The 227,876-nt window shown below is 42.4% G+C and overlaps 8 protein-coding genes and 2 long non-coding RNA genes across 31 annotated transcripts; 6 read left to right on the top strand and 4 right to left on the bottom strand.

Moving 5' to 3' along the window:
* Window positions 1–12,147: 12,147 nt before the first annotated feature.
* On the top strand, window positions 12,148–209,590 carry RCL1 (RNA terminal phosphate cyclase like 1). 2 transcript variants are annotated; one of them, XM_066338451.1, is made up of 9 exons: window positions 176,589–176,752; window positions 179,009–179,080; window positions 179,888–180,063; window positions 186,848–186,922; window positions 188,176–188,300; window positions 190,751–190,876; window positions 192,446–192,602; window positions 202,843–202,946; window positions 208,972–209,590. In XM_066338451.1, the coding sequence occupies exons 1-9, from the start codon at window positions 176,605–176,607 to the stop codon at window positions 209,120–209,122; spliced, it is 1,134 nt and encodes a 377-aa protein (XP_066194548.1). In that variant the 5' UTR covers window positions 176,589–176,604; the 3' UTR covers window positions 209,123–209,590. The 2 variants fall into 2 exon arrangements, with proteins under 2 accessions (XP_066194549.1, XP_066194548.1); XM_066338452.1 differs by lacking the exons at window positions 176,589–176,752; window positions 179,009–179,080; window positions 179,888–180,063 and adding an exon at window positions 12,148–12,281.
* SLC1A1 (solute carrier family 1 member 1) lies at window positions 35,530–87,078 on the top strand. Of its 3 annotated transcripts, XM_066339979.1 has the most exons (12): window positions 35,530–35,620; window positions 49,111–49,251; window positions 65,876–65,968; window positions 67,572–67,686; window positions 69,440–69,482; window positions 71,225–71,332; window positions 72,646–72,830; window positions 74,827–74,934; window positions 79,694–79,816; window positions 80,359–80,553; window positions 81,060–81,194; window positions 84,930–87,078. In XM_066339979.1, the coding sequence occupies exons 1-12, from the start codon at window positions 35,530–35,532 to the stop codon at window positions 85,174–85,176; spliced, it is 1,584 nt and encodes a 527-aa protein (XP_066196076.1). In that variant the 3' UTR covers window positions 85,177–87,078. The 3 variants fall into 3 exon arrangements, with proteins under 3 accessions (XP_066196076.1, XP_066196077.1, XP_066196078.1); XM_066339980.1 differs by lacking the exon at window positions 35,530–35,620 and having other exon boundaries at window positions 49,047–49,251; XM_066339981.1 differs by lacking the exons at window positions 35,530–35,620; window positions 80,359–80,553 and having other exon boundaries at window positions 49,047–49,251.
* On the top strand, window positions 104,081–106,537 carry LOC136373618 (uncharacterized). The gene is made up of 2 exons (XR_010745683.1): window positions 104,081–104,116; window positions 105,504–106,537. It is a non-coding gene; the product is annotated as an uncharacterized lncRNA (long non-coding RNA).
* LOC136373617 (uncharacterized) lies at window positions 105,057–110,259 on the bottom strand. 4 transcript variants are annotated; one of them, XR_010745680.1, is made up of 5 exons: window positions 109,171–110,259; window positions 108,655–108,873; window positions 108,214–108,261; window positions 105,993–108,085; window positions 105,057–105,299 (listed from the first exon to the last, which is right to left on the bottom strand). It is a non-coding gene; the product is annotated as an uncharacterized lncRNA (long non-coding RNA). The 4 variants fall into 4 exon arrangements; XR_010745681.1 differs by having other exon boundaries at window positions 106,031–108,085; XR_010745682.1 differs by having other exon boundaries at window positions 107,855–108,085.
* On the bottom strand, window positions 112,255–115,207 carry LOC136373613 (E3 ubiquitin-protein ligase TRIM11-like). 4 transcript variants are annotated; one of them, XM_066338546.1, is made up of 7 exons: window positions 115,055–115,207; window positions 114,691–114,956; window positions 114,284–114,379; window positions 113,547–113,759; window positions 113,440–113,462; window positions 113,185–113,294; window positions 112,255–112,415 (listed from the first exon to the last, which is right to left on the bottom strand). In XM_066338546.1, exons 2-7 carry the CDS (start codon window positions 114,751–114,753, stop codon window positions 112,390–112,392), a joined length of 531 nt encoding a protein of 176 aa, XP_066194643.1. In that variant the 5' UTR covers window positions 114,754–114,956; window positions 115,055–115,207; the 3' UTR covers window positions 112,255–112,389. The 4 variants fall into 4 exon arrangements, with proteins under 4 accessions (XP_066194643.1, XP_066194642.1, XP_066194641.1 ...); XM_066338545.1 differs by having other exon boundaries at window positions 113,185–113,298; window positions 113,441–113,462; window positions 115,055–115,206; XM_066338544.1 differs by lacking the exon at window positions 112,255–112,415 and adding an exon at window positions 112,555–112,934 and having other exon boundaries at window positions 115,055–115,199.
* On the top strand, window positions 116,404–117,957 carry LOC136373615 (butyrophilin subfamily 1 member A1-like). The gene is made up of 3 exons (XM_066338548.1): window positions 116,404–116,470; window positions 116,595–116,697; window positions 117,025–117,957. The coding sequence occupies exons 2-3, from the start codon at window positions 116,622–116,624 to the stop codon at window positions 117,534–117,536; spliced, it is 588 nt and encodes a 195-aa protein (XP_066194645.1). The 5' UTR covers window positions 116,404–116,470; window positions 116,595–116,621; the 3' UTR covers window positions 117,537–117,957.
* LOC136373614 (C-type lectin domain family 2 member B-like) lies at window positions 118,287–122,329 on the bottom strand. Its single transcript, XM_066338547.1, has 5 exons — window positions 121,679–122,329; window positions 120,279–120,377; window positions 119,420–119,592; window positions 118,961–119,067; window positions 118,287–118,507 (listed from the first exon to the last, which is right to left on the bottom strand). The coding sequence occupies exons 1-5, from the start codon at window positions 121,734–121,736 to the stop codon at window positions 118,294–118,296; spliced, it is 651 nt and encodes a 216-aa protein (XP_066194644.1). The 5' UTR covers window positions 121,737–122,329; the 3' UTR covers window positions 118,287–118,293.
* On the top strand, window positions 120,359–127,199 carry LOC136373612 (killer cell lectin-like receptor subfamily G member 1). 2 transcript variants are annotated; one of them, XM_066338541.1, is made up of 7 exons: window positions 120,359–120,492; window positions 122,703–124,263; window positions 124,934–125,032; window positions 125,323–125,490; window positions 125,936–126,090; window positions 126,277–126,386; window positions 126,790–127,199. In XM_066338541.1, the coding sequence occupies exons 2-7, from the start codon at window positions 124,194–124,196 to the stop codon at window positions 126,956–126,958; spliced, it is 771 nt and encodes a 256-aa protein (XP_066194638.1). In that variant the 5' UTR covers window positions 120,359–120,492; window positions 122,703–124,193; the 3' UTR covers window positions 126,959–127,199. The 2 variants fall into 2 exon arrangements, with proteins under 2 accessions (XP_066194638.1, XP_066194639.1); XM_066338542.1 differs by lacking the exon at window positions 120,359–120,492 and having other exon boundaries at window positions 122,391–124,263; window positions 125,350–125,490.
* On the top strand, window positions 141,918–152,472 carry CDC37L1 (cell division cycle 37 like 1, HSP90 cochaperone). Its single transcript, XM_066338923.1, has 7 exons — window positions 141,918–142,151; window positions 143,447–143,728; window positions 146,456–146,546; window positions 148,522–148,637; window positions 148,942–149,064; window positions 149,965–150,120; window positions 151,853–152,472. Exons 1-7 carry the CDS (start codon window positions 142,047–142,049, stop codon window positions 151,952–151,954), a joined length of 975 nt encoding a protein of 324 aa, XP_066195020.1. The 5' UTR covers window positions 141,918–142,046; the 3' UTR covers window positions 151,955–152,472.
* On the bottom strand, window positions 155,710–166,855 carry AK3 (adenylate kinase 3). 12 transcript variants are annotated; one of them, XM_066338926.1, is made up of 6 exons: window positions 166,630–166,760; window positions 163,301–163,401; window positions 162,203–162,322; window positions 159,179–159,351; window positions 157,402–157,520; window positions 155,710–156,061 (listed from the first exon to the last, which is right to left on the bottom strand). In XM_066338926.1, exons 2-6 carry the CDS (start codon window positions 163,350–163,352, stop codon window positions 155,938–155,940), a joined length of 588 nt encoding a protein of 195 aa, XP_066195023.1. In that variant the 5' UTR covers window positions 163,353–163,401; window positions 166,630–166,760; the 3' UTR covers window positions 155,710–155,937. The 12 variants fall into 12 exon arrangements, 6 of the variants coding, with proteins under 6 accessions (XP_066195023.1, XP_066195027.1, XP_066195025.1 ...); XM_066338930.1 differs by lacking the exon at window positions 163,301–163,401 and adding an exon at window positions 164,355–164,411 and having other exon boundaries at window positions 166,630–166,709; XM_066338928.1 differs by lacking the exon at window positions 166,630–166,760 and adding an exon at window positions 164,355–164,370.
* Window positions 209,591–227,876: the final 18,286 nt, after the last annotated feature.

The following is a 227,876-nucleotide window of genomic DNA, read 5'->3' as shown; positions in this document are numbered from 1 at the left end:
AGCCTGACTGGTGCCTCCAATGAAATGCCATCTGCAGCTGAGTACATCTACTTTGTCCTTGGTTGGCCCATGATCAGTGACACCCAGACCTTTCCAGTTTTGTTTCTTCTAGATCCTTGTGTGTCTATGTCAAACTTCGAGTCACTGAACTCCAGTAAACCCCAATGTCAAGCCAATCACAGAATCACAGAATTATTTTGGTTAGAAGGGAATTTAAGGACCATCTAATTCCAACTCTCTTCCATGGGCAGGTTACTTTCCAAAGTTACTCCAAACCATATCCAACCTTGCCTTGGAGACTTCCAGGGATGGGACAGCCACAGCTGCTCTGGGCAGCCTTTACCAGGGCCTCAGCACCCTAAGAGCAATTTCCCTCCAGTATTCCATCCAGCCCTGCCTTCTGTCCATTTAAAGCCATTTCCACTAGTCCTGTCCCTCCATCTCCTGTCCCAAGTCCTTCTCCAGCTCTCCTGGAGTCCCTTTAGGCACTGGCAGGGGCTCCAAGGACTGCCTGAAGGCTTCTCTTCTCTAGGTTAGCATACTAAGACCAGAATACAAAACTACAGTGAGCAAATCCTAATAAAGGGGGGATAATTTCAAAAACAACCTCACAGCATGTCTCAGACAAGGCCTGGCAAGTTGAAAATGCTGTTTAGTTCAACCCCCTCATAGCAAAAGGAGAGACCTCCTGAGAGAGCCCACCTGAGAGACCTCCACACTTTCCAAGCATTTTCTGTGGTTAGGATGCTGTGAAAACAAAGTATCAGGCCATTAAAAACCCCATCTCACTTGGAGCTGATGAATCCTTGACTCCTTGGACAATCTCTGTTTACTCCACCTGCTTGTCAAAAGGAGGAATTAGGGCAATATTTAAGGCAGTCCCACCTGGGTATGGCATAGGAAGTGAGATTTCTATGAGGGGCTGTGTAGCAGTCCGCTGTTTCTGCCACAGTGGAGGCTCTGGTATCCAGACATACAGCACGACTTCCACTTTGCTTTCATGAGTGGGTCGGGTCTTGCAACAGACGCATTGTACCAATATGGCAGACGGTTACAAAAGACGTTTATTAGGTAAAGTTTTCAGGTTAAATACTTTCGGGTCTTCTACTACGTCAGACAGGATATAGCCCTACTTTCCGGGTTAGTAGTTGGAGTGGAAAAGTACTGGCACATGTTAGTAGGGGGTCTACATTCCTTTCAGGGGTAGCTCATCTCGAGAGGGGGATGGGACTTTGCTCTTTCCCTCACCGTTACAGCCCGAAATCTTCCGCGCCGCCTGTCCCTATCTAACCACATCTCCCCCCCCCTCTCACAAAAGAACGAGGTAGTTATACGCATATATATATATATATAGATATAGATATAGGCACTAAATGAGGTAGAAGGTTAGGACTTAATAAGGGAAAAAGGAGTTTGGAAACCTGAGTAAATTTCTGCCAGGCAAGTTTGGAAATCTTGTGACTGGCAATTTTAAATTCACAGCATCTCATGTTGGCCTATGAACAGAATGTTAGTCTGATCTAGGCGAGCTTTGACAAATGAAACTATCTTGTTCAGCAGGCATGGTCCGAAGGTAACAGCTAGAAGTAGCATTGCCAATGGGCCTACCAAGGTGGAAATTAAAGTGGTTAACCATGGGGATTGGTTAAACCAGGATTCGAACCAGCCTTGCTGAGCTTCCCTATCTTTTTGTCTCTGAGCCAGTCTGTTTTGGAGTTCTGCCATGGAGTCTCTGACGACTCCGGTGTGGTCCGCGTAGAAGCAGCATTCCTCTTTCAAGGCGGCACACAGGCCTCCCTGCTGCATGAACAGGAGATCCAGTCCATGCCGGTTCTGTAGAACCACTTCTGAAAGCGAAGAGACTGACTTCTCCAAGTAGGAAATGGACTTCTCGATCCTCTGCAGGTCCTCATCTATAGTCATTTGTAGCTGAGACAGACCCTGGTGTTGTGTTGCCAGGGCTGAGATACTTGTCGCTGTGCCGGCTGCTCCTAAGGCGAGTAGCATTGCGATGGTAACACCTGTCAATATCTCTCTTTTGTGGAGCCTGTTGGATTCTTCGAGAAGGCTGTACATTTCTTCCTCTGAGTGGTACAGGACTCTAGGAACAATCAGAACTTGGACACAGAAATCGTTAGAATCATCAAACTTGGGAAGAAATACACACGGACTTACTCCAGACCTCTGACAAACCCACATTGCCGATGTAGCAGGGATCACCCACTTGTTATTCTTTCTGTTAGGCTTTACAACTCTGGTGCAGACATTCCCTTTTCGCTCAGCCAGGGTTGCATTACCAAAGCATTTGCCTCGGCCTGAGACCTGGCTTAGGGTGATGCCTCTGCGAGGTGTGTCCCATCTACACTGCTGGGGTGCATCAGCGGCGGAGTAACTGAATGGGGTGTTTAAAGCAACTCCTTCATAAAAAGGTGGTTGGACATCATAACAAAGCCAACAGGAATTAGTTAGGTTAGGGTTAGATTCATTCAGGGATAGGAAGGTAGCTTCTAACATACGAAAGATTGGATCGGGATCTGACCTGGCTAATTTGTCCATCTGAAAGGCTTTTGCATCACTAGTTGGGGTTCTGCTGACACCTGTAGGTGCAGCCCTAGGGTAGGTCATATTTCTCTTTGTCTGTGTGCTTTTAATTATCTTGTTGGGCCCCACAGCTCTGGGTTCTGAGGGTTGAGACTTGGTAATTTGCACGTTCACCCACTTTTTTGACCCTTGAAGGACCACTGTCCAGGTTTTGCCCACCGTCCAGCTAGGATGAGTGGGTTGCAAAACTGTCATGTTATAGTATATGCACTTTTGGATTTTTGGGACTTTGTAGCTGTATCGATAGGAATTCCCGTGTACAGAGAGAGGTGTTTTACAACCTGCGGGTGCCCAGGTGAACTGCAGGAATTTGTCAGGTTCTTGTGGGTCCCACCCAGGCCCTGACGGCCTGGCGTCTGTTACAATGGTCTCACATCCTCAATGTCCGCAATATCCCCAGCCGGGGTTATTACAATAGCTTTTTCCTGCGTTTGAAGCTGGGCACCAATAGGATAGGTATGTGTGTGATGAAAATGGAGAATGAGGGTCTACCTTTGGTTGTCCTGGAAACAAATCGATAATACGAAGCACGAAGGATGGACTATTTGATGTGGTGATGTCTCTGAGCACCTTACTACTGGTAAGATGTCTCATGACCCACCTGAATGGCTGGTGTGGGTAGAAATTTGAGCTGGCTTGTCCTCTGGCGACAAACCCCAGCAACGAAATCACACAGGCATATCGTTGGTGCTTGGATCTCGCCCGCGCAGGTTTCCTCTGGTGCTTTCTGACGGCTTGGTGGTGTGTCTCGTTCCTCTGGCAACAAACTTAAATCGGTTAGTTTGCACTGAGTTTGTTCCCTTACATTGTTAAAAGCTTTGCTGGGTTTCGCTGAAAACTTTATAAAATCTGTTATCTCCGTTTCCGAATCGGACTCGGAGCTCTCTGTAGAGCTCGCCGTGGAGCTGTAACTCCCTTCCGTATTGGAAGTGAACTGGTGGTAAGCTTCCGGTTTGCTATGCTTTTTCCCCGGACTCCGCCCCCGTTCCGCCTTCTGCGGGTGGGCTCGGATGTCCCCTCTACTTTGACTCCATTCCGCCTCCCGCGCCCGGCCCCCCCCTTCCGACCGGGGGTGACGCCGGCGCCTTTCACGGGGGTAGTCCCACGTTCCCCCTTTTTGCTCGCCCCCGCGCTTGGTAGATGACATTGGTAAAGGTCCTTGTCCGCGCGTCCGCCCCCCCCCCCGCTCTCCCGCGCATGCGCCATGTAGGTCGGTGGCTCCGGATTTCCTCCGACCCCCCACGCATGCTCGGTCGCGGGGTTTTGCACTTCCGGGTTCGCATCGCCACGTGGCGCCCTCCCCCGCGCGCGCTCCGCGTGGCCGGCGCCATCTTGGCCACATGGCGGGGGGGGTAGCGGCGATTGGCCGCCCCGCCCCCGCGCCGGACCGTCGGCGCCATATTGGCCATATGGCGGGGGGTGTATTCCCTCCACGGTAGCCAATCTCTCGGCGTCTCGCGCTTGCCGCGCGAGTTCTTCCCAGACGAACCGCGCACGCTCCTCCGCCCGCCCGCGCTGCATCTCAGCGCCCGGAGAGACTGCCGCTTCGGACCGTGCCGGACCGCCGCCGCTCTGCGCGGACGACGCCGCCGCCGGTCCTAGCGCCATGTCGCCGCTCGGACCCTGGATGCGGCAAGAAGGGACGATCGGGGAAGCCGCGGTTTTTTCGGGGGTGTTCGGATCTGGGGGCTCTCGCGGGGGGACCCGGGGTTTTTCCGCGTGCTCCGCGGCTTTTATGCATGCATTTGTGGAGGGGGTTACCGCGTCTGATTCCCGCTTTTCCCCTGGGGTTTCTGCCGCACTGCGCCCCCCCCCCGTCTCTTCTAGGGCTTCTCCGGAGGGTCCTGCACCCCCTCGGTCCCCTCTCCCCGGCTGCTTAGCCGTGAATAAACACGTTTTTGCAGCGTTCCAAGCCTCCTGTTCTTCCATTACTTTTCGCAACACTTTTTCAACTTTTCCCCATGCTTTTAAAACTTTTCCGCTGCCGGTGGCTTTTGTATCTTCCGCCAGGGCAACTGTATATTTCTCCCACCCCTCTGAATTTAATATGTCTATTGGGCGTTTTATAACACCTAAATCCGATAATCTTGCAATAGCAAGAAATAAATCTTTTTTGTCCCACGCAATTCCCGAATGGCTTGCTAGCCTACTCATGACCAACGTCATGGATTCCATGCTGTCCGCGGGGTCCTGGGGCGTCCCCCCTTTTCCTTCTCCTCCGCAGAAGTTCGGACCGGCCGACTCCTACCCGCTGTGCCTTTTCCAAAGCGTGGCTCCCGTCCTCCGAGGTAATCGTTCCCGGGTTTACGGCACCACTTGTAGCAGTCCGCTGTTTCTGCCACAGTGGAGGCTCTGGTATCCAGACATACAGCACGACTTCCACTTTGCTTTCATGAGTGGGTCGGGTCTTGTAACAGACGCATTGTACTAATATGGCAGACGGTTACAAAAGACGTTTATTAAGTAAAGTTTTCAGGTTAAATACTTTCGGGTCTTCTACTACGTCAGACAGGATATAGCCCTACTTTCCGGGTTAGTAGTTGGAGTGGAAAAGTACTGGCACATGTTAGTAGGGGGTCTACATTCCTTTCAGGGGTAGCTCATCTCGAGAGGGGGATGGGACTTTGCTCTTTCCCTCACCGTTACAGCCCGAAATCTTCCGCGCCGCCTGTCCCTATCTAACCACAGGGCTGAGCTCCCTGGCAGCCAAAATGTCTTATTTCAATGCTCTATTTTCCCAGTAAGCAGCAGGATTGCATACTGCAACCAAGTTTTTGGAGGAGTGGTGCAGTGCTCCCTCATCCTTCAATGGCCAGTGTAAGGTCATGCCCTAGACCAGCATCCCCAGCTTGTCCAGGGGTATAGAAAAACTCTATAATGCCCTTAAAGTCATCCAAAATGGTCCAAAATTAGCTTTATACCTGCATCCTCTCCTTCCCTGTGCCCCAGGGAGAAATCCCTTTAATTCCTGGAGCTCCAGGCTCGGCTCAGCCTGCTCCCAACCCCACAGAAAGGCTGGGGAGGGGAGGGCTCTCAGCAGCACCCTTTTTGCAAGGAAGGCAATAACAGTGGTTTTTACTGTGGTTGGGCCACTGATACTTTCTCTCAGGAAGCCCTGGCTGGAAGCAGCTCCTTCAGGGAAGGCACTAGATGGCAGCAGAGCCAGAGGATACGGGATCTGGGCTGCTGTCTCACCCTCCTCTGCGTCCCCAGAACGGGGAAAGAGCCCTCAAAAACAGGCAAAAAGGCTTCTGGATGTGAAAAAGCCAATTTTTTTTTAAATTTTTTTTTTTTAATATATATTTCCCCAACGTTGCTGGACCCAGTCGCCTTGGTCAGACCCTGTCCATGCAGACAGCATCCATCCCATGGCAGGGAAAAGGGCAAAAGGAAGAGCGAAAGAAATCAAATCATCTGGATAGAATACTGAAATTAAATTAACCAGCTGTGGTTTTGAGGTAAACACTGATGAGTCGTTTCTCCAGATATTAAGCCCAGGATCTGGGAAGGATTGCTGGATCAAGGACCAGGGTTGCTGACCTTGCCTTATTTTTGAGTATTGCAAACCAAGGAGCTGATTTTATAAATAAAATAGTACAATGTCCTTGATTAGTGGCAGAATTTGTGGGATTTTGCACCAAAGCATGTTTCCAGAAGAGGGCCTTCCTTTCTCTACAATTCTTGCAGTGATCATGGTTGCATCCCAAAGCTGCTGCTGCAGGGAGCTGGTGAGATACTGGCATAAGGACAGCATTGGATGCCTACCAAGGAAAACACACTAAAACTTCTGGCCCCTAAAAATAAGGGCAGGATGGAGTAGAAAGGATGAATTTGAGGTCATTCTGCCTGAAGCAGGGTGATGTGATACATCCTAAAGCCCATCCTCATAATTTCCTTATGGAGGCACACAGGCAAAAATGAGTATTACGAGCTTAAAACTCTAATTGAAAGGTAGAATTCAATCAGCCGCAATATCCCACTTTGGACTCAGTGTAGTGAATCTTCACCAGCTCCCATTTTGCAACAATGACCACGAGCTAGAAAAACTCCAGCTTTGTTTTGTCATCTGCCACACCCATACAAATGGAGAATGAAATTCCTGGAAGAAAAATAATTCATTTTTGGCAAAATGTGTCCTGGGTTGTAGTTTAGGATGTATTCTATCACCATCTTCAGTTAATGGCCCATCAATGCCTTGTGCATGACTCATCATCCCATTGTGAAATGCTCCACCCACGGGGAGGAGCCAAGCATTCTCACCTGGATATAAGCTGGGATTTGGGACAGTAGAAGCAGCCCTCACCCACTGGATTCCCAGAGGACTGGAGCTACCAGACCTTTCTACAAGATTTCTGTTTCAGGAAGACCACCTCGTCTGGACTGCTTCCATCACCCTGATCAGGTTGTATTCTGACTCTGTCAGTGGTTTTTCTTTTCGTATTTATTTTATTTTATTCTATTTTATTTTCCTTTTCTTCTCATTAAATTTTATTTCTAAGTTAGAGCCTCTCACTTGGTTTGTTTTCAAACCACAACATATTTTTGGCGCCCAATGTGCGGCACAAGGCAATAAGAAAAGTCAGAAATTACAATTTTATTGAAGAAGACACCTGTCTGTTATGATGCCCAACATGCTTACATGTGTCTTATACCTATCTCTCTATATTTTTCCGAACGTGGGGTACTATCTGCCGGCCTTAATACTCCTGCGTAAACCAGGATATGGTACTAAAATTGCTTTACTGGTCTATTATGTCCATTGCTTGATAAAATCTGAGGCAATGAACATTATTCAGAATATATACCCAGTTTTGTGTTCTTGTTCTAGTCTAGGATGCTACGTCTGGAGCCTCAACAATCTCACCCAGCCCCTGTGGGGAGGAGTAAAGAATGATTTTTTCCAGCTTTTCAGGAAGGACACAGCAGTTTTTGAAAATATTGAGTACCCTCTGGATGCCAAGGACAGCATGATGTTCTTGTTAGTCTTGCTTGGTTTTCTCTGTATGGCCCGCACCATGCTTAGAATCAAAACACTGCATGGTGTGTTGGAGCATGTTCCTAAAGAAGTAAAAGAAGTAAAAAGAAGCAAAGCAATAGCATCAACAACCACACAGACCATCACAGAAGAGAAAGAAGCCAAAAGTGAGGCAACGGTGTCCACATCTATGCAGACTGTCACAGAGGAGAAAAGAACCAAAAGTGCCGTCAGCATCTCCACACAAACTGTCACTGAACTGGAACAGCCTAAACCAGTAGCAGTTGCCACCACTTAGAAGAAGAAATCAAAGAGCAAATCAGTCCGCATAGCGACTGATGAGGATGGAGCAGGACCTTCGCACTCAGCTAAAGAGACAGAGACAGAGATCATCACCCGCTCTCTATCTCTGGGTGAGCTGCGGGACCTGCGAAGGGAATTCACCCGCCAGACCAACGAGCCCATCCTCACCTGGCTGCTCCGCATCTGGGATGCTGCAGCCAATGACACCATTCTGGATGGAACTGAGGCCAGGCAACTGGGATCACTGTCCTGGGATGTGGTCATTGACCAGGGAATTGGAAAAACCCAAGAAACTCTCAGCCTCTGGCAGCGACTGCTAACAAGTGTGAAAGACAGATACCTTTGTAAAGAAGACCTCCTAGTGCACCAAGGAAAATGGAACACAATAGAACAAGGTATCCGATGCCTAAGGGAATTGGCTGTGCTGAAGATCATTTTTGCAGAAGATGAGAGATTTCCTAAGAGCCCAGATGATGTCCAGTGCACATCACGGATGTGGTTGAGATTTGCACGGCTTAGACCAGAGATGTACTCACGTTTCCTGGCAACACTGCAATGGAGAGAAGGTGAGGACAAGGTGGGTGTCCTGGCTAATAAACTAAGGATTTACGAGGACACTGTCACCGTCCCAGTTCGTGCCCATGTCTCATCTGTGGAAACAAGACTAGCTGAGCAAGTCAAGAGCTTAATTGAAAAAGACCATCAGAAACTGAAAAAAGAACTTAAGGAAAAAATTTACAATATCTCACCAGAGCCGATGAGAGTCTCTGCAATTAGGAGCAGGCGTCCCCCAGCCAGGGAGAGAGGATACACACCCCGAGGTAACCTTTGGTTTTTTCTTTGGAAGCATGGAGAAGATATGAAGAAGTAAGATGGAAAACCCACCTCTTCCTTAGCAGCCCGGGTACGTAAACTGAAATAGAAACACCTACCACAAAAAGCACATCTAAAATCAGTGTTGCTCCGGTCTCTCATGCACAGAACTCCAGACAGTACAGGAATGATGATATGACTGATCCTCTTGAAGGGACCTCAGCAACACATTTACAGGAAGAGAACAACGTATGCGATGACCAGGAATAGAGGGGCCCTGCCTTTAGCCAGGAAGAGGAAAGAAACAATCAGATCTACTGGACTGTGTGGATCCGATGGCCTGGCACATCTGACCCACAAAAATATTCGGCATTGGTTAACACTGGGGCCCAATGTACCATGATGTCATCAAGGTATGTAGGAACAGAACCCATTTCTATTACAGGAGTAACAGGAGGGTCCCAGGAACTGACTGTATTAGAGGCTGAAGTGAGTTTAACTGGGAATGAGTGGCAAAAACACCCCATCGCAACTGGCCCAGAGGCCCCATGCATCCTCGGCATAGACTATCTCAAGAATGGATATTTCAAAGATCCAAAAGGATATCGTTGGGCTTTTGGGATAGCCGCAGTAATGAAAGAAGACATCAGACAGTTGAATACTTTGCCTGGTCTCTCAGATGACCCCTCTGCTGTGGGACTGCTGAAGGCTGAAGAACAACAGGTACCAATTGCCACAGCAACAGTACACCGTCGGCAATACCGCACAGACAGAGACTCTGTGATCCCCATACATGAGATGATCTGTAAACTGGAAAGCCAAGGGGTGGTCAGTAAAGCCCGTTCACCTTTCAACAGCCCGATTTGGCCGGTGCGTAAGTCCAGTAGAGAATAGAGACTGACAGTGGATTACCATGGTCTGAATGAAGTCACGCCACCACTGAGCGCTGCTGTGCCAGACATGTTAGAGCTTCAGTACGAGCTGGAGTCCAAAGCAACAAAGTGGTATGCAACCATTGATATCGCCAACGCCTTCTTCTCAATTCCTTTGGCAGCAGAGTGCAGAACTCAGTTTGCCTTCACCTGGAGGGGCGTGCAGTACACCTGGAACCGACTGCCCCAGGGGTAGAAACACAGCCCCACCATCTGCCATGGACTGATCCAGGCTGCACTGGAAAAGGGTGAGGCTCCAGAGCATCTGCAGTACATTGATGACATCATCATATGGGGGAATACACCAGAGGAGGTCTTCAAGAAAGGAGAAAAAACTATCCAAATTCTGCTGAAAGCTGGTTTTGCCATTAAAAGAAGCAAAGTTAAGAGACCAGCTCAAGAAATCCAGTTCCTGGGAGTCAAATGGCAAAATGGTCGTCACCAAATTCCCACAGAGATAATCAACAAGATCACTGCCATGTCCGCACCTACCAACAAAAAAAAAACCACAAGCTTTCCTAGATGCCATAAGCTTTTGGAGGATGCACATTCCTGAGTACAGTCAGATCGTGAGCCCTCTCTACTTGGTAACCCGCAAGAAGAACGATTTCCACTGGGGCCCTGAACAGCAACAAACTTTTGTTCAGATCAAGCAAGAGATTGCTCATGCAGTAGCCCTGGGCCCAGTCAGGACGGGACCAGATGTGAAGAATGTGCTTTACTCTGAAGCTGGGAACAATAGTTTGTCTTGTAGCCTTTGGCAGAAAGTGCCTGAGGAGACTTGAGGCCGACCATTAGGATTCTGGAGCCAAAGTTACAGAGGCTCCGAGGCCAACTACACTCCCACAGAGAAGGAAATCTTGGCCGCCTATGAAGGAGTTCAAGCCACCTCAGAAGTGATTACCACTGAAACACAGCTGCTTTTGGCACCCCGACTGCCAGTGCTGGGGTGGATGTTTAAAAGAAAGGTTCCTTCCACGCATCATGCCACCGATACCACATGGAGCAAACGGATTGCCCTCATTACACAGCGTGCCCGCATTGGAAACCCAAATCGCCCTGGGATTCGGGAAGTTATAACGAACTGGCCGGAAGATGAAACTTTTGGATTATCGTCTGAAGAAGAAGAAAAGCAAGTAACACGTGCTGAGGAAGCCCCACCATATAATGAGCTACTGGAGACTGAAAGACGATATGCTCTATTCACTAATGGCTCCTGCCGAATTGTAGGAGCTATCCGGAAATGGAAAGCTGCAGCATGGAGCCCCACACGACAAGTTGCACAAGCTACCGAAGAACAAGGTGAATCAAGTCAAGTTGCAGAGCTTAAAGCTGTCCAGCTGGCTTTGGATATTGCTGAACGAGAAAAGTGGCCGAGGCTCTATCTGTACACTGACTCATGGATGGTAGCTAATGCTCTGTGGGGATGGCTGAATCGCTGGAAAAAAGCCAATTGGCAGCAGAGAAAAAAACCCATCTGGGCCGCTGACATTTGGCAAGACATCGCCGCCCGAGTAGAGAGGCTGACCGTGAAGGTTCGACACGTGGATGCACATATACCCAAAAGCTGGGCTAATGAGAAGCATCACAACAATGAGCAAGTAGACAAAGCTGCCAAGGTAAAAGTATCACAGGTGAATCTAGACTGGCAGCAGCAGAGAGAATTATTCCTAGCTCGTTGGGCCCATGATGCCTCTGGTCATCAGGGAAGAGATGCAACATATCGATGGGCCTGTGACCGAGGGGTGGACCTCACTATGGACAGCATCTCACAGGTCATCCACAACTGCGAGACCTGCGCTGCAATCAAACAGGCCAAGCGAATGAAGCCTCTGTGGTATGGTGGACGATGGCTGAGGTACAGGTACGGGCAAGCCTGGAAAATTGACTATATCACCCTTCCCCAAACACGCCAAGGAAAGCAGTACATGCTGACCATGGTGGAAGTCACCACTGGATGGCTGGAAACCCACCCTGTGCCTCATGCCACTGCTCAAAACACCATCCTGGGCCTTGAAAAACAAATCCTGTAGAGACACGGCACCCCTGAAAGAATTGAGTCGGACAATGAAACCCATTTCAAGAACAACCTTATAAACACCTGGGCTAGAGAACATGGTATTGAATGGATATACCACATTCCTTATCATGCACCAGCTGCCGGGAAAGTTGAACGGTGCAACGAACTATTAAAGACTGCCCTGAAGGCACTTGGTGGGGGAACCTTCAAGAATTGGGAACTAAACTTAGCCAAAGCCACATGGATGGTTAACACCCGAGGGTCTATCAATCGAGGTGGTCCTGCCCAGTTTGAAACCTTACACACAGTAGATGGACACAAAGTACCTGTGGTACACATGAAGGGCATTTTAGGAAAGAGTGTTTAGATTAATGCCACTTCAGGCAAAGGCAAACCCGTCCATGGGATTGTCTTTGCTCAAGGACATGCCTTGTGCATGACTCATCATCCCATTGTGAGATGCTCCACCCACGGGGAGGAGCCAAGCATTCTCACCTGGATATAAGCTGGGATTTGGGACAGTAGAAGCAGCCCTCACCCACTGGATTCCCAGAGGACTGGAGCTACCAGACCTTTCTACAAGATTTCTGTTTCAGGAAGACCACCTCGTCTGGACTGCTTCCATCACCCTGATCAGGTTGTATTCTGACTCTGTCAGTGGTTTTTCTTTTCGTATTTATTTTATTCTATTTTATTTTCCTTTTCTTCTCATTAAATTTTATTTCTAAGTTAGAGCCTCTCACTTGGTTTGTTTTCAAACCACAACAAAATGTTAAGATACAAATGAGGCATCATAGACTCATTGAATTGCTTTAGCTGGAAAAGCCCTCTAAGACCATGAAGTTCAACCATTCCCCCAGCACTGCCAAGGCCACCACTGACCTATGTCCCACACATCCACATGGCTTTTAAATCTCTACAGGGATGGGGTCTCCAACACTGCCCTCTGGACATCTTGTTCTAATGCCTGACCACCCTTTTTGTCAAGATCTTTTTCCCTAATATCCACCTTCTCATAGTCTGTCACTTTTGAGGCCATTCCCTCTCCTCCTGTCCCTGTTCCCTGGGAGCACAACTCGACCCCCCCGGCTGTCCCCTCCTGTCAGGGAGCTGTGCAGAGCCAGAAGGTCCCTCTTGAGCTTCCTTTTCTCCAGGCTCAGCCCCTTTCCCAGCTCCCTCAGCTGCTCCTGGGGCTCCAGCCCCTTCCCCAGCTCCACTCCCTTCCCTGGACACATGACACTCATCCCCTTTGCCAGTATAAATTGTGGTCCCTCATGAAACGAGCTGGAGAGGGCTCTGGATGTGTGCTGGGTTCCTTTGAGCTGCTGTGAGCTCCCAAAACTCCTCCTTTCAGGGAAAGCGGAAAAACCACTTTCTGGGCCACATACCTGAAACGGCCTATGGCAAAATAATTGCAAAGTGTTCTCCTCTTTCTCTTTTTCTCCTCTCAAATGGTTGCTCTTTGGAGCTGAGGTTTTCACCTATTTTCTTATTTTATCTCCATACAACTGGAAAATTGAAGTGCTAAAATATTACACTTCAATCAAATGCATAATGATTTCCTCCAGTTTGCCTCTCTCTCTCTCTCTCTCTCTCTCCCTCTCTCTCTCTTGTTTTTAAGTAAAGAAAAAAGGTGAGCAGCAGAAGAGAAAAAATACAGGGAGGCAGAAAATAAACCAGCAAAATAACCTGAGATTAAATGTCAGTGTAAAAAATCTCAAACAAAGCCCTTCCAGTTTCTGAGTGCCCACTTGGGTTTGGGTTGCTGCTGCTCCCAGGCATGGAACAATGGTATTTGCTGTAGAGATTCCCCCTCCTTTTTTGCCCTTTCTCTATCCATGTTGTCTGTAGTTTATTCAGCATCACTTTTCCCTGGAGGTTCTCCAGTGTTGTTCCCCCAAGCTCAACAGGCTTTGCACCTCCCCCACCTGAGACTTGAGATCTTCAGACCCCCAGCCCAAACCATTCTGGGATTCCATAAAAAGGCCACTGTGGGGTGTGAGATGCCCCTCTGGTGCAAACCAGAGGCTTCAAAACTGCTGGATAAAGCTCTTCACTGCAGGCTGTTCCACTGTCCTGCCTGAGGCCAGCCAAAAAGCTCCCCTAAATCTGAAGAAAAATGACTCATTGTTTTTTCAGCCAGTTGAGACCATCCTGACTTCCCAAAGGGTTTCGTCCAGCTTGGTTTTGCAGAGGTGGTGAAAAGTCCTGTATCAGGCTGAAATCACTGAGGGCTTCAGGGTGGGCAGAGAGTGGGGGACAGATCTTGCAGGTCTGGGAATTGTGGTCACCCTCAGACCTGCCGCAATGTCCTGCTGATGTGCACTGTGTGCCCAGGTCTTCCCAGCTATCCTGTACCACATTTTAATTTCTGGATATCCTTCTTCCTGGATAAGGGGAGAATCTTTTGCCATGGTATCAAGGCGTGAGACATCCCCAGTGCTTCAACACTAATGCCTGCAGCATCCCCCAAAATACTCATCCGGGAGACACCCGTGCCACATGTGACACCCACGAGGCCGGAGAGCATCCCAGGAGAGTGGAATTTCGTGGTGATCATTTTTTAAGGAAAGCCTGGGGCAAAGGCTGGACGATGCCCCCAACAGGGGGTGCTAGACCCCAAAATCTGCGCTGGGGTTCACCAGCAGGCACCACGTCGGCAGGAGGGAGCCAGGGGCTAATTTTAACAGTAGCATCTGCGGAGACGTGCGGAGCACCAGCAGGGAATCAATTGGGTGTCCCAGGAAGGGAGTGAATGTGTGTGCGGATGCAAAGCAAGAGCAGAGAGGGCTGAGCCCCATGAAATGCCCGGGAAAACTGCGGTGGGGCCGGGGGCGACAGGAGCAGCTGCCTGAGGCAACTGGGGCTGCTGGAAGAGCTGCAGTTCAGTTCATTGGGGCCAGTTCTGTTTAATTTCTTCTTTGACAACCTAGACAAGGAGATCAAGTGCTACCTCAGGCAATTTGCAGGCATGCTGTGTGGGAGTGTTGGTCTGCTGGAGGGCAGGAAGGCTCTGCAGAGGGATCTGGACAGGCTGGATCATGGGCTGAGCGCAGTGGTGTGAGGTTCAACAAGGCCCAGTGCTGGGTCCTGCCCTTGGGTCACAACAACCCCAGGCAATGCCAGAGGCTGGGGCAGAGTGGCTGGAAAGCCGCCCACAGGAAAAGGACCTGGGGTGCTGTGACAGTGACTGAACATGAGCCAGGCTGTGCCCAGGTGGCCAAGAAGGGCAATGGCAATCTGCCTTTTCAACAAACACTTAATCTTCTCCACAGCAAGCATGTGATATACTCAGAAAATTACGTATATTACAGTTCATTTATATTAACAGGATGCATGAGCAAAACTCTCAAAAGCTTCTTTAGTGATTCTTCTCTTCCCTTTCCTTTCCCACGATGTCTCCACCAAATAATCTTGTCCAGTTGCTATAAAATCTGTCAGTGTTGTTCTGTATTCTTGTGTCCAAGAGAAAACATAACACGCTTTGATTAAAGACAGCTCTGTTAATCATAACCTACCTTTCATTATACCTCTTTCATTCTTGTTTGGAGTGTTGTTGATTTCTCTGAGTAATGAATAGCAAGTCTTTCATTTTTTTTTCAAACAAATAAAAGCATTCAGAAAAAGTGTACTAGGAGGTCATAACATCTTTTCTTCTTGTCTACTTGGATCTTAAAAAAAACCCACATTAATATAAAAATGTAGATGTGGACTCTTCACAGAACCACAGAATGACACAATGAACTAGGCTGGAAAAGTTTTTTTTTCCTTAGGTATCGATTGCATATTTCTACAAAGAGATCTATTTCTGAAATCTGGGAAAATTCCCATACATGGAAAATATGAAAGAATATTTCTTATGGATGATATATAGATTGTGCAAAGAGTTCATTTGAAATACATACACATTACAGACACAGTAATGATTTCACAGTTAATGTCAGCCTGATTGCCAAGGTCTTGTAAGAAGGATGACAGTTCATACATCTGACAAGAGTAAGATGACCGACTCATTAGTCACAATGTAATTTCCTCTCACTTGTCCTCTTTTTTCAAGTCTGGAGCACATAAAAACAGCATCAGATCTTCTGCCAATATCAGATGCCCTGTTCAAGTACTTGTAACTGAACCCACAGATAATTCATGGTCAGATTCTCTCTCTTGCCAAAACAACACGGATCAAAAATGAATAAAAAGGGGAAAAAAAACACCATTCTATGAAAATAAAGTCCCCCAGAATTCAATTTCTCTGTAATGTTCCTACATTGCCAAATGCAAGCTACTCAATATAACCTTAAATAAATTTAGACATGGCTTATAATATAGATGAATATTCGAGATATATCTTGTGTCTCCATGAATAAAGAATTTTACACTGTGTCATTGAAAGCTTTTTAGACCTTTGAAAAGTTAAGTATCTCGCTCAGGCACAAAAGGAGATCAGAATAATAGTGACAGTAGAGCACAATCCACCATGCTGAAGTCAGGGACTTCAAAGGGTCCTTGACATAATTAAGAGCAGGACTACCTTGTCTCTAAGACATTTGGATGAAAATATCTCCTTTTAAAGATTAATGCCTCAGCAATTACTTCTTAGAACAGCATTAGTATTACCACTGCTTGTGTAAGCTCTGTTGCAATGCAGTGAGGTGAAACGAGTGCTTGATGATACAAGGACACTTCCACTGGGCACAAAGAGAGAGTATAACAGACAAATACATCATGCTTAGCCTTCAGATCCAAGTGCACAAAGCAAAGCATGCTGGAAAACTACCACACATGCAAATAAAAAGCAACAAATGAAAGCACAATGGATAGGCATGGGTGGGTGAAAGGAGAAAAATAAAGCACTGAAGATGATCCTCACTGCTTTCAGAAATGGATCAAGACATAATTATTGGGCTAACATTTTCAAAGTGTGATGTGGAGCATCCATCTGGAGATACTGAAGCTGAGTTTCCAAAGTGCTGAAGATGGGCAAGTCAAAGACAAACATAGCATGACAAAAACAAAATCAATCTACTTACTGCTGAGAGCACAAAACCTAAGCAATTTTGAACTATTTCCACTTGGGTGCCTATTTTCCAACTACTTACAATTCCAAGAAACTGAATTATTAGAGTCCCACTCAGCAATAAGGAGTCTGTTAAATGATATAGAATAATACAAGCAATCAGAAGAAGTCACCTTATTTTAACTTGACAGCTCCTAAAAAAAGATTAAATGAGTCTCATGCTTGCACAAAACCACTGAAATTATTTTCCACTTATTGCAATTATTTTTATTCAGTAAATTAAATTATACAAGGAAAGTGATTTAAGGGAAATAGCAAGAAGTAAATTAGCATAGAAAAACCTAAGTATTTAAGGACTGTTCTTGCTGTTATTACAGTGATTTTTTGTTAATAAATTTGAACCAAAAAAAGTGGCCTAATATAGGCTCACGTAATTATATTAATTATGTTAATTATATTAATCATATCACATTATGTTTTGTAGAATTCAGGAAAATTTCAAACAACAGACTTTCAGCATCAAACTCACAGCCTGCTGTGGTTTCAATTTGGTTTTTTGGCCAATGCACCATTTATGTCGTAGTTTCATATTTGCCAAATTTTGTTTATCAATTGGGAGATAGGACTTTGGGAGAAAAAGGCAAAACAGGTACAACTTAAAAGTAAAAACAGATAGATTTTATTAATGTACACTAGAGGAAAAGAGAAAAAAATAAAAAAACGGACATTCAAACACCTTCCCCCTCCCCAAACTGTTTACTTTCTCACTCACCACAGAGAGGAAACTATGATTTTCAGTCAGCCACCACCATTTAAATATGATACTCATTATTCTGGGAGAGAAGCCTCTCTAGGCTTATGGAGAACACACCACAAGAAAAAGGTCTGGTGGCTTTCAGGACACAGATTTGCAACTGCCCAGAATTTTTGCAGATTCTGTGCAGTCTCACCTATATAACAGTTTTCCAAGCTGTTTATGGGCTTCCACAGGTTTGGGGTATTGTTTTAAAAATGCTTTTCTAGTACAAAACAGGGATTCACCTCTATCTCAAAAGAAATAGAGACTTTCTTGTTCTTTCCCAGAAGCCAGAGACATATTTTATTCAAAATTCTTAATTACAACTCACGTATATTCATATACACAACCCTTTGGCTAGAACTTGCATTCTCCCAAGTGGCATTAGGATATTACAAAAATAGTCCATTTTTCCATAATTCACATCTAGAGAAGTCTGGTCAAAAATGTCCAATTCCTCTATCCCCTCTTCCAATAGTCTTTCTCAGCTCTTTTACTGACTTTGTTTCAATGCTGTCTCTCTACATTTCAAATCACTCTGTCTTCCATGGAGGAGGGAAAAGGGTTAAAGTCTTTGCCCAGATTTTTTTCTTTCTAGCGGACTCTCAGAACTTCAAGGCCACAGGTGATGGGGGGAGGAAGAGAGAGAGAGAGAGAGAGAGAGAGAGAGAGAGAGAGAGAGAGAGAGAGAGAGAGAGAGAGAGAGAGCGCAGGCTCAGGAACTCAGGAACGCTGATGGATGAAATCTCCTCCATCTCTGGTCATATCTAAAGCAACTCAAACTTGGATCAGCTCCCTGGAGCTCTGGAGAAAAGTTCTTAAAAAGTCTCTCCTCTTTCAGACCAGCGGCTCTGGCAACCAAGGCCCAGAGCACAGCCACCATGGTCCTGGCGCAGGGCCAGACTGCTGGTCTGCAGTCCTCCTCCTCTCCCCATCGGAGGAGCCGGGAGGGGACAGAGGGGACACAGCCAGCCTCAGCTGCTCTCCCACAGGCAGGGCCCTCTCCAGGGTCTGACAGCCCTGGCCCCAGGGGGCCCAGCCCGAACCCCGACTCATGAGATGATGTTACCTCCCTGCCAACCGGAAAAGGAAAGAGCACAAGTCCTGGAACTTGTGATTTAAGACTGTTTTTCCATAGACGTAGAAACACTTCCATTTGTCAGCCAACCTGTCAATCACAATCCATGATAGAACTTCTTTTTAAAAAAAGTTGTTCACATTCATGCTAAACTACCACACAGCCTAAGTCACATATAATGGTAATTGGAAAAACACTTCAAACTATGAATTGCAAACCACATTGCTATGAAATGGCTTCTACAGGATCATTTACATGTTAGTTTGGTTGGTTGTTTGGGGTTTTTTTCCAAACTAAGAAAAATATAAGCAAAAAAAAAGAAAAATAAATTAAAAGAAAAAAATAACAAAGAAGAAAAGTGTAACTGTTTACTCCATTCAGTAAATGTTATATTAGAAAAACAGCTCTTGCAAACTGCCCAGTTAGGGTAATTTCACTATACGTATGTTCAGAATTTAACTGATTCCTTCAGTCAAGCATATTCAGTCTCATCACTAGTGGTGTCCCCTAGTGTTGCAGTTTGTTGGAGTTTCATTGTTAATGGACTGTTCTGTATCCCCATTTCCCTGAAGTAATGGTTTTATCCAGAAAGTTGTTTCCACTCCCTGAGCTAACCTAACCTAGTAGCACCTAACCCAACCCCTTTTTCCTGAATGTTCTAAGTCAGTCTTTCCCTGGACCAAACCATGTAGAAACCCATCCCGGGGATTTCCCTAATCCTCGTGACCTGTTCTCCTCCCACTGTTTTCCCATTGGTTCCTGACGTATGAAACTCCTCCTTGTTTTCCTTCCACATCCTCTCCCTATTGCATAGAATTTGGTACCCGCCCTTGGGCCCTCCCCCATGTATAAGCTGCTGCAGACTGTATTCTGGGTCCAGTCTGTCACTGACTGTTGAGGAGAATAAACCCTTCTGGATCACAAGCAGAGGCCCTCCCTCTCACTCCTTGTCCCCAGCCTATGCTGATCTAAAGACCTCTGTGCCGTGGAGCAGAACGCTCCAAGCCGCATCTCCTGTCACCCACTCTGGAGACTCGTCCCACTCTCGGCGCTGTGCTGCTGTGGCTGGGCTGGCTAAATGACTCCGGCACAGCGTCACCCTAGGAAACAGTGTTGGGCCCAGTCCTGTCTATTGTCTTTATCTGATATAGATATCCAGTGATCTGGATGAGAGGCTTGGGTCTACCATTAGCAAATTCATGGATGACACCGAGCTGTGTGGGAGTGTTGATCTGCTGGAGGGCAGGAAGGCTCTGCAGAGGGATCTGGACAGGCTGGATCATGGGCTGAGCCCAGTGGTGTGAAGTTCAACAAGGCCCAGTGCTGGGTCCTGCCCTTGGGTCACAACAACCCCAGGCAATGCCAGAGGCTGGGGCAGAGTGGCTGAAAAGCCGCCCACAGGAAAAGGACCTGGGGTGCTGTGACAGTGACTGAACATGAGCCAGGGTGTGCCCAGGTGGCCAAGAAGGACAATGACATCCTGGTCTGTACCAGCAATAGTGTGGCCAGCAGGACCAGGGCAGGGATTGTCCCCCTGTACTGGGCACTGGTGAGGCCACACTTCAAACCCTTAGTTCTGTTCTGGGCTCCTCAATTCAGGAAGGACACTGTGGTGGTGGAACAAGTCCAGAGAAGGGTAGTGAAGCTGGTGAGGAGTCTGGAATGCTTGTCCTGTAAGGGAAGCTAAAATCGCTTAGCCTGGAGAAGCGATGGGTTAGGATTAGGATTTCATCACTCTCTACAACTCTCTGAAAGGAGGTTGTAGCTAAGCAGGAGTCAACCTTTTCTCCCAGGCAGCTATGAATATTAAAAGAGGACATAGTCTTAAGCTTCTCAAAGATTTAGGTTGGACATCAGGAGTCATTTCATTGCACAAAGGGAGATAGACATTGGAATGGGCTATCCAGGGACATGGTCCCTGGAGATGGTTAAGGGAAGAAAAGTGGCTGGTCATTTTCAAGGTTGAGGCTAAGGGAAGAAATAGGTTGGTCTGGATGATCTCAAAGGTTTTTTCCAAATTAGCTGATTCTATGATTCTGTATTTCTTAGCACATACACTCAGAAATCCCATGTTCTGAGATTTTGTGCCTTGGTGTGCTCAGGTTAAATTCTCTGCTGTTTCCTGCAACCCATGAAGATGTGTAATGCCATTAGATCTGAAAACTGAGCAACCAACACACCACTGAAAATAATTTTCCTGGGCAAATATCTCCCTGTATGTATCTTCTTACCTTCCAGTAAAGGCAACATAACAAGCTGGTAGAAAGGATTATCAGCCCCAAATTATCCCCATACTCTTTCACCTCAAAGGAAGAAATTCTTAGATGGTTATTTTCAATATACAGACTCTACTAAAAAAAGGTCTTACATTATTTACTTGCTTGGGGTGGTGTCACAGTAAAGTTAACTGCTGTTGACTTTTACATTCACAAAATTTGAGACTAGGAAAATCAGTGCTACAACAGACTCTATCCCTGCCATTAAATTTTCATTTTTAATGTAGAATGTACCTTAATTTTCAAGAAAGTATGTGGTCACAATCTGAAACTGGCAGAATTTAAATATAATCATGATTTCTTTAGACTACAGATGACACATACAGAATATCCTACAGACACATTAGATGAAAAGTGCCCCGCTACCAGTTGACATTGTGAAGATTATACAACATGATTTCTGTGACATGACTGCTGCTTTGACAAAGAACATGTTTGACTCCTTGCTGCTGGTTGATTGCATATGAAACACCATATTCATATCTTTGTAAGGTGTCCAGAGAGAACCTGGGGAGCTAGAGACATCTCTGGAAATTCTGAAGTGAACATACAATTGAATCTACTAACTTGAAATACAATATTCTGCCACACATTTGGTCCCAGATCTTCTCTGTTCTTTAGGAGGTGAAAAGAGGACACAAATAAGGAAATGTATATCCCTACACATGCACTGATCTATCTAAATTTATGTACAGATTGCTTCCTGAATACTCTCTACTGCTACCATGGGAAAGAGCGGCTTTCTGCAGGCTTCTGCCTTCTGCAGCAGTGTGGGGTCATTTTCATGCAGTCCTTTTGCTAACACAGGGTGAAATAACCTGCTCAGTCATTAAAATACTTCTATATTTCATCAGTCAAAAACCTTTCCGTGCAAATTTGCTTTATTGCAATTAAGTCTTGATGCATGGAGGGACTTTATGTCCTTTTGGATGACAAAGAGTTTCCACTGCTATTTCTCAGGACATTTGGCCTCTCAAAAGGCTAGTTTCAGAAAGGTTTGTTTGTTCTTACAGGCCATTTCTATCAGAACAGTGAAATTATGCCTAAACTGCTCTGCAGAAACTGAATTATAAAACTTGCTAGAAGGATAGGTTGAAGTCCTGCTTACCGCTGGTGACCACAAGTTTCTGTCAGGCTGGAAAAGTCAGCTGCTTCAAGCCCAGCAGCATTTCCATGACAACATTGTGTTAAAAAGCTCATTTTAAAACCTTAAAAAAAATATAAGGCAATTTCCTATGGTTTTAATTCTATTTCCAACTATTCAGTTTACTGATCTGCAGCTAAAGGATTTCTAAGAAGCTAATTACCAGGAAGACTGAAGCAATGCCTCGAGTATTCTCCTTTGGCTACTGCAATTAATAAGCTAGAAATGCTTACCGTCCTCTACAGCACTGTTCCCTTACCAGTGTTCCTGTCTTGGGTTTGGTAACCAAAAAAAATGTTTATTCTATTCCATCTGTTGAAACCCAGTTAGGGAGAGGGTTTTTTTCTTTATCTGTTGTAACTCAAGGAGGGAATGGGTGGCTGCCTTCCCTGATAACAAGCCAGCTGCTAAAACTGGGTGGGGCATTGTTTCTTATCTCTGTTTACTCTCCCCCATGGAGATATCTTCTGTTAATGGGCCATTAAAGCTCACCAATGATGTGACGCATTACAAAGCTTACCAATGACATGACACATTACATCATCTCACTGTAAAATGCTCTACCCAGAGAGGAGGAGCCAAACCATCCTCACCTAGATAAAAAGGAGTCACAAGTGTCACCAGACATCCAGTGTTCCCAAGGGGACTCCCGAAGGAAGACTTGACCCATCTCTGGACCCTTTTTCTCTACGGGACCATCTTTGCTTCCAACAGGACCACATCTGCCACTCCAGGAGGGCTTACTTTGGAGTATTTCCAATGCACTGACCAACAGCGTGTCAGGTTGTATTCTGACTGTCAGGGTTTCCTAGGATTTCTTGTTTGCTTGCTTATTCTTTTGTACTACAACATTTGTATTTTTAATATCCTTAGTAAAGAACTGCTATACCTATTCCCCAAATCTTCGCCTGACAGCCTTTTAATTGCAAATTTATAATAATTTGGAAAGGGGGAGGGGGGGGACTTACATTACAAGAGAGACTCCAGTCTCCCCTAGCAGATATCTGTCTATCTAAACTAAGACAGTTCCCTTAGATACATCCCTGGTGAGAAGTAAGCATGATCATCCTAAGGCCTAAGAACTCTGTCCTGGGTACAGGGACAAGGGGATGGATGGAGCTTTGGGTGCTGTCTCTTCCACACCATCCACGTCACCACAGGAGAGGTGTAGCCTTGACAGGAGAAATGCTAGGGGCATAAACAGAAGTGGCACCACCTTTAGCCAGGGCACACAAAAGGGTGTATGCCAGACCAGAGCCAGAACTGCACTGCCACTGGGCACCAGGATAGAGCTGTCATCACAGCTTTTGTAGCCATCAGGGTCACAACACTGGAGCTGCTCGCTGCCACTCTGCTGCTGCCACCACTGCTGTGGAGAGACAGTCCCTGCACCCACATCACTGCTGCAGCTGTGGTGGCAGAGAGTGAGATAGCCTTCATCAGTACTGCTGCCCCCACCAGAGTGAGCATCTCTGCACCACAGCTCCTTATTTGGAAAAAGTAGCTTTCCATGTTTGGTTTTGTTTTGTCCCTGTTTTACACTGTTTCTGGGCTGGGGAGGAGGAGGTTGAGCCACAGGATGCTCCCTGGCATGCTGCCTCTGTTTTGCAGGGTGCCATGTGGTCATGGTCTCTGTTTTGCCTTGTTTAGAGGTCGTGCTGATTGCTGCCCAGGTGGATGTTCAGTGGTGAACACCCTTTTGGGGTAAAACTCTCTCCTTCTCTCACTCCCTCTTGCATACTCTTTATTGTTAATATTGTGATTATTACAATCTTTTCAGCAACTTGTGATTCCAATTTATAATCTCTTCTAGTTTCCCCCTTTATCAGAAGGGGCAGGGGGAATGGGGGACACCTGCACGGGGTTTCATTTTTCAGCTGGGTTTTAAGCCAGCACAAGCTGAAGAACTGAAAAGTATAAATAGGGGTAAATTAGTCAAAAGGTAGAAAAGAAGACACTAAAAATGACAGTAAATGCCATGTCTCCTATGAACTACTACCACCAACATCTCTCACATGATATATTGAAATATTGACCATATAACTGTACAAACTGCTTGCATAATTCGCACTAACATATTGTCTTTTGTATACTAACAGCTGTGTATGAGATTTACTCACTACACTGACTGAGCATTCACCTGGATCTTCTGCACTGCACTGCTTTCATTTCCCCCCTTGTTCCTAGCAGTCTTTTTTTGAAGTTAATGCACTGAGACAGATGCTTGGCTAAGGCTTACCTACAGCCATGAAAATTTGGCCTATGGCTTCCAGTGCAGCTTGAACCAAAGTCCAAAGGCCAAGCTGCAAGTCTCAAAATAATATTGCCTCCAAATCATGGGCTTTTTTCTAACACCAGTTTTCTTTCCTGCAGGTAAAAATTTTGGCATAATTTTCATTGCAGTTCTGGCAGGGCTGTAATTTGTCAGCCAGCACTTCATCTAATTCTGTGGAGATATGGTAACCCATGGTGTTCACTCTGTTCTTCCTGGGTTAATATACCCTTTTGACAGCTTTCCTTACTCAGCTCTTGCAGAAATTCTGTCTCTCTCAGAAGAAGTTTCAAAGCATGGAGAGAGGATACACTCTCCATGGGGAGAGGAATGAAAGCTCCAATGCTCACGTGTATTTTGAGATAAACCTAATGAGATACAGCTGCAGATCTTGAGGAGATTAATGGAGATAGTTATTCGTCATATTTCAGAAGCTGAGGGAATCCACTGACTGGTAAAGCAGAAATATAACACCCATTTTTAAACAGGAAAATAAGGAAGACGTAGGGAACTATAGGCCCATCAGTCTCATCTCAGTGCCTGGCAAGGTCATGTAGCATATCCTTCTGGAATGGAGGACAGGGAGTTGACTGATGACAGCCAGCATGGCTTCACTAAGGGCAAATTTTGCCTGACAGATTTGGAGGCCTTCTATGACAGGATTATAGCACTGGTGGATGATGGAGTAACAACTAACATCATTTACCTGGACTTGTGCAAAGCATTTGACACTGTCCCACACAACATCCTTGTCTTTAAACTGAAGAGGCACAAATGTGGTGGGTGGAACACTATAAGGATAAGGAACTGGCTGGATGCTAGCCCTCAGAGAGTTGTGAGAAAAGCTTGATGTCCAAGTGGAGACCAGTAATGAGCAGTGTTCCTCAGGGGACCAGTGCTATATAGTATCTGTGTCAGTGACACTCTCAATGGAAGCATCTTCACCAAGTTTGCTGAGGACACCAGTCTATGGTGTCCAAAGCACTGGAGGGCAGGGAGGCCATCCAGAGGGACCTGGACAGGCTGGAGGGGTGGACCTGTGCAAACCTCTGGAAGTTCAACAAGGTCAGATACAAGGGCCTACCTCTCTGCTGGGTCGTCTCAAACATGGGTACAGGCTGAGTAATGAGTGGATGGAGAGCAGCCCTGAGGACAAGAGCTGTTATTTGATAAGAAGCTGACATGATCTGGCAAAGTGAGCTTGCAGCCAAAAAAGCCAACTGTGTCCCTGCATGCACTGCATCACAAGACATGTGACCAGCAGGTTGAGGGAGATAATTCTGCCCCTCTATTCCACTCTTGTGAGACCCAACCTACAGTAGTGGATCCAGCTCTGGGATCCCCAATATAAGAAGGACATGGACCTGTTGGAGTGAGTGGCCACATGGGCGACCAGAAGCCTGGAGCACTTCTTCTTTGAAGACATGCTGAGACAGTTTGCATTTTCCAGCCTGGAAAAGGCTCAAGAAAGTTTTCTGAGCAGCCTTAGAGCACCTAAGAGATCTCCAAAAAAGATAGAGAAGGACTTTTTACATGGGCATATGGTGACAGGATAAGGGTGAATGGTTGAGGAGACTAGATTTAGAATCATAGAATGATTTCGCTTGGCAGGGAACTTAAAGATCATCTAATTCCAATTTCCCTGCCATGGACAGGGAAATCTTCCAGTGGACCAGGTCACTTAGACCTCCATCCAGCCTGGCCTTGAATACCTTAAGGGATACAGCATAAACCATTTCTCTAAACAACCTGTACCAGAGTCTTCCCACCCTCACAGTAAAGAACACTAATGTCTAATATACTAATGTACTCTCTTGAAGTTTGAAGCCATTCCCTCTTGTCCTGTCACTACATGCTCTTGTAAAATGTCTGTCTCCATCGTTCTTGTAGGCTCCCTTCAAGTAGCTTGGAAAGAAGGCAAAGTATCAGATATAATGAGATTTTAAAATATTTTAAAAGATGGGTTCTTTCTTTGAACCATTCACAGTGCATTTGCATTGTATTTTTCCACTTTTTTTCACATTCTTTTGGAGTAGAATCCTAGTTCACAATAGGATGTTTTCATTCTAATGCGTGCAGGCATCTAAAAAAGCTGAGGATTAGACACAGACCATGCTACAGCTCCAAATCTTGTGATAAAACTCCTCAGAACAAATTTGGAATACAGTGATTGTTGTGCCTAGAAAGGACGCCAAGGGCACCGAGCATTTTCAAGCTCTTGAAATGTCCCAGGAGGTCAGATCTACGCCTACAATTCATTTTGGAGTTGCATAGCCAATAATTCTGAATGCCTTTCTCAACTTCACTCTTCAGACCTTTGGCGAAGTCAACATATTACCTCAAACTTGTTGAATATCTTCTAAATTAGTGTTCACTCACTCATCCATTTCAATGTGCTACCAAGAGATTTGAGTTCCAAAATAATTTTGTCATTTGCTATCATTATCTTCTATCAAGAAGATTCTGCTTCATTACATCTTCATTAAAATAAATCTCCAAATGGTGTGTGGATGAACAGTGCCCTTCAATTTCATATATGTCATTTGTGAAGACTGGTAAAGAGCAACTGTCTGCTAGAATCAACAATTTTATAATTACGTATGTATTAGTGTGGCTACTTATATGATATATCACATAATGAGGCATCCTGGAGAGTTGCTGGAGCAGCAGTAGAATATTATCCTATACTTTTGCTTTGTTCACTATCACCTTGTATTGATATATACACACTTTGTGTAGTTGTTGTGGGTTAGATTTGTTTCTTTTTTACTTAGAGAATTTTTTCCTATAAGTTGCTAGGAAACTAACTACTGGGAACTTCTAGGTACTTAAGCAGAACAAAGGAGCCAAAGGAGACGAGTTGTAGCACCTGGCTACACTCCTTTGGGTCTCTGAGGAGTTTCTCTCAGATGGGGACATACCTCGAGTTTTGGGGCAGGTAAAGGGCAGGGCTGGAGGCAGCTTCTCTCTCTTGCTCTGGGCACTGGAGAGAGGTCGGCCAGGCTGCTGCTTGCCGCGGGAGGAGGTCACTGTCACCACCAGGTGCGGTCCTGGGGAATCTGCCATCGCCGGCTCGTGTGCCCCGGCACTCTGAGCTCCCCTCCCGCCCTGCTGCAGCGGGGCCGGCCCTGTCCCGCCGCCGCCGCTTCTCTGGGGCTGCTCTGAGGGCTTTTGCTGCGCTGTGGCCCCGCACTGCCCTGCCCTGCTGGGACATCCTGCTGTTCCAGCTGCCACCGATGGAGCTTCTGACACATCTCATCCAGCAATCCCGGGATTTTCCGCCGTTCCGGCCTGGTGCTCTCAGAGTCCTGCCGGGGCACCGAGATCAGACTGCCCCGGGCCTTGTGAAACAAAGCTCCCCGAGGTGCCTGCCTCTGTTCTGTTGTTAATGCTGCAGCTGTTGTTGTTTGTTTGCCTTGTTATACGTGGTAGTAAAAAACTGTTATTCCTATCCCCATATCTCTGCCTGAGAGCCCTTCAATTTCCTAAATTATAATAATTTGGAGGGAGCAGGTTTGAAGTCTCTATTCCAAGGGAGGCCCTGCCCTCCCTAGCAGACAACTGTTTTCTAAACGAAGACAGTGATATGAAGTTTAAATGATGTTACTCCAATATGGCAAGGAAATATCATCATCTTCATTTGGGAAACAAATTATTATTGTTATGAGGGACGCTAAGAATTAATTCATGCTTGTAATAATATTTTATATAAAGTGCTGAAAGTTAAATATTGTAAATACACTAAGCACCCCCCCATCCCCACCACCACCCCCCCCCCACCCCCACCCCCCCACCCCCCCCCCCCCCCCCCCCGCTTTGTAAAACTCAGATTGCAAAACCTAAACTCAGGGAGAGACTTCATTTGCACTTGAAGGCACAGGGCGAAGTAACATCTCTTTGGAGCAAGACAAAGAGCGGTCATCACTCCCTGACCAGACTACTGGTGCCACCTGGACAACATCACCGGAGTGGGAGGGAAAAACAACAGGGCTTCCAGTAAGCCCAGGAAGAACTATTCAATGCAAGCCAGCCGATAAGAATAGATAACACCATACCGGACGGTTGAGGAGATTTACATCGCTGGGTCTAGCCTGAGGGCACAAAAACTGTATAAAAATCCAGGCTCCAGCGGCAATTTCTCGTGAACCAGGGGAGGACGGTTTGCCAGATAGACCGCTGGTCCGACCTTGTTCACCGTGCCGACTCCCGGGCTCGGCATCTCTCTTTTGTTTTTATTGTTATTTTGGTGGTGGACTTTTTATTTCTTTGTAACCAAATTGACTTTACTAAATTTCTTCATATAAAACAATTCGGCTATTTCGCTTATAACATTATTATGCTAATAAAATGGTATTTGTTCAACATAGTTTTACCTCTTAATTTTTAAAGATGTTAAGACATGATTGCCACTACTGTAAGGATCCAGCCTTTTCACATAGTCCTAGAGGTCAGATGCTGGTGCAGCTGTGAAGTAACTTCTCTTCTGAGGTGAAATTGCCTTGTAGATATTGGTGTGCCATAGGGCAATATTAAATACTTTCCTTCCTGTGCAGCACCTAATATCAAGTCACATCTGAAAACAATAATGCCTGATCCACAGCTCAAAAATTTTGGAAATATATATCAGGTCTAGTTCAAATTCCTTTTAGTCATTTGCCTTAAGCAGTGCTCATTTCTGAGTCAACAGGTGGCAAGCTATTGCAGAAACAAGAACTGAAATGGTAAGCCTCCACTCCAGATAGTAGATGTACTTATCTTCTCTACAAAGATTTAAAAGTTGGTTACTGAATACAATTTTGCCCATAAAGACATCATCCTTTAACACAAACCTCATCCTTGCCATGCTGATACTCTTTGACAGACATTTTTAAATGCTTTGCAGAAACTCAGAGATTTTTAGTCTTAATGAAATTTTAATTAACTTTTTTATTACTACCAGAACTCCTTCACACACAAGGCTAAAGAAGGGTGCTGTGAGAAATATGTATTCTTCATACTTGTCCTTGTTGTTCATACTTATCCATTTTGTGTAATTAGGAAGGAAAACTGTTTGCACGCATGTTGTTCTAGCTGTTTTGATGGACTCCTAAGTGGCTGAATCATTAAGAAAAGGAAGAACCATTTTTAAAATCATTACCACAGTATGCACATGGATTGACACAGCTACTGGTTCATGAACACTTCACAAATACTTCATCATACTTAGTAGACAAATGAGAAATTTTGGATTTTGTAAAACGTATCTGCCTGTGATGATTTTCAGAGCTTGTCTTTCCTTCAGCCTTCTGTGAATGGTACATAACTACCAGTTAAATCTCGATCCATGAAACACATTTAATGCCACCTTCCCACTCTGCTTGCCCACCTTCTTACAGTGTAAAATCTCTGCATAGTGTGAAACATTTACACTACTTGAAATATGAAAAAATAATCAAACACTTTCTCACTGATAGAAATTCCTCCAAGTATGACATGGACACAACATCTTCCAAATTTCATTAAAATAAGTGACAATATACATAGTAGTTTTACTGGGGCCAGAAACACAATTTAGAAAAAAAACCCAGAATTGATCTAGAATGTAGGGCTCCACATCTAAGGTTTTAAAAACATAACAGGTGAAATCATTATCATGTTTTCATAATTATTCTTTTATGTTAGTTTGACATAGATGAGTTTTGATACCAACAGTGAAAAATGGCTGATAAAATAACATTTAGTTGAGATGGAACAAAACTGTGTTTTTGTAGGAAAAAAAAAATTCATTATTAGCTATAAGGTAGCAAACAAAAATCCCATCTACAACTGTTGTCTTCCTCCCAGCTGTGGTCCCATTGACTCCAACAAAGATGAAAATCCTATTGATCTGGCACAGAGTCTGATTAAATTAAGGGAAAAAAACCAAAACAAACCCCCAACTGACAAAAGCCCAACCCGGGGACACCTTCCCAAAAGAAGCAAACAAAAAACTAAAAGCCAAACAAATAAAACCCATCAATGTCCTATCTTTGTTAATATTAGACCAAATCCAGACTTTCTCATCTACCATTAATATGTTTTAATGCACAGTTTAACAATTCTAAAAAAGTTCAGTTGAAGAAAGCATGAAGAATGACTAATTTGATAAGGTTTAGGGTGTCTTTGGTAAGAGTTGAAAAACCTGTGAGGACAGAAGATAAAGCACCTACTGGTAATACTCTGGAAGTTTTCAGTAGTTAAGATGGATCCCTCTGTGCATTCAGAATCAGCTACTGAAGCAGAAATATACATGACTTTAAAATTATAAGAGAAGGTTGGAATAATTAAATATACCAACAAAGATTCTGGTAGTTTAAATCTACACTGGATTAAATAGCATTTCTGAAAGAAAAACATTACTGCTATTAAACAAGTATGGCCTCAGATGTAAAACCAGCACCATATCAGCTCTGCCCTTGAGGACAATCAGTGCATCTGTCAAGTAAAGCTCAGTGGAGGAATTTTTTTCTTATCTGTTGCTGTTTCTTTTCTGCAACGGCGGCGGCTTGGCCTTTTAGGAGTGACAGCACGGCGTACACATGCTGCTGGTGTCGCTGGGCTTAGTAACACGCTTACGCCAGTATGGTGGACGGTTACAAGCGTTTATTATCTCAAACATGCAGTTTAAATACTCTGGGGTTCTTTACTACGTCAGAGGGGTCTTGCTACATTTCCTGGGTTAGAAGGGAGATTGGAAAAGTACTGGCACATTAGTAAGAGCTTACATTCTTGTGGTGATAGCTTATCTTTGGGGGGGTTGGAGTGTTCTCTGCTCTTCCCGTTACAACCGATATCTTCCGAGCGCCTGTCCCTATCCAACCACACTTACCATATATTTTTTTCTTATCATCTATTTTTTTCTTATCACATATGCTGTATTATGTAGCATATATGGAAGTTAAACTTTGAGGTCAGATGTCAGGAGGCACACGTTCCAGGCTATAAGGAAAATTTTCACAATTTTGGGTGCTTGGTAACTAAAGTATTTACAGACGTAAGACACAGCCTCGTGTGTTTTCTTCCACATGCTTTAGTACTTCACTGAACCTAGAAATGCTACAACTTTTATTGGATTATTTTCTTATTAAGAAAAGAGATATTAGACAGGAACTGATCACTTTGTGTTTTCAAATTTTGTATGTACCCATGGCTTTTTGTTATTAAAAAAACTAATGCAAAGTTCCTATCTGGTGGGCTGGCCTCAAATAAAAAAAATTAAAACCCTCAATTGTTCTATCTATATTTTATGTAGATTATTAGCACACATTTAAAAATATTTTAAAAATAGTTTTGTTTTATCAAAGCATTTTAAAAAATATGTTTCTAAAAATTTCATTACTTGCCTGTTGATGCAATTTCTTTTCTATGCTCACCAAAAACAATGAGATAACGGCACTTAATTAGTTTTCTATAGAACAAATCAACTGTCACCAAAATTTACACAAATTATATAGATAAGTTAACCTAAGCAGAAAAAGTTGAAAGCCTAAATAAGTAAAACTGAAGTGATTTTTTTTTCGTCTCTTAACTAGAATCAGTAAAGATCTTTTTTAAGATGTATGAAAGGGCAAGCTTCCACTGGCTACACTCTGCACTGCACTGTACTGTACATGCTCTAGTAGGACTGTTCTGCAATTCCCAGCACTGAAACACTCACGCCTCAAATTTTTGAAAATATTCCTAGCCTGGTCTTAAGTAATCCACTTAAAATGTAGTTAAGACAGTTCTACAGATTGGAAGCTATTGTTGAGACATGGCTGTGTAAGTATCAGGTCACCATGTGGTAATAATTTGTCAATAGAAGGGTTATTTATGCATTTATGCATTTATATACACTCCTAATTATACAGCAAAGTAATCTAAATTATTTTAGCTTTCAGGAACAACAACCCAAGCATGGTCAATGTATGTCATTGTTTCCCATGACAGTGTTCATATTTACAAGACTGATTCCTCTGTAGGTTTCATTAACATAAGAAAACCTAAATGCAAAAAAATTTAAGCATTTTTTCATGCACATGATCTTCAGCATGATCTACTCCGACAACTTTGTAACTGTGATCAATATAGCTAAGAATGTATTATTATCATCTTTACAGACTAAGTGTATTGACATTTTTTCACAAATGCATTCTATTCATTTAATAATGATTCTAAGATGTCTCAAAATCAGACAAAGATAAAAATGTTTTAAATAGAATTTATATTTATGTTTGCTCAATAGCTGCGCTTACTAGGTGTACATGCAGGTAGCCTTGCAAAGCATTGTGTCTTTTAGTCTTTTTATATAGATGAATTAGTTTCTAGAATAATTTCAACATTTCAAGAGTGATCTATGGGCTTGGGCTACATTTCTTTTCCATTTTATTTGGATACTTTTTTTGTGATGTTGGGTTTTTAATTTATAGCTCCCTTTACAGAAACTGCCAGCTTCACTCCACATCCAGGATCAAAGCCAATGTCCATCATTCTATAATAGGAAAAATCCAGCTTGCTCAGCAGGATGTTTAAAACATCCCTATTTCATCAGCTTAATTTTTAAAATTTTTTTTGGAATTCTTCTCTAATTTTTTCTGGATATTGTGTTATATGTTATATCGTGTTAGTTACCAACTATTTCTTTTTTTAAATCAAGGCCATGGAATTACTTCTGAATGAAATTAAAAAGACAAATTATCAAGGAAAAAAAGCCTTGAACTTTGGCAGGCTTTTCCCTTAAATATTTTTAGGGAAAATGCACTAGCAAGAAAGAACAGAACATTGTACTGTAAGAGGAGACAAAAGGTATATAGAGCTCTTCAATATTATTCAATATATATTGTCTTGCTGTTGCAGAACACAAAACTAAGACCTGTCTGTAGCCTTCACAAGTTTTAAAACATAACTGTATTATGTTTTTCCTAAGGTTGTGCAGCTCTTTTAAGGTATTGTAAGCTCCAAGAAGAAATATATCAGCTACAATCACATTGTTTTACACCTTCAGAGGGGCATTTTTTTGACCTAAGAATGCTGCAGGTAATTCTAGATCTACCAAGAATGTATTGTTGTTATAAATAACTAGTCCAATTTCATAAAAAAATGCCAATTGATTGATAAAATATTGCGGAATAGAATCTTATGGAAAAAGCCAAAATCAATTGGACAGCATGGATTCCAGGATCAGTGCAGGGTGAACCCTAGAACCGGCAGGGTGCTGTATCCTCCCTGGTTCACAAATTCTGCCCTTGCATGGTCCACTTTTATACAGTTTTTCTTGCTCAAGGCAAAAGTTGCCTCATCCCATTGTCCACTCTGTGAGTGTTTCAAATTCTTATTTCTTTTCTTTCCCTCTGCTGGTCTGGTGAATGGTTTTCTGGGCAGTGTTGGGGCTCCTGATTAGATTTATGGGAACTTGGCATACACACGCCCACTGTTTTGATGTAGATCAGATCCCAATCAGGTGATGATCACTGGGCCGTTGGCAATCCCATCTCAGGAGAAGGCCCATTTCCTTCAGGAGACTCCTTCTTTTATTTTGCAGATATGGTTCTCCAATTCCTGGAAATGACTTACAGCTGCATCACACTTTTTATTTCAAGGAGGCAGAGGCATTTGATACAGTGTATGCTTTATATAGAAGGAATTAATTCCCCAATAATTATAACTCTATGAAATCCTTAATGTGAAAAAAGGACACTTAATACTTTAGTATTGAGAGAAATACACAAACTCAGTGGAGAAATAAGTAAATTCTAATCTTATTTTAGCTAATCTTCAGGAACTGAATTGGAATAATTTCCCCTAATTCACCAAAACAGCTCAAAAGAGAAGCAGAGTAAGTTATAAGAAGGGGTAGATGAGAAAGTGAGTAGGGAGAAAATTAAAAGAGGGCCTAAATTCTAAGGATGCCTTGCAAATCATTTTGTTCCTACTGTCTAGAGAGGCACTAATTCACCACCTCCTAGGGCAGATGAGGCATTTGACTTACTGAAAGCAACATCTGAGATTCCAAGTATATATGAGAGGAAATAAAAAAATAAAAATTACACCCTGTGGCAATGAGATCCAAAGTCAGAACTCTTCTGCACAAGGTATGCCTGGTCTTGCCCACCTTGAAACCCAGTGTGCCTTTTTCTCTGTGTATCTCTTCAGTGGCACTCACACTTTGTGACATTTCCATAGCAAAGTCTAGGCATAGTCATGGTGTTCCTTACCATTTCTTTGCATTAATTATTTTTGTTTTGCTTTGCTGTAGCTTGTAATGTGGTAGTATGCCAGCCTTGCTTTTAAGTGGTCTGAAACATTTTATGACTTAATTGAACTAATATGATAATTACTCATCTGCTTCCTTTCCACCGCTAGGCTTCCTCTTATTTTTCTAAATTAAATTCTCCTGATGACAGATGCAAACAAATTACTGCAGTTGTTCTACACATCTGAAAAATATGGACAATTTTAGGCGCCTCTATATGACTTTATGTAGCTAGGTCGAGGTTTTAACACTGGAGCTTGATCAGAGCTCTTCTCATCCAGGTGGATTTCAGTGCTCTTACCTGACTCAGCAAGAGACATACTTGTCTCTTTCTCCCAGCAGTCACACGGAACCAGCCTGATTCATGTGAAGTGCAAAAGTGACAAGGTTTCAATTGCAATTTTTTCTGGTCTCGTTCAGGCCTTAGTTACCCAGTTGTTATAGACAGAAATCAGGTAAACCTCACTAGTATGTGTTTTGAAATGGATGGCACCAAGTGCAATTAAATAAAATAAACTTTAATTCACTTCTCTCCTTCGTGTCATTCAGCAAGACAGATTTTGGTTGGACTTGCTTTTTTTCTGCAACTACCATTGAGCTACGGGTTTGACAACTAAAATCAACACGTTTATAGACATATTGAAAACCACAGCCCCACAGGGAATTGGGTTCAAATATTATATATATATTTAATCAAGCTTACGGTGGGGAGGGAGAAGGAGACCATTGCCAGTGAGTTGCACAAGATAAAACCCTTCTTCGCTATTTTGGTACTTAAGCCTACCAGGACAAGATCCCGGGGGGAAATCTTAGAAGACATTCGTGTACCTGCTGCCTCCAGTACTCTCGGCAGGAGCTGGGTGCGCTGGGGGAAAGGTGGGCCGGCCGAGCGAGGTGCGGGCAGGGCGGGCTCTCCGGTTGCCAGGTGAAGCGCAACGTCCCCGCCTCCCCGCGGTAAGCGCGCAGCCCCGCGGAGCGCAGGCAGGCGGCTCCGCACGGCCCCGCATCGGCTCTGCTCCGCGCGGCGCGCACCACCCCAGCCCCCCGATCCCCGCCATGGCGAAGGCGATCAAGAAGGGATTGTTGTGCCCGAGCGTCGTGAGGAAGAACTGGCTGCTGCTGAGCACGGTGGCTGCCGTACTGGCGGGTGAGCGCGGGGACAGGCAGGGAGCGCGGCGCCGCCGCCCCCCGCCCGGCCTTACCGGCTCGGCACGGCCTTGCCGGGCGCAAGGGTGGTGCGACGGGGCGAGGGGCGCTGCGCGGCCGCAGGGCCGGGCTGGGCGGCGCGGGGCCGTGCTAACGACACACCTGAAAGGCGGGCGAGGGCGAGGGCGGCCGCTCTTCCCCGGCGTCGCCGCGGCCGCGGAGAGCAGTCCCGCAGTGTCGCGGTGCCGCGGCGGCCGGGCGAGAGCGGGGCTGGGCGCGGGGGGCCGCGGCGCTCTCAACCCCGGGCGGGCGGGTCGGCAGCGGGTCCGGGGGCCCTCCCGGCCGGGCCGGCCGCTGTGCGCGTTCCGCCGGCCCGTGTGGCAAAGGTCGGTGATCGGCGGGGTGAGACCGCCGTGTGGAGAGGGCGCACGGGCGCCAGAGGCTGCGAGCCCTCCGTACTGCGGGTCCCCACGGCGCGCCGCGCCCCGGGCGGCCTCTGCAGCTGGTGAGGAGGACGCGGCCCCTGCCTGCTGCCGGTGTGCCGGTGGCGGCCCCGCCGGAGGAGGCTGCCGGGCCGGCGAGCGGTGGAGGTGGCTTTGTGGAGCTTCCGATGGCCCAAGCGAGCGGTGCGGCTGGAAGAGTTTGGCAATACCGCCCAGCTCTCGGGGCGGTTTTCGGGGGTGAAACGTCTGGCTGTGCCACCCGGCTTTCAGAGAGGTTCTCAGGGCCATGATTGTAAAGATAGCAGGATTTCTCCCCTGTACGTCAACAAGTTTCTGAAGGGGAAAAGAGTTGAACGCCATCTTACTAAGGATAAGGGGGCAAAGAGGGGAAAGAAGATGCAAGCTACTACGGCTTTTCCGTAGGGCATAGTTTTGGCCCCATTTGTACACCTTATTTAATTTTCTCCTGGTTGTTATTTGGAGAGCCTTGTTCACGTTGTCTCTCTTGTGGAGAAGTGGTTTTATAAATGCTTCTTTAACCTGCTGTTTGGGTCTCTGTCAGATGACTTTTCTGCTCATTTGAACTTTGGCTGGACCATGCCTATTTTGATGCAGATTTGTTCAGAAGAGAGTTATTATTTTGGAATTCTACCCAGTTATTTATAAACTGTGATCAGAGCTGTGCTTACATATACGTGTGTGTTTTCCTCAGTGCATTCAGTATTTGAAGGATCTCTGGGTTTTTCTCACCCCGTTCAAAAGGGAAAGATTTTTGTGAGTTTTCATACCAAGTGCTAGGCGCCTTGCTTTGAAAATCTGACTGTACAACTGGAGTAGTGTGATTATGTGTTTGCGTGTGTACCACTGCTTTTTCGCATTCTCCTATCAAGTACTCTTCCATGAGTTGTCATACTTACTTCCAATTTAAAAAGTGGTTAAGAAATATTCCCCTCTCATTATCTTCAGTGACTGTAGTTAGAATTGAAGAGTATGATGTGATTCTGCATGTGCAACATTCTGCAATTAAATTTGTCTGAGAGCCACAAAATATGACAATGCTGGAAATGTGCGTTCAATTTACCCCAGTTCCCCTAATACCCAATAGGAATTGCCAGTGAGAGGACAGGCTCCCAACACCTGCTGTGTCCTTCCACTTCTCTGCCTGCTACACTGTAATTAAGAGTCCCTAACTCAGGGGAGTTCTACAGTACTGTCAAAGAGAGTCTTCACATTAATTCTGTGAGCCTTGGACCAAATTACCTTTTGCAAGGCACTGTGTATCTGCAGTATTTCCAGTGTTTCTCAAAGGTGAAGTAAGAAGGACAGTGAAATGCTTGTAAAGATGGAGTTTAATGATAGATTACTATTTTACTACAGCCTGAGGAAAGTTTGCAATATACCTAGAGTCCACAACCCTTCATAATTAAATTTACATGTTCATTCTTTTTTAATGTACCCTGGGAAACTGGTCTGAGGTTTGTAAATCTAGTTAGTTTGGGAGAACAATTTAGCATTTATGAGCAAAAGAGTGGCACATCATTTTGATAGAAGAAAACAGGCTTTTCAGAAATGTATGCAAGCAATAAATGCATCAAGCTGTGAAAATATGCTTGTGAAAGCTGTTCAGCTGTCTTGCAGAGTACCTGATATCCCTACACTATCATATGGAATCGTGATTTTTGCTCATCATTATCAGAGCCATGTTCAGCATCCAACTGAAATGTGCTTATCTTTGCTAGTACCACTACTAAGCTGAAAAGTTTTCCTGATTATTTGTGTGCATCTCTGAAAAGAGACAGAAACAGGCAGAAACCTTTCAGTCCAGACACTTCTTCCTTCAAGAGTAATTATTTTATGCTATGTCTTAAGCATTCAACATTTTGCTTGTCCTTTCCATTTTCAAAAATACCACAATTTCTTTTATAGCAGTGTGTGTTAAAATCTGTGCACAAAATATCTGGAGTGCTCTGTCTTTTGGGTGAAAACACCTGAATGTATATTCAAAGAAAACAAAATTTGAGGCTTAAGTGGTTATTTTTCTTGTCTTAGAAGAGAGTCAACTTTAGGCCACCAAGCTGATGTGGAGAGCTGATGTGAACCAGGAGAGCAGCAGCCTTACACAAATACCTGCAAAAGGGGGTATATCTTGCATCTTTTTGTTCTGCTGGCCTTACTGAGCCCAGAGCAACTGAGCTAACAAAAGCAGTTTAAAAGTGAACTGGCTTCAAGTGCTTCTTCAGCCGTTTATATAGAAAGTTACATTCTTTCCAGATTATACAATCAAGCAAAAGAAACCAGAAGTATCCCTGAAAATTACTCACCCTGAAACAGGTGTCCAAAGGGCAATTGCATATGGAGAGTTAAAGTCACACTTCAGAGGTTTCTCATAGACTATTTATTTTTTGTCATCACTTTATCTCCAAAAAGTCACTTCTGCAGTGCAGACAAAGCAGTCATGAAAGCAAAAAGCTCATTATGTGCAAATACTTGCTCATTAGTCTGTCTGTCATAGCCTGATAGCCTGTATTACTGTGCAATTCTTCAGCAGAACAGCTTTTTTTCTTACTGTGGAAATTAAAGTGTAGGTGATTTGCATATATATATAGTACAAGGCACTGAGTTGCAGTAAGTAGCATGCTATACTAGAGCCAAGATCGTTTTACATTATCAGAAACTATACACAAAGAAGTTGAAATTTTTTTATACTGGTAATTTCGAAATCTATCAGCTTTTTTTTTTTTTTTTAATCGCTGAATGGAGTGTCTGTCTCTTCCTCAGCAGGCTCAGAACTTCGTATATCTCTGAGCCTGTCTGTGACTTGGGATTGGGCTTTTCTCAACAGCACATGTGTGGGATACCGAAATTGTTCAGGTATTCGTGCAGAAGTGTGAGAAATGCAATACTGAGATTGATAAAGAGGGAGGAAGCTACTGGCAAGGGAGATTGAATGGCAGGTGTCCTTTCTTCATCCCTTTGTTCGTCGGGGTGTGCCAGTGCAGTCTCAGTGTGAGGCAGCGATAAACGCTTTTGTGCTCTACCATCACCTTACTCCATCGTTCTCCTCTTCACATATGTACAAGGTCCTTAGGCTGTTCATCTCGGACACCACGAGAAAGGAACCTTAGTGCCGTCCCGGGAGCCGGGCTGGGCGGCTCAGGGGCCGCGGGAGCTGTCCGAGGTGGCTCAGGGAGAGCCGGGACCGGGAGAACGCGGAAAAACTCGGCCTGCAGCAAGCGGTGTTGTAAGGCAGGAATGGAGTAACACAGAGGGCGGGCTTCAGGTATTGAGCCTGGAGCATGCCTAAATACCTGACTTTTCCACCTCTGAAGTGAATTTATTCAGTCTCCGCAGGATTAGACGCTTTGCTTGTGCATTACTTTGTTGAAAAATTCAGGCTGCCATCAGACCTCCTTTTCTCCCTGGATTTCAGAGTGAGATTAAAGTATGGATAGTTCCTGTTGTAACACCAGCACTGATAGACACTTTGAGTGTTGTGACTATAATGATTAGCCAGGATTTGGCAAGTCCAGTAGTCACTGAATGTTCTGGTTTGTTTTTTTTTAATATCCCCCTAGCAGTTTATATGTCTTTATTCTCTATAATGTTAATGGAAGTTATTATTTTATATTGTAATATTAAGCAGTAATATTATAAGTAATTATAAGAATATTTCTTTGTTTCTAGACAAGTAAGGTGTTATTCACACATGCTAATTGAAAGGCTATGGCTCCTCCCTCTGTTATCGTACAGGAGGGGACTTAACAGCTGGTTTTAATAGCAGTAGTTCCGCATTACTGGATGCCCACCAGTGCATTCTTACAAGAATGAGTGTTTCATAAGGTGAAGACAACAACAGAACGATCAGTAACTTATCACTCTGTTGATGGCCTTTCCCTATGAAGAAGGCCACCTGAATCCAGGGAGCTCACCATATTCCTGAGTTCCTTTTGCAAATATAGACTTCAGCCTCTAAACCTCAAAGACCTATAAAGTCTTTCTGACAGTAAGTTGCTTCTGTCTCTGGCAAATGCAGTTTAAATAGCAAAAGCCCATTCTTGATGTGAAGTAAGGTTTCACCATTTTCCATTTCTCCTTCCTCGTACCTTTATCAAAAAGTGTCCCATTAGCTTACTTTAGGCAGTCCTCGGTACCATTTCTTGCTTGCAAAATACAGTGGTAAGGTTCCAAACAATGAAGCAGATTTATCGTCTCTTGAAATACACTAGCAAAACCAGCAAGAAAGAAGTTCACGGGAATATATTAAAAGAAAAGGATTATTGCTTTGTTTTTGACAAGTATAGTTGCAAGCCAAGCATTCAATTCTGTTCTTGAATTCTGAAGCATAGCATTTCTTTAATTAGAAATCCATAAAAAATGAAGACCAGATATCTTGAATCAACTGTGGTAGCATAGAAATGGAAAAGAAGATTGTTATCTTCTTGCTGTTCCTCAGAACAGCATACATAATACTTGTGACTTTTTATGCCTCTCTAGACAGGGATAATTCTTATATCTGTGTTTCTCTGTAACACTTGCCAACAGTTTGACATAGGATGGGATCCCTTCAGAAATGTATGAAACAGCAGATTCTGAGAAAATGTCTGAATTTAATTTTAACAATGGAAAGTAAGATGCAGAATGGCAAATAATTTCGTCTGAGAGTTTCACATACCACTGAGAATCAAAAATGCTCTAAGCCAGGAAGTCAGCCAATTAAAGAATTCAAAGGTATTTGAAAGTTAAGCATGATGCCTCTTGGTCTTGAACCATTTTGAAGCAAAGAAAACCCATATTTTATTTCTTCTTCTGGCATATAAAGTTTCCTCGTTTTATTATTTGTTTTGCCACAGTCTCTGGCTTGCACTTCATGTGAGTGAAGTGAAACTATCACTAGAGCTGAATTTTTTAAATCTTTGGAAAGGGTGAGCATAATGTCAATTTACACTCTGCAAAGTCCCCAAACTACCAAAGTCTACCAGTATAATTTTTACATTTGAAGCAAGAACACCAATACTAGTATCAGCAAAATATTTACTCTGTTGAATTTCACAATGTTATTTAAGGGAAGATATGGCAATGTAATTGCAAATTTTTTTCAATTTTTTTTTTTTCTTAATTTTAGAAACAAAGCATAAAGACACTTTCTTCTTCTATACTGTATCAAAAAAGATAATGTCCAGGTTGAGACTGCTTACAAACAACAGTTGCACTGTTCAGAAATCTTTTTTCCCACAAATGTCTCATAGGATTTGTGCAAGGCATTTGTACTTACAGTCCCATAACATTACCTTGTGCAATGAGAACACATCTGTATGACATCTGTATCACATCTGAAGATCAGGGCTGTGTTGGAGTTAGCGTTTTAAATTTCATAGTCCTTTCATGCTTTTGGAATGGCAAACAACCTGGCGTTGCTTAATCTGTGCTAATTTTCTGGGTCATATCTGATTTCTCAATGCTTTGTCTTCAGTAGTTTCAGAATAACAATGTTTCTGCATGTAACTATCTTCTATCTTTAGTGTCCATTACATTGCCTTTCCAGCTCCTTATCTCAGTCACAATCATTCCATTGCTCTTCCAGCAAGGGGAGCTGAGCTAGGACAGAATGTCCTGTTTACTGTCCTTTTCTCTCATCAAAGAAGCAATAACAAGAGTCAGAATCTGGGAGAGATTTCTAGTTACTAGCTTTTCACCTTTCTTATACCACTGCCAACCATTAAGTTTCTTGTGTGTTTTAGGGGTCTTAAATAAAGATGTGCTCTACTGAGCTAATATATCTCTTGGCCTATCCATGTACAAATATGCTTATACAGCTTTGGGATAGCAAGCAAACATTGTGGAAAGAGAACAGAAGATCAGTGGGCTTTTACAAGGAAGAGTGTGAAATTCTTAGGGTTTGTGTGTGGCATTGTAATGGGGCAGTGATGCTGTAGTGTGTTAGGCCATATAAGCAAAACATTAGAAGCTACAACTGGAGGACATGAATTTCTGAAACAACTGAGAAAGGCATCTGAACAAAAGCACTGCTTTATAAAATGTAGTTCATTTGGAGACACTATAGAGGCAGTAAGACCTATACGTATCTGGATGACTGCATAATTAACAAAGGCTCACACATCACAGAACAATGAGATGAAGGAGAAGTGATATTTTAGAAGTGATATTTAAAAGAGGTCATAAGGAAGGTCTGCAAAAGAAATAAGACAAATTACTGTTGTCAGCTTACCTTTAAATTTTACTGTAAAACACAGGAATATGAGCTAGAAGGATACCCCCTGAGTTATCATATCTAGCCTCTGCTGCTTCGGGTTGCACCATCCTAGATAAAATTCTGTTACATATCATGCTCCATCTTAAAGCTGGATAGGCTATTTGATGCTGTATATCCTCCTAGGAACCTATATTTTTCAGTCTGATGGTTAAAAGCCTTACAATTTTCACTATAATGTATTCAGTTTCACTATGCATCCAATAATTAAAATATTGCTCCATCACTAGTATCCCACCATTTTCTATATTTCTACCTCACTCTTCCCTGGAGGACAAACCTAGCTTTTTCATATCCTTTCAAAAGATATGCTCTTCATTCTTTTAATTACTCTATAGTTCTCCTTTGTGTGTGTTCAACACCGAATTCGTTTTTTCTGAACCTTAATGAGTTTTATACAGTATTTCCAAATGAAACAGGTGCTTTCACCAGGACACATCCAAATTCACGAAGGAATGTAAGTTGCATAGCTGCTGGGAAAGAATTGTAATTTTCCCCAGGTTGTTTAAATTATGACATAACCTTGTTTATTAAGTAAATAAATTTGTTATGTTAAGGTTGTAAACACAGTAAGTCAACAAGTTGGCTGAAAAATGGAAAGAAAAGATATTTATCTCTGGTACAACTTAGTTTATTTTTAGAGTGGTAGATTCTGTACAAGAGTTCTAGCTAGATGAAGAACAATCGTAAGGTTTTTCTTCTTCCTTCAGCTGTATATATTTTTCTTGACTTTCTCTGAAAGAAGTTGCATCTGCACATTGAAAATATTTGAAGACATGTATAGGTGGAATTACCTATTGTCTGTTTGGATAAAGGAGAGGAAAGCCAGAGTCCAGTAGGAGACATTGTTAAATAATCAAACTGGTTACCCCTCTGCATGTTTTGGAGGGAGTACTGGTTCACATTCAGCAGAACTGTGGTCACAAAGTCGCAGGAAAATAGCCACCATTTCCTGGCTGAGTGAATGAACTGCCCTTAGTTTGACTGAGGGTTAGGTGTGCCTTGCGCAGGGCTGCATAGCAGAGAGGCTGCCTTGTGTTAGTGGTGACTGCTGCAGGCTGCCCCATGTTATTAGCCCTGTTCCAGGCTCCCACAGCACGAAAATAGCAGGAGTTATGTGGGTTTGCTGTTTGCAGTAACCTTCAAACCTACTGTGAGTAAAGGGAGTAAACCCACACTGAAGAAACTGATGTTTCCCCTCTGGCGAGGACTTCACCTTGCCTTCATTCCTGAAAGTCCATCACAGGGAGTCAACTGTCTACCTGAACTTCCCTCACACTGAGATCAGATGACAATGTGTTATTTTGTGTGAAGGAATTTACAATCACTGCACCTTCAACAGCATAATCAGAGAGCATCAGAGGCTCTCACCATGGCAGAGAACAAGCACATATTCTCTTATACATTGCTACTAATAAATATTCCCGAGTAAACCAAGAAGTGGTATGGGAACTTTCTTCTGGAAGATTTCTGAGAAAACTTTTCTCCACATATCTTTGCAAGCAAGTTAGTAGTTTGGCTAACACAAGCAACCAGAGAATTAATATTAGTTACCATGTAATTATACCCCTGAAACTCTATACCTTAGTGATTGCTTGCAGTTTTCTAAGAATCTTCTTTTTTCAATCAACATCATTACGTTTATTGGAAGGTACATTGTCAAGTAGAGTGTAAAACAGTAAAATGTGTAACATTAGAAAGTATTAAAAATAATGCAAAAAAAGCTGAAATAATACATTTATAAGCATTAGTAATATATTCTTCCACACTCTTTTAGTGTTCTGTAGTTGGCACTGTATTTCTTTGCACTAAGAGACAGCCCGTGATAACAAAAATTCTATGGAGAGATCAGACAAAATGTATTTATAAAATACTACTGAGGGATTGTGAATGTATCATGCTGCAAAAATCCTTCCTGCCTGTGCTGCAATTTGACATATTTATACTGAATATTTTGTCTTGTGTTTGAAATCAAGTCAGTGAACTTTGTTTGCTAGCCTTTTCAGTTCCATGATTTGCTGTCAGGTTAATCCAGTTAAGACCCACCAAAATTACAGAATTAGTCTGTCACATGTATGCAGTATATAATGTGAAATTATGACCAGCTTACTCACTTTCTCAGTAGCACAATAGACATTGCTACAGTACAGTGAAGTACTAGTTTGAAGAATGCAACTTTTTTTTTTCTTTTTTCAGTGCTGCGTCAAAGCAAAATTCCTGTAATTCCCACACTGCTTATCAGCATCAGCCAGGCTCACTAACTCTGCTTCAGTGGAAAGGAGTTTCCATATTATGAAAATTTAAAAGAACAAGAATAATAATTTTTTTCAGAGCACTACATGTACTACAGAACAGATCATTTTACAACATAGATTATTAGTTATACAAAAATATATGCAGGATTCCTTTTCTCATTGTCTTTATGGCTCATTCCTAAGGATCATTCACATAATAAAAGTCAGTGGGAGTTGAAGGTGATATGCTGATTCTTCAGTGTCATCCACACTAATGGGGAACTCCCTGCCATTAAAATGGTGCATCCCAAACCAATGTTTTCATCCATGAATGTAAATAACATGAGGGAGTCCTACATGTTAGATAACATTCTTTTCTGTTTTGTATTCTCTTTCAGTGAGAAATAAAAGCAGGCATGTCTATGAGTGGCCTTCGGTTATCTGTTTCTAAATTTTGAGTTGTTCTACCTGTGAAGGTAAAGAAAGCAAAGTGGCATACTATCATCCCATCTTCTTACCAGGGATGTAATCAGGTTCTGAAGAGCAACTAACCCACAATGGTATGATGTAAAGCAAATAAGTACAGTAATGTCATATTGCATGTCCTGAACAGATTCAGATACTCAGGGTTTCTGAGTTTTCAAATTCAAAATGTGTTTTGTTGACCTCACATAATTATACAAAAAACCCCTCAAGGTTTAGCTATCACTTCTTGAAGAAGTGTAAATGGTCTCCACAATGGGTTGCTTAGGAGGCTGCTAAATGGCTAGCACATTTTTACAAGTTTCCAGTAGCTGTAGGACAATCTGTGACATACACCAGATATGCTAGTATAACTGAGTTTGGAGTTTATGGGAATTTTTTTAACAGAGTGTGTGGAGGTTTTTTACTCATTTTCAAATCTGTGTCATGAACTGCAGCAAGTTACTTGAAGAAAAATATAGTAGCCCTAAAATTGTTTCTATACGAAGAATTTACCTTTTTCGTTAGACAACATTTCAGAAAGAATACCAATATCCAAAAATAGAATAGCAAATATCAAAAATACAATAGCAAACTCCAGATGAAGATCAGATAGCAATGAATTACCATTCACTGGATACGCAGATGTCACAGGAGTAATTTTGCAGATAGACAAAAGCCTTGACATAATAGCATCCCAAGACACTTTTGCTTAATTTCTGTGGTGGACTCACTGAACATACATACACAGGCCAGACTGATTCTGCCACCATAATACCCACAGCCATCATCTCCTAGGTCCTGTAAAGCCTCAGGCTTGGTAGATGTGATGGATCTAGTGCTACATACAGTGGAGCCAGTTGAAGGTGATAGCTAACCCCTTGCAGCACTTTCTGCTCCCCTTTTTCTGTGTAACATGAAAAAATGGCTCATCCTATAGAGAGGAAACATAGATTCCCTCTAGCTTTTTAAGCTGGGATTCCCTGAAATATGAGTGCCAATGGGTTTCATTTGGTGTGCTTATATTCAGTGATTTCCTTCTGCTGTGTTTTTCTTCTCTTGTTCTTCTCATCCTCACTTTCATCTGTATTCACAGCTTTCTTTGAAGGATTTTCTGTCTGTTACTAAGCTTATAAAAGGCCTTATGTGCTACCTGGGAGAATAGTAACAAGGAGTTAGGGCCTGTGCTGTTTCACAGGCATTCAGAAAGGAGAATTGTCCTGTGGCCTTCATTGTGCATCTCAATCCCAGGGGCCCAGACTGCACCTTTCATTTGCTGTCTTGGTGAGAGGAAATGTAGACATTATACTATACAGCATGTGCTGTACTATGCACAGTTACAAGAATGTATTTTCCTTAAAAGATTAAATTCAAGATACAGGATTGTGCAGTTTATTCCACCTTCATTCTACACATCCGTCCAATATTGCAGAAATCTGGAGGCTAAGCAGTATGTATCATTCAGCTGTAAGTAAGGGATTGCTCTTGTGCTAAAAATCATAACCTAACCATAACCTAATCATAACCTAACTTGGCTATGTGGACAAGAAAGAAAAGCAAAGAGAAAAGATGGAAAAGAAATAAAACAAATTTATCATGGATGAGAAGAAAGGTGGAGTGGTTTAAACAGGAAAGATGTAGAGGACAAGTAGGAAAAGTGAAGTTTTCATGTTTTGCTTTTTAAAAGTAGAAGAAAATTATTCCATAAAAAAAAAAAAAAAAAAAAAAAAAAAAAAAAAGTAGAAAGAGGAATCCTAATGTATAGAAGCGGCTTTGCAGACTATGCTGATTTTTAAGGTAGTTAAAAGTAATTGTCCATTTTAATTTCAGAAATAACGGAGTTGTCAGTACCATTCATCTAGAGAAATTGAGATTTTTATAAAACTTTGTCTCTGCTTAGGGCTGCTGAAATCAATGGGATGTTAAAAGCAGTGGGTACCATGGGAAATATGTTTGTGCTGGACCACACCTGTTTTTGTATATTATAATTCCCAGAAGAAATTTCCAGGTTGAACTTGGTTATTGAGTTGAGGATCAAAAGTTCTTATATATGTCCATTTCCAGTACCAAAGCAAGTTTATTCTGCTAAATTTCTAATATTCTCTTGTTACTGTTACAAAATAAAAATTCTTGTATTCCCATGATATATTCAAACAGCATATGCTAGATGCTAACAGCAGTTAAAAGGTGTAGGTGCATTTTACTGTAGTTTGGCATACTACACAAGTTAATACGAATGTAAGTGCTCTGTCTGGTAAAGAAATTACACAAATAAAGATTTAAGAGCAATAATGTTATTTCGAGTGATTTTTGGGACTCTCTTCTCAACTATTGTCATTAGATAAATAATATCCTTAAAAAAAAAAAAATCAAAGAGAACAGGTATAAATATATAGAGGGAAAATCTTAGGTAAACCCTGCTATAATTTTGCAACCGTGTGGAACTTTTTATAGTGAAATCTAAAGAAGGAAGAAACAGATACCTCAAGAATAAAAACAAGGGTGAATCTTTCTACCTCCTAGCAATTCTGCTGAATATACAGTGATCAGAATTCTATCTGGTAAAATATGATAGTCACCATGAAAGGCAGATGGTTAGAACATGTCCTGGTCATACCTGCTGAAAGTAAAGTGGCATTACACAACTTGCCATAAACATGCAGTTAAGTCATGCTCTGCTCTTAAGTTGCATGAATCATCTGAAGACATGGAGATTACCTGTATGGTTAGGTTCAGCTGTTTACTCTAGTGCTTTCAGGATCAAAGCCTTAGCAACTAACTTCAATTCATGTAACCATTTCACAAATGGAATTTTATCTTGCTTGGGCTTATCTAAAAGTGCAGAGTAAATATTTTTAACCCATCTAATTCAATCCCTAGATTAGCAATAGAGATCCTTGTGTCTTATCATTCATTAATCAAGGCCATTTGCATAATATTGCAAATACCTTCAAGGCTGTTAAGATTCAAGATTGCTCCAAGTAATTTAAACTGTCTGTATTCACTGGCAGAGATTACACCTTGATCAGAAATCTTAATAGTTGACTAGAGCAGCTCATTTTTTTGGAAGGTTACCTGGTTCATTTTCCATCTCTATTAACAGGAAAGACTTGGTTTTTAACCTGCCTTAATTTTCATTTAACTTGATTTGGTGATGGAGGGTTCTGACTTGTTCTTTCATTGGATCTTGTTAGAAACTAGATCTCTTAATGTTCAGTTCATTTAGGACTGAAGCATTACAAAGCTCTTACGTGAAACAACAGTTCTAGTGCTTTTTAGACACTGATGAACACATTTTCTATTACAGTCATTTTAATTTGAAAATCATGTTGGAATGGAAAATAAAGGTATTGCCTCTCAAACTGAAGAATTTTGTCTTTTGGCCTATGATTTTTTTTCTTTTGGTAAAACTCTTATCCTTGATTTGTCTCAGAAGTGAGAACTATCTAATAATGTAATCCAAAAATAAGAGGATATATAAAGGTGCCTTGCAGCATGGTGCAATCACTGATTGAGTTTATAGTTGGGTATTTGTATGCTGCTTGTGTTGTGAAATGAGTGTGAAATGAGCAGAGGGTATTTTTGTTGATCTGTTTCCTGAAAGTTATTAAATTAATTTAGTGATTACAGTCATGCTCTTTCCTAATTATGTGGAGCAGCAATTACTAAAAGTGTTGCTGCTGGGTAGGCTTATTTTCTCCAATAGAAATAATCTGAAGTATTTATGTCACCATCTCTCTTTAGTGTTTGGTAGTGTGTATATAGTCTATTGATTTTTATAATGTCAGCTGTGGGTCTTCTAGAACTAGTGAAGGGGGGTAAAAAGTCAGTACTGGACTGGACTGATAATCAGATTTTTCCAAATACATACCAAAAAGAGATCGTGCAACTCCAAAATTATGTGTTATTACTTTGCTTATTTTCAGAAAAGGAAGTAGCTCTGATTTGCTTTTGAAGTTCTATCATAGCTGTGAAAATATGTTTATTGCTTGGTCTTTTTGTCTTCTGCTCTTTTTTTCTTTTTGTCTCACATGTCTCTATAAATTACGTCTAATTTGTGTAACACTTTTTATGTCCCTTTTAGGTATTGGAATTGGCATGCTGGTACGGGAATATGGCAAACTGTCTAACTTGGATAAGTTCTACTTTGCATTTCCCGGGGAACTGCTGATGAGAATGCTCAAACTTATCATTCTGCCATTAATCATATCAAGTATGATCACAGGTATGACTGAAAATATACTGTTAGCTTATGGGATTATCACTGTGGGTTGAATTTCTTTCTAAAGGAAAGAAGAAACTTGATGGAACTCTAACCTGAGATACAGATTTCCTACCTTTAGATTAAATTATTTCTTTATATTTTGAGAATGAGAAAGGATTTGGAAGGATTAGCACTATTATCTATGTCATTATATAGAGCTGTGAGCTAATAATATATATAATGTCATATATAGAGCTGTGAGCTAATTTGCAAATGTACAGATTTTTGTATCTTTCCCTCCATATTTTCAGCAGCAGGTTAAACAGTTGCAAACTGCAAGCCCACACTGAGTTATAGAGTTAACTGCTATAAGATGTCTCATGATGCCATTTCACAGGCAAGGGACACCTGATCTCATAGTCTACTGTCACACAAAGAGGACATTCCTGACCTGTACTTCTTGGCCTCAGCAAACTTCCATGAGGTACCTTGCATGAGCTCTAGCATTCACTGAATCCTCCTATGAGTCCACTTGTACTTCCTCAAAACTGAAGACTCCTTTGAACGAAGCAAGTGCTTGGGAGACTATGTAGCCAGGAAGGGGTAATGGAAGGAAAGGCAAAGCTTCCATCTTCTGAGAAAAGCAAGCAAACTGTTGGTTGGAACTCTGCGCTGAATACTAGAATTTGCTAACAGTTCACCCACAGGGAAATCTTTGGAAAGATTTGGTGGAGAAAGCCCAAAGCAAAGAGACAGAACTGAACGAGAAATGGCCTTTCCTTAGAAATAACTTTTTCAAAAAAGGGAAAGCCAAGGAAACTTCTCTTTATTCAAGTCCTTGCTGAGGGTGCTAGGACTGTGAGCATTTTCTTTCAGCCTCTTGCAGTGAATCAAGACACACTGGTCACTATACTGTCCCTTTTTATCTCCACAAAACCTCTGTTTTTACAGCATATTCATGTCCAGGTGTTTGTTGATTGGTTAGATGTTAATGAAAATGCATCAGACATTTGACTAAAGAAAAGGAGAGCGTGTTATGATCAGAAAATGAACGGGGAAATTTCAATCATGTTATGAAAGTGCATTCAAGAATAAGATAATAAATACAAATTTTCAATTTGAAATTTTCAATTTCAAAAATATCACTAGTTTCACAGCAGCACACCTCAAAATGAGTCTGTGAAGGAAAGTTCTTAAAGGAAGCTGCCAAGGCCTTTTGCACATATCTGTAATGTTGAGATAATGACTGGGAGAAAAACTAGGTTCAAATTTAAAGGTATAAGATAAATTTATTAACAGTCAGAGGAGTATAATGAGAAGTAAAATAAGCTTTTGGAACACCTTTTCCCCTGCCAGCCCCTCTCTCCTTCCTGACAGCACAGGAAGACGGGGCATGGGGGTTTTGGTCAGTTCATCACTCAAAATCTTCTGTTTACTCAGGGAGAGAAATCTTTTCTCTGCCTTGCTGTGGGGTCCCTCCCACAAACAGTCTTTCCAAAACTGCTATGCAATGGGTCACTCGTTCACAGGGTGCAGCCCTCTAAGGATAGGCTGCTCTTGTTTGGAAGCAGGGACCCTCTATCTTTTTTCAGGTTTTCCATGGATCACAACTCCCTCCAGCATCCACCTGCTCTGGCATGAGCCCTTTTCCCATGGCCTGCAAGTGGATCTCTGCATCTGCCATGGACTTCATGCATTACCTGGGGACAGTTTGTTTCACCACAGTCCTCCTCACTGGTCTGATGCTTGGAGCACCTCCTTCTCCCCTTTCTTTTCCCCTGACCTTGGTGTTGCCATGCTGTTTTCTCTCACAGGTCATCACTTCCTCTTCTTCTCTGACTAGAAGAAAAAACTGCTGCTTCTAGGTACCATTGTCAACAAGTTCTACCAGTTCAAAGATTTTTGCAACATCCTGCAGTACCAAGAAGTTGATCTCATCTAGGTTCTGTGTTGGGGAATTGCTCCCTATGTTTCCATTGCTGGCAAGGTGACCCCAGCACCATTGCACAGCCAGGGGTGACCATCACGGCGCTGGTGCTATTTAATGTCTCTCTTCATGCAGAGCACTAGGAAGGGAAAATCACTGCTGGCCCTGACCTTCTGCCCAGGTTGCAGCTAGCTAGGGGCAGCCAGGCAGGCAAGGCTCATGGCAGGCCCCATCGAGATGGCAGCAGCTATGGCTCATCACCACCCCAGAAAAAAAAAACCTGTTCTTGCACTGTTTCGATTTTTCTTCTTAAATATGTCATCACACAGGCATTAGCAACCTCTCTAATCAGGCCAGCAGCATGTCCATGTTCAGAGCCATCAAGAGATTGGGTCTGTTGGACATGGTGGAAGCTTCTAGCAGCTTCTCACAGAAGCTACTTCTGTGGCCCTCCCCTCCTACCAAGAAACCCAGGCTGTCTCAAATCAACACGCAGGGTCAGCTGAAGCAGCTTCTCCATGTTCAGATTAAATCTCATGAGTTTTTAAATTTTTGACTATTGTCTCATGTCTTGTTTCTGGGCACCACTGCTAAGAGTCTGACTCTGTACTCATTCCCACCCATCAGCAATTTATACACATGACTAAGGTCATTCTGGGCTCCAGACTGAACAGTCCCTGCTCTCCCACCTGTCCTAATGTGACTGATGCTCCAAAAGCCTCATCATAGTTGTGGCCCTTTGCTGGACTAAGTCCAGTAAGCCTATACCTTTCTTGTGCTGAGGAACCCAGAAATAGACCCAGTACTCCAGGTGTGGCCTCACAGGTGTTGTGTTTAGAGAGATCAGTCCCCCCACATGCTAACAGTGCTTGTCACAGTGTTTCCCAGGAATCTATTGGCCACCTTTGCTGTGAGATCTTATTGTCTCACAGTCTTCTTGTCTGCCAGGACTCTCAGATCCTTCACTGCTGAGCTGTTGCAGCCAGTCAGCCTCCAGTACTTACTGGTGCTCTGCATTATTCTTGCCCAAATGTAGAGCTCTGCATTTCTTCTTGTTGAACTCCACAAGATCTCTCTCAGACTAATTCTCCAGCACATCACCTTTGAGTGACCATATAACCATCTCATACATCAGCCACTCCTCCCAATTTTGTCTTGATGATTCATGCAAAAAACTGTTACCTGTAACCAAAATCTAGTATTTTGACATGGCATAAATTTACAAAAGGCATCAAAACTTCCTAGACACCTTTGGACTCAGCATCACAGTCTGGTTACAGTTATGTACCAGATAAGCCATTGCAGCTGTCTCTGGTGCACACACTGAACCTGCAGCAAAGGCACAATAACACAAAAGTGTTTTTCTCTTACGGTGAGCTAATTGCATCCCCTTAACTTGTAAACTAAAAAGACTTTAATCTGGACCAGCTAAATTGTTGTTGCTGCTTTTACTGCAAGTGTCTGCCAGTGAGCATGTGAACACATACACAGGTCCAACAGCTGTGATCATCAGATCAGGCCCTAAAGGGGTCTGCAAAATACATATATTCCAAGGAGGTGAACTTCCTCAGAACACATCTGGTCCTACCAAAGACAACTGGCCAGCATGCAGACTGTGGTCCTTTCCTTGCATGTTCCACATTTAATCAAGAATGACGAGGTTTCTTTGGAAGAAAATACTTTTGGGTCTCATTCTAGAAAAGATACTGTCAAATGCAGAAATACGTAGCCTTGCCACTATCAGTAAGGCAGACAGTGAGCTGTCTTGTTTACAGTCATAGCTGAGGACAAATCCTGGATCTTCCATAAATTTTTCCTTTCCCTCTTTGTTCGCTTCTTTACAATAACATTTGAGAGTGTGAATTTTGCTTTTGATCTGAAAATTCAGAATTTCAGAGAGGTCATGTGGTATAACTTGACTTTAGTAAGGTTTTTGACAGTCTCCCAAAACATCCCTACAGAACAACTGATAGAATACAGATTAGATAATTGCACAGTGAGGCAAACTGAAACCTGTCTGAATGGGCAAACCAGAAGGCTGTGATCACCAGCACAAATCTGGCTGGACACAAGTCAGTAGTGATGTAGCCCAGGGATCAATAATGGGACCAATCCTGTTTAATATTTTATCAATGGTTGATGATGGAGCTGAGTGCTTCTTCAGCAAATTCACAGGCTTGTTCAGTATGCAGAAGAGAAGGTTACAGGGAGACCTTGTTCCAGCATTCCAACGCTTGAATTGACTGAGAGAGCTGGAGGGGGTCTTTTTGCATGGGCAAACATGCTGAGACATGCTGAGAGCTGAGACAAGGCTTTAAACTGAAAACAAGTAGGTTTAGATTAGATAGTGAAAAGAAATTCTTTACTGTGAGGTTTGTGAGGCACTGGAACAGGTAAACTCGTGAAGTTGTGCCCCATCCCCAGAAATGTCCAAAGTCCTGTTGGATGGAGACTTGAGCAACCTGTCTTATGAAGGGTGTCCCTGCCATTGGCAAATGTGTTGGAACTGGAGGATCTTTAAGGTCCCTTCCAACCCAAACCGTTCTATGATTCAAAATATGTCACCAAGACATTTTTGAACATGCAATCTGTCGTTTTCTTTCTTAGGATTATAATGTCTTAAAAGGTCATGTCCCATCCTGAAAAGAATCAGCTTATGCTTTAGAGATGTGGAGCTGTCCACAAATGCATGTCCCAGGACCACATCCCAATCTGTTTGCACACAATGATGTAAATGAAGCCACAGCAAAGAGAGTGGAGGTTGAAATCACTCCTTGAGATTTCAGGATTTTCTGCAAAACTTAAAGTATTAGTAATTTTATCTTGTTGGAATAAATTCCATCTTGGTGAGAAAACCTTCAGTGATTTCCTCAATTAAATCATGCCTCTTCTTTCTCCTTGGAGCTCTATTTAGAGCAGAAAAACCCTTACCTTTATTTTCAAATTCAAAAGGCAAAATTCTCCCTCTGGTCAAATGGAGGGGTTTGTAGAATGTGGTTTTAATTCACAAATCCAGCTCTTCTGAGTGGAAGAGAAGAAAAGCACTGTTAACACACTTATTTAGAGTACAAGTTGCAATTTGTGGAATTTTTCCACTAAGCTGCCTGGAAGCATAACCACAGCCCAGTCGAAAACTAACGGAAGCACTAAGCATGTATTTGTTTTGAAAATTGTGGTTATGTTGTGGTTTGAAAACAAACCAAGTGAGAGGCTCTAAGTCAGAAATAAAATTTAATGAGAAGAAAAGGAAAATAAAATAAAATAAAATAAATACAAAAAGAAATACGAAAAGAAATAAAACCACTGACAGAGTCAGAATACAACCTGATCAGGGTGATGGAAGCAGTCCAGACGAGGTGTCTTCCTGAAGCAGTGATCTCATAGAAAGGTCTGGTAGCTCTGGTCCTCTGGGAATCCAGTGGGTGAGGGCTGCTTCTACTGTCCCAAATCCCAGCTTATATCCAGGTGAGAATGCTTAGCTCCTCCCCATGGGTGGAGCATCTCACAATGGGATGATGAGTCATGGAAGAGGGCCTTGATGGCCCATTAAAGAGAGAGAACTCCCAGAGGGAGTCATGCACAAGGCATTGATGGGCCATTAACTGAAGATGGTGATAGAATACATCCTAAACTACAACCCAGGACAGGTTAGTAGGACCTTGCTTTGGGGATGAAATAGTCTTGAGTAATACTCTCTTTCAGAGCCAAATTTTAATTATTCTCTTCTTCTCATAATCATTTTAATGGATTCATATGTAAACTTATTTACTCTGAGCCAAAAGTCTACCCATGATAATTCAGTTCAAAATATAGAGCTCTTTTGTCTACCTATGAGGTTGCTATACCTCAAATTAATTCGTACCACACTAATGCATCATTCATGTCAAGAAATTATTTGTGTTTTATGTCTCCTGCTGTAGTAACATGGAAAAATTGAAAATGAAAATCAAAAGCCTAGAGTGTTACTCAAGACCATTGCCATGACATCAGAACCACAGCTCTACTGAGTATAATACTCTACACCCCAAATCCACTTTTTTGAAGTAATGCTCTAAAAGAAGAAATATTAGACAAATACATAAAAAAAAAAAAAAAAAAAGGAAGTTATTTTTAGGTGTCCTGTAGGGAGAATTGATAGGAATCTCTTGTATGCTTCATGGGAGTTTTGAGACTTAAATCTAATCATTTTGGGAGTACTTACAACATATAAAATATCTTTGAAAATCTTGGAAATTCACAACTCTAGTTTCATTCTGAGAATGGAAATTCCCTGGTGTTGTGCAGTGTGTTTCATCAAGGGTGCATACTGAGCAGATTAGTCCTCTTTAATCAATCACTTTTGGCTTTCTTTGTAATGAAGTTAAATTCACACAGTATGCAACAGAAGGAAATGTTTGCAAATCTTTTCTGTCAGGATCACAGCAGAACTTAGGTTGGAGACAACTGTCAAGTTTCCTCAACTGTTGTTCCTTTGTACTTGGTCACAAGCTGAGGAAACATACTTGCCCAGTTTGAAGCTTACCAATCCACATAAATTGTCTAGCCTTATTTCCTGCATCTAAGTTCCTTGTTAGTACCTAGTGTTAGGAGATCTGGATCTTAATGCAACACCCCTAGACATCAAAATACTACGAGAATGCCATGGGTCTACTTCCCATCTCTCTTCAATCGGTCCTTCTCAGATGGGGTTATATCATGCTGCCTACCACACTGATTTTCAAACTATAAGCCATGGATCTTGATATGGAGGTCTTTCTTCTTTAGGGCTTGAATGTGTTCTGTCAAAAAATTCACGTCACATATGTGATAAATGACCTTTCTTTGATGATTTTTCTAGAGCTACCTATAAATGCCAGAAATTTTAGCTTTGTGTTAGAAGATGTTATACATAGCACAGCAGGTCCATATCTCAGATCTCAATATTAATGACATGGTTTTATCAGCTATTCAACGTCTGTTTCAAGTTCTGCAATAATCTCTCCCTCATTTCTTATCTTTTCTCCCTGACAAAATATTAATACAGCTTTTTCTTATGTTTCTGACCTTTCCTGCACTTTCGGCCTTCACAGACAACTTCAAAGAGACTAGAAGAGATACATGAGAATTTCCTGCATTGTGAATTTGTGCAGGCTCAGCTATGGAGAACACTAAAATTTCTTAAAGCAGTTGATGAGGCATTTGCAGGTACTCATAGCATACTTCAGGAACAGTGGAAAAAGAGACAGTATCACTTACCTCTCTCAGGGCAGCTTTATGTGAGCTATAAATAACATCTCTGGAGCTGTGGGTCTGGCAAAACTATCAAGCTTCCATGACTATAGAAGTAAACTCTTGCTTTACTTTGGGGTCTACTTTGTCTGCTGGTCCACTGCAGTCTGAAGGATCATGCCCATTCCAGTTTTCCCAGTGCCAAATATACACTCTTACTTGCACTTGCTATTAACAGTACAAAAGTAATGATTTCACAACAAATCTGGCTGCCTCTTAAAACTGCTTGAGATAGAAAAATATCTCAGTGAATTACTAAAGCCATATGACTTTTTGCATTTGCAGAGTCTGCTATTTTCCCTGTGTAAAGGGTATGTTAGATTGTGACTGATGAATGGATCTGTTGACTAGGTTATTTGTCCTTTTCAGTTGTTCAAAATTAAAGGGTGAGTTTTCTACCTTAGATCTGTGTTGAATCTGTGTCTGGAAGGATACTAGTTTGTTTTATCACAGTGCCAAAGGATTTGGAGAATGAAAACAAAATATACAAAATAGGATACAAAAGAGCTAGAATGCAATGAGAAAAAAATTGGAATTAATCAGATTGTTCTTATTTCTCATGTTTATTTTTAAAAATCAGAACAGTTCAGATTTTAAACAACCATTTTTTTATTTATTTTGCCCACTCTATTTGTAATTTAAGTTAGAATATGCTAAGACTGTGGTGATGCCCAGGAATAGACCTGCTAGTTCCATTTCAAATATACATTGTGTATACATTTATTTACAGTACTGTAAAGGAGTAGAGGTAAGGGAATGGCGGGAGGACAAATCTGGGTTTTTTCCTATAATGCAGGGCATCCAAATCCATTTTTCTCTGGTGTCATCATTCCTGAGATGGCAGCTGCCTCAGCAGTTTCCATTTGTACAAGTCCAAGAAGTGCAGCTATTGTGAGATGCTCCATTACTGAGGCATCTTTAACAGGCTGTGTGCTTCACCAGCACAGTCCTTGGGAAATTACTGGTCTAGCTTAACATACTCAGGGACTGTCTTCTGAAGTACCTGCATGTTCTTAAGCCAAAAGAACTTCCAAGAAAATCAGATCCATTAGATAGTATTAGTAAAGTAGTTATCTGAGCTCAGACAGGAGACTCACCTCTTCCCTCTGTATCATTAATTTTGTGAAGGTCAAGAAAGCACTACAGTAATGTTAATGAGTCCTGCCTTCAGTTGTACTGAGGGATGCTCAAAGTTCTGTCCTGCTGTCCATGTGCAGTCATTGAGGCAGGCAGGATAGCAGAGTCATGGGTTATTAATGGACAAAACTTTGTGCCCGTCTTCTTCAGATTACTTCTATCATAATCATCTACTGCTTTCCCATCAGTATCAGTTGACCTTATACAACTGAGACAGGCCCTACATTATTTAAGGTTTTAAATTATAGTAATAAGACTTTGAAGTGCACTTCTGGTTCATGGAGCATGACTACCACCAGCTCTGAAGGGCAAAGAGCTCCAGCACAACAGCCATTTTGTGGCACCAGCTGTTTCTGCCTCCTGTCCTAGCCATAACACTGTGAGGACTGCTGGTGGCACCACTGTAGATGGGTCTAAAGTCACTTGGTGTCTTCTGCTGTTCTCTTGTGGGGTTCAGAACATAAACAACTGTTCCACTAGATAAACCAGTTTCATTCACCTTTTTCACTCCATTTCCCTGTGAGCAGATATCACAATCGATTAAAAATGCAGTGCAGTGTCATGTTGAAGGACTTTTTTAATAACTTGGAAGTTAAACCTTGTCCACCTATACATTTTGCCACCAATAATTTCGAGGGAATTCAATTATTTTCAATACTACAGGTTTTCTGTATGTATTCCATACATGTATCACCAGCAACAGTGCAGGGGCCATATTTCTGTTACATCCTTGAACTGAATCTGATTTCTGTAATGAATCTTGTTAGCCTGTCCATCTTGGTAGATAGATGTGTCATCTTCCCTCCTTTTAAATTTTTCTTATATTCCAGCCAAGGAACGTCATCTCTCCTGAAAAGGCATTAAGATTATATAATCTCTTAAGAGCTTTCTAGAGAAAAAATATTCTTAAAAGTGATGAACAGAAGGTGGTACTAATACCCTCTTTCTCTGCATGTCTCCAATAAGCTCTGTAGGGAAAGGTCATAATACAATGATTATGCCAACTGCCAAGAATACAGCACAACAGTCCCTTAGCAAACTGATATTCAGGGTCATAAATTTTTCTTTAAATCCTATATGAATTTCCCTCTGTTTTATAGTGATCTTCACCCTTTCATTGCTATAAACTGTTCGTCTCCCATCCCACCTTATCTGGCATTTAGAAAGATTCATTACAACTACTTTTCCAACCCCATCTTAAATGATCCTAAACATTCTCACGATTTGGGCTGTTGTACATATGGTTGCATTCTACACTTTAATCTGTTTGTTGGGGGTTTTTTTCCAAATAATCTTTTTAAAATGCCTCTCAGAAGTTCAAAGAGCAGTATTTGACATGCTAATCCAAGTCTCATTAGATCATGTAATTAGAAACTGAGAATTTTCTGACTTGAATTTTTGGTGTTATTTAAATAGCACAAACAGATGCTTAGGCATTACCTGCATGCATCTATCTCCCTTTTCCACTCTTTCCCTCACACTGCCCCTCTGTCATGTGCTTGTTTTTTTCATTTCATTTATAAGATGTTCTTCTTTGCATTTGCACAACATACTAGTGGAGTAAAAATCATTTGTTCCAAAGAAGAGCAATTAAGGAAATTTTTGTCAAGTCTATTGAAAAGGTAATTGCTACAAGCTGCCATAGAAATCCTTTTCCTTTACAGCAAGTAACAGTGAAATTTGAAAAGACAGGATAACAGCTGTTGTAAAAGAACTGATAGAATAGGAACAGAAGACTTCTAGTAAAAACATTAAAGACAGTAGATCATGAAAAATCTCATTTGAGACACTACATATTACTGTGTGTTTGGAGCTTCCATTTGCCATAGCTTTTTCATTACCTGGTCTTCTTAACCAACATCTGACTTGGAACTGTCCTAATGAGAGGCTAAAGAGGTCATTCAGTTAGCTGGGGAAAGTCTAGTTGCAAAAAATCCTTCCAAGGCCCCCGACAGTAAACACAAGAGAAAAGTAAAATTATGAGATGCATAAGAAGTGAAAGATGTTTGAGAGTGATGTACAGGCAATAGTAATAAATACTTTGTCTTAGATAAGCAGTGAACTCATACATAACATCATGCTGTCTGAAGTCCTTCATGTGAGTGGTATTTTAGTAGACAGTTGTGCACTACTTATTTGGTCCTGATTGTCTTGTTGATACATGAGGAACATGGTATTGCATTTCCCAGAGAGTTCCACAGAGCACCAAAAAAAAAAAAAAAAAAAGGAAAAGATTCAGCTTTTGGAAGAAGCAACACAAATTGCTGTTGAACCTAGTTTGAAAACTGAAATTTCAGGCAGAATACGAAGAAAATTACCTTTCAGGAGATTAATGACAGTCAGGGCAAACTTATACTACTAAATCATGGAAATAAAAAGGCAAAATGGGGGAGAAAGGGCTCAGAGTCTGAAATGGGAAGAGGGAAAAACCATAGATGACTCAAAAATGTCTTCAGTGAAGCATAGGCTATGAATTCACCACAGTGATTCCTTCATTGCACTTATTTTCTGAATTGTATACAGAAGGATTTTTCCCTTCAAAAAGTGAGCGTAGATGAAGGACAAAAGGAAATACTCGGCCAAGAACAAAAGGCCAAAGGACAACTGGGTTTGGAATCCTTTCTTTTCAGAAGCCCTGAGAAAACCATTCTTCTGAATTTATGTTTGAACTGTCCCAAGTTATGGGACAGCAGAAAGGGCCTTTCCCTGTAGTTTAAAGGAAATTTTCATGTTTGTGTCTATGACCCAGCTATTAAATAATGACAAAATTTACATGGAAATATGATGATGAAATCTAGTCTTACATGTCTGAGATGCCTTTCTTTCCTAGCAGTAACCAATTAGAGTTGGTATAGCTCATGGAACAAGAATGCAGATTTGGATTCTCCTAGTTACATAGAGAAATAAGAAAATAAGCAATAAGCTTGCTACACACTGCTTGTGCGAGCAATAAGCTTGCTCAACACTGGAGCTAGAATTTGGTGTACACTCCTCAGATAAAAAGCATGTCTCTCTTCCAAAGGCCAAATACTGTTTTAGTATTGGTAGTGTTTCCTATTGCAAGTAGAAGAAAGGTATGGCAAATAATTCAAAACTTTCACTTGCATCTAAGAAAGGTTGTTTTTATGGCCTGATCACCAGCTCTGTGATGACCAGTGGATTAAATGAGAACTCTCAGTACTAGGTAAATGACATTTCAAAACCACTTTGGAACAGAGAGGTCATACCAGTCAGATGCAGCTGAAATTTTAATACTGCTCATGTCTTAAATTAGAAACAATCCCAGCTCCATCTTTTAAAGGCAAGATACTTCATGCATTTCAGGCAGCCATTTATCACAGGCAGAGTGTCAGCACTGATTTTGGGTTTTTTTCCTTAGTATTTTTTAAAGAATAAATATTACATTTTTACAACAACACATAACATAGTTTACCCCAACCATAAAATAACATTACCTATTTCATTTAAGACATTGTGGTCCCATTAGAAGGATTGCCTACTGAAATTCTCTGTATGCATTTAAAGAGCCAGGTATGGTTTTCTATTTTTATATGTCTTATGCAACATTCTGTAAAAAAATTTTTTTCTCCTAGATGTTCACCAATCATATAATTTCTGTGATGTAATGACTGCATATTGCAGCTAGAAGAGCCAAAATGGACATGAAGAAATAAAGTGTGAACACCTGAGAGAAGCTGAGAATTATTTTGTGATTTATCTAGTGACCACAGAAATTCCCCAATTAAAATAACGAGGCTGCTGGCAGTTTGGAGCAGTTTCAGAACTGTGTTTTGCTGTTGAATCAGCATTGTGGTAATAACTGAGAAGATCTAAAAGCTATACGGTTCTATTCTTCAGGAAATGTTTATGTTATATTTTTGTAACAATTGGAAATTAGATATCAAAATGCTGAGAGAATTGTGTACAGTTGATGTGCACCATACTTGAGCTGTTTTTCATCAGAACTTAATTAGCTTCTAAAACTAATAGAGAAATGTATCATGTGCCTGGCAGTAGTGTGAACTTGGAAGGACCTTGAGCCAGACTCTTCCTTCGGCCTTTTATGGATTATATATAATGATCGATGTGTCGTGCAAATAGAGCGATGATCCTGTCAGCTTCCACCAGTCTTCAGAAGTTTGAGAACAGCTAAGAAGTACTGCAAGAGATGGACTTGATGACGACACTGAAATTCGTAAAGCAGCAATAAAAAATTCCAGGGGGTCTAGGTATGATCGTTGCTGTTGAACAGAGTCAACCACTGGAGAAAATTGTAGATTAAGTCTCTCATAATGTAGTGAAAAAGAGTTCCTGGAAGCATAGATCTGAGTGCACAGCTGCTTGTACTCCAATCTGTAGAATGGTGTCACAATTTCTAAGGATGTAGGTGTTACCCCTAGGGAACTAAGAAGATGGTAATTGCTGGAAGTCAGAAGATCCCTGAGATTGATTCCAGTCCTTCACACAACCCTTTTCACTACCGGATCTCACAGGACCATAGCACTGGTCTCACAAGAGCATAGCAAACAACTCTGGAATTACAGTACTATACTTCAAGCCAAAGCCATTTGGCCATTTGTACATATGCATTTTTACAGTGAACACATTTTATGTTCAGTGGCTACTAGTAAAAAATTCTAGAACACCATGTTTCATATTTAAGCTTAGTTTTGTTTGAATCAGACTATTCCCTTAGGTAGCTTTATCCAGTAGTATTTCAGGGAAGTAGTCTTAAATTTGAATAATTTTAAAAAAATTGCTGCAGTGAAGTGTTTCACCTTGATGGGGTTTTGAGGTCTTCGTACAAAAAAAGAGTAGAAGGGAGAGACTTTATTTCACTGATTGTTTTGGGTTTTATTCTTTTGCAAGTGTATGTGATACAAAATAGAGAAAACTGAGCACAAAAAGGAAAAGAGTACCAAGAACTTCAAAATGGAGACTAACATAGAAAACATGGAAGGTTAATTGCAGAAGACTAGACAATTGATTCCAAAATTCAACTTCAGTTATTAAAACCTTAACTCTGTTCTGCTAAAATGATATGGGCAGAGAGGTAGATAGAGTAACAGACTTTAGTATCAGTTGATGTCTTTCATGATGATCTTACTTAAGCTTTTCTGTATCATAGCCATAGAACTGCATTTTATGCTACAGCTGAATTACAAAATATTCTGTAGGAAAATTTAAGGGACTGAGCAGAAATACCACAGTTTTGAAATGCCCAGGGATGGAGGAGAATCCATCCGGCCTGTTCAAACTCTATATAGTAAAATATATTGCCAGTTTATCTGTTCAGACATGTTTAAACTTGGGGATAGATTGAGGGAAGAAAAAACAAATAAATTAGTTGTAAAAGTTTAGTGGTAATCCAAAGTAGATAACCAAACCTAATTACACTGCTTTTGTGATCTAATGTTAAATAACACCGTAGGCTTTCCTTTTGGAGCAGTGTATGTGCCGTCTTGGTTTGAGAAATTAGTTTTCTTCCGAACTGAAATTGGTGTTGTGTAGTAGTTTAGTACTACTAACTTTGTAGTTAGTGGTTCTGTTAGTGCGTCGTTCAACACATCTTCCGTTAACTCTTTCAGTTATGTCCAAAAATCTGTAAAGCCATGATGTAACTACGAAGGGAATAATTTTCAGTTATCTTGAGAAAAAGGCCAGTAGCTATCAATTATGTTATCAATTGCTCAGTCATGACAGTAGGACATATCTGGATAGAAGTCTATTATTATATGTAGTATTTTCCTATGGGTAACAAGCCAACATGGAGAAAAAAAGGAGCTTAGCAGTATACATCACCCAGTGCAAACCTGTGTCTGTGGCACTTGTAGTGAATGCTATTTCAATCTCTAAATGGAAACGTCATTCTAAATGCAGGTTTCAGAGTACAGCAGCTTTCCAAAAAATGCAAAACCCACACCAATCATTCTCAGATCATACTTGTACTTGATCATTCTCAGATCATACTAGCCATGTCTGTCTGAATGATTAGTGTGGTTTTATGGTTACCAGCAAAGCAGCACCAACATGACAATGGAAGGATAGGCTAGTTCCTAGCACAACTTTCTCACTAAGAGGATCGTTATCCAGTTTAAAAAGGTAGGGGCAAAGTTTACCCTCTATTATACCTCTATATCTCCACTGAGCATAACAGTTTGCAAAGGGATTTTATTTGGAGCCAGAACAATGCCTGTCACAGTAATCTCCTTTCATATTAACTGCAGGGTCTTTATAACTGACTACTCCAGGGAAATAACCTTTCATGATTATTAGACTCTTGACTAAGTCAACAGGACTGTCAGGCAAAACCCAAAAAAACCCAAAAAAACCCCAAACAATGAACCAAAGAAACAAACAAAAAAACCCCACAAACAAAAAACCCAAACAAACAAACAAAAAGGTAGGCACAAGTTTTAGAAAAAAAAAAAAAAAAAAGTCAAGCGGCAGCTGAAATGCAGAGTAGATTTATTTCATTACCTCACCAACAATGCCAGGTGGCAGAGACACATGGACACAGTCTCCCTTAGGCTTAGCTCATTTTATCGGCCAGCACGAGGGAAGTGCCTGCGGCCTGCCTCGCTGTAACAGAAGGCTTCCTGCACGTCTGTGAGGGTGTGTTATCTCTCCATAGGAATTCCACTTCTCAAAACAGGCACTGGGCGATCCACACTAGGTATAATAAATGGAGTTTTCCCACACTGACATTTTTAACATTCCCAGCTGCAAAGTCACTTTGGTCTAAAATATTCCCTCCTCCTCCCTAGATCTTCCAGTTTTAACCATTTCCTCCCCAAACCATCCATTCTAAGGAGTTCTTGCAACCATGATTTCCACAGCTGAGCCCACAGCAATGGAAAAGTCCTCCTTTCTACCTTTTTTCCCCCAGTTCCCAAGGTGAGATATAGAAATCATGTCCCAGACGTTGTGTCCATTCTGTTATTTGTGCCTCAAACAATATCCTTACTGCTGACAGCTTCCTGTAATAGCTGTGGCATTGTTTTTCTTTGCATTAATCTGTATTCCTCTGCCATATTAATAGTTCATTAATTATCCTTATTTGCTCTACAAGTGAGATAATCTTTGTGTTATGATTTCTATATATATGTGTAGTTCTCCTGTACTCAATCTGATGATACACTATCCCATGGAAAACCCCAAGATAATCAGCTTATGAAATAAAATAACCTTCATTCTCCCCTCTGAGTATTATTTGCATTTTGAATAACAATTAACAGAACTAGTAAGACATTATATGTCTCCAGGCACAAGTTGTCAGGGCAGTTAATATACCTTCTGAAAGAGACATCCACACATGGTTAAACTGTGCTTGGTAAGATCCTTCTTGAGCTCAAAGATCAGTAAGTTACATGTATGTCAGATGTCTTGGGTTTTCTTCCTTCACTTTTGAAACTATTTTTTCCCTACAAAATCACACTTCTCTGAGGTTAAATATCCTCCTGGTGGTTTTACTTTTGCGTACAAAGGAATCTTGCCAGTCTTTGATAAACTGACTCAATAAACATACAAATATAAATGGATCACAAATGGATAATAAAGAGATAGCAGTGAATTATTAACTAATGTTGTGAAAGCCAGACAAGTTTTGGAGTCACAATGCTCATTTTTCCCTGGTTACTGATTTTACACATACAACTTGTATAAATCTTTTAAACAATTAAGAAATACTTTGCGAGAAATTTCATTTAGTACTATTACCAGAAGCTAAGTTGACCTCAGTATAATACCTGTCTCAGCACTTTCCTTACCTTCATTAGTAAATCTACCTCCTGTTCATGACCATGACATATACAGGTGGAGAAGTGTGAACCACCCAACCTTCAGAAAAAGGCTTTAGTCAAAAGTTTAAAAACAGTAAACCTTTTAATGCAGAAATGATTGTTAATGATCAGAAAGGATCCTTACTTGTCTGCTGTGCCGTTGAGTAACCTGGAGTAACAGACCTGAGCAACTCCCTTCACATGGGTTTTAGCTTTAAAGCCAAAATGTTACAGATCTGGAAAAAGTGAAGCTATTAGTTAAGAATGAGGAAATTAATTGTGACAATTTTGTCCTAGAAAAAAAAGGAAAAAAAAAAACAACACATTTTTGCAAAGAAGCAGAAGCAAATATGCTGGTCAGCTACAGATACTTTCAAAAGTGCAAATACCCATTAAGTACTTAGAAACATCTTGAATAAGGAAAATTTTCCTGCATAGAAATAAGAGACAATAATTACTTCTCTGTACAAAAATGACAACATTCTTGCAAGACTAGTTTTTATTGTTTTGCTTCTGTGGCTGTTTTTTGCAGGTGTTGCTGCTTTGGATTCTAACATTTCTGGGAAGATTGGTTTGCGAGCAGTTGTATATTATGTCTCCACTACAGTCATTGCGGTAATACTAGGTACTCTGATTCTGTAACTTTTTAAATCATCAGCATTGCCTAATTACAAATGTACTGCACTGTGACATTACTAATTTTCCAAGACAGGATATGGAGACGAGATGGGGGATCATACCAGGTACAGGTAACCTGACATTACCTATAGTCAGATAAAGAGAGAAGTTAGATCTGCTGTCCACGGCTGGGCTGTGTTCATATCCAATGTGAAGCCACAGGCAATTTCACCATGTATTTCAGATTTCAGCTCAGGGAAGATTAGGAGCTGTCTGCTGAGGTGAAAAGTGACTGGCACTGAGAAAGCCAAACGAATGTCAAAGACCAGCCTTAAATACAAAGTCAACTTCCTCAATAGCAAAACTGACAGCTTGTTCCTGATTCTCAGACTAGAAAATATGTAGTGTGTCACACCTGAAAGAATGACACAAAATACTGGTTCCCTTGTTACCTTGTTTCTTTCCTTAAAGGTTTTTTTCTCCCCTCTGTCACTGCCAGGCTCCAATCCTACATCTCAGAAATTCACATCTCCTCTTATAGGAAGTTCATTCCTGACAAGCAACATTGACATGTTCCATATTTGCTTAAAGAAACATCCTCAGCCAGCCTTCTTAAATAACAAACAAAATAAAGCAATCTTTTTAATATGTCTGGGAAATTTCCATCAATACATAAGAAGGAGTATTTTTAAAGACTAACATTAGTATGTATCTAACCTTGAAATTGTCCCAACTCTGGGTGACGTCTTAAACCAGACTATCTCCCAAGGTCATTGCTATCCTAAGTTGTTCCATAGCATTGTGACATTACTTGTTTCATAATGCAGAGCTTTTATTCATTAGAAAGACTTGTTCCTGCCTGGTTGAAGGATTATCCAAAGGCCTCTTTCTTCCTTCACTGAAATTTGGTAGTTTCATTTTCTTTGGCTTTCTTTGGACTTGTATAAGGAAAAAAAAAAAAAGAGAAAAAATAATATGCATTTGGAGAATAACAATTGTAAAAATGCTTAAAATGAAGTCACTAAAGTAAATGAAAAATTTGTCACTGATTTCAGTATTTACAAGATCAAATCTAGTATTTCTTAACCTACAATTTTTTTATTTCTTTCTTTTTCTGAAGTCCTTCTCTGACATAACTTTATTGCTACCTAATTTTAATAAAATACCCTGTGACTTTGGGGTCACAGGACAGTCCACACTTGTATTCATATCTGAAAGCTAGTAATAAGAAGAGATACGCAAAGGTAAAGTAAAGAGCAATTAAATATATTTGCTCTGCAAAAGTTAGCAGCACGCTACTCTGAAGCCCAGCTAAAGTAATTTACCCTCTTGGTGAGCAGTAGTGATGTAGTACAATGCATACAAAACCAAAGCTAAAGTAGTGTAGTCTAGGGGCACGCCTGCAAGTACCTCCTCTACTAGGGCAGCCCACACATTTAAGGACACTACCTTAGACTTTTTTTTTCTACACATACCAGCAGAAGTACCCAGGGAAAGTGTTTATTTAGTTGAGCTCACAAAGAGTTTGGCTACACAGGATATACTGAGGAAGAATACACCAATGCCTCTGCTTACACTGTGAGCTTCTCCTTCTGCTTCTCCTTCTGCAGGGATTATCCTTGTTGTGACCATTAAACCTGGAGTGACTCAAAGAGCAAGTGAGATTCACAGAGTGGGCAGTACACCAGAAGTCAATACTGTTGATGCCATGCTGGATCTGCTCAGGTGAGATTTTCATTTTTAGTTTCCATATCGCCTTTGCAGAAGTCCCAACACAAATAAAGTTGTGATATGTAATACAATAAAATGCCTTCTGATAACGTTTGGATGAATTAGAGCAGAATAGCTTGTATTTCAACAAATTAGAGATTTAAAAATATACTCAAAGCAGTTTACACAAAGAGTTTAAAAAAACTCTCTGTCCACCATAGACTTTGGCTAATAAACCAGTGACAAAAAATCCCTCCTTCACAGAACTTGACATGCTAGATTTATCTGTTATGGGGAAAAGATCCATAAAGGATTGGTCAATTACTGGTGGATTACTGACTGGCAGCTTCTGTGTCATCCAGCACAGACAACCAGCTGAAATTACAGAGCTGTGGTTCCCCTTGTCAAGGCAGCAAGGGTTCCACAGTCAAGAAGTTTGCTGCTTCACCAGTATCTAAGACAACCTTATAATGTGTCTTTCCCCATTAGCATCATGGACAATGATAGATATTTTAAAGTGGTTAGAAGAAGGAAACCCCTAGAAAAGTCTGCAGAAGACATGTGCAGATTTTCAGAGCTACCATTTTTAAGGAATTTGAAGAAAAATAACACCCCAAAAAAGCTGCATTTTCAAGGGAGGCTACATAGTACCTTCAAAAATATTTCTATTGATGATCTTTTTCTTCTGGTGTATTTAGTCTCTGTTCTGGGTCACTATTCCTGCCCACCATTTTGTTCTCATAGAGTTTTTACTTAATCTGTCATGGAAGAATCAACTGCCACAAATCTAGTAGTTTGGGGATTTGCTATAGATTATAGCTCAACTTCTTGCAAACAAATTTAAGACTGTAAATTAGCAGTTAACATATCTGAAATTCTCTTTTAAATAAATTAGAATTAATTTTCCTACATATTTATATTCAAAAATAATAAAGAATAAAAATAATGGATTTAGGATTCAAATCCAGACAGTCTTGTAAAGATAAAGAAAAACCCCACACTTGTAAAAATTTATTCTGCTTTTGAATAGATTTTGCTTTAAAAACTTGAAAACTAAAGGCAGGAGCTTGTGAAAGATCTGTAGAGGAGATAAAAGCTTCTGCTTCAGTATAAAAAATGCATTTTTCTGCATGGGATTGGATATTTACCAAATAACTAATTAATGCTTTCTTTTTGCAATTGTTCAAATCTGAAATTGGCATTTGGAAAAGGAGTCACACAACCACATTGCACTAAATCTATTTTTTTCAGTGTGTGAAAATGGTCCTTGACACCAGAATAACACAGGAGAATTTACCATTAACAAAGATTTATTTCTGAATTCATAACTACAATAGAGCACACCAAATATCTTATTCTTACAGCACAGCCTTTGCAAGAGGGTTTTTTTTTTCTCTTCTGCCAGTATTTGACATACCCTGTAAAGACAGTGTGTCTTGTACTCCTTATGCAAGTCAAGGAGATAATGTACCAGGGAAAAAAACACTGGGTTTAGTAGCTTACCAATAGAAATGTCAAATACTAAAAATAAGCCCAAAAATTCAATAGATGTAAGGAGAAAAACAGTCACTGGGACTCTTAAATCCTTAATTTCTTTGGAAGAAAGAAATATATCTATATATCTATATTTGCTGATGTAAATATACTTTCTGCTAAAAGAAATGCAATATGATCTGTTCATATGCATCAAATTTTACCATTTTGTTTATAGAAAACAACTTTTCCTTAGTATGCCATAGTATTAAAATGCTTCTATGCTTGTTAACAGGAATATGTTCCCAGAGAACCTTGTTCAGGCCTGTTTCCAACAGGTAAGTTTGAACATTCCTCTTCTGGTGTTTTCAGTGTTAACCACAAATTATTTTCTTCTGTCACAAAAATGTTGTCAGGCGAGACATATTTCTGAGAAGTCCAGGAATACCTTCATCTCTATAAAAAGGTGGGGGGTTTAAGGTGTCTTGGTTCCATTTCCATTATGGTAAACACTCTGCTATCAGCAATTAAGTTGCAGAAAGACACTGTCTAGGAGCTGGATGCAGAAACCAAACAGTGCGTAAGACAAGATTTTTCCTTTTGGGACAACAAGAGTTAGAAGAACCATCTTATGAGGATGTGTTTCCTTGTTCTTAAGGTCTCTCTGTGTCTCATGAAATCTATGTAAGTTAGCCCTCACCCTGAAGTGTCTCACATCTAATGTCAATTGCCAGACCAAAACCTTTGAAGGAAAAGGCTGATAACCAGTAGTCTATTCAAGACATCTTACAGGAAGAATGAGGTTTGCAAGATGGAAGAGGAAACTTCTGTCTATATATTAGACTTACCAGTCAACTTTCCCCAGAAATTGATAACAGCTATGCTGCTAAGCACAACTCACTTTATAAAAATTCTCCATGTAGTTTTTCCTCATCATTACTGGCCACCCAACACTAAGGGGACAAGGCAGGCTCTTTTAGGGACCCTTGATAGAATGATGATGGCATTAAACTGTAGTTACTATTAAAGTCTTATTTTCTTAATGGAATATTATGATTAGTATAGCACAGAATTAAAAATCAGAATAGCACAGGATTTCTCTGAGCAGAATCACTGTAATACAGTTTTATAATAGCACTATTTAACTTATGTTTTCTAATCATATGCACTGGAGCTAGTGCATATTTGGTCAAGTCTTAATACTTGGTTTGCTTTATCAGCTATCATCTAGGCTTGAAAAACATATAAAAGAATACAGATTGGTCACTCAGTCCTCAGAGGAAGCAGACAATGATGGAAGCATCCTTGACTACCAGGTCTCACTGTCCTGCAGCAGTTTTGGTCCAAGTTATTCATTAGGACTTGTGCCTGCTTGATTTTATGGACAGTCTACTTGCTGCTGTTACAGTTCCCTGTTCTGTGACTGTGTCATCAACACCACTTGTTTGGCTGAGTGCCTGGAACATCTAAGATAAATAAGGAGAGGCATAGTTAGCCTAGTGCCAGGAATCTGGAGGCTAGTAATGAGAGGAAAAGTAAGTCTGTTCGGTTGGTCTGCTTGGTGCACAGGACCTTGAAGACCTGGCAATGTGGGGAAAGGGAAATATGTAACCCATTTGACCACAAAGAATGTCTGTTTGCCTAGCATAATGGCATTAGTTATGCTGACCACGTCACCAAGGGCCTGGTTGCATCAGGTGCATCTGCCCTACAGACCTCTCCTGGCATGGCTGTAAGCAATTCTGTCTAGACTGTTCCAGCAAAAATTCTTGCCATTTTCAGGAGCTCTAGCTCGTGCCCCGAAAGACTGCAGCACATCCATGGGGTATCCAAGAATCCTGGGGAGAACTCATAGCATATTATTTGTGAATCTCTTGTTTGATCTACAGCTTCTGAGGTACAGAGCCCTGATGGCTCACATGAATTGGGAAATAAAATCTTTGTCTGTGTTTGCTACTTTCAAGTGAGATTGGTTAATTTTTCTCTTGTGTTTACTGGAGAGAGGCTATGCCTTTGTCTGTTCTTCAATTTTCTCATGTTTCTAAATTATTTCTTCTGTTTTCTAAAAAAACTTTTCCAGTATAAAACCAAACGTGAAAAAATTAAAGCTACAATTGCTGTGGATAAAAATAGCTCCCTATTTCGAGAAGAACCCACTACAACGGCTACAACAGCAAAGGCTTCAGAGGTGCGACCTTTATCCTTTTGTTCCTTCATAATATATGGAGTAGGGAGAAAAAATATAGACTAAGTTTGGTTTAGTTCGTGTGGTTAGTGATGAATAAATGAATGGAAATAGCACATAAATAGATTTTAACAAGAGCACAGAAGTTAATAACTAGATGCTTAGAGGTCATTGGAAGTATCTTCTAGTAGGTTTAAGAACATGAAGGAGCCCATGGGTAATTGACTAGTGCAAAGATAATAGATGAAGATTGATTAAATTTATCTGCTTATGAACTGTCAATTTTCTGAGAAATTCAACACTCACTGTGGAAAGACTATATATATATCACCATGAGATGTTTGAGTAGCAATGACTGTAACTATAGGCACTAAAGAAAAAATTAGTTGAAAATCATAATAGATCTTTTCTAATGGAAGAAAAAACAATATAACTATATGTTAATTAAGTCTGTTACTTTGAAAAACAAATGTACAGAAACACAAGTGAAAAAGAGATTTAACAAGCCTTTCATTAGAGGTGTGGAGAGCTTACGAGTGTTAATGGTGTATAAAGTCTAGACTTACTCTGGAGAAGAGGGAGTAAGGAATTCAATAGAATTTTAACACATAACTACAAGCAATACCAAATCAATATACATTTTATTATACTCCTTCCAAATTTCATCTAAAAGTAATAATAGCATGGGAAGATGAGCTATATGAAGAGACATTGATTAAATCCTGAACCAGAATGTAATGAAGAATTGCACCCTTTCCTTCGTATTTCTTCTGCTGCACAGAAGAATGTATTAATACCTCTTTAGTAGAATTTTTATATTATATGCATAAAATTCCCCTATAAATTGTGCAATTACACTGATGTCCCAGTTGTTAGGCAGTGATGAATTTATCTAAATCCAGGCACAAACCCTTGAGTTGCTCAGAAACAAACACAAGGATTCTACATCTGTGTTCTGCTTTCCAGTGGAGAGTAAATCTTGCATGTAGGGGCGTAAATCTCGAAAGCATGACTGTGGATACTTACATCTTGCATACCTCATGTTGGAAGTCTACAGAAAGGACAACAAAAATTTAGGAATGCTTTACTCCCTGCTAAGCTCTGGTCAGATCCTTGCTTTAAAATACAAAGTGTTCAAGTTCTGTTTAGTGTATTCCTAAACTTGCCCACTTGGCACTTTCAGAAAGCCAATAGAGTGGCTTAGGAAGAGCTTCATATCTTTAAAAAAAAATCTACATGTGTTTTCATTCAGAACTTTTTAAAGTAAATTCATTATTTTCAAATAGTATTTTTTTTCTCTTGCTTCCAATTTATAGAACAAAACTCAAGAGTATAAAATCGTGGGGACGTATTCCAATGGCATCAATGCACTGGGGTTGATTGTCTTTTGTCTTGTTTTTGGAATGGTTATTGGGAAAATGGGAGAGAAGGGACAAGTGCTACTGGATTTCTTCAATGCGCTGAACGAAGCTACAATGAGAATAGTTCAGATAATTATGTGGTAAGTCCAAGGATAATATTGGCGTTTTCCAACAATTTCTTTAAGTGGATTTTGTCATTGAAGAGGTAGGAGCAGACTCCTACATCAGACTTCATGCTTGCTTTTGCATAGTGCTTTACAGAAAGCTACTTTCAAAGAAAGATTGGTAAAAATTTTCCCTTCTACAGAATTTGATTCTTTTGAGGAAACTGGAGACAGGGCTTCCACTTTAATGTATGCTAAAGAAACAGTCCTATTGGTTCCCAAGAAACATGAGTTTTTTAAACATTCTTGCTAGATGTTTATAAAAAACTAGTGCACTAGTCTTTTGAGGACTCTTGAGGATAAGCATTACCACCCATATGTCCTTCTGAGTTTCGAGCATTATTCCCTGACAGACATTATGTTCACAGGACGGCTTACTTTGGATCTAAGTTCCTTTAGAAATCAGAATTAATATGCAAGCCACAGCACAGAGCAAAATTCAGAATGGTATGCAAAATACAACTAAGCATCATTTACCTCCTGCTAATACATTTTGTAAGACTACATTCTGATAACATTCTCAGACAAGAAAAATAAATTTAAAATATAGAAACTCATCTGATAGTGTTTGGTTGGACTTCACAGCTATTCATAGAATTTTGTCTGTGCAAATCACAATTACAGGATCAGGGTTATAAATACACAATTCCTTCCAGAGTTTGGTCCTACATGTGGAGTGCCTTGTGCCACTTACTACAATACTCTGCTCATATGCACATTTCATATCAGTACCTTGTCAGATCTGACCCTTCCATGTTTTTTTTTTTTTACATCTCAGCACATTGAGATGTTTGTAAAACAGACAACGGTTTAGTTACACACTCCTTCCTTCCTTAAAGAAAGGTAAATTAATTTCTGCAACTGGTCCTGTGCTAAGCAGCTAGTTTAGTCCCAGGCTAAGTTAAAGCCCTGTGAGACAGGCTGCCTCCCTCTGCAGAAAATTACCAACAACAAGATTCTAGACTTAGCATATGCCATACAGGAATTTACTTATCAATTGATTATCCATTTTTCTTGCATGTGCCAGAAACTGTGGCTACAGGCTCCCTGAGTTTCTACAGATGTGAGAGCTGTTGTTTGAAACAAGGTAGAGATTTGTGCTGGAAGTGTGAGGAATTAGTTCCGTTTTCATCAAGTTCAGTGCTTAGAGGAACTATGTATCCCTGCGTTCTACAAGGATAAGATACAATTTTGTTTATGAGATAGCATACATTTTATAAATTCATAATTTCTAATTTTAAATGAATACATTTTATATATTCACATATTTCTAGATTCATTTATGCTGCACAAAGCTCCCAAGCAGTAACTTGTCTCTGTAACAGCTGCTCTCTGGAGCTCTTGGAACCAGAAAAAAGTTGCAGTGGAGCTGGTGCTAACATAATTCCTGGTATTTCCCTTTAGTTTTCTGTAGCCTATGCAGTTGTTCAGATCCATAAGGCATGGCCTTCTGCAGGTTTACTTTATTCTGTGCAGGTGACAGATATAGCCCCCAAGTGCTGCAGGGCAGCTCCTGTAACTACAGGACACCTTTCCCATCTCTCTGTCATTACAGACTAGACAGACACTTGGTTCAACCTTGCAAACTTCCACCCTCAAGGGAGCCTGTGGGTTCACACAAACATTTGCTCTACAGGGTATATGCCAATACCCCTTCCCAACTTCTGTGTATTCTGTGACACCAAGTTATACAATACTAGCTAGACGATATGTAATACTAGCTAGACTAGATGTAGGGTTACATTTACTTTTATTGTCCCATCTTTTTTCATCATCTCTGTTGTAACCTTGCTGCAAATTAATAAAGTCCAATGTATAATATAAGAAAAAAAAAATCTGTTGTTGTGAAATAGGCTATCAAAACACATTTTCTGTCTGTTTTAAAAATTACTGTGGGAAAGAGATTATTTCATTTATGAGCATGCAGTATTTCTGAGAATGCATTTTTGATAGCTTTATTTTTGCCTTCTAGGTATATGCCAATTGGTATCCTTTTTTTAATTGCTGGGAAGATAATAGAAGTTGAGGACTGGGAAATCTTTCGTAAATTGGGTCTTTATATGGCTACAGTAATAAGTGGGTATGTCATTTCCTAAAGATGGAATTTTTTGTATGCAGTTTTGGAGCTCAGTTGATTACCACTCAGTTATCCACCACATCCAGTCTTCTAGGTCAGAAACAAAAACTCTCATCAGTGAACATTATGTGAGGGTGTGTGAGGATGGTTTGAGTCCACGTTTTACTGTGTGCATGTTTTGTTTCAAAAAGTCACTGCCTTGCATTCTAAAAAAACATAAGCCCAAATGCAAATTCTTTTCTTGTATTCATTTTTTCATCTTCCTGACTTGTGCTGAAGCAGAAAATATTGTTGTATTAAAGGTGAGATTATGAATTATGTCTTATAAGGGCTTGCCAGCCTATCAAACATACACAAATAAGTGGATTATGTTGGCAGTCTGTGGAATTTTTGGGCTCAAGGTGTAGCAGCACAGACCAAACTTTACCTGCTGAATACAAAGTATAGTAAGAGCAGTGCACAATAAAGGATGCCAGAGGTCTGATGCCTTCCCTCTCCAATGCTGAGCAGACAGCTGACATCAAGAGAAGCCCTGGGGATTGCACTGTTTGCTAATTCCTCCTTCAGAGTTAGGGTAGATGGTGAGGCTGAAAAAAGAAAAGTTGCAATCTGAATAACACAGCCAGGCATCCGAACTTTGTTTCTATTTATTTTTCTTAGTCATTGTCTGTGTAGAACAGTCTGGGTGGGGGAGGTTACACCATCACAATGCAGAGCCTTTCAGCAGTGGAACTTTAGAATAACTTAATTGCTCCAAATGATAGGTTATAATACCAGATTACTGTACATTTCTGAAAGGACTCTTTTGTCAGATAAATGGATATTGCAGTCCCAATAAGATAAATGCTCTTAAATTTCTATTTCCAATTCAGTGAAGCACAACCTTCTAGGCAGTCTTGGTCCATTTACCTTAGCATCCACTCCTATAATTCCTTCAGTTCACTAAGGATTTATATATGCATATATAAATATGCATATATATATTTGTCTAGAGGCTAGGTCCAAAGTTGTTCAAGAGTTTCTTTCCCCACACTTTATGCATTTGCACACTATTTTTCAAATGTCATTCACACACTTTTTAACAGCCAAGCAAAGAGAATGGTAATATATTAGTCTTAAATGCAAACTACTTTATAAATAGTCAAGAAGGATCTCTGGGGGTTTTGCATTAGTCTGTGCTAGAAAAGCACATTTATTTCAAAGTTGTTGTTTTGTTTTATTCATAAGCTGTGTTTGGACTAGCTGTTTGAAAATCAAAGATAAAATTTCTTTCTAAATAAGAATTACTGCTCCAGAAATAGCACTGATTCATTACTTTTTCAAAATGTTACAGAGCTGAGTGCAAGTTATGTTCATCTAATGCATTATGCAGTTTTTTGTGAGTATTTGTTTTGCACTTGGAAAATAAGTCAGATTTTTACAGGTTTCAAAAGCTGATATTTACTAAGAGATGGTAAATCAAGACTCTAATATTTTCTATACAAATTATAAATGACACCCCAATCACAAGCTAGATAGAAATCATTGACAGAATGACAGTGTATCACTTCTGCAGGTTTTCTATGTTATTAACTCCAGTTAATTCAGAGGAGGAATATGTTGAATGGATTACTACTGCCTTTTGTCTTCAGTTTTACATCAGATAGTAAGTTTTAGTTTTAGATGTGACAGCAAGTTTATGACTTATTTACCCATGAAGTTTTATCCTATCAGTGACTGAATACAGATTACTATTTGTAATGTGACAAGGCAAGTCTTCCTAAAGATGTGTGTGAAGACTCAGTGTCTTCTCCAAAGTACACTGATTGCAAAGTAAACTGCAATTGTATAGTCTCATGTTTAGCTGGTAGCCATTGGTTTGACAGGCACAATAATTTTACGTAGAACTCCAGGTGCCATCAAGAACACCATCAAGCACCTTTGCATCCCTGGAGAGAAAAAGTCTCTGTTCCTCCAAACACGACACCATTTTCCCTGATGGCTGCTCAGATAGATCTCTGCAGCATTTCTGCCTCCTGCAGAGTAGGCTCCCATGAGTGCTGCTGAAGGCACTTTGGGTAAGGGCTAACAGCAGCACATTATCTGCAAAACTGACCATCAGGGAGAGCATGTTGTAATCAGATCATGTGAGCAGATATGGACATGTACACAGGCTATAGGCTGCAGGGGAAAGGTGCTTGTTCTACATTTTTCAGCCTACAAGAATGTCCTTTTCTCTTACTTCTCAGGAAGAAGGAGAAATGTTGCCCTCTATTTGGGTTTCTTAAAAACTGATGTTCCCACCATCATTTTGATGAACCACCAGGTTTTCATTCTTAGGTTTGTCCCTGTCTGTTTGTAGTGTATTCTGTTCACTGGTGTTCTTCTGTAACTGCTCGTCATCCTCACTTTAAGCTTGAACCTGAAAATAACAGGTTATCTTAAACATTTCTTGTATTCCTTATCAAGATAATAGTCTTATCCTCTGCTTTCTTTCCTTTAACCTCTCGAACCAGCTCACCTTCTTCCCAACTTAATTATTCATGACCTTTCATAGCCTCAGCCCTACCAGCACTCATCTACCATTGTCTGCAACTGATCTCAGTCTCTATGTCTCATTCGGGTCACCATGAGGGAACAGACTTCCCCCCAGTGTCTTTGGTGCAATTTGCCACTAAGTATCTGAAGTCTCTCAGGATTAATGGTTGCAGAGTCAGGATGAGGGCACATTAGAAGTTACAGCAGAGGAAACTCAGTGGAGACATAATTTAAGTGCCAGAGGAGCTCAGGCTGAGGTAGGAGGGGGAACTAAAAAAAAAAAAAAAAAAAAAAAAAAAAAAAAAAACCACCACAGAAAAAAAGGAAAAGAAACTGCAGCAAGTAGACAGACTGTCCTTGCCCAGATAGCAGCAAGGCAGCTACATCCCTGTAAGAAATACTGCTATATCAAATGACAGCTTGGGATTCTGAGATTCTTCCTAACTTAAAAATAAATACTATTAGATTTTCTGTTTTCAATTATTGATTGTGATTTTTGGCATAAAAATTTCAGCTGCTTGGTGAGAATTGCATTTTAGGAATAAAAATAAATACTACTTCAAAGTTGTTTTAGGAAAACCAGTAGTAGCAAAGCAGGTACACAAAAATACTTTATTTTGAATAATGTCATGTTCATGCTGCTGCTAAAAAGGTGCAGATCTAAATTTTTCAAATAACTAAGTCAATATGCTTTTAGACTTGGACATACTTGAAATGCTTACTCTCATTAATATTTTATTAACACAGCAAATGGCACCCACATAACTTCTTTCTTTTCCAATATATTCTGCAGAATTCAGTTTGTTCTCAGGATGTCAGTTTATACAATGATGCCTTTGTGGTGGTGCATGTATAAATGGCTAGATTTCTTTCTAGAGTTATTTGCAAAATTTTATCAAGACATGTTGCATGTTATTATTTACATTCCACTAAATATGTCATATATTCCCATACAGAATAAAAACTTAAATGCCTGTTTCTTTTAAAAAGGTAATTTTTCCAAGAAAACAAATATGTAGGTTTTATGGATGATTTTTGATGCTGTTGTGGATTTCTGTACTGTGACTACTGGTCTCTTAAATGTCTGTTTTTGGCAGAACAAATGGTACCATGATTTATTGCTTTATCAACTGCTCTGAAACCATAAAGCACTACTACAACACAGGAATGTACACATGAACATTTTGTGAGGACAGAATAAAAATTCCAAGATGACAGCAGTTTTTGGGTCTATGTTTCCAGGCTATGTGATAATTTCTTTCCATGAAAAGCTGATGTTGCTGTAATTGCAACCTTCAAACATAGGGAATATTTACAAACTCTTCAAATACATTTCATTTCAAACATATTTAGAGCAGTCAGTTTACCTCTTATCTTAGTGCCCACAAACTCTGCATTAATGTGTGTTCAGGATTACTGCACAGTGTTCAAAATTAATGTATAAGGTGATGGATGATTTTGTCCCTGAGATCTATACAAATACCCAGGCAAATCCGTCTGACCTGCTAAAATCAAAAGAGCAAGTTGATCTTCTGTGAGTCAAACCACTTAATTTTAAAAGCTAATAATTTCAAAATACAGTATTTCAGCATCTTACAACATAAAAAATGCTTAGATTACATATATCTTATTTAAACAGTCTGAAATACCTCACCACATTTTAATTGTAGACCTGAGCTTACACAGTTTTCCCTAGAGCAGGTGTGGATGTTTCTGAAGGTCCATATTTGAAGTTTCTGCAGGAAGATGCGCATTTCAGCAGTCCCTGACAGGAAAGCATGTTTAGATTTATTTCCAAAACATGTTCTGTAATAAGGGCAGACAAACTGAGAATAATAAATTTATTTGGTTTCCTAATTTGTCTCTGGTTTGCATTGTAAGGATTTGGCAGAAGAGTGAAGTGTTTTAGTGTTATTTCAAGTCACCTCTGCACATCAGTATAAGTATTATGTATTACTTTAGGCTTCTCATTTTTATCAGTTTAAAATTATTTCCAAGTCAATTCTTGTTCAGCTTATCATATATGGTCTCACTCTCCTTTCCAAAAGGAAGTGTAAAACACCATTAGTCTACTTTTTATTAACATGGCATTCTCTCTAAATTTTGCACCAAGGTGTCACAAAAGTTACTTCTAGTGTTTCATAAGTATACTTGAGGATAGAGCTGGGTACCTATTATTACCACCTTAGTAAAGAAAAAAAATGAGATGGATCTCTTTGGTTAACTGGTTGATTTTATTTTGCAGACTTGCAATCCATTCCAGTATAATTCTGCCACTTATCTATTTAATAATAGTAAGGAAAAATCCTTTACAGTTTGCCATGGGGATGGCTCAGGCACTTCTGACAGCCCTCATGATCTCTTCCAGGTAAACACAAGAAGCATCTTTACTGTAATGTACCTAGTAGTAATTGCATGGTCTGTGCTCTGATTCTGTTGCTACTTTTTTAAAAGCCCTAGTATGAACTGGACAGTTCTGAGTCCCCTAGAGGCCAAAATACTGTTTTCATCATTATTTCTGTTGTACCCAAAGGGCACTAGAGCATGCGTTAGCCTTGAACTAATGAGAGTCTACCTCTCCCAGGAGAAGGCAGTTCTTTGCCATTCAGTTTATTAGCCGCAGACTTGACAGCATTTAAGCTGTTGCACATTTTTTGTGACTACTTAAACCATGGCAATTTACCATGTAATTCTGAGAACAACTAAGACTTAGCTATTTCTTCCTTTCTATTTCTTAGCTATGTTACAATGTATAACAAAAGTTGCTTTGCTTTTTCATGGTTCAGCCTTGTTTCCTGTCTTAGACTTCTGTTTGAGTTATAAAGAAGATCATGCTCTGAGCAAAAGGAAACATAGTGGAAATGGTGTGTTGTTGCCTGCACTTACTTTATGTGTTTTGTTCTGTGCCAGTTCAGCAACTTTGCCTGTCACCTTCCGCTGTGCAGAAGAAAATAACTTGATTGACAAAAGAATCACAAGGTTCGTTCTTCCAGTTGGAGCTACCATCAACATGGATGGCACAGCTCTTTATGAAGCAGTAGCAGCAGTATTTATTGCACAGCTGAATGACTTAGAACTGGATATTGGCCAAATAATTACAATTAGGTAAGACTAAAGCTGTGGCATGCATTTTGTGGGAAGTGAGCTTTTGTGTGAATGGTACATTAACTTTGGATACCCCATGAGAAAGTTTAAACTATCATTCAGCACAAAAAATAACAAACATCCTCACTTCTTGATCCAAGGCCTAGCCAGTGCAACCTGATGAGGAGGTAGGATGGGCCAGGATATGCAGCTGGTATACAACACAGTTATGAAAATTGCCATTATTCTTCCCTGCAAACACTCGCAAACCTAACTCAACCTCTACCTTTGATCTGCCCATTTGCTTACCTGCATTTCCCATTCTGCAGTGTAACCATAACAGCGTATCACAACATGGCTTGTTCTATAAGCTTGGGACCCGACTTTGAGTAAATACTATTCAAGAGGAAAATGAAACATTTAGGCATCTTTCTTGCAGTGCAATCAAACTATTTGTGCCATAAAACAGAGTTTCTGTGACTAACATGTATTCTGAATATCTTTTCTGGGTTTTATTTGGGATTTAGTGTAACAGCTACAGCAGCCAGCATTGGGGCTGCGGGCGTGCCCCAAGCCGGACTTGTCACCATGGTGATTGTGCTGAGTGCTGTTGGCCTGCCTGCCGAGGATGTTACTCTGATCATTGCAGTTGATTGGCTTCTGTAAGTTAAAGGCACCTTATATTTAATGATTTTTCCTTTTTTCTTTATCTTTTTTTAAATGTTTGCATAAGTTACCTGGAAATGTGTGAGTCTGAGAAAGAAAACAATAAAATAATTTAGGACTGTTGCAGAAAAAGGACAAAGATTATTCTTATGGTCAGGCTTGTTCAGAGTTGAATGCAGTAATGGTGTTGATTTTGAGATAAGGCCTACTGCATGGGATAGCATTGAATAATCTCACATTCAGAGATGCTTTCTGCTTTAAAGTAGTGGTCACAGCACTAACAAATCATGAGCATCATCCTCAAGACAGACAAATTTGACCGTACCAAGAAATGTCTCTAGAGTGTCAGAGATGCCACCACAACATTATGCTAAATACATACATCATTCATAAAAATCAAATGTAGCCACAAACTGCAAAGTACATAATATCCATACACTGGCATTGGAGCACAACATGAAAAAAGCAAAACTGACCCAGGATTCCACATGCAGACAATTAGCCAGCTGTACACATGCCTGTGCTGCCAGCACTTCTTTGCTAGGGCTGTTCTTCAGTGAGGACGCTGGCCTAGTATCCCAGCTGGTGGATGGGGTCCGCCGCTTGGGACCCAGAGAGCCACAGCCACCCCAAAGGATGTCTCGCTAGAAACAGCTCCTCGGGGGGTCAGGGCACTCCTCAGCTGGCAGAGGGGCTTCTCAGCATCGGGCAGAGCAGTGATTTTTCAGCTCAGTGATTTCAGCTTTCAGTGATTTCAGCCCAGTGCTCTTAGCTCATGCCCTTGTGAGTTTGCCCCTCTTTTAGCCGGCCGTGGTGAGAGAGAGAGAGGTCTCGTATGGAATTTCCACAGGTGGTACTTTATTGAGAGGGTACCAGCGAAAGGGGTCCAGGGACGAGGAACCTCTGCTGACCAGAGGAAACTCAGGGGTTTTTATGGGACACCAGGGTGGGAGGAAAAGGGTACAGAACCAATCAATTGTAACAGATCTACATAAAATCCCGAGGGGGCTTGTGGGTCTCCAGCCAGGTCGCCGTGGCTAGGAGGTTTGTCTTTGTCTTAGGTGCTCAGGGTGAAGTTGCGAAATTCTTCCTTGACTCCTCAGCTTGGCTCCCTCCAGGGCAGAGCAGCCGGGGCTCCGCCCACCTCCACAGCCCAGCCCTTGATCAACAAGCACATATGTAAATTCAGAAAGTGATCCTTATGCTTAATCCCAGCCATATCAGAGCACTTCAAAACCTCTCAGTCCCATTCATCTACTCTTTCTGGAAAGAAGCCTTTTCACCAGAAGTCTTTTCTGTGTTAAGTTAAACCAGTGTGTACCTCTGCTACTTTTGCAAAAGCCCAAAGAATCACAGTGTGTTATGAAGGTGAGAAGGACATCAATACTCAGTTTTGTCCCATGATACATAGGGTAACAGGATTCACAAGTTAAGGAATATAATTTTAGTTCTTTTGCCTCCTAAACTGTGTGAGCCTTAGTGGTTAGCTCAGGGTATTTTTCACCTGCAGTTTGCATGGATGACATTTCACTGGTATCAATCCAGTAATCTTAATAATTTCATAATATTTGCATGTCTTCTTCAGGTTTATTTACACTCAAGATAAATGCCTTGCTCTTCCTCCACCCTTTCCAATCATTTTCTTGAAGGATTTCTGGCAGCAACCTATGTATTTCACAAATATATTTAATTTATTTGATGATATAACTCAATTTTGCAAATAGAGAGAAATACCAGTCTCCAGAAAATCAGGGCTGCTGTATGGATCCAAGAATCAATTCAATTTATGTATAAGCGTAATTCCTCCAAATGAACCAATTCCATCCACAAGTACATTCTCCTGATCAGCTGTCAGCATCCGTGTCTAATAGTTTTGTTTGCTGTGCTGCACAGTCATTTTGTTTTCTCCAGCTCTCTTCTATTCCTAGTGGGCATTTAGTGTTTTTAAGGCTAGTGCAGATCAGTACAAACAACTAGCTCCGAGTAGGTATCTAAAGAGTCTAAGAATAGAACAAATGTATATTGCTTCTTTTTCCAAAGTATTTGCCCAGCCTTCTGCAAATTGCAGCACAGAGAGTTCCTGAGTTAGAGGTAATTTTTGTCTTCTTCTTCTAGGAATGCCTTATTGCTTTGGGACCCGTGTTTCCACAAGTCCTGTGGAGATGAATTCCACATCCTAATGATATGTTGTGCCAACACATAACTGAATTTTGTTGTTAGATCTACACCCTAATAATTTAATCTGATGCCTTCTACTTATCTTACGGGAGTGAGAAAGAAAGAGAACAATAGCCTATTTCGTAGAGCAGTCATGACTTTATGGATCTGATCTTTACTCCACTTTAAAAGTCCATAGCTTTTGTGGGTTTTAGGCACAGTATTAGTATGTGGAAGGTACTTGTTCCACCATGAAACATACAAATAATTGAAGATATTTCTGCTTCTAATTGAGCCATTTTCCAGACTAAGATGTGTTTTACTGTGTAAATTAAATTAAAAATTAATTTAATATACCAGGGATCATTGCTAGTGCATTTTGCACCTCAGCAGATGGAATGCACATTTTGATGCCACATAGATTATTAACGTTCACCTTTTGTACTTATTGCCTAAAATGTATAATTTTGCAAAGTAGTTGCTAGTAGTGGCTCATTAACAACCCACTAGTTAATTCTGAACTTAACAAGATTATGTTACATAGGCTTGAGTCGTACTTCCATATGTTAAATGACAAATAGAAACATTAATAGAATAGTCCTGTTATAACAGATGGGTTTCCAGTGCTGTTGATTTCCACACCTGTCACACTGATCCTACTAGAATTTCTACTGTTCTCTCTTCCTTTCCCTACCATGTATTTTTGTTGACATGGAAAACTTATTTAGCCGTGGAATTCAGCAGTTTTAGAAGTATTGTGAAATATTGTGAATATATCCACCTCAATGTCTCTGCACAGAAAGAGGAACTTGTTCTGCCACAGAGCCTTTTTAGTGCTCTGTAGCTGAAAAGAAAAACAGGGAATCATGGTCTTCCAGTGTCCATGTCCATTGAACTTCCATGTCGATTTTCAAACTTTGTTATTTTGCAAGGGTTTGTTGTTCCTCTGCCATGGCAGCAGGTTTTTAAGGTCTGCATATTGCATTTCTGTCTGGAGAAAAATTAATAGTGCACAAGTATCATGTTCCTTTAAGTGACTTGTTTAGTACAAGTTTGTACTTCAGCCCTTTAACAAGAAGAAACCAGCAGAAGACAGGCCTTTCCCTTTTCCAGGTTTGGGCCAGAATACTGAAGATACTGGGCTAGGTGCTCTTCTGGCTTAGGACATGACTGTTAGAATGACACAAGGCACAATGTAGACTCTGCTCCCGCAACCCACAATCTGTCATTACAAAGGGAACTAGCTGTGTAGCATACTTCAAGGGCCTGAGAGGTGATCCTTCTAACATTCTGTAAGGCTATGCCACAGCAAGTGGAATTACTGCTCTAACAGACAAGTGACATGACTTGCAGTTTTGCATGTCCTGTACAAAGTAATTTCTCATGAAAATTACTCCAGGCTTTTTCAAATATGTGTGGGTAAAATTCTATTTCTTGTTTTACAAGACTTATTTTCTTCTAATTGAATAATTACCTAAATCTGCACTGGGAAGAAAATAGCACTGCATGAGCTAAAATACTTTACCTTTACTAAAAGGATTTTCTAAACAACTGAATGGTTTTTGCTTCCACAGGGATCGATTCAGAACAATGGTGAATGTCTTGGGAGACGCCTTCGGTACAGGTGTAGTGGAGAAGCTCTCAAAAAGGGAGCTGGAGCAGATGGATGTCACCTCTGAAGTCAACATAGTCAATCCTTTTGCCCTGGAAACAGAAATACTTGATAATGATGAAAGACAGGCCAAGAAATCTTACATCAATGGAGGCTTTGCTATGGATAAATCTGACACCATATCCTTCACACAGACATCCCAGTTTTAATGCCAGTAGCTTTCAGATAAAAAAGGAGCACTAAGGGACATGGTCATATGCAATATCTCAAAAAGCTTAAAGGAAATTGAGAATTAATTACATCTCACTTATATTTGATTTACCACACAGACTGATTCTCCTTACCAGTTCTGCCCCTTCTTATCTCCTTCAACAGTTTGAACTCACCACTGTTAGTCCTTACTGACAGGTTGAAGAAAAAGACAGTTGTAAAATACTTTTTTTTTTTTTTTTTTTTTTTTAGAATATATATTATTCCTGAGGCTGAGAAATGCCTCTCTGTAATCAGCATGCTCATAAATGGGTTATTAGCTGGGAGAGCCAAATGTGTTTTACTCAGGAGTAGCCCAGCATTTCACACATTACCACATCACAAAGCACCTCTATGAAATCCCTTTTTGCATCCTTGCCTTCTAAACAGGTTGCACAGTACTTGACAACTCCTGTAACTTGATCATTTGCCAAAATGCTAATTTCTGCAGCTGAGGGGATACTACTTGCGTGATTCAGGATAAAACAGACCAGAAGGGCCTTGTAATAAGTACATTTTACTGTGAATACAGTTTAGTTTTACTTCAGTTGTGAAATTATTAGTCACTGAAAGATGTCTAGTATTTATGTAGCTAAATTTCCCCATACCTTTAATGTGAATGCTAGCTGCTGATATTGGCCTTCAGATGTGAAATAAATTGCTCTGAGTTTGCTCTTCTGGAATTTGAAGAGCTTTTGTAAAATTATACTTTACCTATTTAGGTTAACTTTGATGGCCTCCTCATACATTTCCATCAGAAACAAGTAAGTCCATTTTCTGTTGTCCACCTTTGATTTTAACAAAATATTAGCCCAAAAGTAAGCAGAGGTCATAAAGACAAAAGGGCAGAGTAAAAATTCTTAATGCTTCTTCCTTGCAATAAAAGCAGATACACATAGATATATATACACACACATATATCAAGAATTTAGGAATGAGACCTTTCTCAGAGAAAGAAGCCACTCTCACTAAACTTCTTACACAGACTGGTTGTTTTTTTGGCTCCTTGGTTTAGTTTGTCAGTGGAACATGCAAGTTTATAGCTGCAACACCACTACAGTGCCAACCTATCTGCTAAACTGTATCTTATGAACCATTTCTGGACCTAGAAAATCATGTCCTCAGGCGGCTTGCTGTAAGATAAGAAGCACCGAGAACTTCCTCATAAAAAAATCTCCATTTTCTATAACATTTTATACAAGATTTTCATGGTGCAAAAATCACTCTCTCAAGGCAGGAGTTGCTGTAACAATTTTTTTCTGCCTTGCACATTGAAGTAGTTAGCCATTTTATATATAAATTAAACTGAAATTCATATACAGTTACTTCTTTGTGAATAAGCTTGTGGTAAGCATAAAATCACATTCATATGCTAACAAAAAAACCCTCCAAGTACTGCAGTGTTATATACTCAATTCAATCCTACACTTTTGTATTTAAACAGACCAGAAGTGTGCCAAAGAGAACTGATTAAGAAAAAAATATTTACTGTAGATTTTGATAAATTGCACCTTAAATTAATGAGACATAATACTGTATTTAAATTTAACATCATAAACTATATGAAAATGTTAATCTAAGTATCAGTAAATTTATACAATATAAAGAAAATATACAGATTGAGTAAATCAATCTTTTACCTTTGCAGAAACAGTATGAGACAGTCTTTATTTGTGCAGCTTTGCTTATGGGAGGAAAAGGCCTTCCAGCTTCCATCACTAGCCAATAATCTATGCCTTGTCTTAAACTAGCTTTTTAGGTACCCTTTTATGATCACCTTATTATGTAGTCACCCTGTTAATGATGTACTATGAACTGTGTTCCTAACGTGTTATAAATAAATAATTTCTCTCTTTACTCTTGTTTTAGCCTACTATCTTCTCCTTAAGAGTTCCTTTAGCTGTAATAAGAAAACCAAACCCCATCGAATTCAGGATTTATGTTATTGTCTCTAGTGATTTAGCTGTAGTTTTGGCAAGAATGACACTCTTCCTCCAATAAAATAGATGCCTAAGAGCAGAGTGCTGAGATTGCAAGAAACCCCTTTAACTACAGATGATCTGGATTTGGAGTGTGCTATTATTAAACACATGCTAGCAGGGGATTGTTTACCTATAACTTACTTATCTGGATCAGATTCAACTGAGCAGGTGTTGATGGTATTGTTTTGCTATCTATTCCATCCAAGAGACCAAACCATATGCTGAAGATCCTCTTAAAACCAAGGATGATTTTCTTGACATAGTATTGCAAATACATACCTTCTATGTATGTGGAAACACTCTGATTGAGCCATGTCTCCTGCTTTTCATTGTCTCTTGGTCTGGAAGATTTGGAGAGTGGTGAAGAATCCCTCTTAGAAAGGCAGCTGCCTATTTTGGCCCTTTACACCATAGTGTTATGTTCTTGTAGGGGTTTTGGGGCTGCAAAAGCTATCACAGGATTGGATTCTGCATTTTGAACAGTGTTTATGCTTTTAATTTAATTTGACCAGGACGACCACGTTACCCACACACGCATTCCTGCTGAAATACTCAGGGACTTTCAATTGAGTCTTAAGTCTGAACAAAGAAGGCACTTGCACATAAACATACACAAGTCTGTCAACATGCACAGGTCAGCTATGTCAGCTCCACAAGATCTAAAATTGCATAAAAACCATCATGACGCATGTAACTCACTTGTTCTTTAACATTCCCTGATACTAACAGAAACTGACCAGTGATGCATGGGCAGGGAGGAGGCAGCCACTGGACCCCCATGGGACACCATGGGATCTGTGCCCTCATCCTGCCGTCACCATGCAAACCCCTTCTGCATCACTTGCCCCTCACAGGGTCAAGCTCCCCTAGGTGCCCAGTGACCCATATGTCCTGCCCCAGACCCATGGAGAACCTTAGCCCCACCTCAAGGTGCTGCTCCTAGCTGGAGACATCCAGTGAAAATGGGCACTTCTGGGGACCTTCCTGGGGCCTTCCTGGGGACAAGGACCTCTGGGTGCTGGTATGGGATCCTTTGAGGTCTTCAGACTTTCAGGGGACATGCCATTGAAGGCCATGGGTGGGTGACACCTGCACCTGCACAGGTAGCCCTGTTCCCAGCTCCATGACCCTCTTAGTCACCCTAAATGCTGGATCAAGGTCAGCTCCAGGGTGTTAGAATCACTCACAGGTTTCTCACCAGATGAGAGGTGATTTATTTAAAATTTGAGCTGTAAATCCTGGTTACATCAAAGCAGATCTTAGGCACAGCTGCCTTCCCACAGCATGTCACCAGTGGCACAGGGACTAGTGGGAGCTCTGGGACTGAATGTACTGGAAGCACTAGGATTGGCAAGCTCAGCTGGCCGTGCTTGGTAGAGCATGCTTACTGGCAGCCTGGGAGGGCATTCTCATTGCATGCCATCAGTGGGCACTGGTAGCACTGAGATGGGCTATACTGGAGTATAGGCCACCAGTATACTGGTGTAGGAGTACTGGCAGCACTAGGCTGAGGGTACTGGGACCACTGGGCCATACTGGGATGGGAGGCACTGGGGGCAATAGGAGCAGAGTGTTTTGGGGGATGGGTTGGGGGTTGGATGTGCTAGGGCAGGCATTTTTGGGGGAGTATTTGGAGTCCATGGTAGATGTTTGTGAGCCATGGACTGGTTTTGGGGACTATTTCAGGGGGGTTAAGGGTCATGGGACAAAGGCAGAGCAAAAGAGTGGGTGTCCCCCTCCATGTCTGAGCAGTGGAGATGAAGAAGGTTTAGGAGCTCAACGTGCTGCTGCAGTGGGAGTGCCGTCAGGATGACAGCGACTCCAAAGGCACCCACTACACTGTGCAGAAGATGAAGGGGAAATTCCCACCCACCGCCCCCCCCTCCCCACTGCCTCCCCTCAGAATCGCCAAGTGATGCCCGGGTCCTTTCCTGGTTGTGAGGGGACAGCCTCGATGCCTTTATTCCACTCGTGGCCTTGGGGGAAACCCTAGACATGTGGGTCTCCTCCTAGTTTGGGTGAGGGAGGGGGCATCCAGACATCGGCATCCCAACCTGCTCTTGAGGGGCCATATGGGCATCTGGGGTCCCCTCTGGAGGTCTTCTGGATATCTGTGTCCCTCCAGGGAGGGCACACCAAAATCTGGATCTCTTTGAGGAGCTGCCCAGATACACATCCCCTCCTGGTTGTGGGGGGCACCCCAAACACCTGGAGGTTTTGTGTTTTGGGGTGCCATCTGTCCTCTGAGAATCCCGAAAGGGGGGGGGGGGGGGGGGCGGGGGGGGCAGGTGTGGACAACACCAGTTCTCTTTGCTGCCCCCACATCCAGCTGCCTGGGTCTTTCCAGGATTTTAAGACTGTCCAGAGGGTCCCTAGGTCAGGCCACGTGTCCGTGTGTGTGTGTGTGTGTGTCCAGGCCTTTCACTGAAGCCCCTCGGATTCCAGCACGACCCTGCTCAGCCCCATGGCTCAAAGCACCGCGGCAGCAAGCTGTATCACTGCCCCCAGCTGTGCTCGCCGGGGCAGCCCAAGCCGGGGAGACACCAGGGCACGGGGACGGTTGCGGCATCCCTAAAGCTGTTCCCACCCCGCCCCAGCGCAGGGTGGAATGTGAATGAAGATCAAGGGGAGCAAGGGAGGTTCCTTTTGAGGTTCCTAACCACATGTTCCCCCAATCCAAGGTGAGGTGGCTGGAGAACAAGGGGGCCATCAAGGAGCACCCCTTCAGCCAGGGGTCCCTGGCCCACCTCAGCTGCAAACATGGGACTCGATGATCTGTAAGGACTCCCTTCCTGTCCGTCCTCTTCCATGACTCCGCGACAACCGGCTGCCAGGGCCAGGTGTTACCTGGCAACGAGACACCACAAACACAGGCATGTGCGACTGGCGCTCAGGAAGGCAGAGGAAGAGGAGGAAGGAGGCTGCCAGCTGCCCGTATTCCTAGCTGCAGCTTCCTTCCGAGCGCGAAGGCTTCCATCCCTCAGGACAGGTGCTGTGTTTTCGGGCAGGGCAGCAGCCATGGCTTCAGTCAGCCTGTTACAGCTGCTGGATGACGCCATCGGGACGCCCGAGGTCAATGTCAACTTAGAGGCGCTCCGCAAACTGCTGAAGATCATATTGGGACACCTGAGCCTGCTGGGCCCGGAGGACACGATCCCCCAGGATGGGGGCCAGGAGACCGGATCACGCCCCGGACCGCAGGAGGGGGAAGGCGGGACCGGCACCGAGGCACGGGGCACACGACAGCCGGGGGAGCAGCCGCCCGGGAAGGACGAGCTGCAGGCTCCCGTCACCTCCGTGGCTGAAGCCGAAGAAAGTGGCATCTCCGAGGTGCAGGCTTCCCCTCCCACGTGCTTCCCCCAAGACACCCCCTCCTCTGGGATCTATGCCCTTATACCAAGGTTTAGTTGTAGTCCAAGCTCCGAGCTTGGACATGCTCCGAGCATGTTGGTTTTCATTGTGGGAATGGGAGGGGCATTTGGAGAGAAAATCCGGGGCAGAAACACTGCTCTGGGTGCTTTGGGTCCTTCCCATGTTGAGGCTTTTCTGCTGACCCAGCGTGTACCATAGGCTTCCCAGGATAGGGGGTGGGAGTCTCTGGGGAGCTGCTTGCCTGGAGCTCACCCCCACCACCCATCTCTCCTGGGCCACGGCTCTCTCCCAGGAGCCCCACGAGGAGATGGCTGGGACTAAGGCCACGCAGTCCAACATGGGAGAGGAAATCCAGAGGATCAAGGATGCACTTGGCCAGGTGAGCTGCCACCACCAGCATGTTGCAGGTCTGAGAGGGCAGCCAGTGACTTCCCTGCGTGCTGGAGGTCCAGCTGCATCTGGCCATGTCACATGAATGGAGACTGCCCAGCTATCTGGCTGTGCCCCACAGGCCATGGAGCAGGCAAAGGGCCTGCGGATCCCCAGGGACTCTCCCCTAAGGTGCATCCCCCCCCACCCCCCTCTCCTAGACCACACATCTCTGCAGGGATCTCCATAAGGAGATCAATGAGATGAAGGCCACACAGTCCCGCATGGAAGAAGACATCCAGATGATCCAGGAAGCACTTAGCGAGGTGAGCTACTGCCTTTGGGAGGGAATTGGGCCCTCCCTGGCTCCCTGCCTCTCAAGACGTTGTCCTGCCACCCCTGCCCTGTGACCATGGGTTTCACATAGTGTGAGGGGCACTGGGAGGGAAGAGTGGGAAGGCTGTCCTGTGAGGGAAGCATGGGAACTCAGCCTTGCCCACTAGGAGGCCCCCACCTCTGCCTGCAGATCAACTAAGTAGTAGAGGTCACTGCCTGCCTTAGCCAAAGGAGTGCTGAGGCACTTTGAACTAAACAGTCCTGGAGAAAGGGAACATGGGTGCTGGGACAGAAAGAAGGTAAAGACCTACCTGTGCTTGGCAGCCACAGCCCACCCAAGGTCTCTCTGGCTTGCACCCAAGCTCAGTTATGGATGTTCCCTGGTCCTGACTGCAGTCCCTCTTCTCATCCCGCTCCAGGGGAACCTCCAGTATGCTGCCGGCAAGCCACTGGTCCTCCACGACCAGCCCCACACTTCGGACATGGACAAGCTGGGGGAGAGCCCTGGTACTCAGAGCACCACCCCAGGGATACAGACAGCGACTCCCAGTGCCCAAAGTGGCACCACTGGGACACAACCTTGTTCCCAAGCAGGCCATCCAGAGAGCATCACCAGAGACCCATCTGAGCTCCAGGGCCAGATGTCCTCCCTGCAGAGCCTGGCCAGAGAGCTGCAGGGTGAAAAGGAGAAGGTAAGCCCATAGCAGTCCCTAAGGGGGAGGCAAGGATGCCAGAGGGAGTTGGCAGGGAGGAGACAGGCAAAGGAGAGCATGGGGTCCATGCCCTGACTCTGCCACTACCCCTCTTCCCAGATAAGACAGCTGGAGGATGCCCTTGGAAAGCTGGGTGTGACTGTGGCCACATGTAAAGTGGATGGCACCAACCAGATCCCCCGACAGCTGGAGTAAGAGGATGGGGAGAGGATTTTGTATTCCACAGCCCTGCAGGGGAGTCGGGAGGTATGGGGGCGGGGGAGGGGGGGTGTTTGCGGTGGCAGTCCAAGAACATCGGGTTTGGGGAGCAAAGCTCACCTCCCAAGTGGCCTTGTGGAGGCCCAGCCTGCCTCATCTTGTTGGCTAGGTCCACACTGCACGAGGTTAAACAGGAGCAGAAGGAGCTGAGAGAGGAGCAGAAGATTATCAATGCCACACTGGAGCAGCTGGTCACACTTGACCAGCTTCAGGAGCAGGTGAGGTTTGGAGACAGCACTCCAACTGTTGTCCTGAATAGCAGGCTGCTCCTTATGGGGTTCCTGGCAACATTCTCTGCCTGGTCAGGGCCATCTGGACACCAGGTTCTGTTGGCTGCATCCATTCTCTCTCAAAATTGATTCCTTCTCCCCTTTCTGCAGCTTAATGAGCTAAGAGCAATGATGGGGAGTGTGGGGCAACAGGCAGTGTACCCCAACCGCAGCTCGCACAGCAAGCTTGTGAGGAAGCTCATACACCACTGTGAAAGGCTCCAAGAGAAGGTGGACTCCCTCGTGCCACAACAGATGCAGAGGCCACAGAAGACCCAGGTGGGAAGCTGGGAACATGGAAGGCTTGAGAGACTGTCAGGATCCTCTCTCTGGTTATGCTCACTGTAATGTAGAGTGGGTTACTGTAGTGTAACCAGCATAACCATAACCTTGCTACCCCCCAGTTTGGTTTGGATGGCTTGGCAGTATGGCAGGAAATTAAAGCCTTGATACAAATGTTCAGCTGGCACTGAGGCCTCATGGCTGACGACAAGTAACTGTGCCTGATGGCACCGAGACACCCCTTGCATGACTCTATCTTGCTGTCTTTCTCCCTGGAGCAGGATGAGGAGCTGCTAAAGAGCATCCAGGCCACCATTGTGCGGGTAGAAGGGGACTGTGAGCAGCTCAGCTATGTCACGGGGAGCCTACGTGATGACCATCGCCAGCATCAGAAAGATATCGAGGTTGGTGTCTGAACCCTCACAGGGTCAGACTGTCCCCCAGGCACACCAGGGCTGGAGACTGACCCCCTGCCCACCTTCTCATAGCTCTTTGTTGGTTCAAAGGGCCTTTCCCAAAGAGCAGGGAACATTGTCTGGCCAGAACACAGCTCTGACCCTGCTGTGGTGTCATGAAATGCTTTCTATATTCTAAGGCTCTGTTCCGGTCCCTGGAGGGTCTTGAGAAGAAAGCAGACAAGGAGGACCTGCTTCTGCTGGTATGGTCTTGAGAGGCTCATCTTCAGGCCAAGGGATCTCGGGGATCTTGGGCAGAATGACAAATGCCCTTTGGGTGCTCAGTGTCAAAACTGTCCTGGATGTAGAAGGGGGAGGGTGTTAATACTTCCAGACCAGCTGCAGATCCCTTTCCCAGGTCCCTCTGTCTCCCTCTCTAAGTCCCTTGGACCCCAGGGGGGTGATAGGATAAGCAGGCCACACAGCCCTGAAAACGGCACAATGGCTCCACAGGAACGTTTCTACCTCTATCCCCAACATGTTCTGGCCCTGCCTCTTATACCTCTGCCCTGTCCCCACTGCTCTCCTGCCTTTCCTCCCTGCTAGAAAGTGGACAAGGCTGCCCTGGGCAACAAAGTCAGTTGTGCCCATTTTGATGCGAGCATGGAGCGTCTGGAGGACAGGATGCGAGAGTTGCTCAGACGGGTGCTAGGCCAGGAGCAGCGCTGGCAGGAGGCCCAGCAGTGGTTCAGTGAAGCCCTGGACTCAAAGGTGAGGGATGCCTTATCATCACAGTACAAAACTGGCTTCTTGGGGGCTTTGCAGCCTGAGGTAGCATCCCTCTGAGGTTTCTCCCTCCACTGGCTTTTCCCTGGGGATTACCATGTTCCATCCTGGAGCACCTGGTTAAGAGTGTGCATGTGTCCACAGCTGGATCGCTTGGAGCTGGGACCTTTCCAGAAGAAGCTGGAGGAAACCTGGGCAAGGATCATCAAGGATCTCAAGGATGAGCTGTCGGTAGAGATTGACAATGCTGCTGGAATTAAGCAGTGAGTGCAATGGGATGGTATTGGCTTTGGCAACAGCACTGGCCTCATTCTGTCCTGGATGGTACCCTGGCATCAGAACAATATAGTACAACAAACTGCAAGGTTGCTGACAAACCAGCTACACCTTCTTCATCCATCAATATCAGGTTCCCCACATCAAAGGTGGCACAAGAGTAGGCATCTGCAGAATGGAGCTGTCCAAACCAGAACTGGGGTGTGAGTGCACAGGTTCAAGGATAGCAGATAGAGAGTCATTCCCCCGGGCAGGGGTGCCACACATGGTGCCACAGGCCTCAGTCAGAACCTGCCCTCCTTGGGAAGGGACAGGGGAGTTGTGGGCATGGACAAGGTGATGACATCGGGGGAAGGGCTGGATGTGTGGGTGCCTGTGCCATTCCCCTCAAATGCCTGCCTGCTCTGGGCAGCTTTGGGCCACAGCCACAGTTCAGCAGTGGCAGTGCTGCCAAGGCAAGTTTGTCTCCTAGTCCCCTTGGGTGGGAGGAAAACCAGGCTCAACATGCCACAGCTCCCCCTGCAAACACTGAGGCTCTTGACAGCGACATGCCTGGCACCTGTTCCTGCCTGTGAGCTGCTGGCTGTGTGGACTGCAGCCCTTTCAGGAGCTCACCCAGCCCTTTCTCCCCTAGGCAGCTGCTGGTCCCTTACAAGTGCCTGTCCTGTGACCGGCACCTCAACGTGCAGGTTCCTGGCGCGTGAGTAGCACCCGGCACTGGTGTACTGGGGGCCGCGTCAGTGGGGCGGGGAGATGGGTGCTGGTGATGCCCTGCTGTCTCAGGCACAGGGGTTAGAGTGTTTGTCTAGAGGGTCTGACTCTGTTGAGCCCCCTCTGAAGTCATATCTTTCAGATGTGGAGTGGGAACCCCTCCAGGAACACCCCCTGGAGGGCAGCAGGAAGAGGGATGCTGTGGGGTACAGGCCTATGTGTTTTGGTGCTCTGCCCCAAGCTGGGGTGGCTTGTTTGGCCCTTGTCACCCACCCACGGCTCCTGCTCTCTCCAGGCACATTGACATACTGCCATTTTTCCCACCGCTGCCCAGCAGCCATGGTGCACACTCCCGTGCCATCACGACAGTGGAGCAAGCACAACAGCACAGTCACAGGTAGGGGACATGGGGACCCATCACTGGCCTCTGGGATGCTGGATAGTCCTGCCTTGGAAAACGGAGATCTCTTCCCTGAATGGGGACAAATGGCAGCCAGGGCAGGGGGAGTAGAGGGCCAGCTGTACTTGCCCCAGGTCTCTGGGCTTTTAAAACCCCTATGGCACTGCTCCATCAAGCCTTGGTCTCAGCAGCACTGAAGCCATGTGTTGTACCTGTATGTCAGTTGTATCTGGTCTCAGCCTGACCTCAGGCTTGGTGGGGATTCAGCAGAGTGGGACAGGCATGGGTTTCCTGCAGCAGTTGTAAGGGAGTCAGCAGAGACATGTAGGTAGGGAGCACCCTCTGCTCCCCTCCCTGCCACAGTGGGATGAAGCCCAGGGTACCACAGTGCTGAACAATGAGCATCTCTGTGCCCCGTCCCTCAGGAAGCTGGTCAAAAGCAAGTTCCCCAAGTCACAGAGCTGCAGGGGTCAGGACACATCCAATGAACTACTCAAGGATGTCCTACACCTCTCCAAAAAGGTAGGGATGGTGAAAGGAAGAATGTGAGGGAGGAACAAGGCTGGAAGAGATGCTGAGCATCTGGAGGGAACCCTGCCTCAGTTTTCTCAAGGAGAGATGGGTGGGGAGGGTTGCTTAGGTATGCTGAATTTGGCTCCACATCCAGCCAGCCATTCTCTCCTTCCCAGCCTGGTGTGACTGAGTTGCTGAGCACAGGTGACCACATGGATTTGGGACAGGGGCACAAGCCTGAGGTGGCAAAGGCAGCACAGGATAAGTTGGGTATGGCCTATCAGGACACCAGTGGTGGGGGGAGAGAGCACCAGCCTATGGGTTTTGGTGGGGGAGCAGGGCTCTGCACACCTGGGCAGGTGCAGGGAGGGACTGGGGTCTGGGGCAATCTGAGGAGGGGTGGAAGCAGGATGGAGGGGGGTGATTGGTGGATGGGACAACTGGTTCTTGGATACATTCAAGATGGAGTGCAGTGTGGAGATGGCCCTGGCCAGTGTGGGAAAACAGCCCATATGCTGGAGGGCAGGGGCAGTACCCTGTCCCTGAGGGTCTCTGGCCATGCAGATGCCCCTGGGCTTCAGGGCACTTAGCTCTGTCCTTCACCCTCAGACCCCATCACCTTAGAAGGACACCAGCCAGCCTCAGACCTCAACCACTGATTCCGGGCACTGCAGCATTTGCTGCAAATCCAGTCCCCCTGGATGGAACCGGCAGCCAGGCAGCTGCCTGGGATTGGATGCTCGTAGCCCTGCAGGAAGAAAAGACTGGGACAGCTGCCCAAAGGGATTTCTTTTCAAGTTAATAAAGTAATTGTAACCTGCAGTGTTTGAGACATTCTAAGCAAGACTGATTTCAAAACTAACCCCCCATTTCAGAGCTGCCACTCTAGAGGTGGACAGGTACAACAGGGAAGGGCAAAGTTTTGGTAGGAACAGCTACAGGAGAGCTTGGGGTAAGCCCCCAGACTAGGGCATGTGGTATGCAGGAGGGTCCCTGAGCCAGGTGGAGGGACCGGGGTTGCCCCCAACCGGTGGGCTATGGAGGTGCAAAAGGTGTAGTCCCTGGGTTGTTCCCACCCATGTTGCTGTTGGCCCTGAACTGAACTGCTCTTTGATGAGGCTGCAGCAGCACCATGCATCTTAGGGGAACTCAAGGTGATCCAGAGTGGCACTGCTCCCTCTCTCATATCAGGCTCAGGGTGGGGTTTAATATCATCATCATCATCAGGTCCTGGGAACATAGCAAATCTGTAGGAGTCTTGCAGGGAATGCTCAGCACCCTGTGGAATGTCCAGCAGTGACGCCACTGTCACTGCTGTCCTCACCATCCATGCCATCCATCCTCCACTGTCCCTGGTGTCCATTAGGTGACAGTGGTGTCCTATAGGTCCCCGGTGTCCCATAAGTGACAGTGACCATGCAGCAGGTGCAGTTCCTACACCACCTGTCTCTCGCGCCCTCAAGGTGTCCAGTGACATCACCCTCACCTGCTTCACATCCCCCAGCCCTATGCAGAGGCCCCAGTCTCACCCTGGAGTACTTCTCCCAAGTGGGACCCTCCAGGGGGACAGGGACATTAAGGGTGCCAGAGGTGAGGACATTAAGGATGACTGATCTTTAGGGACAGGGATGTCAGGGGCAGGTTGGGGACAACCATAGGGGTTTGGAGACAACTTATGGGAATAGGGACCTCTAGGGCTATTTTAAAAACATATAAAGATATACGTTTCTATTCTGGGTTAAGTAAAGGTGGCCCGTCCACCTGTCCAGATTGGAATTGATGCCCAAAAAGGGCAAAAGATGCGTTATGAAAGATGAACCCCTCCCTCCCAAAACCAATTCCCACTATCCAGCTGTAACCACTCAGGGAAGGGGGCTTTATTCATTTTGAGATTCAATCATGCGACTTTTACTACTAAATACATGTACAATGTCCACGGAAGAGAAGAGCGCTCGAGATGCTAGGGCCCGGGCAATTCTCCCTAGCCTCATTTTAGAGAGGCCCAGGGTCTGCAGCAACTCAGAGTTCTTCTCAAACCACTTTCCCCGCACTCCCAAGGGAAAGCCCACGAACTCAACCTCTGATGCATTAGTAATTTCACGAATCTGACTGACGAGGTGCTGATATTTCCTCACCTTCTCCACTGCAGCCTCTTTCAAAGATGAGTTACTGTGCTCATATCGAACTGTCACATCGACCACAAGTGCCTTTACTCCCTTTACAAAAATTAAATCCGGTTTATACAATTCATTTTGTTCATCCCTCAGGTGGGGTTCCTGAAATACTGTCCAATTTTCTCTCTTAGCCTCGCAGCTAAGAGTTTCACAGATGGAATTGTGCCTCTTGATCCTGGCATCCTGTGTGATTGGGCAATTCCCGATGGCATGGGCCAATGCTTCATACTCAGCACCGCAGTGCCTACAAGATCTCGCGCCTTCCTGTCTACCCCTTGCCAGGAACTCACGTGTGGGGTAGACATTCGCTCTCAATTGAAGCACAGTTATAAGTTTTCTGTGAGGAATGCTGCGATAATGGATCAACCAACCATTACTGATATTATCATTCTCAAAATTCATAATTCCATGGCCCTGGGTAACCAGTTGTTTCCATTTATTGAATTCCACCTTCCTCCAATTGCATGGTTTGGGAAGGGGAGTCCGGAGACTTGGGGCCTCCCATTCCAACAAGGCTTCCTCTCCAGCTACAATCTGTACAATCTGAGGGATAGGCTCCCAAATCAGTGGGATGAACTCTCTCACTCCTCCAGCTCGCAACCATAATTTCTTATATACCCTTTCAAGATGTATACCTTTTAAAAACGAAACCAAGACACCATCTGAAGATTGAGCCAACTTGTGCAACCTTCGTGCCTGAATGCTTGGAATAAGCGCCGCTAATTTGATGAGTCCAAGCCCTCCATCCTTAAACTTCAAATACAAGATGGCATCACACATACTTGGTGGAAGGTGAAGCCACTCCTTGACCACTCTCTTTATCAGTAGGTCAAGGGATTCGAGAAGCCCAGATGTTACTTCGGCATGGTCGGCCAAATATATCAGTCTTGGGATGGTATATAAGTCCTGAGTACATCGACCTTCTGAAAAGGCTTTAGTGGTGCGTCTCCAATCCGATGGAGCCATTCCTCAAGTTTCCTGGATAAACCTGGATCAGCAAAACTACCCATGGGTCAATCTGGATGCCAAGATGTTTCTCTGAGCTCCCTGGGTCGATCATATTCAGGGGAGTTCCACTAATCTGCCAAGCAGGACAATCATTGATGGTATATGAGTCCTTAGTCGGTTTGACTAAGTAAAAGCCATGGCATTTCTCCCCTTGAGTCTGGAGACCAGTAAGTTCGCAAAAGGTCTCCAGGATCCGAATGTTGTAATGCATACCATCCCAGGAATCACTCAGTAGCACCAAGTCATCTGCAAAAGCCATGGCCGTAACTTGAAACCCATCATGATGAAACCCTTTACCCTATGCCTCAACTTTACAGAGAAGAGGGTCAAGTGCCAAATTGAACAGCAAAGGTGACATTGGATCGCCCTGTTTGACACCCGAACAGATGTTAATTGGGTCTGTTTTCCCCTTTTTTGTGACGATGTACGTTGTGATGTTTCTGTACATCTCACTCACTAGATGGACTATGTGGGGATCCACCCCCCTCTTGACCAGACCCGTAAGAATGTGCTGGTGACACACTGTGTCAAAAGCCTTGGCAATATCCACAAATACAACCCCCAGATGTCGATGCTCCTGTTTCACACATTTAACAAGAAGCTGAAATAGCTTCAAGTTCTCGGAACATCCAGACGCACAAATAAATCCCCGTTGTCTGGGGTTGATGGGACATGCACGAGCCAGCCTAGCCGTAGCAATCCTGGAGAAAAGCCTAAACACCATAGATGCAATGGTGATAGGTCTCCAGTTATTGATATCACCAAGTTTCTCCTCATTGGAAGACTTGGGTATCAAGACCGTCCTGCAGTCTCGCAGCGCGTCAGGGACAGTTCCAGTAACGAGCCAGAGGTTGAAGATCTCTTTCAACCAGGAAAACTTTGGGTCTAATTTGATAGGGTGACCCAAAGTAATCCGATCTGGTCCAGGAGCAGAGGATTTACACACTTCCCTCACGTTCTTACCAATCTCTTTTTCTGTAATCAGTTCTTGAAACATGGTTATCTGCATCCCTGTAAACAGGGAAGGTTTCAAGACCCTTAAAACAAGCTGATGTTTCCCATCTCACCTGAAACGCATTGTGGATAATGCCAGGTGGTATTTGGCATTGCAGGGTTTCCGTGCTATCCAAGATAACACATGCCAACCGTCCTCTGTGAAACTGAAACATTCTCTGGTAACGAAGATATCACCACCGTTTCTTAGCCCTTTTCTGCATCCATTTAGTTGTTACTTTGGATGCATCCCGACCTCAAGACTTTTGCGACTTCGGACCAGCATGCTTTAGGTCAAGCCTGTTCAAGCCCTCCCAAAACTTTTCATAAACCTCATTTACAACCACCACCTGCGGATCACACCCATCTATTATTTTCTGGAAGGCCTCCTGGCAGCTGGCTAATCTGCCTGCTGATAGCTTCAGTCTGATGGAATCCATGTAACGGAGCTCTAACTGTCCCTCACTTGGGCCTTCAGCAGACTGGGAAGGCTCCCCCCTCCCCAATGAGATGCCCTCTACAGATGGAACTCGCTCAGAGGGACCTTTCACCATGAGGCGCCTCTTATCACTGATCTGCTTAGCCATCTTAGATGGTATATGCTCCATGATTAACTGATTGATGTTCCTGCTACCAGCATACTTCACCACCAGCTGACACAGAAGAGCCTCCTCCTCCTCAGTCCATACTCTTTTGTGGACCCCTCTTAAAGATGACCCTTTGGGATGGGAGGCCGCAATCCGCTCCTCATTGCGCACAAGAGGATGTTTCAATCTCTTGTGCTGGCCCAGACCAACCTTTGTGGCAAAACCGAGGGAACACACCTCACAGACCCAATCACCAGTTGGAACCACACATACCTTGCCTTTGCACCCAGGGAAGTGACAGACGATACTGTGGTACTTCAGATTTTGCCTACCACATTTGGAGCATCTAAACCAGATCTTTCTTTGCCCATGGGCCTGTTTAAGATGGTCAATCAGCCCCAGCATCCATGTGAACCGAGTCGCACAGTGTGGACAAGATGGAACAGACACCACAGGTGTTCCACTGGGTGTCACGGCACCACTGGTCACCAGCGGAGCCTCAGGTGTTTTGGGCTCCTCTGAATCTCCTATATCACACTCAGATCGAATTTCCTGAACCTGCCGAACAGGCAAGGTCTCAAATGGTTCAGGAAGACTGGCCAAAAACTCCCTGGCGTTACCAAGATGGATACCCCCTATAGAAATCAAGTTGGAGTTAACGAACTCCAACGTCACAAGATCGAATCTTTCTTCAGTCAACACCACAGGAGAAGATGGAACATCAGCCTCTTTGACCCGCAGATCTAGTGGGTCAGTCTGAGTGGCCCTTGACACGTATCACAAAGTCACAGAAAGAATCATTGTATGACTGAAGGTGGCGTTTAGTCAAAGTCAAAATCAAGTGAGGGTGGTCAAAGTCAGCAGTCGGAAGCCTCGACCGAACTGCCGACTGTGTCCAACCTTGCCAGTGGACAAGGCTTTGGGCCACAGCAAACGGCTGCGCCAAACTTTTTTCCTGCAGTTTGTGAAACTACCGCTGGGTGGCGAGGCCAGACGATAGGGAGGGGCAACCACTGCACCCTCTCTCACACTGGGGCAGAAGTCAACTCAGTTACCCTTTACGGGCATCCAGCGGGACCACTTGGAGGTGTGACTTCTGCAGCTTAGCCCAGTTAGTAACTAGCTCTCTCAAGCTCCCTCAAGAGAGTCATAGTTACTCCCGCCAGAGTCTAGGAAACACCCAGGGTGTCAGGGTACATGCAGGGATGCAGGTCAGGGGTGGGTGTTTGGGTGCACAGGATCCTGACTGTCCCACCAAGCTCAGCTGTGGCCACCCACAGGGGACAGGGGTCATGCTTGTCTCCTCACAGCCCTACATGCTGGTGACCAGCCAGCCTGGTGAGCACTGGGTCCCGGTGGATGGGTGATGCCCCTGCAGGGCATCTTTTTCCATGTGGTGCTGGTCAGGTATCCCTGGACTTTGATCCAGGCAGCCACCACTGCAGGCACCATCCATCCCAACCCCATGAGGACAGCATGCTGGGAGACCATGGTGAAGGGGTGCTGAGGAGGTGAAAGTGCTGGAGAAGGTTGGAGACATCTCACCCAGCCTGCAGGGGATCAGAATGTTGCGGGGTGAGAATAGCTTGGCATTTGAGGTGCCTGAGAGCTCACGGCTGGATGCCTGGTGCCAGCTGCTGGGGCTGGGTCCAGACCTGTTTTTACTCCAGAACTTCACCTTGTCACTGGAGGGACATTTGCAGGCAGCAGCATTTCTAGCAACATTCTGGTTCTTTCTCTGTCTGGCTCCTCCTGTATCAGATGCAGCTGGTTTTGCAGCAATGCTCTTTTCCCCCAATTTAATTTAAACCCATTGCCTCCAGAACTCCTCTGAAAACGTCATTTAACATCATTTACCAAATTTTCATCAGCCAAAATATTAGTCATCAAAATCTCTTCTCTTTCACACTTAACAGTTCTCCTTTCCATGGATGAGCCCTGAGGGGCCAGGGGCTCTGGATGGGATGACATCCTCTCCCCATGTAGTGCTGGCTATGGGGCACCTCCAGGAGGCAGGACAGACTTGCCAGAACTCATCCACTAGTTTTGTCCTGTGTGAAGGCTACTGCAGCATCTGTAAGCATGGCAACATGGCAACCTGGCCTTTGCTGGGCCCCTGGCAGGATCATAGATCCCTGGGAGGGTTGCATTGGTGGATGTGAGGCTGGCTGGAAACCTGTGGGCAGAGAGCTACTGAGGTGCAGGGGCCACAGCAGGAGCTGGAGAGATGTAGGAGCAGGGTAAGACATGGTCCTGTGGCCCCCATGGGTCCATGATTTACACTCTGGGTGAAGAGTGAGATATCTTCCTGTGGCCTGAGAACCAGAGTGCTCCTTCCTGACCTCCCAGGACATTTACAGCATTAATCTGGTCTTTACAGTGGGCTTGGACATGCTTTAAACTGTCAGTGTCCTCCTGCTTCTTGGCACCATTATTTAATGGCCAGTCACATCAATCACTGCTGGTGAAACAAAAGTGCCAGCATACAGAAGTTCCTTCTTCCCTGGCTGTTGAGCAGAGTGGTAAACTCTGGCCCTGACCCAGCAAACATGTGCAGGGGAGAGCAGAGGATCATGCCCACCTCACCTTGGGTACGCCCCCCCCCCCCCCGACCTGCAACACTGCATGTCATCTGCATGCATTAGAGGTCCCTGACCTCCCTGGGTCCCCAGTCAGCCCCAGAGGTCCCTTTCCCCCTAAGTCCTCAACCCTAGATGTCTTTGTTCTCACAGATCAATTTCTCCCTGAATATCCTCACCTCTGGCTGTGCCCATCCTCTAGAGGGTCTTCCCTGAGGCAGCACTGCAGTGTGGCTCAAAAACATCTTGTTTAAGAGACCAGTCCCAGGTTATGAGTGACACAATAAATCACTGAGCTCAACCAGTTTATTTAAAGACAAAGTGCAGTTCATAATTTTTCTGGAGTTTAGTGAGGTTTTGTGTGGAGGATTTGAGTAAACAACAAAGTACAGCTGGGTCACCATAGTCCAGGGGGAAATTTCTCCATGTGGGAAATTCAGGGCTAAAGCATGAGTGACTATTTTACAGAACAAAAGGCAAAACCTAAGAATGACCCAAAATTCAGATCTCTTTTGCTCAACTCAGCTATCAGCTCTATTCATGCCAGTAAGCCCTGTAATGCACTATAGCATTTCATCTTATGCTAAAAAAAGGCCCCTTCTAGCTTAAATAAACCCTCAGATGTGGCTTTTTGGAGGGGGTTTTGGGTAATGAAGGGGCTTGGAGGGAGAAATGTCCTGCTCGGCTTCATTCTGGGGAGAAGAGGCCTCTTCTCAGAGCAGAAGAAATTATAAAATTGAAAAAAATTAATTGAAATTATGAAATTTTATCCCATTAAACTGGGTAAGAAGAGAGGAAAAGGCCCTTGGGGGGGAAAACTGGACAAACTGGTGACACCTGAAGAACTTAAGCCTTTCCTCCTCCCCTCCAAGCAGGATATGGGTTAATTCTAAGAGGGTGTCTCAGTTTGGGAAAACAGGTATATGCCAGGGAAAGTTGGAGTTTCCCTCGGAATGGAGAGTGTAAACCACCACCCCGCCCCCCCTTCCCAATTATAAATTTGCAGTCAGAGGCTTTTAGGCAAAGATTTGGGGATAGAAATAGCAGTTCTTTACTAGGATATATAACAAAGCAAAATAAAAACAACAACTACAGCATTAATAACAAAAACAGTACCAAGAACCTTGAGGGCTTTGCTTTACAAAAACCCAGGGCATTTTGGTCTCAGTGCCTGTAGTAAGTAGTCAGCCCAATTTCATCAATATGCCATTTTATTAAGAAATATTACGAAATAGGAATTCAAAAAAGCCACAATCAACAGACAGCATTGAGCCCGGGATCGATGCTGGGTGAACCTCAGAACTGGCAGCGTGCCGTATCCTCCCCCGTTCACAAAGTCCGTTTTTGCAGGGCCAGCTTATATACGGTTTTTCAGCCAGAAAGAAGGTTGCCTCATCCCACTGTCCACTCAGTCATTGTTTCATATTGATATTTCTTTTCTTTCCATCTGCTGGTCTAATGAATGGTTTGCCGGGCAGGGCTGGATGTCTGATTGCATTTATGGGAAGCGGGTATTGGCATGCACACCCAGGCCAATGTAGATAAGATTTTCATCAGGTGTTGATCGCCGGGTAGTCGACAATCTCATCTTGAGAGAGGACCCATCTCCTGGTGGAGACACCTTTCTTTCTGTTGCAAAAGCATTGCTTCCCCTGTTCCCAGCCGAGGCTTGTATTTTCACAAGAACTTTTATTTGGTGGAATTAAAATGATTCAATACCATATATTTCTATAAAACACAAATTAGTTCTCCAATATTTATAACAGTGCCTTTGTAGGATCCTCAGAGCACCAAGCTGGAACAGTGGAGAAGTCCCGGGCTGGCAGTGGGATGGCAGGGTGTCCCGGCAGGGCAGGGGCAGGGTGTCCCAGCAGGGCAGGGGGTGCAGGGTCACACTGTAGCAAGAGGAGCAGTGCTGAAGAAGCTGCCACGGTCGGGCAGGGCTGGCCCAGATTCCTCTGGGCAGCAGAGGAGCTCAGAATTCCAGGGTGAGCAGATGATGGTGGATTTCTCAGGACTGGACCTTTTGGCGACAGTGAACTCCTCTCGCAGCAAGCAACAACCCAGCTGTTCTCTCTCCCTGAACCAGAAAAAAGAAAGCCTGAAGCTGCCTCCACCTCCGTCCTTTAGCTGCTCCAGAACTCGGGTTCTCTCTCCCTCTGAGCTTTGACCACCTCTTTGTTTTGGTTAAGTACTCTTAAGTATCCAACACTTAGTTTCCCTGGTAACTTATGGGGAAAAATCCTTTAGAGTAAAAAAGGAAGGAACCTAACTCCCAACAGAGGGTTTAGGGATCTTTTTGGAGCTGTTTCTTCCCCAAATTCACTGCTAGTGCTGGAAACAACAAATCCTATTTTCACTTAAAAGGGGACAGTCTTCTCAGAAACAAAGGGGTTGGGGGTTTATCAGCACTTTCTCCTCAAGGCAGCAGTGCAGAGGCCACCATTTCTTTAAGGAGTTTTTCCCTAATTTGGGGATTTCTTCCCTGTGGGCACTGTTTATAGGTGGAAAATCCCCATTTCCCACTGTGCTAGCTACTCCCTTGGGGAGAAGGCCCAAAATGGAGTGAACATATCCAAAACCAGAGGAGTAAAAACACAGACACTACCCTGGTTTGCACTGGTGCTGTGTTTTCTGTCTTCTGGATGTAACAAGCTGCTGATTTTAAAAAGTGACTTTTGAGCTCAATTTTTATAAGCACCCATCAACACCAACAGATTATTTACCTGAATAGTTGTAAACCCATCCCCAAAATCCACCACTTTTCACTTACAATGGACCACAATGAGGAGCAGGAGAGATTTAACACACCCAGCACTGTGGAAGGCCTGCAGTCATCACTCAGGTTTGCCCCTCCATGCCTGTTGCACTTCCCCTGGATGCACAATTCCCACTAGGTCTGATCCTGAGGTGTTAGTGGAAGAGGAGCAGCATGGGGAGAAGCAAGAGGCAATGGCTAAACCTCCCTAGGAATGCTCATCCTGCAAAATGCACCCTGGGCTCCAGCTTTGTGGAAAAAACTTTGACTCTTGTGGGAAAAAAAGCCCTTTCAGCATACTCCCCCAAGCCTCTTTCATGGGTTGGTATGAGGTGTGCCTGTCACTCAGGAGGATTTCAGGGTCCACAGGCCCCTGTGGGAGGGCTGCAAGGTGCATCGGCTGCCTCTGCTCAAGAAGTGGGGGCTGTGCACCTGCCACACCAAACATCTGCCCTCACAGCTGCTGATAAGATGCTGTTGGGCTGCCCTTGAGCAAAAAGAGGCTGATTTCCTCGTCACCCCAATGCTGGTGAGGCAGCTGTGGGGCTATTGAGTTACACTCAATAAAGGCAAGGTTTTTTGTTATTTTTTGTATGAACTTTCAAATTAAATATCCATAAAGCATTTCAGATGGAAAAGTGAATGGATATTGGAAGCTCATGTGTTGCAGCAGGATGCTGCAAAGTGCTTTGCTTTACACATCACTGGACCTTGTCTTTCAAGGAAAGACCAACCCTGACATAAGCCAGACCGGGAAACAACTAATTACACAAATGAGCAGGGCTGTAATGTGGGTTCAGCTGTAACCTGTGTTTTGTCAGGGCCCTTGTCTAAAATTAGGGTCACGAAGATAAAAGTTGCTGCCTTTCCTGGTAGTTCCTTCTCTTCCTCAGACCAGTGTGAAAACTGCATGTGGATGGGGAGACAAGTCTGGCAGCAGAGGAGTAACTGGGACTGCAAGAGGCAGAGACCTGCCCAGTCCTGCCTGTGCTTGCTGATAACAGCACCTTACTACATGGTTGAACCCTAACAACTTTCTGCTGCTTCAAGATACTGGTTCATGTAGCTTTTTCCCCCCCTGTATTCACCTGTAGGCAGTGAAAAGGGGAATGAAATCCCATCTGTGGCCTCCCTCCCTGCTTACATCCTGACAGTGAATACAAAATCCTGAAAAGGCCCCAGCCTGAGTTATCCTGGCACACAGGAAACATGGGTTTAGCCCACTTTCCCTAAAGGAAGCCCACTTCCCGTACAAATCCTAATCAGAGAAGTTTCCGCTTGCAAAACTTTATTACAAGACATCCAGCAGCAGCAGCAAAACCCATTTTCATCCTCAAGGTGATTTTTTAAAAAAATTTTTAGGGACATTCTCCCTGTTTTTCTGGTCCATGCTTCCACTGACAAACAGCTGAGGAACTAAAAATGCCTCTGTTCCTTCACTGGGAAGCAAACAAGTAAAATGTGATTATTAAATTAGATGTTATAAGGAAAATTACATGGGGCTGGTGGGGAAAGTGGGGCTGTTTGTTGAGTGTTTGTTGGGGTGATGGAAGTGTCTGCACTTGGAAGGTTCATAGTGGATTTTTGAGGGACTCAGGGACAGAGGGTGAGCAGAGCTAGGCCCCTTGCCCAGCCAGAGCAGTGGCTGGAGTTCACCTGTGAAAGCAGCCAAGGTAAAGGAAAAGATTTCAGTGTGGCTGTCAGCATCACAGAAAGCCACCCATCCGCCAGTGAATCCAGAGCCACCTCAATGTGTTGGAGAGTGTGGCTGTGGGGCAGAGACATGGGGCTGGGCCAGGTGAGAGCCTACAGCTGCCCCAACCACTCCCCCACAGCCCAAACCCCACATTTGGGGCTGAGACCGAAACAGCTTTTACAGGACACAAATTCCCGAGCTACCTGCAGTGCTCAGTGGGGAGCAGGATGAACCTCCACAGCCCAGGAATGCTGGTCCCCCACAAAGCCCTGCTGACCCAACTCACAGTGGAGAGACTCAAAATGCTCCATTCCTGAAGGCAGGGGAGCTGGGGGCGATTCCTGGCAGTCTGCAGCCTGGCCATCCTACGACACCGGGATTTGAGCTGTGGCTGGATCCAGGGTCACAGATGCTGCCAGGGAGAGGGATGATCATGAGGCTCTATGCATTGGAATATCACCTCCAAAAATTGCACCAGAGCATCAGCTGCAGGCACTGAACCCAAATGATGGTTCAGAAAGTCCCTGAAGCCAGACTCACCTCTCTGGTATACTTCTGAGTCTTCCTCCAAAGAGCACTCCAAGATGTCTGGAAATAGAAGACGCCCCCAGAGATTTTTAACTCTGGATCTTGCCCTGGGCCTATCCCATATCCACCCAATCCCTGTTGCATGGAGAAGGCAAGACCAGTTGAGGTGGGAGACACAACTCCTTTCGTATGGGGCATCACCTTCCTCCAACATAATTAGTGTCCTAATTAACCATCAACAGCATTCTGTACCTCCCACCTTCAGTTTTCTATCCCTTAAGGCTAATCAGGAATAAATCCCTGATCTCTTTTAATTAAATGAGCATTTGTGATGCTTTCACTTTCCAGCCAAATCTGCCAATCCTGGGGTTCTGTGCCCTCCCAGAACCACCCCAAGTTCCCATTTCTGGTTAATAAATTCCCTTTTTTTGCCAATTTTTACCCTCCAATTACCTTTAAATTGTGTCACTGCCTCTGCCAGCATGTTGGTTTTTCGCATAAAATCCTCAACTTCTGTTTCCAGCTCTGACACCAAAAGGATGCGCCTTCCTCTCTGTGCACCTCGAGGGCCACAAATTGGGGTGTTTAATGCCAAGAAACTTCCAATTTTCCTTTCCCAATTCCTTGAAAACCACTGTGACATCTTTACTTCCCTGGGCAAGGCTCTCACTCCTGCAAGATATGATGCAAGACTCCAGCATCATTACCAAGTTTTGGATTAACCATCAACCCCCTCTAGTTCCAAAGCAAAAATCCCAGAGAAAGAGAACATGAGATGACAAGACGATCTGAAAAATGCAGGACTGGGGGCCAAAACTGGTGTTCCTGGTGATGCTTTTTGGTTCCAATACCTGCTCAAGGTGGTTCAGGCATCCTGGAGAGGAAGGGAGAAAGATGTTTAAGGGCTGCCTTCCTGTGAATAAAAGCCAAAAGGAGTGAAACAGATTCTGGGGCAAAGTTTTGACTCACCTGTAACAGGTCACTATCTGGTTGCTGGAACATGGCCTGGAGCTCTGCATGGCATTGCTGGATCCATGACTTATCGGCAGCTTCACCATGTTGCCTCCAACCTCCAGCACAGGTGATGGAACCGGGAAAGAAACTGTGACTCCTGGTCACTCAGCAACCGGAGAAGCCCTTTCAGAATCACCCACAGCTTCTGCTTCTCAGCACTGACTCGAGTCTGGGGGATGAAGGAGAAGGAGGAGGATGCTGGAGGGGGAATGATGCAGTTTGGCCCTCATGATGCACCCAGATGGCAGCACCACCTGTCTTGCCTCTTGTCACCAGCATCTCCTGTCTTGTCTCCTGTGCTGCCTCAGTCAGCCCAGCACATTGCTCATCCTCTTCTTGCAGGGTTTTTAGGGAAGCTTCAAACTGCTTCTCCAGGGAAAAGCGGTTTATACTCCTGAAGAAGGGAAGAAAAGGAGGAGAAGGGGCTGAGACCCCTAAAGAACCAGGGATACGGCCAGCACAGATGGCCCCATCTTCACCCTCCACCACAGCTGCACTAAAGCAGGTATGTACATGCATAGCCATATTATAATTAATTTATGGTTATGCTGCATGCATACACCTTCACCTTATGCGTAGAGTTATCTAATCATACAGTGATAAGAGAGCACTACAGGTCTCCCAGACAGGCTGGGATAGCCCATCTCTCCAAGGTCTCCTGTAGAAAAGCTGCAACCAGACCTTAAAAAGTCCCCAACCATCCTTCAGTTTCCTTTCCTTTTCCCCTACTCCTTGCACCCCCAGCCAGGTCCAGACTCCCTTTGGGGATCCCCATTTCTCCTCCGCACCTGGAAATGGAATAGGAACTTTCCACAGCACAAGCGCTGGGTGAGAGCAGGGGTTTGAAATCCCCACTATTTCCTTTTGGTCCCAAAACTACCACCCGCTTTACTGTTTCATACTTAACCCCCACGAAATTGCAGCATTTCGGATCAGTTTTGGCTTCTAGATGCTTGCCTTGCTTTTTTTCCTCTAGAAAGATGGGGGAAGGGTTTTCCTCTTATGAAAATACACATTTTGGGGACTGGGTTTTAAGGAAAATTAGCGTCGCTCAGGAAGGGGGAGAGTGTCTGAAACGGGGATCCTGTCGCCTTGCTTTAGCGAGCGGCCTTTTAAGCGGCACGGCGGGGTTGGCGCGGCGCTCGGCGCAGACTCCATCGCGGTGACAGAGGAGAGTGAGGGGTGGCACAGCTCCTGCGCCGGCGGCGGGGCCAGCTCCTGCACGGCCGCCACCACGGCGGCCAGCCGCCGGCGAGGCCGGGCCCCCGTGCGGGAACGGCGCCCGGCACTGCGGGCACGGAGCGCCGGCCGCCGCGCACCGCGACAGGCAGCGCCGGCAGAAATTGTGGCCGCAGCTCAGGATCGTGACAGGATCCTGGAAGGAATCCAAGCAGACAGCGCGGATAGTTTCCGGTTGGAGGTATGTGACGGCGTTTCCCGCCGCCATGGTTGTCTAGAGGATGAATCCGGGGAAGCGCGCACCGGAAGGGGCGGGCCAGGGAATGCCTGGAAATGGCGGCGTCCGGGACCTGCCAAGCAAAGGCTACCCCGGACGGGTCCCACATTCCCACCGCCCCCGTCATGGAAAAGCGCCCCGAGCCAGCGCCACGGCCAGAAGGGAAGGCAGGCAGCGGCAGCTGGGGCCTAGGAGGGACGAGCTACTTTCCAGGCGAGTTCTTCCCCTCCGGGGAAGGCAGAGTGCAGCCAGGAGGGGGCCCCAGGAGACAAGGATCACCGCAGGAATGTGGCGAGTGAGCGGAGCTCCCTGCAGCTCATACAGATGCCAGCTTGGAGAGGGAGGGCTAAAGTGAAATAAAAAACGTAACAAGATAAACGTAATAAAATAAAGTGAAATAAAAACGTAACACATTACGTTACTATAATAACGTAAACGGAGTCTCAACATAACATCTCATTTTAACCTAAGACATATATCTGTTTAAGTATAATTGCGAATGTTATTACAGAGCTATAAAAATAATAAAAAACACATAAAATAATGTTTAAAATTTTAATCAGGAATTATAGTTATGAATAAGGTAGATAAAAGAGTAAAATCAACTCCCCCCCAAATGATTAGTTTTGGCTTTTTCACAGGGGGGCGGGGGGTTGGGGGACAGGGGAAAGAAATTATGAGGGAAAAAACGCACTGGGCATTAATAATTCAAAAAAACCCCGCCGTTTATAGCCCCGGATTTGCTTCTGGCCAGGGGGATGGGGGCGGGTGCGCACGGATCGTTCCCTTCTCAGTTTGATCTCGGGCAGCGGGCGCTGTGCGGTCTCGCAGCCGACTCCGCGAGGTGTGGAGCGGGGCGGGACCGCGAAACCGAGCGCAAACAAACCCAAAGTTTGATGTCTCGGGGAAAAACAAACAAACAAACAAAAACCCACAAACTAAAATCCTTTTCTAAAATTTATGCTTTCTTCTAAGAAAGGAAGATTTCTTCAGTTAACAGCAGACCAACTTCATGTTTAATTCATTCTTAATTATTTCGGGCACTTATTGTTCTTTCCGAAGAAGAATCTCAGCCCACGTGAGGATGATTCTGCAGCAGCAAGGGAAGTCAGGGGCATGCTCGGTATAAATATTTTCCCAGAAATTTACTCCCCGGCATGAGATAGCGGTGAAGGGTCTACACGAAGGGGGCGGGCGAGGTGAGGCGACGAAAAAAAGCCGTCCCTCGGGGTGGCCTTTGCCTTGGGTGGCCGTGGCGGCGCGGTGTGGCGTGAGCCGCCGCTCCGGGTGGCCGCTGCCCCGCGTCTCCGAGAGCTGCGCCGCGGCACGGCCGAGGCGGCGATACGAGAGCCGAACTGAGCCGTGGCCGCTGCCGGAGTCACCAGAAAAGCAGCGCCGAGGGCGAGACGGCGCCGGAAGAGCCGCACCGAGCGCCCTGGTCGCTGCCCAGGCTCTAGAAAGTGGTCCGCGGTCCGCGAAGTGTGAATAGAATGTATGGAACAGAATGAAATAAATAGAATTGAAGAGCCGCAGCGGGGGATGGCTACTGAGAGCTGCCCCGCGGAATGGGACAGGCGGTCCCGCGGGGAGTCGCCGCTTATCGCGCTGCTTATCGTGTTCGGGGGCAGCCAAATGACGGCTGCCAGCCAGAGCCGGGTCAGCCGCTTCCAGCGGCAGGGAGGAACGGGACGTGCTCTTCTCAATCAAGGCCGCACAGTTTAGGCCCCGGGACAGGTCTGCCACTCTGCACCCGAGAACCGGAACCCATGTATCCCACTGCCCCTCGCTCGCCTGCTCCCTCCTCCCTGGCCCAGAGGGACCAAGAAATACTTTAAAATCTAGCCTATACACACACACACACACACAAGGAAAATCGGGGGTGGTTTTTAATTTTTTTTCTTTAATTCATGACCTACATGGTGAGCAGTAGCGTGAGATTGGTTACTAACTATAGCAGCTTGGAGGGAAGCTTGTCATAAAACCATTTGTATCCCTAGGAATATGGGCAGAACCTAGGATAAGGATGCACAGGCAGCATCTTGCAGAGTCCAGCTACTGTGTCCATGTCCTGCATCTCCTGGCAATGACCTCCATGACAGCTGCCAGCCAACTCCTTGGCCTTAACACGGCTCTCTGGCCTCATCCTGCTCCTTCTCCTCATCCCACCGCACACGTCTTCTCTCTGCCAAAAGCTGTGGGAGAGGAGTCATGCCAGACTCCAGCGTCATCTTTGCTGTGGGGAGACCCTTGGGGGGATCGGTGTCTGGGAGGAGGCGAGAAAGTGGGGAATGAGCAGGTGCAGAGGCTGCTGCCTTTCCCTTGGACAAACTCCCCTTCCTCCTGAAATGCCTCTGACTTCTCCCCAGATAACTGAATTATCCCAAAATGCAACTGATTTCCTCCTCCAATATATCTGAATTATCCCACATACCTCTGCATTCCTCTCCAAAACCTCCAAATTCTCCTAAAATACCTCTGAATGCTCCCAAAATACCCGATTTCTACCCAAATACCTCTGAACTTCTCCAGGGCCTCCCACAGAGCATCGCTTTGGCGGCAGCAGGAGCTCAGGCTCTTCTCCAGCTCCTTGGGGAGCCCCGAGGGGAGGTGGAGCCTCATTTCACTCCAGCGGGAAAAAAAAAAAAAAAAAAAAAAAAAAAAAAAAAAAAAAAAACCAACAGGGACAGCAGTTCCACGGTGAATATACCAGCCAAGCTGCTCTCCGCAGCTGGAGTGATAGGGACATGAAGCAACCGGGCGCCACATACCTGGTTAGAATGCTTCCAACATTCTAAAAGGAAAGGGGAATAAAAAAGCGGTTCAAGATGCCATAGGCAGCACTTTGGAAGAGCTTTCGGGTAAAGCGGGCACTCACCTGCGGCAAGCACCTGGCCTCCAGCTGCCCAATGAGTCTGTGGAGCTGTGCAACCCCCTCGGCCACCCGTAATGATTTTTCGGCGTGAGTGGCTGCGAAGGTGTCGTCCAGCTCAGCCAGCCGGCCCAGCACCGTGCGCTCCTGCTCCGCCAGCAGCTGGCGCAGCCGCTCGAACTCGGCCTGAATGCGGCGCCGCTCGGCTTCACTCATGTCCTGCAGGAGGCACAAAATCCATATGCGACCTCCAGACCTGAATTTTCTCCTTTTGAGTTAAAGAACGAAAGTACTTAGGCTGCAGCCAGGGGGTCTGTAACACTGGGGCAGGGCAGGGGCTGCAGCTAATTAGCGACTGCAAGGCAATTAAGTATTTCACCCCGGGGTTCTCCTTCCCCTGTTACCATTCCTCTCTATATTCTGTACAAAACCAATCCAGGCCTTGAGAAGCAGGGGGAAGTGTTAATTCCATGTTAACAAATGTCCCTTTATGACTCAGACTGGGATGAAACTGAGCAGTGCCATGACATTGATTTAAAGTCTCAAGAATAAGCAGCTGCACATGGAGGTTGGTCCTTGCCAAACCTGCCTGGGATCTGCACCAAGCACTCCAACTGGGTGTACGGCTTTGCAGGGCAGCAGGATGCCTCTTGGATATGATCCCACGTGTTTCTTCAAGAAGGGCTTGGGGAAAAATTAATACCCAAAGACCCGTTCAGAAGAACAGAAGGGACCCCCTATACCAGGTAGTCCTGGTGTCTCTTCTCTTCGTTCACTCTCCATTCCAGAAACTCTGCCAACACCTTCCTTAGGGATTGCAGGTGAGACTGGATTTTCTCCTGAATACACACACACAGAGACACAGGGGAAAAAAAGGGGGGGGGGGAAATTAATCATCCAAGATTGTAATCCTGCCTTCAAAATCTTACATTATTTGGGGGAGGAAAGCAAATAATCCCCCTAAAAAAGCCCCCTCCCTGGCTTCCCTGGAAAGCAGAGATCAGTTCACTGTATGTTTTTCCCACAGCTATAAGCAGGCACTGGAGGTTTGCTTTCCCATGAAAAAATTAAAATATTTTCTCTTTGCACTTTTTTCTTTAGGGGGAGAGAGAGAGGGAAGGCCTGATGGGTCAGAGGAAGATGATCTCACCTTGCAGGTCTCATCCAATTCTCCAAAAGTCTTCATGACCACAGCCTGTGGTGGCTCACCCATTGTCTCTTTAAGGATTTTTGCCTCTTCAGTGCCAAGAGATGAAGCTCTGGCCACTGTCAGCACAGAGGTTTTGTGCCGCTGCTGTGGCCATGCTGTCCTCCTGGTGAGGAGAAAGGAGCTGGCCGTGTCACAGGGTGAGGCTGCCTGCCCTGGAACCGCCCCTGGGTGTTCCTGTGCTCAGTTGCCAGCACAAGCTGCCCTAGCTGGTAAGGCAAATGTCATCACCCACAAGCAGTCTTTAAACATATATTATATCCACAAGGTTGTATTATTTCCAGGCATTGTTGTCACAGCCTCTCACCTGGAAGCTGCTCCCAGCTTTGCCTTGTTCACCTGAGCCTTGTGTAAGGGGAGTCAGATTTGGGGAACTAGGGGGAAAAAATGTAACCAATTTCTCCCTTGTGGTGCCATGCAATAATGCGCCCTTTTTTTTTTTTTTTTTTTTTTTTTTTTTTTTTTTTTTTTTTTTTTTTTTTTTTTTTAAGTGCCTTAGTTTTCCTCCCTTCCCTCCCTAGTGGCTGTGCTGAGAAAATAAGTCGCCCTGAAATGGGGGAAAAAGGGGCAATCAGATGGTGCAGAAGGTGTCCAAGCACGTCATGGCCCCATCTGCAGGCGAGAGATTGGAAGGCTCCTCCCTTCTAGGCTGATAAAAGCTGGCAGAGGCTGAGACAGGACTGAGCTTTGGCTGAGCCTGTGCCAGAGAGTGGAATAAAAAAAAATCCCAAGAGGAAAAAAAAACCCAGTGGAGAAGCAGCCAGTGGAAGAAAACCATCTGGAGGAACTGCAAAACAGCACCAGCAACAGAAAGGAAAACACCAGGAAGGTTTGAACAAGGGGGAAAATCCCAGTGCTGATGGGGGGTTACATCACCCTGCTGTCTGAAGGGGGAGAAAAGGGGACTTTGAGCCCTCTCCCATGAACTTGAGAAGAGATTTACCCTTGCCTTGGTGTCAGGATCTTTGTTTTGGATTTAAGGATGTTTTGCAATGGAGTGTCATGATGATTATTTGCTTGTCATCTACCTGTAACAATCCAGGCAGGGAATTTGGGTGAAAAACTGCATGGCTTTTATCTCCATTTGGGCGATTTTCTCACCTTTTTCCCACTTTTACTCAACACCCTGCTGCTTTAGTCCCCTTATCTGCAGATTTGCTGAGGAAAACACACGGAAAAGAAGCAACCTGTTTGTTTTCAGCTGTCACAGCATGGTTTATTCAATAATTTTGGGGGTTTATTACTCATTCCCAGGGCCCTTTTGCATGGGCAATCCCTTGTTTTCATGCAAAACCCCACACTGACTTCCAGAGGATGAATTTGAGACCATTTGGTGCTAGCTCTTATCTCCTCCATACACCTTTTCTCCAAGGTCAACAGCAAATTTCTTCCCCTCTCACAAGATTTCTCTGGATGTGAGAGGTGAATGTGGCTTATCTCAGTTTTAGGGACTTTCCTCACTCAAACTTTGTCAGATTTAATTGATGAATGGTGGAGGCAGAAATGGATTTAAGATGGGTAGATTCAGCCTTCAGCCAGCATGAGGAATGAAGATTTGGGGGTATAATAATATCTACAATGGAGATGGGTTCATCCCAATGTGCTCCTCATGTTCCCTTCATAGTGGTCAAGGAATTAATTTATTTAACCCATCTCCAAGGGTCTTCCCATAAATGAACCTAGCTCTGTTGCAACTGTTGAAGAAGAATGCTATTTTCTTGAAGTACTTTGATTAAATATGGTGGTTAAACACATTTTTTACATAGGAAGGAGCAGAAGCTGAGATGTGATTGCTTGAAGAATAATAATTAGATTTTATTCTTTCTTTCCTTTTCCTGTGCTTCCAGTCAGGAAGAGAGGACACTGAGGTTGCAATGGCTTTCTTCCTCAAACCACGGCCCTGCACATGGGACCTTGCCCTGGACTACCACACTGCCAAACAGTTTGAAGGTAATCATAGGTGGCTAGAGAGGAGCAAAGTACTTGTTCCTTGTGTTCTCTGGGCTGAGATGTTCAATGGAGTTGGAGATTCTCCACCTCCACCTCCTGTCTCCCTAGGGCCTCTGTCTCCAACCTCCATCTCTTTTGCCCTTCCATCTCCAACCTCAGCTGGATATATATCCTCCATCTCCAACTTCCACCTCTTCACACTTACATCTCCAGCCCCACCTTTCCTCGGCTTTTCTCTTTTGAAAGTCACCAGTGAAGGTGTTTTGGGAGTGTGTGTTCTCTAGGAGTAAATTTGGCTTCTGATTCGTTCTCTGTTTTGCTTTTCAGTGGACATAACCCTGGATCCAGCCACAGTGGGTCCAGAGGTGATCCTCTCGGAGGACCTCAAAGAAGCCACCTGGGGCAGACCTCGATGCCAGTGGCCTGAGGGTCCGGGCCGGTTTGACACAGATCCGTGCATGCTGGGCAGCGAGGGCTTCACCTCGGGCCGTCACTACTGGGAGGTGGAGGCCAATGGGCGTTTCTGGGCTGTGGGAGTGGCCCGTGAGTCAGTTCAGAGGAAAGGCCGGGTCCTCTTCAAGCCCAACACTGAAATTTGGGGCTTGCAGAAGTATGATGAGCTCTGCGTTGCTCTCACAGCTCCATCCAACACCTCTGTCCCACTCCTCAATGGGGAGATTGGGGTCTACCTGGACTACGAGGTAGGACAGGTCTCTTTCTACGCCGTCAGCAGCCGCCAACGCATCTTCACTTTTCCTGTGGCCTCCTTCAGTGGGGAGAGGGTCTTCCCCTACTTTTGCGTGCTCCTCTCAACCATTAAATTGTCCCCCAAGGGCTGATGCCCTGGAAGGATCCTCCCAAGAGCTGGTTGCATCATGGCTGTTGGAAATGCTTGTTGATGCTCTTCAACACTTATTTTCAAAGTCTTGGAGTAATTTCTAATTCAGTTCATGGTTCTACCTCCATCTTAGATGTCTCTGTTTTGGGTTATGTCCAGGGGATTTTCAGTCTCAGCTCAGCACAGCTCATCTCAAGTTGCTAAATTCATCCAAAGCTTGTTAATAGGAGCTGGGCTTCTAGATTGTTTTGAGCTAAAAATGTCACTTTTTTCTCCCAAATTCAGCTTCCTCTGAAGGTTTCTTTTGCTAACCTTACTGCCTATGATTGCCATCCAGCACAAATTAAAAATCTTAATATTTGCAGGCTTTTTATTAATACCAGCCCCTGTACCTCATATTAAAACTGATTTTTTCATCACAAGGATGTGGTCACACTGTCATCTTTTCATCTGCTGTTCCCCACACTCAAGATGTATTTCCAAGTACTTAGCATGTAAATATGCTCAGAACAGAATAAATTTCTTTTGCTCTAAGAAATAGAAGGCATCTACATTTGTGCCATCACCAAGTTGCCCAAAAAGAGCCCCCAGGGCTGCCCTGCCCACCCCACCCTCCTGGATTATCAAGAGCTATCGCATGTGGATCCCAAAAGGCTGCCTTGTCCCAGAAACACCTTGTTGGTCCCCTGGAACCCCCAATAAACCCTTGCTAAGGGAGTTCAAAACCTTTTTGAGATTTTCTTTCATGCACCATGTCCCTATGGTGCACCAGATATCTGGGAGTGAGAAGGCCTCCCTGCAGCACCCAAGGAGCTGACACAGAGGTTTGGAGGCCGCCTCATCCTGTTGCCCTTGCTTGAGCTCTGCAGCTCATGTTTATTGCAAATCCAGCTCCTCTCAGTGCTGCAGTGAGAAGAGCTGAGCCCATTGTCATCCAGGTGAGCACAGAGCCCACCACCACGGATCCGAAACCTGGAAGTACAGAGGACATATTTCAGACGAGGCGGCAGGAAAAAGGAGAAAAGTCACACATGGGCTTCCCCCAGCCTCTGTTCTGAAGCATCCTCATGGGCACCAACATGCCAAAATATCTATACATATTTCTTTTACAGGAATAGAACTAATTCAGTATCAATATGCCAACATTGACACTGATCTATTTCTAATACAAATCCCAAAGCTTTGCATGAAAAAAACCTCAAACTTAAAATAAAAAATCTAAACTTAGGATTTTCTCACCAAACGCACCACCCCCATCTTTTAGGTGAAAGGGGGAAACAAAGGCCAGTTCCATATGCAATGTTGCCCTTCCCAAACATTGTCCCATTGCTGCCTCTAGGTGTACCTCATGTACAAGAAGAAATGCACATTTTGCGGCTGAGGAAACACTAACCAACAGCATAATAATGAAAACCATGGACTCACAGGTGAGATACTGGTGAGTGGTTCACCCACTGCCATGGCTGCTCCGCATCCTCCCGCAAAAGGCCAATCCAATGCTCTGAGATGCCTTTGTATCTCATCACAAAGCTCTGAAAGAGAGGAAAAGGAAAGTTTTTTACCAAAAATCTCAATTTTACGAGTTGCTCATGCTGCTTTAGGGCTTTTTTGGGAATTGAACATTTCAATCCACATTTCAACATTTCTGCTACCAAAAAGTGTCATCTAGAAACAGGGGTTTATTCCTACAGTTCTTGCTGCAGTTTGCTTTGGTGAGGAATTTGAAGACACCCATGATATCATACCCTCAAGGCCTTTTCCCCAACTTCTCACCCCAGATCTTCAAAAAAGATCTTGGAAAAGCAGTCAAAGAAACCAAAAGGTTTCAAATACATTGCTTTGGGTTTTTTTCCCTGTGCTGAGCAGGTCCTCATGCCTCCTTACCAAGTCTTCCATGCTGTCCAGCATGGCCAAGGAAGCACCAAGAGCCGAGCAGTTGTCCTGACTGGATGTCCAGTTCCCCTCAACCTCAGAAAAATAGTAGCATTTTCCTCTGTACCAGATCCAGTCGAAGGGACACTGAAAGCAGGGCTGGGCATGAGGCTGAAAAGCCTGCACTGTCATTAAAAATAGAACAGCATTAACAAGCAGCACCTTCCCCTTGCCTCTCTGGGGTGGAGAGATCATCCTCTACCTCATGGTTTCCAAAAGTCTTGCATCTGCCTCAACTGCGGGCAAAGAGAAAATCAAGATACTAGGAGAAATCCTGTGAGAAAATAAGCTCAAATCACAGCTAAGCTTGTGGTGTTGGACAAGAAACACAGGTGCTGCACCTTCAAAAGGGTGGTAGACTTCAAAAAAACACATTTTGAAGAGGAATTTCAGAATAACTCTATCCCTAAACATGCCTTTCAGTGTTGCACTCTATCATTAATGCAAAAAGTAGAGAAAATGACAGGAAAGAGAGTTCTCTTATTCCTGCAGACTTATTGATTTGGTGGAACTCATGTCAACATCTCCAGTCCCCTTCTTCTCTGAAAACAATACTTTTGTGTGACTGTACTCCTGAAATGGCTCTTCTTGTTGATTACATAAGGGTCTCTAGATGACATCAGCTCCCACACCAAGGGGATGGGTTTGGTCTTCTGTAGAAAGACTGCTCTGAAACGTCCTTCTCCCAGACAGAATAGCAGCTGGGGTGGGATTTGTCCTCCCCAGCAATATGGAAGTAGCTCTATAACAAATGCAACAACCCAAAACATCTCAGAGACATTACCCATGAGACTAAAACTTCGACATTCACCTGCAAAAGTGATGGCTGTGATGAACAGAGCTGTGAAAACCACTGCCAGCATCACCTGGCAGGCAACACGTGCCTCCGGCTTCATCTCCATGCTGGGACCTGCAGGAGAACAGACCTTCAGTGCCTCTGCAAGGGAAGCAACATGCTACAGGTCATGCCAAGATGAGGAAAGGCTGGTCTCATGCCAATGCCAGTGGACTTGGTGTAATTTTGGGTGAGAAATACCAAATATTCTTCTTCAGGTGGAACAATTTTTTTTTTTTTTTTTGATAGCTCTTTGGGGAACAGTTTCCTCCCCAGTTCCAGATGCAAACTCCTGAAATGTACCATAATTAAAATTTTGCTTTGATTTCTGGGGTTCACCTCATTATTAAAGTTCAGTGAAGTTGTTTTTTTCTCCATCTAAACTAAGACACTTTGGGTCATGGTGCCTCTATTTCTTGTGACCTTTCTTGTATCTTGTGATCTGGAATATGTCCTTTCCCTGCACCACGAGCAAAGAAAATTCTGTTTCATAGGGGTTTTATCCAAAAATCTTGTTTTCATCCAGAAGGACTTCCTTCCTTTTTTGTTTAAGACTTCCCCTTTTTCTCCCCATCATACTAACCAAATTTCATGGGAAAACCCCTCCTCTCCCCTCTTCTTCCTGGAAACGTAAGTTAGAAGCCAAATATGTCAATTTTTTTTTAAGTGATATTAAAAGAAACAAACCTTGAAATAAGCAAATGAAAAATCAACAAATAAATTTAATTTTTTTAAAAAAAATCCATTTTGAAGAAGTCACAAATGTGCTAAATTAAAACAAAAATTAAATTAAAACAAAAAAATACATTCTTCCAAAATCTTAGTCCATGATTGGGTAGAAAAAGACGATGAAAAAGGCCCCAAAAGTCCCTTTTTTTACCCTATTGAGTGCCAAGGGCATGATAGAAATGGGAGCAAAATCAGGAGAGCTGAAACAGGGCAAAAGGGAAAGTTGATTTCTCCATGGAAATAAGACAATAATAAATACGTTCTGATGTGTCCAAACTGGATTTAAACATCAAATTTCTTTTTGGGATCTTTTACAGTTCAACTCTTTGAAAATTTCTTTATTCTAATCCAGAAAAAGTCAAAAAATTGGAATATTTGTGGAGGGAAAAATATGCCAAAATCAGTTATTCAAGAGCCTCAGGAAGGAAGGTTAGTACTAAATTAGAATAACCCATCAAGTCTGAAACTGGTCTGTTTAGAGCAAAAATTCTATCTGCTGAGTGACAAAAATTTTCCCGCAAGGGAAGTGCCAGAAAAAGCTTTTTCCCCCTACAACCTCACTTCAGCTGGGTTTTGTTCTCCAGTTACAGAAGTATCAAAATAAAACCCAAACCCACTGATTCTACAGTTAACTGCCCTACAGTTACCTGCTGGCTTGCTCCTTCCCATGTCCAAAAATCCGGAATAAATTCTCATTTCCTCCATTTTTGGGGTTCCACCTCTACAGGTGCTCTTGCCTCACCTGCCAAGCAAAGTTCCATCTATCAGAGGTGTCACGAAGGCTCTCAGTCCTCAATTAAAATTTTCTCACCATTTAAAATTTTCTCCCTGCACCGTATTTATACTTTTTTGCCCAGCTGAAGTTTTCCCACACAATTAAAATCTTTTCCATGCAATTAAAATTTCCTTTCCCTCAAATTAGTTTTATCCCCCTAATTATACTTTTCTCCCTTCTGTTAAAATTTTCTCCCGGTAAGTCAAGTTTTCTCCCCACAATCAAACTTCTACCCCAAATTAGTTCTTTCTCCACTAATTAAAATCTTCCCCTATTAAAGTCTCCTCAGGTAATGTTTTCTTCCTGCAATTAAAATTTTCTGCTATAATTTAAGTTTCCCCCTGGAAAACTTTATTCCCATTAAAATTTTTTCTCCAATTAATATCTTCTCCTCTCAATTAGTATTTTCTTTTCAATTAATACTTTCTCTCCACAATTCAAGCTTTCTTCCCCCACTTAAAATCATCTCCCCCTATTAAAATCCTCTAGATTAAAATTTTCTCCTGCAATTGAAATTCTCCCTTCTCCCTGTAATTGAATTTCTCTCCTCCCCCCCTCAGCTCCCAGGCCCATCCCACTTGTCACCTGTGTCTCCTCTATGGGAACAAGCCCTTCAGTGCTGAGGCACAAACTGCTCCTGTGAAGAGAAACAAAGTATTTTTAAATACGTTGGTTTGGTTTATTTTATTGTTTTCTGAGGGATTTTCCTGTGCCTCCTCAAGGGCAATGAAGAAGGGGCTGCCTGCTCAGGGCCAGCTGCCCACCCACTGAACCAGGGGTTCCCCTCCAGCTCCACCTGGCATCACTTCACCCTCTTTTACAGCATTTCTGGATTTTTTTTTCTCAGCTAGGGCAAGGGATTGTCCAAAAATGCCTTTTTTTTTTTTTACGTGCAGTTGGAGGAAACACTGATGGACATCACTCTGTTCCAGGATGTCAGGGCACCCCAGAACAGCCCTCAGGGATTCTACAAGGGAAGTACAGTTCCCTTCAACCCATTTTACAATTGTTTTTACTATAAAAATATATTTTTAGAAGTGTTCTTGCAATTAAGCTACCCAGCTGCAGGGGTTTACCCTAAAACTTAATTTATTTTGTATTTTCTAGGGGGTTTTTGTAATCACTAGTCACACACCACTAGAGCAGCTGCTTCTGCAGAGGGAAGAAAGGCTGGCTGATAGCAGCTCACCACAAAAACTTTATGTGACAAAGAAAAGGCTGCGGGTGGAAAAGAAGCTAAAAATAAACATGTGATAATAAAAATATAAAAATTAAAATTACATAAACACAAATTTAAAATAAAAGTATTTTTTAATTACCTAAAAATTTTAAAATAATTAAAAAATAAAAAATGCAGTGCTTTTCCTACTGGAGCCTTTGGACCTTTGGGTTTATCCTCTTATTTTCCCCATTTCTGGCTGCTGATAGGTATTGGGGCAAATTTCTCCTTCTTTCCTTGCTTTTTTTATTGAGTGTCTGAGGAAAAAATCCATCATTTTTACCTCTATAAAAAGATGTTCCCTTGGGATGTTGTGGCACTGACTAAAACCTGGGATTAACACAAAAAGAAAAAAAAATTAAGAAATGGAAGGGAAAATGGTTAATGTAGGCTGGAAATTAGTGGTTGTTCTATGCAGTTGCCAAAGAGTCTCAAACCTTGAGAAAAACATAGGTAGTTCTAGATGGTGTAAAAGGATACATGAGGAGTGGGAGGATGGGCTTTCAAGAGAAAAAAAAAATCAAAATAAAAGAAAGTAACAAAATAAAATAAGATTCTTTAGCAGCCTGCAGGAAATTTTAGCAGATTCTTACCTCTTCCTCAGCAGGAGCTATGCAACCCCTGACCACATGGCATCTCTCTGCCCCAGGATAAAACAGAGGCCAAATATTATGTCAAAACCAGCAGAGTAAGTCACATGGAACAAAAGGCATTTCAAGTCACTTCCAGCCCATATTTTGGGGAAGAAACACCAAATGTCACCTGTCTTCTCCCCACCAGCCTGTGGTCATGCTGATCCAGCTCCTGATATGCTTTAATCTCACAGTCGAAAACTTTATTTAAAGGCTGTTTGAAGTGGTTGTTTATTCTTTCTGTTTTTACACGTTTAGCACAACCACCAAACACAGAGATGTTTCTAGTGCTCCTGGTGTGACAGGTCTTCCTGGCTGCATGACACTCATTCCCTCACTGCCTTCCATTTACAAGAGAAGGGTGTAGAATACATACATATATATATATATATATGTAGAAACAAAAAGCACATAAAAGCCCCAGATAATACCATTTCCTGGGGCCGGATGCAAACATGAGCACATAGTTCACAAGAGAAGGGGTTTTCCAAGGACAGTGTCACTTTTGGGCTGCTCCTGGGACCTGCTGAGCAACCATGGCTGAGGAGATAGTTTATGCTGATTTAAGGCATCTTGGGGATGGTTCTCCTGGCAAGAAACATGGTGGTAAGTCCTATTTTGGGGGGGAAATGCTTGTTTCAAAATTTGGGAAAACTTTTGTATTTGTTTATGTTTAGGTTTGCTTGCTTCTTCATCTCCATGTTGAGGTTTCCAAGATCATGGAGAATATTGTTGTGGGTTAAATGTCTTCTAAGGTGGGATCCTGGCTTGAAAAAAAGAGGAAAAAAGAAAGGAAGTGATGGGAGAGGGTGACAAATATCTAGAAGTCGTTTTGCTTCCAAGACTCTTCATCTGTGGGGGAAGAATGGGTGCCAAGAAACCCAACATGAACCAACACACTTGGATGGGAAGGAAAGCTACTGCAATCCTGTCTGGAATCCTGATGGAGATGAGAGCTGGAGTGACCTTTGTCTTACCAACTCCCAGCTCTGCCAGGAGCTCTAAATAAAGCCAACTTCAAAAGGTTTCTGATCCCCCAGTCTCCATTATAGGGTGCCCAAGAGTGCTCTTTGGGGACGCTCCTGCAAACCCTCCTCCACCTGAGAAATTCCCTCACCCTAGACCTCATCTGTGGTGATTTGCCTTTTTGGAGGAAGCAAAGAAGCTGTAAACTTGTGCTCAAACTCACAGGCTTGACAGAGGGGCATTTTTTTTCCCCTCTAAACCCGCAGCTTTTTCATCTTTCATTTTTTAAAGCAAATATGGCCTCTTTCAGCACCTGCCTTCTGTCCATGGTGGCACAGAGTCCTTTTCATAGCCGGGGGTCTGGGGCAACTCATCCTGCTGGTCCTCGTGGTCATGCTGAGTGTGCAGAGTGAGTAACCAGCTCTTATCTACATTTCACACTCCAGTGAGCAGCCAGGGAGGGAAAATTGTGGGTTTTTTCAGCATTGCAGTCTTTGGAGAGGACAGGGTTGTTCTACAGAGATGCAATACCACCCCATCAAGAATAAACCCGTTTTGAGTAAACCTAGGTTATTCCCATAGCTATCAAACAATGGTGGAGGATACAAACCGTGTTTTTCAGGCTTGCTTAAGCAACTGTATGAGAAAATGAAACCCCGTTTTGTGGGGTTTATGGTTTTTATCCCTAAATGGCTGCAGCTTCTCACCCCACATTACTGCTCCAAGTTTTCCAGGGGTCCCCACAGCCAGTGGTGACAAGCATTCCACAGCTACACAGTGGGATCCAGGGAAGGAACCAGGTGGAGAAGTGCAAGTTTTCATTCCTGGTGCAGTATTTCTGCAAGCCCCAAGGGAACAGCCCCTCAGGTAATCCCCCTTCCCATCTGACTCCACTGGGACATGCCCAGATGAGACCTTTGTGGGTGTCTTCCACTGCAAGGAGAGAGACCCTTAGACAGTCGGGGCTGTGAGGCCACAAGGGTTATTTGGCAAAGAGGAGTCTTGCAAGGAAGAATCCTCTTTTCCATGCAATTTTTGTAGATCCCTCCTCCAAGGAGGAGCATCATCAGCCTCAGGGAGGAGGTTCCTTGGCACACCTCCACCAGCCAACAATGTCCTTGTGGTTACCCAGCCTCAGTAACCCCCCTACTCCCCAATGGCTGGAAAATGTTGTGATTGATGTGAAAAACTCAGCAATGGGGAAAAGAGTCAGGGTGTGGGATGAGAAATCCCTTAATACCATCAGCTGGTGGCTGGTAAATAACCTGAAAACCCAGGTTCAGAGTGTCTCATGGCTTTTTCTCCTCCTCAGCCTATGCTGGCTGCAAGCTGTGTCCCCAGGACTGGCAGCTGCATGGGGAAAGATGCTACTGGCTTTCTGAAGAATTGGGAAACTGGACTCAAAGCATGAAAAGCTGTGAAAATCAGAACTCCCAGCTGGTGGTGCTCCAGGACAAGAAAGAAAAGGTAAATAGGGAGAAAAAGGCTTTAAAAGGATATAAAAATCCTGACTTTTAGATGGGCAGGGAAGAAAAAAACTGCCTTGCAACAGGAGGGTTTTGGGGAAACATTTAAAGTATAGGGCACAATTTGATTGCCATGAAACCACCCACGGACAGATTTTGGGAGCAACTGGTCACTTTTCTTTTCCAGGAGCACATCAAGATTCTTACAGGCAAAAGCCCACCACCAGTATGGATTGGATTAAGGTCACATCAGAAGGTGTGGAGATGGGTGGACAACACATCTTTCAACCCCAAAATGTGAGCGTATCCACAGTCTGTTGGTGTAAACAGCAGCTTTGCTCCATTTCAGACCTAGTTCATGCCCTGACCCATCTCTCAAATATGTTGGAGTTTATGCAAGAGTCTCATATTCCCCCCAGCAAAGCTCTGTAGATCAAAGGTTGGGGACCTGTACTGGAACACCATAACCTCACAGCTCCCACCAGGCCCATGTAACAACATGGCTTTTCATGCTCCACACATGCTCATTGCAAATTTTACTGCAGGCACAGCAACTCTCCTTGGTCACCCTCCAACAAGAAATGATGAGTGCATGGTGAGATGGTGCACAAAAAGGGCAGAACAACCCCACCCCACCTCTCCTTTTCTGCAAGATTTGGCGAGTTTCCTCCTCTTCAGCAATACAATTTTTGTTTTACAGGCTTGGCACCTCTCTGCACAAGATGGATGAAGGGTGTGGGACACTGAGAGCCAAGGACTTTGAAATTCATAGATGTGATGCTGAACACAAGTGGGTTTGTAAAAAAAAGCCTTTCCTGCTCTGCTCTCTGACAGCAGAAGATGGAGAGAAAAGCAACGCCTCCATCTGACAAACAGCCACTGCAAAATGCCCATCCCACAAGACACTTGCTACCAATATTTGGGGTGAAATAGCCCCATCCTCACAGTTACAGCTTTGCAGATTTCAGGGTTTGCAGACCTTCTTACCGTGAGGATGAAGAGCAGTTCTGGGGACATAGATGAGCCCCTGAGCTGGAGAATCAGAAAGGGCCTGTGCCTCAGGCACGGTGTTGATAGAGCTGTGGCATCAATAAAAGCTTATCAATCTGGTTTGCTTCAATTCATTGAAATAACACAGGCAAGAGAACAGATGACACATCATGCAAAGTTCATATATAAACATTGAAAATTTCAACACAAAAAAGCTTTTGTGACTGACAGGTATTACTCGTATGCATCTCTCCAGGCTGAGTGTCAGCACACTGGTGCAGTTAACTGGGTGGATGTGGGCAGCTGGGTTTTGCTCAAGTTTTGAGGATCTGGAAAGGTTTGTTTTTCTTCTGAGTTTGTTGTTGTTGTTTTTGGCTTATTTATTGCTGTGGTTTTGGAGAGGTTTTCTGTTTTGGTTTTGGTTTGTTTGCTTGGTTTTGAGGCTTTTTGGATTGGAGGTTGGGGTTTTATTTGGATGGTTTTGTTGTTTTTACTAAATTCCCTCTCCACCCATTTTTTTAATCTTCTTCAAATGGTAAAAGAAATCTGCAAGAGACAGAGAAACTTCTTGCAGGGAAGAAGCAGAAGGGGAGGAGAGGAGACGAGATGAGACGAGAGGATTTATTATCTTTGAAATGTCATGGCAACTGGGAAAGATTCCTGAAGACTGGAGGAAAAAATATGTTACTTCTATCTTCAAGAATGGCAATGTGAAGATCAAGGGTTCTATAGAAGACCAGCTTCACCACAATCCCTAGGAAGATTAAAGAACAACTAATCCTGGGAGCCATTTCTCCAAACAAGTGAAGTACAACATGGTGGTCAGGAATAGTCAACATGGATTTTCAAAGAGGAAGCCGTGCTTAACTAACCTGGTAAATTTCCACAATGTGGATGATGGAACTGTTTTGGTGGATGGTGGGAGAACAGTGGAAAGTTGTTTACCTCAACTTCAGTGAGACTTGTGACACTGGCTCCCCTAACAGCCTCACAGAACAGCTTCAAAATACAGGTTAAAATAAGCACACAATGATGTGGATTAAAACCTGCCGGGTCCCAAGTGTTGTGATCACTGGTTTAGAGGCAAGTCGTTAGTGGCATATCCAGGGGGTCAGTTTTGGGACCAGCACTGTCAAATATCTTCACCAATGACAATGAGTACATCTTCAGCAAGAACACAGTGCACAACTAGAAGGGCTAGCTGATCTATAAGGTGACTGTAGGTCAGAGACAAGGTAAGATTCAGAGGATCCTGGACAGACAGAAAAAGGATGTCTGCAAGAAATCTCTTAGGGATTAACGAGGATGAATGCAGAAGTCTGCATCTGGGGAGAAATAATACCTAGCACAGTTATATGCTGTGGCCCTGGCTGACTAAAGAATAGCCCTGCAGAGAAGGATTTGAGGGTCTTGGTGAACAAAAAGACCATGAGATAGTGATGCAAGCTGATGGCAAAGGAAGCCAACAGCCTCCTAGGCCACATCAGGAAGGGAGTTGAAAGAATGTGGAGGGAGCTGGTCTTTTGTCTCTACTCAGCACTAAAGCCACTGTGTCCAGCTATGAGTTCCCCAATACAAGAATGAGACGGACTTACTGGACCAATCCAGTAAAGGACCACAAGATGACTAGGGGATTGGAGCACCTTCCATAAGAGGAAAGCCTGAAAGAGCGGAGACTACTCAGCCTGAAGAAGAGAGGCCTGGAGGTGTCTTACTCAGATGTTTAAATACTTGATGGGTTGGAATGAAGGGTACAATGCCAGACTCTTTTCAGTGGTGCTCAGTGACAAGAGGCAATAAGCACAAATTGAAAACTGTGAACTTGCATCTGAGCACAAGGAAATACTGTCCAGCTGTGAGGCCCATGTTGCCCAGAAAGGTTAAGACATTCAATGACCAACTAGGCATGATCCTGAGCAACAAGTTCTAGCTGACTCTGTGTGAGGAAGGGGGTTGGATTAGGATGGTTTCATTAAATGTTTTCCAACAGAAACAATTCTGTTATTCTGAGATTGGGTGGTTGTCTGTGACTGATGTGAGGATATAGGGAAGATTAAGCCACGCCTTTTTTTTTCAGAGATACTTAGTAGAAGGGCAAGAATAAATGGTGTAACTTTTAATTAGATGGAGGGAAAACTTTTTTACCATGGTGGTGATCAGCCCAGAGTGGCTATGAAGTCTCTGTCCTTGGAAATATTCAAAACTCAACCACACGAGGCCTCAAGCAGTTTAATCTAACTGGACCTGCTTTAAAGTGGAGTTTCGACTAGGCGGCTTCCAGAGGTCCATCTCAAGTTGAATGACTTCATGATTCTCCATGTCTGGATTTAAAGAATATAACTTATAGTAACTTAACATATTTGTGGTAGCACTTAAAATACACAATTCTTAAATAAAGGGTTAGTAAAACATGCATACTGTGGAATACAAAAGCAGGACCTAGGCAAAACCAAGTTACTCTAGATAGATAATGTAAATACTGATCACCTGAGAGATGTTCCCCTCTCTCTATTTATATGGTAAATAGTCAGAAGAACATTGTCCTAGTAATTTTTAGTGCTTTGAAACATTCAAATGGAACACCCCTCTGGCTTAACTGAAAGGCTTACAGATGAAGTCCCAGAAACACTTTCCACTAACTTCAGTGACTAAAAAAAGAATTTGATTGATCCAAGTAGAATCAGGGGTACTGACAAACACTGCCATACCACCAGGTGCCTCAGCCTACTTGGCCTGTCAGTAAGTACAAAAAGCCCCAGCGACTTCAGAAGGAAGCAGAAGGCCCAGCTCAAAAATATGGAAAAACCCTGTCTATTAAATCCTTACTAAATATTGAAATGTACAGATTGGTTTATGTCCAAAATAAATAAAAAGAAAAAATATTTTTGTTGTATTGAAAAGTGTCTTTTGAATTTGATATTCAGAAATATATTTTCCTTTCCTGAATACTCCTAACTCACTAACCTGATTTCCACCAGAAATTTGTCTAAGATATTTAGATACAAATGCAATAGTAAAAGTAGAGTCAAATAGACTCAGTAAAAGGTTGTAAAAACTCTAACCAAATCAGCATCCTTACCATAAATGCTTAGCTAATTTTTCCTTCTGTACTGAAGTAGAAGCTCTCTAATCGTTGTCTTTGTGCAGAACTCTATTTTTGGTGTTAATCCCTTGATAATAACAGTTAATCACTGCATATACATCAGTCTTATAATCAGAATACTTCAAGTCCTCCATTGACACTGCAGAATCAGAAGTGACTAAAGGAGGCACTTTAGTTAAAGAAGCCTTGCAGGAAATTCACCAGCAAGTAACAGTGGCAAAGGAATTTTCCTATGAAAAGCAGCCTCTGATTTTAGTCTGCTCTCCTAATTTGTATAAACGGTGCCAGAAGAGGAACATAATGCACAAGGCCAGCATGTTCCAAATGTATGCATGAGGCACTGACCCAGACACTTGGTACTGACTTTGACACTTCCTCATCGAGCCAGTATTGTGAAGAAAGGTGAGAAGAAACTCTTGATCTACAAAAAAGATACACAGTTCTTCACTGTGTAATATACCACTTTTATCCAGTGGTGGATCAGGCTAACCCAAAGGACACTTTCTAAAGTGAGGTGAAAAAGAAATTTAAATTTGCCTTTCAAGGCAGGTAATACCATGAAAAATACTGTAAAGACACTAATGATGCCTGACAAACAACAACAACTGTTCACTTATCTTAGACTTTGAACTGTGCATTTCTAGCAGTTCCTCTTTTTTTCTACAAGAAAGACAGAGAAATCATGGTACAATACTTTCAAACTAAATTTGCCCCTCCCCTTATGGAAAGAGGATAAAATATAAATAGTGATAAAGAAGGAAATAAATTAGATACAACTGGAAGGAAATATGATGATGACATATTGGTAATTTGAGTGTCAGATCTGGCTGGCCCAGATCCAGACACAGAAACGAGGTGATGCTGCCATTTTTGCCTCTGGATCTGAGCTAGTCTGAGGGTACCCCCAAATCACCTGTTCCTTTACCAATATGTCATCACCTTCTTTGTCTTCATCAGGCTCCTAAGGACTAAGTTAAAGCACTGCATAATGTAATGTTTAGTTAACCTGAGTATGTATTTCTGAATTTCTATTCCAAATGTATAGAAAGTATTCCTTATTAGGCAGAACTTTAACAGTTGTAATTTTTAAGTCTAGTACTTCTATAATTGCAATTTATACATAATACCTGATTTTGTCATGTGAAATAATGCCATTACTAGTTTGTAGAGTAAGCATAAGATCCCTGTTCAAACCTATTGTATGCTGAAATAGACTCGTATTAATAAAACTAAAGTTAGTTTCATTGCTTCTTTTGCATAATCTAATCCATAATGCAGTGAGAGGAATGAAAATATAATCATTCTAGGCTGCTGTTGCTCCTTTTGGAAACAATGAACCCTAGAAAGAATAAGAAGTGGGAGGCTTTACAAATACACAAAAATAAAAGATCCTCGGAAGAGTGAGAACAGGCAAAGTGAAAAAAACAAGCTGGGTCATCCCACAGCCTAGCCACAACATTTGGGTAACCCTAGCAAAAACTCTCCAACAAGACAATCTGTGCCTGTCTATGGGAAGCGTAGATAACCCACTTTCCACATGTCTGGTAGGAATTCCCTTTGTAGCAGATGACTGGCCCATCACTAACTCAGAAATCCTCCGCACCACAGGTAAGAGACCCAACCCAGTAGATACTTGGGATGAGTGGACCAAAATTCTGCCAGATGCCAAAGATGTACCCCAAGAATTAAACCTGCTGGGGTCCTCTAAGGCAACATATTGTATCAAATTCTATTTCAGACACAAAAATCAACACTGGCCAGGAATTGACCAGGCAAAAAACACTTACAGAAGAGACATATCACCAATTAATAAAGCTTACAATAACCATGATTAGTGCAACTATACCAGTCACATGCTTTCTATGTCCACTCTCCACCCCAAAGTGCTACCCAAAGGGATGTTTTTTATCTGTGGTGACAGAGTATGGGCTGGGATTCCCTCATGCCTCCAAGGGAGCCCCTGTAGCCTTGGAAAGCTTTCTACTCTCACTCCAAATATTACACTACTACATAACTTGAGGAAAACAAAGGTATCCACATGCCAAAAGAGATCCTTTTCAGAGTATGATGCAAACTGTGACAGTCATATTTACAACATACACTGGGTAGAGCAAGTTGCAGTTTCTGTGTTCACCCCTTGGTTAGCTGCGCTTAAAGCCCTTGGTGATATAGATCACCTGGGGTGCTGGCTCAGTAAGCAAGCCAATGCCACATCTGCTGCCGTAAGTGATCTTTTAAAGGATGAGGAGACCACCAGACAAGCAACCCTCCAAAACCACGCAGCAATTGATTATCTGCTGCTTGTCAATGGACACGGATGCCAGGACTTTGAAGGAATGTGCTGTTTCAACCTTTCTTCACACTCAACATCCATCCATGCGAACATACAGAAACTAGAAGGATGAGTAAAAGACATAAAAACAGAAAAGTCTCTGGACTGGATCGACAACCTCTTTGGACAATGGGGATTGACAGGATGGGTGGCCTCTTTGGTTAAAAGTGTTTTATGGATTTTCATTGTGATTGTTATCGTATTGCTTATGTTCTCATGCCTCCTACGCTGCTTTAAAAGAACGGCTGGTGAGGCTTTTCTACTAAATATAAAAGGAGGAGTTGGGGGGGTGGGCGGAGCCCCGGCTGCTTTGCCCTGGAGAGGGCCAAGCTGAGGAGTTAAGGAAGAATTTTGCAACTTCACCCTAAGACAAAAGACAAACTTTCTAGTCATGGCAACCTGTCTGGAGACCCACAAGCCCCCTCGGGATTTTATGTAGATCTGTTACAATTGATTGGTTTTGAACTCTTTTCCTCCCACCCTGGTGTCCCATAAAAACCCCTGGGTTTCCTCTGGTTGGCAGAGGTACCTCGTCCCTGGATCCCTTTTGCTGGCACCTTTGCAATAAAGTTACCACCTGCAGAAATTCCACACCAGACCTCTCTCTCTCATCACTGCCGGCTAAAAGAGGGGCAAACTCACAAGGGCAGGAGCTGAAATCACTGAGCTGAAATCACTGAGCTGAAATCACTGCTCTGCCCTCCTGCTGAGAAGCCCCTCTGCCAGCTGAGGAGCGCCCTGACCCCCCAAGAAGCTGTTTCTAGCGAGACTTCCTTTGGGGTGGCTGTGGCTCTCTGGGTCCCAAGCGGCAGACCCCTCTACCAGCTGGAATAATGCACACATGAGATAAAGAAAATGGACAGAAATTCGACATCCCCAAAGGCCACTGGTACAAAGAATCTTGAAAATCTTTGAAGTGACTGGACCTTTCATACCATCTGTGGATGAAGATATATAGCTAAACACAAGGTTTTATTATTATATCTTCTACCAGCCTACAGCCTGTGACTAACAAATTTAATTGTCAGGCCAGCCCATACTTGGTACACTCTCTCAGCACTTCTATATTCAAAAGTGCACAGGAGCATTCTCCTCTGCTCATGAGGATCAAAGAGATAGTCAAATGCCAGTCCACACAAAATTGCCACTAAATGGTTGAATCCTTCCTTCTTTAGACAGGTATGATAAGCATTAGTTTCAGGCAACTTACTGGAAGATGAGGAGAAATAGTCCTCACTAATTCTCTATCTATACCACAACAGGCAGGAGTCAGCTTGCATTCTGGGAACAGAAAGTCTCCTGCACTTCCTTCATAAAATGCATTGTCATCCCCTACTTCAAGAAGAAAGAGACACCCACTAAAATAGCTGTCAGGGCTGTTACATGGAATTGTCACTGCTGTGTAATGAAAACTTCATAAATTTACAAATGTGAATGAATGAGTGAATGCTCTTGACAGAATGCTGCTCGTCTCATGCATAATGACATTTTCAGAAGCAGGTGGTAGTTGGAACATTAGTGGCTCCAGGAAGCGTGGTACAGAAATGGCATGCATTCAGCAGGATTAGAATCATTTGATGTTGGAAATTTTAAGACAGCAGCTACTTTTTAGCATACTATCTTCCTCTGCTGTCAGGGAACATTTCAGTTTGCATTCCTGAGAGCCACAGCAAACAAAACCACAGAAGTACAGCAACCCCAAACCATTTGGTCCTGCACTTGTATAGATGAAAGCCCACAACAACATCAGGGAGCTTTTTGCTTGCTTGACTAAAAGAACAACTACTTCTCCAGAAAATGACTTATTCACTATATCCCTAGAGCTCTTCCTTTGCTGCAGCTGATTACTTTGTTTTCTGAAAAGGAAATGAAGAGAGTAAAAGGCTGGGAAACTATTTATGTTTGCATTGGTTTTGAAAGATTTGGTTTAGCAGACCAGACCTGGAGTTTGACGTTGTCATTAACTTTCCAAGCATCACAGAGGAGTTGAAGTATGTTGGGGATGGGCACAACTACAAGTCTTGAAGGCAGACTACTTATTTAGGTTGTAGAGAATGTCCAGAGCTGTAATAGAAGATGTCATGCTACTGCATGACAGTTATAGTATAAGGCATGTGTTTGTACACAGATTACCAATTCTTGATCAAGTTGATTTCTTGGTGTTTTCAGCACAATTAGGAGTTTCCTCACACAGAGAAATGAATTAAATATTCTAATCAGCCTCCTGCAGGAATAAAATAAAAAATTTGGATATGAAATTACAACATTCCAATGTTTATTCAGCAGATGTGTCATCATAAAATAGTGTTGAAAGACCATCACCATAATTTTCAAAATGTATTCCTCCAGAGAGTCAGCATGTAGTAAATGAATGTTGTGTAATTTGGCCAACAAACCATACCGCATGCAAGCAGTGTCCTACAAACTGAGGGTGTTTGAAACTATCCATATGCTACAGGCAAAAAGTGATGCCAGTTTCTCAGTGACAAGGCACAACACTCAACAACTTGGGCTTTGATGAAAGCATGGCATTACCAGTTCACCAACCCTAATCAAATGGGAAGACCAGTAGAACTGCATGGGAGTACAGATCAAAGGATAGTACTGCAGGAGTGGATAATAAAAGTTGCACTGATTAACTGGCTTGCTGTACATATATGTGCAAAGTTCTGTTTTGTTCCCTAGGGATCTCACTGGTTTTGTCTGAATTCCAAGACTGGCAGCTGGCCATCACACTGGTACCTGTGCAAAGTTGAGTGCAGCTAATGGAGGAAGCAAGCCATCCTGGTTACTGGCACAAGATAAAACATGCTTGAGACTCTGCATATGCAGATGGGAAAGAAGTAAGTTACCTCAGGCTACCATGACCAGATATGATGTGCTTGGGACTGTACAGATACTTGGATAAAGGAGATGAACTATGCTGAGTTACATAGCAGTCTTGTCAAGCCCTACACCACACTTGTCTTTAGTTCTTCAGAAGCCTATTTACTATATTCTGAGTGAAGGAGGTCAGTCCTGCTCCATACAGGTGGCACAGCCAGGGAGAGAAAATACTTACATAAGCTCCCAGCACAGGAGGCTGGTACACTGTCAAGTATCTGTCCTAGAAACTATAGCAGGGGTTTTGCTTTCCTGAGGTGTGACACTAAGATGGCCACAATGGATATTCCACTATAAAAGCTGCTGCTGCCTTCACTTGGTTCTGTGTCTTTACAGAAGCAGGGACATGTTCACTTCTAATCAGTTGAAAAACAAACCCTACAAACCATGCTACAAGGCTCACAATTTTCAGAATAAGTTAATATTGAGACTACCATGTTTGAAAGTATTCATCTCTTTTAGTCATACTGCTTTTTTGCCTTTCTCATGGATCCCAGATTTAAAACAACCAAGAAAAACTTCTGTGAGCTTTTGACAGTACAAAAAGAAGATAATACTCAGTTTTGCCATATGAGGTCTGACTTCTGATGTACCAAGGACATAGGTAGGCACTAGTTCCTCCTGTGAAAAATGTACTTTGCTTTTGTCAATATCTTTTAAATTTAAAAAGTTGAAAGAAGATTGTACACCCCACAGTAAGCCAAATCTCAAACCTGCATATTTTTACAGAGCCAAACAACAAGAACAAAAACAGACAAAATTTGAGGGATGAAGGATATGTAAGTACCATGCAGAATAAAGAATGGATATTCTATAGGGCCAGAATATGCTGATGAAATTCTTAAACCCTTTGGCATTACTTAAAAGAGTCTCATCCCTTTTTGAGTTATTACTGACCAGCATTTTCTGTCCTGAAATGTTGAAGTCCAGGGCATGAGGAAAATCCCTCAAGCTGTCCTGGGGGGTCCAGGACCCCAGGAATGCATTGCCTTTGGCCTTAGCACATGGGAAAATTTGCCAACACTTACGGATGAAAAGAGAACAACAAAAATTTAAATTAGATAGTAGTTTAGTTTCACCACAGGGTGAAAAGTTAGAATGGAAGTAGATAGAGGCAGAAGATGGAGAATTTTGGGCAGTGTCCTAAGTTCTTCTTCTTCTACTCCAACTTCTGCTGTGACGGTGGCACAAAGACATTGGTAGAATGTAGGTGATGTAGAAAATTGCGTATCTAGAATTGGTAGTAATTACTGGTAAAATATTGTAAATATAGTACATTTCAAGAGTTAATTGGGTCAGAAACCTTTAAGAGACCTCGGACACCAGGTCTCAGGCTCTTGGCAGCAGTGTCTTTCAGAGTGCTAAGCCTGGTGTAGGGCGGTGCGCTGACCTTTGGATAAAAAATTTAATGAACACCTTTCAAGACCGAGCGGCGAGTTCCACTCTTCTTTCAACCTCTGGCACGGGACTTTGAAAAGAAAAAAAAACCTAATTAGGGGGACCTTGGACTTGAAATACAAGACTAACATACAGAAAAAATCTGCCATACAGAAAAAATCCAGGGGACAAACAAGCTTTAAACACTACACCTAGTTACCTGACAGTGTGATACGCACAAAGCATGCATGAAAGTAATCATACAAGAAAATAAGCACTGTCTGTACTAAGCTAGATCACCTTTTTTGTTGCCTTTTTTATGCTTTTATATAGAGATAATAATAGAGTCTCTCAATTTATTTTTTGCATCTCCTTTTGCAGTATCACTGATGTTTTTTGAACCAAGAATAATATGACAAATTACCCTTTAATATATCAGCAACTCTTAAAAGTATAAAGCAAAAAAGAAAGGGAAAGATGACTATCTGAAGGAAAATATCTTGAAAAATAAATAACAAATGTACAAGAAATATTTTTACATGGAGAACATAGAGTGTATTTTTAATTTGCCATAACAGAATAATAACCAATTTTAGAAAGTTGCCTGCAGTTTTAAAACATACATGAATGCTCCATAATCAGTGACCTCAACAACAGCACTCATCTGCCACCCAGTGTCCATTTGCTTTTTTCCCATCTTAGAAGAACACAATATGAAGACTGAAGATTATCTAACAAGATGAACTTTATATTATTGTATTCTGGTTGAATGTAACCAGCAAACTAGACTGCTTTCAGAAAGAAGAAAATTAGGGTGAAGAAACTAAAGCATCATGACTGATCCTAACAAATTATTGAATGAGTATAATCATAAAGGATTTTTTTTTCTCCTGAAGTGTATACCCACAATATGCAAGAAATGATGGAGTAGAAAGAAATACCAGTGGAGGAAGTCCTCAGATTTATGAAAGAGAAAAGCTAGGGGGTGTGACATAAAAATAACACATACTAATACTCTTCACAGTATCAAATCAATTAGCATATGGAAAAATATTTACTTGCCTATTACCTGAAGACACAAGATGAGTTAATCCAAACATTATTACATTAAGTGGGAGATGAAAAATAAACTATAGTAGAGTGGCTGAATAATAGAATAGATTTACTGCTTATAACTGGGACAGTAATCAAAAGCTACCCTTACAGAAAAGAAGGGAGGAAGGACAGTAAAGGAATCAGAAGAGTGGACAAATGATAGATGAGAAAGGAGATAGATGCAGAGATACTTTCTACTTTGGTTTCTTGAGAATTTATTATCATTATTATTATTAGAATAGAAACACATAAAAGTAAGATCAGGACAGAGAGTCTCTGTGATTGACATTTGATGGATTTACAATCCATCAGGACAATGGGACAGTCAGTGGCTTCTGCTTGACCTTCTGTTGATTTTACAGGAATGGCTTGCTCCAGATGGACAAAAACGTGAAACTCAGCTAACACAAAGACATTCCAAGTGAATTAAAGCTAAAGGATGAAAATATTTTAATAAAACGAGTGCTTCAGTAAGTATAACTGAGTGTTGAGAGTTCACTAGCAATGGCAAAACAGAATGTAGACAGGCCACTGTTATAAATAATTATTTTTTCTTCCCCATCCTCCTACAAGCAATAGATTTTGGCTTTTGAAAGACTGTCTAACCATTAAATGTGACATGACTTATCACAGATATCAAAATGCAAAATTGCTGATAGAAAAATAAAAAGCACAGGGTCAGGTTAGCCTAGTATGTCACACTAGGTGTCAGACCAGAGTCTGCCTTAAGAATGGAAAAATCATGTAACTAATTTGAGGGAAGCTTGCTTATAAAGGCTGACATTCAAATGGCTCAAATAAGAGCAACATAAAGGGGGACCAACATGTACCAGGTCATGTACTGTGGAAAGACACTCAGAGAAACAGATTCACTATGTGAATACATGGATCTACTTTTTCAATTTTAATTATCACCTATTCAGATATTTTAAAAATCATACTTAGTTTCTAAATTTTGCTTTCTGCAGCAGGATCTAAGGCGCTTTTAAACATCTTTGGGAAAACAGTAAGAAGTAAATAAATTCATCATAATACTAATTAAACAAACCAGCATTCACAGGAACACTTTAATATCCATTCAAAATAATTCCCGTATTTTTTGCCAGGCTGCCACTGAGCAAATATCTTAGCAAATATCATATATTATTGGATACTTTAGGATGAGATTTACATTTTTAAAGTTATGCAATATTTTGGAAAAAAACAAAGCTGAAATTTCATATTCATTCATATCAGCATCAACTTCATAACAGCCTGTACTTTCTAGGAAAAAAATATCAGGTTTACACTAAGTGCAATACTTTGAACTGTAAACTAGCAGAACCACAAGTACAATTAGGATGTTTGAAAAACACTTGAGTTCTTGGCCAGTACTATAGGACACATCTCAAAAGATTAAAGGTTGTAACTCTTAAAGGACAGTAATTTTCCACAGAGATTATGGGCAAATTAGAAAATGTAAGGAAGTTTTCCTTTATGTTTATGTGTATTATATAAAGCTTGCCTGAATATCTTATAAAAATAAAATCAGTTAAGATATCACCTGTGAAAAGCTTTTTAAGAAACAAATTCAAATGCATTTGTCTGTCTTTAGCTCTTGTCTGTTTTACTGCAATGAATTATGTCTTATTCAAATAGTCTTTGCACACCTTGAGTGAAATTCTGACCCCTTTAAGTAAATGGGAACTTTACCACTGATTTTATTTGGGCATTAATGTTAGACATTATGCCTATTTAGAGAAGCTGTATCCAGCTGAATTCCTCTTGTTTTATTAATATTTGCTACTCTTTTTTCTTTTTCATTTTTTGTTTTTGAATGCATCAACATCCTTCTTCAAAGGAAGTGTTTTCAGACTTTATATTTCAGCAATTGTCTTTTTTAAAGAGGACTGACCTAAGCCATGTTTTCTCCAAGATAATGTACTGTTTCACAGTTTGTAACACCTACTAATGAAGGTCACAGGCACAAAAAACCCTAATGTGTGGTAAGACAAAAGATGAACTTATCTAACAACTTATCTACTTCATGTGAATTACTTTACTTTTGGCTTAAGTAAGGAGTTATTAGAAATATGAGAAACTACTCTTCTGTGGAAGGGAGTTATATTTCCCACTTCTGGTCATAACATGGCTGTGGGATTTTATTGCATTGAGATTGAAGTGTCACTGTGTTCAGAGTTGCCTTTGCCTTGAGACAGGGCATAGGCCTTAATGGGAATTGTACTTTAGCTTCCATGTGTAGTTTTCCACTTGTGTCAAGGACAACCACAGGGGAAAGGAAAAGCCACCATGCTACTCAGAGAAAGGCCTCTTGTGAGCCAGATGTCAATTTTAGAGAAATACGCAAGTAGTAAAAGTAATTTGAAAAACAATCTAGAAGCCTTTGGATCAAATAGATAAGAAATATACTGTTCCTGTAAACTTCTTGCATTCCTGTTTTGCAATGGCTTCAGCATGGGCTTGCATGTCAGTAGACACAGCCATCCTTTCTTACATAATTTTTTTTTTAAAAAATCCTCAAACACAACATACATTAACATACAGTAAGGTACAGGAAAAAAACTAAAGGCTCCTCTTATCATCAGTTCCAGGTGTTTAAGGGACATATAAAAGGACACCAAAACCACCTGTCTATCCTTTATTTACATCTCCATTTACATTTTATGTCTCCTATACAAACAGAAATCTTAACAGATGACAGCCATATTATAATTAGGGTATCATATCGATCCCAGACCAATCATATCTGAATCCAAATAACTTCAATTACCCTCACATAGACTGAGATTAGGTAAGAACTATCCATGTGGGAGATGACCTCTCATTATCACTTACGTCGAAGTTCCAGATTATAAAATCTTAAAGAAATTTAAGGAGGAATGTTTGAGGAATGGGCCTAATAATTCATCTGCTTATGTTGCGATACATGTGAAACAAGAATAACTTACCCCTTGTAAAGAAAAATAAGATTACACCTGAATTTTATCTTGTATAAGACTTGAGAGATCAATTTCTAGCCCAAGGCATGCAAGAAAACAAAGCCACCTTTTCAAAGCACAACTTAGGAGACATGAGAGGAGAAATAGGAGGAAGGCATTCATTCAGCCTTTTTGTGTTGATCCAAGATGCACAAAACTGTATGTTGGTTTCTCAGACAGAAACACACCAGGAAATGTAATCTTATGAAAGAAGAGGATACTTTCACATGAAACTCCTTGGTCCAATCTTAGGTATGTGCATCAGTTCAAGTCTGCTGGGCCCTATCTCAGAAGGGACTCAGTTGGCTTTATTACTGATAACCTCAAAATTGTGCCAGGTTTAGAGCTATCATTGGGAGTTCTCTCATTTTGTATTTTTGGCTTTTATCATCCCGTGTAACAGGGACTAAATTTCATAGGCCTTAGCATTACACAGAAACATTTGATTACAAGAAAATGAGTGAAAACCGTTGGGGTTTTTTTCCTCCTATCCAGCAAGAGCTGTTGTGAGCAACACACCAGGACTATCCCTTTGGGCACAGCATTCATCCCTGTGTTAAACAAACAACACACAGCAACAGGTCCCCTATCTTCCCAATTTAACCTAAGGTTTTCCTTGCATGTTTTTCTAACAGACTTTACACCTGTGACCCCCCAAAGAATCTGTCAGCGCCTCCTGTTTGGAGGAAGACCTAAATAGTCAATCCATGGGTAAAAAAAGTAGGACTACAACAAGGGGCGCACTTTAATCTTTTCAGGGGTGTTATCACAAAGGTACGGCCTCCTTTCATGCTAACTTCCAGTCCCAGATGAGAAACAAGCTACTAAAACACCCTAGACAGCACACCAGGAGTTCTTAGGACAGTAGGATGGTATGCACACGTACACACACACAGGAGGTAGTTTGCCAGCGCCGTGCGGCAGCCCGCACGAGGACGACCAGCCTTCCAGCGGCACGGAAGAGCAAGGCGCAGGGACACGCACAGCGACAGGCACAGGGCAGGGGCAGGGGAGGAGCCGGGCGCAGGCAGAGCCGCGGCAGTGCCCGCCCCGCTGCCTTCATTACCGCCCCAGCGGCGCGCCGCCGCTCACTCCTCCCGGCGCGCCGAGGGCGGGCGCTCCGGGCCGCGCTCCGATCGGCGGAAGTGCCGCTGCTCCAGTTCCGGCGAACGGGTCGCGCCGCCGGGACGGCACCGGGCATGGCGCTGTGGCCGCCGCGCTCCCGGGACGGCGGCGCCCCGGAGGAGGAGAACGAGGAGCGGGCACAGGCTGCCGCCTTCCGCCAGCGCTTGCCGGAGGTGCAGGTACGCCCGTGCCCGGGCCCCGCCGCCCCGGCCCCTCGCACCGCGTCTGGCGCCCGGGGCGCGATGTGGGTCGGTGCCGGGCGGCGCGGCCCGCGGAGGGGCGGCGGGACCGCGGTCACCGTGCGGGAGCGCCCGCCGGGGCTCTGAGGGCCGGCGGGGACAGGTGGGGTCTGGCGCCGCCCGCCCTGGGTAACAGCTCCTCCGCGGGCAGGTTGCGGAAGGAGCTGGGTTGGAGTTATCCCAGCGTCCCCGTGGCTAAGGAGCGGGTAGGTAGGCGGTGTGTTTTTCTCTGTTGGTCAGGGCGAGGCGGCGATTTATAAACGCGTTGTAGGGAATTGTATGTTCTCGCAAGTAGCTGCCATTACGTTACTTTTCCAACGGTGGAATTTTCTTCTTGTTACTGCAGAAATAAAAATGCCGTAATTCCCAAAGTTGAGACAACAAGTTTGATTTATTTACGTTAAAGTTTCCTTCAGATGATCTTTCACAAATTGTCCTTCGTGTGCCCCTGCCAGAGGTTATCAGCACTGCAGATTTCATAACGTGGCAGTGGAAGGCTGAGGAACTAATGCATATGGATGCATTTTTCTTCCCTCTTGGTGGGAAAGGCATGGCGTGTGGTGTAGAGGATAATTCCTTGAATTACTGCATGTGAATTGTGAGCACACTTGAACATAGTGTAAACAGGGTTGCTGAAGATGTCTCCTTTCCCTCTCAGCTGTGAGCAGTGACAATCCTCAACAGATTTGACCAAAAGGAACATGTTTGTGCTGGGCCTTGGCCACTCTATAACTTAAGTACCAGTTCTAGTGTTAGTTCAAGAGAAGATGTTGGCCATCTGTTTAGGTTCTAATACTGAAATGCAGGCGGCAGCAGTTACTTTACTGTTGTGATCCAATATCATAAACCCAGTGCTTCCTTATCAGAAGTGTATTCAGAGTACTCTCACACTTGGCTGCTGCTAATATTCCAGACCTAAGATGGCCAGAGGGATTTCAGCAGTCTCAAAAGTATTTTTACAGTCTGGAGGCTATTACTGATAGCAGCACATGATTCATGATTTTGCAAATACACTTAATGAAGTGTATTAAGGCAGCTTGAATTGGAAATCTCTTTCTAGGGGACATAACTGTACACTGCTATGTTTCATCACTTCTGCTGTTATAATGCTGCATATCTAAGGTGCCTTCCAGGTGCATTATTATTACTTTTGGGATTTAGGCCAGTCTGCTTCTATAAAAACTGTAAGCCAACAGTTTTCTCTCCATATATAACGTGTCTTGTTTTCCTCACAGACATACAGCCAAGGGATTGAATTAGCCTGTCAAAAAGAAAGAGAGTTTGTGAAGCACTCTGTAGAATGCACATGGAACCTAGCAGAAGCCCAGCAAAAATTTGGTAGTTTAGCATTGCATAATTCAGAATCCTGTGATCAGGAATCTGCTCAAGCAAGGACAGAAGCTGCTGAGTTGAGATGGAGAGAGGAAGAATGGAGAAGAAAAGAAGAAGCACTAAACCAGAGGGAACGACAGAATCTATGGAACACAGATCCTGTTAGTAAAGAAGTTTTTAACAAGGTATGACCCACATCATTGCACATGGAAAAAATTGCTGGCCTCTTTTGTTCATTCCAGTTGTTACTTAGTCCCTCAGTGTCTTCTATGTCTTGTATAGCACAAAACCACAACATGTCCCTGTTGTAGTTTGAAAACAAACCAAGTGAGAGGCTCTAAGTCAGAAATAAAATTTAATGAGAAGAAAAGGAAAAAATAAAATAAATGCAACAATACAAAAAGAAAAACCACTGACAGAGTCAGAATACAACCTGATCAGGGTGATGGAAGCAGTCCAGGCAAACTGATCTTCCTGAAGCAGTGATCTCGTAGAAAGGTCTGGTAGCTCCGGTCCTCTGGGAATCCAGTGGGTGAGGGCTGCCTGTACTGTCCTAAATCCCACCTTATATCCAGTGAGAATGCTTGGCTCCTCCCCATGGGCGGAGCATCTCACAATGGGATGATGAGTCATCCAGGAGGCTCTTGATGGCCCATTAAAGAGAGAGAACTCCCCGGAGGGAGTTTTCTATGAGTCATGCAGCAAGGCATCGATGGGTCATTAACTGAAGATGGTGATAGAATACATCCTAAACTACAACCCAGGACAGTCCCTCACCTCTGCCTGGGAAGATCGTGGAATAGACCTTTCTAGAAGCTGTGCTAAGGCACATGGAGGACAGGGAGGTGGTTTGGGACAGCAGCACACCTGCCAGACCAATTCGGTGGCCTCATCAGTGACATATGGTGAGGTGACAGCATCAGTGGACAGGGGAAGGGTTACAGATGTCGTTTATTTGGACTTGTGCAAGGCCTTTGATGTCCTACAACATCCTTCTCTCTTAAGCTGGAGAGAGATGGATTTGATGAGTGCACTGTTAGGTAGATAAGAAAGTGGTTTGTTGGTGGCATGCAAAGGGTAGTGGTCAATGGCTCAGAGTCCCAATGGACATCAGGAGCCAGTGGTGTCCTTCAGGGCTCTGTACTGGGACCAGTGTTATTTAATATCTTCATTAAAATTAAACAAAGGGATTGAGTGCACTCAGCAAGTTTGCAAATGACACTAAGCTGAGTGGTGCAGTTATCAGACCTGAAGGAAGCCTTCCAGAGGAACCTCGACAAGGTGGAGAAGTTGGTCCATAAGGATCTCATGTGCTTTAACAAGGTCAAGTGCAAGGTGCTGCAGCTCGATGGGGCAATCGCACCATAAACACAGGTTGGGGATGAACAGATCCAGAGCAGCCCTGCTGAGAAGGACTTGAGGGTGCTGGTGGCTGACAGGGCAGACATGACCCAGCCATGGCACTCACAGCCCAGAAAGCCAAACGTGTCCTTGGCTGCATCCAAAGCAGCATGGGCAGCAGGGCCAGGGAAGGGATTCTGCCCCCCTGCTCTCCTGATACCACCCCCAAAGTAATGCACCCAGTTCTGGTGTCCCCAGTACAAGGACTCCTGTTAGAGCAGCTCCAGAGGAGCACCACAAAGGTGATCAGAGCATGTGTCCTATGAGGAAAGGCTGGGAGAGCTGAGGTTGTTGAGCTTGAAGAGGAGAATGCTCCAGGGAGCCCTTATTTACCTTCATGTGACATTTCAGTATTTAAAGAGGCCTTATAAGAAAAATGGAGAGAAATGCTTTTTAATCACAGCCTGTAGTGACAGGACGAGAAGGCTTTAAAATGAAGGATGGTGGGTTCAGATTGGATATAAGGAAGACTTTTTTTTATTATTTCCAAGACACTGGAACAGGTTGCTCAGGGAAGCTGTAGATGCCCCATCCGTAGAAGCAACAGAGGTCAGATTGGACTGGTCTTGGAACAATCTAATCCAGTGGAAGATGCCTGGGCACAGAGGGTTGAACTCTGTCTTCTTTAAATGTCCCATCAGACCCCGAATATGAAACTGTTTGCCTCTAATAGTTTACCTCTAATACTGTCCGCTGTAATACTAATTATTTAGCGTGAACTTTTTTAAATAGTAGAATCTCGGTTTTGATTTCGCTGTTTATTTTCAACAGCTATCATTGCCTTTTCCTGAGCCCTAAAGTCACAAGCCAGACACAGTCAGGTGATAAATGCAGTTAACTTTTTATGAAGGGTCCCTTCTGGTGCACATGTGACATAGAGCAACTACAATTTTATAAATATGGCAAATCAGCATAATTGATTGGCGTAATAATAAAGAATGCCCAATTGGAAACACAGACGTTGAGGTAATTCTCCCTCTTGATTTGACTTTCTTCTGAAGCCCACTTCCTCTCTAGTTCTTTATGAGAGTGTTGTCCTTGCTCTCAGAAGAACCAAGATGAGGACTGAGCCTTTAGGAATGTTTTGTGTTTCTCGCAAAATGAGTAGATAAAATTCTAGCTATGACTCTATATAGTTATGCAATAATAGGTTACAGATCTACAAATATACATGAAGAACATATAAAAGCAAAAATCAGTTTGGCATCACTATCACATCTCCTAATTTCATTGATTTATCTGATCCAGACTGCAATATACATGATTCTCATGACAGATCAGTAAGTTCCTATCTGAATACAGAAGTTTTTCAGAGACTATAAGGAGACTTTAAAATTCTGTTAGTAGGTAATGCACTTTCAAAAAAAAAAAACCTTCTCAAATATGATAGGACTGTAAAATTAGAACATATCCATTTAAACTAAACAGTAACATATTAAAATATATTCACTTTATATTGCTAAACCGTATGTGTGGAGTTCATGTGACAGTACGATCTTTCTCTTCCTCAGAGTTTTATTAATCAAAAAAGAAAAGAAATTGAAGATGAAGCCATGTCTGAACCTCTTATGCAAAAACATGAGCAAAAGATTAGACACTTCGGTGAGTCTGTTTTTCCAACATCTTGTGGTTCCTACAGAATTTGTGTTGGTTTGCTCCTTCTTGTACAGAATGAATGCTCATAAATGAAAGACCTAAATTACAGACTGTTCAATTTTATTTTATCAAGACTAAAGGGATATTCCACACCAGTGGGAAAAGGCAGGGGCATTCCTAGAAATACAAGTCATGTGTATAAGAGTGCATGGGTTGTCCTGGCTCACTCCTTTTTGAAAGGAGATTAAATGTTTTATTTAATGTTTTTCTGTCACCTGTTAATCTGTAAGGGTAATAGCTGATTAAATGGACATTGTTAACACCTACTTTGAGAGTGTGTGTGCTCAGAATTGTGTTTAAAACTGTATTTAATTATCCACTAGGTGTCAGTTTAGCTCAGTTGTAATTGTTAAACCCGACTGAGTACAAAGCTGATCTTGTAACATAACCTGAAATTTTTGTGGTTCTCTGATGTGCTTGCCATTCAGTCTGGTTTCACACTATAGTACAGTATAGCCATATTTGGAATTCTGGAACAATCAAGAATAAAACTAGATTGGCAAAATTCAGTTGTTCTTACAAATATGTTTTTATTAAGTTTTTTAGCTTCTGAGGGGCTTAAAGCTGTTCTGAAGAAAGGGCTTTGAGCCCTTTTAGCCTTAGCAAGCTTTCAAGTACCAAGTTAATGCACAACACTGTCAGAGTATGCAAATAGCAGTAATAGGCACAGGTTCTCTCAAGTACCTTAACTGTTAAGTGTAATGGTATTGGAATTAGAAAACATCTCCCCTGCTGTGCATTTCAGCGGGTAGAAAAAGAAGAGGCTATCTTGTAGGCTTCCTAGCTGAGAGTTGGGCAGAATTAGACTTTGTCTAAATTTAAGTTTGACTGTTACAGAAGCAACCTTATTACAGAAGGTAATTCTTTTAATACATCCTGATTTCAAAGCCATGCTGTTATTTTAATTTGTGATACATATGTCCACTGTAGAAAGCTACAGTACATTAATGCTTTCTGAAGTCACTTGTTCCATGCTAGCTACTGCCAAGGGACAGTGTGGACATTGCTATATTGCATGAGTACTGCTTCTGGATCCTGCTCTGGGTTCAAAGCAGTAAAGAACTTAGACAGAGTAACTTGGAAACAGTCAAAAGAAATGTAAGCTGTTGTTTTCTGTTTCAGCATTTGTTTGCTAGAATTAAGATTAACTTAGGTCATTACCATTAAATTATCTTTAGCCCAGTTATAATTATATGCTGATTGACGGGTGAAGCTGTACATCTGGTACCTGTTGCCAATAATGACTGTCAGAGATACTTGAAGGACAATTTTAAGAAGTGCTCTGAGTATTGAGTTCCAATTTTTAAATCCATCTTGTTACCTGAAGGCAGTGACAGGATACCACATTTCAGAGTTCTGATTAACTTTCCAATACTGGTGTGGCTTTGTTTTTTAAAATCAAGCTGTATGTATAATTAATTTGATTATTTCTAAAAATCTAGCAAACTATGGTTTAGAAGCACTTTAGTTTTTGACAGATTACAGGTTCTGTGCTTTGTGTTTTTATTTGCAAACATTTAGAGGATTTGTGTTTGTTAGAATCACTTACTATAAATCTTGGTCCATAAACTTTTAAAGCTATTTGGTGTTGTAACTAATGAGATATCTGCACCACTTTGTTAGCATATGAGAACTGATTAAAAGTAAATTATCAGCATTAGTAGAAGTTCATGACTGCTATAATCTACTTTTAGTATCTTCAAAGTCTAATTATGCTTTCTGGTAATGCTCTTTCAGCGTTGGTTAGATGCATAAATAAAACCTCCAAATTTAGCTGCATGATGTGATTCTGAGGTTAGTAAGTTGCCAAGTTATGTATGCTGGGTATCAATGGAAGTAACTTCCTTGCTGCATTAAACCATTTATCTGTTTAGAATATATTAACTGTATTTTTCTTTTTTCTTATTTTTCTTCTTATTAGGTATGCTGAGCAGATGGGATGATAGTCAAAGGTTTTTGTCTGATCACCCATACCTTGTATGTGAAGAAACAGCTAGGTATCTCATGTTGTGGTGTTTTCATCTAGAAGCTGAACAGGTATGAAGATGTTTAAGTCTTTGGATGCACACATTTTCCCATTTGCACAGTAGAAAGGTGATCAAGTTCATTAGCTGTTTAACTGTTCTTCTGACCGTCTCTACTTCATTGATAGTGCATTGTCACATTTATGCCTAGTTATAGCTAATTATGAGTCCTCTTGTTTCTGTAAGCATCAGCTCACATCTGCTTAGGAACTGGAGCAAAAGGAAATTTTACTGAATTTTAGAAATACAATCACAGGAAACTTCTTTAAATCAGAACTTCAACTTTTTCTTTTTTTCTTTTTTTTTCTTTTTTTCAGAAAAGAGCTCTGATGGAGCAAGTAGCACACCAAGCAGTTGTAATGCAGTTTATTATAGAAATTGCCAGAAGCTGCAATGTGGATCCAAGAGGATGTTTTCGTCTCTTTTTCCAAAAAGCCAAAGTAAGTCAACTTGGGTAATATTGTAAGAAACTCTCAATAAGTACTAGAGACCAGTGTTTTAGAGCGGGTTTCTTCCTAACCATGAGGCTAAATAATTTGTTGACTGACTTAGGCTTATGAGAAAGTGTTTTGTTAGTAATTATTTTCTAGACAGAATACTTCATTATAATTCCAGTTCTGAAAATGAAAGCTTAGTAGATTTTGCTTGTTGCAGGTGGAAAGCAAGATGCAGCAAGGTGACAGGAGGTGTGTTACAGACAAGTAATAATAAGTAACAACAGCGAACATGGACTAGTCTTAAACTGGTCTGACTGTTGACTAATTACATGTTTTCAAAATGTAGTTGTATATTGTCACAACTTTTCCATTCTGTCTGCCATTTACAGTGGAGCAGATATATAAATAGTGTCCATTTCTCATGACTGAAATAGGGCAATCCAGTGGTGTGCAGGAAAAAGGTGGGAAAACTGAAACTGTGATTTGCTGTAGACTTGTGTTCAGTTGTTCAAGACTCTAATGGATCTTAATATTGCCTAAATGAGTGTAGTTAAAATGTGAGTTAGTCTGTGCTTTGCTTTTGACCGGAGGGCTTCAACAAGCACCAGTTGTAAGGATAACCTTCCGAGTTGGAATAAATGAAAGGCTAAAATTAGTTTTACATGTTCTCAGATAAGCCAGTTACTTTACTAATGCATATAAATGCAACAGATTGTCTTAAAAAGAAATGTACCTGAAATGTAATTTTCAATTGACTAACATTATTCCTGAGTTGTTCACTGTTGTTACTTCCCAAAACGTATAATATGCCATTATTGCACAGATTTTTTTCAGGACGGTGTATGCTCACAATTCAAAAGTAAATCTGGCTGAAGAACAAATATTTCATTTTTCTCTTTGCAGACAGGAGAAGGCTACTTTGAGGCCTTTAAAAATGAACTTGAGGCATTCAAGGCAAGAGTGAGAATCTGGTCACAATCACATGGCTTTCAAACTATGTTACTTCATGATCTCAATGTCAGTCCTGGTTGTGTGGGAGAGTGGACATCTTTTTTACAGGTAGGTTTATTATTTCTAAAATTTAATTTAACTAAAGCAAGATTATGTCCTGCGTGGAGAAGCTATACCTTTCTGAGATATAAAGAGGATTATTTCTTGAATTGCTAGTGCTTGGGATGTATCATGCAGTGTTATTAATACACAAGGCATATATGGACTTTCTTTTTACTTGCTGGGATTCACACATGTCTCAGTTTGGGAAGACAAGTATTTGCCAGGGAAAGCTGGAGTTTCCCTTGGAATGGAGAATGTAAACCACCACCACCACCCCCCCCGCCCCTTTTTTCTAATTATAAATTTGCAGTCAGAGGCTTTTAGGCAAAAGATTTGGGGATAGAAATAGCAGTTCTTTACTAGTATATATAACAAAACAAAACAAAACCAACAACTACAGCATTAATAGCAAAACAGTACCAAGAATCTTGAGGGCTTTGCTTCACAAAAACCCAGGGTAGTTTGTTCTCGGTGCCTTTGTAGGATCCTCAGAGCACCAAGCTGGAAACAGTGGAGAAGTCCCGGGCTGGCAGTGGGATGGCAGGGTGTCCCGGCAGGGCAGGGGCAGGGTGTCCCAGCAGGGCAGGGGGTGCAGGGTCACACTGTAGCAAGAGGAGCAGTGCTGAAGAAGGTGCCACGGTGGGGCAGGGCTGGCCCAGATTCCTCTGGGCGGCAGAGGAGCTCAGAATTCCAGGGTGAGCAGATGATGGTGGATTTCTCAGGACTGAACTTTTCTGGTGACAGTGAACTTGTCCTGCAGCAAGCAGCAGCCTGGCTGTGTGCTCTCTGATGTCGAGAGCCAAAGAGCCCCACTCTTCCAAGCTTCGTTTTTTATTTGCCCCCAGAACTCTTCCCCCTCCGAACTTTGGCTACCTCTTTGTTTTGGTTAAGTACTTTTAAGTATCCAGTACTTAGTTTCCTTGGTAACTTAGGGGGAAAAAATTCTTTAGAGTAAAAAAGGAACAAACTTAACCCCCAAGAACACAGCATCCAACATAAGGTCAAAAGAGTACATTTGTTCAGTACTTTACATTTTCATGCCTAAAATAAACACTGCATGATAAAACTGTACTCCCAGTCATCATCACGAGCGGTGTAAAGTCATGGGATCAGTCAAATAAGTCACAGAATCATAGAATGGTTTGTTTTGGAGTGGACCTTAAAGATCATCTAGTTCCAAGCTCCCTGCCATTCAGAGATCAGACTGCTCACAGCCCCGTCCAGCCTGGCCTTCAACACTGCCAGGGTCCCCACAACTTCTCTGGGCAAGAGAAGTCAAGCCTAAGGAGAGTCTCCCTTTGTGATAAAAGGAATCTGAGCACACTTAGGTGTCTTTTGCTGTTGCAGTTATGTCCACTTTCTGGAATAAAGAAACAGCTTAGAAGATTGTAAAAAACTATGTATTAGGAAAGGAGTCACAATTGAAAGTACTTGTTTGAAATAATTTGAGTGAAGTAACTCCCAGAGGTAGCTCAAACAGCTGAATTTTATGTAAATGTGCAGTTAGGTGCTAGAAATATTAAGACCAAATACAAGCTATGCTAGCAAATTTTAAAAATCCTTGACTCAGTGACATAATACTGGTTGAGGATGTTTTTAGGCCTTATTTCCTTTCTATTGTAAATTTGTCATATCATAAGATAGACAACACAGTCTTCTTTGTTTCTCTCTCACTCTGTTTCTCTATCCATGTATACAATTATGGAGCATTAAGCTGTCAATTTCTCATCTGTTCCAGAACGCAGGAGATCTGCAAGGCTCCATAAACACAGATGTCTGCAGTTTCAACTCTGTGATACAAAGAGATGAAGAAGAATCCAAAATGATGGACACATTATAGTACTTTTAAGACTGAGGCCAAGTACTCTTTTTTTTCTCCCCTTTGTTTTTTTTTCCCCCCAAAGAAACAAACATGGCTATTTTCTTGACACTTATTTTTCTGGGTACTGCACTTTATTTTTTGTGTCTGATTTTTGTTGTTTTTGTTTGATTGAGGGGGGAGGGACTTTGAAGGGTGGGTAATTAACAAAAAAACTTGTAATATTGTTTGAAATGTGCTGCTAGGTTTTAAGTTGTCCTTGAAGAGCAGGGTTCTTTTATTGCCGAATGTGAAACTGGATGTGTTTTCTGCTACTAACCTTGCCTTTCATGACTTTAGAAATTAAACATCTGCACAAATACAATGTTTACAAGAAGCAGCAGATTCTTGGTAGAACCTGCTATTGTCTTACTACGGATGTGGATATGTTTTACTCTGAATATTGGAGATTGCAACTGTATTCATGCTACCTTGCTGACAGTATAAGCTCTCAAATTTGGTTATCACTAATAGCAATAAATCAGTATCTGGTATCAGTATTTCTGATCTGAATGGATTGGATTAAAACACTGGCTTTCTACCTCTACTAAGGGGATATAAATGTTATATTGTACTTTCATTAAACATAACTTGGTTTAATCCTAAGACCTAAGCAACACTTGTCTACAAATGAGTGCTGGGTTGTATGATTTCTGGGAGTCTGATTCTCTTCCTGTTCATCAGGCTAACATCAATATTTTTTTAAAACCGAGTCTTGTTATGGTAGAAGTAGTTGATGAAGGGAACTTGTACAAAGATTAGGCAAAGACCTTAGTTTAAACAATAAGCTTTGTTACATGTCATATATGGTGAGGTGTCATGCAGTGTTTGAAAGATACTTCATATGCTACTCAACCAAAGTGGGTTTCTGACATCGTCAACTCAAACATTCAGTGGAAAACCATCAAAAGCTTCTTGTTTAAGAAGCTAGAAATCCAAATACATTTTCTAGACAAGGCCTTCCACAGAACCTTACACTCCAAAACTCTGCTGTGCTTTTCTTACTTGCTGCTATTACAGCAGGACTGTCTGTAAAAATGTATATTGCACTTGGAAGACTAGCAAAGACAGCTTATTCCTCGGATAATGGTATGAGTACATACTCTCCATTCATTACTGAATTGTTCTGATTGTATGTGAGGTCTGGAAGGCATGCTGATTTCAAGTTTAGTGATCATAGCCTAAATCCAGTTTTTAGTTCAGGCACAACAACCCCAGGCAGTGCCACAGGCTGGGGCAGAGTGGCTGGAAAGCCGCCCACAGGAAAAGGACCTGGGGTGCTGTGACAGTGACTGAACATGAGCCAGGGTGTGCCCAGGTGGCCAAGAAGGGCAATGACATCCTGGCCTGTACCAGCAATGGTGTGGCCAGCAGGACCAGGGCAGGGATTGTCCCCCTGTACTGGGCACTGGTGAGGCCACAGCTCAAATCCTGCGTTCTGTTCTGGGCCCTGCTCTGCAAGAAGGACATGGAGCTGCTGGGGCATGTCCAGATGAAGGGAAGTGGAGCTTGTGAAGGGTCTGGAGCACAAGTCCTGTGAGAAGAGCTGAGGGGGCTGGAGAAGAGGAGGCTCAGTGGCACATTGTAACTCTTCAACTGCCTGAAAGGAGGGTGTAGCCAGGTGGGGGTTGGCCTCTTCTCCCTCCTAAGAAGTAACCAGACAAGAGGAAATGGCCTCAAGCTGTGCCAGGGGAGGTTTAGGTTGGATATCAGGAAGATTTTCTTCGTTGAAAGGGTTGTCAAGCATTGGGATGGACTGCCCACAGAAGTGTTGGAGTCACCATACGTGGAAGTGTTTAAGAAATTACTGTCGTGGCACCTAGTGCTGTAAGTTATTTGGCAGGGTGGTGACAGTCAGAGGTTGAACTCAATGATTTTGGAAGTCTTTTCCAACCTTAATGATTCTGTGATTCTGTGAAATAGAATCCAGTAATTTTCAGTTTCACCTACAGCCAAGATACAGAGAAGTCTAAGTCTGCAGAATATACCAGAGTATTACTACCAATGCAATAGCAGATCCACTCATAGAAGTGGATATAGCTTTCCATATGACTTCTGCTCTCTTGTCTTCTTTTGCAAGCAGACTGAAGATAAAAGAGCAAGGAGTAGTTCTGTCTTACATGTAAATTGGAGAGAAAAAATACAAATGGCTATTGCATCTGGTGGTTTGACAGATATTCCAGGAAAGGATAAGTAAACACTGCCTCCTCCTTAATGATTAGTTAATTATTAAGAGAAATTTAAAGGAAAAAAGTAATTTCAGGGTTTTTTTTTAACTGAATGTTGTATGCAAGGGTATTAAGGGCAATGTGGCACAGTGACTTCCAGCTGCTCCCCTTAGCAGTAGAGCTGTTGATACAGCAACTTGTTACACAGGATAAGTTTTTTTTCTTAAGTTTCTAAGGGGACAAAACTGGATGGTGCAGAAATAAGTGTCAATAAGGAGATTGTCTCTCCCTGCTCCTTCTGGCTCACTGAAATTTCTGTATGCTGGCAAAAAAAAAGACTTTTTTTAAATTGAAATCAAAATGTAAAAAATACAGGCAGCTAATCTGGGTTTCTCACTGCAGTATATAGACATTTCCTGAAGACAGCAGTACAAGTGCTCAACCTTCTTGGCAAGCTTTCTTTAAATGAAAGGAAAACACTGTAGTCATGGCTGCTGCTTATATTGTTCATGTATAGTAAGGGGAAAACTTCACAAATTCTACAATGACCATCTTTTTTCGACTCAAATGTGTCTCAATATTCATAATGCTAAAACTGGATGTGCAGATGCAGTCCAAGGTATATCAACACCCCAGCTCTTTAGCTCTTTACAGTCACTGATAAAGGAGATTGGAATCTGCATTACTAAGACTCAGCTACTTCAGACATTTCTCAGGCAGAGTTGTTTGTTCCTCAGCTTTTGCTAACTCTTGAAACTCCAACTCTGATAAGTATTTAAAAAGGGCTGGGAGGCTGGGAGGATTCACAGAAAAATAACAAAGTCTGCATTCCCCGGGCTGTTAAAAAGTATGTACTAGAGGTTTGTATTTCCAGTTATCTAGTGAATAAACACAAGAGCTTGTCAGAGACCAGAATCTCATGAAAAAGAATCCAGTTGCTACAATAAAAACTGCTACAGTAATATGCCAAAGTTAATATTTTGACTACTGGAAATCATGTCACTGGCATCAGTGAGCACTTGTTTTCAAAGATAGTAGAAAAGATAAATTCACTGGTCAGGATCATCTAGCTACACATTTACCAGACTACACTTAATCTGTTCAGTATCTGCTGTCTTTTTACTGTTAAAGTCTTACAGGATCATGCAAAGACAAGGCTTTACCAAGTTGGAACTCCATTTCCCATGCCTGCAATACTGTTGTTCTGAGAGCCAAAATACAAACATAATACTTGCTTAGATAATTTGCCCTGGTACTAAGTGTAATTTATGGTAAAATCAATCTCTCTGCAAGTAAACAAGAAGCTAACCTATCCATAAGATCAATTTCCATACACACCAGCTCTGGTCTGAAATAGCTTTTTGCAGACCAGTAGACATTGATCTTCACAGCTTCTGGCTAGCTCTAGCCAGGTACATGTTCAAGAAATGTGTTTTCATGTCCTTGTCATTTACTGACTGAGTAAATCAGTCAATGTGCTTTCTAATTAAGCTGTGTTCTGAAACGTGTTTCCTTCACCAATCAATACTGCAAACATATTTTCCAAATGAAAGACACAAGAGTACTTGCTTTTGTTAAAGACACTTACTGTATTTTTTTAATTAATTATACTTAGTATAAAAAAATACAGCATTAAAGTGATAACCACAGGCAACAAAATTTTACCATAATGTGAGTGAGGGACAGCACTGGACTTTAATTTTTGATGAGTCTGTTAGATTACTTGGACAAATCCTTGATTGCAGATTCTCATGTTAAGAATGAGCTATGACAGATGAGCAGAAGTTTGACCTATTTTCACCTGGAGTTGGCAGCATCTTTCTGGCTCACATCTGGCAACTTGGTTTGAAGGAAAGCATAGATATGTGGCCAGATCTTATTGGTTTCTGTTCCAGAAAAGGATTTCAATAACCCTTTTTTCCTAAGGAAGAAAAAGAAGAAATCATTACAAGTGTCAAATTGTTTAATTATTCCAAAATCTCCACCTCACTTGAAGATTACCCTGGCAGGAGTGTGGAAATATGCATGTGATGTAACTCATCAGATGAGCTGTAGCTTTGGAAATGGAGGTGTGACATTCATTACTCTGTTCCTCAAACAGTTAGCTACTGACCAAATTAGCTCATAAAACTGATGGCTGTCTGCAGAGCACTTAATCACAAGCAGGGTAAAGTAGCAATGTCATCCCACAGCGCATGCTGAACAGCTGTTGTCCAGATGACTGTGACTGAGGTGTTAGAAGGCTGCACATCATGGGTCAAAGAATGTGCATCAGGACAAGCAAAATTGGCAGGCACAAGTAACTTATTCTGAATTAGCTGCATGAGCTAGTTTTTATCTGTCAAGTATGTTATTACCAGTAATAACAGTTTAGGCATTTCTTACTCTGGTGCTCTGAAGCATTTTCACTTCAGAAATCTAACAAAATTAGGAATATCATTGTCAATCTAGAAAAACTTCTTCAAAATCTAACCACACCAAAGATGGAACTTCTAGTTTTCTGCTCAACAGTCCTGGAAGAATACAGTGAAGGGTGGGGAATATGGAAATACAAGACAATCATTGATGTTTTCAGTCTCATTTCTTTGTCTAGGCAAGGGAAGACTAAAGCTCTACATGGTGACCTACTATATATATCTATGTATTAGCAGTATGATACTTGCCGCTTTCCATTAAGAGGAACATTGTGTACAAATTTTATTCTTAAAAGAACTAGCAATTTGTTTCCACTCCACAATGCAAATGACAATTCTGAATTAGCTATTTATTCCCAGAGAGTCTTTCCTAGCTGGGTCCAATCACAGTCCTGTTCTTAGAACAACCACATTTAAATCCTCATTAACAGTTTCTCTATTTGTGTATCACTTCTTAACCCCTTGCACTTGTTGAAGAGCTTCTACTTACACATCCAGAAAACAAAATACTGTAAACTCTTGCAAAAACAAGGAACTGCCTCTGTTACCTCACTCACCAGAACTGTTGTTGCTCAGATCAGTACTATGATATGTTGAATAACGTATAGCATACTTTATAAGCTAAATGTGGCTGCCTGCAGTGACAGGTTCCAGAAGGTGTCATAGAACACTGGAAAACCATACTCATTGTATGGAGTTGATTTCTTACTGAGTTCCTGAAAGTTACACAGCTATTGACACCACACTCACTGTTGTGGTATAATATATTGTGTAATTGGAGAGATCTGTTCTTATGCTGATGCACAATGAGATTTTGGAATGTGAAAGAACAGATTTTACTACTTACCGATAATATTCTAGAACAGGTTTTGTTTGTGCATCATAAGCCTGCAGCCTCTTGCTGACAGTCTCTGGCTTGTCATCATCACGCTGAACAAGTGGCTCGCCAGTGATGTCGTCAATGCCCTAATCATGGTAAAAAGCAAAAGCTGGAGTATACTTATTACTTCTGTTTAAGCATGGTTTGTGTGATTTTCTATTTAAATTATGATCAATTTTTACTTAATCAGGGTGTAGATTTCTGCTTATGAAGAGAGAGGTTGCTGCATGCGTTCTTATCTGGAATGTAAATTGTTGACTTTCCAGTAAAACAGTCTGCTGGTTAAAAATATTTTCTCAGTATTGCCAATGAATATTAGTTCATAGTAACTTCATTAATTTGTCCTCTGGACAATTTGTAGAATGGGGAGTATGAAGTCAAAACCTTAACGTACAAGCAAAAACAATATTGTTGGTACACGTTCCTGTATAACAGGAAACAAAGAGACCAAGTGGACTTTCATTTGACAGTACTAGAATGGGCAAAGGAGTTAATGGCCCTTTGATTTTAAGTTGCAACATGGAAAAGTTGTCATTTAGCAACAGCTGTACAAAAAAATGGCATAAGAGTCAGCTGAAGCTTTTCTTACAGAGGCAGGGACCTAATGTGTGAACTTTTGTTCCTACTAAGTAAGCAAGCATTTTGCAGGTCTATTAAAATAGACACAACCGTATTTCACCTGTTTAGCTCTATTTTGTGTTTTCACTTTAAGTATTGCAGTCCACTGTGTTGTGGTAAGTCTGCTAATTAGTGAAAGGTAAAGTAGCTCCTAATAGCAGAACTCTGGCAGCTCAAGCCTACTCTGGTAAGTCTGGTAATTCTCTGTTCCATCTTGTCCATGCTCTTCTGCAATTGAAAATAACCGTGATTTTAAACACCTTGTTTTAAACAAAACAAAGGCAATATTTTCAGTTTCTCACTTCAGTGCTTACCTGGTATTTCAAGCTGGCCTCTTTTCCTGAAACACTGAAATCGAGAAACTACAGGGCCTGCTGTGCTTCTGATGTAAATTAATAGAGCTTCCAGGTGAAATGTGATGCCACAACAGCTAAATTATTTAGAGTTAAGGATGAAATACAGTTTTAGCTGAGTTGTGCTAAAGCAAATCCTTGTTTTTAAGAAGTTTAAGGTAACAATGTGCAGTCTTTATCTTCAAGCTCCTCTTTAGGATATCTCAACTCATAAGTTCTTTAATCTGTTGAAAAGCTTCCCTTACTTGAAAGTTTCTACATCCAGTTTTGTAGTACAGGAGCTCTTCCCTTGAAAATACCCATCCCGGTTAAATATAAACACAGGGAAAGCATTAAGCGGATTTCTCTGACTGGTGGTTTGGTGTTTCTTATATATAAATATAGGAACATTCTTATTGGTGTTTCCTGCTGCGGAGGAAGAAAAAGAAAGCTACATTTTGGATTGTACAGGCTGCAAACAGGCTAAGACCACGCCCAGATCCCGTGCCGTTGTGCAAGGTAGAGAGTATTCCAGATCAGTGAGCAGTTTAAACAAGAGCTTATAAAACACCGTTCTGTTCTGCAGGGACGTTGTCCATCAGCTTGTGGCTCTACCAGGTCACTAACGTACCCTCATACCAGCCAAGTGTTACCGGGAAAATTCTGTGCTCCCAAGAAATGAAATGAGCCTTTTTCTTCTGAGCTGCTCCAACAACATACAAACAACATTTTACTGCAGCTAGCAAATGCAAAGTAGCAGTTATGTAGTGCCAACACCAATGCATATTGCTTACCTGCACTTTGGGAGGATTGAATTCAAGATTGTAGACTCTGCCACTGGCGGGGTGGATCCAGCGTGCTGTAAGCCGACACTTTATGGTCTCAAATGGCACATCTAGGTCAATCACAGTGTCTATGTCACATTCTTTATCAAGGGCTTCTGCCTGAGCAACTGTTCTGGGGAAACCTTTTTAAAGGAAACAACTTCATAAAATTCCAAAAGCAGAGTTATAGCAAAAAATTACCTGGATTGAGTAATTAGAGAAAATAATTGGCAAAAAACCCAAAAAGAATTTTCATATTCTGTAAAGATGGAAGAGGCATCAGATTTTCCAATTTTAACTTTTTTAATGCCTCCCAGCTTTCATTTCTTCATATTAGCTAATCATCTTCCAAAAGTGCAACAAGTAAGTGCAAAACCCCCCCCATATTCATATATACCACTACACTGCATAAAAGCACTGCATACACATTTGGAATAATAAAAGTTCTAATGGAAAGTTTCTCTCAGAAGTCGGAACAACCTAGAAACATTTGTGACATCTCTTACTTTCACCGGTGGCCATAACAAACCCGTTTTATTCAGTTGCAGTAAGCCAAATATATTTACCAGAGGCAGTCCAAGATTTATAAGGGTCTTAAAAGTTTTAGTGTATCAAACTGTCCTCAGATATGATTGTGAGAACACTCAGACTGATCAGGAAGGAACCTGTCTCTTCAAAGACGCTGCATTTTGCCCCGTGAACTCTGTGGCTCCCTATTCTATGCCTGAAAATATTAGATAAATCAAGTGGAACTTAAGGGAGGTGCAGTGGGAACAAAGAACAAGAAAGCTAAGGTCTCCACAAAGAATTTGAAATTAAACACAAGATGTTCAGTGGTCAAAGCTACTGCAGAACACACAATTGCATCCTGTATTCACTGAAAAAAATTTCCTCAGAAAGATCTAGCATAGTCTCATGTTCTTGAGTAGCTTGTAATTTGCATCATACTGTTCAAGTAAACTTCTCCATAAAAGAAAGTACTAATAGGTACAAACTTATATAACTCTTGAATAATGTTGATCTGTCCATTGTACAAGTAAGGAAAAATATTACAAATAGACAGAGTTGATTAACTCAGATTGAGTGCTTGCTTGTGCGTTAAGTCTCTTGCACCTAGTTTGTATCACAGTCATGAGCTGCCCTCATCCTGTTTCTCCACATTCACATTATCTCATGGAAGTGCTTCTTTCACATTATCTCATGGAAGTGCTTCTAAATGTTAAGAGCAGAGGAAGAGCCAGGTCTTCAACACTGCTGTTGAACACTGTTCAAAAACTGCTGTTCTTTCTTACTATTAGCAGCCACCATGCTTCTAAGTTATGCAACTGGAAAATAAGTTTTCTTGGGACTGAGTAATGAGAAAATTCCTCAAAATTGAAGTGCCTTTACAAAAGCATTTCATTGAAACTGAACTGGCATTTTCTACATAGTGTTTTCTCTATACAGAAGAAGATCTGCAACATGTGATGAATTAGGAAGATTTCAGGAACACAGAGAAAAATGCTCCAGATTATACAGCACATAACTCAATTGATTATACCCACAGACACATACGACTCAGACTACTACATCTGCTATGACTCTAGAAGCCACCAGCCTATTGTAAGGCAGTAAGTGGGTGTTTGGCTAAGTGAGCATACAAGCAGTTCAGCAGCTCTGCTTTGAGCTAACTGACCCTGTCTGTTCTGCATTGCAGTTACCAAACTAAGGATTTCAGATTAACATACTTCAACAGAACAGTGTTGTTCCTGCAAAGCCCATTATGGCAGAGCTATCCCTAGTGTAATTCACTGAGTCTCATTACAAATGCTGATGCCAACACAATTTCTGCTCCAAAAGTTTAAAGGCAGGAGCATGTTAACATGCAGCAGAAACTGATTTATTCTCATATGGCCTCAACACAATCCTCCTGCTGAGAGTTGCCAGTGGGCACAGCTATACAGGTACACATCCAGATCCACAAGACTAGAACTGTGTGTACATGGGACCTGGAACTAAAGAAAAAAAAAAAAAAATCTGCTGTTCTTTGCTTTATTGTTTAGGTTTCGTTGTACTGTCCACTGTGGGAATGAAGCCTTTATCTCAGGGAAGAACCCAATTGTGACTAAAGCTACCAGAACATATCCTACTGTACATAGAAGCAACTGTATAAATATAACTATATATGTATATAAATATATCTATATAAATATATATAACTAAAATAAAGCACTCAGGGACAGAGACCACTGGATTTTTCACTGTCTCAAAATAGAAAGCCACACCAATAACTTTTTTGTTCTAGCTAGTGAGACAGGTTGTGACTACAGTCTGGAAAAACACAAATCCAGCCTAGACAATATTCTTCTGCTGGGCATCCAGCTGTACTCCCATGGGCTGGAATAACAAGAGCCATCCAATTCATGAAGACAGCAGCAAAAGTATTTTCTCTCTACTGTCAATGCTGAAGCAAGGAGCTTACACTGCAGAACTGCAAAACAGTTCACTCTGGAGAACAGAAACACACAGCAAATGAAGGAGACCTTTTAGGGAAACTGAACAATGATTTTTATTACGCTCCACACTGCTGCAGTACTTTTCCGTACTTACCTTATTACTGCATCACATCCCTACCTTGCTATTTAAATAATTCGAAAGCCCCATCCTTCAAAAGTTTTCCATTCCCCAAAGACTTTGTTTTAAAAGACTTTAAAAAAGAAACTTCTCAATGCTTGTTTTAACAGGGAAATACCATCTAAATTATCATAAAAATACCAGAATTTCCAGTTTTGAAATTTTACTGCAACGTTGAACTATGCTTTTTAACATGAGTTAAATATCCCTGTAATGTTCTGATGGCAGGATACACCCAAAGCATCTGTCAGCCAAAGAGACTGGGGTAGACTATCTACTGCAAGTTTCACAAAAAACTGGCAAACAGTGACCAAAGCAGTCCCAAGTTTTCCAGAGCAGATTTTCTCTCCAAATACAGTGATATCCAACATGATAACTTACCATCCAATAGCCAGTTGTACCGGTCTAGACCTTTTATCTCATTCAGCATCAGTTGTGTCATAATATCATCTGGAATAAGCTGCCCTTGATCAATGTAGGACTTGGCAAGGATTCCCACTTCTGCAAAAGCAAAAGTCCATTACACTATCTCTGCCCTCCAGCAAGTGAAAAAAAAAAGCCCACAGGCCTGGCAAATTTTTTTTTTTTTTTTAATCACAATGACACAGGAAAATTGTAAACAAGACAGACAGCATGCTTGCCAAAATTAAAAAACATCCAGATGATCAGCTAGCGTCTGACCATGCAAATATGTATCAGATTAATTAGATCCAGCTTTAGGGCAAAACACACCTCTATCATCACACCTTTTGAATAAATTTACTAGTATGTATTTCAAATACAAAGTTCCAAAAACTAAAATGAGGAGAGGTCATTTGCAAGAGTCTTTAAAAAAAAAAAAAAAAAAAAAAAAGGATGCAAGTTTAACATATCAGCCTTCAGACTTCCTGAAAAGAAAGTTATTTTCTCAGCTTAGCAGCTAGTTACTAACTTACACTTAAGCTTCATTACAAACATAAATGCCTTTGGCATTTAAGAAAGCAGTCTGCAGTCGGATAGGCTTGCCAGATATGTATTTTTATGATTACTAGAGTTGCAAAAGGATGTTTATAGATGTTGTACACTATTTATGGGAGTACAGAAACACTAGTATTTTCCCATGGAACTGACTAACCTTTAGTACCAGTCATTTATCCCACAGGCTCACTAAAACTCCATCCATGCATCATAGTTACAGCTATCACACCATGTTCCTACATGGCAGGGAGTAGCATGCTGTAGTTCACCCAAATCATGGATATAGCCAGGAAGAAATTCAGTCACCTGGGTTGTGTCCTAGGCACAGTTTCCATATTTTTCATTTATAAAAATGAAAACTAGCCAATTACCCAAAAACCAAAATTACCCAATTATGTTAAGTAACCCAGAATAGGAGCTAAATACTGGTTTTATTGTGGATCCGCAGAAGCTTTTACTTGCAGTCAGTTAAGATCTAGTTACAGAAAACTAAAGAAGAAAAAATGGGATGGACTGACATACCCACACAAGATATGACCACTTTGCAGAAAGCAATGAAAAATGCCAGTCCCATCACTCAGTGCATAGAATGTGCAAGAGAGGCCCTTCTTCAGATGAGGCAACTGAAAAGCAGTACATGCCCTCAAATAATGCAAACAGTAGCTTTGTGATGAGAAAAAAAAACAATAAAGGAGCCGTTTCCCCTTACGGCCTGTTCACATCTTTAGTCAGGCTTTGAAAAGAACAAAGGCCATTTAGAAATAGGCACTGTGCACCTTGGCCAGACTTGAAAACATGCTCACTATATGGAAAACAGTCAGACTGTGGTGCCCGAGTCCTCCAGCACATCACAATCTGGAAACAAGGTGACTGTCTGCCTGGGTACAGAGTGTCTCTTCTTTTCCCTACCTCCCTTCTTCATGCCGCTTTGAACCATGTACCCTGCAGAAGTAGGCTGGAGAAGGAATAAATCATGTCTAGATGGTTTAATGTGTACTTGATGCTTGGCTCTGCTACTGATTTATGTCACAGCATTGCTCTTGCCACAATGACCTAAAAATATGTGCAAGGCAAAGTTCACGGGACAATTCTAACTTACTTTGGAAAGATTAGTGAGATTTTGAGCCCAGAAAGATTTAGAATATGGCTAGCTATTATTAGACCTCTAGAGCTTGAATAACATTGCCTTTTGCCCCTCCCTACAGAGCTCAGGTCATTTAGAAAATCACTATTCCAGAAGGAAAAAAATAGGCACAACCATACCCAAATAGTCTTATATGAGGACAAAAAGTTGGTGCACTAGCTCACAGGTCTTTTTCCACACACACTCCCCCTCCCCCGCCCTGCCACTGTTGGGAGTGGACTTCATGGAGTTTTGTACATTTTATTTAGTTCTGGTTTTTTTCAGGTTGGGTCTGAAACCACAGGCATGGCAATCTTCAGAATAACAGGTAACACAGGTTTCTTTCCTTTGTAGGCAATGACAGGTATCAGTGTTCCATGGTTTTACAAAGGAATGGCATGTTCTAACCACATTACAGCAACCAAGCTCTGGCCATAATCAGAAAATAACTACCTTAGCGTTACAGAGGTGGTCACAGACTCTCCACTGTTCAGAAGAACAGGATAATAACTGCAGAATGATAAAGACACTCATCTTCAACAGGACTTTTCAACAATGTCCATTTTCACAAGAAAGCAAATGCAAAATCTGCACCATATAACTACTGTTAACTAGTTAACTGTAGCTAATTTTTCAAGGGCTTTAACTGTCTTCAGTAAACATAACTCATTTACTGAAGAACTGGAAATTCCAGGACTTTTCTATTATAATCAAAACTCATTGGTCTTTGCCCTTGACTGAACTTGTCAAGGCTCTCTCAGTTGCCTCTCAGTAGTTCTCCTATTTTCAAGGTATTATCTAGTCCTGCTACCTCATACTTCTTCTAAACCCTCTGGGAACCATTTCTGTAACCAGTGACCACCTTTCAATGAAATTGCAATGGAGTTTCCTCTGGGTTTACTAGTGAGTGAGAAACTCCGTAGCAGATTCTGGTAAATTCTGCTGTAGTTAATTTAGAGCAGACTTCACCTCTTAACCTGTCCACCTGTCCTGACTTCTTTACTCATGTTTTAGATTTTAATGTGTCTGCTAAACTTCCATTTCACATATTTGCACTCCTTCACAGTCTTTCATCTGTCCAACCCACCTAGAATTATTTGTGTAATCACTTCTCTCTCCATCACTTCAGGTTCCTACCTCAATTCAAGTAATATAATATTTCCACTTGCAATTCCCTCTTCTCACACAACCTTCAGCATGATTCTGGTGCTCCATAGTCTTGAACAAAACCTAAAGTATTTAGTAAACATTGTAAGCCTCAAAGCACTTGGTAAAATAACATTTCCTTTGTATTCTTGGACTGGCTACCCACCACGTCTTACACTGAAAATTTGTAACAGAACAGTTTTATGACCCTCTAAATAAAAGCTTATGATTGTGCAACCAAATAGAAAGCGCATTAATATGATCAGGTATGTCTGTGTAGGTGTGCTCCTAGTAAATTCTTAACTTACAATATCTACAATATCAACTATAGTAAAGTCAGTCACTGTACTGAAGTCATTGTCCTTACTGAGTAAACAGGATTTGTGTGAAGATGTAGAAATCACATCACAACTGCTTCATCTTCAAACATGCTTACTAGTATTCAAAACTCAGACTGCAAATTACCTAGGTATAATAATACAGTGACACTCACAAGTGAATGCAATACTCTACAACTTGAAGTTGCTGGAAATAATAATATTCTCACTTAATCACATGCAGCCTGAGATGGTTCTTACAAGGTTTTTCACCCTGCTGTATGATAGAAGTGGAAGTCAGGAGGGAACCTTCCATCATTGCAAAAATCCACCAGAGACAGGACTGTGGTATCTCAGCTGAGGCAGAGGTCAAGCTAGGACTGTACAGCAAGAATAATTAATATCTTTACCTAGTATAAGCACCATTGTATGTAAACAGAGACCATGCTGAAACCTAAGCATGATATGAACTCATAAGACAAGAATCATTTTAAAAGCTAAAAAGCTATGCCGTTTGAAAATTTTGCCTTTTTTTTAGATTTTTTTATTATTATTTTAAAGCATCACTATGTTATGTATGCCAGCCCAGAACTAGGCTTAATTTTGGAATAGCTGTGTAACAATTCTAGTTACCTCTACTAGCCATCAAATGAACATCCAAAAAAGTCTGATTTCCCAAAACCCCTCCTCTTGCTCTGCCTGTTAAAATATGTGAATGTTTTTCTCTTTTAAGGTGCTTCCAGCTAGAGAAACCGTGAGAAACTACCAGAGCTATTAGAAACACGTACAAAAACCACTGGGTGCTTACAAAAAAGCACCCAAGACAAAGAAACAATGAGATGTAACAAAAGAAGGAAAATCGGATGACCCCAGATAACCCTCTTCGCGTTCATGAAGAGGCTGGCAAGTGACAGCGTGTGGAGGACCCATGGCTGCAGATACGAGGCCCACTTCAGTGGCCTCTGGCCTTCGGATGAGCTGTGTGAAGCCACCCAACCCCTGCCTGGGTGGAGGCACACAGAAGTGAGACTGGGGAACAGCAAAACCCCCTTAAAGAAGCGTCCTCCCTTCTGGGAGGGGAAGGGAGGGAAGGAGCGGGGCTGGGAGCAGGAATGTGTGTTGTGAGCGTGTCTCTCTTCCCCGGAGCCGAGCTGTGTCACTCGGGACCTCCCGCAGGACTGCGTGGGGACCGTTCCCGCGGGACGACGACAGGAAGAGGAATCGTCGCCGCCGCGCACACATCCCCACCCCCTTCCCATTCCCACCTGTCTTCTTCTGCATGTTGTCCCTCAGCAGGTCGCCGCTGGAGAGGTGCTTCACGCCGAAGTGTTTGATAATCCGAGCGGAGACAGTGCCTTTCCCGGAGCCCGGCGGCCCCATGATGACGGCGCGCAGCAGCGGCGGCACCACCATGCTGCTCCCGGCGCTCCTGCTGCTCCTCCTGCTGCTCCTGCCCCTCCTGCCCGCTCCTGTCGCGGGCCCGCAGGGGCGGCGGGAGAGCCGCCTTCCCGGGCAGCCTGCGCCGTCCTCTCAGGGAAACGCAGCGGCAGCTTCTCCGGCTGTCAATCAGGGGCAGGAAGGAAAGATCCTTTACGTAAGTGCACGGGGGAGGGAGGGATAAATGGATAACCATAATAAAATGATAACTAAAGCAAATTGCGTCTCAGAAGGTCGCATCAGGCCTCATTTAGGCATCACTGTTCAAACCTGCCCTTGACCACCTTCCCCGCACACCTCTGCCCAGGAGGCCCATTCTGGCTGCTCCTTAAGCCGTCAGCCCCTGCCTCCTATCTGTCACAGAATCGAAGAGCCGTTTGATTTGGAAAAGACCTTAAAGGTCGCCGAGCCCCACAAGTAAGCCAGCTTTGCCAGTCCATCCCTAAACCATGCCCCAAACTGACACAAGTCCACCTCTTAAATATCCCCAGAAATGGTGACTCCACCACTTCCCTGAACTACCATGAGGATTTCCCAAACTGAGCTGGGACATGGCTCCTTTATTTGACTGTCACCTGATGACTGCTTGGATGCTGACACATTCCATTGCTATCACTGCCCTGCCCAGGTGCCCTGAGGCTGTGGCTGACTTTGCTGTCCTCATTCGCCCCCATGCAACAGCCCTGCTCTTGCTGGTCTCTCACAAATAAGCTCTCACTGTCTAGCAGCAGGCAGTTACTTTTTAATGAGCTGTGCCTGAGTTTTGTTAATGATACTGGAATGTGAACAGCTGCAGGTTCTCCTTGTTCTGAGTAGTTTCTTCCAAACATCAAGTCCTTTCCCACTGATATGATTTGGTGATTCTCAGCTACAGCAGAACACAATGTTTTGGCTAAAACATTATATTGTCCCATTTCCTGAGTGTTCACAGTCATGTTCACTGCAGGAGAAGTCAATCTTCCTGCTAAAGATTCTGGAGGTGCTGATGGATCTCAACCACTGTACCAGAAAGATCACAGTGAAAAAGTGAGCAGAAAGCAGAGCTAGGGTCAAAACATAAATAAAACTCAGCCTCTTATTTTTAAACCTTGATTCATTTCAATAGTTTTACACTGAAACAAACAAAGCCATAAGAAAATATTCAAATTGGAATAAGTAAGTATTTCCTTATTTTGGAACAGTAAGGAAATGGGAGTATAGCCCCCAAACTCTCCAGTCAACAAAATTAATTGCCTTAACAATTAAGTAAAAAGGCACTGGCTTAGCTTGTAGAGCTTACTATAAGCATCAGTCTCATCACATTGAGAAATGTGAACCTTCCTAAATTAACATAGTAATACTTCTATTCCAGATTGTACTAGGACAGAAAGAGTGAAACATTCAGGGTTTTAGCAGCGTTCCCAGGGCAACACCTCCGTCTGCCAAAGCAGCACAGTCTTAAACAAAATTTGGCAACAAAAGCCATTTAAATGTTAGAAGCTACGCTGTTTGTTTTAAGCTTCACACTTCAGAGACTTCTGAATGGCAGAAGTCCACAAAATGTGTTGATAAATCTTCCTAAAGCAAACATATGAGAAAATGGAAAGTACTGTATAAAATACATATCCAGAAAACAACTAGACTTGTGAGAAAAATTGTTACCTCTAATCTCCAATGCTACCATGTATAAAATGCAATAATTTATCTGCCTGTTAAAAAGGAAGCCTGAGGTTCAGCACCTCTACAGGCCTATTAAGCAGCTCCGAATTCCAAAGGGAATGCTAAGCCAATCCCTTTGTTAAAGACTATTTAGAAACCTCTCTGAACTTCATGACAGATTCATGAGGAAGGGGTGGAAAAGGATAGAAAGGTAGTTCTTCTACACACACAGGTTCTTACTAACCTATGGCTTTTTTTAGAATGGAAGTGCAAACTTAGATTATAGAAAATAGGTAGTAAAAGAAATCATTGTTCCCCTTTCCTTCATTATGTTTCCTGAAGTCCAAATATCACCCTAGTAGTTTTGTGATTAGTTGTTACATACTCAGAAGTGGAAAAAGAAATAATGGGAGAAATCAGTCAATGGTTCACTAGTTTGTACACCAATGTTTACACAGCTACTCTGTATTTAAAGATGCATTTAAACCTGCAAGTGGTGTTTTTGGCAACCCTCATTATGATGTTTGTAAAATGACATTTTATCCTCTTCATTCAGACTTAATTATTCACATGTTAACAAAGTACCCAATGTTTATGTAACACAACTTGCACTGTATTCTGATTAATCTTTTCCACACATGTAGCCTACTCTTATAAATTAAGAACTTAATTCTTGTTTACTGAGTATAGAAGTAACCCTCATTGTGACTGAACAGTAATCAAAATCTTGTTTCAAACAAAACCGAATATTCATACTAATAAATAATCTTTCATATTACTCAGCATTTTTTCAAACATACAAAATGCTTTGGACAGGCTTTTTAAGCCTTAAAGCATCACAAGAGTAGGCTGCTTGTAAATCTAAATCCTTTCTTCTGAGTTTGATGCAGAATTCCTTTAGTACTGATGGGCAGCTTCTTCCCAAGTGAGAATCAAAAAACTTGGTGTCAAAATGAAGTGTTTACTTACATGAGGAAGAAGTCATAATATACTGTCTGACATAGTTTCTCACATAATTTTTCTACCTCATTTGGTGGAGGCATGGACAATTAGATGGGTGAAAATCTGGCTGGAAACGAAGTGTAGTGCTTAGTGCTTTGCACCTGACCAAAAGTTGTTAATGAGTGTGTTTTTCCAGGGCCTGTCCTAGCTCCTTGTTTTGTGTAGCGTATGTAAACAACCCTGGAAGAAGAGAGAGTGCACCCTCATCAATTTTGTGAGTAACACCAAACTATGTGTCCTGAACACATGGGCTTAGTGGCAGCAGGTGGAGTTCTGCAAGAACAGGTGGGCAGAGAGGCCAAGAAGGACCCTGACAAAATTCAGATAAGGCAGGTACAAAGTCCTGCACCCAGGACATACTAACTGCTTCCAACAGTGCAGGCTAGTGACTGATCAGCAAGACAAAAGCTCTGCTGAAGAAGATTGGGAAGAACTGGTCTACAGCCAGCTAAGCACCATCCAGCATGGTGCCAGTAGTATCTTGAGCCATGTTAACAGGAAGGTAGCAGCTACCTCAGGGGAAACAGTTATCCCTTTGTATTAGGCACTCCTCAGGCCACATCTGTGTAGTGTGGCCAGTACTGGGTCCTTCAGTTGATCAGTTGGGGCAGGTTTAGCAGGAAGTGACCAAGATGATCAGGGGATGGAGAAGAGACACTGCCACAGACAGATGGAACCATGCTTGTTCAGACTGGAGAGAAGAGGGGTTCAGGAGAACCTAACAGCAGCCTTCCAGAACCCATGAGAAGTTTACTGAGGAAGGCAGGGACAGGCTGCTTATTAAGATGAGTTGCAGGACTCAGTAAGTTAGGCAGTGGAATCTAGGTATTAGTAGACTCAGCTCCCTGAGGTTTTTAAGACCCAACTGGATAAAGCCCTGAGCAACCCAGTCTGACCTTGCTTTGGTCCACAGATTGGGCTACAGATCTGGATTCCAACCTAAATAAGATTTGTCAAACAAGATACCCTATTAACCACATTTTTAAAAAAATGCATGAAATATTTATCCAATAAAGGCTAACATATATACACAACACAGTTGAAAATTCTCTCTTAAAAATATATATACCATAAAGTACACTTGAGGAACAATGTTTTTGGTTTTTTATTCGATATAGGCTGAAATACGTAGAATGAAATGTTGCTGTTGAACTGTTTCCTTTAAAGTACCAAAGACAAAACTCTTTACAAACCAAAAAGGTAGAACTGTGATTCCTTATTTAGATTTAAATAGTGTTTTATTGCAAAGATGGATATAACACTATCATTTTTGTGGTGTCACTCCTACTTTTATTAAAAAGCCTAATGAATTATTCCTCCCAAATGGCTGAGTATAGCAAATTAACACTTGCACATGGCATGGGTGATTCCAAAACTGTAAGTTTCCTAGGAAATGTGTATTCTTCAGACAGAAATTTATTGCCTGTACACCAAGCTTGTTACACTCAAAACCTTATTTATGACAAAGATTAAACATACCTTATTTATAAAGAGAAAAATTTATTAACATAGCTGCAATCCCAACAGGCTCATTCAAGAATTACTAATTCAGATGTAATTGTTACAGAAAGGTTATGCTAAATTACCATTATTAAGTTTTATATTTAATATATAAATAATTAATTGCTGCACACACACTTCTTAGTTTTTCCCATTGTCCTGGTGTTGTGTTTACCCCTCTCCCCTCCTTGCCTAGGCCCCAAGGTCATGGTCTCACTCAGGTGAGGGGGGTGAGGTCATGGTGAGTCATCAGCATCTGGAGTCTCTCGACAGGAAGAATGCCATGCTTCTATTGACAGCTTCTTCTTCATCTCCCCAGGGCTCACTAGGAATTATTTTTGTATGCTTTCTAATACAATTTTACACCTTGCTTTCTCTTTACTAGTCTGCAGCTCTACATTAAAACTGAGTTTACTATATATAGTACCTTCCATATATATTAGATAGTTCTTTTGTCTTTTCTGCTAAACCAGTTGTGTCCAGCTCCAGGCCTGCATCCAAGAAAAGAAACAATTAATATAAGAAAAATAAATTTGCCATAGAAAGTCTGTTAAAACTGCTCTCACAATTAAAGAAGCAAACCAAAGCCAGAGGAAAGAACATTCAGACTGCAAATCTGACAAGCTTCTGTTCTGATGCCTTGGAAACTCAGTAAAAGGCTTATGTCCTGTTACAAGCATTGGCAATACTTTGTTGCAGTCATAAGTTGATAATATTCAAATACAGAACTTTACCTATGTGAAAAATATTTCTCTTGTCCCAGTGGTTCTTTTGAGCTGTATTTGGAGTTTGTAATTTTAGTAGTATAAAAAGCACTCATCACAGATTTTGTAAACATCCCTCAAGATACACATAAATAGGAAAAGAAATTAAGTTCAAGTAGAAGAGAAGTTGCATAGCTGTGTTTCTGAGACTGTGTGAAAACTCTTGGGAGATATGTAAACTAATAGAAATTCAGAAAAGAGTGTTATCTTTTTGCATACTTGGAGCCCTCATACATTATTAAAAGGCAGATCTCTTTTGGAAATTTCTGTGGTGACCTTTTCTGTATTATTTATCTCAAATGGTTAAAATATCAGGAGGCTGCCACGTTCTCCAACCACTGATCAAATGGAAATTAACATTTCCCTCAATATTAAAGGTAAACTAGTAATAGCTTTACATTTTGAGATTAAATTGTAACAGCTGCCCAGATCATGACACGTATGTATCTCTGAGGTGCCACTCAGACTCTCTGTGCCACCTGTAGGCAGTTGGTAAAAATAATTTTCTGGACTCCAGAAATCCTTGAACCTCTAACATAACAAGCTACTAGCATTCCCAGGGAAACAAAATCCCTCTTTTATGTCACTGGGTCTTTTTATGGAGCTTTCATTACAGGGATACTTACATTATACCAGCAGAGTAATGTTTGTCAGTCTGTCTGCCAATGATTTTTTACAGAAGTATCTTATTTTAGTTACATGAGAAAATTCTGGCTCCCAGTGGAATAATTTTGGGGGAAGACTGTTTTCCCAGTTTTGTTTTACTAATTTTGTTTTCCCATGCCTTGACATAAAGCAGACACTTGCAAATTGTTAACAGATGATAGCAAATAACTGGAAGTCACAGGAGGACAGGATGGACAGAACTAAAAATACATGTGTGAGAGAGCAGGGGAGTACACAAAGGAAGAGGAATGAACCACAGCAGAGATTTCATTCAAAGTAGATGTAGTTGACTAGACATTTTCAATGCAAGAAAAATACAGAGTTCAGACAATGCAGTGAAAAATATAGTTCCAGCAGCAGTACCTGAAAGCCTTTTTCACAGCTGTCTTCACAGAAGAGACCCTCGATTTCAGCGGGAGTGTCATCCTCTATCACATCCTGTTGGAAATGAGGCCGCGGGAGACGAGTCTCATGCTATCATGGTCAACAAGTCTCGGTTTATTGCTTCCAAAGTTATCATTTTTATACAGACAGTAATTAGCTCATGCATATTGCAAAACTACAGCTCATCATTGGTTGCTTTCTATGACGCATATAGCTTTTGTGTTTGGCCTTGCTGTTGCAAATTCCTTCGCTTTATGTATCTTTCTGCATACTATGTATTTTCAACATCCCTGTTGCTAACTAACATCCGTTCTCAGGGGTAATGTATACTTGCCACCAGTGACGTAGCTGATGGCTGCACTTTATCGTAGCCCTTGCTACGCAGCCATTCTTCTGACAAACTCTCCACAACATCCCATATCCACAGCCTCACAGGAAACTGTTATTTAACTACTACTCTGCAGTTATGTCTAAAAGGCTTGTGAATGAAGGAAGAAGACAAAATTGTCCCCTGAAAATAGGACACGGTAAGTGCTAGACTTCTTCTCCATTGATCATGAAGTTTAGCACTGTTTGCTCCGGAATTCCAAAATACCCTCCAAACTCTGAAACCCGAAGGAATTATTTAGAGACTTGATTGAATTTGTTTGTAAGCAGAAAAACAAACCACTGAGTTATCAAGAAAGCTGTAAGAATTTTTGTGAAGTTTGGACACAGATTTATTAGCTCTGAGAAAATATGTATGTTCTCTACCTTCCTTACACTTGGTATTCTCTTAGTTTAGCTCAGTGCATAACAGAAAAGAATTTCAGCTGCTCAAGCCCCACCCTCCTTTCTGTTATATTCTAGATCAGAGCTGCAACTGGCACCTAATTTCTTACACACAGAAAGCTATAATTCTTTTATTTCACAAAACTGTCCATGACAAGACTCTCCTTTTCTAAAAAGACAGAGGAGTTGATCTGCATATGAACCATGGATAGCTCGAAATATTTTTGCCCATATCTCAGAAATCTTGGGCGTTGCATGTGTGAACTAATACTGTTAAACTGCTATCATATTTTGACCCTCACTTTCCACAAAATTCTCAGCATGCTTCCTTTAAAAAGAAAATCCTAGGCTTTACTTTGACAGATATGGTCTTTTGATTTGGACATATCATTTCTCTGGGAAATCCACAGCATCTGTACAGTCTGGGTGGTAAATGGATTAAGTGGAGAAGAAATTTGGGATACTGGTATGTGAAAAATTGGACTGGAGCATAAAGAGCAGTGTGTCCAGCTGGTCAAGAGGTATGGTGGCCCTTTTCTACTCCATGCTTGTGAGACCCCACCTGGATTTTTGCATCCAGCTGTGGAGTCCCCAGTTCAGGAAAGACAAGACAACAGTTTTAGCTGCGCCAGGGGACATTTAGGTTGGACATTAGGAGGAATTTCTTCACAGAAAGGCTGACTGGGCACTGGAATGTGCTGCGCTGGGAAATGGTGGAGTCACTTTCCCTGGAGGTGTTTAAGAAAAAAATGGACACAGCACTCAGTGCCATGGGTTGAGTAGACAAGGTGATGTTTGGTCACAGGTTGGACTTGATGATCTCTAAGGTCTTCTCCAACCTAATCAATTCCGTGGTTCTGACTGTGATTCTGCAACATGGACCTGATTCAGCCAGTCCAAATGTGGGCCACAAAAATGATCACTGGGCTGGAATAATTTCTTCTTGAAGAAAAGCTGAAAGAGTTGAGATTGGTCAGTCTGAAGAAGAGAGGGCCTTGGTGAGAGTGTATTGCAGTCTTTCAGTATTTAAGGCGGCTTAGCAGAGAGACAGAGGGAGAATTTTTACCAAGAAGTAGTGACAGGGCAAAGGTCAAGAGCTTTAAAATGAAAGAGGGTAGACTTACACTGGACATAAGGAAGAAATTTTCTACAGTGTAGGTGAGGCTCTGGCACAAGTTGCCTACAGAAACTGTGGATGCCCAGTGGGGACCTGTAAGTGTTGAAGGCCAGATAGGTGGAGCTTTCAGCAGCTTGGTCTACGGAAGGTGTCCCTTCCCATAGCATGAGAGCTCATTAGATGATCTTTGAAGGTGATGATCCTTCCAAACTAAATCATTCTGCTTTTCTGTGATAAAAAACTTGCAGAGCAGTGTATCAACACAAAAAAATTTTCTTATGCATGCTGATTATGAAAGATCAGCTAATAATACGTGGTTTAGTTCCTTCGGTTTCTGTAAAGTGTGCCCATCATGGGTTTAAAAAAAGTTTTTGTCTCTGGAAAACAATTTAGTAGAAAAAATGGCTATCGTTTGTGTGGAAAATTGTCTGACTTTTGCTGCACAACACTGAAAAATGCTGTTGACTCTCCTGAAGGACAAGAGCCCTTGCAGAGAGTGGGTTCTTAGATACAGTGGAGAACTGAGCAACTGCCAGTGACATAAAAATGACAAGTCAAAATGCCAGATTCTGCACTTCGGCTACAGAAATGCCAGACACAAGTCTAAACTGGGAGAGGGGCAGTGCTGGGGTTGCAGAGAGGGCTCTGGGGGTTCCGGTTGGCAGCAGGCTCTGTGGCAGGCAGCAGTGTGCCCTGGCAGCCAGTAGGGCAGGGAACGCCATCCTGGGTGCACCAAACTTGACGTCCCTGGCTGTCTAAAGAGGTGACCATCCCTCCATGTCCAGCATTAGGGCAGGGCCTCTCCTTGATTGCTGGGTGCAAGTCTGAGCTCCACAATTTCAGAATGATGGGGAGGTCCTGGAAGGTGTCTGGAGAAGGACAAGACAGCTGGTGGAAGGACTGGATACCATTGCATGTGAGGAACTGCTGAGCGCTTTGGGCTCCAGTTTGAAGAAAAGGAGACTGAGGGGCAACCTCCTTGCTGTCTACAGCTTCTTGAGGAGAGGAAGTGGAGAGGGAGGTGCTGATCTCTTCTCCCTGGGATCCAGTGATGGCATGTGTGGGAATGGTTCAAAGTTGTGCCAGGGCAAGTCCAGACTCGCATTAAGAAGCATTTCTTTATAGAGAGGGTGATCATGCCTGATGATGCCCTGAGCCTATCAGTGTGGAAGGGTCATTTGGACAGAGCCCTTCACAACCTGCTTTACCTTTGAGTCAGCCCTGAAATGAAGCAGTTGGGCTAAATGATTCTTGTATATCCCTTTCAACTAGACTATTCCATTCTAAGAAACTTCTTTTCATGGGCACGCAAATGTAGCCTAACAATTGACATTATCACGCCTCCACCGTAATCGACGTTTCTCTTAAAATAAGAGACTGAAAGCTTTGGTTAGTCTCCTCCTCTTAGACAGCAGGACTCTGTGACTGTCATTAAGCAAACAAGCTGTCCCAAGGACCGCGCAAGCACGACTCATTCCTCTGCTCAGTTTTCCTTAAGGTAGCCAGGGACAAATTACTGAAGAGTACTGCCTAAGGAACAACTGTGGTGCCCAGAAATCGACTCATTTCGATGTAGAGGCAGTGTCCCTGTGAAGACACCACGCTCCCCTCCGGACCGTCCTTTACCCGCCCGCCGAAGGAGAGCCCGTATCACCCGGAGGAGCAGCGGGCTCCGGTCAGACACACCTCCCGACACTTCCACACTCCTTAAGTTTCAACTGAAAACACGCAGGTTGGGAGAGCACAGGAAAAGGCGGAGGCTGCCACCCACGCCGCGACAAACTCGACTCGGCCCGGCCCTTCCCGCCCCGGCCCCGCCGCCCAGCGCTCCGGCCGCGCCGCGCTCCCGGCGGATGCGAATCTCGGGGGCGGCGCGACCCCTCCCAGCGCCCGCCCGCCCCCTGCCCTTTGCCCCCGCCCGTGTCCCAGCGCTTCCTGTTCCCAACCACGTGGGCAGCGGGATGGCGGGCGGCGCGGCGGGCGAGGCGCAGTGCCTCAGCTACACGGGGTGCAACTTCCTGCGGCAGCGCCTGGTGCTGGCCACGCTCAGCGGGCGCCCGCTGAAGATCCGCAAGATCCGCTCCAAGGAGGAGGACCCCGGCCTCCGCGGTGAGCGGCGGCACCGGCGGCCGCGGGGCAGGTGGTCGGGGGGCGGCGGAGCTGCGGTGCCGGCTGTGCCGGGGGACCTTCTGCCGGGCAGGGGCAGACTGGGAGCTGGGACAGCCCGGGCTCCCTCTGGGCGGGCCCCACCGAGGAGGGGGGGCCCAGCCGCGTGCCGGAGTCTCCCCGTGGGTGCGCTCTTCCCTGAGCGCTCCGCACATCCGTCTCGGGTGTAGCTGTCACACGTGGGTCGCGGGGCTTTGGGACGAGGAGGAGGCGCGGGAGCGGGCAGGGCGGCGAAGGAGGCCAGGGCAGGGGTATTGTCACGCACCCGGCGGTTCCTGCTGTCAGCCTCCCTCGCTGCCCGGCGGGGCGGGGGCGTGTCGGAGCGGTACCATCCCTGTCCCGCTGGTTCGGCTCGGCTCGGCAGCCCTGCCTTTCGCGAGGTCGCGCCATCTCTGCAGAGTGGGCCATCGAGGGCCGGTGCGGGCGGCCGGGGCTGGCGCTGCCCTGCCGAGCCGCCCCGTGGGCAGCGCTGTTCGCGCCGCGCCGGCGGGAGGCGGTGCGGGAACGGCCAGGAGGGGCTCTGAGCGGCTCGCTGCCTGTGCGGGAGCCTCTCTGCAGCCCCGGGGCTAGTCCTCGCCTCCGTGTTGGTGGCTTCGTAGTCGGAATGGCAGAATGAATTCCTTGTCTCTCGGGCCGTCGTTTCTGTCCGCCTGCTCGTGCCCAAGTGTTGTGTGCTCCCTTGTGTTTGTGGGAGCTCACCTTCACGCAGTTTTTAGTAGGTCACGGTTTATGCTTTGATTTTTGTCAGGGTTTGCTGAAACAGGAAGGGTGAAAGAGGGGAAATAATTATTCTCATTTCTGCAGATTTGTTTAAGGGAAACCTTTCTTAGGGAGTACCATACTCATTTTTGTACAAAGCTTTTGGCATCCCAGGATGAATTCCATCATAAACTGGAGTAAGAAAGAATAAGATAGAAACAATAAGTAAGAAAACAATGGGATGTTTGAGGAAGAAACGTTTTTGTGGTGTTCAGTTGGTTTTTTTTGGGCAAGGCGCCCTGTTAGGAAGCTCAGAACTGGAGTAGATGCTTCTCTGCCTCCTGAGGAGCCTTCAGTGTGTAGCTAAAATCTGCTCAAAAACTGCCAAAGCATTCTTGTATGCTTGACATAACATTTAGCATGATCCAAAGCGTTTATTATCACTATGGAGCATTTGGTACTGATGAAGTTTGTAGATATTGCCATGTTTTTTAAAACAGCGTTTGAATTGCCTTTTTGAAGTATGGGTTCAAGTGTGAACTATGACTGTAACAGAAAAATAATAGCAGTAGATCCTGATTTGTGTTGATAATTCAACATGCAGTTCTTTTTGCTTTTTGTGACTGAACTTTTGTACACTCTGCTGATGGTGTTCTCCAAGAGTGAAACCTGTGGTCGCAAGGATGGATTCTTGCACTGGAAGATGCCCCAGTGCCTATAAAGTCATATAAACATTTTTTTTGGTGTGTTATTTCCTTTTTGGTATTGGTTGGTATTTTTGTTTTTGTTTTGGGTTAAATTTGCTTGTCCTTTTCATTGTCTCTGGGTGAGAGTCCACACAATCGAGAGAAACTGAGGAATTACTTCCACACTAATTGTTACAGTGTAGTGAACACAGTAAGCAAGAAAAGAGGCAGTGGGAAGACTTGTGATTCTCTATCCTTAAGTATGTTCAAAACTGTTTTGGAAATGGAACATTTTAGAGTCAGCAGACAACTAATTCTGTTTGTGGAACAGCAACAGCACTTCACATCTAAATGTCGCCTTCTTTTAAACTAACAGAGAATAATGTGAAGCTGTTACTAGCTTGTCATGCTTTAATATATGGGGTCCTGTTTGCTATGATTTGTATATTTTGCTTTGTACTGAGTAAAATGTAGATTGTGAAAGGTTTTACCCTGGATGAGAGCAATCCCTCAAGCCACTGTGGTCAGAAGTGTCCAATTGTATTATGTGCTGTGTGCCAGGGAGAGGAGTGTGACCAGTCTAGCTGCCACATCTGAGGCATCTCAAGTGATTCGAGATGCCTAAAAGTGTGGGGGCTCACATTACCATCTCTGTTTTTACAGAGAATTGCCTTTTCACATGTGGTGGCATTATACCACAACCTGAAGTGTGAGTATAGCCTTACTGCCATGGAAGGCAAGAAAGGATGAAAGTATAAATAAGGTGTTGAACCTTTAAGAAACTTTATAATTCTGTCTGTGCTCTACTCCTTAGATTTTGAAGCAAGTTTTATTCGCCTGATTGACAAAGTGACCAATGGCTCACGGATTGAAATAAACCAAACAGGTGAGATCTGGTTTTTTCTGCTTCATCTGTTATGGTCTTCAGGATTTATCAGTTTCTACAGTAGAATAGAAGTCTTATCTTGATAAAGGTAGGTGTTCAGATAAGATTGATGGAGAAGACCAGAAATAACTAAGTTGACAAATTTTGTAATAATTGATTACATGCAAGAAGCTCAATGCTCCACCATAATGGAGAGAGCTAAGGAAGCTCTATTGCCCAAGAACTAAAATTAGTATTTTGTTAGGTATGCAGGATTTGACAGTGCACAAATCTTCCTCTGTACTGGAACTGGTTTTTGTAGAAGAAAAAGATTTACCCTCTACAGAGCCAAACTTCTTAGCCAGACTGTTTGCTTATTCATGCTTACAAAAGGGTTTGGTTAGAGTGGAAAGCGTCCCATGTGAAAACGTCACCTCGTCTGAGTTTTGTTTGTTTCTTTTTGTTGTTTTTTGTTTTGTTTTGGTTTGGTTTTTTTTAACATTTCTAATGATTTTCAGTTGGTAAGTAAAGCAAATGAATTATCATCAGATATGCCAAGACTCCAATGACCTGATGGACTGATGAAGATTTAGCTTCTGTGGAGGATAATTACTTGTATCAGCATTTTGGAGATTGTTAAGAGATCCTTGGTTTTAGGTGGAAGGGAAAGGAGGAAAATGATGTGCAGGACAGACAGAAGCTCATGTGTTGACCCATTTATTAACTGCAGACATGTAAATAGTGTGCTGGGGGTGCTGTAAGCTGTTTTTTAATGGCCAGTGTTGTACAGTGCTCTCATTTGGTTTGCTCCCCTGGCCTCTTCCCCAGGTACTACCTTGTATTATCAGCCTGGTCTTCTGTATGGAGGCTCACTGGAACACGACTGCAGCCCCAGCCGTGGTATTGGCTACTATTTGGAAAGTCTGCTCTGCTTGGCACCTTTCATGAAGCATCCACTGAAGATTGTCTTGAGAGGAGTAACAAATGATCAAGTAGATCCTTCGGTAAGTAATAAAGTTTAAGTATCAGAGAAGGATACTTTTTCCCTCTAAAATAACAAGACTGGGAAGAAGTGTCTAAAACATGTTGTATTTTTATCATCCCTCACATCCAGAAGTATCCGTTGTTATTGCCTTTGCAAACTCTCTGAGTCAAAGGAGCACCTGCAAAACTAGAGTGTATCACACTCTAAACTTCAGTTTGTAATTCCCCTTCTGATGTTCAGTTCTGTACTGCTTCTGTCTTCTCCCCTGCAAACTCCTTTTAAATGCAGTGTGAGGCCCTGTCACAGGTTTGGTTCTCCTGTTCTCTTAGAATTTCAATGGATTATTTCTCTTGCCCCGCACATGTATTTACTGTATAAAGAAGAAAATGTATTAAAGATATGAGTGCAAAAAGAAAGGAATCTTTCTCTTCTGTTGGATTCTGGAAATACTCATACCAGTGCTGCTGTGAAGCCCTTTTTCTAGTAGATAGAAACAGAAGTCACATGGTGATTAGAAAATTACAATAGCAAAAGTATATAAGAACTCTCTGGTTCTTCATAAACATCCCAGAAGGCGTAGTAGGTCAAATGGCTATGAAATGCTTGACTTGGTTTCTATTATTGATCTGCAGTCCTTTGTTTTGTACCAGTGTTGTTACAAAAACGAATTGTGGGAGACATGGTCAGAATGCTGAAGTAATGGTTAGTGGTTATGCTCTTTATTTATTTTTCTCAAAAAACTCCATACATAAACTTTTACTTTTAGAGAACAGCATTACTCTTTACGTTTTGAATGGTGATTGGACACTGCCTGTTTTCCTCTGAGTCAGTTAAGGACATATTGTAATCTGAAAACTAAACCAGTTTAAATGAATACAAATACCTGTGAAGTATAACTACAAATACTACAAAAGCCCCCAAGTCCTGCTAGAATTTATGGCTTTTCAGCTGTGTTTCTCTGGTTATTTAAAAAACTCATTCTCTTGCCTGTGGCTCTGTGAGACATCCACATGAGTCAAAGGATGATCAAAGTGGATTGTACACAGCACTACAGGGAAAAAAGAGGAAGCATTTTTTGCTACTGTTTCAGTCATTGTGACTAAAAGTACTTACTGTAACTGGTAAGTAGTAAGAATCAAAGAAGTCCTTTTTTGTTTGACTATTTAATCACAATGGAAAAGTTCTTGCTTAATCTGGAGATGAAGAGTAGTCCAATATTCGTATTGTTTTCAAGTAAATGTGGACACTCCTCTAAGCAATAGAAACTTGATTCTGGAAATTATCTCCTTTTGGGCATCAGTCACATGAGGTTGAGATTAAACTATTTTAGTTCAAATGGGTGCAAGAGTTAAGGCCATTCTGTGCTTGAAGGGTGCTTGCACTTGTCAAAATTCAGACAAGTCCGTTGGCATACATCAGCTGACTCAAAGGCCAGGATGCTACATGTAAATCAAATACATGTAAGGAGTTACAGCTTAAGCTTATTGTGCTATATTAGCAACTATGTATTAGTTGTTGGTGACAACACAGTAACAACATCAGTTACTGTGACTTAGCTCATACTTGTTAACTTTTTAAGTGCTTGTAACTGAATATCAGTTCCTAAAATTGGTTTAGCCTGCTTTATATCTGTTTAACTTGCCTGAGTAAACATTGATCCTGGTGCACACCAATAAGGTAGTTTAAGGACTTTTACAAGTTGTTTTGTACAACATATGGCTCTGCTGGTTTCTAAGACTAAAAGCACAAATTTAAGTGCTGCTCTAATTGATTTGTATGCTTAAGTAAATGAAAACTTGGTTTGAAATTGATTTTGGTTTTTATTTTTCAGTAGACAGAGGGTATTTATAAACTCAGTGAACAATTATTATCTATGTTTGACCAAAAAGAGGTGCTAAATTTTTTTTCCATCTGTATGCTTTCTACTTTCCAATGAGAAGGTGGAAAGGCAAACAAATTTGACTACAGTATGGGATTTTAGGTGTTTTCCCTGCTGCTCTTCATGTAACAACCTCTCTGTTTCAACTTAGTGGGTTGTATTGGGTTTACCTGGCTGGGTTTTGTGAGCTAGAGTGCTACAGAGGTGGCTTCTGCAAGAAGCTGACAGAAGTTTTCCCTTCATCCGACAGAGGCCATGTTGGCTGGCTTCAAGACAAGACCCACTGCTGGCCAGGTCTGAGCCTGTCAGTGATGGTGGTAATAGCCCTGCTGGGGTAACAGCTTTAAGGAGGAGGAGTGGGGGGTTTGGAACTGTAGAATAACCTGGAGCTGGAGAGAAGAGTGAGAATATGTAGAGAAACAGCCCTGCAGACAGCAGGATCAGTGAAAATGGGAGGTGTTCCATGCACCAGAGCACAGATTGCTCTGTAGCCCATGATGAAGACTATGGTGAGGCAGCTGTCCTCCTGCAACCCATAAATGTCAACAGTGGGCCATATATCCACCTGCAACCAGTGCAGGACCCCACGCTGGAGCAGGTGGAGGCCTGCTGCAGCTGTGAACCCACAGGAAGCCTGTGCTGTGGCAGGGTTCTGGCAGGACTGCTGGCCTGTGGATAGAGAGGAGCCCATGCAGGAGCAGGTTTGCTGACAGGACTTGTGAACTCATAGGGAACCCACACTGGAGCAGTTTATGAAGAACTGTAGCCAGTGGGAGGCATCTGTGAGGCAAGTAGCAGGAATTTGTGTGCAACCAGAGGAGTGTGACCTTTCTCTTATGGTGGCAGTGAACAGGTAGGCTGATCCACTGGGCTTTGTGAAATCCACTTTCAGCACTGATGTCTTGGCTTTTATACAGTCTCAAAAGTACTTGTGGGATGTGATTGCTGTGTGGTTTGAGGTTGCTCTTTACCCCCTTGTCAGGTGCATGCAAGGGAATATTGTGGATCTCCTGCTGTGAGGAGAGTGGAAGAATTCCATGTGAGAGGAAGAGCTTCTAAAGGACGTCTTTTATAAGGAAAGACTAGCTGAGTTCAGTGAGGCACAGGTCAGGCTGTGTTCCTGGACTATAAGAGCGTGTGTTTACTTTGGTGTTTGTTTACATATATGAATAGCCCTCCACTAGGGTGCAATGGAAAACTCTTTGACAACTGGTATCAGTCCTAAAGAGTACCAAGGCCACTGGACGTGTGCTTTTTCCAAGTGGGACTGTGGTGACATAATAGCTAATAATATTGTACATATTATTTGGTGTATTATTAGACACTGGAACAAATCAGCCTGTGGGTGCCACAACCCTGGCAGTGTTCAAAGCCAGGTTGGACGGGGACCTGGTCTAGTGGGAGATGTCCCTTCCCATGGCAGGGGTGGGTGGAACTAGATGATCTTTAAGGTTCCTGCCAACCCCAAAACATTCTGATTCTGTGATAATACTGCGCAGTATTATTACTTTGTGGGTGATACATCCTAAATGAGTGAAAGAAATGCTACTTTGCATTCACTTGTCAGGAGGATATATGCCTTTGGAATATCAGCCTGGACTGTTCATTGGCAGCCTACACTTGGATAATGTTTTCCTGTGCTGTCAGTGGTGAGACCTGACCCCTGGGTAGCTTGTGGAAGCAGCCATGTGGGACTCGGCTGAGGCAGTTTAAAATCTCACCGTATGGCAATTATATATGTGGGGGCTGTCCTTTGTAAAGTACCTTTTTGAAGGGAATGGAGATAGCATGCTGTCCTGGTTTAGGGCAAATTTGGGAGGAAACCTCCAAATGGGATTCCTCTGGAGAGCATACCCAAATGGCCCCTCCCCTCAGCCTGTTCAGGAAAAAGAATTTCCTCCTAGAAAAGTGGAAAAAACTATTTATTTGACAAACAAAATGCCCACAAGCATGAGGAATAAAAAAAAAAAAGAAACAATAAAACCTCTCAGTGCTCCAAAGAGCACCGAGATGGCAAAACTGAGGAAGTCCTTGCCAGGAGTTAGCTGGGCTCTTTCAGTCCCTTATCAGTCCCAGTCCCTTTGGTGCTGGAAAATGCCAAGATCCAGGCCCTGGTGGGCCACAGGTGCCAGATGCCGGTCCTTCTCTGGGTTTTCAGTACAGAGCAGATTTAAACAATCCAAAGAAAAAGGAAAAAAAAAAAAAAAGTCCAGGAAGCTTCTTTGCCTCAGCTAGCTAAACTAAAAGGGAAAAAACCCTCTCTGTCTGCTGTCCCTGTATCCGATGAACACACAGTCCCCAGGCAGAGAAAAAAGAAGAATGCGAAGGAGTGAACACTGTTTTCAGAACAAACTGCATGCATCTTCTTTCCCTGCTTCACTCTTAGAACCAATCTGAAAGGTACAGAACACAACATACAGCACACACAGAACAGATGACTGGGGATACAGAGGCATCACAGTCACCCCAGGACACATGCAAATGATATCTCCTATTTTGCTTTTCTGTGTATTGTTATTCTGACATTTAGATACAGCTGCAGTAACCTGTTTTAGAGTAACCATTCTTGATGTTTGTGTTTCCAGATGTTGAAGGTTTTTTACAGGTATGACATGGGGTTTTGAGTTTAAATGACTGTCATGCTGACATGAGACTAGCATATAAAATTTTAGCTTAGGAGCAGTAATCTTCAATCTTAATCAGAATTCAACAGTTGTCTGCAGAAAGCAAGAAGTTTTTCCCATGGAGTTTTCTTCCCACGTTTCTTTTTTCCTCGTTAAACTCTGTTTTTTCCCTTTCCCCTTCTCCCAGTTGAGGTCCTTTTTCACGAAACATAACACTGTATGTGTGGTGAGGCTCAATGATTTGTGCAATGTTAATGGATATACAGGCCAACTGGTGCTTTTCCCTTTCTTAGGTAGCCATGTGCTGCAGGGTCTCTATCTGAGTCTTTTGTTTTGTGGTTTTTTATTATATCTTTGCACTGGATAAGGGATTCCTGAAGTTACTTCTCCACCTTTTTCTTAGCTATTGTAGATTTCTTTAAAGGAAGTGATTTGCACAACTTTGTGAATAAGCAATATCTGTGGGACTTCGGATGTTGTATTGTGTGGTGAGGTATACAATCAGTCGTATGATGCATCTGTTTTGGTGCAACTTGTCCTATATTGTCTGTTCTAGAAATGAAATAACTGCCCTCCAGGAGGAGCTAAGGGATGGGGTTTATGGCAGAGGATAGGCAAAAGGATAGAAAAATGGGTTTACAACTTAGTTCAACTGCTGCTTTGTGATTTTCAGTGAACTGTTTCACATCCTGCCCAACTCCCCACTTGTCTGCAGGGCAGAACAGCCTTTTCCCATTCTTCAAATACTGCTGATTGCCACCTCTACTTAGGCAGCAGAATTGGAACAGTCAGTCTTATTATTTGTCTGTCTGGTACCTCTATGTATTATGCCTGGAGCTTTTCTGAGGACTTAAAACTGTGACAAGTCTTGAAGTTTTTTGAGTTCTTAACCTACACAGTAAAGGTTTTATTTTTTACTGGTATGTTAGTTTTGTGAGAAGGAGAAAGAAACATTGTGTAATTTTAATTTGAAGCAGATCAGCTTGTTGAAACTTCTGCCAGTGGTACTCACATGCTTGTGTACATGCATGTTAGTAAAGGCTTTGCTCCAAAAGTTGAATTTGCATAGTTAATGAATACTACTGAAGGGCCAAAGCAAGGTAGGTAGCCTGGCTGGAAAAACCCATGAACTTTCTAAGTTAAAAGAAGTTAAGCATTGGCTTACAGGTTTTGTTTTTTGAATGAAGATATTCAAATACTGATACTAAAAATAACACCAAATACCTCTCTGTAAGAAAGGAAATATGTTGTCCAGCAGGAATTGAAAATAAGAACTGCAACATACACTCATAGCTCCTCAGGTGCCACTAACAGAATGTTCACAGATCTGTAGGTGAGGTATGTGCTGCTATTTTGTCAGTGGCTTGCACTCTCTTCAAAGCAGAGAAAATGAAATTCAGGAATTGTAAATTTTGGCTGAAGGGTGAAGGCATGGTAAAGAGGGTGCTTTTTATCTGCCTCCTCAAATGCTGTCTATGTCATAACTGTTTCCTTATCTGTGTTGATTTTCTCTTTGGTCGTGCTGTCCTGATCCTGTCTATCCACAGCTGTTTGTCTTGGGTGACTCCCTGTGCTGTTGCACTGCTAAATGATTTTTATCACTTTTGACAAAGTGATACTGAAGTTTCAGAAGAGGGAAGAAGAGGGCAGTCCCTGTAGTCTTGGGAATTAGGAAGAGCAATGGCAAAGATAATTGTGTTCAGACATGGATCTGATGAGCACCTGGTTTAAAAGGGAATACACTGATGATGTGTTGCTCACTTCAGATTCTTTTAAGTGCTTCAATAGAAGCCACTGATAAGCTTCTGTTTCTTAGAAGCAGGTAAAAAGAAGTTGTTTGTAGATGAATTATCTTTCTGCCAAATCAACGGCCTGCTCTTGCACTGATGATTGAAAAAATGCAGTGGTTCTTGCATTAATTTGTTTAGCTATAGGAAATTTTTAGTAATGACAGAAGAGTTTTATTTTTTCAGTAACAGATAAATGTTCAGAGAAATGTTTCACTGTTCAGAGAAACAAGTAAGCTGTTTTACATGATGGCATTCAAAATCAGGCTGAGAAAGAAAGCTAGAATAGGAAATTCTATCTGCCAATAATTTGTTCTAGGAAATATTTTAGTAATCATGTACCGTGGTAGTCTAACTAGATGAAACTGTCTGTGCTGCATTCCCATCTCTTCCCATAAAATACCTTCTGTGAAGAAGACTTGTCTCCATTAGTCACTTCATAATTTAGTGATTTTTAAATTACTGACTAACTTCCAATAGAGAGTCTTTTTTGTTAAATTCTGTGTTCCATAGGTTGATGTCCTTAAGGCAACAGCCCTACCCCTTCTGAAGAAGTTTGGAATTGATGGTGAAAGTCTGGAAATCAAGGTAAGACAGTTTGTTCCTTTCTTTTCAAACATGTGTTGAAATTACATTCCTGCAGTACTTCACAGGGCGATGTGTTTGCTGTGGATTTCTGTCTCTACAGATAATTAGTTGTGGCTATGATTCACACAGGGATCGAGAGGATAGAGAGGGTAAGGAGAAAGTAGTGAATTCTCTTAATCTCCACAGAAAACTGAGAAACTTTTTTGCTTTTTGTTGCTTTTCAGTGCATTTATTTTCTTTTTATTTCTACTTGTTCATTCTGCCCCATGCTTGGGGCTAGGGAGTGAAAATGGCATCTTTAACCTTTTTCACCTGTAGGAGAGATGGATCTGGGTTTGGGTAGTTGAGGTTTGCTTCCAGTTTGGAAAATAGAGGAAAGAAGATTTTCTTGAAGACTACAGTCTTCAGAGATCCAGTAAATCTGGATATAAAATAAAATTCAGGTTTCTTTTAGGTTGGAGAAATGTGTGAAGGGTCTGGCTGCACTGCTGGGGCCTGCTGGTGCCTTGCTCTGCAAAGCCTCACCCCTCACCCTGCACTCAGCCCGGTGCCCATGTCATTGTCCTCGTACTGTTAACCTCTGCTCCTGTGACCCTGCAGCAGGGGTGGCCTTCAGCTCACCACAGCCCTGCCCTGTCTGGCTGTGGGCTGCCAACCCAGACACACTCACTGGCCCTTCTCCCAGCTCCATCCTTGGCTTGGAATGGTGGGACTGGGTCAGGTAGACAGACCCGTTCGTGGGAGTGAACCTGTTCGTCATTCTAGTCCCTCACATAGAGAATATTCTGAGTTGGAAGGGACCTGTGAGGATCATCAAGTCCAACTCTTCAGTGAATGGTCTTTGTGGGGGTTAAAGCCACAACCTTGGCATTATCAGCACCATGCTCTAGTCAGCTGAGCTCAAATCAAATAGCTCTAGTTTCCTCAGCAGCAGGGTGCATATCTGCTACTAGAGACAAGTCTTAAGCCAAGGCTGTTTTGTTTGGTTTTGCTCTGTTTCCTGTTGAGAAGCCATGCCTTTCTTTTACTTTAGAGGAACAAAGAATTCAATGCCTGCTTTTTCTTTTCAATACCTAAATTTTGATGCAAAATCCATTTCTGCCTTTAGGATGTCGGTTTCTTGCCTGTTTTCACATAATGCCCCTACTTAAAGCATTTTATTCTACGTGAAATAAAAGTGTAATTTTGGGGTATGTAGGTGCATTCTTTGTACTATTTACTAACCAGCTTTTTTCCAATGTTATTTGTACTAGATCAGCCGAAGAGGAATGCCTCCCAAAGGAGGTGGAGAGATACTGTTTGCTTGCCCAGTGAGAAAGGTCTTGCAGCCTGTTCAGTTTACAGACCCTGGGAAGATCAAGCGCATCAGAGGAACTGCGTATCCTTTTTGTTTGTCAGTCTCTTTCTCTGCTTGTAAAAGAGTTTGCTTATTTAAAAAAAAAAAGTTCCCTAACCTGGAAGTCACAGAAGTGCATCCACATTTCTGAGCAGGTATCTAGCTAACACAACATTACCCAGAGGAGTCATACAACTAGATTTCAGGGCTGTATCTCCACTCCTATGTTCAAAACATTGCTGTTCAAAAGCATTTGTAAGCAAGCGAATAAATTCAAAACTGAACAGCACTATTTAAAATCTTTTCAGTAGCAAGAAAAAATACCTTCCATCACATAATCTAGGAGCACTAAAATAAATCTTACTTTGTGTGTAAATTCAATGGTAACCAATGTAGTTTAGTTGTGCATTAAATAGATGCATCTTGGCAGTTACTAGTTTAGCAGAAGTTAGGTGGGAGCTTAAATCTTAGTTCAGTTTACATCTTGCACTGCACACTGAGCTTTTTGGTAGGTTTTGAAAGTATTTTGGCTCTTCACTTTCGGTAGTACCATTGCATGTGGAAGTGAAGGAGGTTTTATTCCACACAAAGATAAGGGAAAAAAATACTGTTGTAAACTCCTTACTTTTTCAAACAACTGCAAATTTGGTCAGTGTTTTGGATTGTTTATTTCTTTTTTGATTTTATTTTTCTCTTGAGGCCTTTGTATGGTATATGTCATGAGTCTGTTGTCATTGTAGGAAGAAGGTAGAAATCCCTTACATGAAACTGTCTTAAGCAATGGCCAACATGTAGTTTGTGTTTGAGAGTCCCAAACATGATTTGGCACTGATTACCCAAAAGGAAAGCAGGAATGAGGTCACGTTTTTTGCCAGAGGTGTAGATTTGCAGCCTATTGCTTCTTTTACTTTATGGCATACTGTCACAACTGCGTGTGAGAACTGGATGTTTAAAGTATCTTGTCCAATTGCAGCATTTAGGTAAGTGCAGTAGAGTCAAGCAAGGGCATTTTTACTGAATGCATGTGCTGCAGAACAGAAACGAGGCATCACATTGTGGTTTTGATGATAGCTGCTGTGGTATATTGGTGGAGAAGAGAATTTTCTTATGCCTCCATTCTGCTCTGTACTAAATAGTTCTATATGTTGCTATGTGGAGGAGGAAGCAATGATCATGACTTTACTACTGTTGTTCTAAATTGACATTAATATGCAGCACCATTCTTTACCACTTTGGCTGGTTTTCGCTGATGTATCGGATTGAATTCTGAACTTCTACCTTGCTGTAGGCTTTCCTGGGCCATTTCTTGGGGATAAAGTTTTGCCTTTAAGCCTGCTGACAGGCAGTCTTATTTTAGTTTAGCTGTTAAGTCGTCCTTCAAGGCAACAGAAAACAAAACATCTGTAAGGATAAGTCCTTATGTCTTTTTTGTGTGTACTTTTGTTCCTCCAAGATTCATGTGAGTAAATCTTCTTCTTCACAGCTGTGGAGATCATATTACAGCAACCTTTTATATCATCCAAAATAACTGAGTGCATCAACTGTGCAGAACAACCAGTTTTCTGATTATTTTTTAATCATTTTGCCTGAAGATACTAATGTTTTTGGTTTGCCTACTCGACAAGAGATACTATAGAAATTTGTAGAAAAAAAAATTCTTCCCTGCCAGCTGGGAGTTTTGAGAGTGTATTTCTCTTCATTGCTGTATGAATGTCTGGGCAGATGGGTGGTTAAATGTGTCAAGCATTGAGTCTGTATTATAGTTGGGCTGGAATTTAAAGCATAATGTGCTTTGTACATTTGAAGGTCTGTTGGGAGTTTCTCTGAAGCAGCACTTGAGTACAAGAGCAGAAAGGCAGTTCATCTCTTATGTAATGTGAGGAGGTGGGTTGGGATGGGTCCTGGAACCTTCAAATGCTGAGTGACTAGAGAACCAGAGAATTTGATAGCCACAGAACACTGCAAAATACTTGGAGATAGCAAAGATATTTTTCCTGGAGTCTTTAATTTTTTTTGTTGGAATATTTGTCTTTAATTTCTTATTTATCTTCCCGATTTCTCCTTGACAGAAACAGAAAGGCAGGATATTTTTGCTGCTAATTCACAGAAATTTCACTCAGGATCATGTTTTAATAAAACATGAAGAACATAGCGCACAGGACTTCCCCCATCATAAGAAAGTACAAGATGACAGAATAGCAATTTAAATTTGATGAAGGGCATTTTCAAGATAGATGTTTACCTAGTCGTAATTTGTTCTTCAGCACATGTTCTGTGTACTTCACTTCAAGGCATATAAATGAAAACACTGTAGAAAGCACTTATGTGCATATGGTTCTCTAGGTACAGGAACATGGGCAAAAGCCCACGAATGGATGTGTAAAGCACATGTTTTCTGAAATAATGCACGGGGTGGGGCCTCTTCACTTTTGTCAGTCTCTGCTTTCAATTTTTCTTGTGACTGTGATGGATTTCTTAGCTCAGAAATGTAGATTCTCTGTCCGAGTGTCACCACAGATGGCAAACAGAATGGTGGAATCTGCAAGGGGCATCCTGAATAAATTCCTCCCAGACATCTATATCTACACAGATCATATGAAGGGGGTCAGCTCTGGAAAGTGAGTATCTAGAATTTACAGGAAACAGACATGTAATTCTGCATTTGTTCACCTGCTAGGGTGTCCTGATTGAATTTTACTGAGTTTTAGACCACAATTGTCTATTTTGTTGATTTGAAATAAATATTTCTCACAAAGAAAGAAAGGGTGATTCACTACATACATTTGTTTTACTTACCTAACAGGGATAGAAGTGTGTTTTCTTAATCAAGGACTTAGTGAGTTACTGGCACTAAAGGCAATTTAAGCTCCCTTCATTTTTAAATCTGTTGCTTTGAAGAGAGATTAAGATAAAAGGTGTCATGGTATGTTCAGGAAACCAAGATTCAAAGTTGACTGTACCCCTTCTGATGGAAACCGTAGCGCTAGGGATGGCATGGAGGTGTTTTAAGGAAGTGTTAAAGCAGTATGGGTTGACTTCTGCTGAATGGCTGAAGGAGTGTCCTCTGACTAGTGAGGACTGGGAAATTAACTTACTCAACTTCCACAGATTTTGTTTGCCAGCAGAACACAGAAGTAGTGGATGCGATTCAGAAAATTTTGCTGGTATCTGTCATCTCTGTTGTCCTCTTGTCACTCTTCCTTGAGGCTGAAAGATAAACTCATTTGTTTATCTTTTGTCTGTATGCTCAAATGCAGGCATACATATTTTCTTCACTTTTAAAGTTTTAAAATTTTAAAGTTTTAAAGTTTTAAAATTTTTAAAATATTTCCTTAAAAATTGTTAGATTTGAAAGTTTATAAACCTAGAAATTGTTAAATAATTTTTTAGTATTTTTTGTCTTTTCTAATCCTTCATCATATTTAAACTCAAGTTTGTAACTTTAATGGCTCCAGACTGTTTACAGGATCAGAATTGCAAAAAATTTTCTAGGAGCTGTGTGGTTATGGGGTCCAATTTTGTTTCTCATCTGTTTATGAAATTTAAAAAGTCAAATGAATTGAAACAGTGACATTATTTTTACTTCATGTAGCTCATGCAGAGGGATAAACCATAGCATGGGAAGAGGAGCTGAATCCATTTCAACCTGGCTGGCTGGGTCTCTGATGCTACTGTGTTGGGACATTCATTTTTAGTATGAATCCAGTATGAAAGCAGTATCCTTGATACTAACTAATTCGTCTAATCTTGCAAAATATTGTGGCTTCCAGGGGAAAGAGCTGAAACCTCAAAGAAGGATAGTTTTGGTTTTGAGTGTTGCAGAGGAGAAACACCAGATACCTTTGAAATGCTTATCAAACACAGATTAAATAAATGCGAAAGGTACCCTCTTCTATTAAAAAACCCCACCAAACACTTCTGATGTTTGTATGACTTTTTATTTTCTTTTTCATTTTTCTATTTAAAGAGTTTGGCCCAGGAAAAACCAGCATAGAGGGGTTTATGGCAAGTGGTACTTGCCGTAAGTGGGTTTGACTTTTAAATACTGTTTAACTTTCTTTTTCCAGTGTCAATCTGTTGTATCAAACAGGACGTTTGTCATCCTGTAGGAGGATCTGACTTGGAGTTCTTGGCTCATTACTCCAATTTTGTCCATAAATCAAATGTACTTTTTCCCTTTCTTTCAGATCACCAGGTTTTGGCATGTGCCTTACTGCAGAAACCATCAATGGCACTATTCTCAGTGCTGAGCTAGCCTCAAACCCTCAGGGCCAGGGAGCAGCTGTGCTTCCTGAGGAACTGGGCCAGAACTGTGCTAAGCTGCTGCTTGAGGAGATCTATAGAGTAAGTGTTTTGTTTTGTACATGTATGTGTAAGGGAAGGAGGTGATAAAATATGTAAAGGGATAGGTGGTTTGGTGGCACCCTCAGACAGGCTCAGATCCGAACAGATGATCTAGTGCTGCCAGTGTTTTCATCCAGGTAAAGAGTGGTTTTGCATGGTTCCTTTAACAGTGTAATGACTTACTGGGGCATGTTATTTCCAATGTCTGATATGTGTTACTATGAATCATGAGAGTGGAAGATTCTTCTTCCATTGCTTTCTGTCTGCAACAGAATTCAGTTAGCTTCACATGGGCTTTTACTTTTTTCAGTAATGTGGATGGGTAATATAGTCAGTGCTTCTAAACTAGTGGTTAGAATGAGACATTATGAGTGGAAGAACATAGGAGAGAGGGAGCAGAAGGGGAAAAAAGCCCAGCAAGGCTCCATGTTGACCACTTTGTGATGCTGATGACAAAGTCAAATGTGCTGAGAATTGTTGGTTGTATGAAGAATTGTCTTAATGGGTTGTTGAAGGGAGCTAGGATGGTATTTACTTAGGAATCCTAAGTGCATTGCAGTTTACTTCAGCATAGGTGTTTTTCTTTATTAAAACGATTTTCATTTGTGGCAAGAATTTTAGTGGATGAGCAGCTTTCAGTGTTACAAATGATTTGGCAAATAGCACCCTGATGAGTTTCTGATTTAGTGAAGGACCTTCCAGCTGCTTTGTTTTAAATCTCCACAAATGTTTAAATAACTGCATTTTAGTATTGATAAAACACATTTGGCCTTTAGGAGGCAGTAATCTACAAATTTTGCTCATTATTAGAACAGCAAGTAGTTACTCTGAAATGTAATAACCTATGTGACTTTGCAAAGTGTTAAAACTGTCATTATTTAGATTCCATATTAGGGAATGTAGGTAAATATAAAAAAGCCCGTCAGCCTCATAAATCACACCCATATCTGTGTTAGATTGTTGTTGTATGCCCATGTTGTTTTTCCCTTTCCCTGTTGCAAATCTTTCACCTGTTTGAATTACCAGTTGGCAACTTTTTTCAGTCTTCCATTAATATTTTGTCTTTGTTTATGCAATGTATAAACCATGTTCCTAACGGGACTTTTCTAGTCCAAGTTCCTTGTCTCACAGAAATGCCATCACCAAAATGTTCTTCCTAGGTTGCTGGGTACAATCTAGACACCTTCTATTTGAATGTTCATCATGGGTGGGGAATGTAGTCACAACTAGTGACTGAAACATCTGTTTCTGCAATTATGTAGTTATTTTTATTTCAGGTGTGAACTGTAAAAATCTTTTGGTACATTTGTTTGTGTAAATGTCTTGGAAAACATCTTCAGGTAGTCAGATGTCCAGGGACATCAAAAAGCCAGTTTCCACATATTTTTATCAGCAATAGGTATTTTTTTTCCTTTGGAAACCATTCAGCACTTGACAGATTAAAACTAGTGAGGGAATTTGTTCAGATATTATGTTTTTTGGGGAATCAGATGTCAGAAAACTTATGAAATTAAGAGGGCTGGAAAGGCCTAAAGCAAGTAACTTTCTGCATTAGTGTATGGCAGCCATTTGAATATGATGAAAGGATAGTGAGGCTCTTAAAACAACAGGAAAAAAAAAGTTTGAGGAGGAAACAGGGTCAGACTGGTCTTTGAATCATAAAGTAATAGGCTGTCATATTTCAGTGTCTTTGAAGATCAGATTCTCAGTGAGGGTGTTAGCTATGGCTTGCTATGCTTGCTATTTGCTCAAAACTTCCAACATTGAGAGAAGAATTAGAAACCACAAAGGTGTGAAAAGGTGCTATGGTAGTGCTGGTGCTCCTGGAAGATTACATTATGTATGGGTGACTTCTATCCAAGAGTGACTGAAAAATGCTGAGCATTGTGCAGGCTATGTGTCCTTCACTATAGCAGCTCACTGTGGAAAAGTTCTAGTTTGTTAGCATTTTTAGCTATTGTGCTACGTTTTCACTGAAGCGCTTAGTCATTATTTAGTGAATTCCCCTCTCTCTCCATCAGGGGCAATATGATGGGTTTTGTTATGTAGTTTTCAGAATAATACTTAAATTTATGTATCACCCACATGGTCCTACAGTGCTAGCCTGAATTTTGAAATATAAAGTTTATTTCTCATTTTCTTTCTTTTGTATTTTTTGGGGATTAGTTTGCTTTTTGTTTTGCGATGGGCTTTTATAGGGTGTTTGGTTTTTGGACATTTGTATTTTTTGTTTGGGGTGGAGTTTTTTGTTTGGTTGGTCTTTTTGGTTTTTTTTGTTAGATCAGTTTGATTTAGTGTTGAATCCAGAGAGGCTATAAAAACATGTTGCAAAGTGCACAGTTTGTTTAGCTTTAGTATACTGTTTTTTTATGTTTCTTTACCTAGGTAAGATGTTTAGTGAAACTAAAAATCTGAGAAAGCAAAATAGATTGCTGTGAATAGGCAATCTCTAAGTCTCACATCTTTTTACACCACCTACTTCTTGCATACACGGCTCAAGGGAGAATCTCTTTTCTTGTTTTTAGATCTTCTCCTTATGAGATTATTCTACCATCTGTGTTTTTGCCAGTAGGTACTATGCTGTGGGGGCCAGGGAGGGTTGGCCAGACAAAGGCACCCTGAGAGCACTGGAAAAAATTCTCTGTAAGAGGGTTTTAGGTGTCGGGATCATCCACAAATCTGCTGGAGTTGGAGTTACTGTTGACAGGGCTCCAGGGACATTTTGTAGAGGGCTTGCTATTGTGTAAACTTTATCACCTAGGAAATATAAGGATTTGAGTCTTGCTAAATGTCCTTTTACTAAGCCTTCAAAAAGATATTAAATAGATTGCATGATTCTTGGAATCAGCAGAGCTTTTTTGATGCACATTTGTTGATGGAAAGATGTCAGAGTTAATTGACTAATATTAAGTGGCACAGTGCCTTAATTGCAGTGGCTCTGCAAGAGGGGTCAGTGGAGTGACTGACTAGCATTGTCATTACAAATCCATATGCATCTGTTTCTGAAGCTTAATTGTAGAAGGCCAGTAAGGATTTTAAGTCCTGTCTTTGAAAGCCATTGTTAATGGGAGCTTTATGCAGAGAGTAATTGGCAGAAAGGCCTGGAAGAACTGGAAAAGGATTTAATTTTTATATTCTTTGTAATCATGAAAAATAGGGGAATACATGTACCTATTTAAGGCTGAATTCTTTAATGAAGAAAGGCTGAGTTGCTAGGGGACCTTGAAGGGGCAGGAGGCCTAAAGCTGTTTGTTTTATTGAACTAGAGGTAAAATGAATGAAGGATTTCATTGGTGGCTCAGTTTTCAAGATGTTCTTACTTCAGTGTGGTAAGGCTTTGCTCCATTCTTCTGGGAAAAAAACCAAACCTTGAAAAACAAAATACAAACTCTCTGCAATAATTTGTTACCCTTCGCATAAGAAATTATTGAGTCCTGCAAATATGTACCACACAGGCAAGGGACAAAATTGTGTGTATGCCAAAATATAACTAACGCTCAATTAAAACTGGGCTCAAGCTCAGAAGAAAAAATCTTTTTGAAACACTGCTGTCCAATACACAGGGTTGTGATATTTTTATGTAGGTATCAGCTGTAGTATTTGTATAACATTTCAAAATGCATCGGATTTTAAGTAATCTGTGTCTAGCTGAATCTAGCTCTGTAAACAATAGTGTAAGTGTAAACAATAGTGGAGAAACTGCCATAGACTGAATTAATACAGTCTAGAAGCTGCATTCTTGTTGGAGTCCAGGGCATTCCTCTGGACACCCTGGAAAGTCACAGACCTCAGCAGAGAGGACTGGGACCCGATTAAGAGGGTTTGAAATCTGTACAGGGGGTTGGAGATCTGTACAGGAGGGTCTGGAATCTGTACAGGGGGGTTGTAGACCCTGGCACATAGCCCAGGGAGACACAGCCTTTGACTCCAGTCGGTGGGAAAAAAACTTCCAACATTGAGAGAAAAATTAGAAACCACAAAGGTGTGAAAAACAGTAGTGTAGCTTATCACGGGATGAAAAATTTTGTAGTTTTGGGGTTCTTAGAACGGAGGTCAATGCGGAAACAAGATAGAGGATTTAGAGTCGTGCCCTGGGTTCTTTTTCTTCTCCCTCGGCCTCCATCTTCTGCTGTGATGGTGGCACGAAGTAGTTTAAGGGGATTGGGTCAGAGTAAAGATGACCCTGTTAGTATAGGTGATAGCTTTTGGAACATAACTGTAAATTGTCTGTATAAGAAGGTAGCAACCTCCCATCGAGGGGGGAGTCGTCCTGTGTCCGAGCAGCAGAACACCTCGGCCAGGCACAGAGAACACTGTAAGATAAGAATTAATAAACAACACGAGAAATATTGAAAAGCAAGACCTTGAAGACTCTGTTTCATTCTTGTGTCTGGTCTGGCTCAGGGCCTTCAGAGGGCAAAAGGCTTTCTCAAACCACCACCTGAATCTTGGGTGAGAAAACCAAACCCAAGACATTCTACATTGGTAATGAGTGCCAGCTATTTTAGAACAAACGTACCTTGGCTTTGACTTTGCCCATCCCATTTGTTTTGGGAGGGTTGTTTTTAACTTTGACTCTTGAGTAAGTGGCAGGTAGATTGACAGAAGAAACTTGGCCTCCTTGGGAGCATTAAGTCCTTCACTTGGCAGAAGTTACTGTTCAGTCATTAGATTACAAGCAATCTCTTAATGTCACTGTCTGGGAACTGCCTTTGTAGGAATGGTGTTCCAAATGAGTGGTTTAGATCACTTAAATCATTGGCAAAAGTATCATCAAAAAGCAAGGTTTTGTATAAATTTGTTGACATGCAACAAAGTTTGATGGCAAGGTTCACTATTGCTTATTACATAGATGAAGCACAGAAAGAAAAAATTGGCTTAGAATGAATCTACAATGATTTATGCAGAGAATGGGAATGCAAAAAGGGTAAGGATGGAAAAGGATAAGACTGCAAAAGGGGTAAGGGAGGTCCTCCTTCTGGGTCACCAAAGCGGACCCCTCAGACTTGATCAACAATTTGTCTAAAGAATGTAGCAGCATTTAATCAATAACTACTGGAATGTTGACACGATCAAGTACTTTTTATAAAGTGCATGTGCACCAGTACATGCAGTATAGGAAACAAACAAGATGAACTAGAGACCTGCATGCAGTCACAGGGCTTTGATCTTATTGTGGTGACAGGGACATGGTGCAGTAGTTCATGTGACTGGAATGTTGGCATAAAGGGCTATACCCTGTTCAGGAGAGACAGAGCAGGAAGGCAGGGTGGCAGAGTTGTCCTCTGTGTGAGGCAACACCTGGAATGTATCGAGCTCTGTCTTGGTGTGGATGATGAGCTTACCGGTCAGGATAAGAGGCAGACTTAATACTTAACACTCACACTATTGTGAGTGTTCGCTGCCTCATCAGGAGGAGGAAGTGAATTAGGCCATGTACAGGCAGCATGAAGCAGCCTCCAAGTTACAGGCCCTGGGGGGACAGGTTCTTTTGGGGGACTTTAACTACTCTGACATCTGCTGCAGAACCAGCACAGTGAAACACAAACTGCCCAGGAGGTTCCTGGAAAGCATGGATGCCAATTTCCTGACACAGGTAGTGGAGGATCCCACAGGGAATGGTGTGCTGCTCAATTGACACTAATGAACAGGGAAGGCCTTGCTGGAGGACCGTGAGAGTGTGGAGTTCAGTACTAGAAAAGGAGAAAGGAGGGCAGCAAGAGATCTTCATGGGAAATGTCATGGGAACAAGTCCCACAGGGTCCAAGAGACCTGAGGGGTCCCAAGAGAGTTAGTTGATATGCAAGGATCATTTCTTTCAGGTTCATGAACAATGCTTCCAAATGTGCAAGAAATTGAGCAAAGGGGAAGAGATCTGATGGATAAAGAACTCCTCCTGACAATGCATTAAGGGTAAGCAGAAAATACACAGGAACTGGAAGCAGGGTCAGGTCACTTGGAATGAATATAGAGAGGTTGTCAGAGTATGTAAAAAGGAGACAGGGAAAACCAAGTAAAGAATGGCAAAGACATTCTGGCAAAGAATGTCAGGGACAACAAGAAAGGCCTTTTTAAATACATCAATAAGAAAAAAGGATAATATGGGCCTGATACTAAATGGAAGCAGGACCCTGTTAACAGAGGACACAGAGGAGGCAGAGTTAGTGAATGCTGCCCTGGCAACATCATCACTGACATGACCAGCCCTCAGGGATCTCTGACTCAGGAAACTAGGGAGAAGGAAGTGTTGAAGGAAGACTTTCCCTTGCTCAAGGAGGACTTAGCTGGAGTCAGGCAAACCTGGCATCCACAAGTCCATGGGGCCTGATGGGATGCACCCACAAGTGCTGAGAGAGCTGATAAGACACCATGGTGGGCAATTTACAACCATCTTTGAAATGCTGTGGTGATCAGAAGTGTCTGAGGACTGAAAGAAAGCAAATGTCACTCCAGTCTTTATAAAGGGCAAGGAGGATAACCCAAGAAACTACCAACCAGTCAGCTCAGTCCTTGGAAAGGTGATTCTGGAGGCCATTTCTATCCACATGGAGGACAAGAAAGTGAACAGGACTAGTCAGCATGGATTAATTAAAGGTAAATCCTACTTAACTGACCTTCTTCCCTTCTATAATGAAACAACTAAATGGATGGATGAGGGGAAAGCAGTGGATATTGTCTACCTTGACTTCAGCAAGGCTTTTCACACTGTCACAACATCTTCACAGGCAAACTCAGGAAGTGTGGATTAGATCAGTAGACAGTGAGGTGGATTGAGAACTGGTTGAATGGGAGATCCCAGAGAGATGTAATCAGTAACACAGGGCCTGGCTGAAGGTCTGTCACTATTTGCATCCCCAGAGGTTAAGTACTGGTTCAGTATTGCTTAACTTCTCCACCAATAACTTGAACAAGTGCACAAATGTCTTCTCAGTGAGTTCACCCACAACACAGAGCTGGGAGCCAATACCCCCAGGGGGCCTTGCAGACCTTCAGAAGGGCCTCAACAGGTTGAAGAGATGGGCAGAGAAGAACCTCCTGGAACTCAGCAAAGGCAAATGCAGTGTCCTGCACATGAGGAAGAATAACCCTGAGCACTAGCAGAGGCTGGGGACTGACCCACTGGGGAATAGCTCTGTGTATCCTGATGGACAACAAACTGTCCGTGAGTAAGCAGTGTATCTTGGTGGCCAAGAAGGCAAATGATATCCTGGGATGCATTAGGAAGAACACTGACAGCATGTTGAGGGAGGTGGTCCTGCCCCTCTACTCAGCCCTGATGAAGCCACATATGGAGCGCTGTGTCCAGGTCTCAATCAAGAGAGACAAAGTGCTCCTGGACCAAGTCCAGAGGAGATGACAAAGATGATTAAAGGGCTGCAGCATCTCTTACAAGGAAAGGCCAAGAGAGCTGCACGTGTTTGGTGTTGAGAAGAAATGAGTGAGAGGGGATCTTATCAATGTATCTGAAGGAAGGGTGCCAGGAAGATGGATCCAAGCTCTCCTTGGTGGTGCCAGGCAATAGAACAAGAGGCAACAGACAGAAACTGATATTCAGGAAGTTTCACCTGAATATAAGGAAGATATTTTTACACATCCTTTACAGATGACTGCACACTTGAACAGGTTGCCCAAAGCGGTTCTGGAGTCTCACTCACTGGAGATACTCAAGAACTCTCTGGATGCAATCCTGTGCCACGTACTCTGGGGTGATCCTGCTTGAGCAGGGAGGTTGGACCAGCTGACCTGCTGTGATCCCTTCCAATCTTAACTGTTCTGTGATTCTGTGACTTAACATTTACAAAACGATTCAGTAAGGTTTTCTGTAAAATCAGTAGTAACTTAGTTGAAAAATTAAGAAATGGCAACATTCATACTACACTCGCTTTAGTGTATTAAAGTCAATTCATACATGCACACAGGTAGACATAAAGATGTATATAAAAAGGTTAAGATTTACCCTCAAGTTTAGTAAAATATGCCAGATGGCTTTGTATCTGTCAACCTGTGGAAGGTTAAGCTTTAAGGGTTGAGTGTATCAGCCCAGGCCCTGTCAACAGCTTTTGATGGTTGTTCTTCAAGTATTGTTGAACTTCAAGAGGTGTACCACTTCAAGAGAGGTGCTGGTGCAGCCTGCTGTGGCCTTGGAGAACTCAAAGACCCTCATTTAGTACTGCTGACTATAGGGTTTTGAGATGCTTTGCTTTAGCCTTCTGTCATTCTCTGTTCTCACCACAATCTGGGTCAGTTGTTAGTGGTATTTTCATCAAAAGGTGCAGTGACAATAGTATTGTTCCTCCTGGGCTATGATTAAGACAAAAATAATGTTCCGAGGCTGTCCATTAGAAAAACAGCAGTTCCTAGGAACAGAAGGTTTCTGGTAAGCTAAAAAGGAGCTTAACTGCCCAGAAGCCACTAATCAAGGTCAATGTCTAATGAGAATTCCTGAGGAGATCATAGAGTGACCCAAGGGGATGGGGGGAATGCACCACCCCAAATGGGCATAACAGATTGCTACTGCACAACAATATTGGGGATGACTGATTTACTGCAGCAAGAAAGCTTATGAAAGCAGTTAGGACATGATAGATGCATTATGTTTTGATATATTTTTTAGGACATGGTTTGCTCCATGGTGCTGGAAGCTTTTGTGTAAATTTGGTTATAAAAGTAGATACTTTATAATGTTTTCAGCTGTAGAGAAACAAAACAAGCTCAAAAAATGTGAAGTTTTCATCCAGGTAACAAGGAGCATTTTGAATTACTAACCAAACGACAACTACAGAAAGTCCAGTGTCAGGAATACTTCTTGTATATGTTTCTCATTGGCAAATACAACTGGTGACATCTGTGACTTTAGATTGCACCAGCAAATTCTGCAAGTATCTTGTTCGTTCAAGATAAAGTACAATTTTTATCTGTCCCATAGGAGGCATTAGGTTGAGTATGTGAACTTTATTTTGGTAGTGAATGTAATAAAGCTACTTATTTTGCTGTGCTGTAGTTCATTGCATGAAATGCAGAGGCTTTTTTTTTAGAACAGTGGAGCTGAGGCTTATCACACAGAGACAAGGCCATCTTGAAAATTAAATCTTCAGGATCTCCCCTTGGAAAAGACACTCCCTTTCTGCCTATCACTGGGTAAATGTGCTGAGGTTGTTACATTGGCTGATTCTCTTAATCTATGCAGTCCAAAATTTATTTTCTCCCTTGCATTCTTGGATAATATTATGTCTTGAAATTATGATAGGTTACCTTCCTTGTCAACAAAGGTAGCTGTCAGTTTACCTCATTAGAGAATTTGATTTTAAAAAGATGAATTTTTAGTTTGACTCTCTCTAGAGAGCCTATTCAGAAGACTTAGCATTAGGCCTAATGCAGAAGAAAACTGTTCATAGATTTCATGTGGCTGTGGATCAGTATGAATATAAAGACAGTCCAAAATTATGTCAGATTTTTTTCTATTTTTAGTGGTTTTGCATAGCAGTAGCTGGTAAATTCTCTCTACAGCAGCTGGGACTGAAAGTATTCCTTTAAATTTATATTCCAGCTCTGTAAACAATTCTTATTTCTAATTCTAGCCTTCCAGTTCTAATAATGTATGCCAATAGTAAACACCTTCTACATACAGAACAATTTACTTTGCATGACTTAATACAGTCAAATATATATACACGAGTAGGTGTGGTTCTACTTAATTTTATGTATGGCTCTTTCACTTAGCAATAAAAAAAATACTTCCATTTTAATTATGGAAGGAAATGTTTTACAAGTGTAAACCCACAAAAGTTGGCAGCAAGAGTTTTTGTGAATAAGTGCTAAATAGCTTTTAACTGCTCTTTTGCACCTGCTAACACTGAACTATTTGTCCAAATATAACTATTATTATCATAAAGTGCTGGAATTCATGGATCTTCAGATGCATATGAACTAGAACTAATACCTCTTTTCAATTTACTGCAAAGAAATTTTTCAGTGTCTACATTCTGGGATGTTAAAACAGATTAGGAGGGATGTTAAATGTGACCTTCTTAAGGTTTTGTTTTAGTTCTGTCCTTTGCCCAGCTTGACATGTGAAATTAATTTATCATTGTTAAAAAATCCAGATTTTCATCTTCTTGTCCCCTAAAAATTGGGAATGGTATTTCAGCCTTTTAAGTGTATCTTTTGCCTTTGTTACTCTCCTCCCATCCCAATTTCTGGTTTGTACAGAGATTAATTATTAAAACATTTTGGTTTGCAGGGAGGCTGTGTAGATTCAACAAATCAGAGCCTTGCTCTGCTCCTTATGACCCTTGGACAGCGGGATGTTTCCAAAGTCCTGTTGGGACCTCTGTCTCCATACACGTAAGTTGTTTTGTTCTGTTCAATTACACAGTCTTGTTTTAATTCACTAGTTTTATTGCACAGCTGTTTTCGTATGTGGAAGACTTTGCCTGTGGTAACAAATAGAACAATTTGTATCTGACTTCAAATGAGACAAGTGGTATAAGTTGCCTGCAGTTTGTTTCTCCGTGTTAGATGAGTCCCCTGCTGTTCTATATTACTCCTGTTTCTGAGAATCGCAGAGACAAGGTTTATTGATGGTTCTTGACCTGGAATGTATGTGTACATCAGTTGGCTTTTTGTTGCCTAGCGTAGACTACTGTTTTCCCTAGTGATCTCTCTATAGCTGTGTCATTAAATGTATTTCAAAAGGCTAGCCAAAATCTAAAGCTGTGATTTTTCCTATGAACAGCTTAAGGCTTCAACTCATGGAGCTGTGATATTTCAAGGTTTTATTGGCAGCAGGATCCTATCTGGTCCTTCAGTCTCAGTTTTTACTAAAGCTTTATCTGTAGCTGATAGTTGTTCAGAGGATAGAAAAAAATGAATTTCTTATATTGCTAGTTGTAAACACAGGTTACAGAGTCACAGAATCATCAAGACTGGAAAAGATGTCTAAGATCATCAAGTCCAACTTTTGACTGAGCGCTTTCTCAGCTAGACCATAGTGCGAAGTAGGGTTGTTTCTTCAACACTTCCACAGATTGTGTCTCCACCACCACCATGGATGGCCCATTTCAGTTCTTAACAACCCTTGCAGTGGAAAAACTCCTCCTGATATCCAATCTGAACCTTCACTGCTGCAGCTTGAGGCCATTTCCTCTAATCCTGTCATTTGTTGCCTGGGAGAGGAGACCAAACCCTCACCTGGCTACACCCTCCTTTCAGGCAGTTCTAGAGAGAAATAAGGTTCCCCCTGTGCCTTCTTTTTCTCCAGGCTAAACATCCCCAGCTCCCTCAGCTGCTCCTCACAGGACTTGTGCTCCAGACCCTTCCCCAGCTCCATTGCCCTTCTCTGGTCTCCCTCCAGCACCTCAACATCCTGCTTGGAATGAGAGGCCCAGAACAGAACTCAGGGTTTGAAGTGTGGCCTCACCAGTGCCCAGTACAGGGGGACAATCCCTGCCCTGGTCCTGCTGGCCACACTATTGCTGGTACAGACCAGGATGTCATTGCCCTTCTTGGCCACCTGGGCACACCCTGGCTCATGTTCAGTCACTGTCACAGCACCACAGGTCCTTTTCCTGTGGGCAGCTTTCCAGCCACTCTGCCCCAGCCTGTGGCACTGCCTGGGGTTGTTGTGACCCAAGGGCAGGACCCAGCACTGGGCCTTCTTGAACCTCACACCACTGGGCTCAGCCCATGATCCAGCCTGTCCAGATCCCTCTGCAGAGCCTTCCTGCCCTCCAGCAGACCAACACCCCACCCAGCTTGGTGTCATTTGCAAACTGACTGAGGATGGAGTTAATTCCCCCATCCAGGTCACAGATGAAAGTATTAAACAGAACTGGCCCCAGTACTGAGCCCTGGGGAGCACCAGCTGGGTGTAACTCCATTCACCACCACTCTTTGTGCCCAGCCACAAAGACAGTTTCTTACCCAGCAAAGAAGGTACTATCCAAGCCATGGGCTATTACTCTAGTTTCCTGGGTCCTCCTGCTGACCCTGCTGGTATGAGCATCACACTGGCCAACTTCAGTCCTCTGGGACCTTCTCAGTTAGCCAGGACTGATGCTACCTGATGGAGATCAGCTTGGTGAGCACTTCTGCCAGCTCCCTCAGTGCCCTTGAATGAATTCCATGCCATCCCATAGACTTCTGAGTGTCTAATCGGCTCAGTACTTCATCCTGTATTGCAGAAAATCTATTCTGCTCCTTGCACCCAAGCTCAGGGGGCTGGTTGCACTGAGGATAAGAGTCTTACTGTTGGAGACTGAGGTAAGGAAGACATAAAGTACCTCAGCCTTTTCCTCATCCTTGATGACAACGTTCCTTTCCGCATCCAGTAAAGCATGGAGACTTTCCTTGGCTTTCCTTTAGTTTTTAATGTATTTATAAAAACCTATTTTTTCAGACTTGCAAGGGATTTACTAGATCACAGTTATTTCTAGAGACTGAGCAGTTATTCTTTAGTCAAATGAAGGGAGGTTTGTTTATCTGACAATGGCATCAAATAATAAGAGTATGAACTGTCCTTTTTCGGTTATCATGGTACCGGTGCTGTATACGTGAAAGGTACAGTACTGTGATAACTGAAGAATGGTGGTGCCATCACATGAGAGCTAAATATTACCTAACTGCTCTTCTCAACTCTTGATATCATGGAAACAACATTCATCAGATTTTGAGGGGAAGACAGGGAAGTGTCCCATTGCACAAAAGGGAAGTAATCCCCTGTAAAGTAAGTATTCATGTGGAAGGTTTCAGAAGAGCAGATATTAGTGTATGAAATGCACAGTTAAGCATATGAGACAATCTAATCACTTGTTATTGTGAGTACTTTTTAATTTTTACCCCTTTTTGTTCTGTGAAAATCAAGCAAATGCACTAGTTTATTTAGTAAGCAGCCCGACTTCAGGTTGGTGGGTTGTCACTTCTTCCAAGCTAGGTGTATGCAACAGGGATAAAGGTCAGGAATACACATGTATCACAGCACATCATAAAATCTATGATTCTGTGAGAATCTGTGACTCATCAGTCCTGTGAGGATCTGTTCAAATAGAATGCAGCTTTTTATGTAGCTTTTTATGCCCTCAACTGGGACTGCTTATAAAGAACTGATAAATTTGGCTCTCAAACAACTTATTGGATACACAAGCTTATGAAGTAAATTGCAGTATTGTCATGTTCCATGTCCTTGTCCCTTCTTTTCTCTCATAGCTGTGACATTTCTGCATTTAACACTTTCACCCTACAGAATCGGAAGTTACTTAAAAGCGATGTTATGCTAGATTGGCTTCCCTGTCCAGTATAATATAGCATGAATGTGACAGTTCAGCTGGCTGCTGAGAGCATCACATGAGAACAAAATGCTTCAGAATATTTCCTCATTCCTATTTAGAATGAGAAAATTTCTTATTTTCATGGGAGACTTTTGTTCAATCTCCCCTCAACCAACAATGGGGAGTGGAAGGATAGGCAGCATCATGAGCAGAGCTGTCCTGAGTGGCAGTGGGGCTACCAGTCTGCATGACCATCTGCTGTCCACATTACCCCTTTCTTAGCATCCCTATTTCACAGAAGCAAGTGCCTTTCTGTCAAGCTGAGCTTAGAATCAAATGCAGGGTTCTGGCCATGCCACTAGCTCACAGAGGTCAGTCTGGCAGGACAGACCTGTCTGCATGCAGGTGGATCAGCATGAGCCAGGGGTGCATGAAGGACAGCAACAGCTTTCCGCCTGAGTGCCCCAATCCATGGCTTTGTAATGGTTTAGGGGCTTCAGGAGGTGGGGCTAAGTGGCTCTGCCCAGCCAAGCTGACACTTTCAGTTGCTCCCCTGACTGGGGATGCTCATTCCAGCTCCTCAGTCTGTCTCCTGCTGGGAAGGTCTCTGGCAGGACTCGGGAGACCAGTGCCAATGGTACCTGAGGGCAACAGGGCAATTGAGCCAAGAATGCACTGCTAGTGCACAGGTCTTCTATCATACTGCTCTGTCAGTTGGTTGCTTTGCCCAATATGTGAAGTTCTTGTGTACTTTTTGGTAATTCTTAGCAGGCTTTGGGAAAAAGACAGCACTTGGGTAAACAGGCCTTTTTCTCTTGTTGTTGTTGGCTGTAAGTTCTCCAGTGTGGCTCATGTAGCTGTCCCTGCACCTAAGGAGCAGCTCTGTTCAGCTGCTGCCTTGTTCGTGCCTGAACATACAGTGTAAATTTTCAGCAAAATAAACCTTCTTTGTACCTTTCACCCCTTCCCCCAGTCCTCCAGCCTGTGCCTGTGTGGTTGGTGCAGCCTGCATTTTTATTTGAGGTGCCCACCTGTGACCCAGGCTGACCTCAAGAGCTAATACAAATCTGCTTTCTGTCACGTACTCCTACCTTCCCACCTCTTTCTCTTCTATTTTCAGGGCTCATACCACTTGTGCTTCCACTGCTGCAAGACAAAGCTGGCCTTTTGCTGCTTCTGTATTCTCCCCTGATGTCCCCAGGGAGCCTCCCCCTTGCTCCCATCCAGTGAGCCTTTCCCATGTACATAAGGGCTCATATTTTTCTCATTCTGCCTTTATTCAAAAGGGAGAAGAGGCAGAGATGCAGGGTAGCCAATCTATGTGCAAAGAGGTAGGGACTGAACTGATCCCACCAACATGTTGCAGTTTCCTGATTACCTCTCGGGATTTTCTCCTGAGTTTCTGGCTCCACAGTGCCTCTGGCATTTTTACAGTTTATTCTGTGCCCTCCTTGCAGCTCAGCATGCCACTCCTGCTGTTTTGGGCTGCTTTCTTGTCACACTGCCAGAGTCTGTGAGAGGACCCAGCTAAGGAGAAGGCTGATACAGAATTTGTTGTCTGTCAGCTTTACTGAAGCATTTGTGCCAGCATATGCCCATTTGCCTACTATAGCTGCAACCAGAAACCTTGCAGTTGCAGAGTCATGGAAGAAAAGGTGCTTTTCAGTTCTTCCTTTCAACTTGGTTAGAATGTTGGTCCATTTGAGAGATGAGAGAGCTGGTGTCTGTGCTGAGACAAGCACAGTCCAGGAAGGTGCAGGAGAAAGTATACATAGCATTGGGAGCAATGCTCCCTCATTCACCCTGCAGAGTTATTTAGCAGATTGCCTCAGAGATAAGTAAGGTCACCCCAAGCACACACCAGCACACAAGTATAGGTAAAGCAGCCTCTCTTTTTCCAGCTCCTGCCATTTTCCTCCTTTCCTCTGCATATATCTGAGTGCAGGAGCAGCAGCATGCCCAGCTGAAGTGTATAAAGCAATTTTGGTCCTGCAATTTTCTTTGTACTCCTTCACAATTTCTGTGAACAGAAGCTGCCAAGAGGCTTTCAGAGGCCTCATGATATCACAGTGGGGACAGGCTTAGGCTTTTGGTGTCCTTCTTCTCATTTTGTGGGTACTTACTCTGATTTGTTGTAATGTTGTATGTGTAATTAGCTTGCAATTATGCTTTCAGCATGTAGAGCAGACAAGCCAATGTGTGAACTGGATATCCACATTCCCTTTCTTTAAACTAAGAAAAGCACAAACCAATTGCTGGAGGAGATTAAATCTTAGTTCAAGACTACAGACTTACTTGTGGCCATGACTGGAAGAGTTCAAACTTCTGTCAGGAGCAATTACAAATTTTCTGTTCTATCTTTTGCTGCAATTGCATGTTCCTTCTTTTGGAGAAGCCAGTAAAAAAATATTTTCTTGGATGTTTTTGGGTTTTTTCTTTTTTTACAGTTTTTGGTGTTACTCACCCTGCAGTCAGTGTTTGTTTAGGATCAGTGTGATTGTTTAGTTTCTTTTTGCCGTCATGTCTGAATGATGAAAGGAATTTTTTTTTTCTGAAAATGAGAAAACAGAAAGAATTTTGAGTCTGAATGTAATTCTAATGAAACATTTGACTGAGACGTGGAGAAGTCAGTAATCAGTCAGAAATCAAACATATGCTTTGGGATTTCTCTTCAAGTATGCACCCAAGTATGCTATCCCTGTTTGGTTTTGTTTCATTTCTGCTTTAAACATTGGGCAGGGGAAAGGAGAATCACGGGTTGGTATGGGGTTCATATAGCCCTGATGAAGAGTCAGCATCAGAAGTGAATGACTTTGCCTGGCTACATTTCTCTCCTTTCTTTCTTCTTCCCTCACCATTTTGTCTTGCCGTATTAGCAGCTATTCCTCTCTCTGCTTATACAGAGAGTGCAGAGTTTTCAGTAGGGGTCACTAGCTTCTTCTACAGCACAAATGAGAACAGTGTTTGGAGCTTGTAGCCCTGTTTCTCTATACTAAGCAATATTTTCGTATTTCATTCACCATATTCATTGCTGGAAACCATATACATAATGCTATCGGACCTTCTGGTTTATTTCTTAAACTGTATTATTTTCTTTCATTTAGAATTGAGTTTCTACGACACCTCAGAAGCTTCTTCCAGATCATGTTTAAAATTGAAACAAAGACTGCTGAGGAAGAGCACATGGGTGGGGAGAAAGTCTTAATGACATGTGTTGGCATTGGATTTTGCAACCTCAGTAAAACTATAAGATAAAAAACATCTGCAGACTTCATGGAAGACAGAAAATGCTGCAAAGATCTAATAAAACCTACCTGTCTCTGTACTTATTCAGGCATAGGGAGACCTGTGATTATTCCAGTGCAGGGGTATCCAAGCTCACTGCATGTAAACAATAAACCTGATTTTACACTGTTTAGATCTGTTCTATTTATAAATGCAATGCCAGTATTCTGTGCTGTTTGGAGTGGCTCTCTGGAGTCTCAGCTGATTTGGGACTCTTTGGACTATATTCCACTGAATAGGACACAAGTGCCTCATGTCACTGTGCTCTCAAGCCTTAATGAGGTGAGTGCTCCGGTTTTATGTATTTACTGATTTCACTGGTAGACTTTTCTGAAAGGTTTAGATAGAAAGGGAAAACAAAATTGACCAAAACAAGCTTTATATTGCAAAACAAATTATCACAACGGAAATATTAGATTCTTGAGGTAATTGCAGAGATAGCATTGGCACGAAAATTAAAGTAAAGGTATGACTGCATTTCTTTGTTTATACACTGCATGTATGTAGAATTTGTTAGATGCTGCACTCCTGTTTACATTTACTAAATTCACAGAATCACAAAATAGTCTGAGTTGAAAAGAACCCAGAAGGATCACTGAGTCCAACTCTTAAAGTGAATGGCCTGGGCAGGGATGAAACCCATGACCTTGGCATTATTAGCACCATGCTTTAACCAGCTGAGCTCATCTCAGGGTTGGAGTTTCACAGGAAGAATAAAATATCTGTCTTTTACTTTCCTTGTGTTAGAATACTGCAGAAGAGATCACAGCCTATACTGACTTATTTTAGTCTCTTTTGCAAAGATGGGCATGGGAGGAGAAAACTCCATGGCAGCTTTTGACTTACCACATGTATTCTTTGTCAGTTTGTTTGGCATGCTATACACGTGGTTCAGAGTTGTGAGTAGTAGCAAAAAAAGCTGTAGGCTTTGAAAAAGAAAAATATATTCAGTTCCAACATCATATTTTGTGCTTCTGCTCCCTTTTTAAGTGCCAATAATTCTGTTAGGGCTGTATGCTTGAATTGACAGATGCAAAAAAGTTTCTACAAGGTTGTAAATATTTACCCGTGAATGCTTCTGGTAGATTGAAGGCAAACCTGTTCAAGTTAACACTGAACTCCTGACACATGGGAAAAAAAATTGTGTTTGACTTCAGACTATACTTCATATGTCTGGAGAAAAATAAAACTGTCTCAAAATCTGGTGTATAGAGAGAGCAGATACTAGTAACTGTGTTAAAATGGTTTTTCAAACTTTATCTGATACCACTGTGAAGTGGGCATTACCTTTGTAGTATGAAGAATATATATTGGACCCAAAAAGGACTGACAAAGGTTCAGTATTTGCTTAGTGTTTTGTTAACTTTTGCAGGCTGTGTGAGTAATTTTTTATTGTACATTTTTCTTGTTGCAATCTGTCAGACATGATTTGAAAAAATAAAGGTTTTTTTTCCTAAATAAGGTTTTATTTCCCTTTAAAGCAAAACAGACAACAACTGGGGAAAAAAAAGGCTGGAATTCTTTCCTGAGCCCTCCATAACCTAAATGGCTGTCTTGAACTGATACATCAAAAAAACAGCTTTGGGAGTTGCCAGAGAGGGAGGAAGGGAAAGCCGTTCTTATCTTTTACTAGCTTTCCAAAATTTGAATTGCAGCTAAGGAACTGCTAAATAAAATAATAGAAAATTAAATAAAATAACTTGAGCCTATTTTTTTAAAATTTGAACTTAGAAAGGGTATGTAGGCTTGAAATTATTTACCTTGCTCCCCTCTGTGTTGTGGTTTCAGTTCGCATTTCCTGGCCAACGCACCATTTATGTTGAGGTTTCACATTCACCAAAGTTCTTTTACCAACTGGGAGATAGGATTTTGGGAGAAGAAGGCAAAACAGGCACAACTTAAAAGTAAAAACAGATCGATTTTATTAATATACACTAAAGAAAAAGAGAGAGAAAAAAATGAGACATTCAAACACCTTCCCCGCCCCTCCCCCACCCCCCGCCCCCACCTCTTTCTGTTCACTTTCCCACTCAATGCAGAGAGAAAACTATGATTTTCAGTCAGTCACCACCATTTAAACACAATCCTACATCGCCTTGGGAGAGGAGCCTCTCTAGGGTTATGGAGAACACGACACAAGAAAAGGTCTGGTGGCTTTCACAGATCCGCAGCCGCCTGGAATTTTTTGCAGATTCTGTGCAGTCTCACCCATATAACAGTTTCCCAAGCTGTTTATGGGCTTCCACATGTTTGGGGTATAATTTTAAGAATGCTTTTCTAGTATAAAACAGGGATTCTCTTCCCTCCTTAAATTCACCTCTATCTCAAAAGAAATTAAGACCTCCTTGTTCTTTCCCAGGAGCCAGGGACATACAATATTCAAAATTCTCAATTAAAACCCATGTATATCAATACACACAACCCTTTGGCTAGAACTTGCATTCCCCCAAGCAGCATTAGGATATTACAAAAATTGTCTATTTCCCCATAATTCACATCCAGAGAAGTCCGGTCAAAAATGTCCAATTCCTCTATCCCATCTTCCAATAGTCTTTCTCAGTTCTTTCACTGACTTTGTCTCAAAGTGCTATCTCTCCACATTTCAAATTACTCTGTCTTCATGGAGGAGGGAAAAAGGGTTAATGCCTTTGCCCAGAGTCTTTTTTTTCCTCCTCTCCAGCAGACTCTCAGAACTTCAAGGCCACAGGTGATGGTGGGGGAGGAAGGGGGAGAGGGAGCTGCTCAGGAACGCTGATGGACGAAACCTCCTCCACCACCACTGCTCAGATGCAAAGCAACTCAAACTTGGATCAGCTCCCTGGAGCTCTGGAGAAAAGTTCTCAAAAGTCTTTCTTCCTTTGGACCAGAGGCTCCAGCAGCCGAGCCCAGAGCACAGCCACCATGGCCCCTGGGGCAGGTGGGGGAGGGGGGGAAGGTGTTTGAATGTCTCATTTTTTTCTCTCTCTCTTTTTCTTTAGTGTATGTTAATAAAATCTATCTTATTTTACTTTTAAGTTGTGCCTGTTTCACCTTTTTCTCCCAAAGTCCTATCTCTTAGTTGATAAATGAAATTTGGCAAATGTGAAACCACAACACTCTGTCACTATGTAATGAAAAAACTAGAAACTTTATGAAATAAAATGACCTAAAATACAAGGTGCCACTGATCCAAAAGGTGAAATGTACAAACTAAGATTAAAAGCCACTAGAATAACAATATAAAGTTTACCTTAATTAGAGATTCAAGTTTGTGCCACAGCTCCAGTTTCCAAAATTTGTTTAAATAAAAATTTTCAAGTACTGTCACAAATTCAAAAATTAAAAGCTTTATTATTTTTAAGCTTAACTATAAAGCTGTGAGTTTTTCCAAATATTCCAGTTGCACCAGGCATAGAGACAGCAATAAGTTACCCAAGCAGCAGATTCTTCAGCAATAATTGTCACACAATTACCTGAACTTAACCTCAAGTGTTAAAATTGGGCTGGTAAGGCTCAGCCCTGCTGGAAATTGCATAGCTCTTCAACACAACACTTGATGCAATTCTGATTTGCTTGTTGCTTTACAGAGAAAAAGAAAGGTTCATGAAACTAATACTTTTCCCAGAACATTCACTCTTTGGAGAAATATTAACAGTTTCAGGGGAGGTTTTAGGTTAGAACTTTCTTAAAATTATCTGGCCTTCATATTCTGGGACAAGTACTTATTAGAAGGAAATCCTGCAGATAAAAACTGTTTGTTTATCAGCAAAACAGCAATTGACATCTGTTTTGGTGGTCTGATCACACAAGGAAGTAAGATAATTTTTGAACTGGACAGAGGAAATTAATTTTTGGTGAAAAAACTTCATAGTGTTGGTAGCACAGACTTTATGGTAAAGATGATAGTTAATAGGAGACACATCTTTCATCTCAGTCCATCCATAGCAGAGTAACACTCAGGTAACTTAAATTTGAAGTGCTAAGCTGTACATGAATAATCCTGTACTCTGAACAATCCATCAGTAATTTAGTTAATCCCTTTGGCTGAACAGCTCTCATCATAGAATCAGAATGGTTTTGGTTGGAAGAGACCTTACAGATCATCTAGTCCCACCATCCCCCAACTAGGTTGCTCAAAGACCCATTCAGTTTGGTCTTGAACACTTCCAGGTTTTGGGCATCCACAACTACGCTGGGCAACCTGTTAGAGCAGCTCACCACCCTCACAGTAAGGAATTTCTTCCTAATAGCTAATCTAAGCATACTCTCTTTCAGTTTAAAGGCATCACCACTTGTTCTGTCACTACATGCTCTTTTAAAAAGTTCCTTTCCAGCTTTCCTTTAGGTTCCATTAGATACTGACTTTAAGGTGCTATAAGGTCTCCACGGAGTCTTCTCCAGGCTATATAAGCCCAACTCTCTCAGCCTGTCCTCATAAAGAGGAGAGGTACTCCCACCCTTGGATCTTTACTGTAGGCCTCCTCTGGACTTGCTCCAAGAGGTCCAGGTCTTATGTTGGGATCCCCAGAGCTGGATGCAGCACTGCAGGTGCAGTCCATGAGAGTGGCAGTCACAGTGGTGATGTGAAAAGTATTTGTAAAATATGCCTTTACTTTGCATCTCCTGCCAATTTTGTAATACCTGTTGTCAAACTTTCCTCTGTGGTGCTATGATTGTAGTTTGACTGCACCTTCTGTAGTTATGTCAGAAAATTCACGGTAACTTGATATAGGACAGCTTGTGTAGTAGAAGAGATTATATTGGAAATAAAATTGTTTAATTCCAAGCCAGTGCACTTTATCAAAGGGACATGGCTGGAAGCCAGTGCAATAACTGTCTGGGGAAGCACACAAGTAGGTAAGTTAGCTAGGCCAAAACAATAAGTATATGGCTGTCTTTGGTAATGTTTTCAAAATAGTGTTTTGTTACTGCCAGAGCATAGATACTTTTTCTCTTCTTCCTCTTCTGCATGGGTCATATGGGTTTTGTTTCAGTCCACAGAAACATAATTCTCTGTAAATTCTGACATTCACTTCCCTGTTTCTCAGTCATACTCTTGAGACAGAAACCAGAGGCAAAAAGAAGATAAGACTCAAGTTTTCAGGATGCATAATTTTCTATAGGAGTTATTTTCCTTTTTTTTGTTAGTTTGTTTGTTTGGGGTTTTTTTGTTGTTGTTGTTTGTTTTGTTTTGTTTTGTTTTGTTGTGGGGTTTTTTGGTGGGTTTTTTTGTTTTTTTTTTTTTTAATATTATATGGCCATCTCCATGCTTTTATTTTGTATGTCTGATGTATGTCCACTTCTATTTAATCTGGCTCTTAAGGCATCCCAAGTGAGACACACAACTGTGTCAGGGCAACTTTAAACAAAATAAAGATGTGGAAGAAGCATCTTTCACAGTTGCTGCTTAGGTCTTGGTAAGCTGTATCTTGAAAGAGCATTCATGATGAGATATATAGTGTCTTCCTTGTGCCTGATCTCTGAGCAACACTGACAAGCTCTGAAAAACACCTTTAACTGTTGTCAGTGGAAGTAGTAAAAAGACAGAAAGTCCTGCAGGGAAGAGAGTGTGTGGGCTCAGTTGTGTGGTGACGGCATTGGATGAGTAACAGAAGTAAGTCATGCACTGTGTCACAGCATCACAATGTCCAAATAGCACTTGGACTAGATATAAACTGAGTTGTGACATTGTTACAAGCAGAACTATTAGGATGATTTGTAGTAAATCAGTAGCAATAGATGTCAGGTGTTCATGCTAATCTCTTTCCTGGAACAGTAGGATTGTGTATGTACACTAAGAAGAGTACCCAAAGTTGTATTCCCTGTGTATTAGAATACTCTATCGAGTATAGAAATACTCTGTGTGTGTGTATGTAGCAAAAAGGAGACCCACAGAGGAAACCTGGTTTAAAGTGGTATTGATCAAGTGTGTAGCCACAAGAAAACAAAGGCCAAAATAAACTCTTTACATGAGGGTGAACAGTGGCTGGGTGCCCATGGAAATGAAGTAGCAACTGCTCTGCACAGGTGAGCACACAGAGGTAGGCTGTGTCTTTGCACATTTGTCCTCATGATGTGTCTCTGCCGCATAGCCATTCCCTCTTCTCTGTACCAGACTGGCCATGCTTCTTCCCTGGCAACCTCTGCTGTGCTGTTCATGCAACAAACATCAGTACTCCTTCAACAGTGAGCCCCTGGTGAAATCTGTAGGGCCTTGTGGAGACTGAGCTAGTAGGATTAAGTCATCATCACTACATGTCAATGACACATCCCATTTTACAAAATGCAACAGGCTCAGGAAGGCACCCATGTTTGTAGGACCCTTCACAGTTAATGTCAGAAGCAAGATTTGCCTTGAAACTGTCAAGGTCTTGCTCTAGACTTTTCTACGCAATGATGTATGAATTCAAAGTGAAGAGCTGTTTTGAAAGATCTGGCTTTTTCCATGCTGTGTAGAGCATCTTAGAAGAACAGGCTATTAGACAAGGCACAGGCATCTTAACATTTTCTTACTAAACAAGAGGATGAGGAGGGCTAGTCTAATGCTCATCACCAGAGGCTGGATGTGGCAGCTGCCGAAAAAGGTTTTTTTCATTTTATTTTAAAGTACAAATAAAGAATGAACATATGCTTCAGTTTGCAGAGTTAAATAAGCATTGTTAGCAGATTTTTTTAAAATTTGAAATTTACAGTAAGATGCAAAAAGAGAGTATAACTAACAGCCAAGGACAAGAATATTGCAGAATCCTATTACCCTTCTTTTCCCTTTTCAGTCTCACAAGTTTGCACAGAAAAGAGCAATTTTTGTCAGAAATTGTTGAATAGCTATTGAGACATTGTAAGGAGAATACAAGAAATTACCAAAATTGTCACTTGCCTAACCGACACATGGAGTGAAAACTTAATCATATTTATGTTCATGGCATTTTCTTCACTGAATCACTTTCAAAGAAAGAGCTGCAATGAAATAACTTGTCTGAAACTTCTCTTTTCACACCTTTCCAGATTTCAGTGAAGTCTCTCACTGATTTCCTCTGTCTTATGTCATCTCCAGACAACAATGCTATTAATGAATATACGATTTGAATTGTTATTGCCAAGTCACAGGCATATAAATATAAAAAGGTACATTGTTTGCATTATATGTAATGTAATTCTTGGCTTCATGCATTTTTATCCTCTATTCCAAATTCTATGTTTTGAAGAACTGCTTTTGTGCCAGTGGTAGAGAAGAATGAAGTGACTCATTTGTATCCCACAGGGAGCTGGACTAGAAAATATTAAGATTCATGGAACCTCAGGTCTGTGCAAACATTTGCCTCATTCTATGATGGCTATAAGTTTCTTTGGGCTCTACAAGCCTGAATCTCCCTGGCTTATTTTTGCTCTTTTTTTAATGTTGGTTTTGGTTTGAGGGAGATGGTTGTTTGTCTGTTTGTTTGGGCGAAGTTTATGTTCTTTCTTTTCTTTTGTTCACAGAATTTGGTTTATTTTGTCTACCTCTAAAGACTAAATTCTGCCAGTTTTACTTGTGGTATATTCCTTTCTCCACTGATCTCACTTCTGTTAGATCCATGGTCTTTGCTCTATTCTACAAGCTGGAAGAACAGTCCCCACCACGCTGCAGTGGGGCTCTGAATTGCTACATCATTTCATTTATTTGTTCCCTGTATGTACACAGAATCCTCTGCAGGCTGTCCCCCTGGCCACTCATCCAGACAGCTTCCTCTCTTTTTTCCACTAGTCGCTGGTCTACCTCACTACAGCGATTTTCATCCAGGGTTTCTGAAATAGAAACAGGGACAGATTGGATTTCTTCTAACTAAATCTGCCCTAAAAGTTCCTGCTGTGGAAACAAAGCATTGTCCTCATCTTTTCCATCTCAGAAGTCTCCTTGAAAGCTTGCCATCTTGAAAAGTAATGATCTTTTGGCTGAATCCTCTGAGTTTTAAAGAAGAGCAAGAAAGGAAACTAAATCTAACTCTCAAAATCAAAGTTTCTTTCTGACTGGCATTAACATGTATGACCTGCTTTAAAACTGGTGGAATATTATGCTACTAAATGGACAATTGACATTTTTATGAAGTCCTAAGTCTCTGAACTGTACAAGATAAAATCCTGATATAAAGGTCCAGTCCTATGAGATTGGAAGACTTTATTCTTTTAGGACCTTCTGTTAAGGAAGCCAACCTAATGTGCTTGCTTATCAATACTGCGGGGATTTCTGAGGTTAACTTTCCACTGGTGAAAACCCTTACAGCATTTCATCATGTAAGGTGCCTACCATTGCTACTGCAAAGACTATCTCCAGCACAAAGACAAGGTTAGCTTAAGAGAAGGAGCTTTGAGGATTAAATACTACTTTTTAGCTTCTTGCTTTTCAATGAAGGAGTCTGGGGAATAAAAGTCACAAAGACATAGAAGCACACCATTGAAGAAACTAATGTAACTGTGCTATTGTTTTAATTATCTCTTAATATTTAAAATATTTAAAATGTTTAAGCTATTTTTAAATATTGTTCTTTAGCCCACTAGCATTTCATAGGGAATAAAATAAAATCCCCAGCCCTTGCCAGCATACTTTGGCAGCACTAGCTCGTATAACAAATCCACACACAGATGCTAAGCATAGTAGTTCAGCAGTTCCGTCTCACCCACCATTCTCATGACAATCTACTTCTGATGTTACTGCAGCTACTAGCCAAATATTAAACTCAAATAGCTCTGTGGGGCTTTTTAGTTTCACTTTTGAGGGTAAGCAGAACAGTGGCTGTTCCAAGTAAAAACCATTCCGTTTGCAATCTTTTCCGTTTGCTTCCTCTGCCATTTACTGAATGGTAACCTCTCTATAGATCAGAACAATATTTATTTCTGTTGCCTGCTGCAGCATCTCTTAAGCAGAAACTGGCTCCTGTTGTCACAATTTCTGGTAACCAAAAATAGCTGTCTGGGTTTTTTGGTAGCTCTAGGCTTTCCGTCTGTAGCTGACTCAGTTCTGTAGCAGCAGAGGAAGCAGAATAGAAGACATTCAAAACCAGGAGAGTTGGACACCTGTGACTAATCTCAGAGGATTGTGTTTCCTCCACAGGTCTAGCTGTGCTGAAGGCAGTGCCAGGGCTGCAGGGTACTTTTGTAGCTTCTCTTGTCCTGGGAATGCCGGATTCAACATTGCTCAGAATTGAGCGAAAACCACGACAAATAGCTTTCCTTCATTTCTGTGGGTGAGAACTAGTTCCACTCTTTGAAGCAATTGGATAAACAAATCTAATTGCTTTGCTCCTTCACATGAAAGGTATCTTGGGAATGACACACTCTGAAGCTACTCCTGGAAGGATCAAGCTAATTCCTGTTTCTGCCTGAGGTACAACTACCTTGACAGTATATTTTATAACCTAAGCTTTGAGGAAGCTTAATGGCAAGTGGTATGTATTCTTTGCCCTAGGGAGAACTTTTGTGCTTTATTTCGTATGTGTGCCTCGGCGTCAGGAAATACTTACTGGAATGGCTTAATTAAAAATCTTCCTCCTCCAAGAAAAGGAGTTAATGGAAGCTATTTCTAGATCCTGAAACACTCTCCCAGAGCATACGTAGTTTATTTCCATTACACTATAAAGAGTAGAACAAAAAAATCAATGTTTTAAAATTTTATAGTTGCTGGGTACTTTTTTTAAGTATAGGAAATTAAAAGAGCTGCATTTGATTTATTGTTTTAATTACAAAAGAAGATCTTCAACTGATCTGACTGGAATTCAAAAATAAGGGAGGAGAAGAAAAGTGCAATTTGACATGGGTTTGATATTGCTTGTACCAATGTAACTACAAAGCAATAGTGAAAATCCGTAGCAGTTAAGGGTTAAGTAATTAAATTATGTAGAGCCTGATCACACTATTAATTGATGAAAGCTGTGTTACCAAAGCTGTGGTGTGTGGGACAGGCCTCTCTCTCAGAATTGCCTCTTAGCAGATTTGCAGAGGTCCATATCAGTGTATCTTTTTGAATCCTGACTAGGAATTTACTTCTTTGTAGAAACCCTATACACCTGCTAGTTTTAACTGAAATTGGCCAAAAGATTCAAAAGCAAAATAACTATGCTAAAGACACCTAATATTTATTTTTAACATAAAATATTTAAATGTTACAGTTTTGCCAGTGTGCACATTTGATACCAACACTGATATCTAGCTTTTTCCTGAAGTAACTTTTTTCAGAAATATTGGTAAAGCAAAGGGTCTCACATTTATTTTCCTTTGAGCAACAATTACTTATCACATTTGAAAAATCAGAAGACTGCATGTTTTTATAATTGTATTTCAGACTGGAATAGGTTTCTGATTTTAAAGTCTGCTCAGCCTTTTCCAGGACTGTGAATCAAAACACAGCTTGCTGCTTCTGCCTACTGTCAATCAGAAGTAAAACTGAGTGGAAATAAAAGTGAGATTCAGTGTCTTTGCTTCATTGTGAAATATTAAGATGAGAATACCATGTGGAAAAATGAACTACAAACAAATTTTTCACTTTGAGTTTTCATTAAAGTTCCTTTTTTATGTATTTGAGTGTGTATTGTCGGGGGGGTTTCCTCACCCGAGCTTTAGGTGGTTTAAAGTCCTTGGCCCTCTAAAAAGCCCCGAGTCGCATCCGTGTAAAAAGCAGAGTCCTCAAGGTCTGTTTTCAGGTTTCTCGTGTTGTTTATTATTCGATATCTCAAAATTTTCTCTGCTCCCAGCCGAGGTCCGGACAGCAGCTGGGACACGAGGCGACTGCCCCACAGGTGGGATGTCCCCTAACATTTATACAGATAATTACGTACTAGTTATTTACTATTTTGTGCCAATGCCCAGTGCCCACACCAGAAGTGACATTCCACTTCGATCCAATCCACTCTAACTACTTTGTGCCATCACCGCCCCAAAAAATAGAGGACGAGGAAGAAGGAGAAGTACATAAGGTACCACCCAATTCCACCATCTTGTCCCCATTTACTTCTATTCTAAAAATTCTAAAACTATTAAATTCTACATCATCTACTGTGCCAAATTACAACTTTCACATCCTGGAAGTTTGTAATTACTTCTGCAATGTTGAAAGCTTTTCCCATGGATTAAAATCAAACCCAGTGTCTTCCTGGGCTCTGTGCCAAGGTCTCCGAGCCCCCTGGACCGTCTCCACACCCCCCTGTCCAGGGGTCAAACTCCTTTCCTCAGGTCCCAGGCCATCCAAGGGGATGTCCTGGACTCCAACATCTATATTAAAGTTTCTAGCTCTAACAGAATCATAAAATAGTTTCGGTTTGAAAATACATTTAAAGTCATCTAGTTCTAATGCCCCTGTCATAGGTAGGGACATTTTTCACAATACCAGGTTGCTCAGAGTCCCATCCAACCTGACCTTGAACCCTTCCAGGGATGGGCCATCTGCAGTTTCTTTAGGAAACCTGTTCCAGCACCTCACTATTCCCATGGTAAAGAATTTCTTCTTAATATCTAATCTAAACCTACATTCTTCAGTTTAAAGCCATTTAGTCCTGTCACTACATGGCCATGTAAAAAGTCTCTCTCTAGTCTTCCTGTAAGACTCCTTTACATGAAGGTTGCTAAAACTGGAAGGCTGCTATAAAGTCCCCCTTAAGACTTCTCCCTGAAGCCTTCTCTTCTCCATGCTAAATTCAGGAACTCTCATTAAAGTCTCTGGTGATTGATGTGAGTACAGTAGGCAGTTAGGAAAATGTGCAAGATAAACTTGGTTCAGTTCATGACATTAATTTCTGTATTGCATCCAAGTAGCTTAGTAATTGTATCTTGAATGTGTTTCAGAATAAAAAAAAAAAAAAAAAATCATAAAGGTTGAGCTCTCAAGTGAGGAAATTCAAAAACTTCAGCAGTTGACCTTAACAGAATTTTCATTACCCCATTGTGTTGTCTTTTGTCCTTTTAGTTTCTAGCTGTATCACATGCACATCCTGCTACACTACAGCAGATTAAAATACAGATTAAATAACACTAAAGGAAAAAACCTCAAACCCAACAGGATGAAACACTACTGATGGAAATGAATTTGCATAAACATTAACTTTTGAGGCTTCCTGGCTTTCAGATAGATAACTGCTGCAGAAAACAAGATCAGGAAGGTTAACTTTCCATAATAATGCATGGTAAGAGAATATGGACAGAGCTGCACAGTCCATTGCATTTAAAATCAGATATTATTAATCAGTATATAATTAACTTCTAGGAATATTAATTCTAAAAATCCATAACATATATTCTCATCTAAATCTCCATTTATGTCTTGAGACATAAGAAAAAAAATCTAATATATGTACACATGTGAAAACACTATTGAAAGAACAATCTTACTTTCCACAAATTGATGCCAGGTCATTATGCAGTTGTGAACATTGTACACAATGAAGTCTGGAGAGTCCTGAGGAGAAGGTATTCACATGAACTGGGCTAGAAACCTGTAATTATACATTAGAGTATTTCTGGTCAATTTCTGAGTGCCTTCAAATATCCGGAAACTCCAAGAATGAATAGAGAAATACTAGTTCGTGTATATGAGGGGAGCAGGCTGTTTCCTATGTTTGGCTAAGGTAAGGGAGACTGAGGTGATTTTGCTTTGATTTTTCAAAAGAAAAAATGGACTCCAGTCCCTTCAAAATATTTTTTGAGAGGTTTTCAATCTAGTAGACTTTCCTATTCCCACGGGATTTTCAAAGATAATTTATTTTTCATAAGTTATTTTCCTTATGAAAATAACTTTCCTCTACCTAGTGATAGGTAGACCTTGAAAGGTACAGTAATTTATCTTTATTATGAATATGAATACAATTTGTATAATAGTAGAACCAAAAAACCTTTTAAATTCAGTGGAAAGTTGATCTGGGCCAGATACTAGGTATCCACCAAAGCTACTCCTAACACTGTCCTTAGCAACTGGACATGGGAGAGAAAATATAGTGAAAGGCTCACAATTTGAGATAAAGTCAGTGAAAGGTCACAAACCAATTACCATGTCAGGCAAAACAGACTGAATTTGGTCATTAGTTGAATTTATTACTAAGAAAATCAGATCAGGATAATGAGAAGTAAAACACTTAGAAACACTAAGAAACACTTTCCCCCACCTCTCCTCCTTCCTAGCTCTACCTCCTCCTGCAGTGGTGCAGGCAGAAGAGAAATGGGGGTTATGGTCATTTCATCACATTTTTTTTTCTCCCAGTGCTCAGGGAGAGGTCTTTCCTGTGCTCCACCATAGGCTGCCTCCCACAAGAGATGATTCGCTATTAATTTCTCCAGTGGGAGCTCATTTCACAGCCAACAACAGTTCTCCATGACCTGCTGCAATGTGTGTCAGTGTTCCACGGGTGCAATCCATCAGGCGCAGACTGCACCAGCATGAGATCTCACAGCGTCACAGGTCCTACCAGGAAACCTGCTCCAATGTGGGCTCCTCTCCCTGAGTCTGCAGATCCCTGCCAGGAGCTGCTCCAGCATAGACCCCCTATGGGGTCACAGCTTCTTTTGGGCATCCACCTGCTCTGGTGTGGGTCTCCTTCACAAGCTGCTGGTGGATCTCTGCATCCATGAGGTCCTCCATGGGCTGCAGGGGCACAGCTGCCTCACCATGGGTTGAATTATGGGCTTCAGAGGAATCCCAGCTCCAGTGTCTGGAGTACCTCATCTCTCCTCTTCTTCACTGACTCTCTGCAGAGCTGTTCCTCTTACATATTCTTACACTGCTCTTCTTTGGCTGCAATTACATCTGCCCAATAACCATTTTTCCTTCTTAAATATGTTATCAAAAGGCATTACCACCATTTCTGATTGGCCCAGCCTCAGCCAGCACCTTATCCATCTTGAAGATGTCTGACACTGGCTCTACCAGACATGGAGGAAGCTTCTATGTCTTCTGTCCTCCTGATAGAAGCCAGTAGCTCGCCCACTACCGAAACTTGGCCATGCAAACCCAAGACAAATTCTCATGTTATTATATTTAGATAGCAGTTAAGCACAGAAGATATCCTGCTTTAAAGGTGAAAGGGAAAACAAAGCAGAACAGAACGCACGCAAGCAAAAGTTGATTGGGAAACAAACTGTTACTTGATGGAGACCTGGCATACTGATGGACTCCTGAAGCATTTGTATTGCAATCACTAGGACTTCTGACAGCAGAACCACTAACAGACACTGCAGACTGAGTCTTCAGTGTGTATGCTTGAAGGTTCTCCTTCAGCCTCAGGCTGCAGTTCTATTAGTTTTGTTTTATTTCATTTTGTTAGCAGATTTTGAGTAGAAATTCAGATTTACAGACCCCTTTTCCTCACTCTGTGGTACTAGTATACCTAAATAGTTACTAAGCAAAAACAGTCACAGAATGACAGTAAATTTGTGACTCCCTGTAATACCATTTATACCAAGCCATGTCCCTTCAGTGCACAGCATTTCAAAAACTTATTTTGAAGATCTACAGTTAAACCAAATGCTTGCGCTTACTTGCCTGCCTGCTTTTTCCACCTCCAAAACTGTTGGCTGCACACTACATTTTATTCTCTAATAAGAGAAAGGCACATGTTCCTTAAAAGGAAATCCCATGCTGCCGCTCCATTGTGACTCAACTAACTTGGCAAGAAATTAAGTTACTCCATTTCCATATCAGATCCACACCAACCTGTGCTGAGAAACATGGATGAGAGCGTTCAAAGGATTGCAACATTTAATAGAGCCACAAGCAGCATGGAGATCAGTGCAGGCCTTACTACTTACATGAGGCAATTAGCTTCATTAAACAGTAAATAAGCAAAACATTTAATCTTTATTTGCAGAAAAACTATCAGAAACTATTGAAATCCACAAAAGTGGAACAATTCAATTTTAAAGGTGCAGATGAAAATCTCTTGCACTACATATGGTTGACTTGTGCATATGCAACTAATATTGGTAAGAAATACAGCAATACTGCTATGCAATCCTTTTTAATCCAAAATTTAATGCTACTGGACACCTGGCACACCCATCCCTCACACAAACAAAGAATCTGCCAGGCAGAGTACTATTCCTGGTCACTGTGGGCTACAAAGCAGGCTTCTCTGTCTTCTCCTTGTATCACTTGTCCTGCTCCTGGAAACTTCTGAGAAAGGAAACAGGGCAGTTTTGGACACACAGGAAGCATTACCTGATTCCATTCCTCTGGCATATAGAAGTCACTGTTCTGAATTATTCACTGTAGTCTCTGAGTGCTTTTTATCTGCTCAGCGATTGAACTAATGCCTGTTCTTGTAAGGCTTTTTCCATGTTTGTTTTGGGTTTTAATTTTTTTTCCTATGGGATCATTGTGTAATGCAGTATTTTGTACCTGATCGAGAATCATAGTGGGCTGCTGGAGAAGGAGCTGACAAAGAAGTGCATCTTCCACCATCTGCAGCAATGAGGGTACAATTTAGTGTCTCCAGGAGTACCTTTTTCATCCTTAGGTATATGCTCCAAATGCCGTCTTTGTAGAAATGCATTACAAAATGTATTTTTAGGTACTTCCTATTGTCTCTAAGAGGAACAGGTATTAAATGGATGTCTGGAAGAGAACAACCTTGCTGTTGGGGCCCTCAAATCCAAGAGATGTCATCTTTTCCTAAGTTATATTTTCCCAAAGAGGATGAATTAGAAGTGTATCCTTTTGCAAGCTGAGTCATAGACAAACCTGTGCTTTTTTACAGGTGTTTTTCTTCAGTTCTCTTCCAGGAAGGAGATAATCACTAATACAACTTCAGGAAATAGGTTGCAGCGAATGACTGTAAAAATGAAAATATTTCCTTTAGGACTGTTCTTTGTGCCATATATTTAAAGGAAAAGCATGGCTTTTAAACCAAAATATGTTTTTCTACAAGGCAGGGCCTACTAAACAAAGAAAAGGAGAAAAAACATCATGACATATATACTTACTAAACAGTACGAATTTTACATCCTATAAAAGTAGAAAGAAAAGTGAAATACATGCAGTCTGACTTCACAGATTTGACTAAAATAAGTAACTTCTTTGGTGCTGTAATTTGCAAAAGTTTTGCAAATAATTCCCTACTTCTGAACAGAGAATATGCTTTGACTTTAATTTCAGCTGAAAATGATAAATCAGAGGGCAATTATGAGAATTTTTCAAGGAACTACTACAGAACTATTTCTGTAATTTTCAGCTTTTTGAACATGAAACTGAAACAAAGTGTCTTTCCTGGCCAGCACACTGATCTCAGAATTTGGATTACAGGAGTAATCAAGGAAGTAAAACTAAGCCCTTTACACAGATGGAAAATTTGTTACTTGCTTTGAAAAGCAAACTAAATTTGAAGCTGCTACACCTCCTGTAGAAATAATGTTTTATGTATAATTAGTGGTATTTTTGTCCATTGTTTGGGAATATGTTTACCAAGTTTGTTGTTTGGCATCCTTGTTTTTAGATTCTGTGGTTATGCCTGTGTTACTACACCCTACATATGAGGGTATTCACACAGTGTGAATGTGCAAAATGAAATGTGTGAACAGTAAAGAGATAAACAGTACTTCAGCTCCCTGCCACAGGTTGACACTTGTGTCCAAGTATATTAACAAGCAAACATATGCACACTCTGTGATAATTTATCAAAGAAAATGGAAAGAGGGGGTGCTTAAATGGTAGTTAGATGCGAACCTGATATGTTCAGAGTTTTTGAGTGCAGATATCTACCTTTTAAAGGATTTGCTGAAAATCGATGTAGTGGCAAGAACTCTGATGAAGGTAATGAACAATGCTGAACAGACTAATGAAAAAGGATATTTCATAGGACAATACTGTTTTTTGCAATGTTATACTAAAACATGTTTAATTATAATAGAAGACAAACAAAAATGCCAGGCATCATTAGATACACTATAATGTTTGGAGTCCTAACACAAATTGGACTTTCAAAATCAAAGCAAGGGAGAGTGTGCTTTATCACTGCAGAGGCTGAGACATGTTGCAGGTCTAACTACACCTGACCCTGACAAACCACTGAAACTTAACAATATAAGGATTTATTAAAGTTTAATTCTTTGCATTTGCAGGAGTCTATCCACAGCAATCTTGATAAGCAGAGTCTTAGGTTTGCAGTGAGCACAACCAATGTAGTACGTGAATCCCCTTATGTTTTGAGTCACCTGGGTATCAGTGGCATATTACGTAATTATTTTTGGGAGGCATTGGAATATTTTCATTTTGGAGTTTCTTTCCTATCTCTGCTTGGAAGAAGTTTCCAGTGTCACTGCAGCATGTTTATGTGAGTTTTCCACACTGCAAACTGAGAAGATTCATTAAAAATGAAAAGCAAATTATTAGAGGATATAATACCACAGAAATTTTCTTTGAGATAAAGGACATTATAAAACAAAACATGCTGTAATTGACTTTATTTCAAAATCACCAGATATTATATACACTGCACATTCCATAAAACCAAAGCAATGTAACCATCTGTTATAATTTCTAGTTTATGAAACGGCCTAGATTTTGTGAGATGATCTTAGAGGACATGAGATGTGAGATGATGTTATAGCACAGGGGCATACTCTTTTCTTCTGTACAGAGCAAAAAAAACATGCATCACATCATAGAAATGACAGTGACATGACAAAGTAAAATTGTTCTTAAAGAATTACATTTTGACAGTAGCAAATTGCTAGCTGATACATAACAGCCTGCTTTGGAAGCATACATGCCATTGCGTGAGCCTGCTAGCAGTCCGAGACTCATCATCCATCAAACTTTTACATGGCTTTTTAGTTCTTCCCTGTCCCAACTTGTGTTTTTCCTTTGTCTAACAGACAACCCAGTTCCTGAGCTTTCAGGTTTACTAGGCAGGGACAAGAAAACAAGAATCAAACCATCACACAGGAAGTGACAGACAAGTGTGCATTTCAGAAGTCAGAACTGCGCAGTAAATCAGAGGAGGTGGAACAGAACTAGTAGACACACACACACACACACACACACACACTTTGCTTAAAAAACAAGCGTACATTTTTGCTTTGGCCCAACTAACACACCTCTACTACTGTGCAGCCAGACCGCAGCAAAGACGCACTGCGTGTATACCACGGCTGAATAAGGCCAGATCTGTCCCTCACACTCGCTGGTCTGATGCGTCCAGCGCGTCCAGCTTTCACCTCAGCGAGCTCCTGCAGACGGAGGAGGCTTGTGTGAGACAAGAAGCCCTTGCTGAGCGCTCCGACCGTCGAGCAGACAGCGGGGCAAACGCCAGCGCCCGCCCGCTCAGCAGCGGTTCCGCTTCTCGCGCTGACAAAACCCTGGTGCCCTCTCCAGTGCCGACGGAGCCCAATAGAGCTCCAGACGAGTTTCGATCACGCTCTCAAGCACATATGTGACTCTTGGGGGTGGTACCGCATTGGGCCAAGAGCTGGGATTCGATGGGTTCCCCTTTCCAACTCAGAGTACGCTGTGATTCTGTGACGAGGGGGCTGCCGCCCCCCTCTTCCCAGGAACGAGAGCTGCGCCGCGCCTGCCCTGCGGACGCACGATATCCCCGCGGGCCCAGGGACAGCCCGCCCCGCTCGGCCCGGCCCGGCCCGGCCCGGCCCGGCACGGCCCGGCACGGCCCGGCACGGCCCGGCCCGGCACGGCCCGGCACGGCACGGCACGGCCCGGCACGGCACGGCACGGCCCGGCCCGGCACGGCACGGCACGGCAGGGCACGGCCCGGCACGGCACGGCACGGCCCGGCAC

Source organism: Sylvia atricapilla, chromosome Z (genome assembly GCF_009819655.1).
Source record: "Sylvia atricapilla isolate bSylAtr1 chromosome Z, bSylAtr1.pri, whole genome shotgun sequence".
Taxonomy (NCBI): Eukaryota; Metazoa; Chordata; class Aves; order Passeriformes; family Sylviidae; genus Sylvia; species Sylvia atricapilla.
Note: the sequence above shows the minus strand (reverse complement) of the source record. Positions and strands in the feature narration are given on the sequence as shown.

What these genes read in the sequence shown, in the direction of transcription:
- SLC1A1 (XM_066339979.1), top strand. Translation starts at nt 35,530, where the DNA reads ATGGCGAAGGCGATCAAGAAGGGATTGTTGTGCCCGAGCGTCGTGAGG. An exon ending in ATAGTTCAGATAATTATGTG is followed by an intron (nt 72,831 to 74,826) that starts GTAAGTCCAAGG and finishes TTTGCCTTCTAG; the next exon opens with GTATATGCCAATTGGTATCC. An exon ending in GGCCAAATAATTACAATTAG is followed by an intron (nt 80,554 to 81,059) that starts GTAAGACTAAAG and finishes TTTGGGATTTAG; the next exon opens with TGTAACAGCTACAGCAGCCA.
- LOC136373613 (XM_066338543.1), bottom strand. Translation starts at nt 114,753, where the DNA reads ATGGGTGAGCCACCACAGGCTGTGGTCATGAAGACTTTTGGAGAATTG. An exon ending in AGGCCAGGTGCTTGCCGCAG is followed by an intron (nt 113,463 to 113,546) that starts GTGAGTGCCCGC and finishes CTTTCCTTTTAG; the next exon opens with AATGTTGGAAGCATTCTAAC. An exon ending in GGCCCTGGAGAAGTTCAGAG is followed by an intron (nt 112,935 to 113,184) that starts GTATTTGGGTAG and finishes GCCTCCTCCCAG; the next exon opens with ACACCGATCCCCCCAAGGGT.
- LOC136373615 (XM_066338548.1), top strand. Translation starts at nt 116,622, where the DNA reads ATGGCTTTCTTCCTCAAACCACGGCCCTGCACATGGGACCTTGCCCTG. An exon ending in CACTGCCAAACAGTTTGAAG is followed by an intron (nt 116,698 to 117,024) that starts GTAATCATAGGT and finishes TTTGCTTTTCAG; the next exon opens with TGGACATAACCCTGGATCCA.
- LOC136373614 (XM_066338547.1), bottom strand. Translation starts at nt 121,736, where the DNA reads ATGGAGGAAATGAGAATTTATTCCGGATTTTTGGACATGGGAAGGAGC. An exon ending in GGGAAGGAGCAAGCCAGCAG is followed by an intron (nt 120,378 to 121,678) that starts GTAACTGTAGGG and finishes GTTCTCCTGCAG; the next exon opens with GTCCCAGCATGGAGATGAAG. An exon ending in TGGACAGCATGGAAGACTTG is followed by an intron (nt 119,068 to 119,419) that starts GTAAGGAGGCAT and finishes CCTCTCTTTCAG; the next exon opens with AGCTTTGTGATGAGATACAA.
- LOC136373612 (XM_066338541.1), top strand. Translation starts at nt 124,194, where the DNA reads ATGGCTGAGGAGATAGTTTATGCTGATTTAAGGCATCTTGGGGATGGT. An exon ending in TCCTGGCAAGAAACATGGTG is followed by an intron (nt 124,264 to 124,933) that starts GTAAGTCCTATT and finishes GGCCTCTTTCAG; the next exon opens with CACCTGCCTTCTGTCCATGG. An exon ending in ACATCTTTCAACCCCAAAAT is followed by an intron (nt 126,387 to 126,789) that starts GTGAGCGTATCC and finishes TTTGTTTTACAG; the next exon opens with GCTTGGCACCTCTCTGCACA.
- CDC37L1 (XM_066338923.1), top strand. Translation starts at nt 142,047, where the DNA reads ATGGCGCTGTGGCCGCCGCGCTCCCGGGACGGCGGCGCCCCGGAGGAG. An exon ending in AGCGCTTGCCGGAGGTGCAG is followed by an intron (nt 142,152 to 143,446) that starts GTACGCCCGTGC and finishes TTTTCCTCACAG; the next exon opens with ACATACAGCCAAGGGATTGA. An exon ending in TTCATCTAGAAGCTGAACAG is followed by an intron (nt 148,638 to 148,941) that starts GTATGAAGATGT and finishes TCTTTTTTTCAG; the next exon opens with AAAAGAGCTCTGATGGAGCA.
- AK3 (XM_066338924.1), bottom strand. Translation starts at nt 166,777, where the DNA reads ATGGTGGTGCCGCCGCTGCTGCGCGCCGTCATCATGGGGCCGCCGGGC. An exon ending in CAACATGCAGAAGAAGACAG is followed by an intron (nt 162,323 to 166,629) that starts GTGGGAATGGGA and finishes TTGCTTTTGCAG; the next exon opens with AAGTGGGAATCCTTGCCAAG. An exon ending in GTACAACTGGCTATTGGATG is followed by an intron (nt 159,352 to 162,202) that starts GTAAGTTATCAT and finishes TCCTTTAAAAAG; the next exon opens with GTTTCCCCAGAACAGTTGCT.
- RCL1 (XM_066338451.1), top strand. Translation starts at nt 176,605, where the DNA reads ATGGCGGGCGGCGCGGCGGGCGAGGCGCAGTGCCTCAGCTACACGGGG. An exon ending in GGAGGACCCCGGCCTCCGCG is followed by an intron (nt 176,753 to 179,008) that starts GTGAGCGGCGGC and finishes TCTACTCCTTAG; the next exon opens with ATTTTGAAGCAAGTTTTATT. An exon ending in GTGAAAGTCTGGAAATCAAG is followed by an intron (nt 186,923 to 188,175) that starts GTAAGACAGTTT and finishes TATTTGTACTAG; the next exon opens with ATCAGCCGAAGAGGAATGCC.